Below are 288,358 nucleotides of genomic sequence, written 5' to 3'. Positions count from 1 at the left end.
GGCGCTATAAAAATAAAACATATTATTATCATTATTATTATGTAGCGGTTGTTGATTGGATGCTGAGATGTGGGTGTGGCACTCAAAAGTAGAAAGGCGGGGCTTAAGCAGACTAGATGATTGGAGAAGACATTTTGATAGGTCAAAACCCACAGATGAATTGTTCACAATTATATCCATTACATGTATTTAAAAGAAAAAGACGAATTTTCATTTCATGCCGAATTCCTTTCCCTACTGTACCTTCCCTAACTGATGGACAGATCTATGCACATTTAGTGTTTTTACTTTAATCAGCAGCGGTTCTCACGGTATCTATCAACTCCTGACGCAAAGCAGGGGCCGGTTTCTCACGCGAGCTCTGACGGTGGACCTGTGACTGCGCAGCTTCACATTATTAGTAGAGTTACGCGCTTAACCCGGCTAACGAGTGTCCGAAAAACACTTCCAGCTGTAACGGTCACAATTGCGCAGGCAATTATCTGATAGGCAAAACACGCACACAGACAGAACCATCAAGATTGGCCTTGGCAGCTAAGGTGCGAGCTGCAGCAACATGTCAACTAAGCAAGTTTGTTTCTTGGCTGCAGTTAAAATCTTCCAGCTGCCGTTTCATTGTTTCGTCTGAGAAGCTGGTGGTAAAACGAAACGCCGGCTGTTATCAAAGCCTCACAAAATGCTTTTGCGTCAGGAGTCCCCTCAGGATACGTAGGAGGTTCAAATGCGCGTTTGCCATGATAACGGAACTCAAGTGTTGAGATAAAGATATTAGTCACTAATTAATGAGGTAAAGTCACACGGTTTTTAAGATGCTTTCCCAGAGACTCACAAACACGGACAGGATTGTTATGTTTCATGCTATCAGATGCTACTGAATATTTAGAAGCTAAAAATGTATCAATTTATAGAGAGGAGATGGAAAATTGTTGAAAAATAAAACTACACTGTAAAAATTATTTTGCAAATCAAAACAGATTATTGTTGTATGTTTTACAAGGAAAATACTACTTTAGTCTTTCTACTTCAAAATTACACGTTCAATGTGTTACTTTCTTGTTTCTTTGTAATTTATTGTTTATTGAATGGACCATATTCATAAAACATAAGAATGAATTTATGCAAATAGTCTGTAAAACCACTACAAAATTAATTATTAAATTCAATGTGACTATTTCTATAATTAAGTTAAGGATAATTTGCACAGAAATTAATTTAAAATTAGGGCTACTAACTGATCAAAACTAAAGGAACTATAATTAATTTTTTTAATATATATATTTACATTATATAGTATTTCTAATAAAATATTAATAATATTTATAATATATTATTATTATTTATTCAAATGATCAACTAATCTTAAAAGTATATATATATATATATATATATATATTTTTTTTAAATATGTTTTCAAGTCAAATTTTTATTATACAGTAAATAATTTATAATAAATATTTCATACAATTATATATATTATTTATTTATAACTTATGAATAAATATAAAAATATTAATATAAAATATACAATATAAATAAAATATTAAAAAAATAATAATTGTTCAATTAATTGCACTAAATGACTCTAATTACTATGAATCCAGAAGTTTTGGGAAAATATCTGTCATCAATATTGTTCAACACTACTTTGTTTGTTGACTTGTGTGTATCTTTTTGAGCAAATGTTCTATAAACTGTCCAGAGCAACTTTGCTTCCCACTAATTCAAATATACTTAGAAAAAGGCAAACCGTCCCTCAAATACGTAAACCCTAGCACAAGAACGAGCGAGAGAGACGGTCTGACAAATAGACAGATGTACAGATGCCGTTTTTGTCGACGACTGGCTCAGCTCTGAAACTTCCCCCATCACTACACCATCTGCCATCCATATTTTCGAAACTAAAACACGCCACTGAGTGAGTTAACAAGACAGGCCTTGTCTGGGGCCGGCCGCTCATCTGGGCAGCAGTGGGGGAGCTCCTGGGGAGAGGTGCGCTGGGGCCCGGCCAGCCCAGGTTAAAATAACACGCCACCTCTCAGCAGCTAAAATACATGTGACAAACACACACCCACAGAGAACACTAGTGAGTGCGCACTACGGCTGGGAGATAGAAATAAAAATTAATGAATCTTTTTTCAACCTTTGGGTGATTCGGTTTATATTTGCCAAATATGTATGCATTTTCTTAGATTTTTAAAAAAAAATTTTTATTTTAAACAAATAATTTTAATTTTAAAATAAACAAAAAAATATTTGTATTTTTTATTATTTCGTAAATGTCACCAAAAAGATGTAAAATCTTTAATTATTCAACTGGATTAGTAAGTTAAAATAATTTATTTAATAATTTTAATTTATACTCATAAAATAATACATAGTAAACCATACATAATTAAATATAATATAATATCTTTCATTAGTGTTCTGGATTTATAATGTTTCATTAATGAAGAAACACAAAATATTTAATTATAACTATAAAATATTGAATAATATTTTATCAATTTAATTTATACACATTAGTAAAATAATACATAGTAAATAGCAATATATTTATATGTAAAATCTTTAATTAGTCAACTGGATTAGTAATGTTTACTTGGAAAAAAAAGAGAGTGGTTAACTATAAAATAAAATAAAATATTTAATCAATTTAATTAATACACATTAGTAAAAAATAGCAATAAATTCACTAAAGCAGAGTTTGATTCAAAGTATGATTCAGCTGATTCACAGAAATAAATCAAACTCTAATGCCATTTGTGCATTTTTGTACATCACAACATTGTTTAATTTTATAATCACCAACAACATCATTAGAAATATACTGTGAATACTCAATGTGCATCGCCCAGCCCCATTAAAGACCACAGCCCTCACTTCTTGGCATCTCATATACAGTAATAAGCGACTTAGTCAAAAACACTAAATTTCCAGAAGCCTTTGAACAGCTTGTATTCTCATGACACACTTTTACAGCAGCTCGAGGTTTCTGGCGTGTCCGGCCTGCAGTTCGTTTGGATTGACATATGTAGAACAGTTAATGTCATTTGTTTTTTTTTTTTTTTTCGCTTGCTCCGTTCGCGCCAGCTGTGCACCTGGTTCAGATCGAAGTGGGGAGAAACAGCGCAGCTCTTCCTTGCTTGTTTGGAAAGAGTCAAACTGCTAGCATTTTTAAAATGGATGAGGTTTTTGGCAGCCGCCCGCCCAGGCAAGACAGCTGAGGCTACACATTCCAGGCCTGGCACGGTCCGGCTGGACGCGAGGCCTCTTACAAGCAAAATACAGCGCGTCGACGTCAAAGATCCCTCTGTCTGCTGCAGCGGACGGCGCAGACGAGACCAATTAGAGCGAGAGGGAGCGAAGAAGCGTAGACGCGGGCCTGCAGGAAGGAAAACAACCCTCAGCATGTCGAGTGCTCTGGTGTAGATTAAAAATCTCTCAGCCCGGCTACTGCAGGTCAGGGCAGAACCGCGAGGGACGGCGCACGGTCCACTTCAGACAGGAAACCATTACCTTCAGGCCACATCGTCTGCTTAAAGTGAGCTCAAGCACTTGGCTTTTTTCACATCTCGCTGCTTTAAGAGGTTTATCATCAACCCCAGCCGACAGAAAAGTCCCACCTACTAACCTCGTATCTCCAGCGGGCTGCATGGGAAAAGGACCCCCTTAAAAAAGAAAAAAAGCCCATGGCACAGAAACGTACTCCTGGTCTCTATGGATCTCCATTTGCGTCATCCCTCAAATAGCTCCTTGCACACCCTTTCTTCTCCTCCAGAAATCTAATACGTTATCCTTTCCTCCATCACAAAAGAAACAGAAACATCTTAAATTCTCAGGCCACTAAAAATGCCACTGTTTTTCTACTTTTGGGGATGAACGACAACATGGGAGGACCCTGCATTTAATCATCTGGAGAAAAGACTTGATGAAAGCAGCAAAAGCTTAGTCTTTTAAGTTATTGTGAAACCTTTTTTACTTTCTTAATGCTCTTTGGTCATTTTTGACAAAAGTTTTGGTTTATCAGAATGGTACGAAAGGTTTTTGGCACTTGGACATGATTTAAAAAGGTTAAATGGTCCTGAAAAAAAAACAGTCACAGGCAAAAATGACTGTATTGGAAATGAATGGGAAGTTAATTTCATCTAGTAGTAACATCTGGTACTGCACCCGAACAAAATCTTACTGAAAGCTCATTTTTTGCGATATCAACCTCAAATTTGGAACACACCTTATTTAGTTTTTTTTTTGCAGTTTTAGAGTAAAGTTATCTATACATTTCACAAAAAATTCGAAAATAGTATTTTTGCGCATTTTTCATAATAATACATTTAAACTTCTATAAATTTAATAGCAATAATCTGCCAATTGTTATCTTTAAAAAGTGTCAAAACTTAAGTTTTAAGCATTGAAGAATTTATGACAGTTTAAGTTGGAAATGTCATGTTCATGTCTATGCTCAAAAAGCGGTTAAATGGATTACAACTATTGTATAAATATAATTTATTTCTAGAAAATACACCAAAATTACTAAATTTTAAATAAAAAACATTATCGAACTAAAATATAGTACATTCATTTCATTGTAATAAAAAGTTGGACGTTTTTGACCAGCACACGAGGAGCACCAGAGGGTTAATACATTTACTGCATGTAGCCTAAATAAAAAAATCATCAACCAATAAAACGGATAATTTTCATATTTCCTTGGTTCCTAGAAGCAGAGCTAAACTTCCATCCACCTTATTTTCCAGCCCAAAGTAAGCTGTTTTCTCTAAATGTGCAAAACTTCCGACTCATTAGCTCCTATTGGTATTAAAAACTTGCTAGATTTACAATGTTAATAACTGTGGAAACACATCATCACAGTCTGTGAAAAAGGTCCATCCCTTCACTGCATGTTTTTTCTCATTAAATATCCTGTTACACTCCAAAATACGTCACATTACTGTAAAATGGGTTGAATATTATTATTTCTGCACCCGACATGCCTGAAGACGATGTGTCGGGCCACTCAAACAAACACAGCAATGTTTTTTAAGCGCTAGAGAGCCAGTGTTTACACTCATGCACACGTCAACCTACCATATGAATGGCTTAAGCCTAATGCACACTTTAAGACAAAAGTTGCACTTTTATATTTTAAGTCTGCCACAAAACATTCTAGATAGTAGCCGACTTGCAAAAGCACCGGTGAGACATGCACTAATTAACTGTTATGGCAAATTTTAATCATAAGAAGACACAGAACACAAGAATTCTAAACAAGAACAAAAATTCTGTTTAAATGTGCATAAGTTGTTTTATTATGTACCTGACTTGTCTGTGCACAATTTCTAAGGTACATTTAAGACTTTAAGACCTTTTTAACACTAAGTAAAGAACATTTAAGTAGGGAGGAACACAATGCACCAATATGTTCTCTATAAATATAAATGCCACAATGTGTTGTATTAGCAACACTTGAAAGTTTGAAAATACAACTTCCAACAGATCTCCATTAATTTTAAATTCATTTTACAAAAAAAAAAAAAAAGCTTAACTACAATATGTAAATACCTTTAGCTTCTGCACAAAACTGATGTTCTTCCGCAGTATTTTTGTCTTGTTTTCCACTGCAAATGTCAAATAAATTCAAACCAAAATAGAAGTAAAACTGACACTGGACTAAAACAAAAAGTCTTGTTTTTAATACAATTAAGTGAATTTATGATTAAAAAAGGTCAAATATCTGCCAATGTGTAGCACAAATCTTACTAAATTGTGTTCAATTTCTCAAAATAACAAGACTCCATATCTTTATTTTGCATCTCAGGTAAATGCATCTTTATTTAATGATGTTAAGATATTTGCATTGGAAAACAAGAGAAAAATCCTCAGAAAGATATTCATTTTTTGCAGTGCACGCAACACTGAATGCCATGACTTCATGAATTTCAGACTTTCTGCTCCAATTCTAAGGCCTTAATTTTTGGAATTAAGACTCTGTAAGACCCACAGAAACCCTGATTAAACTGGGACAGGAGAAAGTATTTTAACACTGAAAAAATGACTGCCCCTTTAAGAGCAGATTTAAATACTCTCGGCTCTGCCCAGAAGCTCCGGCTCACGGCGAACAGCTTTTCCAGGCAGCCCTGGGCTAATCGCAATTCAGTGACCCGCTAAAGGCTACTAAAGGCTCCACGCGGTGAGGTGTTTGAGTTGAAACGGCTCCTCGTGCCATTAAACGGGGGTTTTCCACGAACACCGTCCCCTGGAGACCTGTGCTTAAACGCAGGCATATGCAGTGAGCTACGCTTCAGTTTACCACCCAGAAACACACTTTTAATAACCTTCAATCATCTAGAGCACTAGTTCACTTGAAAACTAACAGTTCTTGAGAACTAAAGGTCCAAACTGCATGTACTGTATCAGATTGAGGACCACGGACCACACCGTTCATAAATTCGACATTGGGACACGTTTATTAAAATCCCAACTCTACATAAGGTTATTCAAGTCTATAGAAAGACAAGTGGGCGAAGACGTTTCAGCCTGGTTCTCAGTCCATTTGAAGACCGTTACGTAACTCACTTCACACAGCGATGTTCATAACGGGAATGATTTTCTGTCCGTCACTGAAAGCGCCCAGGGCATGTGCTCTACTGAGTGGACGACATATAATGGTCACAGCCGCTCTGAGCTCACTTCCTGTTTATGAACCAACCACCCAAATTAAAAGATTTACTAATGCTCGGTTCGACGAAGACTTCACATAGTACTTTTTTGGTACATTTGCATCAGTAACTTTTCACAATTATATCTGGCTTTGCTGTAGCTCAAAGCGTGGAGTGTGACGATAACATACAATAGTCAATTGTTTGGACTTGGACATTTTTTTCAGCTATCTTGTGCACTTTGCTAATCATCGGTCTAAATATTACTAGTCTATGATAGTAGGCTTTATCCTAACAAGGCATTTGAAATTTTTTTTGAAAAAATGTTTGCAACACCAACATTCTCAGAGAAAAAAAAACAAAAAAACAAAAGCTGTCACAGGGATGGTAGCCTTTTTAAAAAGGTACACCTTTATACCTTATTTACCCATTTTTAGTACCTTAAAAGGTACATATTTGTACCTAAAGTGTCCATATTAGAACCTAAATGGTACAATATTAGTAACTTTTGAAAATGTACAGCATCATGGGTTTGGTTTCCAGGAAATTTACTATAAAAGCTAAAGCTAAATGAATAAACGCAACTGTTCTGTACATCATTTTGGAAGATGCTATTTCTATCCAAAGTGACTTTTACATTGCATTTTGTCACTTCATGCATTTCTTCGGGAATCAAACTCATGATGTGAACTACATCATGTACAATAGTGGCCCAACGTGATGTCCAGCCAAGGAAAATTGATATATTTGCCCTTTATTCAAGCACATTGATGTTAATTTCTAAACATACTGAGTAGTTGTGCTTGGAGAGTGTAAACCTTTTGCATGAGCTTCACATTTCAATGGTTTCATTTGTGATATTGCATGAAAATGGCTACTAATCAAATGATTATTCAAAGTTGTAAATTAGACAAAGACTATTGGAATATACTTTACAAGAAAATACAATTTCAGTCTTTGTACTTTAAAATTTCAAGTTTAATTCAATGCTACTTGCCACGTCTTTGTGAAAACTACAAGCAATTTCTGAGTGAAAATTGTTTCAAACTATTTTTTTGTGTACAAGAGAGAACCAATTAAATATGAATAATTGATTATAGTGTAGTCAATGTATACTTAGTTTGCCTTTTCTGCCAAATAATTTTTTAAAGTTTAGTGTTTTTCTCTTCCCAGTATAACACATTCCTCATATTTTTATGGTTTAATTAAACTTGTAGGGTCATTAAAAGCAAATATTGTGCAAATGTCCCCTCCAGACATCACTTTTGGCCTTTGGTAATAAGAAGACTCATGTTTTACTGTGCTATTGAAGTATTTGTTTACCATCAAAACACCACAAACTAGCATTTGTCTTCAGATGGATTGCAAGAGATGCACAAAACACAAGAAGCTTTTTAAATGTGATTTACTGACAGATGAGACGCTATGAAGAATGCATTACCCACCTTCAATTTTCTGTGAAAGTGAGACTTCTGATATATAAGCCATAGGTAAGCCTATAGCTTTAGGTAAATAACTAAGTGCGGTAAATGGTAAAATATTTGCACCACAACCCAGTGTGTTTATTATTTTAATACATTATTATAATCGCATGATAACAAATACCTGTTTGCAATATCAAGCAGCATAATAGGCTGTTTTTGTACAGTTAAAATAACTGAAAGCGAATGACACCAGAAGTCTCACATATTCAAGTTAACACACCGTTTGTGTGTTAAAAATAGGAGCATGCAATGTCAGGAGCGTGCAAACATTCGAATTAACGTCAAATTAACGTCACCAACATGTGATCGCATCCATATATTCATAACAGTTGCAAACTGAACCAGAGTTCATGACCCTGTCGCAGAAAACCGCTTTCACACCAACCAAACTCTGACGTCAAACAGACACCAAAGGCTCGTCTCGGTGCACGCGGTGCGCGCTGTTCTGTGTGGCCCATTAAGACACACAGGTTATTGTCAGAGCAGACAGCCGGGACGACGTGAACAGCGCAGGGGTCACACGCTGGCATGTTTACACAGCCAGACCACACAGATAAAACAACTGCACAGAAACCGCTATAGGAACTAATATCACTCCAGACATCACACATGTGCACCAGGTGTGTGTGTTGCAGAAGATGGAAAACACACTCAGGAGTCTGTGTTCTTTTCCATTTCACAAGTGTTGCACTGACAATGCATGGATTTGTCACAAATTTTGTTCCTTTTAAGGTTCCCGTAGGCAAAAGGTCCCTAATGCATTAATTATACGGTCACTAGGGGGCGCAAATTAAATACTCGAAGACCAAAGCAGCAAAAAGACCAACGTCTCTGTTATTCTCACTGGACATTTAGTGTTTTCACAAAGGAAGAAAAATTGAATCCATACAAAATTCATCCATTGTTACGATGCAAACCGTGTCACTTCATTTACATTCACTACAGGATTTAATGCAAAACTTTAAATGCAAGTTCATCTTATTTTCGCATAAATGAGCTTAAATCAAGCCTGAAAACAGGACTAAAAGATGAGCAAATGTCACTACAACATTTGCAATTTATTTGACAATCAATCAGCACCATGCTTAACCATATAGGCAATGATTTGGACATATTATTTTTCAATAACTAGATCATTTCAACTAAATATTTTGTGTACTTTGCTAATCAACAGTCTAAACATTAGTAGTGTATAGTTGGCTTTATCCTAACAATGCACTGTACACTAAAAAAATATTGTAATATGTATTAATTATGCAGAGAATAATCAAAATATATATAATAATAATAATTATTATATTTTTTTTTTTAATTCAAATTGCAAAAAAAGCTTTGATGCCCAAAAATATACAAAAATAAGGTGACTGATTCTTTTAAAAAGCTACAGTTTAAGAAATGTACAGCTTCACTGTAATTGCAGCCAAATACCACGACATTCCGTTGACAAGTCAAATAGTGCAACATACAGACTTCAGTACCTGTGTATGTAGCAAAAATACCTCTAATATGCACAAACACACGCATAAAAACATTAACTTCAGATTCGTGTAAACTACATGCATCTCCACTGTAGTGTATATACATGCTAGTTCTGTGAGATTTTCGTCGACGTGCCCAAATATAACACAACGCAGCTGTAAAATCAAAAGCACACCTAATAGAGTACAAGAGGTCAAAGTTCACGGCTTTAGCCATGAGCTTTTCCTGCTGATATTATGTCATACATCAAATCTAAGAATGCATGCTTGAGTGAAAGCGTTCCAAGTATCCAAGTAAGTGGCAGGACAAACAAAAACCTCTGGAAAAAAACCCCACAACGGACAGAAACACATTTTTATAGATAGATTTATGATCATTAACCCACAATAATAAGAGGTGACACTTTAGATTGCATTATAATTCTATACAGCAGCAATAAGTGCATTAGCGTTACTACTATAATTTATGCAAACAAACACTAACGTGACCTATTTTTTTATGAATACGATCCATAGCAACACTAAAAGAGTCGTTTTGTTAAACGAGCACTTAATTAAGAAGCAACACAGCCTAAAAAGAGTTTAAAGCGCGTGCTGTCTCGGCTTTATTGTTGTTCGTGTATAATAATAATAATAATAACAACAACAAGGTCACGTTTTAATCCGCGAACATGCTGTTACAGTAGACGATCACGTTCGGATTTCGTCGTTCGCGATCGACAGCAGCGCGATCAATAAAGTGCCCCTACCTGGTCTCTCTGCAAGCAGGGCAGCGACGTCCTCCTGTGAGGTTTGCTCCTGGGCTGGCCGTGCTGTGCCATGTCTGACGAGACTACCGAGCTCGACCTCCTGCGCCTCTTAAATACCGGAATATCTCCCCTCGATCCCTCCCGGTGTGATGCGCCCTGCTCCGGTGGCAGCAGCCTGTCCGCATACCTCGCCAGCAGGACCCCCAGCACCCCGAGCAGGTACGCCAGGTAGGGTCTCCAGCTGGCGCGTACCTTCTGCAGAGACAGCAGCGATACGGTCCTGATGATGCTGATGAAGAAGAGCACAGAGATGCCCTGACCCAGACGCACCACCATGAGCGCCCCGCTGGCCAGGCAGGCGAGCAGCACCAGCGCGGTGGCGGTGAACGAGTACAGCTGCTGCGCATCCAACAGCGACTGCGCCGCCGCTTCGCCCAGATGGCACACGGTGAGCAGGAACACGGCGGTGCGGATGAGCACCCCGCAACGGAGCAGATACACGCCCACCCAGAAGAAGGCACACACGAGCGTGAAGACGGGGGAGAGCAGCTGCCACGCGAGCTCCGCGAGCGTCACCAAGTGACACGCGCGCTCCGCGTCCCAGTCCGCAGCGAGCAGCGCGAGCAGCACGGACAGCGAGGCGACGCACGCGGCCGAGGAGAGGCTCCTACGGCTCCACACAAGAGCCAAACGCGAGTGCCAGCAGTCCTGCTCCGCGGGAGTGACACAAGTGCGCACATAGCCGTTGCGCACGGTTTCCAGTGCCATCGGTCACGGGAGAGCACGCGTACGCGTACGCGCTCGCGCACACACGCATTAATGCGCAGAGCCGCCGTTCCTTTTCACGTCAGCCAGAGACTCTCAGACTGCATGCGAGACTTCAATGCATCCTCCTTCGAGTCAAAAGTAAAGCCGCGGTGCACGGAGGAGGAAAGCGAGCCCGTTTTCTTGGCAATGCGTAAAATCCCCCATCGCCTTAAAGATCCAGTCGAGCGGAGCGAGGAATTCCTGATGTTTCTAGGCCACCACCATCATCATCATCAGTGATCTCTCTCCCTCTCTTTGTTTCTCTCTCGGATTATTCCCCATCTCGGATCATTTTCACGCGTGGAAACTCTCGCTGCACAAAGATTTCCGTGACTTTTGGATCGTATTGGCCAGTGTCCCGTCGCCCGCGAGGCGGTCCTTAAACAGAGAGCGCGCGCTGCTCCATATCGACAGCCAGACGGTGATCCCGATATTTCAGAGCATCAATCAGTTGATTTATTGATTTCAGCTGCCGGCGTCCATGTGCTTTCTTCCCTCTTTCGTTTTTAGAACTCACCTTCACCGAACGTCATCGTCAGGACCTCTCCGTATATGGGGTCCGTTTAACTGGCGGGAAATAGATTTCTCAAGTATGGAATTTGGGCAAAAAAAAGATAAAACACACAATTCCGATGGTTTCATTAAACCTATCTATTAAATAACTATAATTTTTATGTGTGGGCTGTGCAAAAGGTGAAATGGCACTATGTGAACATGATGCAACCCCTAAAATTGTTTGAATACAGCTTTTCTTCTTTTCCTACAGTAAAAGTTTATAGTAGCCAACATTAAACTAAAAATCACAATTCCCTGAGTTGTGAAACAAAATTAATATAAAAGTCACTTTTTGGGTTTTCACGCTTTCTTGTCATTTAGTTTTACTGACTGACTTTCCTTTAACATTAATATTTTAGCAGACTTAATTAAGGATTTGTATTAAAAAAGTTCATTTATTAGCCCCAGATAAGAAGAACATTATTGAATTGTGTGTGTGTGTGTTTATTTGATGTTATTTCACTTTTTTTTTTTTTTTTTTTTGCTGACTGATTTTTCTTTTACAGTGAATGCGCACGAATAATGCGATTATTTCCAATAATCGAGTAAGGAAGGATTTAATCGCATTATGATGTTTACATGTCAAGAGCAAACCTCTTCACTCCCATTTACATGCAATTTCCATTATTCTTATTATTCACTAAGAATTGTGATTAATTTTTTACTGCCGTTATTCACATACCCCACTGGACAGCACAAATGATGGACTCAGAAAGAGCAGGTGTGTTACTGGCCGCTGTTTTAATTTATTTACGTCTAATGCATAATGATTTTGTATGGCTGTATTCCACGCTTTTTCGGCGCCATAGAAATGTGATGGAATTCTATCGTGTTCTACTCGCCGTTTCTGGATGAGGGTAAGGAACAGAGACTGGTGGCAGCGAGTTGTGTTTTTCCCAGAAAAGCGATGCTTTCTTCCCCGCCATCGTTTCTAATCTGCGTATTATTACAGGTGTGTCACGTCATTCATGTATGTCACTAGCGCATGCGCACTTTGGTCAAAGCAGCAATACTGCGATTAAGGTGTTTACATGCCTGTATATTTCGATTAAAATCGGTGTACGCCACCTATGTTAATACGACTATGCTTGCTGCGATTATGATCTTAATCGCATTATTTAGATCGAAGTAGCCTATTGAGTTTACATGAGCTAAAGATTAATTGCAATATTGTAAAAATCTCATTATAATCGCTTTAAGAGGGTGCATGTAAACGCACTGATAATAACAATTCCCTGCGATATCAAACAAAATTCACATGAAAGTAACATTTTATAGTTGGCAATTTTTGGCAATTATTTTTACTGATTTAATTGAGGTTTAAACAAGTTTTTTATTTTATTTTATTTTTTTGCATTTGTGCATTTCCCCCCCACAAAACCTAATTTATCCGCCCCAGATATTGAAAGTGAAAGTGACCCATACTCAGAATTCGTGCTCTGCATTTAACCCATCCAAAGTGCACACACACAGCAGTGCACACACACACACACCGTGAACACACACCTGGAGCAGTGGGCAGCCATTTATGCTGCGGCGCCCGGGGAGCAACTTTAGGATTATGAGTCCGACTCTCTAACCATTAGGCCACGACTTCCCCAAATAATATTATTTGACTTCCTCAAATAATATTAAGTATTATTTGATATCTTAGAGTTTAATTAATTCAAATTTTCTTTCTTCAGTATTGGTTTGTGCAGACAGATTAAAAATTTTTTTTTTCTAGCTCATTAACACGATTTGCATATCAAATGGTTAACACATAAAATCACTTTCTGCGATATCAAACAGAATTCATATGAAAGTCACTGTAACTGGTTTTTCTGCTGGTTTAATTAAGACTTTGGACCCCCCCCCCACCACAAAACTTCAGTTATCAGCCTCAGATATCAAGAATTATTTCAGATTTTTAAGTGTTTATTTGATTCAAGCTTTTGACTTTACAGTAAAATTTTACAGTTTGTTAACATTCACAGTAAACATTTCCTTGTCAATGCCTGATTGAGATCAAACTAAATCATATGTTTTTTCTAGCTATTAGTTCTTGCTAAGCAATTTTCCTCTAATATATAATTTAACATTCACTGGTAAACACAACTCCCTATCATTGCAGCAAGAGCGAGATCAAACAAAAATCCTATGAATGATGGCATTCCCAATCTGGTTGCCATTCACACAAGCACTCGTTAATGTGGGCAGAATTCCCAGGAGGAAGAAAACCAGTTTCCAGCACAGGAACTAAGGACCATCTCTCTGTCGGCTGGGCAGAAACTGGCAGCCGAGGCATTTCAAGAGTCTGATGGATGTCCACATCCCACTGTGACGCTCCAAGTTTCCCGGCCTCCCGCCGGTGAGGAGCAGCTACAGGGAATGTGGGAGTGCTTGTTTGGAAAGCTGCAGAGGCAACAGTCTCTTCCGGTCTCGGTTCCTGGGTCAGTTGAGGGCCAACTAATATTAAGTCCCTGCGTCATGTCCTCCGAACAGCAAAATAAAGATAAGGATAAAAATTGCAGGGAAAGATCCTAAGCGGGAGCACAGCAGAGCTGCTTCTAAGGATAAGGAAACGCCCCTGTCAAAACAAATGCCTAAATCCTGTATTATGATGTTAGGTCATCATAGGTTAATGCAATAAGTGGGAAATATGTTGAAGGAAAAGCTCATTTGGCATTATGGAATATTATAAATGGTATAAAGAAGCTTAAATGGTCTTAAAATGAAGAAAGCCAAGACTAAAGCAGTATTATTTTGGTATCACTGAGTTTTTATTAATATTTTCAATCAGTTTTTATTTCTATACTTCCCATTTTCAGTTTAGTTAATATTTTAGTATTTTTATTGTGTTTTTGTCATTTTTAGAAGTTTTTGGCATGTGTGTGTATATAAATATTTATTATAAATTTGACCAATTTAATTCTTGCGTTTTGAAGTTTTTATTAAGTTCTTATTAACTTTTATTATTTCAGTTTTTGTTATTTTAGTTCATCAAGTTATACTACTAAATTAAAATGATAAATATTTTATTTAATTTCAGTTAACATGTTTTTTAATAGCAACAAAATGTCTCAAAAAACATTTTATTTTAAGTATAATGACCACGGATTAAAGTAAGGAAGGACACATTTGTGTTTCATCAGTATACCACAAAATATTCGTAGTTGAAAATAAGTGGCCAAAATCCACTTGATGCTGAAGCCATTTCCCCGTTTGCCACTAAAGGGCTCTACTTTTTCTAAGCGATAAGATGCAATGATCAAATATTTAACTTTTTGTCCTCTCTAAATGTCTAAATGTTTTCTGCTCACCTTCGTAATGAATTCAGATTGATCTCTGAAATGCATTAACCTGAGGCTATTTCGAACCTGTTTACTGTACAAACGTGTCACGACGCTCTCGAACATTCAGTTCCATTGGAAAGACGCGCTCAAGCCAAAGTTATACACGAGAAAAGAATAATTGTACGCAGACACGGAGGTGTTTACACTTCTAAATCTATTTGCAAGTCTCGAAACATTTTAAAACTGCCTGTCTGAAACATTTCGCTGGCCTGTGATAAATAATCAGACGCTCTGGGTTCAGAAAAGGCTGAAATATAAGCATGAAACTGTGTGGGGGAACCGAACATGTGAGTCCAAAATGCATTACAGGTGGAGCGATTGAGGATTAAGTCTGGGAGAAGATTCAATTTTCCCTCCTAGTACATCAGCTCTAGCATAAACCCCGGCTTGGCACAAGACGCCGAGTATAAAAGCATAATTTCACCTCCACCCCTGCTCGCTTCTCGCTGCTCTCTAGACACACTCCTGTGGTTAGGATCTGAATGGAGAATGTTCTGTATGCAGAGAGCCGTCCTCAGGGAACGCTGGGATGGAATTGTGGGATACTGTCACCGCACGGGCCGGGTTTTCAGCAATCTGCCTGAACATTTACATAAGTCATTTGAAACATGCATTGTGTTGGTCGAGCACGCTGCTATTTCTAAGAGTCGTGCTTGTTAAATGTTCATTTGAAAAAGGGAGTACAACAAACACTCAGACGTCATGGATATGCCAATCAACTAAAACAAGCAATTCGCAGTCCCAGCCTTTCATAATGTCACATGCACATAGTGCTTTATACAATACAGACTGTTTCAAAGCAGCTTCACAGTAATAAACGTTAATGTTGCAAAATGCATCATATGAAATCAATTTCAGCTTTAAAGCATCCCTACAGAAGACAATGGTGCCATTATGCAACTCAAATCAGTTCAGTGTTGATTCAACTCAGTTCAATTAGTATTGATGTTGCAAAATGACTGCAAAGCCAGAAAAATGCAAAAGTCAACTCTTTAACTCTGAAATGACTTTTATTTTCGCTCACATCCTTAAGCCCCTCCCCCCAATCACCTGTCACTTTTCACAGTTCAATCAAATCCAAATGGATAACTCAAGCCCCGCCCACAATTTTTTCTTGCTAAATATTCTGTTTTACTCAAAAATGCATCACATTGTGGAAGGTAATGGGAAATGAACTGCAAAGGGCAAAGGCTATCTAAAACTAAAACTATTAAAACATTGTTAATTGAAATAAAATAAAATAAAGTAATAAGAAAAACGTATTACAAACTTATTTAAATTAGTGGCCAAGGCACAATTTTTCATTTATTTTAAGTTAAAGCACTAAAATTACTAACTAGAAATAATATAAATATCAGCTAAAACTGAACCAAAAAAAAAATTAAAATTAAAAGCTAAAATAAGATAAACAAAAACGAATAAAAATGACAAAAGCACATAACAAGATTACTAAAAATGTAACTAAAATTAAAATGAAAACAAAGTGTAAAAATAAAAGCTAATTTAAAATATAAATGAAAATATAATAGTAAATAGATAATACTAAAATAACCCTGATTGTGAACAGTTTAAAACATTGGAGTGACTAGTCCATGGGCACAACTGTATTCTCTAAAAGAAATTTAAGTACTTTTTACTTTTGGATGTACAGAAATCTGGACAAAGTCTATATACAATTCTGCTAGTAGTTTAGTGCATAACCGTTCACAGACTGAGATTGCTTTGCAATTATTTGTACCCTAAAGAGATCCGAATGAACTGGGATTGGTTAAGTTTTATGTAATCGAAATGCAAAGTGGACCAAAGGTCTGTCAGCATGAGCCTGCGGTGAAATAAACCTCAGCAATATTTCCGGAACCTCATTAGCATCACATCTTTCAGCTAAACTGTATCTGTTTAGTTCAGCTGTTGCATAGAGACCAGAGCTTGACATGTTTTGGTACAAAGGATCCAATCTGACCCAAAAACGTGCTCTGAGACTTTCCGCTGGGCCAAAAATCTTTTTCTTGGAAGAACAGCCGGTTCTAGAATGGTAGCAAAGAACCGCTGAAGCGTAAAAGCAAAAAAGCCTCCTGTAAATACAAGTGCATGCTTTTTAATTCCCCCAATTACAGTCATTCATAATCACAACAATCTATAATAGCAGGTCAGTACACAGAGCATTTTCAATTGGGCCTTCATTACTGACCTCTGGGAGAAAAAACAATGAAGTAAAGCTGCATTCCATCACTCAGGGTCACGTTGACCTTTGACCCCAGCAACCAACAGCTGCTCGAAATATGGCAAAATCTGCCCGTGTGTTCTGACCCTATGGAAGGTACTTGCGACTTCTTTTTTCAGAATTCTGAGTTCCTATCTCCCAATTCTTACTTTTTTCTTGCAATTCTGAGAAGAAAAGTCAGAATTGTGTGAAATAAACTAAGAATTAACTCTGAGTTTATATCTCTTGATTCGGACTTTTTCTCAGAACTGAAAGACAAAAACGTATCATAATGTCAGAAATGCGGAATATGAATTCGCAATTGCGAGAAAAAGTCAGAACTGTGTTATATAAACTCACAATTCTAACTTTTTTCTCACAATTGCGAGTTTATATCCAATGATTCTTAATTTTTTCTCGCAATTCTGAGAAAAAGGTCTGAATTACGAGATTTAAACTCAGAATTCTGCCTTTTTTCTAGCAATTCAATTTATATCTCAATTCTGAATTCGTCTCAGAATTGCAAGATATAAATAACTTTTTAACAGTTCTAAACTTTTGCGAGAAAAAAGAATTGTGACAAAGTTGCAATTGTGAGAAAAATGTCAAAATTGTGAGTTTATATGAAGTCAGAAATGTGTGATATAAACTCACAATTCTGAGAATTGCAAGATATAAACTTTATCTCACAATTCTGACTTCTTTTCTCTGAGCAGAGATATAAACTTGCTATTGTGAGTTATAAAGTCCAAATCTGAGGAGAAAAAGTCAGCTCACAATTCTGACATTTTCTTGCAATTGCGAGTTTATATCGCACAATTCTGACTTTATAACTTGCAATTGTCAGAATCATGTTAACTTTGCAATTGCAAGTTAAAGTCAATTCTGATTTTATAACACGCAATTGTAAGTTTGTATCACACTATATTTCAAAAGTCAGAATTGTGAGAGGTAACCTCGCAATTGTGAGAAACAAATGTCAGAATTGTGAGATAAAAATTACCTTGTTTATGTTTAATTTAATGGCAGAAGCTTCCATACGACTCCACTCGAACATCATGAGTGTAACTGAGGACAAATATGAGCATGAAGCTCTTTATCTTTGTGCTCCAATTAATTATTTATGAGGCTCAGAGAGAATCAGGGCTATTGGCAAACTCTCAGGCACAATATATGTGTACACACTCGACTCGAGTGCTGGATGAATATGTGCTCATTTCGGGCGTTGAAGCAGGTGAGTGGTTGATTTCAGAGCATATGCTAATAGCCGCATGGATGGTGGTTGGGCTTTGATGTCGAGGACGGCACTCGCGACAGGAATGCGTAGCTGCGCTGTTTTTGGAAGCAGGCGAGCAAAACCGCTTCAATTAAAACTGCATTCTGGACCGTTCCTTAATCAGCCCGGCAAATCATAAACACACTCCCCCCTCCACACATACACACACACACACACGCTGAATCGCTTTAGCATCAGGAGCTTTAAATGCGTTTCAAACAGCACAGCCTGTGTCTCTCTATGGAATCTGGCAAAATTCATTCCTTAAACCTGTCCTTTTTTGTGTGTTTATCTGATGTTATCTCACTTTTTTGATTTTCTTCTTTGGTATTGTTTTTTTGCTGACTGATTTTTCTTTTACAGTGAATGCGCACAAATAATGTGATTATTTCCAATAATTAGAGTAAGGACTTAATCACATTATGATGTTTACATGATGTTTACAAACCTGTCCTGTGTGTGACCCCAAATCTAAGAAAAAGTAAAACACACATGTGGGTTAATTAACACGGTTACAGTCTGTCACATTCAAATAAGACAATCATTATTAGTGCTACTTAACACTTTAGAAACTGTTTAGTAACCATCAAAAACAGCATAGCAACCACTTACGCTAATAGTAATCTATCTATCTACCCACCCACCTATCCATCCATCGATCCATCCATCCATCCATCCATCCATCCATCTATCTATCTATCTATCTATCTATCTATCTATCTATCTATCTATCTATCTATCTATCTATCTATCTATCTATCTATCTATCTATCTACCCAAACCCCCACCCACCTATCCATCCATCCATCCATCCATCCATGCATCTATCTATCTATCTATCCATCCATCCATCCATCCGGCCTGTATAAATGTCACACTTGAAATTTAAGATTTTACAACTATATTATACTTTCAGACAACCTAGTAACCAATTAAAACACCCTAGCAACCACTCACAACACCATAGCACTGTTTCACATTCATATTTTCTTAAAAAAAAAAAAAAACATATTGACAGCTGTAAAAACTAACAATCTAGCCCAGTTTAACAAAGGAAGGATAAAAACACAGTCTAACTAAACAACCAAAGCCATGAACAGTTTGTTTGCTCTGCCGTCACATCATCCTCACCCTATAACTCGATTGACCCACCTTCTTAAAACACTTCCCTCTTTCCAGCCTCTGCCTCATGCTCGTTAACTTCCTTGACTTTCCCCAATAATGCCAAATGAAACTATTTGTCATGTGTCTGACATAGGGGGCTTGCTTGCGACGTAATTTGGTGCATGTTTGTCCAAATCCTGCCAGGAAAAACAGTGAAAGTCCACCTCAGTAGAGGGAACGGGGACCGGAGCACAAAAGTGTGCTTTCACACAGCCGAGCCCTGGGGGAAGTGAGGGGCCCGGGGCCCAAGAGATGACTGTGGACTTTCAGGTTTTTTTCCCCCACCTCGCAGACATGTTTTCATAAACACCAGGAATGCGTCAAAAAGGCACAGTCCAAGTACCTTCCTCTTTTTTTTATGAGCATCAATCCATCATCCACCAATCAGAGGCTTTGCACAGTGAGGCCCCGCCTCCTCCTCAGTGTGGCATGGGAACACAATCTGCAGCATTAGCTACTGTATCCACCACTGCAGCATGAGGGAATTGTGGGAAACATCTACATTGTCCAAAAGTGTAACAGAGGACGTGAAATCATTAGTCGGATTCCAAGCATTGTTAATCTTTCCATCAGTCTCTCTCTGTGATGAAGCTCAGCTGAATAACTGCACGGCCTCAAACTCAACCAATGACGCATCTAGGGAGATTTATATGTTCGGATTGTTCAGCCTCCCCGTTTGTCTGGAATGATGCTGTATGTCGCCAACTCCTAAAACTGAGTCAACATTTTGTCTAAAGCCAAGAGAGTGAACCTCATGAAAGACATAAGACACATTTAACCTGAAAATCTCAATAGAAAATATATAAGAAAATTTGACTTGTTTTAGGACAATTAAGATTCTTTTCTTTTTTTAAGCACGTTTTCCTCTCATTACCATAATGCAGTAGAACATTTATGGTGAATCTCATTAAATTGTCGTTACTATAATACTTTATGCACTATAATAGAATATACAATATTTTCTCATTACTATAAAACTATTTTTACTGTGTAAAAGCTATTTTATATGAATTTTTAGTTACATTTAAATTAAATATTTTAAAAAGTAAATCTTTAAAATATAATTTTTCTTTAAATGTAGGCTACATGATTCTCAATTCAATTATTACTACAATACAATACACAGTACATGATATAAAACAATATACACTATAAACAATATTTTTACTGTACAAAACATTTTTATTTAATCAGTTATATTGAAACAATATTTTAAAAAGTATTTTTAAAAATATTTTTTATTGACATTTGGTGATTGTCATTACATTCTTTTTCAATACAATATTACTTTGTTAAATACGACCATTATGTATAAAATATGGTATTTAACTTGAAATAATAATAAGCCTAATAATAGAAGTTTAATTAATTAATTATGAGTTAATAAGTAAGTAAGCTTCATAATACATTGATAAATAAGCTTCAGTTAAAATATAAATCATATTTTTCTCTAGAATTTGAGGTGAAATATGAAATGGGCATGTTCCCGGTGTGTCTAAAAGAGTTTTTGGCTTCACACTTGCACTTTCATCAACCCGACCATCACAACCACAGGCTCATGCAGGTGTATATGGTGAAATATGATGGAGAAAAGCAGCCTTAATTCTTTCAGGATGAGTTACAGGGACGACAGGCAGCATTCTCACATTAGAGGATGAAATGTTTCTGTCGTGATGATGTCATAACCCTGAGACGTCCAGAGACGCGAGACACGTTCAGTCATCGCTGCACGCTCATCTTCACGTGACAAAACCGAAGGAACATCAGAAATGACAACACTTTTGAAGATTTAGCCGTGACAGAAGAGAACAGACGTGAATAATAAATCATCTTTCTTCTTTCTTTTTACATATTTTATTTGTGCAAAAGCTGGATGGTATGCTAAAAAGTGTCTGCCGGGCTTTGATTAGCATCGACGAAGAGCTCCCAAAACCAGCGGCAGCGACCGTCTTTGATGATCATACAGAGTTATGAAAGCACATGTTGTATCATAGGTGCAGCACTTGGAAACACGAGACAAGCCTTGAGAGAAATTCATTTGAATAGTTGTGAGGTTGTGCGACGGCGTAATACTGAAATATGACTTTCATCAGCTGATGAGCGCTGGGTTTTCATAGGGACACGATGAGCTGACTCACTGTAATTAGGTTACGGAGTTTCTCGCTAAAACTGATTGTGCGTGTCCCACCGGCTGATGGATGGAAACGCTATGCCGAGAGCACATTTTAATACCCCGGATTTTCAAACCCACTTACTGTTCTCAGTCTTTCTTCAGAAGACAATACCCGTAACGCAATTACTGCAGGATAAAATTTGCCTGGCTCCTAAAATAACTCCCACAAAGAGACCCTGCTTCCAAGTAACTGTCTCGCCTGTCCTCGCTCGTGCAGGTATAATTTCTCAGTTAATGCATACTAACGAAGAAACCGACCTAAAAAAGCGCCCTAAACAAATTATGTGGACGTTTTAGAAATATCCACAGAGATGTAGGATTCTTCACGTGGACAATAATGAGTAAAGCATAACACAATATGCAGAAAACATCGAGGTGCTGCCTCGAGAAAGAGTGAGGTTAACCCTGTAAAGCCTGACATAAGAAAAATCAGTTATGGGACCTTTAGACAGAAGTTTGCAAGTGTTTTTGTTGATCATATTTGATATATTAGGCTCATACAGTGAGAATATGAAGGAAAAACACCACAGTTTCATTCAGAGGCCCAAACTGAGCAGAGAGATGCAACTTGGTGCAGATGCTGATATTTATATGGACAAAAAGTGAGATGAAATTCTGATTCCTTGTAATGTAAATTACAAAAAGTTTTTATCTTGCAGTTCTGAGTTTATAACTTGCAATTCTGAGTTTACGTCTTGCAATTCTGAGTTTATATCTAGAAATTCGGAGTATACATCTTGAAATTCTGAGTTTATATCTAGAAATTCCGAGTTTACATCTTGAAATTCTGAGTTTATATCTAGAAATTCCGAGTTTACATCTAGAAATTCTGAGTTTATATCTTGAAATTCCGAGTTTACATCTTGAAATTCTGAGTTTATATCTAGAAATTCCGAATTTACATCTAGAAATTCTGAGTTTATATCTTGAAATTCCGAGTTTACATCTTGAAATTCTGAGTTTATATCTAGAAATTCCGAGTTCATATATCTTGCCATTCCAAGTTTATCTTTTGAAATTCTGAGTTTATATCTTGCAATTCTGAGTTTATATCTAGAAATTCTGAGTTCATATCTAGAAATTCCGAGTTTACATCTTGAAATTCTGAGTTTATATATCTTGCCATTCCAAGTTTATCTTTTGCAATTCTGAGTTTATATCTTGAAATTCCGAGTTTACATCTTGAAATTCTGAGTTTATATCTAGAAATTCCGAGTTTACATCTTGAAATTCTGAGTTTATATCTAGAAATGCCGAGTTCATATATCTTGCCATTCCAAGTTTATCTTTTGAAATTCTGAGTTTATATCTTGCAATTCTGAGTTTATATCTAGAAATTCCGAGTTTACATCTAGAAATTCTGAGTTTATATCTAGAAATTCCGAGTTTACATCTAGAAATTCTGAGTTTATATCTTGAAATTCCGAGTTTACATCTTGAAATTCTGAGTTTATATCTTAGAATTGTAAGTTTATATCTTGCAGTTCTGAGTTTATATCTTGCAATTCTGAGTTTATATCTTGCAATTCCAAGTTTATCTCTTGAAATTCTGAGTTTACAGTATATCTTAGAATTGTAAGTTTATACTTTGAAATTCTGAGTTTATATCTAGAAATTCTGAGTTCATATATCTTGCAATTCCAAGTTTATCTTTTGAAATTCTGAGTTTATATCTTAGAATTGTAAGTTTATATCTTGCAGTTCTGAGTTTATATCTAGAAATTCAGTTCATATCTTGAAATTCTGATTTCATATCTTGCAATTCCAAGTTTATCTCATGAAATTCTGAGTTTATATCTTAGAATTGTAAGTTTATATCTTGCAGTTCTGAGTTTATAACTTGCAATTCTGAGTTTACATCTCGCAATTCTGAGTTTATATCTAAAAATTCAGAGTTTATATCTTGACATTTTGAGTTCATATCTTGCAATTTCAAGTTCATCTCTTGAAATTCCGAGTTTATAATTTGAAATTCTGCACTCGCATCTTGCAATTTTGAGGTTATATCATGCAGTTGTGAGTTTATATCTGGCAATCCTGACTTTTTTTTTTTTTTACAGAATTCTAAGTTTACATCTCTGTTTATTGTTTTTACACAACTGTTTTTTTTTTTTTTCATTTTCACCACAGAATAAAAAAAATTAATTGTGACTATTTATCTCACAATTCAGACTTTTTATTTCACAATACTGTCTATTTTCTCAGAATTATGAGATAATTTAAAATTGAAAGAAAAAAGTCCAATTTGTGAGATCAAATGTTGCAATGTTTTGTTCAATGGCATTATCTGCCAAGTAAAATCAGCTTATTTAGCACAAAGGTTGCAGGACAAGTTACACACCAAAACTTTTAAATCCCCACTCCTAAATAAGCAATACTAAAAGAAGTGCTGATGCATCTACTAAAGACTTAACCATGGTAAAAGTCTTTGCATCACTGTCCTGATCTCAGGAGATGAAGTCACTCAGACTCTGCTCTCCTCGGCTGTTTTAACACACTCCAGAGAGTGAGAGAGAGAGAGAGAGAGAGAGAGAGAGGTGGACCGGCTTCTAAAGTCCAGACTTCTCTTTTATCATATGCCTGGCTGCACAACTGTGCTCCTCCTAATTGTTTCCAGAAGACACAGGGCTTGTTTGTGTCTTGCTGGAGTGGAAAATGCCCCGTTTCCTGTTCTTTTCTCTTGCTTTAATAAGGAAGTGGATTTGGCCACCTGTTCTAAGCGAGAATCCACAGAGGAGCGCTGGAGAATAAACGGTGAAAATCTCAGCCGATTTTCCTTCTTTTACTCACACTCTCTCTGTCACTGTGACAGTATGTGTGTGTGTATTTATATTCATGCTGTCTTTAAAGGCTCAATGTGTTCTATATTAGAGCAAATCCAATGTTTTACACAGTTTTGGACGTCAATACCTTGAACTCGGCAGGTTCCATCACCTCAAATATTCTGACCACAACCTGGCACCCACGTTACAAAACATTACTTGGACGTTTGCATCACATCCTGTGGATAGTGGTTGAATTCCAGGAAATTCATACATCTAAAACTTGTTTGTATTCACATACTCCCATTCTATTGCTAGATTACACTTCCTCATGACCAAGAAAAATGCATAAATCAACAGATAAAAAACAATCCCTTCAGAGAACAGTACAGAAATACTTCTGAGAGTCATACATTTTTATTATGAATGCTAAATTATCTTAAATTATGTCCTCTTGGCTCCTGATAATCTTTCCGAGCAGTTAACTCTGACAAACCGTCCATGAATTTGCTGTGCTTGTGCCCAAACACAATAAAAACTCTGGTGATATGAGCATCTCTATTACTGTTGCTCAAACTTACGGTGTGTTTTGTACAAACCCCTGACACTTTGTATTAAACAATCACATAACTAGCAATATCTAGAAACCAAAACATCAGAGACTTGAAGCAGTGTTATTACAGTTAACGAAATATGAAACAAAACGAAATGATAAAAAGTTTCAATTTCAGAAAAGCTGGAAATAAAATTTAGGGTCCAAACTAACAAAATAAAATACAATAAATAATATTTTTATTATTTAATATCTTAAATGTTTACAACTTGTCTGTATTACACATGAAAATGCCACTAGTAATAAATAGAGATGTAACAGTTTGAAATGATATCATTAAGATCATTAACTGTGACAGCCTTAAAATAAAAAAAACAAAAAATTAAATAAAAACTAATAAAAAAAAAGAAAAAAGAAAAAGCTAACAAAATTCAAAACTATGCTAATTTCCTATGACTGCGTTTTATAAACAAAAAAACAAATATACAAATAAATATAAGATTACAAGAATAAAGTGGTAGCAATATGAGTAATATTTTGAGAATTTATTCCTGTATTTTAACTTCATAAAATATTACTTAATCTTGTATTACTACGACTTTATTCTCAAAATACTACAACTTTAATCTCATATTGCTATTACTTTATTCTTGTAAATTTGACTTTATTGTCAAAATATTATGACTTTAATCTCATAATCATTTATTTATTGGTTTGTTTGTCTGGCTCTAAAATGGTGTTGTAAATATTCCAACACAAACTAAAATAAAATAATATTGGCTACAAGATAACTATACTTTGTGATACCTGCATATTAAGACAATTAAAACCTTTACAACCCATCTGTATTACACATGAAAATCACTTTTTAATAACTATAAATTGAACACTAGTAAACATTTTTAAATGAAACCAGTAAGTGCATTAATTTTGAAAAGAGACATAAAATAAAATAAAAACGACTAAATAAAATAGAAATTTAAATGTAATTAAAACATCAAAACTATACTTAGACGAGGGCAATTTCAACTTTGGCCATTTGGCATACAAACAACTGTATCTCTGCACAATTTTATAGACTAGCGCCACTTATTTTCCACAGAAAGCATAAAAATCCAGCGAATCCTCTGTGAACCTTTCAGTAAAGCGATCTGAGTGTCAGTGCTGGACAAAGCTGGCGTAATAGCTCGCGCTGAAGCTCTGGAACCGCTAAATGACTTCCTAAGATCTCGCTCATTTCCTGTCGCAAATCTTTCTTGCAGCGCTTGGCCCACTTGGTCCTTTTTTCTTTTTCGTGGCGTCCCTTGAGCGACGCCCAACCTCTCGCTCACTCGAACCCAGACATCCCAATCTCTTCCCCCAATCTAATCTGCACCACCAGGAAATCCAAGCGAAATGTGTTATTCCTCTTTCTCCACCCAAACAGCACCTCAATCCTTCCTCCAGAAGTACCGGCGCTTGCGTCAGAGCCCTGATAAGTGCGTGGCTACTAACCCTTCAGGAATCCAATGATAAAGGGCTTTTTAAAATAAGTGCAGGAAAAAAAACCCAACAGCTTATTGCCAGGTGTGATGGATTGTGGGAAACAGAAACGGTCATGTTTACTACTCTCGGGATGCTTGCGCTGGTGGTACTGGAACTTTTACGCAGAACTGGGCCGTAGGAGAGCAAACACTGTGTATCTGGGCATGAACCTCATCCAGACTGTTTTGGTTGGGCTGAAGCTCAAACTCTGGATGTGTTTGCCTCGTTTCTACACGACCGACCCAACAGATGCTTGGACATGAGCTGCAAATACAGTCAGGAACGGACCAATGGGGCCAGTCTGCATACTAGCAAACAACCAGTCAAACTAGTCCTAGTGTTAACCTCACCTATTCACTGACCATTAAAACCGGAACAACCTTGTGAAAGTTTTAATCAGTGCACCATGTTAAATAAGTACAGTTAATATTTTAGCAATGGCCTCTGTGATCTTAAAGTGACAGTACACCCAAAAATTTAAATTGTCATAATTTACTCACGCTATAGTTGTTCCAAGCCTGTATGAGTTTCTATCTTCCGTTGAACAAAAAAAAAAAAAAAAAGATATTTTGAAGACTTTCATAGAATGGGGAAAAAAAATTACAATGAAAGTCACTGGCTATCGTAAACTTGAGGGTAAATAAATGCTTTTTTATTTGTGGGTGAACTATCCCTTTAACGACTTTACTTTCATTTAGTTCAAATGGTGACAGCATGAACTAAAACTACAAGTTTAGAACACAAAACTACAATTTACAACCCCGAACTGTGTCTGGTTATGTATTAAGACCAGCAATAAGTCTAGAGTAGAACAGGAAAATAATTGGAGAGCATGCACGCTGTAATCTGTGATGTTTTATGAACAGATATTAATGTTCAAATGTTTGCAAGTGTTCTGTGCTCCTTGGGGTCATTTTATATCTTTTACATCATGTACAGTGACTAAAATAAGCATTTTACCACAGTAAAGTGACTTTTACTTGTAATACTTGACTGCTGCGTTTCTATTCATTGTCTCACTTTAAGCCCGTTTTTCTCAAAATTCCATTCCTGAAAATCATAGCTATCGGCTTTTTTTTCAGTTACAATTTATTATTATTTTTTTAACAAATTCACCATTAATACCAATCCAGCATCCATTGCAAAATGTTTTCTCACCGACATGCCATCAACACTTGTAATTATGGTGTAATTACATTTTGGTGACATTCATCAACTCATAAATGTAATCTTTCAGGCATGATTTGAATGGCCATAAGATGCAATATGATAACTTAAAAACTTAAATAAGAATGACAAATGTTGCCTTGGCAACTAACTTAGTAACCAAATTACTAATATTAAATAACAAAAAGTACTAAAATGTGAAAAAATCTAAACTAAATAAAATGAATTAAGCATTTTTTTTCCTGCAAAATTTAATCAATTAAAATGCTTTCCATAATAAACATGACAAGAAGAAAAAAAATATAAAAAAATGACAAGCACATAAAATTAATAAGTCATGAAACCTAAAATATACAATTTCTTAAATAAATGAAACTTAAAATATAAAAATGAAAGCTATTCAAATTAAATATAATAACTTAAACTTGAAAAAAAATGTCAAATGAAAATGGCAACTAACTGGAATAAAATAAGTTTACATTAAAATAAAAAAAAAATACTACTATAAATTACAAAAAAAGTACTAAAATGTAAACACAAATTTATATAAAGCTAAATAGAAATATTTGTAAAAAAAGAGTAATATGACAAAAAATAACACATAAAATATAAAATTAATAAAAATGACAAGCCCATAAAATTACTAAGACTTGAAAAATAAAATATTAAAAAAGAAACTTAAAACAAAGTTCAAAGCTAATTGAAAATATAAATTAATACTACAATAGCATATAAATACTAATTTTCTTATGAGCAATATCTATGGAAGTAGAATAATGACAATAGTTTTTGAAACATAAAGCATGCTGAATTCCACAAATCGAAAAAAAGATGCATTGCAATTAACAGTGCTTGCATTTTAATGCATTGTATTTTCAGGGCTTGCATTTTTAGGTTCTGAAATTTAACATAGTTGTTTATTTAAGCTGTGAATATTTCAATTGGAAATATTTCACACACATTTTCATAATTAAAAATTAAATAATTCATATTCACCTTCCACAATTCACTTCCAAAATATTCAATCTGATTAAAATACGATGTATAATATTCGACAGGCAAAATTCGGTCATTTTATTTCACTTTCCAAATTCCCTACCACAAATTCTGTGGTTAAAATTCGGCAGAAAATTCAGCAGTGCACATCCGGGAACCGCAAGAATAGCAGTAGAGCATCGATGCATGATCTCCAGCTGATGTCAGCCACAGTGAGAAATATTTTTAATTTAAATATTCACAGCTTGAATAAACAACTATGTTAAATTTCAGGACCTAAAAATACAAGCCCTGAAAATACAATGCATTAAAATGCAAGCACTGTTAATTGCAATGCATGTTTTTTTTTTCTTCGATTTTTGGAATTCAGCATGCTTTATGTTTCAAAAACTATTGTCATTATTCTACTTCCATAAATATCACACGAGCAGCAGTGCAATATTGCTGTACATCGGCACGGCTGTGATTCGGATCTGTATTAACAAACTGCATATTTGAAGTCTAAGCAAGTACATTCTCAGCTAAAAAACCTTTAAAACTATATTCCGTGACACAAAAACGGTATTATTTTTTGAGCATCCACAATGACCCTCCCTGTGAGAAATGCCGCAAGCGGAGTGATACAATCGGTGAAACAGAGTTCTGTTATCACTAGAATATCACACTCTTATCAGCCAATCAGATTTGAGGACCAGCAAGAACTGCTATATAAACCAATATATATATATATATATATACATACATATATATATATATATATATATATATACCCGTAAGACTAGATTAACTAGACCAAACTATAGTTTCTCAATCACAAATCAGCTGATCTCATGAAAGGTCACAGGAGGTCAACAGGTTTTCTTGCTTACCTCACATGTAAGAGAGTTGGCCGCGGATGCGAGACTGTGGATTTGGCAGGACGCTCGTCTTTGAGCACAGTGGTATAGTTGAGCTAATGTCCTCCCGATCGCTGCCTCTGGTGCTTATCATCAACTGCGGGAGAAAATTCGCCTATTTGGTCCAATAAGCGTGTGCTCAGGGCAGATGATGTCATTGCTCGTGTAACCTGTGCTCCATTACAGGTAAATAACACAACAGAGATGCCAAATGGGTCTCGTTGGCTCATTACAGATGCGCCATTTAAAAAAAAAAAAAATCAGCCTCTGCATATGAAACACAATCCTCCCTCTGGGGCTAGAAAAGTGACTGCTATCGTTTAGCGATAAGTACATTCGGTTTTATAGATGCTATTGTGAATCTGAGACTCTGATTAGCGTCCATGCTAATCTCCTGTGTGTCTCGATGGATTAGCCGCATGGGGTCAGGACTGTTGATGTATTTCCGTTCCTTTTCTGATGAAATATCTGCTTGCTCGCTCAGATTAGTATTTGTTTTTTGTTGTATTTATTTGTACTTAAATCTAGCCGTGGGCTCAAATAGTTCACTGCAGTGCAAACAAATAAAACAGAACATAAATCTGGGAGTTAAACATGCAGACTCTTACTGACAACACACAATGAGGTCAGATGGGCTTTTCGCAAAATGAAATGACCATAAAGCTTCAAGGAAAAGCCATTTAGGACGGATAAACCCCACACCCAATTTATTAAAGGCATCAAACAAAGCGTGTTTTTTTTCTCTGAAAAAGTCAGAAAAAGGGTGAGGTATAACCTGCCTTCGCTGTAAAGGGTCACTGATAAACCATAATTTAAAAAAAAAAAATGTATTCATGTTGTCATCATACATTTCTGACAAATATTTATACTATGTATAACAAAACTTAATGACTAAAAGACTGAGAATAAAAATCAAGTGATGTATCCATCTAAACAATTTAATAATTAAAATAATAATAGAATAAAAGGATTACATTCTTATCATTATATTTTTAATATATTTATTTTAAATAATTTAAAGATGTTTATTTTATATATTTATTATATATATATATTTATTTTGTATTTTTTTTAAATTCATATTTAAGTCATCTCTTAAATAAAATGTAAATGACTAAATATAATTAATCAGTAAAATATAACTCTCTCTCTCTCTCTATATATATATATATATATTAAAAACAATAAAAAAAAATATTTTATTATAAATTTCAATATGTAATTATTCACTTTTTAGGTTTAATTTTTTAAATTTTATAAATACAATAAAATGTAAATTATTAAATGTAAATGTTAATTAGTAAAATATAACTCATATTATATATATATTGTATATACCGTATTGTCCCAAATATAAGACGACCCTGATTATAAGACGACCCCCCTTTTTCCAGATGTACCTTTTGGAAAAAGGCTTTTTGAAAACCAAATCTTGTTTTGTTTTGTTTTTTCTCTCTGTAAAACACATTTATTCTTAAATTATTTTCATATTGCATATTTTTCCTATTTTAATTTTTGTTTTGAAAGTATGGTAAATACTGGTACAATGACATTGAAAAATATACATTTTTTGATATACCATTGAAATAACAGGTAGCCCATCTGAATTATATAACATTTAGGCTATCCATCTCATAGTAGCCTACCAAAATGTTATTATCAGTAGACGTGAAATCTTATTGTAGTCTTCAAATCTGGGTACTGTCATGTTTTAAAATCACTTACAGAGGAAGTTTGGTCCCATCAGGTTAACATGACAGTCACGACCATGCTGCTGTAAGCTTTTCTTTTTCATTTGTTTTCACTAGCGATCTTTACAACACACATTACATTACATATTTCATGGCACACTCGTTTTATGCGTTTTTGGCGCCACCTATTGTTGTGGGTGTATTATTGACATGTCAAAGTCTAGACCCTGAATATAAGACGACCGCGTTTTTTCAGATGTAGTTCCAAGAAAAAAACATCGTCTTATATTCGGGTCAATACGGTATATATGTATTATATACTTTTAGATTTTAATATGTAATTATTTTTTTTAGATTACAATTTTTACATTTTATATAATTTTTACGTATACATATACAATTTATATATAATTTTATTATATATTTTTTTTACATATACTGTATTACAGTATACTGTATTTACTCTGGTTATTTATATTAAATATATGTATATATATAAACACATGCAGCTCTGATCTTGCTTTCATCTTGGATCTGTGTCATTTTGCTAACATATGAGTTTCCCTCATTATTACCCTGCAGAGTCCATATAACTCCACTGTTCTGCTGTTTGCAACTCGCCAAGCCGTATTAGCATAGCATCTTTCCCTGATGAACAAGACGGAAAAATGCAGCCATCACTCTCGACAACATTTATGATCAACAAAGGAACAGGTCTGGACTGGACCTGCTAGCTGTATGAGCAAAACAAGCACATTAACTAAAGAAGTTTTCATTATTTATGTGCTACCTGTGCTAACAACTGCAGGTGGGCCGCTAATGCAGCATTTACTTCCACATCTTTCAAGGTACGCTCCATGAGTGAGTCATTTTCAGCAGTTTATCGGAAACAAGCTGCTTTCCACGGATTCATTTACCCAACAGGCAATGAGTGTGTTTAATACGCCTGTGATTTAGGGTTGGATCCTTCTCTGCAAAGTTTTAAAAACACCATGTCGACCTCTGCTCAGAGTTTGTTCTTAGATATAATATATGTGAACTCTCCACCATCTAAGCAGTTTTCAGAAGCATTTATGAAGCATCAGTAGACGCTGTAGGGAAGTGTACTATCTTTACCTCCGAGTTGCTCAACTTTACAAGCCTTCACAAAGACCGTAAACACATCTGCAAAGCTCAAGCGTCACAAACTCACCTTAATCCAGCTATTTATTAACCGTTTTAATGGGAAATCAGCAACAAAATATGTTCATAAACTTTATAGCACCAAGAAACAACCTTCCAGGTAAAGCTTTGGTATTTTATTTTTCTTAACACACAAGATGACTTCTGTTTTTTCCCCCCTCACAATTGCTAACATACAGCAGCTTTTTCCATCTCACAATTCTGACTTTATTTTACCAGAATTTACATCTTGTAATTCTGATTTATTTATTTTTTTATTTTTTTTATTTGGGGTTTGCATTTTGCAATTCTGACTTAAAAAAAATAAAATAAATACAATTAGTTTCCACACTGTAACTAAAAAATGACTGAGATTTTAACGGTAAAAAACTGTGAAAAAGCTACGGTAAAAACCTGTAACGGTAAGTTCCTCTAATACATAAAGTGAAAAACTGTAATAAACATTTCAGACAATTCTACGGTGAAATACTGCTTTTGGAAGTGAAAAAGAATGTAAAATTTACAGGGAAAAACCGTAAACTGACGTTCCCAGAATTCCCTGCGTTGCATTTCAAATTTAGTTTGAATTTGATGTTTTTTCTTTGAAATAACTAGGTTTCTTCTTAGTTTTTTCTTATCAGTTATGTTTATTAGGGTTGTATGTTACATCTAATGTTGTTAAATTAATGTTTATTGCATATTTCAGTTTAATGAGTCTCACCATGATGATGTGTAATGTTTGTGCGAATGACACTGTGCACCTTCTATATATGTTATTATTTATGTTATCATCATGTGACTTTCTCATCACCTTCTGCATTTGGTGGTTATCAGTGTATTTCAAAGGTACAAAACAGATTTCAGTACTTCAATAGGTTGGTATATTAACATTATATCAGTTAATGAAATTACAGTATTTAACTGTAAATTTAAATAAAGTTAAAACCGTAAAACCTAAAATGTTGCTACCGTATATTTTACGGTAGAATTCCGGCAACCACAGCTGCCGTTTTTTTACCGTAAATTTTACGGAATTTTTTTTACAGTGCATCTCGCAATTCTGAAATTTTTCTTGAAATTCTACATTTTACATCTCACAATTCTGACTTTTTTCCCCCTCATAATTTGCTGTTTCCATCTCAAAATTCTGACATTTTTCTTGAAATTCAGAATTTCCATCTCACTATTCTGAATTTCTTTAAATTTGGGGTTTAGATTTCGCAATTCAAATTTTTTTTTTTCACCAGAATTCTAAGTTTCCATCTCACAATTCAGACTTTTTTTCTGGTCAGAATTCAGTTTACGCCTCACAATTAGGTTACACCTTCCATAGGTTAAGGTTCCAAAATACTAACTCTATTAAAACTTGCAACACTGCAAATCCAGGCTGGAGGTTTGATAACCCAAAAACTAGCAAACCAAGATCACAATCGCTCCTGCACCAGATGATTCTTTCGGCTATTAGAGAATCTAATGTGAGAAATCATTGAGGGTTTATGTGTAAAAAATACCTTCAGGCTACAGAAGGGGCTGGAATGCAATAGAGAAACACTAAAGGGGGAAGTTGTGGGTGAGCTTATCAATCAAACAATACAGTTCACATAAATGACAGCAATAAACGCACAGACCAGGCTATGAGTGCACTGCCGTTCCCATGAGCCAACCGTCTCATAAAAATCATCAGCACTGTCGGACCACTCTAAAATCAACAGCCCTAAACCCACGTCATCAATGGTCTTTAGCCCGTCGTAATTTACAGCTTAGAGACTACGTGCCTTCATGGGCCCACGATGACCACGAGACAATTAGCGGAGAGTATTTGCCTGCCATCACCGCAAGGAGATCTGTTCAACTTAAATGCTTCTGACAACCAAATGATAGGCTGATGATTTAGAGGCTAATTAATGAAATAATACATTGGAGGCTCTTGCCGCGCTTTAATGTGTTCAGTATGGCGCTGGCTGATAAATGGGCCCTCACCTGATTGATAGGGCCAATTAGCGCGAGTCCATTCTAGAATTGCTCTGGGAACAATAACCGCTGGTGCACTCCAAATCCAAACGGTGACCGAATACATAAAAGGAGACCATAACTGGATCAAATGCAATGGAGAAATGAACACAACACTATAGGAAAATGATATGATCTCACTGGGCACTTTGCTTTGATCAGTGTTTGCTGAACTGTTCATCGATAAAGTAGGATTTCACTGTTGGCTGAATGCAGAGAGCTCATTTTTCTAGATTATTCATGTTATTCTTTTTCTAAATATGTAAATAAACAATGTTTAATTCATTTCTTAGAAAAAGCTTAAAGCATTAACATACAAAGTTTTTGAATTTTTTTTATATAATATAATAGTCGTTATTGGAATTGTTAACTTAAAACGATTAAAAATCGGTAACAGTTCTTTAATTAATAAAGCTAAATATAATAAGACATAAATATTAGATTAAAAAAAACAACAACACAAAAATATCGCATTGGCAGCTAACTAAAAACAGATGAAGTGCCAAAATTAATACAAGTAGGTAAGTAGGTTGGTATGTAAACAAACAAACAAACAAATAAAGCTAAATTGAAAAGCCTAAAAAGTAAGGATTTGAAAAAAGCACATTGAACTTGAACTAAAAATAAACTGAAAAATGAAAATATAAAAATAAAAGAAATTAAAAAATAAAACAACAGTATATAAATCAGACTAAAATAACACTGAATATAATAATACAATACAATACAATATAATGTAATGTAATGTAATGTAATGTAATATAATATAATATAATATAATATAATATAATATAATATAATATAATATAATATAATATAATATAATACAATATAATATAATATAATATTTTTACATGAAGTTAATGTCAAAACATTTACAATGAAACCAGTTATAAAGTTTACCAACAGCATACTTTCTGGATAAAATAGCAAATGAAAAAACTGGACTCTAGTATGGTCCCTATACTAGGATTGGCCTATTGGGGTCACAAGCCATATTTGATAATATGCGTCTCGTGTTTGGATTTGAACACCGCTGACCCTCGCTGTCTGTCCGCAGAGACGCTCTCTCATCTGACAGCTTTAGCCGGAGACGTTCAGCAGTCCAGACAAAAGGCTGCGTATGCAGATCCCATCAGCCACAAGCCATCATATCACTGACCGATGTTTACAATAGGGTCATAAAATATCAAAAACAGGAACATCCTCGGAGCCTGTAACTTTCAGAAACCCTAAATCTTTATGCCAGCCGGATGCATACGGCGCAGACACGGCTGAAGCGCTCGTGTGAGGTCAGCGCTTCCCCAGGGCCAGACACACACAACACTAAACGCCTGCATTTGATGCTCATGCGAATTGAAAGCGAGCATGTTCCCCGCGACCTGACGACAGAGCGGATCTTACCGTTAGTGACAGGCCTGTCCCCGCGCCGCCCCCCATCCATGAATACTGCTCTCCAGCTGCAGCCCGTCATCCAAACCACTCCCTGTCCCAACACCGGATTCCAACGTTTGAGACTCCAAATACAATTTTTAGGATGCGTACCTTCAAGTAGCATGGAAATAGCAAATGTCCAGGTCATATTTCAACAAAGATAGTAGGATAGTAAGCGCATTTATTCACCCCAATCTGACTTTATTATAATTTTAGAGAAGAAATTGTCATATTGTAACATACATTACACTTTTTTTTCTTCTCTAATAATCAGTGTTGTTATTGTTAACCAACAAGCTATTAAAATAATTTTTACAAACTGAAAGAAGGCTGAAATGAAGTAAAATATAAATTTTATGAAAAGTTGAGAAATGTTAAAAAGGTAAGAAATGTAAGAAAAAGGGGAAGAAAAATATTGCCATATCAACTAACTGAAATAAGTTTACTCAAATGAAAACAGAAATAAAAATAAAGCTAAATAGAAATACAAAAAAGCCCATAAAATTCATAAAATTTACGCTAAAATTGAAAGCAGGAAAAAAGAAAATTCTAATAATAATAATTCCCATTTTTTTAGTAATGACTCTCATTATTGTAACTGCTTATATTTATATACAATTAATATAAATATATAAAGAACATTTTAATAAAAATTCTGTAACAAAAAACAAAAATAAATTAAATCTAAATAGAAATAAAAATAATAAAAATGACAACAGAAAAAAAGCATAAAATAAATGCAAATTCAAAATTATCAATAAATATTCAAGTATATCAAGTACCAACATCAGTAATAATTCAAATGTTTTAACTGATGACTCTCATAATTGTAATAGTTTATATTTATATACAACTAATATAAATATATGGTGAACGTGGTTAATTTGAATAAAAATTGTGTAACGAAAAATCAGAAATAAAAATAAATGTAATTGAAATAGAAATAAAAAAACTAAATTGACAACACATAACAAAATTCATTTAAAAACAAAAACCAAGACCATAAAAATAAATGCAAATTCATACAGTAAATAGTAAATAGTACAATAGTAATATAATATACATAAAAAAATACGGTAACACTTTACAATAAGGTGTCATTTGTTAACATTAGTTACTGTATTAACTAACATGAACAAACGATGAACAATGCATTTATTACACTATTTATTAATCTTTGTTAACGTTAGTTAATGAAAATACAGTTGTTCACTGTTTATTCATGTTAGTTCACAGTGCATTAATTAATGTTAACAAACACAACTTGTGATTTTAATAATGCATTAGTAAATGCTGAAATGAACATTAACTAAGATTAATAAATGCTGTAGAAGTATTGTTCATTCTTAGTTCATGTTAACTAATGTTGCCAACTAATGTTAACTAATGAACCTTATTGTAAAGTGTTACCAAAAATACTATAATGTACTAAAATATACTATTTATTAAGTGTAATACAAATATATGGGAAAAATTTTAAGGACAATTCTGTCTCAAAAATTATAGTTTTAAAAAAGGCTTCATTTTCTAAACTAAGACGACATCAAAAGGCTAAATGAAATGAAATATGACCTTTACACTTCTGACAGGTTTGATGAGATTCACCCTTTACAGTCCGTCTCTTGTGCTTTGTGTCACTCAGTGAGCAACACTGTCCTTAAATCTCTTCAAGAGAAGAAGGTGAGAGAGAGGGAAAGAGAGGGAAGTGTGTAAAAGAGAGCCAGAGAGAACTAAACGCTGCTAGGACAGATAAACATACAGTAGCGCTTCACACCATTAGTGGGCTGGCAGTGAATTAGCCGGCACTGATTGCGCTAAATGTAGTAAAGACAAACAGGGTTAGCATGTGTGCCGCTGCAGATGTGGTGATGAAGCGCAGGAACTGTAATCTTACTGTAATCTAAGGCCCAACAGGAAGTGAGGACTCCACCTGAGAACCAGCGATCAGAAAGAGAAGGAGGAGGAACTGAAGGACATGTATAATGATATATCCATAACTAAAACGTGGCCTTTTAAAAACTTTTATTGAGACTGAAGGCAGAGAGGAGCGTCATTTGTACTATGCAGTATATTTTCATGTCTCCATCATTTATGTATGGAAGCTCGTTTCTGCCACGGAATAAAAAAGTTAAAAAAGTAAATGTGACTTTTTATCTCACATTTTGGACTGCTGAGAATTCCCTCACAATTCTGGGCTTATATCTCGCATTTCTGTTTTTGTTTTGTTTTATTTGTTTGTTTCCACCATGGAATAAGAAATTAAGATAATTGCAAATTTTTCTCTGAATTCTGGCTCTTCTTTTCCCCAATAATGAGTTTATATTTCATATTTCTGACATTTCTTCTTCTTTTTCTCAGAATTGTAATTTTATATCTTGCAATTCTGAGTTTATATCCCATAATTCATAATTCAGATTCAAGAATTGCGAGGAAAACGGTAAAAAGTTGAAATTACCTTTATTTTATTTCAAATCCATCTTTAATATTGGGCACAATTAACACATTTTCATATGAATTAATACTTACATATCACAATATTATTATATTATATTATAACTATGTCCCCAAGTGCAATTTACTTATTTTTGATGAAAAACTGGCAATTTTCTTTATTTCTTGATTTTTATCCATTCTTTCTCCACATTACAAATATTTAAATATCTAAAATCTACAAATATTTAAAATAAATATATTTAAACTATTTTATTTTAATTATTTTCAAATTTTAATTAATTATTATTATTTCTTTTTAAATTATTATCAGTTGAATTTTATGAAACACCTCACATGATTTTACAGTGAAATGTGTAATTTCTCATGTTAATCAGGTCAATTTTGATCAAGAAAAATGCGCTGTGGCTTTAATTCAGCGTAAGCGGCGCAGCAAAAATAGACTCGACGCCGAAATGATCGCAGCACTGCTGCTCACGCGCTGCTCCTGCTCCCGGTGTGAATGCACTCATTTGTTAACATGCATGCTGAAAAAAATACGCGCTGCTCACGCGTGCGGTGTGAAATGGGCGTTATGTTTCATAGAACTAATCATTGTCTGGGTTGCGTAGGCTACGTATATGTGAGGCAGATCTATCAAAATAGGGGCGAGACCCTTTTGGTGTACAGGGGCATGTTTGTTTTGGTGATTTCAAATATCAACATTGGCTTCCAGAAATCACTTACCCTGCCTTTAATGACATCATCCTCCAGTGACATCATTTTGGTGGTAAAACAACAGCCCAAACATCTATGACTATTAGCAATGGTTCTGATTAATTTTGTGTTGTTTTGCGCTATATATATATCACACAACAACACAGAATTCATATTTTATATAAATATGTCATTTGTCTAAGCATGTGTGCTCACCATTAAGTGCAAGGCGGTGACTCCCATCTAAACGTGGTCTAAAGTGAGGGATGGTAGGATAAGTGTCAGTCTTTTTGTCCAAAGATGGTCAAGAGTTGTTCAGTTTCGTAATGATCATCAATCGTTAATGAAAATGCCTCCAGAGCTTCGGCACTAAAACTAAAAAATGCACGAGTTTAAACTCTCTTTCATTCTCAGGCTCATTAAAAGCACTCGAGCAGAGCGATGAGTTTCTTCATGTCGGACATGAAAGCGTCCTGACTCGAGGAGGTAACCCGTAGCACTCAGCTCTAGTGGGAGAGCCGCTCTTTTAGCATTGCGAGAGCAGCTGCTTTCTGCCGTCTGGCCCTGTGATCTGACACGTCGGGGAGTTGGTCTTCACAGCTCTGAGAGAAACGCCTCGGGCGTCTGAAAGGACCGAGCGCGTTTCACACATCTACGGCCTGGAATCAAAAATGAATAGCACAACATCAGAGGAGGGCAAGCAAACGGTCGGTGTGACTGCGGCGTCCACTGGAATTCACTGAGGGTCACGCTCATATTGCTCATGTTTTCCACCCAAAGCGGGCGATGATTAAGACAATGATGACGAGAGAATAGAAGCTTCATGGTTTACTCACTCCCACGTCATTCCAATCCAATATGATGTTATTTTCCCTGTGAAACACAAAAGGATTCAAGAATTTGCATGTATATGAAATGCACATGTTCATGTGTCGAGCTGCAAAAAGCACAATAAAAGCACTATAAAAGTAGTCCTGAAGTCATATGATGGCTTTGCATGAGGAATGGACTGTCATGATAGATTCATGATCTTATGCACAATATATCATTTAAAAGTTTGGGGTTGGTAAATATTTTAAGGTTTCAAAAGAAGTCTCTTTTGCTCACAAAGGCTGCATTTATTTGATCATAAATGCAGTAAAAGCTGTAATATTGTGAAATATTATTACTATTTAAAATAGCTGTTTTCTATATGAATATATTTTAAAATGTAATTTATTCCTGTTATTAAAGCTGAATTTTCAGTATTATTATTCTAGTCGTTATTCAGTGTCACAAATCATTCTGTGTTGATTTGCTTCTCATAGAAACATGATTATTATTATCAATGCTAAAAACAGTTGTGTTGCTTAAATGAATATATTTTTGTGGACATTTTCAGGATTCTCTGATGAACAGAAAGTTCAGAAACAAAATTTATTTAAATTTTTTGTTACATCATAATTTTTTTTTTTTTTTTTTTACTGTGCAATTAATTTAATATATCCTTGCTGAAAAAAAGTATAATTTTTTTTTCTTTTTAATATTAGTGACTTTTGAACATTAGTGTATTGATGATATATCAGTTATTGATTGATATTACAGATTTTATCACATTTGATCGATACTGCATATTTAATAGTGCATTACCATTATCATCTAATACTTAAAGTAAACTTGAAAAAAATAGTAATTCATATAATAATTTAATGACAATGTAAGCAGATCTCAAAATGAATATACATTTTGCAGAGTACACATTATATTGTGATGCCTTAATTCACTTTTGGCATTTAATTTAAAATATTTAATTTAATTTAATTTCTTTTTGGAGCATGATAGGCATATGAACTAATATTTTATTTTATTTTAGTCCTTTTTGTAGCATGACAGGCATATGAACTAACATCGTATGGAAAAGACCTGCATGATGTTTCTTCAAAAAGTCTCCTTTTATGTTCCACAGAAATATTAACAGCACTGAAACGGCACGAGTGAGAGTAAACAGGTCAAACTATTACAAGTTCTTTTGGTCCAAACATACAGACCATAATGAAGGTGCAGATGCAAAGTTTCAGTCTTTGATTGTTTGGGAGCACCAGTGATTGATTTTAAGAGCGTTACGCACATACTTCCATGCTCTTTGGCTTTGAAGTCCCTGAATCTAATCAGTTTTCCATTTTCATTAACAATATAATGTTCAAAGAGACCTGTGGCTCCCTCGGGCTGCAGGAGTCAGGTCAACCTTGACACAGAGTTTACGACAGGGACGAAGGTCTCTGAGACCCGCTTCATTTGTCCTCTTTAAGAGACGATTTTGTGAAACATTAGCGAGGTCACCCTCAGCTCCACGAAATGACATGATTCACAAGGAATTACATAAGCTTACGTGACGTCAAACACCTCCCGAGAATCTCGTAGTGTTTCAGAGCATCGTCCTTCACCTGAGTCCCTCTGAACAATCGGTCTTATCGAGAGGAACTCGCTTCAGAAACATGATGTTTGTCTTCTTGAGTAAATCATTTCATACACAGAACTACACTCATTATCATAATCTTCATGGTAATAGCTGCCTTATTGGCCGATCCTAAACACTAAACCCACTGTGCACTTTATTTATCACATGATTCACGCTCTATACGCTATTGAATCTTACATGAGATTGAATGTGTATATAATTTATGGTGTCAGCTAAATATAAGCAGCATGTGCATTTGCAAATGAGAGGTGCGGGACACGACATGAGCCGCTGGGAAGGTTGGTTGGAGTGCAACTAGTAACCCTGATCTTGATCACAGTTCCTAGTACTTTCACTTCCTCCATTAAACGAGCTGATTGATCATCTCGCCACTAAAAGATGCCTGATAAATCAAGCATGCTTGCATACTTTTGGACACACTTTATAGTAAGTCCCTAATTGTTATAGGAATAGTTCACCCAAAAATGAAAATTCGCTGAAATGTACTCACCCTCAGGCCATCAGAGATGTAGATGAGTTTGTTTCTTCATCAGATTTGGAGAAATGTAGCATTCCATCACTTGTTCACCAATGGATCCTCTGCAGTGAATGGGTGCCGTCAGAATGAGCGTCCAAACAGCTGATAAAAACATCACAATAACCCACAAGTAATCCACACCATTCCAGTCCAGCAATTAACATCTTGTGAAGTGAAAAGCTGTGTTTGTAAGAAACAAATCCATCATTAAGGCATTTTATCTCAAGTCCTCTATCCATAATATTGCTTTCAGTGAAAAAGTAGTCTGGTCTGAATCAGACCAATTAATGATGGATTTGTTTCTTACAAACAGGCAGCTTTTTGATTCACAAGATGTTAATTGATGGACTATTAATGTGGATTAGTGTGATGTTTTTATCAGCTTTTTATCAGAAACATCTTTGGATGAACTATTGCTTAAAATGCTTTAGAAACATTTATCAGGGATGTAGTTAATGTTAACAAATGCACGGCTCGCAAAATCGCTAGCCCGACGTCCCGGGGATATTGTGTTTTCCAGTCGGGCTACCAAAATGTATCACTGCCTGCCCGACGGGCTCCTTAAATACAGATCTCCCGCGGGTCCTTAAAAACTCTGAAAGTGAGTTGTATCAAACTTAAGGCCATAAAAAGTTTTAAATACCTTAAAGGGTATAAGAAATGTCTTAATTATAATTTCTAGAGGTCTTACAGTTGGGGACGGAAAGACAAGAGTCGCGCGATAATGCAGGATTAAACTTCAAAAGGCAAGGATGTCATTGAACAAATATGAGCGCTGCAAGTTTCAAGTCAAAACGCGGCGCGAATGTCTTTATGTGAATGTATCTGAAGGGAACCGACTGTCCTCAGAAACGTGTCGTTGGCATTTTAATTTCGTTTTACCTATAATTCCTGATAAAGCAGCGTTTATGAGTGCGGAGCTGCTTTGTGTACAGCGTGTCCAGGGAAACCGCAATATTTCAGCGCTCCTAAAGCGCCACCTCGTGGCAGAGAATGAATTTGCATTTACAATAAGCCTTTCTTGCTGTTTATGGTCAGATCAAGCAAATATCAACTTTTTACGCAGCAAACACATAGAGTTGTAAATGAGAAAGAAGTTATGCCTTCTAAAAATGTAAACAATTAAGACAGTAATATTTATTCGTTTAAATTAATATAATAATTTATTTGCTTGATTTATCCCTTTTCATAAAAATGGTCTATATAGCCTGAAACGCTGTTATATAAGATTTTTGTTTTTGTGAAAACCTGTATCTGAACTGTAAATCATGTAATTTTATGGCTCAATACTATATTTTACCATAGACATTTTCCAACCCCGCTCATTCTGTGTTCATTTTACTTGTACAGCTCTTAAAATGGGTCATAAATTGCCTTAAATTTATTTTTTAAAAATTCTGCAGATACCCTGTAAATAGTGAAATAAGATTCCTTCCTTCATATTTGTTGATATTTGTGTATTGAAAATATTTTTGATTGACATTTAAACTCCTATCTGATTTTCTATATTTAAAAAAAAATAAATTTTTTTTAATTTGGGCTAGTTAAATTAATTTTCGGGCTACCAAAATCTGAAGAGTACCTGCCCGAAGGGCTACCAGGGATTTAGAAATTTTGCGAGCCCTGAAATGGAACCTTATTGTAAAGTGTTACTGCCCCCACCCCACCCCCAATCTATTTGTAGTAGCTCAGACATTTCTTTTATCCTAGACGACGATACGCTCTTGTTGTAGTTCCTGCTCTGTGTTGGAATGTGCTGTTGTGTTTATTTAACTTTCAGATAAATATATGCATCTATCTATCACCGGTCAACTCTATGCGCGGAGCTTCACTGGCCAAGCATGAAAGCGAGCGCTATCCCAAACAGAGCACGGAAAGCATAAATTCATGAAGAAATATTTAATGAAGGAGAGAGCGGTTCACGTTTATCTGAGCAAAGAAACACAACATGACTCATTTAGTCACACAGAAAGTCGAAAAAGAGAGCAAGGACCTTTGTAACTTTGTATACTCATACTATTTTTGCAGTATGTTTGCCCAAATATGAAACATACAGTACAACACTCAACCCGGAATAATACAGGTGCTGGTCATATAATTAGAATATCATCAAAAAGTTTATTTATTTCACTAATTCCATTCAAAAAGTGAAACTTGTTTATTATATTCATTCATTACACACAGACTGATATATTTCAAATGTTAATTTATTTTAATTTTGATGATTAGAGCTTACAGCTCATGAAAGTCAAAAATCAGTATCTCAAAATATTGGAATATTACTTAAGACCAATACAAAGAAAGGATTTTTAGAAATCTTGGCCAACTGAAAAGTATGAAAATGAAAAGCATGAGCATGTACAGCACTCAATACTTAGTTGGGGCTCCTTTTGCCTGAATTACTGCAGCAATGCGGCGTGGCATGGAGTCGATCAGTCTGTGGCACTGCTCAGGTGTTTATGAGAGCCCAGGTTGCTCTGATAGTGGCCTTCAGCTCATCTGCATTGTTGGGTCTGGTGTCTCTCATCTTCCTCTTGACAATACCCCACAGATTCTCTCTGGGGTTCAGGTCAGGCGAGTTTGCTGGCCAATCAAGCACAGTAACACTATGGTCATTGAACCAGCTTTTGGTACCTTTGGCAGTGTGGGCAGGTGCCAAGTCCTGCTGGAAAATGAAATCAGCATCTCCATAAAGCTTGTCAACAGAAGGAAGCATGAAGTGCTCTAAAATTTCCTGGTAGATGGCTGCGTTGACTGTGGACATCAGAAAACACAGTGGACCAACACCAGCAGATGACATGGCAGCCCAAATCATCACTGACTGTGGAAACTTCACACTGGACTTCAAGCAACATAGATACTGTGCCTCTCCACTCTTCCTTCAGACTCTGGGGCCTTGATTTCCAAATGAAATGTAAAATTTACTTTCATCTGAAAAGAGGACTTTGGACCACTGAGCAACAGTCCAGTTCTTTTTCTCCACAGCCCAGTTAAGATGCTTCTGACGTTGTCTCTGCTTCAGAAGTGGCTTGGTAGCCCTTTTCCTGAAGATGTCTGAGCGTGGTGACTCTTGATGCACTGACTCCAGCTTCAGTTCTCTCCTTGTGAAGCTCTCCCAAGTGTTTGAATCAGCTTTGCTTGACTGTATTCTCAAGCTTGCGGTCATCCCTGTTGCTTGTGCACCTTTTCCTACCCAAATTCTTCCTTCCAGTCAACTTTGCATTTAATATGCTTTGATACAGCACTCTGTAAACAGCCACACCTTTCAGTAATGACCTTCTGTGACTTACCCTCTTTGTGGAGGGTGTCAATGTTCGTCTTCTGGATCATTGCCAAGTCAGCAGTCTTCTCCATTATTGTGGTTTCAAAGAACAAGAGATACCCAGAATTTATACTGTAGGGATGGTCATTTATTCAAACTCAAATGTAAATATTATAATATTTTGAGATACTGATTTTTGACTTTCATGAGTTGTAAGCTCTAATCATCAAAATTAAAAGAAATAAACATTTGAAATATATCAGTCTGTGTGTAATGAATGAATATAATATACAAGTTTCACTTTTTGAATGGAATTAGTGAAATAAATCAACTTTTTGATGATATTCTAATTATATGACCAGCACCTGTACATCCCACAATGCAAAGCACTCAACTTGACCTTAATTTCTAGTTTTACATTAACTGTACACTTATTATATGATTTTTCCCCTCATGGGATCATTACTTATCAAGACATTTTAACACAAATTTAAATTGAAAATACTAAAATAACTGATGAAAATCGGCAGCATAGCATATTACTGTTTGAAAGTGCATGTTTTAATAGATACACATGCTCAGTTTTTTCCCCGCAAAATTCTTCTTTTTTCTCTGAACAAGCTTTCATAATTATGCTCACCAAAGCTGCATTTATTTATTTTTTTATAAAAAAATACAGTAAAATTAGGAAATGTTATTGTGATTTAAAATACCGGTTTTCATTTTGAATATATTTTAAAATGCAATTAATTCCTGTGATATAAAGTTGAATTTTCAGCATCATTACTCCAGTCTTCAGTGTCACATGATCCTTCAGAAATCATTCTAATATGCTGATTTGCTGCTCAATAAATATTTATTAACATCTTATATCAATGTTGAAAACAGTTGCTACTTATATTTTTGTGGTTATATTCGATATTTTGATGAACAGAAGTTCAAAAGAAGAGGATTTAAAATTGAAAGCTAAAATAAAAGTACATTCTTTCCAACTTTTGTATATATATACACCTGTTTGCAGTATAGTGAAGTCAGTGTATTACAGTACTAATATGCTGGAAAGATCAAAGGACGACAAGCATTAAAGCAGAAGGAAAAGAGACTTTCTGTCCAGATAGACGAAGGCTCTTCCCTGACGTTCAGAGTTATGTCACCTTTACGCAAGATAAAGTGAGCTTGAGAGATGTGCTGAAAGTTTAATATCCCAGCAGGGCTTGATCAGAGAGCGCAGCCATCAGTCAAATCTATACGCAGACACACGGCGCTCCACGTGTTCGGATGACCCGATCGCCCCGCCGCCGGATTACGGGATATTTACAATAATTCACTCTCTTTGTCACCTGCCTGCCGGAGGTGAAATCATCCGTTATCACACTCGATCTCTGACGGGGGCACACTTTTATTTCAACCAATCATTTCTTCATCTCTGTCTGCCTCTTGCCTGCACTGCTGACTCCACTCTTTTGAACCAGCAATTTTCTTTTTTGCTTCTGGGAGCGGAGCCTGTATTTTTTACAGTGTAATTCTCTCTGTCATTATTTCAAATAGGCTGGAGGTAAAGACAGGAGAGAGAGAGAGAGAGAGAGTAGCAACTGGAAACAAAACCTACAGCCAAAAAACATACTGATCTTCTGCAGTATATAATACGCATAACTAAGTGAAGTTACATTTATGTATATTGTTCTTTTAAAAAAAAATACAAATTGTTTCAAAGCAGCTCCACATTAAAAACAGGAAAATAACTGTTAATGCATGTAGTAAAATGTTAGTGCATGCAGTAAAACTGCAGGCATGTAGTAAAATTAATCAATTATGACACAAATTCAATTACAGCCACAAAGAACATCTGTACAAGATAAAGTGTCGTTATTCAGCTCAATTTGGTTCAATGTTGATTCAATTCAGTTTAATAAGTGTCAATGCTGTGAAATTCATCAATTATGATGAGTTCCATTTCAACTGTAAAGCAGCTTAATGGCGTCATAAATAATCTCAATTCAGTTCAGTGTCGATTCAATTAATTTCAATTACTTTGTCGATGTTGCAAATTCATCAATTATGAAACAAATTCAATTTCAGCTATAAGAGTACCTCTGTATAAGATTATCGTTATTCAGTTCAGTTTAGTTCATAGTTGATTCAATTTTGTTCAGTAAAGTAGCTCTGTTCTGTGAAGTAGCTCAATTTACTTCAATGCTGATTCAATTCAATTCAGTTCAGTAATGTTGTAAAATTCATAAATTAAGTCAGTTTCAGCTCTACAGAAGTCAGTGTCATTATTCGACTGAATACAGTTCATAGATGATTAAATTTAGTTCAATAACTGTCAAAAATGAAGTAAAATTAATCAATTATGAAACAAATTAAATTTCAGCTGTAAAGTAGCTCTATAGAAGACAGTAGGGCTAGTCAGATTACCATTTTTGAGCTTTCGGAGGGAGGGGGCTGAACATATTCTTCTCTCTAATAAAGGCAGGAATCTCTGTGTGTGTGTCTGTCTGTCTGTTTGCATTTTTATTATGTCGAGAACCGTTCATCCAATCGACTTCACGCTTGGTGGGTGTGTTACTGTGGACCCAAGGGAGTGCAGTGTGGCATTTTGGTGCAATATGGACACGCGACACGTTCAGAATTAATAAACTTTTAATAAACTACAGACTTAACTTATATGCTCTGAGAACGGACACTGCACTAGTGATACAAAACACACAGGTATGTTATACTTTTAGCAATACTTTTAATAAGGTAGCCTAACATTTTTCTAACAAAAAAAATCACTCCCAAATCAGAAATTAGCAGCACAGTAATTACTGACACCGTAAAGGGTAGGCTATTTAAATAAAAGAAGAACGAAAAATAAATGAACAAAGTTCAACAAACTGTAATAAATAAAGAACACGGTAGCATACTTTCAATAACAGCATCACACATTTTAATTAACGAACAATTTAAATAAAATTACATTTTTATGACTGCCGTATTCGCAAATATTTTCCAAGCAAATTAAGTTTTTATCATGTGTAAAATTACTGATTAACATGGCAGATAAAAGCAGCTTGTTTTTTTACACCAACAATATACTATAGGCGTACTACTTACAGAACTCAGGTGATTTTTCAAACTTGATGTGCTGTTGTGGTAGGCCAGTTTCAAATCGCATATTTGGCACACTGCCTTTGTCTTGTCCTCACTCAATTTAAAGGTCTCTTCCAGATGAACTGAATTATGACGTTCATGACCTTTACTCATGGGCAATTTATATTCAAGCGCGAATGAGAACCGTTTCGTGGGGGATGCCAGGTGTTCAAAAAAAAAAAAAGAATATTCCAATCTCAAAATTGAAAATCGAATGCAACCCACCGAACGAATAATCGAATAATCGAATATTCTGGTCCAGCCCTAGAAGACAGTGTTGTTATTCAGCTCAATTCAGTTCAATGTAGATTCAAATCAGTTTAATATTAGTGTCGATGTTGCAAAATTCATCAATTACGAACCAAAGTCAATTTCAACTATAAAGCAATTTTAGCTGTAAAGTAGCTTTATAGAAGGTAGTGTCATTATTCAGCTCAATTTAGTAGTTTCAATTCAGTTCAATAATTGTTGTAAAATCCCGGAAAAAAATTATAAAATTCATCAATTTGAACCAAATTCAATTTCAGATATAAAGCAGCACCACAGAAGACAGTAGTGTTGTTATTCAGCTTAATTCAGTTCAAATTTTGTTCTCTACAGTTCAATAAGTGTCAATGTTGTAAAGCTCATAAGAAACAAATTAAACTTCAACTACAAAAGCAGCTCTAAAGGAGACAATAGTGCTGTTATTCAGCTCAACTCAGTTCCAATTTTGTTGTCTTCAGACAGTGTCAGTGCAGTTAAATCGATAATATTACTGCATATTATTACATATAGCATGCAAATATCCATTATGCAATGCACTTGGTTTGACCTTACTTTAGTGACAGTCTTTTCAGTTAGCTCATTATTTTTGAAATGCTAAATGGATGTCACTTGCTAAATTAAGCATGTTGAGGTCATGTGACAAGCATACTTCTGCTTGAAACGCTTATGCATAATGCATACTTTTTCATACAGCGCAATAAATAAACTATATATGTACATAGTGTGCAGTATGCATTAATCAGTACACTAGCTTTCAGAGTCACCGTTTAGAATAACCATATACACTATCAGTTTCAGAATTGGTAAGACTAAGACACTGGCTCGAAACTCTCAGTAAGGAAGTCAACCACATGATTCATAAGTGATTGAGTAGCAAAAACAATGTGATCTCTTTTGTATTTGGTAATAATTCAGTGCAAAAGAGAAAATTTGCCATTGTTGAATAGTTAGAAAACAGTATGTGTGCTTATAATTACACAGCTATCAAATTAGAGCAATGGAAAAAGATTCAATGGCACTGACATGTTGCTCTGGACTTTGGGAAGCAGTTTCTTTCTGCTTTCTGTGTCAAATGAGCCCACCAATTCAAAAACCAGGCATTGTGATATAATTTTCATGACAATTTCAGCACATTTTCAAAACAAATTGTTATTAGAGAAATGCAAAAAATAAATAAATAAAATAAATAGTGTAATTAATCTTAATGTTATTCTCATACACAAAATCATAGTACTGTTGCACGGCCTTGAATGAACAAATGAACCAAAAATAAACAAATTAATTGATTAATAAAGTAAAATAAAATAAATCTGTATTATCAAAACTATTATAACCAATATTATTAGTCATTATGGTGATGAAAATTTTGTGGAAATTGTGTTTGAAATTGCATCAAAATGCAAAATATCTTAATGGTGTTCTAGAATGGACATTTCATTAATGCAAAATACAATGATTTGAGGACTCATTCATGTCTGGAGCCCTGAGTTACATGCTAAACTTTTGTTTAAATCCCTAGAAAGTACCGCTAATTAAAATACACTGATACTCTCCAACAGATGCTCGAACGTGTGATTTTTACGAGGGGGAAGAACTAAAACCCCCAATGTTACCATTCAGATAAACAGGTTTAATGCGGACAAACTGTTCGGAGAATGTTCCGTCTCGCCCATGTGGTCGTCTTAAACCGGCAGGTGTTCTGCTTTCTTTTGGGTAACAAAAACCCTTAATAGTACGCCAACACAAAAGTGCCTTTGTGAACAGGCAGTCTTATTTTTTGTATTAATGGATGCGGTTCAGCTTGTAAGCGAGTTTGTGTGTGTGTGCGGTTTGGGTACTTTCACTATCCGCCAATCCTCCAATCCAAGTCCAACAGGGTAAAGAACACATATACATCAAATAAAACTCAAATATTTAAAGTGAGAAATGAGTAACCGGGGGAAAATGGAAGTGAGAGACTCTTCCTGAGACAAATCCGGTGTAGGACAGTACGACAGCGGCCAAAACAGACGGGTTACTGGGAAGTGCGTCGTCTAGTTCAACACTCATCTCTGGATTCATGCCACGAAGAAATTCTGAAAGTTCCCAAGATAGTGAAGAGATACAATCACCGTCTTTCCTAAACACACAGGTCTGGCAGAAACATCCACACTGCATGAAAACACAAGACGCCTGGCGCACAGAGTCGAATCTGTGAACACAATGAAGGCCAGGAGCCGAAGCCACACTATCCAGACAGCAGGAGGAATACAGCACGAGACAAATAAAGGCAATTAGACTGAAAGTCTCCCTCCTTGTTTTATTAGTCGCTGCAAATCATTCCTGGAGAATCCAGTGGAAACAAACTGATAGACATTCCACACAGGAGCTCGTTTACAAGCTGCTGCTAACTAAACCTTCCACTTGTTACGACCGCAGAAATTAAAAAACAGAAAGGCCTGGAACAACGGCCAACGTCTGTCCGGCCCTCTGGAGCCCAAATGCTCAGTTTAATGGAACAATATTACGATGTGGGATAGAGATATTGTTTTGTGAAAAATGAACCAGCATTAAAAAAAGAGCAGTATTACAGTTATGGGTTGCATTAGAGGCTAACTTGGAACAAAACAGGGCTTTAAAAACGTCCTGCTAGTACTTTGAGTGATACAGTGCAAGCTTTGAAAGATTTATTTATTTTAGTCCAAAATAAAAGTTTTTGTTTACATAATAAATGTATGTGTACTGTGTATATTTATAATGTATATATTAGTTCTGTCAAACGATTAATCACAATTAATCACATCCAAAATAAAAGTTTTTGTTTACATAATATGTGTGTATACTGTGTATATTTATTATTTATATATAAATGCAAACCCATGAATGTATATATTACAGAAAAATGTTATGTTTATATATTAAATATATTTATATATAATATAAAATATAAGAATATAAATATATAAATGTAAATATTTTCAAAATATATACAGTATGTGTGTGTATTTATATATACATAAATATACACAATACACATACAGGTGCTGGTCATATAATTAGAATATCATCAAAAGTTGATTTATTTCACTAATTCCATTCAAAAGTGAAACTTGTATATTATATTCATTCATTACACACAGACTGATATATTTCAAATGTTTATTTCTTTTAATTTTGATGATTAGAGCTTACAGCTCATGAAAGTCAAAAATCAGTATCTCAAAATATTAGAATATTTACATTTGAGTTTGAATAAATGACTATCCCTACAGTATAAATTCTGGGTATCTCTTGTTCTTTGAAACCACAATAATGGGGAAGACTGCTGACTTGGCAATGATCCAGAAGACGAACATTGACACCCTCCACTAAGAGGGTAAGTCACAGAAGGTCATTACTGAAAGGTGTGGCTGTTTACAGAGTGCTGTATCAAAGCATATTAAATGCAAAGTTGACTGGAAGGAAGAATTTGGGTAGGAAAAGGTGCACAAGCAACAGGGATGACCGCAAGCTTGAGAATACAGTCAAGCAAAGCCGATTCAAACACTTGGGAGAGCTTCGCAAGGAGAGAACTGAAGCTGGAGTCAGTGCATCAAGAGTCACCACGCTCAGACATCTTCAGGAAAAGGGCTACCAAGCCACTTCTGAACCAGAGACAACATCAGAAGCATCTTAACTGGGCTTTGGAGAAAAAGAACTGGACTGTTGCTCAGTGGTCCAAAGTCCTCTTTTCAGATGAAAGTAAATTTTACATTTCATTTGGAAATCAAGGCCCCAGAGTCTGAAGGAAGAGTGGAGAGGCACAGTATCTATGTTGCTTGAAGTCCAGTGTGAAGTTTCCACAGTCTGTGATGATTTGGGCTGCCATGTCATCTGCTGGTGTTGGTCCACTGTGTTTTCTGATGTCCACAGTCAACGCAGCCATCTACCAGGAAATTTTAGAGCACTTCATGCTTCCTTCTGTTGACAAGCTTTATGGAGATGCTGATTTCATTTTCCAGCAGGACTTGGCACCTGCCCACACTGCCAAAGGTACCAAAGGCTGGTTCAATGACCATAGTGTTACTGTGCTTGATTGGCCAGCAAACTCGCCTGACCTGAACCCCATAGAGAATCTGTGGGGTATTGTCAAGAGGAAGATGAGAGACACCAGACCCAACAATGCAGATGAGCTGAAGGCCACTATCAGAGCAACCTGGGCTCTCATAAACACCTGAGCAGTGCCACAGACTGATCGACTCCATGCCACGCCGCATTGCTGCAGTAATTCAGGCAAAAGGAGCCCCAACTAAGTATTGAGTGCTGTACATGCTCATACTTTTCATTTTCATACTTTTCAGTTGGCCAAGATTTCTAAAAATCCTTTCTTTGTATTGGTCTTAAGTAATATTCTAATATTTTGAGATACTGATTTTTGACTTTCATGAGCTGTAAGCTCTAATCATCAAAATGAAAAGAAATAAACATTTGAAATATATCAGTCTGTGTGTAATGAATGAATATAATATACAAGTTTCACTTTTTGAATGGAATTAGTGAAATAAATAAACTTTTTGATGATATTCTAATTATATGACCAGCACCTGTACATATATTATGTACACAAAAACTTATTTTGGATGCGATTCATCGCGATGAATCGTTTGACAGCACTAGTATATATAAATACACACATATACAGTATATATTTTAAAAATATTTACATGTATATATTTAAATTCATATAATTTATATTATATATAAATATATTTAATATATAAACATAACATTTTTCTGAAATATATACATGCATGTGTGTGTATTTATATACTGTATACATAATAAATATACATAGTATACACACATATATTGATTATTTGATCCCCTGCTGATTTTGTGCATTTGCCCACTGACAAAGAAATGATCAGTCTATAATTTTAATGGTAGGTTTATTTGAACAGCGAGAGACAGAATAACAATAAAAAATCCAGAAAAACGCATTTCAAAAAAGTTATAAATTGATTTGCATTTTAACGAGTGAAATAAGTTTTTGACCCCTTCGCGAAACATGACTTAGTATTTGGTGGCAAAACCCTTGTTGGCAATCACAGAGGTCAGATGTTTCTTGTAGTTGGCCACCAGGTTTGCACACATCTCAGGAGGGATTTTATCCCACTCCTCTTTACAGATCCTCTCTAAATCATTAAGGTTTCGAGGCTGACGTTTGGCAACTCGAACCTTCAGCTCCCCCCACAGATTTTCTATGGGCTTAAGGTCTGGAGACTGGCTCGGCCACTCCAGGACCTTAATGTGCTTCTTCTTGAGTCGCTCCTTTGTTGCCTTGGCCGTGTGTTTTGGGTCATTGTCATGCTGAAAGACCCATCCACGACCCATTTTCAATGCCCTGGCTGGCTTCAATGCCCTGACGGTACATGGCCCCGTCCATCGTCCCTTTGATGCAGTGCAGTTGTTCTGTCCACTTAGCAGAAAAACACCCCCAAAGCATAATGTCTCCACCTCCATGTTTGACGGTGGGGATGGTGTTCTTGGGGTCATAGATAGCATTCCTCCTCCTCCAAACACGGCGAGTTGAGTTGATGCCAAAAAGCTCGACATCTGACCACAACACTTTCACCGAGTTCTCCTCTCATTTATTGGCAAACTTCAGACGGGCTGTACGTGTGCTTTCTTGAGCAGGGGGACCTTGCGGGCGCTGCAGTGTTTCAGTCCTTCATGGCGTAGTGTGTTACCAATTGTTTTCTTGGTGACTATGGTCCCAGCTGCCTTGAGATCATTGGCAAGATCCTCCCGTGTAGTTCTGGGCTGATTCCTCACCGTTCTCATGATCATTGAGACTCCACGAGGTGAGATCTTACATGGAGCCCCAGTCAGAGGGAGACTGACAGTTATTTTGGGTTTCTTCCATTTGCGAATAATCGCACCAACTGTTGTCACCTCCTCAACAAGCTGCTTGGCGATGGTCTTGCAGCCCATTCCAGCCTTGTGTAGGTCTACAATCTTGTCCCTGACATCCTTGGACAGCTCTTTGGTCTCGGCCATGGTGGAGAGTTTGGAATCTGATTGATAGCTTCTGTGGACAGGTTGTCTTTTATACAGGTAACAAACTGAGATTAGGAGCAGTCCCTTTAAGAGATCTCAGCTCCTTACCTGTATAAAAGACACCTGGGAGCCAGAAATCTTGCTGATTGATAGGGGATCAAATACTTATTTCAATCATTAAAACGCAAATCAATTTATAACTTTTTTTTTTTAATGCATTTTTGTTGTTATTCTGTCTCTCACTGTTCAAATAAACCTACCATTAAAATTATAGACTGATCATTTCTTTGTCAGTGGGCAAATGTACAAAATCAGCAGGGGAGCAAATTATTTTTTCCCTCACTGTATGTCAACAAAAACTTTTATTTTGGATGCGATTAATTATTTGACAGCACTAATTTATTTATTTTTATAAATATTATTTATATTCATTGATAAACAAACAAAATGATTTTATTATAATTATAAAAATTATTTTACTCTTAAAAATATATTTTGTATTGTGATATTAGTTTTAGCATATTTTCCAGCAAACATGCATTACCATAATGCAAAATGTATATTTATATATTATGTATATATAAATGTATATATGTATATTTATTTATAATGTAATACAATATATAGAATATATAAAGACTAAATATAATTACAATATGTAAAATAAACAGGACTAATTCATTTATCTTTTAAAATATCTTTTAATGTTTATTATTTTTAATATATTTTCTAATATATTTATTTTTAATATATTTTTTTAATTATATTTTCTATAATTGTAAAATATTTTTAATACTTTCATATTTAATCATTTTTATTATTTTTTATAAATATAAATAATTAAATTTTTGCTCTTAAAACATGAAGCCTAATTATTTTTAAGTTTGTGATATTAGATTCAACACATTTTCCAGCAAACTTGCATTATCGTAATGCAAAAAGACATGGCACAGCAGTTTTTCTTTTTATTTCTAGCACAATATGTAATACAGTAAAAATGACTGCATTGCTGTCATATTTATAAATTAAAAATTAAAAACTAAGAGAACTCAATTTATAAATTAAGGAATAAAAATAGAATAAAAAAATTGATGCATAACAGTAATGAGAATATGTGAGGAAAAATGTGTCAGTGCAAAATATCCTAAAAAGAGTTTTATTTTTGTAATGGAAAATTATGTTTCTTATTTTATTTGTTCTGTATTTTGGGATTACAAGCTTTTGTGAGATTTGCCCATACTTTTAATTAACTTTTATTTAAAATAATAATAAAAATCACAAAAAACAAAACTAATTTTATCAAGTCACGGCATGTCTTCAAGTTTCGAAGTCTGCAAACTTCTCAACTTCTCTTTGACTTTGAGACTGACTGAGAGAGATTCAGACAGACAGCACAAAGGTAGAGAGACAGCGTCCACATAACACATGCAAAGCTCCCATTCCCACAGTCGAGCAGCATTTCATATGGAAACAAGAGGTGAACTGTTAACACTGTGAGAAATGATACAATATCGGGCAGTTGCGTGCAAAACCAACGAGAGACGTAAACAGATTACAGTACATATACCCCATTTATTAAGGTAAATGGCTTTTAAATGAAAACAGCATTTGTGGACGGGTTAGTGATGCCTGTTTTTAAGAAATCACAAGTGGGGGGTGGGGGGTGGGGGGGTGCGCAGTCGAGAAAATGTGTGTGCGCACAGAAACAGAGTGGGGCTTTATTAAACATCTGGGAGTCATCAGTTTGCTGCAGCACTGTACTGAACTCAGCTGTGAGTGCAAACGCTGCTCTTGTTTTCACTGCTGCCTGCTTCACATCTACACAACACCTTCCCATAGGACGCATAGAGTATGGCAAGCCATTTTAACATTTAATCCTTACTATTCAACATATTATTACCTATTTTAATGCTACTAGTACTTATTTTGTTAAATACTAGTATCTTTTAGCTTAGGTACTGGTTCTTTATTCATTAGCCACTAGTGCTTATTCCTGAGCTACTAGTAACTTTTTAAATATACTACATACTTATTCATTAGACACCAGTTCTTATTTATTAGATACTAGTTGACTAGTAACTATTATACTGTAACTAGTAACACATTTTAAATTTTTGACATTGACTTCTATGGAGATCTGTCATTCAGTTCAGTTGACATGCTGACTAGTATTTATTCCAAAAGTGACTACTATCTTTTTTTTTTTTTAAAGTACTAGTAACTATTCATTAGATGCTAGTACTTATTTATTAAGTACTAGTATTTTTAACTAGATACGAGTACCCATTTATTAGATATATTATGGAATAGTTATTTATTAGGTACTAGTGCATATTTATTACACACTAGTATCTTTTGTAATTGTTACGAACACTTTATTTTAAGATGTCCATAATACAGAGTAATTACCTAATTAAGTACTTAGTAGTAGCTGTTGTACTTACATGAAACAAAATGTACTTACCATGTAACTAAGTTATGGAACAGCCTGTAACTACAGTTTGTAATTATGTAGATGTAATAGGCAGCTACTTTTACACATATGTAACAGACCGAGTCTGTTACACAGCTACTTATGTAACCAAAAGATTGTTACATATGTGTTGCAGACTTAAATATTGTAATTATAAATGTAAGTACACAGACATAAGCTACTTAAAATAAAGTGTATAAAGATCGTACTTAAGTGTACTTCATGTGTATCTATACTGTACACTTTATCCAGCTGCACCTTAGTTTGATTTAACCCACCAGTACACAGCTAAAATACATGTAATACATTTCTAATTGCATTACAATTGCATAATATCACACAAACATAGGTAACACTATATTTTAAGGTGTCATAATACAGAGTAATTACCTAATTAAGTACTTAGTAGTAGCCGTAGTACTTACATGAAATACAATGTACTTACTTATGGAACAGCCTGTAGTTACAGTTTGTAATTATGTAGATGTAATAGGAAGCTACTGTTACACATATGTAACCGACCGAGTCTGTTACACAGCGACTTGTACACTTAAGTACAATCTTGATACACTTTAATTTTAGTAGCTTATGCCGGTCTAATATTCTGTAATTGTAATGTAATTAGAAATGTATTATATGTATTTTAGCTGTGTACTGGTGGGTTAAATCAAACTATGGTGCAGCTGGATAAAGTGTACAGTATAGATACACATGAAGTACACTTAAGTACAATCTTGATACACTTTATTTTAAGTAGCTTATGTTTGGTTTACACTTTATTTTAAGGTGTCCTTGTTACAGTGTAATTATACATTTAAGTTCAGAGTAATATTAATTAACTACATGTACTTACTATATGGTTAGGGTTAGGATTAGGGTTTGGCTTAGGGTTACCTGCATGCAATTATGCATAATTTATTGTTATTATTATAATAAGTACATGTAACTTGTAACAAGGACACCATAAAATAAGTTTAAAAAAAAGTGTTACCAAAATGTTTACTAATCATAATTGGATACATACTAGTCAGAACTGACTGACTAGTTGATATCTAAATGACATCAATTGCAAAACTTTTAAATGAGTTACTAGTAACAACCGAATATTTACTATCTATTTAAATAAGTACTAATGTCTAATAAATTAGTAGCATCTATTTACATAGTAGTAGTATCTAAAGAATAAGTATTAATATTGAATGAATAAGTACTAGTATCTAATAATAACTAGTATTTAATGAATAAGTACTAACATCTAATAAGTAGTATCTATTTAATATGTATTTAATAGCCTACATTCTAGTGTCTATTTAATAGGTAAGAGTATCTAATGAATGAGTACCAGCATGAAATAAATAAGAACTAGTATGTAATGAATAAGTACTAGTACCTAAAGAATAAGCACTAGTAGCCAACAAATAGTACTAGTACCTAATATAATAGATAACAGTGGCCAAAAAATCAAATATGAAAACAGACAGGCCTATTTGTACATGTTATAGATTAAATGTTAAGACAGCTTGCCATACACAGAGAGCTGTAAAGTGTGACCTCGGACACAGCATGTGCATGCAATAACCGAAAGGCACCCAAGCACAAAATCTTGATCTAAAAGTTCAATCCGACTGCAAGAAAACTTTGTTTATCTGCGGTCACCGTGTTTAATGCACTCATAAACACACAGCACTGCAGGAGCGACCGCGGCTGTGCAAATTCACACTTTTCATTGTCGTCATTTACTGACGTTAATAATGCAAAGAATTGGCTGGTTGACGTTAAGCGTGGCCATAAATGGGAGTGGAGTGAAGCGGTTCACTGTCCGTAATGAGATGCATGTTTGGCAGGCAGTTTCCTGTGTGGTGAGCGCGCTTTACGCACGGCACGGCGAGAGATGACGGGACGAATATATCCAAGACGTTTGATGGAAGCGATTGAACAGCCACTCGCCGGTATTAGAGCCGAACTCTTCGCCAACTCGGCCTGCGTGAACCCGCTGCCCTGCTCGCAAAATATGACGTTAGGATTTTATTGGAGCGAGGTTATTCAGTACAGAACAATATTTTTAGCCGTGTTTTATTAAAGTCATCAGCTAGCGGTATTATTGTACGGTGTATAACATTTTTTTGATATTGTTTGAAAGCACACACCCTGAAAGCATGTCGTAAAAGCGATAAATTGTCATGTTAATCTGAGTTTTTATCCTGACGGGGAGAAATGTCGTGCAACAAGACATTTTGCCAGTCACAATTTTGTCGCATTGTGCTGCTTAGCTACACCCAAAGAAAGAAATAATACAATTAATTTCAAACAAAGAAAATACATTACAATATTATAATAGGCTACCCAATATATAATCAATCTTTTTAAAACATAATTTAACATTTAAATTTTAAAATATTTTTTTATTGTTTTTTTTAATTATATTACATTTTATATAATTTTATCATTTATTCGTTAAACATTTATTATATAAATAATTTCTAGCAAAATCTCTTTACCATAATGCAAAATAATCAAATAAATAAAATATTGCATCGCAGTTGGCTATTTTATAATGTAATACATTATTGTAGTAGATCAAAAATGATTGTATTTACTGTCATAATTATTGTGAAATCTTACCGGTTCACAGTTATGCTTCACATATGTGACCCTGGACCACAAAACCAGTCTTAAGTGTCAATTTTTCGAAATTGAGATTTATAGATCATAAATAAGCTTTCCATTGATGTATGGTTTGTTATGATTGGACAATATTTGGCTGAGATACAACTATTTGAAAATCTGGAATCTGAGGGTGCAAAAAAAAAATCAAACTATTGAGAAAATCGTTGTCCAAATGAAGTTCTCAGCAATGCATATTACTGATAACAAATAAAGTTTTGATATATTTACGGTAAGAAATTTACAAAATATCTTCATGGAACATGATCTTTACTTAATATCCTAATGATTTTTGGCATAAAAGAAAAATCGATAATTTTGACCCATACAATGTATTTTTGACTATTGCTACAAATATACCCCAGCGACTTAAGACTGGTTTTGTGGTCCAGGGTCACATATATGCATACACACACATACACATCATATATAGAACAGAATATTTCTATAGAATATTTTTATTTGCTAAAAAAGTTTGCTAGAAAAAGGTTTGTAGTCAGTAAGTTTACATCTTTTCTGCTCACCAAGGCTGCATTTATTTGATCAAAAATACAGTAAAATTCTGAAATATTATTACAATTTAAAATAACCATTTTCTGCTTTGATATGTTGGAAAATGTCATTTATTCCTGTGATGCAATGCTGAATTTTTAGCATCATTGCTCCAGTCTTCAGTGTCACACGATCCTTCAGAAATCATTCTAATATGCTAATTTATTGCTCAAGAAACATTTTATTATTATCAATGTTAAAAACAGCTGTGCTGCTTGATATTCTTGGGGAAATCATGCTACATTTTTTTAATCAATTTATTGCATCATTGCTGAATAAAAGCACAAATTTCTTTAAAAATATATACATAGACACTAAACCTTTGAATTATATTCCATAAACACGGACATAAAGACATTCACATCCCTATAGTAAAACCAATCATTTTTTTAAACACTCAATATTTCTTGGGTTCCTCTTAGTGTTTTGTTAATGCATCATGAAGTCCAGCATGTTTGAAGCACAGAAAGAAAAAACAGAACAAGCGAAAGGAATTCTGTGTCATGACTGAAGCACTGAACTCGGCCGAGTTTTTGATGTGGCCTCCACAAACAGGCTGCCAAACTACAAGAGGATGATGCGTTTCATAATGCGCGGCCCGTCTCTGGGGAGCGTCTGCTCTCAGGGGACAAAAACGCTCACGTACATCTATTCATTATCAAAAGAGCTCGGCTATATTTGTATCCAATCCGTGTCACGCCGCCTCGCACACACTCGCAGCTGAGGGCTCTGGCCTGTTGTCCATCACATGGCCCTGAGACAAACACAGTCTGGGGTTATGACATCAGAGCAGGCCACTGTTAGATCACACGTCACCGATTCGCCACATGTGCTCCCATCACAAGAACATCATGGGAAAATGACCAACAGCTGCAGAGCGCTCGCTCTCCAAAGACTTCAAAAGCTTTAAACAATTACTCAATCTTTGTCTGGAACTAGATAAATGTGTTACAAATGTAACCCTTATAAATATGAATAAATAAAACAAATATATAAAAGGTACAAAAGGCACTGACAAATAAATAAACAGTTGAAAAGAAAAAAAGACATGCATTTTTAAGTTTAATTGTTCATTTAAATGTTATGTTTTATTTTAATTTAAAAAATGTAATTTTTCATAGTGCTGTCAAACGATTAGTTGCGATTAATCACATCCAAAATAAAAGTTTTTGTTTGCATAATGTGTGTTCTGTGTATATTTTATATATATATTACACACACATACACACACAATCACATACAGTACATATTTAGAAAATATTTACATGTTTATATTCATAATTTATATATATATATATATATATATATATATATATATATATATATATATATATATATATATATATATATATATATATATATATATATATATATATATATATATATGTACATAAAAAGTAAAATATATAAAGGGACATATATAAAAGGCACTGACAAATAAAAAAATCTATGAAAAATATTTAAAAATATTTTAATTAAAAATACATTAAGGTACAAAAAAAAGCACTGATCAAATAAATGAGAAAATATAATACAAATTATATATATAGAAAGAGACAGAGAGAGAGAGAGAAGGGCAAAATAAGCACAGAGAAAAAAGCACTTAAATGTATAGAAAGGTACATAATAAATAAATAAAAATGGTGTGTGCTATATAAAGAAAAAAAAGGAAACAGGCACAAGAGGTACTGACACTATGTTTAAATTTTTTTTAATGTTTTATTTTAATTTGAAATATGTTTTAGCACAGCTGTAATGTTGTATTAACCAGTCAGCATCAAGAAGCAGAACTATTTGCTTTATAATCCACTGCAAATAACAGTGAAGATGTCACGAGGTCACAGGAAGTCTTTGGGGAGTGAAAGGGCAACAGTGCAGATGGATTTGGCGTTCTCTCAAAGCTGATTGGAGGAATGGAATTAACACGTTCGTCATTTACCCGTGGGGTTTAATGGGAGCCGCACTGAAAGGCCTCGTGGATGATGGGATTTCTGGGTGGAAGTGAGACAAAAACAATGGGAAAGGGTGAACAAAGCATCTCTGGCTTGAGTTAGTACTATCACATGTGCATGAGTCATTTGTTCTGTTATGCTAATTCATCACATCGCGTGTGATATATCTCATTTGTTTGCACAAAACGAGTTATGCTACAGTTTGTGACTGTTTCAGATGTTTTCTCTCTCTCTATATAATTTAATTAAAATACCCATTTAGAACTAATTTTAAAAATGCCCCAAAAAAGTAAATAAATCATCCAGACACATTACTACAATGAGAATTTTCTATATGAACAGTAGTTTTTTTTGTTTTTTTTTTTAAATGTACTTCCATTTAGAAAGAAATATGATCATTTTTAAAACTTGTATTACTTAACTCATTGCATATGAGCAGCCTCAAAGCTAGTCTAATTTCAATCACAGAGTGAGAGCGAACAAGGCTGGACAGGAAACGACCCACTGGACCAATCGGGACAGGTTTAGGAGTCACATGACCCGACTGACATCAGCTCAGGGGTGTTGTGTGACCTGCATGCAAATGAGAGGCACGTTATTCAGTAATCTACACTGAGAGCTTTCAGAATGAACAGCTTTCAGTCGTGCAGCAGACACTCGAACCGCTGCAGCTGCATGTGTTTCTGATTAACAGGAAAACTCAACACCTTCTGGAGTCAAAGTTCCCTCTCCGAGCTGCTCCTCATGCGGTTTACAACAGGTTCTGCTCAATACAAGCAGGGAAGCCCAGGAGATATTCTATTTTTAAGTGACGTGCATTTGAATTTATTTATCTGACGAGTACATTAATATCATCAATCTGCGGTCGCTGCAAAATCCTGACCGGCATTCCGCCGGCATCCAAACACTTACTTCACACATTCTTCGGATTGCAGCCGTAATGTTTCTCAGACCAAAGAATGGTGGAATAACTGCCTTGATAACCGCGGCCAATCGTCTCCTGAGCCCCCACGGTTACAGCATTAATAAATCAAGAAAGAAGCCTTCAGAAGCCTCGTGCTGCGGACAAGCAGAAACGCAGCAGTGGGCTCGGGGAGTCTGGATAAATGAGCCTTTCTGACAAGACATTGCTCTTCAAGCACTGGGCTGGAATTACAGCCTCAATATTCTTGAAATTCATTAAAAGCATTTTTTTTGCCTTGTTCCCACAACTTCCAAAAACAAATGTGACCCGAGTGACCTCAGAGCTACAATGAGTTCTGATTTGAATAATAGTTTCATTCTGCTTTGATATGACAACTACATGATTGCTAAACTACAGTTCAAATCAAACTTTTACTTTTGGCTAAATTTAAGCCACACCTGCAAATTTGTAATTATCCAAACAATACTCATAACATTAGTCAACCATATTATCTGTAAAAATGCAGGTCAAATTAATTATCTAAGAAATAATGTGAATTTGTGTGTTTAAAGATAAAAAGAATAATTAAGTTGAATCAAATTATGTAACAATGTACTGCTATTGTGTGTATAATACATAATTATGTAATCAATAAAAAAGTAACTGTAGTCTGATTGCAAGTATTATAAAATGTAATTAACTACAGGTACTTAGTTTTTTTGAATCGGATTGTGTAATCCAGATTATATGCAATCAGTTACTGGGTATGTTTCGTTCATTTGTGTGTGGTCTTTTTTCGCTCAGTCTCCACGTGAACGCCTAGAACGATTATGTCATATTTATAGGCTAAAATTAAAAATGAACTCCCCATCCAACTCGTCGTTACTGAATTTTGAACTTATCGTGTCACACATAGTCACGACCGATCATAGTTTACATTAGCAGTCATTAGTGTGTCATTTCAGAAACTTTGCGCACATCCCTATTAATAGTCCTACTATGTATTATATGCAGCTAGTGTTGTTGTAATGCTTAAATATAACAATTTGAAATAACCCAATAAATTCATTAAATCATTCTTAATCGGGGTTAAGTTATTCAAGATGATTTTTAAGAAGGTTATTTTCAAGTTTTGTCTTAAGAACAATTTTAAGAAAAACAATAAGAATATTCTGAAGAATTTTTTGTAATAAAAAAATATTTGTAACTTTTTTTTCCTCAAGAAAATAAGACTATTTAAGAATATTTTGTGAATCCGGTCCATGGTCCAATATTTTGGTCCATTATCCAGAACATGACTAATGTCCTAAAAAAACAACAAAAAAAAAACAATTTATTTATCGTTCATAGAACATTTCTTCCTTAAATGTTTTAGTTGGATGCTTTTTAAATGTTACTAATTGTTTTAGAACATTCAACATTCTATAATGTTTGAAAAAAAGTAAGAAATGGGATGTTTCTTTAACATTCATGTAACAAAAAAAATAAAATAAATAAAAATTTAAAACATGGATGTTTTGAATGCTCAGAGTACATTTTCATAACCTAAAGGAAACGTTGGCAAAACAGTCTTGGAACATATTTTTGTTAGCTGGGTATGCACTAAAATGTATTACTTGGGTTTAGGGGTTGTCAAAACAAATTTTAGCATCAGAATTAGCAATATTAATAATGACTAAATAACAAAACGTTTTAATGCACACATAATGATACATACAAAAACAAGTTGCATGGCAGAACACAGAAAGACTCATTGTGTTACATCCACAAACCAATTAATAGGCTCTAGAAAGAGTTTGTTTCTATGCATGAGGTTTTGGTAATGCAATATTACTGAACTCTGGCACTCTTGGCAAACACCTGTAAGAGGCAGCCACCTTTTCCGATAACTCTAAAACACGTGGGATGCTAAGAACGAGAGGTTTACCCGCTGCCAACCTCGGTGAGATTGACTCTTTGTTTCCACACATGAATCCCTTGAAAAATGCACAATCCCATATTCTCAACTGACCAACACTCTGCGTCTGCCGACGCGGGGCTCGCAATACACTCGAAACGCCTCAAATTTCAACCCAAATCCTATAAAAACCTGTTTCTTGTTTGGACTAAATGGAGCTAAGCCACATTCTCCATGTGTTTCCAGAACCAGGTTTTGGAAGAGGTTAACGCTGTTGTTTGATGTTTTTGTTGGGTTACACCGCAGCCAAGAGTTCTGCCGCTCGCTCAAACTCTTTAACTTTACAGCAATTTAGCCGATACCTAGCAAATGAATGTGAAAACTTGACCCGAGCTGACTTCTAGCTCGCACTCAAATACAAGCCGTGTCATCTTAAATTAGACAAAAACATGAATCCTTTTATAGGAAAACAAAGCTGGGGTCGTATTTAACCAGAGATGTTCTCCAAACGTGAACCCGGCACCATTGCTTACAGTCTCAAATCCCAACACAGACAGCTCCTACTAAACAAGAAGGTCATCAAGGAGAAGAAACGCAGAGGGGTCGATATTTATAGCTTAACACCAAAGCCTGACAGACACGGTCAAACAGTGATAAAAGTGAGATGCTTTGTCAACACTCTTGGGTTTGCGCTACGCTAGCATTTGTCCTTACTAAAACAAAAATTTATGCCGGACTAAGTGTCTCATATCTGACAGTAGTCCAGGAGAATTTGGATTGTGTTAGCATAATTGTGAAGGGCCTGAAAACATTTCGTAGAGACATGGAAAACAAACTGACAGGAAGAGGAACGAGGCCAAGATTCTCTCATACTCGGTTATTTGACTTGTTGTCCGGCTGTACGTCCAGTGTTTCTACTCGGTGGAACGCTCCATTACACGTCTGTCTGTCCCGCTGGCACATTGCGAGAAGAGCAATGTAAACATAGTGTCTGAAAATGTTTCTTCTTCCCGTCCCAAGAGCAGCTGTGAAGCAATTTTAGATGTTTTGGATAGGGGCGAAATGAAGAAAAGCCAAAGGAACAAGAATCTTTGGATGTGAAAGACATGGTTGGACAGCTTGCAGGGGTTATCTGATGATTAATGGACTGTGTGCGCGAATGTCCACCACTGCCAAAGTCCTCTTTACACCGGCTTTGTTTACACTCATCACTTCCACACGCCAGCCAACTGCCTGCAGATCGGAGGACGTCACAGACACTAATAAAAGGCAAAAGGTAAGAATGAAACAAGAGATTATGTTAGAGAACAAATCATTCTTGCTCACTGATTCATATTTTGTTCACCGAGGTCTGAACGAGATGAACAAACTGCATGAACTGGAACATCTGATTCATAAAGGAGGATCTGAACGCGAGAGGGCATGACTTTGATGTGTCACTATCAGTCACAACAAGCAGAGAAAGAGGGCGGAAGAATTACGAATGTGTAAAATTGACTGATGACCACAGACAATTAAAGTGACATGAGGATGCTATCGAGACTCAATCAATTCGTTTAGACTATTATTGTATTTTTCTAAAGCATGATGAAGTCAAGCTGAGCAGTTGACAAGATGGAGGAACAAAAACTGACAGATCTGTGTCATCATTTGTAGGGTAAACTCCTACAGTATGATGTTTAAACACTCTAGATCTGCAGACATGCAAATTTCGATAATGTATAAAGAACCAATTGAATGAATGGTTCAGTGACTCACTCTTATCACACACACACACAAAACTTGGAAGTAACGCTACAATCCACGGAAAGGACCATTGACGGTCACACTTTATATTAGGTGGCCTTAACTACTATGTACTTACATCAAAAAATAAGTACAATGTACTTATTGTGTTCATATTGTATTGCAAAACACTTTTGCTGCTATTAAGGTGGGATACGGGTAAGGTTAGGGACAGGTTTGGTGATATGGGTAGGTTTAAGAGATGGGTCAACAGTGTAATTCTAAACGTAATTACAGATGTACTTACATATAGGCATTTTTCAAAACATAAGTACAATGTAAACATGTATGTACAATAAGTGCATTGTACCAAATTATTAATTTAAAAGTACGTACGTTAATTACGTACTTACGTAAGTTAAGTACGTAAGTTAGTTAAGGCCACCTAATATAAAGTGGGACCCCACTGACAAATCAGCGTTGGTAAACACATTCAAAAGATTCAAGTCACTGGGCTGAATCAAAATTGCCCTCAAATGCAATGAACTGAATAAGAGCAACCTACAAAAAGGGACACTGACAAATCAGTGAATTAATTTGAATGAATCTTTTTGGTGAACAGATTCAAAATTATTCAAGTCACTGGATTGAATCAAAAACTGTTCTCAAATGCAATGAACGGAATAAGCAACCTGCAGAAAAGGCCACTGACAAATCAGTGAATGTACCTGAATTCATTTTATTTGGTGAACAGATTCAAGGGATTCAAGTCACTGGATTGAATCAAAAACTGCTCTCAAACGTGATGAAAAAAAAAAAAAAGTAACCTGTAGAAAGTTCTCAAACGCAACAGGAATAAGAGTAACCTGTACAAAGGGCCAGTGACAAATCAGAGAATGAATTTGAATGAATCTTTTTGGTGAACAGATTCAAAAGATTCAAAAGGTTCAAGTAACTGGAATGAATTAAAAACTGCCCTCAAATGCAATGAACCAAATAAGAGCAACCTGAAGAGCCAGCCAAATCAGAGTTCGTCTTTATGGTGAACAGATTCAAATGATTCACGTCACTGGATTGAATCCCTCACCACTATCCCCAAAAGCAACAATCCGAATAAGAGTAACCAGATCCTAAATTTCAGTTCTGATGGTGGTTGACGCTCCAGTTCTGGGTAAGAACCAAAGCCCCAGGCTCTCGAAAGCGGCCACAGGAACGAGGAAATGGCTTCCACATGGGGTCCACCTCTCTCTCGCACCTCACTTCCTCTCTGACTCGAAAACAACGTGCTCAAAATCAAGACCAGACCACAAGTATGACGACTAATAGTATGCTACACTATGTGCTCACTATTAAGGACCTGTTGCTAAGTCTTCCTGGAGCTTGTTTACAATTTAATGCACATTAAAGTGATTTTGGTCAGAACAAAATGCCAAAATTGGGCAATTTCGAGTTCATGACCAATACCAATTAGCTTCCACCATGATTCTTCAATTAACACATTCAAATATGTGGTGACGTTAACGAGTGCTCATCTCAAGAACACAATCACTCCAAAATGACAAGAACACAGCATAAAATGCTTAAGATGTCTTGAAAACCCAACAAAACTGTGCAAGACAAACACCTACATGCTACACTTATTAACACATGTGCCGTTTTGTATAACCAGGCCCAGGTGGAAATGAACAGAAAACCGATTTACCAAGCAATTCATTGGCTTTTGTTGTGTAGCAGGTAGGGATGCACGGTATACCGGTATTGGAAAAATACCGGTATATATTATGTTTCAAACGGTACGATATCATAATTTTGCTCAATTCGGTATTTCATACGCTGCTGTTGCGAAGTGCACCTGTAGGTGACAGTGCTTCCCAAATTGCTGCGCAACCGGTAAATGTGACAACAGAACAACGCAATGAATCAAACAGATGAAACTATCAACGTACCCGATATTAATAAATAAAGAGAACAGAAGAAGTGAAATATGGCATTACTTTGCATTCAAAACAGATGACAAAGGTGAACGAACTGCTTACTGCACCTGTATACAAGCGTTACTATAAATCATTATAAGGAGGCAACACATCAAACTTTTTAAGCATTTGTCACTTGCTCATCCTGATCTTTTCAGAGAATTAAGAGATCAACAGGTGAGTGCATCATTCATAAATTCAGATTTAATTTGAACTTTTATTTACAACTGATCAACGCACATAAAGATGTGATACAGTAAGTGCAAATGTGTGTGTGTGTGACACGCTAGAACCAGTGAAGTTTTTGGTCACGTAATATATGCACTTGCATTTCATACAATCGAAAATTAATTGAATTTGAATTAAGCAAGAGTTTTGCTATATTCATTTTAGTATCAATAATATGAAGGGAATGTTTCTGCCATGCTGCCGACCGCTAATATGAAGCAGTCAAGAGAGTGTAACATCAAAATGTAACCCATGTTCCCTGAAGTTTTTGTGTTACAGTTTGATACAAAGGTTTTTATTATTATTATTTTAATAAAATTGTTTTCAATTCACTTATCTTTTGAGGCTGGATATTTGTCACCTATGGTATCGATACCGAGGGATTACATTCTGGTATCGTACCGAAGCCAAAATTATGGTATCGATCCATCCCTAGTAGCAGGTATGTTTTGCAGGCTAACAAAACTTGCTTACTCGGGTAAGACAAGCAGCAGAAATCTGGATGAGTCACTGCGGCACTGCAGCGTGAATTAATCTGTCAAACGCTACGTTCGGAGCGTGAGTGTTTATCAGGAGCACATTAGCACATGCAACATTTCCTGTGGATGAGTAGCTGCTAGCATGGAGCAAACCCCTACCCTCGACCCCAAACGCCAAGCTAGATATATGCAAAATGGCAATCTGTTACATGGCAGAGTGTGTTAGAGACCATGCCATTGAAAAATGTTTTGGGGCCTTTTCGTGACAAAAGGAGATATAATTAGTCTGTAAATAGCTCCGAGTAGAAAATACACCATCTTCATGTATTTTGGGATGAAAACACTTTCTGGAAAAGCGAGATTTAGTCAACTGTTCAAGCATGAGCAAAGGTCAGTTAAGGCATTGTTGGCTAACATGATGTTTCTGGTTTTTATGGGGTGCTATTTGTCACTCATACATATGTGAAAAAAAAATTCTTATACAGTATATTAAATAAATATATTTAACATTTAAAATAGTTTATATAATTATTAATCATTGACAATATTATAAATACTACTAATATTTTTATATGAAATAAAACCTAGCTTTTTAAATACTATATATACACACACACACATATATATATATATATATATATACACACCTATACATACACACCTACACATACAGTGGGTACGGAAAGTATTCAGACCCCCTTAAATTTTTCACTCTTTGTTATATTGCAGCCATTCGCTAAAATCATTTAAGTTCATTTTTTTTCCCTCTCATTAATGTACACACAGCACCCCATATTGACAGAAAAACACAGAATTGTTGACATATTTGCAGATTTATTAAAAAAGAAAAACTGAAATATCACATGGTCCTAAGTATTCAGACCCTTTGCTCAGTATTTAGTAGAAGCACCCTTTTGATCTAATACAGCCATGAGTTATTTTGGGAAAGATGCAACAAGTTTTTCACACCTGGATTTGGGGATCCTCTGCCATTCCTCCTTGCAGATCCTCTCCAGTTCTGTCAGGTTGGATGGTAAACGTTGGTGGACAGCCATTTTAGGTCTCTCCAGAGATGCTCAATTGGGTTTAAGTCAGGGCTCTGGCTGGGCCATTCAAGAACAGTCACGGAGTTGTTGTGAAGCCACTCCTTCGTTATTTTAGCTGTGTGCTTAGGGTCATTGTCTTGTTGGAAGGTAAACCTTCGCCCAGTCTGAGGTCCTGAGCACTCTGGAGAAGGTTTTCGTCCAGGATATCCCTGTACTTGGCCGCATTCATCTTTCCTCGATTGCAACCAGTCGTCCTGTCCCTGCAGCTGAAAAACACCCCACAGCATGATGCTGCCACCACCATGCTTCACTGTTGGGACTGTATTGGACAGGTGATGAGCAGTGCCTGGTTTTCTCCACACATACCGCTTAGAATTAAGGCCAAAGTTCTATCTTGGTCTCATCAGACCAGAGAATCTTATTCAGGTGTTTTTAGCAAACTCCATGCGGGCTTTCATGTGTCTTGCACTGAGGAGAGGCTTCCGTCGGGCCACTCTGCCATAAAGCCCCGACTGGTGGAGGGCTGCAGTGATGGTTGACTTTCTACAACTTTCTCCCATCTCCCGACTGCATCTCTGGAGCTCAGCCACAGTGATCTTTGGGTTCGTCTTTACCTCTCTCACCAAGGCTCTTCTCCCCCGATAGCTCAGTTTGGCCGGACGGCCAGCTCTAGGAAGGGTTCTGGTCGTCCCAAACAACTTCCATTTAAGGATTATGGAGGCCACTGTGCTCTTAGGAACTTTAAGTGCAGCAGAAATTATTTTGTAACCTTGGCCAGATCTGTGCCTTGCCACAATTCTGTCTCTGAGCTCTTCAGGCAGTTCCTTTGACCTCATGATTCTCATTTGCTCTGACATGCACTGTGAGCTGTAAGGTCTTATATAGACAGGTGTGTGGCTTTCCTAATCAAGTCCAATCAGTATAATCAAACACAGCTGGACTCAAATGAAGGTGTAGAACCATCTCAAGGATGATCAGAAGAAATGGACAGCACCTGAGTTAAATATATGAGTGTCACAGCAAACGGTCTGAATACTTAGGACCATGTGATATTTCAGTTTTTCTTTTTTAATAAATCTGCGTTTTTCTGTCAATATGGGGTGCTGTGTGTACATTAATGAGGAAAAAAAATGAACTTGCAAATGGCTGCAATATAACAGAGTGAAAAATGTAAGGGGGTCTGAATACTTTCCGTACCCACTGTATATATACACATACACACACATATACACACACATACACATATATATACACGTATATGTATATACACACACACACACACACATATATTAGTGCTGTCAATCGATTAAAAAAAAAATTAACCACTCGCACATTTTTTTCTGAATTATCGCGATCAATCCCACCTAACATTAAAGTTTTTAAATACTTTTATATTGCAATAATTTCACATTCAATCTTCAAACTAATGTACAAACAACACAAAGACAGTATATTTTTAATATTTGTTTAATGGCATCTTTTTTTGACTGAAGGCCATGGATCACCGATACCAATTAATACTGATTGTCCTATAAAAAATAAAAATAATTCCCTAATATTTAACCATTGATTATAGCTATTCAACGTTGCATTATAATTAAGAGCTATTAATTTTAAAATTTATTAGACTTTAAAAATAACTTCCAATTTAAGTGAACTTAAAACAATCTTCACATAAACCCATTATAATAAATGTCATATTTACATGTGCCCCTCAGCAGAAATATACAGAAATTTAATAAAGTTATCAAACACTAAATTCTAAACTAAATACAGATGAATCCTTAAAGCTATAAAAGTTATTGATTTCCTCTTTTTTCTTTTGTTCTTGATGAACAGACATCACAGCAGCTGGTCATTAGGTTGTTTTTGGCTGCTATTTCTTTAAGAGCTGCTGCAGCTGATCATGACGCAGATCTGACACGCATCATATTTTCTCAACTCTCATCACCTTTTCTAACCCATTTCAGTCTCTACTAATGAGCTGATGAGTTGAATCAAGTGTGTTAGATGAGGGAGACAGTCCTGGGCTTGTCCAGGACAGTTTTGAAAACCATTTCAGAGACATGTTCTTAAATATGAGTCATAACATATTACATGCATGCACAGTTAATGGCAGCTTTAATCACCTTTTTGGTAACTTCATGCCTTAACTGACCACGACATCGCATGCTCGTAGTTTCTTTTGCGATTCGATATGAAATGATATGAAATTGCCTGTGTTAACGCGCTAATTTTGACAGCACTAATATATATATATAGATATAGAGAGAGAGTATTTAAAATATTGACAATAAAAGGTTATTTTACATTAACTACATTTGTCATGAGATTGACTGGTATTTATGTAATTAAATAATTTTAAAAAATGTTACTGTCATCATTATTCATTTTTAGACAAATTCATTTTAGACGCATTTTTAGATAAATTTTTCTTTTGTCATGAGGTTGAGAAAAATTACATTATAAGCAGAGATGAGCACAAATGCATCAAAATGTATTTAAAATAAAAATACAAAATATTGTGTGGAAAAATTTATTTAAATACAAATACAAATACAGTATTTTGTATTTTAAAAATACACAAAATACATGTGAAATTGGCCATCCAGTAACGTAACACAATTAAGGCCTGTTTACACCAAGAACGATAATCATAAAGATAACTATATTAGTGTATTCTAAGTACGCAATGCAGTTGTCATCTGTCACTTTAAATGCTCAAGCTGTTTAAAGATGAAATGATTCCGATTGGCTGTCAATGTTTTTATCATTCATCATCTTTTGTGCTGTTATGGTTATAGTTGTGGTGTGTTATCTGCTACTCACACTATGGGATCTGATCTGTGCTCGAGCGCGATTGACCCCCAAAGTCCAGTTTATTTCACAAGTCTGTACCGTGTCCAGTGCGGTTTGTTTAACCATGCCCTGGCCCGCTTGAAGAGGTGGCTTGTGTGCGGTACGCATGTAGTGTGATCGCTAACCGCGCCAGAGCATGGAACAGCTAATTTACTATTTTTGTATGCGCTATTGTTATCATTATGACAGCAAGAATCTTTATTACTACTTGGATCTCACACTTTTCAATTAATTACATTTCTAGTACATTTAGATTTAGAATGGGTCTGGTTCTCATCTTATTGATGAACATGTATTGTAGTTTGTGAGTAAAGCTGCAAATTCTGCCATTGACCTCAGCTGCCTCTGTAATAATCCTCTGATATCTGTCTGTTAGCGAAAGGACAATCGCGCTTGGGCTCTAGTACAAGACAACTGTGCCTAGTGTGAGTATGCCTAGTGTTTTTTTTTAATTGATATCTTTATTATTAGCATTATAGTTATCTTTGTCTTGGGGTACACACACACAGAAAGCTGCTTATTACTCATTTATCCATGTTTATTTATCGCTCCGACGTGTCAATAACTCCTGCCCACTAAAAGCTCCACAGATATATTTGCATACCACGACAATAAATAAATGATATAGAAAAAGTTCAATTGACTTACACTTTATATCATCACCAACATATATTTTGTCATATCGCCATAGCAATCAGTAATGTTAAAGTTTAATGAACCCATTTGACCAAAAAACAAAACCAAAAATAAAACTAACAAGACTGACTAGTGCTAATGCTATGTTCTCCTTGCTAGTGCTCTTCTTCTTCTTTTTACCAGCTGGGACAGGTATGCTTTTTTTTCCCACAAAAGCAAGCTCACCTTGTTTTAATGTTAAAGTCATGCACATAGTAGTGCAATAACCGTTTCAAGCATTTTGTATGGTTTATACACAGCAGAACAGCATGTATTTGACTGAAAATCCAGAATCATCAACAAGCTAACTATAAAGATAACACTGTGAATGATGATATAGTTGTTAACAAATGAAATGCTACATTTCATTCAAAATTAAATATCTACGATTTTGGCTTTAATAAGATTTTCCCAGGAAACCTGGCGTCCTCCACGATTCCTATTCTTTCCAACAGCAAAGCGCTTGAATGCGACATGCTTGTAATCAGGACTTCTGAAATTGGAAGTAGGAAATTTTGATAGCACACGAAGGCAGTATTATTCCTTATTTCCTTTCAGGAATCCAGAAAATTTCATTACCCAATTTCAGATGGAGTCATACAGCTGCAGCTCACATGAATGAAAGTGGCATGTTTGAGGTTTGAACTGCTTGATACAGGAAATCAGCAGTCTAATAAAGAGGTTGACTGGCAAAAAGTATTTTATGTATTTTGAAAATACAAAAATACTAAGATTAAATGTATTTAAATACAAAATAGTATTTATAATAGTATACATGTATTTGAAATACTGCCCATCCCTGATTATTACATATATAATTACATATATAATATAAAATAATTATATTTAATGTTGACATTTCCAATAATAATACATTTTACAATAAATGATTTCCTTTTTTTTCATGAAGTTAACAGGATACATACACACACCAATATATAATATTCTACTATTATATTTAAGCACCTTGCAGTTGGATGATCTTGGACACTAGTGTTGTAATATTCAATTAATGTTAATGTGAAACCATAAAAGAAATGTCAGCCCTGACATAATTATTTCTCAACATATATTAACATGCATTCATTTAGTTTGAAATGTCACAATGCAATTAATACTTAAACAGGGTCTTATAGAAAATTCAAAATATTAAAATATTACAGTAATTTAATTTTAAAAAATGCAAATAGCACCGATTTTACAGAATGACCCATTTATAAGATCACTAGGGTGTTTTTAGTGATTCTCACAGTGCAGACAAAATTGTCCATCTTAAAGCACGCCAATCATAACAGTCGTCCACATTTCTGTTGCTCTGGCAAGCGCCGAACCCTTCCCCCACAAGCCATCGATGTGATTGCGGGTCTAATTATTAGCGAGGCTCAGTTTCACAGAGGTTTGGGGCTCGGTGCAGACGGTTCGCTCTCTAATGCATGAGAAAACTCTGCTCTCGCCGAGGGACCATGTGAGAAACATTTAGACGCATGACGTGAGAAGAGCCAATTCACAGCCAGCTCTGGTAATCTATCAATCTGTAGTCACCTCCAAGTGCGAAGTCTTACACAATGGGCTTTAATTCGCAACAGCGCTTCAGCGACAAAAAATTAGCTCGAGAAGGTGAAAGACGGAGAGAAAAGCAGAGATGTCAGACCACACAAGAGCGCAACGTTGGACCAGATATCCGATTGCATCTCCGTTGCCTACCGAAGCCTGAATCTTCTGAGGCTTTCCTCTGACCTGATTTCAGACGTGCAAAACACTCGCTCTCTGCTGGATGCGGTTTGTGTTGCAGACTGATGTTGAAGCAGCAATTAGAGCACCGCAAGGAAAATGGTTAGAGAGAAGTGTCAGTCAAAACCCTGGTGTCTGTCCAAAGAGAACAAACTGCATGAGCCGTATCTCTAATACAACAAGAAAATACAAGCAGACTAAAGCTACTTATTGAAAGCGTGCATTTCACTGCTCTCAGCTTCAGTATTGCCTGAATACATGAGAATCCTGCAGTTAAACAGCTAAAAAACTTTTGACCTTTGAAAGCTGACAGTTCAAAACAAGCATCATTTTTATAATTAATATATGATGGAGCCCAAGAGTCTAAAAAAAAGGTAAGATTTTGAACATTTAAAATGAAACATTTAAAAGAAACTTGTAAGAAATGTTTATAGGTCAGTAATCAAATGAGAGTAAATTTAAATTTTCCATTGAAGCAGTGTGCATAATATAATAATAAGAAAATATAAAAGACTCGTGTAAAAAAAAAATATTTTAGATTCTGCACTATTTACAAGGTCAGTAATCAAGTGCAAATAATATAATATAATATAATAATATAATATAATATAATATAATATAATATAATATAATATAATATAATATAATATAATATAATATAATATAATATAATATAATATAATATAATATAAATGAGAAAAAATAATATATTAAAAATATAATTTAGGTCTATTTTGGACCCCACTGTTTATTGCAGTGTATGAAAACAATTTATCTTAATAAAATGCTAATATAATTACATTAATGAAGTCTATTTCTCATGGGTGTATGATGTGCTGTGAGTCTCACTCCATTAAAAGCAGAGCAGGAATTCAGTTTTGTCTAATGAGCTTCATGCTGGAGGCTCTTGAACTGATGATGTCAGTGAGAAATGCAAAAATTGAAAACATTAATTGACAGAACTACTGCAACACAGCTGCTGCAGAGGATGGTGAAGTTCCTGCATCATCTGTCACAGATCTGCATGGGTTTAAGGTCTTAGTTTTAACTGTAATCATAAGGCATGATAAATGTTGCTTGATACTGCTTTGGAGCCAGAATTAAATCCTTAAAAAAAGAAGAAGTTTGCATTTAAAGGAATTACTATTACATTTCCATGTTAGCTACAGATATATCACTGCCATTAAAGTCGCTCTAAAACAAGAAAGCTAAGAGTTAATCTGCTATAACAATGCTTGTATGACTAATGAAATATTGCCTCAGCTCACAGCAAAATGACCTTCTTTTGTATTTCTTTGTTCTATAGCACTTTTCCAGACACACGGTTGGAAACTCCAACTTTCCGACTAGAATAGAATGCAGCACAAAGACTTAAAGAAACAACAATAGTTTGCATGTAAAAACACAAATCTATTATTATCCCAAATATTTTTCTTTTAAAAATACATAAAGATAAAAGGTAAATAATAACAATAATAATAGTAAATGAATGATAATATTGCATTAATGAATCAAATAAAAAATTATGTATATCGGACATTTTAATATGAAAAACATGACTTAAAGTACTAAGAAATATTTAAGACAACATAACAATATAATATAATATAATATAATATAATAAGAAAATGCAAAAATAAAATAAATAGTGCTGGTCTATTTTGGATTACACTGTATATATTTATACAGTGTATGAAAACATTAATTTAACATTTCAAACATTGATAATTTCATACATTGATAATTTATTCATAAAATATAATAAAATAATAGATAAATAATAAATTAATTAAAAATCATATTTTATATATATCTACACCCCCCCACAAAAACAACCTTTAAAAAAAAAAAAAAAAAAAAGTTAATACGTGACAAGTTTCCTCCTATGCATAAGCCATTTTTATTTCCACCAAATGCATGTTATTGGTTTAGTTTGCAATGGCTTTTCTTTCACTTGATTGGCCCTGACTGGAAGAACTTGGCGTACTAATTACAAAACAGCAATAAATCTCCCCAATCTTTGGTGGCTTGCCATGTGCTCTAAATAAACAGCAAATGTGAATCTACAACTCAATCTTTACAGCTCAACGGTCTGAGCACAGAGCTGCCTCTGGGGTTTGTGGGAAAAGTGTGATGTCATCACAGCCGCTGCGGTCCTCCTGAGAGTCAGCCTCTCTTGTTCTAATTAGGGGAAGACGGCTATAATTTACCCGGTCCAGAAATGAGGCGGCCATGGGGTGTTTCAGCAACCTACAACTGCCGTACAATGACGCAAATGCCCCGCTTTACTGTCACTCGACGATCACTCCTCCTGTATCAGTTATAACAGCTGTTATCAACATCCAGACTTTCCCAACGGAATATTCTTCTCCATAAGCCAAAGAAGCCAAGAACGAGAGAATCACTTCCTTATCTGAGGGCCGACGGACGAAGCTCGTGTTTGTTTGCAGGAGAAACGGAGCAAAACAGGCCCTGCTCAAGTTTCGTAAATCACTCAGCGTTTTACACGGCGTTCTTGGCTTCAGACGGGAAGCCAAACAACTCGCACACAAAGATTAGAAATGCATCCAAAACAACAATTGGCTGCGGCTTTGAATAATCAGATTCAATCCAGTTGATAAGATGCAGGGCTGTATCTCCATCTGACTTGCGGAGAGAGGTTCATAAATCGCAGCGGTGACACTTTCAGGGACAGAGGGAGGGAAAACACGAGCCGATCCCAGGCTGCTTTTACACTGTCACACAATAAAACAAACAGTCTTGGTGCCGTACGTCTGGCAAAGACACCAACTTAGTCTGACGCTAAAATTAGCATGCAATGGTCAACCGGTCTAACAGAGTCCTGCTGGACGCAGAAATGGGACTGTTACTTTAAAAATGTATTCCAGTAGAAATTACTGTTTATTAACAAGAAATGAGTTACCTAATCCAAATATCACAATATGAAAGTAGCATCCAATTACTTAAAACTACTTCTGAATGAACAAACGGCCTCAATTCAAGACATGAGACAAGTGATATCAACTAGGTACGATGAATCGACTGTTGTAATGTGCAGAAATTATTTTGGAGCCAATCACCGAAAGTTACATGTGTTGCTTTTTCTTTATGGGAGTCAATGGCAATCCTATGAACCGCAGGTAGCAGAACGATGAAATTTGGTACACTTCAAGTGGTATGTCTGAATAGTAATCTGACCAACTTTGGGGTCTCTAGAACCAACTCTATCGCACCATCGCCGGTTCCAAAATGTACTTTTCAAATGGTTTTCTTTTGAATTCTTTAGAAAAAAACAACAATTTGTTTCTCCCAACACTGAAAAAAGTGCATATGCCTTGTTGTTACATTGTTAACTGCTTAACGGGTGTGTTTTGTCACATGTACAACCCGAATTCTGGAAATGTTGGGACTTTTTTAAATTTGAATAAAATGAAAACTAAAAGAATTTCAAATCACATGAGCCAATATTTTATTCAAAATAGAACACCGATAATGTAACAAATGTTTAAACTGAGAAATTTTATGCCTGCTACACGTCTCAAAAAAGTTGGCACGGGGGCTGAAAAAGCATTAAGTTCTGAAAAGACTCAGTTGGGAGAACATCTAGCAACTAACGCACACGAGACCCGCTGTTTGAATCGCCAAATATACACAGAATGTCAAAAATGTCCGTCTTTACAAGTTTAACATAACACAGTCGGTTATGTCTTAAGCAAATGTAAACTTTTGGGAGAAAATTAGATGTGAATCAATATATTGGATCCATGCATTCAGTTAAAAGTTAAACAAAGCTTCCCTGCTGTCCCTGTCATTAATCAAACAATAAAAGAAAAATACATGCGTTTAATTCATAACGTAAAGTGATTTCTTTTTCAAACATTTGGTTAGTTTATTCAGCAGTATTTCTCATTACTGTAAAGCACATTTGTATCTTTCTGTTGTATTTACTGGTGCTGTTGCTTGCTCGAATAGTTCATGTCTATTACTGTTTAAAAATGATGCTTTTATTTTCCTTTAATCCAGATGGTAAAGGCTGTCAATGTCTTGTGTTTTAGGAAAGATGTTTTTAATGATTTTCACAACATACCAGCCAATACCAAAGCAACATAAATGTTTGAAATAAGGATCTTTAATATATTATAAAGTGCACGAGATGATTTAATGAAGATTATGCTGTTGTTATTTAAGGTATTGATCTCAGACATTTGTGTATACTACAACTAATCCCAATTCTTTTTCTCAAAATCTCTCAAAGCAGGAAAAACAGACACTTAGGAGAAGGTGATGAGCTCGGCAAATACAAGAAAAAGCAGCTGTGCTTGGCAGAAAAGGAAACTTTTGTTAGTTTGTTTGTTTTTACAGATGGACGCAGAGACTTTGAGAGTTAATTCAATCAAAAATGAAAAATCTGTGATGTACTCACCCTCATGTCATTCCATATCTTTGGTTCATCTTTGAAACACAAATTAAGATATTTTTAACGAAACCTGAGAGCTTTCTGTCCATCCATTAAAAGTTCAGGTAACCAAAACTTAGAATATTCTAGAAGGTCATAAAAGTGTTTTAAAGGAGTTCTATATGAATTTAGTGGTTTCTTTTTCTTGTGAAGAGATATGATCGCTTTATATGATAAACAGATTTGTTTTTTTTGTTTGTTTTTTTACAGATTAATTTGCTTTTATTCACATAAAAACAAACTTTTTATGACACCTTTATGACTTTTTTGGATCTTCTGTGTTTTGGTTAAATGGAGGGAAAGTCAGTCTTCAGGTTTCATTATGAAATATCTTAATTGGCATTTTAAAGATAACCAATATCTGATGGATTTGAATTACAAGAGGATGAGTAAATGATTTCCCTGAAAAATGAAGCTACAGATGTTGTTTTTCTAGTAAATTGATGTTTTAAAAAAGCACCAAATATCAGGAGAATTGTTGTAAAATGTATTGAAGAGTTTATAATGTTTATAATGTCTTTTTTCATTTCTTTTTTCAAGTTAATGCAAGTTCATCTGAACTGTGAGTGGCTTTTTTTCAATGGCACATGGACGTTAAATTTCTTGGAGGACTTTTATGCTTTAAACCATGCAGTTTAAAAGCAAATTTTCACTAATAACTGTTGTAAATTCTTCCTCAAATTGCTTTGCAATGCTAAAAGTGGAAATGATGTCACTGAGTGTTGAAGATTTCACTGTGATGTAATAAACATTTTAAAATATTTGGCTCAATAGTGTAAAAAGCTTCATTTTTAACACAGTAAAAATCACATTCTGAAGGTGAAGAAATTGCTAAACATAATTTAGATTTGTATTTATCTGGATATTTGATTTAAAAATATGTAAAAATAAGTTATTCCAAATAAACTGAGTGATCATTTGTGATAATCATGTAAGAAATATATTTGGTTGAAAGTAAATTTTTAGTTTCAGTTGACTATAGAAATTTGAGTTGATCAAACTTAATTTTTTCAGTTGAGAAAAACTAAACTGGTTACTTGTAACAAGATGAAGCAATTGTTTTTCTTTGATCCAACGAAACTTTTTTTTCAGTTTATGAAAAATCTGGGTTACAGTGAGACACTTGCAATAGAAGCGAAACTGTAAACAAGACAAGTGATATGAGATCAGATTCAGTGACAAGATTTGTGCATAATGCTGACTAATTTAAATTTATTAGGAGCCAAGCACCGAAGATGCTGTAGCCATTCATACAGCTATTGTATCTATTGGTTTTCTTTCTTTCTTCTTTAATGGGAATCAGTGGCAACTCTGTGAACCACAAGTGGAAAATGTAGGAAAATGACGAAATTTGGTAGATTTATAGTGGTGGTCCTGAATAGTAATCTGACCAAATCTGAGGTGTCTAGAACAAACCATATAGCACCACCATCAGTTCAAATATGAACTTTTCAAATGGTGAAAAAAAAAGAAACAGCTCCCCAGATAATGATCAATATGATACATCAATTACCAGTTGTTTCTGCCTAACAAAAATCTGTGGTACAGTGAGTGAATGGGGACGTTGAAATATTTATATTTCTGCAGTAAAGCCACAAGAAAAAACAACATGAGTGTGTTGACATGCTTTTAGTGTGAATTACTATTTCTTTTGTGCAGTTATATCCAATTTTACAACTTTGTTGCCATGACAACACAATATCATATGCACTAAAACCCTATAATGAGTGTACAAGTGATGATTTAAATTGCTTTACAGTGCCAGTTTTAACAGTAATTAATGCAACTGCTTTTATACAATTTAAACAGTTGTTCAACAACTACAATTAGTTTTAGCATATCGGGCACCTCTTCCGCTATGTAAGAAAAGCTGAAATCATTTAAAAAAAAAATGTTTTAAATAAAAAATAATCCACAATTCAATGCCTATTTATTTTTTTATTTTTGGTTGAACGTAGATCGCCTGTACGTGTGGTGCACTACGTCTCACTGCATCTTTTTAAGTGTTAAAACACTACTCGCATTACTTACTGTACAATACAAAATATAGAATGGTGCAGAAGCAAGCAAAAAGGCAATTTACTGTAACAAAATATAAATACACAAGGTCAGATGGCAAATTCATTTAGTCGTAGTGTAGCAATCAACGTAGTACTCTAAATGGTGGCTCGTTTTGTCTGTCAGGATCGCACTGTATTTCTTCTTTAATCATTATAAAAATGAAAACCTGCGCATAACCTCCTTTTCTACAAAATTTGGCAAGATGATTGCATATTTATGTAACTAACGGAACATGGATACCTTTTCCTGTCCTGATTATGTAACACAGGTCCAAGTATTCTGTTACTCCTCAAGTCTGGCTGTACGTGACGTTGTTGAAAATGGAGGCACTCTTGAACTCTGATGTATTAATCTGTCAGAGCAGGAAAGAAAAGTCAAAATAAAGTTACATCCTGATTCCGGATGATTCAGGAATCCAATAACCAACTGGTTTCATTTAATCAAACAAAATCAATGCCTTTAAACTGGCTCCAATGATGATGATATGATGGGGAAACCAACAATAACAAAAGGAAACGGAGACAGAAAGGTCAGATCACTGTAAAGCATGACTGATGCTGAGGGAACCTGGATTTGAGTAATGCTTTGAGACCAAGAGACAGCTGCTCTGATCCAAAACCCATTGAGTTGGCTACCGAGATAGCATTTTAAGGAATCATAGGTGCACTACTGAAAAGTATTAATTTAAAAAAAAAGAGACAATTTTTGTGCTTAACGTATTTATATGCTTAGTGTCATGTCATTACCTTTGTAACATGCTAATGGAAAAATCTCCAATGCACTCCACATAAAGCTCAGTGTTATTAACTAAAACTTAAACGCATGAAAAAATAATAAAAAATATTATTAGATTAAAACTTAGTTATTGAATTAAGTATAAATATAATAATTATATAAATGCAAAATATGAACTTAAACAAATTAACAAAATAAAATTACTTAAATTAAAATATGAATAAATGCAAAATATAAATAAATAAATAAAATTAACCCTAAAAAAATGAAAAACTTAAATTTAAAAATGTTGCCTAAAAGTACTAAAATGATTGAAACTGAAAAAATAAAGTTTAATATTGACTTAAAAGGAGCAGTGTAATTAACTAAAAATGTAAATAACAAATATTAGACAAAGAAGTTTTTGAAATTTTGCCTTGGCAACTATCTGAAAAATGTGGAAGTACTAAAATGACTAAAAATGAAATAAGCTAAATGTTGACTTAACAATAGGAACAGTGTTACTAACTAAAATAATAATTTATGCCCACTGAAATTAAGCTACAATAAAACTATTATACAAATAACCTAAAATAAGTTAAACAATGAAGAAAAATATAAATATTTAAAGAAACTAATAAAAAAAGCTCACAAAAGAATGAAATTAACTTAATTATAAAAAAGCAGTTAAACAAAATCATAAAACTACTATTATAATAGTTTATAAATGGCATATAAAGACCTCTATTTCTGTGGCACATGCAGTTGCTGCTTATCTCGTTTTCCAAATCAGCCCCTCTTTAGGTTTATTTCATTCTGGATGTTGCCTTAGAAGGAAGCTCCTATGTAGGACATAAACTAGAGAAGGCAGCTCACTAAGTTTTGAAACAGAGCCTGTTACTACGAGAAAAGTGCACTCTTGTCTCCATTAGTTATTAGATATGATATTTCTCTTTTCATCCCTCCCGAAGGCTTCAATAAGACCCACACAAGCACGTCAGCCGTGAGAAACACGCAGGAGATTCGTCAGGGGAGAAAGCGTGTGAGGGAATGGATGTAAATGGACCCTTAACTGCACGGCACAATCAGAGCTGGAGTGAAATATGCTCTCTCTTGTGCTACAAACAGATTTAGGTCACTTGCTTACCTTCTCTTCAAAGGCCCTGGAGAGAAAGCATTAGCGCTAATGGCATAACAGTGTGAAAACAAAGCAGTCGGATGCTTCAGGAGCTGAATGTAGCCATACCGTAATAAAAACATCTATATGTGCATATATATATACATATATGTGCAATCTGACGGAACAGCACAAACATAAATGCATATGATTTTCTTCACCAGTAAAGCCATGTACTGTAATGCAAGTATTCTTTGAATCTTACAAACACAATAACATTTAGAATTTCAAAGCAACTGTAAATGTTATAATGGTCCAATCCAAACAAACTAATGCTAAAAATAAGCCCAAAACTTCTGTTTGGAAGCACCTTTTATATTCAGCATCATATACTCAGTCATCAGCGGTTAAAGCATGCCTTCAGGAAATCGGAGTTCCTACAGACATTCTTTTTAGTGCAGATAACTAGATTGTGATGAGTGCACATTAAACTTAAAAACATTGGTGATCGCCTTACCTATTTACAGCCCACTTTGCAGAGGAATGAATGCAGGCTATGGATTGGAGCTGTTGTTAAAAATGTACATAGAGCAGAAATGAAAAAACCGAGAGGAAAATAAATAAATCAATAAAATCAATAAAATCATGCTGCATGGCGTGTGTTTGTTAACGGGGTAAATATGTTGATTCAGTATAGATTTACTGTGCTATATTCTGAAAAAATAAATAAAAAAGATACAAATTCAAAATATTAATACAAGCTGTAGTATTTCAAATTAAACTTCCCCCCAACCTTTTACCAAACTGTGACACCAAAATAGCAGCTTAAAACTTTTATCTTTAAAAAAAAAAAAAAAAAAGACATTCTGCAAGAGATGGCGGCCAACACAGCTTTGTATTAATGATTAAATATTGCATAAAGTAATTTATTGAAACTTGCAGTTTTTGGACTTTGATGAAAATGAATTGTCATTATTAACAGCCAGAAAAAAAAAAAAAAAAGGACCAAACAGCCTAATACAGCAAAACCCTAGAATCTTTATTTTTGAAATTCACTTGCACCACTAGTGGTGCAGACATTACACACATTTCCCCTTTAGCACTATTTCTTTTATTTATTTAAGATCTCACCTTTATTCTCTTGGTGCTTTAGCACATTTAGGGCAGGCTGTATTTTCTCCTGAAGAATAAATAAATAAACTAAAGCACAGGAGTCATGTGCAGCTCTGATTATATAGTTTCTTTAGGACAAACAGTCCCATTGTATGCACTCTGACAGACCGCAGCTGTTGTGTATTACTCGCAATTAAGACACGCTTGTTACTCAGTGGTACGTTGGTTAGACTATAAAAACTCATTTGGAAAGTCAAACACAGACCCAAATACAAACTACACGTTTGATTATATTGAAGGAGAAAGCTGACTACGACACCGTTACATGAACACCAAAAAATGCAGCATGAATCCAATGCGCTTGTGCACGAAACAAAACACTGTAGCTCTTATAATAAACTCCACACTAATAACAAGGTTTCTGCAGGTTTTAAGACTTTAAGATATTAAGACAATATGAAGAGAACGCAGTATGTTCTCTAAATGTAAATGGATCAAAGATGAAAAAGCGTTTAATACATGCAGCTTAAATTTTTTTCATACATTAGAATCTCGTCAGGCTTATTTATAAAAATAATCATTAGATGACATTATAATACTATTTCAGCCCCCTGAAACGAATTAATTGAAAATTTAAGTCTTTTGCCACGATCCTTCAAACCTCTAGGTTTTACCCATCTGTCAGTATTTAATCATTTAAAATATAAAATTTAGTATGACTTTTTCTTTTATATATTTTAATAAGTACAGGTCAGAATAAGTGTGTCGTTTCATTTATTAATAAAATATAAATATATCTGTTAGGCTGAATAAATATATAAATCTGTAAGGCGGAACATTATTTCACCCTTATTTTGTCATTTTTTCACAAAAAAGTTAAAGCATTCAAGTAGACACTTTAAAACAATTTTTGGCAGATGTTGTTTTAAACAAAAACTGTTAATTTTGTGCTTTTTCTCCAAAAATAAGACTTATAATGTCATTTTGCATCTCAGGTAAATTTATCGTGACTCAAGTATGTTTAGATATTCATATTGGAAAACAAAAATATCTAATACCTTAAATAATACATATTTTAAGGCCTTAATTTGTGGAAGGACAACTTTTAAGACCTGCAGAAACCCTGAATGAAGATGTGAGCTAATATAGCATGATTGAAAACCCAAACCGAGTGCAACAATAGGCGAGAATGAGAGAATAAAGTCAAAAACACAAGGTCAGGTGTCGACTAAACCAGCAAGTCATATTGGGAGGGCATGTGTGCGGCTGAGCTAAAGGTCCTGGCAGAAGGCCTCCGCGTCAACGCTTGCAAATCTGCCCCAATAAAACGACTCCCAGATGCCCCTGGCCTCCTCACTGCTAATAAACAACAGTCCTGTGTGAAAAACACAAGGTTTATATGGGCTAGAATCAGCGTTAGCTGCAAACCTGAAGACTCAAACAAACAAACCAAAAAAAAAAAAAAACATTTTTATATAATTTCAACTTTACTACAAAGACAGAAGCATGATCTGTAAGTATGGGGAAGAAGGGATTATTATTAAGTACATGATCTAAGAAGCACCATCATTATTGATCCTATAGTTCTTCTACGTGCATTAGCCTAAACGCTAGTGTTAGCTTTAGCACCATTACATTGAGATGTCTATACACTCCTTGGCTTGAGCAGAACGCACAAATGGCGCAGACGGAGGACAATAACATCCCATCATCATCAGTAGGTGGAGCAGCAGTTATAAGAGTCTGTGCGCGTGTTCAGGAAAAAAATAATAATAATCTCATTCTAAAAAAAACAAAGGAGGAAAAACACGCACAAATGTCTATGGAAGCATTCATATCATCCAAAACTATTAACCATCACATTCTGTACAATTATGTTTTCTGTCAGCAAGTGACTTATTACATCTATCTACAGTACAGTAAAATTTCCACAGTACAAAAATATATTACAATTCTCCTGGAATATTTACATGGGCACTTTCTCGATGAAAAAAATAATAAGATAATCAGCAGAGCTGAGGACGCAGGGAAAATCAAAACCGCGGTGTACAAAACATCCTCCCAGACAGTTAAAAGTCCAGCACCGACAGAGTTCACAATTTTGTGCCTTTTTTTCCCTCTTCAAGGGATAAAAACACACATTAAAAATTCACTGCATGCTTTGGCAGACTCGGAGCACTAAAAAAAAAAAGAAGAAAAAAAAAAAAGGAGAAAGTGGAGGAAAAAAAAAAAGCAGAGGGAAAAGAAGTCCCGTCTCAAAAGATCCGCGCGTCCACTTCAGTTTGGGTACGTCAGCAGGCGCTGACAGAAGCTGCCCTCCCCACCCAGTCTTCTAGAAAAACATCCTGAAAACAAACACAACCTGCTTTAGTACGACGCACACACACACACACACACACACACATAAACGCACAACCACGTCATTTCCAATTGCATTTCTGTATGGCAAAATGATGCATAAAGATGCTCATCAGAGCACGCCAGAGCCCTGAAGATGACGGGCATCTGTCCTGTTATTTAGCACCGCGTGGAGAGCTGAAGACATCCATGCTGTCATTAACATGCATGAATACATGCGCTTCCGCCCACAAAGCCTTCGCCTTGACCACATGCTCAGAATGCATCACATTCCACGCCAGTGCGAGAGTCTGGGTAAACAAACTCCTACTGCAGGCTAATAAACAAAGAAATGATGTATTACGATTGATTAATAGCAGCTCTAACGAGGGAAACAATCCTAGAAACGTCGTGTACGTCTGTGGGAGAAGGTCAAAGGTGAGTTTAGAGTATCTGTGACCCAGGCTGATTGTATTGTCAGCTTTGATTAATTAACGTCGTCTTAGATCGAAGGTTATTGATCTCCCACCCACTTGAGTTTGGGAGCGTATGTTTGGGTTCTGGATGCAGTGACGCCAGCGCCATCTGCTGGAGAAATTCATAAAGCATCTTCAGTTGCTCCCGTGGCCCAAATGCATGGAAGTCGTCGACAGCTCCTTCGCTCTTAACGTTACAGGTAAAGTTTGAGTGAGCTGCTAATGGAGATCACCTGTAGATGTTTGGGTCCAACAGAACCGCCGTGTCCTGAGGAAGCTGGGAGAGGTGGACCACTTTGGTCTTCAGCTGGGGACGGTCGCTCTCGCTGACCCAGGCATCTGGAAGTCTGTGCACATCAGAAAGACAAAGAAACATTTAATATGGGCCATTTTTTGACAGAATGCATTCAGCAATGAAGTAGCACACAGTATGCATTTTGTACATGGTATGCCAATGTTCTGCATGTCAAAATGTGAATATACTATACACAATGTCCCAGCTTTTGTAGTACACCTGTCCCAGTGTCCCAGATATCCCAGATTTTGTAGTACAATGCAATGGCCTTAACATACTAATAACTGTCAAAATAAGCAGTATACAGCATAGTGCACTATAAATGATGTTCTGTATGCCGAAATGCGAATATACTATGTAGTACACCAAGCACACTGCATTTTGGGATATAGCATAGTACACAGCCAGAGCGCACTGCACAGGATACTACATCCTATAATGCAAAGCACTTAACATACTACATGTCAAAATAAGCAGTATGTGACACAGTAAACTATGTATGACCTCCCATATTTTGTAGTATGCCGTGCACACTGCGTTGCGTGATCTAGTATCCTACACAACCAAAGGATACTGCATAGGATACTATATCCTACTGTATAATGCTATGCATTCAACATACTAAATGTGTCAAAATGAGTAGTATACAACATAATATGCAAAATGCAATGTCCTCTATTTTGTAGTACGCATATTCTACGCAACCATACTGCATAGGATACTACATCCTATAGTATAATGCAATACACTCAACATACTAAACATTAAAGTGTGCAGTATACAACATACTATAAACAATATCTTGTATTTTGTAGTATACTGGGCACATCATTTTCGGGATCTAATATCCTACAGTAACAGAGCACACTACATAGGATACTACATTCTATAGTAGGATCCAATGCACTCAACATACAACATTTAACAAAATGTGCAGTACTAGTGCACATACACATTGTGGGATCTAGCAATTCATTCAACATACTACATTTGTGAAAATGTGCCGTATTCAACCAGCGCTCACCACTCACTACATACTAGGGGTGGGACAAAATATTGATTTGTCCTTCTCCATGCGATACGAGAATCGATATCTGGTGCCCAGATTTTGTAGTATATTAAGCAATATATTGTGGGATATTGAATCCTAAACAACCAGAATATACTACACAGGATGTATAATGCAATGCACTCAACATACTACTTATGTCAAAACTTGCAGTATACAACCAGGACACATTGCATAGTATGTCCCAGAACGCAACATGCTACACTGTCAATTTCCGATGTAATTAAATCATGATGCATATTAACCATGATTATCATATTAACACCATCTTGACTTACTACTCTATCACACTGGCTAAAGTTTTGTTCAATCAAGTACACCAGCAACCTTTTGATCAAGTACAGTACTTACAGAAAAATATACTAGTGTGCATACAGTATTTAAGCAGTATGCACGTTCCCAATTCCAATCATGGCTTTAAAATACACACTACGTATAAATATTAGCATTTGCCGGATAACACACAGACACACAGCCCTTCATTCCACCCTCTCCTCCAACATGCATTCCACAATGAGATTATTAAAAATGTTTTCCTATTTCCCCTCCACAGAGGAGCCTTGTTTGGCTCGGGCTTGTTGTGGTGACCCAGAAATCCATTTTAAATGTCTCCTGAGACGGCAACTTCTTCAGCATTATCGTGAGCTGACAAACATTCCTCCGGCTCAGATTGATGCCCGACTTGGAATAGCAGCGTGCACATGCACACGGTCCCGTGCAAAGGTGTGCACGAGCGTACAGGTATGCAAGTGCATCAATTATCACAACACGGACCATTTTAGCTGAAGTAAATTCAATGATATTAGCAGCGGGGCTCATTAACCATATAAGTCGTTTAGGATTTAAAACCAGTTTAAATTGCACATCAAGATTAAAGTAAGCAGCTCATAATTCACTGCGTTTACACTAAAAATGGTCAAATTGGAGTGGAAACCTGAGGACGGTTACGGGTGTTCAAAGGCCTCTTGTCTAAGCCATGGAAATGTTGAGCGCGAGTGGATACCCTTTAAAAAGTATTTATCTTGGACAAACTTCAATGGAAAGCGAGTTTGTTTCCAGGTGGGTGGTGTTTCACGCAGGCTAGCGCGCTTCAATCCATTAAATCTGACATTAATGTGGACATTCACCACATAGAACTGGGAATTGATCTGAATCGGAGTGCTCAGGTGGATCTGATGCACCTCTGAACATAGAGACAGAAGAAATTGAGGTTAAACTGAAAAAAAGTTTCATGAAGAGGGGAAAATAGACTGAAGACAACAGAAGAGAAAGAAAAAGTGGATTTAGTGAGACAGGAAGAAGAGAAAAGTGATTGAGAGACAAAAATAACGTATGTGAAAATGGGAAGAAACGACATGTTGGCACATTATCTACTATTTCTAAGATAAGAAAGTTTCTGTAAGCATTAAAATTCCCCAATGACCAACACTTGGCTTGCCAAAATGTCTTGTATAAAGAGCACACTGGGTCAGATACTGTATCCCACAACGCAGTGTGCTAAAATTGACCTTCTATTTCAAGTGTGATGAATGAAACAGAGGAAGCATCAACCACACAATTCCCTCTGTGGCTCATTATTTGATCAGAACGGCAATGTTTTTATACAAAACGACTCAATGCATAACAATCAGTTAATAATGGGATGAGAACTTGACACCAATTAAATAAAGGTAGTGCATTTAATAAATGTAGTGTAATATTGACCAAATACGCACACTTCCTTACTACACAGGTAAGTAAAACATGTAAAATATAGTGGTATGTCCAAATTCATAGTACCCATAAAACAGCAGGCAAAAAGTACCCAAATGACCTACTTTTTCCCCCCTCACAGAAATTCAGAAATGTGCATATGATGGGCACTTTATTATCCCATGAGGCCAATTTATGAATGGCAGTGAAGCGATGCTAACTAAAGCTGGTACAGCACATTACAACAATACTCATACTATATAGAACTCAACGGTCAAAGTATGTACTTATTTTAAAGTACAAAAGATTGTGATTTCAGACGCAGTCATTGTGTTGCATACTGTTTCACATTATATATATATATTAAATTATAACTATAAATAATTATTAATAAAATAATTTTTTTTATTTAAATTAATTAAATGTAAACCTATATAAACAAAAAAAAAACACATTTATTAAATTAAATTAATAAAAGAAAAATGTACATACTGCATAGTACGCAGTATACTACCCCTACACAGCGCTCATCTGTATCTCTCTGCACAGTAGGACACAGACACGCTTCAGGGAGGAATGCTAAACTTCTCCTTTGGGATTAATAATGTCTACACAGCCTAGCTATAGATCAGTCTGTATGCATTTTTGAGGCAGTTAATGTGACTTAAGGAGCCTCAGAAGCATCAGTCTGTCACGTATATCAGGTCATGCGTATGTGTGTGTGTGTGTGTGTTTTGAAGCATCAGTGCGTAAGGCTGCCCTCATGTGGCCCGTGACTCATATAAACAGCTGACATTTAGCGCAGGGCTCTGAGGTGAGCAGTGCGCTTTCATATACTCACATGTCCTCCGGCATCCAATGAAGCAGAACCTTCACTTTCCCAGAATCCTCCTTCCGCCTGGCGATCACCTGCTCAATTACACACAATGGGAAGAAATGCATAAGATCTTGTTTATGGGTTTATTCCATGCTACATACTGGCTGTGCTCTTGCTGGTTAAATGGGACGGTTTTCATGGGGTTTTGGGAGCAGAAGGCGAGGCCGTGGCCCGTGACTGTGGCCGCAAAGACGAGGGCCTGTGCGCTGGTGGCGGCTCATTAACTGTTTAATTAAAGACACAGGGGAGAAGCGGCCCAGACTAACTGGACCGTGAGAGCCCAAGCAAGTCTGACTTCAGCTCAGAGTTCATTAGAAAGGATTATGGAAAGTGAATGCACTGATGAGATGGTTAGCATATAAAAAGAAACTAATTCAGAACAGAAAATAACGACATGGGCTGCGTTTGGAATGGAATAATAGTGCACTGCATACTAAGCATTTAGTGATGCCTACTATTTTTCCTCTATAAAACAAGAATACACACTACAGTGAAGACACGGATTGGGAAAAGAAATCAATATACAAGTATTAAGATACTCCTTACTGTTTCTACTACAAACAAAAAAGTATTTGAAACGGTATTCAGTATGTAATACAAAGTTTAGTAAACAACAGTATGCCATGATTTTGTCACATGACCTCATTATGTTAATATTTGGTGGCTTGATCAATAACGAATCATTAAATTTAGGTATTCTACACAGAAACAGTATCATGCTAGTAGCTAATATAGTAGCATGATTAAGTGTTGGTACCCACCGTACTGTGAAACACAACACTGTGGCCTTTGCCTTGGCTCTCAATATGAGTGGCTAGATTGAGGCAGATGGCACGATGACGGATTGCATCCATGGTCTGAGCGTCAAAAAAGTCGTGAGGTCGTGCTGGTGGGAAGAAACAGAATGGAGTTAGAGAGCGGGAGGTTTGAACCCAGAATTAAACAAGGATTGAAGTTACAATGACACTTACGCAACGTCCGCCGCCGTTTGTACTTGAGCTTCTTCCGTTTGTTGATGCCCGCTTTGGAAGGCGACTCTTCTTTCACCTTGGTTTGGCTTGAGAGTTTGGAGGAATTCTGGGAGCTGAAGTGGGTCGGTACATGGCGCGCTAGCCCCCCCTGGGAGGCGAAGGTGGCATTGCAACCACCCACCACACACTTCACAGAGACAGACATCGGTCAGAGCAATTACAGAAAATAAAAAACAACTCACATGAACTCTTAGCAACGCTGGGTTGTAATTATAGGACGAGTTTCGTGGACAGTGTTTTCATTGTCTTGCCATGATGACGAAGTTCCCTCATAAACACAAATGCAGCCATATGCAAGGTTACACTTGTATAACAGTATGAACTCATACAATGCATTATACAAAATATGCCAAGAACATGATTTCACCTCAAAATCAAACGAATGAGAAGAGAAATTTAATTTTTTCTTAAAATTCTAATTTATTATTAATGTCATAAAAATCTAAATGAACATTTCAGATATTTTGGTGAAATGTGGCCTGATGTGTGAGACTGACCCGGTAAGAATTGCACTAAAGAAAGAACCTGTTTAAATTTTTTTTTTTTTTAAATCTAATAATAATAATAATATTTTACTAAAATACAAAAACTTAAATCGACTAAATAAAATGTTCAATGAATTCAAATTTAATCAAATAGAAACTTAAAAACTAGTAGTAGTGATAGTAACATTTGTCGACAAATTCTTGATGTTAGCTTGAGAAAGCCTAGTCTGAATATTTAAAAGAGTTTAACAAGCTGCAAGTTTGAAAAATTTAAGCCTGAAATAGTTTTAAGATCTTGAGGTTTGAAGGTTAAGTACTTTTACATTTGCAATCATTTTAAAAGCTTGAGGTTAAGTATTTTTTTTTTAAAGATTTAAAAGTAATTTAAATTTAATAAAATACAATTAAATAAAATAGAAAACAAAACAAAATAAAAAAACTAATTAAATAAAACAAGGAAAAAATAAACTGATTACAATTAAATAAAATAGAAACTAAAAAATACAAAATTGAAATAAATTGTTTGCATGTGTTTGTGTGCGCAGGCAATGAGGCCGACCTTAAATGGTTTGTCTCCACTGTGTGACAGCATGTGTCTCTGCAGCCAGCTCTGACTGGTGGATGGTGTGTTATACACCTTACAGCCTTTCCAAAGACACACGAAAACCTGCGTGCAAACAGTGAGCAATACAAGAATTTCACTCTATACATGTCTCAAAAAGCATTTGGACATTTCAAACATGCCAAACATCTTTTTGTAAATTGCTTTGCTTTAAAAGTGTTTACTTCTAATGCTGTGCCACATTTAACATGGCTTAAATGCTCTTTGGGGCATAAAACGAGCCTGCACACACACACATACTGACCCCACCGCGCTGTCCATCCACGTGCACGCCACGGATGTGTTCAGCCAGGTCCGGGCTGGTGTTGAACAGCATGTGGCACTGATCCCAGCAGCAGGGGTAAGATGAGCCCTTAGTGGAGGAAGAAGAAGATGCCCCGCCATGCCCGTTCATCATAGCTGGGGTTGAACGACCACTGGATGCAATGCTCTCCATGTCCATGAGGGTGCTGCTGATACTGAAACACATAGAAACAATGACTTAGTACAAAGAAAACCAAATTTCATTCAGAAATCTTTTAAGTTTAGAGGTGCACCGATGTGCGTTTATGTTTCGTAATCTTGGAGTTTACGCAGATATTTCAATGTCAAAAGTGCTATTAGTAATTTCTTTAGGTGGAAACGTTTTAATGCCCTTTAACAATGTTTTCTGGATTAAATCCCACTGTAGTAATGAATATCCATTAAAATATCATCTACATGCACAAAACCCCAGATAAAAAGATGGACATAATGAGATTGAAAATGACAGGTTGTGGCACTGATAGGCAGTACAACACAAAAGAGCAAATGAGGAGTGACTGATTGAGTGGAACGACTAATACAAAAACTTTATCTTGATTTTTTGTGGTAAATCCTGCAATGCAGCTCCCACGTTAACAACCTGGGCTCCAGACTGCGACCATTTTTTCTGCTGGTGAGAGTAAATTGACCGAGTTCAACTCATGCTGCAATTTCTTTCACATATGAGAAACATCAAACGGGCTGCGCAGCACAGACCGTTAAACAGCTCGGACTGTGACCAAAGTTGACTTCGCGATACTGTTACTGCACAGTGCTGCAAGATCCAGTGAGAAGCGTTTGAATTAGTTGCAGAATGAATACAGGTTCCTGAGAGATTTACTGAGAAGCATTCAAATTCTGCACAGAATTCACTGTTATAAACAGATCAAACAGCGCTGACGTAGAAAACCAGAAGCAGTGACACGAACTGCAACTATGGTGTTGTGGCAGAATTAGTCGAATGTTATTACATTATTCATTTCAGGGTTTGTACAGCCTTTTGAGAGAGAAATTCAAGCAATTTTCAATGACTTACAAGCATTTCACACAACTGTTTCCAGCACTTTAAAGCTCCTAAATGATCCAATTTGAATGTTATTTTCAATGGGATGACCAAAATATACAGTGGTAAACAAACACTTGTGTAAAATTAAAAAATACATCAAATCACCATTAGGCTATAACCTGTAGATGGCAGCAGAGGAGCACTTATTGGCTTAGTCATTCATTTATACTTTTTCCTTTATATTTTGAAATGATAAAATAATTATAAAATTGCTATTATAAAATATTAAACCATCAAGAAATCTGATTTTGTCAGCTTCGCTCTTTTTGTTTGTTTATGAAGTAAAAAACATCACTGTGCTTTGAAAAACAAGCTTTTCTTCAATTTGCGACTAAATTTCACAATCACTGAAGTTGTTGGTCAGTTTCACAGACTATAGAAGAATAATGGTACATAAGAGTACAATATATATCTTTTCTACAAAAAAAAATTGATTTTGCACGTTACTGTTGTTGATAAAATACATTTTGTAAGCTTCCCAACTCAAGCTTAGTGCTTTACTGTCAAATGTGTATAAACATGAAATGAACATGTAATATTATTAGTAACTGTACTTATTTATGCAAAACAATAGTAATTTTATCACATATATATATCTGAAATTAAAAGAATACTGCACATTGTAATCTCTATGAGTTAAGTCTATTTATTATCAAAGCATTGGTCAGTAATACAGTTAAAATGGGGAAAATGTGAACGATTGCATTGCGGGCTGATTTAAGGTGTGCCCCTAAATTTTCTGCTTGTGCTTCTAAAGATTTTCAGTCAAGGGCTACAGTGCTAGTAAAATCAGTTAGTCTGGAGCCCTGTTTGTGTACGGTAAATGAGGCCAGTGCAGCAGGGCGACCGCCTAACCGTGGCACACAAATGCTGTAATAGTGATCTTTTGAGCGTGCAGCTGTGCAGTGTGGGAGAGGACAGCGGTAAACTGCCGCAGTAAAACACCATGAACTCCAGTGAATGTGACTGAATGGCTCCTGAGGGGAGAGGAGGGGCTCGCACACACTTCCATCTGTTGGTTCCTTTCAGACTTCACTGCCCACAACTGACGCTAAATCCCAGGATGTGCCAGAGAACAGGATGCTGGGTAATCACAGAGACAAACTCCAACTGCCAGTCTGACTACTGATGAATTGATAAAGTGTTTACAGCTGCAAAACCCACTGGTACGTCAGTGATTTTTTAAATTAATTTTTACATTATCTGAAGAATGCACATAAATGGTGTATATGCAAGAGTTCAATATTTTGCATCAGGGACTTCTTCAAATCAATTTCCACAAGTATGAACAATAATAATGCTTGACTTTTTCATCTCCACTAAAAATAAATACTAACGTGAAATGCATTAATATTTCAGACATTTATTGGGTCACTAAACAGTTGTATTTGAGTGTCTGACATCTGAAAGATATTAGCACCAGTTTTTTTTTGTTTTTTTTATTTGAAAGCAGAAGCAGCTGGTCACGGTACTCATCTAACAGACAACAAAGAGGGTTAAAACCTCGACACATGTGGGTCTTTTAATTCTTTAGGCTGACGTGCAGGAGCCGTCAGACATTACAAATGTACGTGAGAGATTTGATTTCAAAACTGGCTGAAGAGGACGAGCAAACATTTAACACCTGCTTTTACTCAAACGTCCCATCCAGCGGAGTTCCCCTGCACCGGATCTCTCAAAACTCATTTGCACTTTCACATATTCAAGTTCACTGACATCAAACCTGATCATTTTTATATTATAACAACATACAATTTAGGTCTGTTCCTCATGCAAAGCTCATTATATGACCCAGTCCACAAAGAACAGTGCGACTTCACCTAAAATCTCCTTTCGCACTCCAAGGGTCTGAAACAGTATGTTAAATGACACTTTTATGCAAAATCAATATTATAATTGAGAAATTAACAAAATGATTTATGATCAGGGCTGAAAATTAATAGTGACTTCAGGCATAAATGCCCCCCAAATTGAAGATAAGGAGACTAGAAATGCCGGCGTACAATTAAACTAAATTTATTACGACTGTTGTGATTAAGGTGAAATTGAATGAAGTGTCGACTGTGTCATTACATTTAGACCTGCTGACGTCGAATCAAAGATTTCTTTGTTTTTGCAGCATTATAACCAGTTGCACACATGTTGAGTGCATTAACGAAACTGCCAATCAAGATGTGTTTACATTAGTCACTGGTTGAGAATAAAGCCAATGAAAATTATGCCATTGTTGTGCTAAAAATGATGCAAGTGGGCAAATATTGCCACTTAACGGGATAGTTCACCCAAAAATAAAACATTCTGTCATTTAGTCACCTTCATGTGACTAAATGTTTGTTCCAAACTTGTATGAGTTTCTCCTGTTGAACAGTTAATAGTCGCTATTGACTTCCATAGTACTTTTTTTCCCATACTATGGAGATCAATGGCTACCATCAACTCCAACCCACACAGATTTGGAATAACTTGAGGGTGAGTAAATGATGGAATTATTTTTGGGTGAACTATCCCTTTAGTAGAAATATAATTTCAGTGCATGTTTCTGATGAATAACCTGGACTACTTGTGGATCTAAAGACAATGAACATTTCCAAATGAGACCTGAGCTATACTTTAAAAGCACGTCTTGTCTTATCCGCCAGTTGTCGTGTGGTCTGGGTCATACTCTCCCAGACGTCCCGCACAAAAGTTACATTCAACCCCTCCAGCTGCCCGAACAGCAGGGCTCAGGGCCTCCGCTCGGATTTTAAGAGCTTTATTCCCAGTGAAAGCTCCACAAAGCAGCATGTTTGGCACAGAGCAGGGATTCCCATCCGCACACACACATTCGCTCTTTCTCCTGCCTCCACCCCTGGGCTGACCTGATACATGTGTTTACCGTGGATTCGTTCCACCGTGCCTGCAGATAGTCTATGGTGATTTCCCATGTGCTGCGAGGCCGTCTACAGCGTGACGGACAACGAGGAATCCATTTTCTTGTGCCTTTATAGTAAGACAAATAATAAAAGAGCCTCCCTGTCATGATAAAGGCAGATGATATCCAGCGCCTCAACAGAAAGTGCCATAAAACACCTCCTTGTTTTATGGTACAGAAATACTCTGGAATAATTAGTTACTAAAGTGACAAAAGGGCAAGACTCAAATTAGACTTTGAAATAACATCAGTGTATTTATAGTACAACAATCCCAGATGTATTTTAACTATACTTCTGGGATTGTTGTACTATAAATGTAAAAATGTACTGAAGGACTGTAAGTTTGCTTTTTTCTGTTTGACTGAGACATGTCAGCAACACAATGACTTTTCTCAGCTGAATCAGTCCATTCCTCCAGGTTTTGCTTATGCTTGTCAACCCCGAGTCTCAGGTCGAGGTGGTGGTCTATCAATGCTTTACAATAAGAAATGGAAGATCTCTACTATGGCTGTACCTTCTTATGCTTCTTTTGAATCCATGGTGTTACAAGTTAATGGACCGCTACCCACCATCATAACAACTGTTTACAGTCCACCAAAATCGAATACTAACTTTTTAACTTAACTTTCTGCTTTTTTAACTTTATTATGTTTTGTTTATCCAAATGTTATTATGGTTGGTGATTTTAACATCCATGTTGATAAAGCTACTCTTACAAAAAAAATGTATCATCAAGCTTGGATAGCATTGGACTGAAATGGTTTATTGATTTTCCAACTTATTCAAAAGGTCACACACTTGATCTTATTTACATTTAGTCATTTAGCAGACGCTTTTATCCAAAGCAACTTACAAATGAGGAGATTAGAAGCAATCAAAACCAACAAAAGAGCAACAACATGCAAGTGCTATTACAAGTCTTGGTTAGCCTAACGCAGTACACATAAAAAGTTTTGTTTTTTATAAAAAGAAAACGAGTAGATAGAATATAGAAAAATTAAACCGTTTTTTTTTTTTTTTTACATTTATTTTTTATAAGAAACAAGTAGACAGTAGAAAAAAGAAAACTAGTGTTAGTTTTACAAGAAAAGCTAGCAGTTAAGAGAATAAATATGCAATAAATGTCAAATGTGTTTTTTTTTTTTTTTTAAATAAGACGACATATAAAATAAAATAATAGAGAGTGCTAGAGTTAGAGAGTCAAATAAAGATGGAAGAGATGAGTTTTTAGCCGTTTCTTGAAGATGGGTAAGGACTCAGCTGCTGGGATTGAGTTGGGCAGGTCATTCCATCAGATGGGAACAGTTAATGAAAAAGTCTGTGAAAGTGATTTTGTGCCTCTTTGGGATGGCACAATAATGTGTCTTTTACTTGCAGAACACAAGCTTCTAGAGGGCACATAAGTCTGAAGAGCCAGCGGTGGTTCTGTAGGCAAAAATTAATGCCTTGAATTTAATGTGAGCAGCTATTGGCAGCCAGTGCAAATTGATGAACAGAGGCGTGACGTGCGTTCTTTTCGGCTCATTAAAGATTAATCTTGCTGCGGCATTTGGATTAATTGTAGAGGTTTGATGGAATTGGCTGGAAGACCTGCCAAGAGAGCAGTGCAATAGTCCAGTCTGGACAGAACAAAAGCTTGAACAAGGAGTTGTGTTGAATGTTCCGAGAGAAAGGGCCTGATCTTCTTAATATTGTATAATGCAAATCTGCAGGACCGGGCAGTTTTAGCAATGTGGTCTGAGAAAGTCAGCTTATCAATCACAGCTCCAAGGTTTCTGGCTGTTTTTGAAGGAGTTATGTAAATTGTGATGAAGTGATGGGTTTGCTGAAACTACACGCAGTTCTGTCATAGCTAGGTTGAGTTGAAGGTGATGGTCCTTCATCCAGCAAGAAATATTTGTTGTACTGGAAGAACACCTTTTAATTGTAGTTCACGTGACCTGTCCATATCGGATCATAAACTTGTGTCTTTCAGTGCCAAATTAACCATATCAAAAATTTCTCAAAGTCGTACTATCACATTTCGCAATATTAAGAATATTGATTTGTCTGTGTTTTCTAATGAAGTTGATAACTTGTTGAACACTGATGGATTACTTAGCCTGGATGAGTTGACTTCTCACTGTAACGACCAGTCGCAGAATGTTTTAGATGTTGTTGCACCTGTTAGAACTCGGATTGTCTCATTTGCTCATAATGCTCCATGGTACACTCCTGAGTTACGTCTGTTAAAAGCAAAGGGGCGTCAATTTGAGCATTTATATATGAGATCTGGTTTAATTGTACACAAGGAAATGTATGATCACCACATCAGAGACAACAAAGATGCCCTTTCTACTGCTAAAACAAATTATGCCAATTTGATAAACTCTGGTGGCGGGAATACAAAAATATTGTTCTCTACAATGAATAATATTTTGAGACCACCAAATGTTTTTTCATTATATTCACATTCTAATACTACGTGATACTTTTATGACTTATTTTAGTGATAAAATTGAAACTATTCATAAGAAATTAACTCACAATAATGGGGCATGTGGTTCATTCTTCTCTCTTCATATTTCCAATCTAACTGCTTTTTCTAGTTCTTATTTGCCTACGGCTAATGAAATAGTTTAACGCGTTAAAAAAAACTCAATCTACTACCTGTCAGTTAGATCCCATTCCCACACATCTTGTTAAGTTTTGTTTAACTTCCTTGTTACCACTGATAACTCAAATTATACATTCTTCTCTTATCACTGGTACGATTCCTTCATCCTTCATGATTGGTTTAAATCCTATCTATCTGGTCGGAATCAGTTCATTCAAATAAAAATTATAGATATTTCAGATAACCAGTGGTGTGCCTCAAGGCTCAGTCCTGGGCCCTCTTGTGTTACTTATTTATTGCCTCTAGGACAGATTTTTTGTAAATTTAATATAAATTTTCACTATTAAGCAGATGACACCCAGCTCTATATGTCTTCGAAGCCAAATTCAGTACTACCATCTTCCTTTCTTTTGCTTTGTCTTTCTGAAATTAAATCATGGTTTACAAGCAATTTTCTCAAAGTTAATAGTGCAAAGACTGAAATCTTATTAGTAGGTACTAAATCAAAACTTCATAACTGTGGACGTTTTACACTTAGTATCGACGACTCTTATCTCTCCTTTTCAGGTTAAGAGTCTGGGTGTCATCCTTGACAGCACTCTGTCTTTTGAGGCACATGTAAATAATATTACACGGTCAGCATATTATTATCTGCAAAATATTAATCGTCTTCGAACATCTGTTTCTGTTAATGGTACTGCTGTCCTTGTGCATGCATTGGTCACGCCTCAAATTTACAACTGTAATTCTCTTCTCAGCGGTGTTTCACAGAAACGTAATCATAAACTTCAGATGGTTCAGAATTCAGCAGCTCGGATCATTACACAAACACCGTTGAATGAGCATATTATTCTAGCTTTAAGTCACCTTTATTGGCTTCCAATTAGATATCGAATTCAATTTAAGATTTTACTTACAAGGCTCTTCATAATCTAGCACCTTATCTAGCACATATCTGAGTGAACTTCATGTGTATTCACCTACCCGATCTCTCAGGTCTTCTGCTTCTGTGACTCTTGTTGTACCATCTGTACGTTTGACTACCATGGGAAGTAGAGCCTTTAGTTGTATTGCTCCGACGATTTGGAATACTTTACCTCATGACTCGTGTAATAGTTGTAGTCTTTCAATTTTTAAATCACGTCTCAAAACTTTTTTTTTTTTAAGATTAGCTTATCCTGAGTGATTTAGTTGTTATTGGGTATTGCTTTTTCGTATTATTGTTCATTGTGTTATTGTTTTTTCTTCTGTTTAATCTTGTATGTTATTATTGTAAGGTGTCCTTGAGTGTCTTGAAAGGCAGCCATAAATAAAATGAATTATTATTAATGCGTTGTTTAATTAAACCTTGTCAAGTGAGAAATGTAGCTTATATTTGCAACCATTTAGATAACTACACAAATAACATTAATAGAAATGAAAAAAAAAAAGATTGATAAACATTGCTTTTTTATGATTTATACAGTTTTTGTGTGTCTAATAAGTGATTTGTAAAACCAATTTGAACTGTTTTGTTTCTGCATTTTGACATCAGAGCTCATGCCACTTATCACGTCTGCAGATAAATGGCACCGTTTAGTGTTTCTAAAGAAAACAACAACTATTTACAGGTGAAGCAACTTATGTAATGTATAGTTCAGATAATTACTCAACTTCTTTCTGAGCAGAACAGATATTATTTGTTTCAAGTTCTGCTTTTTGAAAAAATAACTAAACCGTAAATAAATAACCATAGTACTATACAATGTCTTATGAATATAATTATTTTGTAAGTTTTTGATGGTTACATGATGTATTTGCAGAAGAGATAATATTTGTTGAATTTCCGCTTTCGATAAAAGAGAGAATAGTAAATAAATTACCTTAAGACTATACAATACACAGTCTCAGAACAGATATTTAATTTCTGCTTTTTGACAAAATAACTAAGTAAACAGAAAAGAGATGACCATAAGACTATACAATAAGCCTTGTGAATATTAGATGAATTACTGTTAGCAATATAGTTATTTCTGCCATTATTATTCATATTTTTTATGAAATCTGAGAGCTTTCTGACCCTCCATAGACAGCAACGCAACTGAAATGTTCCCAGACCCAGAAACGTAGTAAGGACATCGGTAAAATTGTCCATGTGACATCAGTGGCTCAACTTAACTCAAATTTAACAATTTATTCAACAATTCTTCTCCCCGAGTTAACGTCTTCTGCCATTTTGGAGAGTACCATGATGCATGCGTAATCAGCATAGTTTACGTTCAGCATGCATGCGTTTTCTCCTGAATGTAAACAATGCTGATTACTTTGGCTGCATCCGAAACCTAGGCTGCTGACTTACTGCCTTATGAGGTCACGACTTTGCAGGCAGCATTCATGCAACTGATTTCGGACAGGCTTCTGAAGCCCCGTTCACACTAGCAGTGACTTTTGTCACTGCATTTCACGAGGGGTTGGCGATGAGGTCGCTAGTGGGCGTTCCCACTACTGGTTGCCTTGACAGCGAATCCGGTTTCTTGTTGCGAAGTACAAACATTTTGGAGGCAAAAGACTAAATACAATCTAAATCTAAATTAAATCCGTGCATACAATCAAAAATGAATGAGAAACAGAGCCTACTTTCTTCCATTGTATATGTTTATCTATGGCTGAGAGGAGAACAATCACATGAGCTCAACCGTCTTCTTTCCTATTGGCTGTCGCTCCCGAAATTGAAGCTCTCCATTGAAATGAACGGGATCGTGTCGCTTTGTTGCTTGTAGTGTGAACGGGGCTTGAGGCAGCGTAACGGTTTAATGATCAACAACATTATAGAATGAGTTTTGGTGATAACTAAATGAATATTTAATTACTATAATACTGATTTCTCGCTAGAAATAACATCAAAAGTGCAAAACGTTAGTCAGAAATATACATCTACACAAACTGACCACCAAACGCAACTTTCAGACGCCATCTTTACTTTTTAACTCAACCACCACAGAATGGAACGCACAGGATTGTGGGATATCAAAGGCAGCGAAGTATAGATGTATGCTGCCTTCAAAATTGGATCAGAAGAAGGTACCTCCGGAGACAGGAAGAGAAGCAGAATTTGGATTCAGACGTGCCTTGATGCCCCCGAAGGCAGCATTTTAGAGCTTTCGCACGCAGCCATTGATTACGCTCTGAGGAAAGCACGCGCATACATCGTGGTACTCTCCAAAATGGTGAAAGACGGTAACTCAGGGAGAAGAACTGTTGTATAAATGATGTTATTTTTGCGCACAAGACGTATTCTCATAGCTTTGCACAATTGAAGTTGAGCCACTGATGTCACATGGACTGTTTCACATTTCAGTTGCATTTCTGTCTATGCAGGGTCAGAGAGCTCTCAGATTTCATCAAAAATATCTTAATTTGTGACCCTGGACCACAAAAGCAGTCAGAAGTAGCACAGATATATTTGTAGTAACAGCCAACAATACATTGTGTGGGTCAAAATGATCGATTTTTCTTTTATGCCAACAATCATTATTAGCATATTAAGTAAAGATCATGTTCCATGAAGATATTTTGCAAATTTCCTAGCGTAAATATCTCAATTTTATTTTTGATTAGTAATATGCATTGCTAAGAACTTCATTTGGACAACTTTAAAGGCGATTTTCTCAATATTTTATTTATTCAAATAGTTGCATCTCAGCTAAATATTGTCCTATGCTAATAAACCATACATCAATGGAAAGCTTATTTATTCAGCTTTCGGATGATGTATACAATTCAATTTCATAAACGGACCCTTATGACTGGTTTTGTGGTCCAGGGTCACATTTGTGTTCCGAAGGTCTGAAGGGTTTGGAACGACATGAGGGTGAGCAATAATGACTGAATTTTTGTTTTTGGGTGAAATAACCTTTTAAACGACCGCTTAAGCTGAATATATCGGTTACGCCGATGATCGGTTGCACACACACCTGTCCTCTGAATCCATGCGGCTGAGCGGCTCTCCATCTGAGGATGAGCTCATCATCTCCAGACTCGCTCGCCTCTTCATTCCGCCGCCGTTAACGCTGTTTTTCTCCGCCGGTGAAGACGCGCTCTCCTCCTCCCTTTGTTCTCTCTTCATCCGCTCCGCCGTTCCGTCCGCGCCGCCGGGGCTCTTCTGCGGCTCTTTCTCCGGCTCCACTTCGGTCTCGCCGTCCTCGTCGTTGCTGCCATCTCCCCGCGTGGCTTCCTCCGTTTTTTGCTCCGTAGACTCGCGTTCGTTGGGCTTCTCGTCGGTCTCCGCTGCGTCCATCTTAACGGCCGGTTCCGGATCGGCGGCGCGCAGGCCCGACTCGCTCCCGTCGCCGTTTTGTTCGCTCGGGTTCGGCGACTCTTGCTCGGAACCGTCAGAAGTCATCGCAGCCATCGGTTCCGCTCGTCTGCGCGCGGTCTGGCCGGGTTTAAGCGACGGGAAACGGATGAAACGCGGAGACTTTCGGCGACCGGATCGAGAAACTGAACTGCTGGAAGCTGATCGGGAGCGCGCGCGGGGAGGAGCGAGCATGACGTAGCGCTTATTATGAATGCTTCCACGTGCTCGCCACACTAATGTGACCCTGGACCACAAAACCAGTCATAAGGGTAAATTTTGTGAAATTGAGATTGAATAAATAAACTTTCCATTGACGTATGGGTTGTTAGGATATGACAGTATTTGGCTTAGATAAAACTATTTGAATATCTGGAATCTGAGGGTGCAAAAAAGTTATCCTAAATCGCCTTTAAAGTTATCCAAATGAAGTTCTTGTTCTTAGCAATGCATATTACTAATCAAAAATGAAATTTTTATATATTCACGCTAGGACATTTACAAAATATCTTCATGGAACATGATCTTTACTTAATAAAGATAATTTTGACCCAGTATTTTGGCTCTTGCTACAAATATACCCCTGCTACTTATGACTAGTTTTGTGGTCCAGGGTCACAAATATTATACAAGATAAAGATGAAAAATTCCCATTAAAAAACAAACAAACAAAAAAACGAAATGGCGAGATGACCTTGTAATCTTGCTTATTTTCATTTAGAAGGAGGCCTTCATTTCAAACTCATTTAATATTCATTTGTTTCCACTTCTTTAAGAAATAAAATACAATAATAATACTGTTATTAAACACAATAAAGATATATTTAGATGCAAATATGAAGTTCTTTAGTTATTTGAATGTTTCTTCTAAAATCTGACTGAAATAAAAGATTAAACATTTAACTAAAATTAGTATAGATTTATTAACTCATACATGAGATACTTTGAAACAGGTATTTTACTTTAAAAAAAAATATCTAAGTGGTGTAAAAACATCTATTAGAAGACTCTAGATGAAACATGTTGGCATTTAACATTATTATCATTATTATTATTATTTCCTAAAACACAATAAATTTATTCTACCTGTTAAATATGATGCATATATATATATATATATATATATATATATATATATATATATATATATATATATATATATATATATATATATATATATATATATATATATATATATATAACATATTTGTAATATATTTACATATTTGTAATTCAGGATTATTTGTTGAATACAATTAAAGAATAGTTTTTTAGATATAAAATTAATAATTTGTAATAAGCATATTTACTGTCACTTAAATCAATTCAATACAACCTTGTTAAATATATAATTTTTTTTCCACCAGACTAAATGGTGATCTATAACATTTTCCACAAAAATATGAAGCAGCACAACTGTTTTCAACATTGATAATAATCAGAAATGTTTCTTGAGCAGCAAATCAGCATATTAGAATGATTTCTGAAGAATCACGTGACATTGAAATTTCAACTTTGATCACAGAAATAAATGTAAATATTTTTTTTACAATACATTTCCATAGAAAACAGCTATTCTAAATTGTAACTTTATATATTTCACATATTACAGTTTATGTATTTTTCATCATCATAAAATTCTTCATCATAAAAAAACTCTTGTCAATCAATTGAAAGGCACAATAAAAAACAGTCCACATTCTGCACCTCCGAGTCTTAGAGCAGAGCATTGTTATTTGGACTGATATCATGGTAGGCATTTAACTTTAGTCATATTAAACTGTCCTCGATGTAAAAGAGATGTGTGAAGATATTATTTACAAATTACCATATACACCAGGAAAGACCAATTATAATGTAAACAAGTATGATGGTCATTCATTAATGCTAATGACAATAATTTAAAAAAAAAAAGCATTTTTATTTATCTATTGGGTTATATTGTATGTTAGTAAGTGGTGTTAAAAATAGCTTTAATGAGATGGTGTGGTGGGCCGCTCTGTGCCAAAAAGTCCAGGGCCAGTCCACCCCTGCATTTGTATAATATTGTTGCATTTTATTATAACATATATAACAAACGTGAGGTGTATTTTATGTATTATTTAGTAAAAAAATAAAACAAACACAGAAATAAAACCCATGTATTATGCAGAAACTGCAGCGGAGGTGCAGGTGGTTTTATGAAAGCGAGTGTTACTGTATTTAGCCTACAGATTTTCCTCTGATTCTGGTCTTATTGTTGGGTTAGAAACTTTTATCTGCAGCATTTCTCGCGTGTCTCAGGTGGGGGGTTTCCAGACTCATTATTTACTCCATTATCACAAGAATCTAGGAAATCTGAGTCAGATTAACCTTTCTGACATTTAAACGTCGCTTCCTGGAAAACACCACTAGATGGCGTCAGTTTCCTGTTTATGGGATTTACACACGAGAATCAAAACCCAGAGTATGCATTAACTGTGTTTGGAGCATTTTGAGGCCAAATAATAAATAAACATTTTATTACATTTGATATTTTTACTGAGAGGGTGCACATTTACGAAACACTGAAAATTATATTATCGTTAATGAGAAATTATTCGTGGTTTTACACAATATGAGCAGCGGAGGGCGCTACACTGTGTTGCAGTACTGCATCAAGCCAGCAGATGGTGACAAATCACCTAATTAACTGTTTAAAACTAAAACTCTTACGCTTCGTACATTAATATAACTGGAAGTACTAAATTCCAAAAGCTTGTTTTTGTCCTGTATTTAATTGTATAGTTTTGGGAGAGTGTTCTCTGTAAAGCCTCTGAGATCATATAGTCAACACACACACACACACACACACACGTCTGGTTTGCTATTCTTGTGGGCCTACTCATAGGCGGAATGCTTTTTATACTGTACGAACCATATTTTCTATCGCCCTACACTTAAACCTACCCTTTACAGGAAACTTTGTGCATTTTTAGATTTTCAAAAAAACTTAATTCTGTATGATTTACAAGCTTGTTCCCCATGGGGACCTCAATTTAAGTCCCCACATGACACGAGTCCCCATGAGTCTGTGTATTCAAGTTTAAGTCCCCACCGGGATATATTTATATATATATATATATATATATATAGGTGCGCGCGCGCGCACGCACACACACACACTGGCAGAAATTCTCATTAAGCACAAAAATCAAATGACTAGCAGCGGCGACTGGACAGCTGCGACTCCAGCTCCGTAATTAACCGGCTACAAGAGTTTATCAGAAATATATCTAAAAACTTTTAAGTGGTACAATATGTCCTTGTCCTAAACTTTTTGTATTAATAATAAAAGGAGAAAAAAATACTAAAAGTAAATTAATTTTTATATATAATAACAAATTGTTTTACAAAAAATTGATTTTTTTAATCATTTTAAATTAATAAGTATATAATTTTAATATATATTTTAACATGTACTTCACAATATTATCTTAATAAAATTAAAATCCAATATTCTTCTAATTCCAATATTTGTAAAGTTAATCAAAATATTTACACACACATCCTAAAGCACATACTTTATATAACAAAATTATACAAAACATTTTTATATATCATTTATATAGAATCGTATAGATATTTTAATGAATAATTTTCTAATTTTGCTATATAAAAATATTTTTATTCATTTTAAGTTAAACATTGCATATACATACATTTCACATTTAATAAAATATAGAGAAAATGTGTATAATTGAATGTATTTTATGTGATTTTTAAAAATAAAATTAAATACATAAAAATAAAATATATTTAAGAAAATTTACATAAAATGTATAATTGATTGTAAATATTTTTTTAATAAAAATTAAATATATAAAGTATAATTTGTTTTTTAAAATTTTGTATCATTCATGAGGTGCAAACTCCAATAATCAGAAAAAAGAAATCGAAAGCTTTTCATATATATAAGAACATCAACATTTATTTCACATGATATAAAACAGATGAAATATGAACATTTGCATATTGACTCTGATACATAACCTCTTCTGCGTCTCTGCTCATTGTATGGTGTACAGTATATACATCATGAACTTTACAGTTTATACATCAAAGTTGAACACCAAACCCTGCTTATTGCTTTATCAACTGTTTTAAAACGCTCGCTCCTCGTGTGCTATTCTCCTCAAACTAAAGCCGACCTCTGGAATACTCTTCTTAAAACTCTAATACTCTGTACTCGTCTCTCTAGTTAAATATATCTCAGCCATAGAAAAATAAAAGGTAAGCTGGAACATTCATGAGTGTGTCGGGAAACAGTGTGGTGGCTATTGCGGACTATCCAACATACAGATCATTTACAAATCCTGTCCATCGGCAGCAGTGCGGTGGCACCTTATTGAAAGTTTATAGTTGTACATCGTTTATACACAAATCGTCTGATATCAAAAAAGAAACGATGGGTGTTGGACAGTGCAAAAGATATGAGTACTAAAAATCGCATCGACCAACACTTAAGTAAAACCGGGAGCGATTGATTAAAATCCATATAAAACAAGCCAACGATGAACGTGACCCTCGGCAGTCTGAATAAAACCAGTGCGTTTATGGGCTTTTTACGCTCCACTTCCTGTTGACGGTGAGTCTGGGCGCTGTAATGTACATCAGCGAGGGTTTGATAGCACCTCAGACGCGTCTGCACACCCGATCAAACAATAAAACTCAAGAGAACAAGAGGAATATAAATAATAATCACTATAAAAGAATGGTTTGAACTGAGGCCTGGACGTCGCTGTGTGTCGGGCAGCTGATGGGCAGCACTTCCTGTCTGTCTGATGATGATGATGATGATGATGATGTGTTTGGCTCACGGCGGGACGTCCCCTCACATGCTGCTGATGTCGGAGGAGGGGCTGCTGGACAAACACAACAACATTTTACACACTTGTATTTAAGATATATTAAAATCTCCGTATCTATATCAATCTCTAAAAAAGGAAAAAATCCAAGTCATGTCACATTTGATCCCAAAAAACATTTGTTTCAAAACAGACCACTAAGATTTATACACACATACTTTTCTGCATATGAATTAATCTCTATTAATTTTCTACACACATGTGTGTGTGTGTGTATATATATATATATATATATATATATATATATATATATATATATATATATATATATATATATATATATATATATATACACACACACACAGTATATACACACACATATACATATATATACATATACACACACACACAGTATATACACACACACATATATATATATATATGTTTACACAGCGATGCAAGGCGACTGGATAGCTGGCCAATCAGAGCACGCCTCGCTTCTCAGAACGATGAGCTTTGTAAAAATCTGCGTGTTTCAGAAAGGCGGGGCATAGAGGAGCAACGATAATGTACAGTATGTGGAAAATAATGTGTTTTTTGAACCTTAAACCGCATAAACACACTACATTATACCAAATACACAAATAATGTTCTTTTTAGCAACATTATATGACCCCTTTAACAAAAAGGCTTTCAAACGCGATGATTTTCATGACTCAGTTTAGAGGAAATTGTGTCTAATTGCCAAAATAATGTCATAATTCAAAACAACTGCCCCAAAAGCATATTTCATTATTTGTATGTATGTTTTTTTTGTTTTTTCCATATTCCTATTTGTCTGTTTAATTGTTTCCACCTGTATTTATTTTTCTTTCTTTCGTAAGCATTCTCCTGGTACACATCTTTTTCTACCTTTGTTTGTCTGTTTGTATTGCTTTATTTGCTTATTAAAAAAGAAAAGAAAAAAAGAAGCATAATGTAAAATATAACTGATGTTTTTCTTTTGATTTTGGAGTGAAATGCGGCTCTGGCATTTCTTTGTGAACTTTATACTGCCGTGCAAAACAAATGCAATCTTCATGCAATCAAGAAGAATTTTTAACAGTTAAATAATGCAGTACTTTTTAAATTTACATCATAACACCCGAGTTAGGTTTTCATTAAGTAACACAAATTGCCTTTGTGTTTAATTGACTTCACTTACTGACAAAAACAAATTAAAATACTCTCTGTTCCACAGAACAGCAATTAAAAGTTATGCGTTCATGCAAGTAATACAAATCATAACAAACAATGTTTATATTGTCAATAGAAATATCAGGATCGCCACCAAATATATATTTGCTCAGTTTGGGCCTCTGAATAAAACTGATGCATATATGGAAAAAAAAAAGAGAGTATATGTAAATGTATATGTATATGTGTATATATATATATAAATAATGAACGTGTTGTCATGTGCAGTGGCGTCTGAATGACTCTTAACTGCACTGTTAATTAGTGAAGCTTTATGCTCACTGAGACTCTATGAAGTTAATGAACTCTAGTTGGGAGGCTAATTACTGCTTCATTTGAGAGGATCCTTCATTTTCCTCCGAGAACAGACAGATTATTACACACACACGTGCTTGTATTTATGATGCTCAGAAAGCGTCTCCTGTCGGATTGATTTTATGAGCAGAGTCATTACAAACACTTACTGAGAGCACAGAGTAAAAACACGATTCAAACAAACACAGTGACGTCTGTGGTGAAGCGAGTCAGACAGTGTGTGTGTGTGTGTGTGTGTCTTACTCGTCCATCTCTCCGCTCACACACACATGAAGTGCGATCCGTCCGTCAGCTGTGGGGGGGAGGGCGGAGGCGGGGGGGAGGAGGAGGAGCTTGGAGATTGGGGCGGAGTCGACAGACTGTTCACTGCAAAACCCACAGCGCATGCAGACAGACAGACAGACAGACACACACACACACACACACACACACACACACACACACACACACAGAAACAGACAGAGAGACAAGCTGGTTAATCACACGTTCAAGCAGGGCATTAAATGAAGACTTCTTGTGCAGAACCGGCTGTTTTTAAAAATACTGGAAGAGTCTATAAAATAACTTCAAAATGACTCTTTTGAACCGATTCTTTTTAGTGAATCAAAAATACATAGTAGTCGTAAATGTAAATGATACATAAATGAGTGTAAGTTGTAACTATACAGATATTTAAATATATACATACACATCGTATATTAATTTGAATACATACATATATAATAATATATAATTAATTTATATATAATTTATTTTATAAATGAACAAATAAATATAGAAATGAGTATATTATTCATTATAATCAAATTCACAAAAAGTGGTAAAACACTCAAATACACAACAGTTGTATCAGCTTGAGGTGAGTTATATAAAATTTTATTTTAATATTTAAATTAATATACAAAAATGTATAAGTTATAAATACATATATATATTTAAATACAAATACAGTATATTTTATATTGATTTAAATATATAAAATGATTTTAATTAATATATAACATATAAATCAATATTGAAGTAAAAAAAAAAAAAAAAAATTATATATATATATATATATATATATATATATATATATATATATATATATATATATATATATATATAGATATATATATAAATGCATAAATATATATTAAATAAAATAAAAAAACATTTAAATTAATAAAGAATTAATCTCTATATAATTTAAAATATAAATGAACATATCAATTAATAAATATACAAATGAATATATTCACTAAAAAGTTTCAAACACAAATACAAATAGTGTTAGTGGTTCCAGTTTGAGATACACAGAGCAGTAAGGAGAAGGTCTTTCAACACTTTCCTTTCAATCCAAATGTTCTGAGTGCAGTTTAATGGAGAAGAGAGCTCATCTTCACTGCTCACCTGACATCACTGTGCTGTGTTTGCTGTTGCTCAGCTCATATGACACGTCCTGCTCTTGACTGGAGGGCTTCTCATCCTCCTCATCCTCCTCCTCGTCTTCCTCAGTGCCCACGCGCACCATGACGGCCGTCTGTAAGCTAACACACACAGCGGAGAGCGGTCAGTCCTGAGTGTGTGTGTGTGTGTCTGTGTTCAGATCAGTGTGAAGCAGTTTGTACCTGTTCTGAGTGGCCAGAGTCCTGCGGTAGTCCAGCGGACTCGTGCGTTTGGGCTCTGATTGGTCCTTGTTCAGCACTGGTTTAGGACCCGCGCTCTTCAGAAGAGCCTCTTTAATGGAGGCCGATCGGGACATGGCCGCTTTCTCCTGAGCACAGACACAAACACATCAAATACACAAACGCCATTCACAGGGACCCTACAGAGTGCTCACTGTGAGGGATATTTACATAGCTGATGATGATATATATTTATTTTAAATATATAAATGAAATAATTCATGTGAGGGTGGTCACTATACTAGTTCACCATTCTTGATCCCAGTTTTAATACCAATGCAATATCAATATGCATTAATAAAAATTGGCATATATAACACATAATAATAATAATAATAATATAAAGCTTGACCTAACCCAACTAGAATACTACATATAATAAATTGAATATTTTTGCTTATATGACCATGATCAACTGTTTATTTTAGCGGTGTAATTTTAGTATCATTAAGACACTATTATATTTTTAATTAATAGCTTTAAGGTTGTAATATTTTCTGTTTTCATTTTACAGTTTTAGTAATTTTGTTGTGTGCCTTTGACATTTTTATTATACTTTTTAATTTTTATTTGATTTTTTACATGCCTATATAGTTTTTATCATTATTTATTTCAGTTTTAGTTATTTTGCTACACAAACATAAACTAAATAAAATTGACAAATGTATCCTTAGCAACTGGCTGGAATACAATAAAGTTTAAAAAAAATATATATGTTATTTTATTTTAGTCCATGTTTATTTTATTTTATGTTTATGTTTTAGTTAACTATAATAACCCTAGGCAAACTTTATCAGTAATGCTTGTATATTTGTGTGTCATGCACATTTATAGGGATTTTGAACAATGAATTCAAATGATTTTTCATGAGTTGTCCAGTCATTATTGATGGATAAGGATAAAAACAAAATGCAAACAGCACTCAAAGAACTATTTATGATTTTAAATAATCATTTATGATTAATGATTATTTAAATAAAATTCTCTCTCTCTCTCTATATATATACATATATTGTGAATATTTATATATTTAAATGATTATATGTAATTATTAAATTATTACATGTAAGTTTTTCCAGGAAAGCTGTTCTTGGAAATGTTTGTTTGTGTATATGAATATGTACCTTGTTCTCCAAGTTGGCATTTCCAGATTGCACATCTTCAGTATTCTTGCAGTTTTCTTCTGCATCAGTCGGTTTGGTCGTCAGCTGTGGTTGCTCCTCAGGCGACATGTCTCTACGGTCGTCCTGCTCATCTGGAGAGATCGCCGGGCTCTTCTTACGCATCTGAGAGAACAGAAGAGGAAGCGATAAACAAGAAACGCTGGAGACATTCACAGACGTCCATTCTGAAGCCTGGCAGGAACGCAGCGAGCCAGAAAACGGCAAAGTGCAGCGCTGTGGGGAATTATCAGCAGCACGCTGACTCACGGCTTTGAATTACAGCGCAGTCCGGACAGAGCAGGTTTATGAGAGGAAGAGCCCAGGACCAGAGGCATGATGGGAATGTGACACGGATGGTTCGTTTTTGATATATTCATGTCCTGTGGTAGTCTGAGCTGCTTCACTCATGTGAGACAAATGCAGGTCATGGCCGAGCATTTATAAACCTCAGATGATAGTCAACTAACAGACACAAGGTTTACAGTGTCATATTTCTGTCCTCGAAGTAAAATAGCAACATAAGGCAACAAAATCCCAGCCAATAACAGCATATCATGTTTAAAATGCAGAAATTGCAAGCTGGCCAGTGTATTTTTAAGCACATAAACACCTCTGGTACCTGTAGGGTGTAGTAGGGGTTGTCTTTGGTGAAGGAGAGGCTGCGGGACAGCGATCCGTCCTCTCGTCTTCGTTCACGCAGCGCCCCCTGCTGGTGCCTCCTGATTCGCTCCATCTGCTCCTCCACACTCATGCGTGTTCGTCCCACCTCGACAGCGCTGCTCATGTGCTCCACCGCACTGCGTGGACGGTCCTGCGGCTGGGACTAAACACACGCATTACACTGTATATGCATACACAAATACTTATATGTGACCTGGACCACAAAACCATAAAATAAATTTATACATCATCTGAAAGCTGAATAAATAAGCTTAAAATTGATATGGTTTGTTAAGATAGGACAATATTTGGTCGAGATACAACTATTTGAAAATCTGGAATCTGAGGGTGCAAAAAAATCTCAATATTGACAAAATCGCCTTTAAAGTTGCCCAAATGAAGTTCTTAGCAATGCATATTACTAATCAAAAATTAAGTTTTGATATGTTTACAGTAGGAAATTTACTAAATATCTTCATGGAACATGATCTTTACTTAATATCCTAATGATTTTGACATAAAAGAAAAATGGATAATTTTGCTACAAATATACCCCAGCGACTTAAGACTGGTTTTGTGGTGCAGGGTCACACACACACATACATATATACACACACACACACACACATACACACTTAATAAAAGTTAATATAAAATATTAAGCAAAAACTATGTATTTAACAAACAAAATGTGTATATTATATATACATATAAAATACTAAAATTCTATATTAAACAAAATAATTTTTAATTTTTAATTATCATACATATATTATTATATAAAATGTTGTATTTCTATTAATATTATATATACTGTGTATAAAATATAATACTACTAATATAATACCAATATTATTAATACAAGATTATTAATATAAAAATTTATAATTAATATTAAGAATATAGTACCGTACAATTTATATATATAATTAAATATATTTAATAATATGAAATGTATACACACATATATGACAATTACAAGAATGTATATTAGAAATAATATAAAATATATTATTTAAACTAATATTATACAAAATTATCAAGTATTAACTTAAAAATGTAATTATATATACATTAATATTTTATATTATATATTCATTTATTAAAATATACACATGACTATACAAAGGAATTAATTAATTTATTATATTATATTAAAAATACATAAAATTGAATCTAAAATGCAAAATAACCTTTTTATTTCTCAGATGATAGCTGGAAGCTAAAGTAATGTGACCAGCGGAGCATATTACTGTTTAAAATGTTTATTTATCTGTGCTAAGCCAAATCTAACCAGAATTTAACCAACCAGCACAACCATTTGTTTTGCAAAGCCAAACACAATTTACATTTTTCCTCAGAAAATCTACATTACATTCTATTAAACATATGATTTGTAAAGCAGTATGTAAACTGCATCCTTACTGTTCTGGGATCAGGTTTCTTGCTCTTCCTCAAGGTGACATAAGAGGCGATGGTGGAGGATTCAGGCATGGGTGATTTAGTCCTGGGACTGACCACTCCGACGGGGTAAACTACGCCTGACAGACAGAGACAGAGAGATCAGCGACCAGCAGGAAGTTTAGGACTCTAAGTGATATATAGAGTTAATATGCAGAGATAGAAACGATAAAGAGTTATGTTTGATGTGTTTCAGGCACCTTTGTTGATGCCGGGCGGCTCTTTCTCTGCCGTCTGCTCAGATTTGTCTTCGCCGTTGCTCTCGTCGACCTCGGCTACGGTGGTGAGCTCCGGCTCGCTCTTATACAGTCTGTAATCCGGCCCCTGAGAGCAGAGATTTCACCCGTTTACACATGATTTACCAGACCAGACGCACCCATTCTGCTGGCGTTACGTGAAGGTTATGATCACGGATTACATATTAAAATATGAATAAATAAAAAACTAATCCTCACAAAGGATGAGCTACAAACCTACGCAATGCTGCTGATCTACTGAATGTCTTACAGGAAGCGCTCAAGGATGAACGTTTTATAAAAACCAAGAGGGTTAAAAAGCAAAAAGCACTTGAAATAAAAACCAAGTCAACCCAAATGGCTTTTTGAAAAAAAAAAAATTATAATAATTTTTAACATGAATATTCTGCCCAAAATGACTAAATGACCAAAACTATTTCTTCATTACAGGGGAAAAATAGCACCAAACAAGCTTGTAGTGATATGAGGATGAGTAAATAATGATACAAGTTGCTTTTTTAGGATGAAATATTCCTTCAAAAGCTGGTATCTAAAGAGTAGGAGACTGATATAATGCAGGTACATAATTTATGCAATTTAGTATTTCAAATAGGCTAAATAAAATATAAATAATATTAATTTATTTCATTTAAAAATGTTTAATGGCTGCTCTTATTGGTATTATTATTATTATTATTATTAATACACTTCATTTATTTATTTTTAATAACATTGAATAACCTAAAGTATAGGTAGTGGTTTTATTGCATAATGCATTTATGTATGTATTCATTTATTTGACAAAGGTAAATAATGTATAGGTGGTCAGTATAAATTAATAACAAAAATTGTGGGGAAAAATCAGTCAGAAATTGTTAATGATTTAAAATTTTGTATTGGTGGTCAGCAAAAATTAAAATAAAAAAATAAAATAAATAAGGCTGAAATTATTAAGACATATAATAGGTGGACAATAGGTGGTCAGTAAAAATGAATACAGATTTTTTAAAATATGGAAGAAATTGTTTATGACGTTAAATGATGCATAGGTGGTCAGTAAAAATTAATAACATAAAAAAAAATCAGGCAGAAATAACTGAATATCCACAGATGAGGCTGAGATAATGGGGAATAAACACAAAGCGGTTGTGTTTTTTTCATCTCAGAATGGCAGATATATACTTCTATCACTAACAAAAACACAATCTAAACTCAAAAGCAAACTGATGCTGGGTTTCTGAAGCGATGGGTTAATGAAGATGGAATGGGATGGGCGAGGGGGTCACAGCTGCGTCTTACGCTGTGGGCACCGTTGCGCTGGGCGGCCTTGCGGTCCTCGGGCCGGTGAGGGGTGGTGCGGGGCGCGTGAGGAGGCCGGTCTCCCCCCTCATACGAGTACGGGAGAGGAGGACGCGGAGGCACCGAATCTGACTCCTACACACAACCGACAGTCACCGCCAACAACTAACCACAGCAGCACAATACAGGTCAACTCGCCCTGAGGATCGTTAGTGTGTGTGTGTGTGTGTGCGTGCGTGCGCTCGTTTAGACAATTACACAACCATTATCATCATGATGTCTGGAATAATCACTTACTTCACTTTTATGCAGGCTTGACAGGGGGTTTGCGCCAGGAAAACCTACAAATACAGAAGGAGGAGGGTGAAATCTTTATGAATTCATGGCTGCTAGTGTTGCTTTTGTTAACTAAAATGAAAACTATGGTTTCAGTTAACTGAAATAAAGCTGGAATGAAATAATAAATAAATATTAGATGAAAAACTTGCATGTAAACTAGAAATGTTGCCCTGACAACTAACTAAAATGTGTTTAAGTACTAAAATCACTAATTTTAGTACTTAAACACTAAATAAAAATAAATTCAAGGTAAACTGTGATATAAAAAAAAATTAACAGACTAATAAAAATGACAAAAATGTAAATAAACAATAAAATTAACAGTATATAACAGTATATAAATAAAATTAAAATAACTAATGATACTGGCAAATTAAAAAAACAAGTAAAAACTATAATATTGTCAAATAAAATGTATTATTTAAAATAAGAAGTATAAATATCAGATATTTTAAAGTATAAATCTAAATACAGAAATATTAAATGGAAATTGGAAAAAGGTTTAAAATTGTATAATTTTTGTCTTGTGTTATTGCAAATTACTGTAAATCATTTTTTAAATAAAAAATATGTGTAAAAAAATACATAGAAAAAGTAAAATAATAATTCAAGCATAAATCTTAATACATGAAAATGTACAGATTTTAAAATACACATTAAAGTATAAAACTAAAGGAATTATAAAATGGAAATTGGACAAAGTAAAAAACTGTGTTATTGCAAATTGCTATATATTATAATTTAATATATAATTATATATAATACATAATTATAATTTTTTTTAAATAAATATAATAATTATAAAAAAAGTATAAAAATTGCAAAATAAATCTTAAATATATGAACATTTACAGATTATAAAAAGGTTAAAAAATGTGTCATTTTCATGCGGAGGCCAATAAAAACATTGGCAGAACAAGTAGAAATCTGAAAAAAAGTGTCATTACTGTTGCTCATGTCTGTTAGTGACGTGTTGTTGATTATCAGTGAGTTGAGTGTGTTTGTGTGTTTTTCTTGTTCTCTCACTGGGTTCTGTGTTTCTCTTGGGTTTGTTCTTGTTCAGCGCCTCCATCACATCCTGAATCCTCCACAGCTCCTTCTGGATCTGGACGTGTTTTTGGCTGGGTGGCTCCGTCTGCACACACACACACACACACACACACACACACACACACACACACACACACACACACACACACACACACACACACACACACACACAAACAAACACCTCAGCTCAATGTCTATTGGAGTCATCTTCAATATACACTAGTATATTGCCAAAAGTGTTGGGACACCTCCTTCTAATGAACAGGTTTGACTATTTTAGTAATTTCCATGAGTACAAATCCAAATGTATATATACAGGTGCTGGTCATATAATTAGAATATCATCAAAAAGTTGACTTATTTCACTAATTCCATTCAAAAAGTGAAACTTGTATATTATATTCATTCATTACACACAGACTGATATATTTCAAATGTTTATTTCTTTTAATTTTGATGATTAGAGCTTACAGCTCATGAAAGTCAAAAATCAGTATCTCAAAATATTAGAATATTACTTAAGACCAATACAAAGAAAGAATTTTTAGAAATCTTGGCCAACTGAAAAGTATGAAAATGAAAAGTATGAGCATGTACAGCACTCAATACTTAGTTGGGGCTCCTTTTGCCTGAATTACTGCAGCAATGCGGCGTGGCATGGAGTCGATCAGTCTGTGGCACTGCTCAGGTGTTTATGAGAGCCCAGGTTGCTCTGATAGTGGCCTTCAGCTCATCTGCATTGTTGGGTCTGGTGTCTCTCATCTTCCTCTTGACAATACCCCACAGATTCTCTATGGGGTTCAGGTCAGGCGAGTTTGCTGGCCAATCAAGCACAGTAACACTATGGTCATTGAACCAGCTTTTGGTACCTTTGGCAGTGTGGGCAGGTGCCAAGTCCTGCTGGAAAATGAAATCAGCATCTCCATAAAGCTTGTCAGCAGAAGGAAGCATGAAGTGCTCTAAAATTTCCTGGTAGATGGCTGCGTTGACTGTGACTTTAGAAAACACAGTGGACCAACACCAGCAGATGACATGGCAGCCCAAATCATCACAGACTGTGGAAACTTCACACTGGACTTCAAGCAACATAGATACTGTGCCTCTCCACTCTTCCTTCAGACTCTGGGACCTTGATTTCCAAATGAAATGTAAAATTTACTTTCATCTGAAAAGAGGACTTTGGACCACTGAGCAACAGTCCAGTTCTTTTTCTCCACAGCCCAGTTAAGATGCTTCTGATGTTGTCTCTGGTTCAGAAGTGGCTTGGTAGCCCTTTTCCTGAAGACGTCTGAGCGTGGTGACTCTTGATGCACTGACTCCAGCTTCAGTTCTCTCCTTGTGAAGCTCTCCCAAGTGTTTGAATCAGCTTTGCTTGACTGTATTCTCAAGCTTGCGGTCATCCCTGTTGCTTGTGCACCTTTTCCTACCCAAATTCTTCCTTCCAGTCAACTTTGCATTTAATATGCTTTGATACAGCACTCTGTAAACAGCCACACCTTTCAGTAATGACCTTCTGTGACTTACCCTCTTAGTGGAGGGTGTCAATGTTCGTCTTCTGGATCATTGCCAAGTCAGCAGTCTTCTCCATTATTGTGGTTTCAAAGAACAAGAGATACCCAGAATTTATACTGTAGGGATGGTCATTTATTCAAACTCAAATGTAAATATTCTAATATTTTGAGATACTGATTTTTGACTTTCATGAGATGTATAAGAAATATATCAGTCTGTGTGTAATGAATGAATATAATATACAAGTTTCACTTTTTGAATGGAATTAGTGAAATAAATCAACTTTTTGATGATATTCTAATTATATGACCAGCACCTGTATATATATCCTGATGGAGTACCAGGGAAAGTGCTCTCGGTATGTGCAGAAAAGCTTTCGGGGATTCTCACTAAGATTTTTTTAACCTTTCCTTGGCCCAAGCCATCATCCCTACCTGCCTAAAATCGTCTGTTATCATCCCTGTCCCTAAAACAACCACAGACTGTAGCTTGAAGCCTATTTAGGCCTATTGCTTTGACATCAGTGTTGATGAAGTGCTTTGAGAGACTGGTCTTGCGTCACATCAAGGCCTGCCTCCCTCTGTCATTTGATCCCTATCAGTTTGCCTACAGGGCAAACCGCTGCACTGAGGACGCCATCGTCATTGCCCTCCACACTGCACTTGGTCACCTAGAGCATGCAGGAAACTATGTAAGGCTGCTTTTCATAGATTACAGCTCAGCCTTTAACACTATCATTCCTGATATCCTGATCAATAAATTACCTCTCTATACCTACGACTGTGTTCCAACCCACCCCACAAATAAAGTTTGCAGATGATATGACAGTGGACAGACTCATTTCAGGAGGGGATGAGATGGCATATAGAGAAGAGGTGCGGCATTTAACAGATTGGTGCACAGCAAATCATCTTCAGCTAAACACCACAAAAAACAAGGAGGTCATCATTGACTTTAGGAGAAATAGGGGGGGATCATAACCCCTTTACATAAATGGAGATTGTGTAGAGAGAGTTTCTTGGGGTACATATTTCAGAGACTCTTCTCTGGTCCACCAACATCACAGCACTGATAAAGAAGGCCCAGCAGTGCCTCCACTTTCTGTTGCAGCTGTGCTTCTATCAGTCCACTTATTCCATCACGCATGGTATGCTGGGAGTTCAGCTGGAGACAAGAAGTCATTACAGAGGGTCATCAACTCAGCTCAAAAGATCATCGGTTGCCCTCTGCCCTTCCTAGAGGAGATCACCAGCTCCCGGTGCCTCATGTCAGACTCCTCCCACGCAGCCCACCACCTATTTGATCTGTTGCCCTCAGGTAGGCGCTACAGATCAATTAAGACTCAAACCTCCTATCTAAGGGACAGTTTCTTCCCATGGGCCATAAGAACACTAAATAATCCATGCTGCTATTTTTATACCACCTTTTACTTTCAATAACTTATTATGTAATGTCCTATTGTGTTTTTTTTATGTTGTACTAAGCGTTTTTAAATTGCACTAAAGGGAGTTGCACTGTAATCTCGTTGTATTTTAATACAAAGACAATAAAGCTGTTGAACTGTTGACTCAATCAATTTCTTTTTGAAACTTGCCTTATACATAGGCTTATAGGCATTGTCATGTTAGAATAGAAAAGGGTCCTGTTCAAACTGTTGCTATAAAATTAGAAGCACACAATTCCCTAGAGAATATCATTATATGCTTAAACATTAAGATTTGTACTCATGGAAATTACTAAAGCAGTCAAACCTGTTCATTAGAAGGGGGTGTTCCAATACTTTTGGCAATATAGTGTACATTCGCATACTGCTAGTATTCAATCAAACGTGTCACCTGTGGGCTCCCGAGGGCCTCCAGCTGCTCCAGCAGGTTAGTTTTGGCCATTGTGACGTCCGCCTCCAGCCGATCGTACTCCCTCCAGCTCCGCTCCAGCTCCTGTTTAGCAGCACAGCATTATGGGTGAGCGACTGAGAGCGTGTAGCATTGCATCAATCAAAGCAAACGGAACGAGGGACGTACGGAGTTGACACGCGACACCTCTCTGCAGGTGCTGAGCAGGCCGCTCTGCAGGACGTCCCGTTGCTGGATGACGCTCTGCACCGCCGCAGGGTTTTCAGCGCTCATCTCGATCTCCTGACTGGCCGACAGCAAGGCCGTCTCCAGCGTGTGCTGCAACACACACATGCACGAGTGAGACGGGCGTCACAACACACTGCGAGACGCTGAGGAGGGAGATGTTTGCTACCTTTTCTCTGTGGAGCTGCTGCAGTTTTTCTTCTTGATTTCTCACTACTTTATCCTGCTCGCATAGTCGACTTAGCTTCGCCTGCAACGGTACAAATATACACCAATAATTATGACAGAATTATGGGTACGTTTCAGTCTCCAATGAATGCGAGTTTGTAAAAATGGCATGAAGAATAATTATGCAAGAATTTGGGGAAAAATCATTTGGAATAAAATGTTTAATTTTATTTAAAATTTAAATAAAATACCCATTTTTCAATAATTATGATGTAATAATGGGAAAGATTCAGTGAATCAGTGAATGTGAGGTCATAAAATGGCATGTAGAATAATTATATTTATACAAAAATCAAATCAAATCAAATCCAAATCAAATCCAAATCAAATCAAATCAAATCAAATCAAATCAAATCAAATCAAATCAAATCAAATCAAATCAAATCCCAGTCTTTCATTCCAGGGGGCTGTTTCATAAAAGACGCTAAGAAAATCGTGGATTAATGTCCAAAACCTGACTTAAAATAACCTAACAAATCAATCTGTAGTTTCATAAATGACAATTTAAATTCATGCAATCTCACTAATTCAATCCAGGTTCAATGAGTCAAGATAATTTGATGTGCACGCTTATTCTTAAGCAGCCCTTAATGTCGATCACGGATCTAATCGATCCATCATGGCAAACTGAATATATCTGTGCTGTTTAAAGCATTTGAGACATTGTGTTTTCCCCAGTGCATAACGGACATGTCACAGTTATATACTTCATCTGTAAATGTTAGAAAGTCATGCAAATATATAGATTTTGCTGTCAGGAGTGCACGAGGCTTACGCAAGTGAATGAGTGCTGCTAAACAGACGAACACAATAGAATAATAGCGCAATAATTTTGAGTACAGTGGGTACGGAAAGTATTCAGACCCCCGTAAATTTGTCAGTCTTTGTTATATTGCAGCCATTTGCTAAAATCATTTAAGTTCATTTTTTTCCTCAATGTACACACAGCACCCCATATTGACAGAAAAACACAGAATTGACATTTTTGCAGATTTATTAAAAAGGAAAAACTGAAATATCACATGGTCCTAAGTATTCAGACCGTTTGCTGTGACACTCATATATTTAACTCAGGTGCTGTCCATTTCTTCTGATCATCCTTGAGATGGTTCTACACCTTCATTTGAGTCCAGCTGTGTTTGATTATACTGATTGGACTTGATTAGGAAAGCCACACACCTGTCTATATAAGACCTTACAGCTCACAGTGCATGTCAGAGCAAATGAGAATCATGAGGTCAAAGGAACTGCCTGAAGAGCTCAGAGACAGAATTGTGGCAAGGCACAGATCTGGCCAAGGTTACAAAATAATTTCTGCTGCACTTAAAGTTCCTAAGAGCACAGTGGCCTCCATAATCCTTAAATGGAAGACGTTTGGGACGACCAGAACCCTTCCTAGAGCTGGCCGTCCGGCCAAACTGAGCTATCGGGGGAGAAGAGCCTTGGTGAGAGACGTAAAGAAGAACCCAAAGATCACTGTGGCTGAGCTCCAGAGATGCAGTCGGGAGATGGGAGAAAGTTGTAGAAAGTCAACCATCACTGCAGCCCTCCACCAGTCGGGGCTTTATGGCAGAGTGGCCCGACGGAAGCCTCTCCTCAGTGCAAGACACATGAAAGCCGCATGGAGTTTGCTAAAAACACCTGAATAAGATTCTCTGGTCTGATGAGACCAAGATAGAACTTTGGCCTTAATTCTAAGCGGTATGTGTGGAGAAAACCAGGCACTGCTCATCACCTGTCCAATACAGTCCCAACAGTGAAGCATGGTGGTGGCAGCATCATGCTGTGGGGTGTTTTTCAGCTGCAGGGACAGGACGACTGGTTGCAATCGAGGGAAAGATGAATGCGGCCAAGTACAGGGATATCCTGGACGAAAACCTTCTCCAGAGTGCTCAGGACCTCAGACTGGGCCGAAGGTTTACCTTCCAACAAGACAATGATCCTAAGCACACAGCTAAAATAACGAAGGAGTGGCTTCACAACAACTCCGTGACTGTTCTTGAATGGCCCAGCCAGAGTCCTGACTTAAACCCAATTGAGCATCTCTGGAGAGACCTAAAAATGGCTGTCCACCAACGTTTACCATCCATCCTGACAGAACTGGAGAGGATCCCCAAATCCAGGTGTGAAAAACTTGTTGCATCTTTCCCAAAAAGACTCATGGCTGTATTAGATCAAAAGGGTGCTTCTACTAAATACTGAGCAAAGGGTCTGAATACTTAGGACCATGTGATATTTCAGTTTTTCTTTTTTAATAAATCTGCAAAAATGTCAACAATTCTGTGTTTTTCTGTCAATATGGGGTGCTGTGTGTACATTAATGAGGAAAAAAAAAATGGACAAATGATTTTAGCAAATGGCTGCAATATAACAAAGAGTGAAAAATGTAAGGGGGTCTGAATACTTTCCGTACCCACTGTATATGTACATTTTGCTAAAATATTGGTTGTTGGACATTAAATGTGACATGTAGAATTTTAATCCTACTATTTTTATGATAGTAGTAACTGTAAATCAAATGTAAGCTGGCTAATACAGCCCTTCTAGCTCAAATTAGGCTAATGTGTATTCCTCTCATCAGTTAAAATGTAATCTGTTTTCTATTATTTAATTTCATTTTTAAACCAGTGATTTTAACTTTTAATTTAGTGTTTTTAATGCAATGCTTTAAAGAGCAATTTTAGATTTGAATGTTTTAATGTTCTACTAATAACCATAAAAGGTAGAGCTGTCATAAAACCCGAGAGAAAGGCTGCATGGCTAGAAACTGCTGATCAACTGAATGCACAATAGCAACTACGTTACATTTTTTTCATATATCTTAAAAAGAAAAGGTCATTCAATTTTGGGCACAATACAATAAATGCAGTCGATTGTAGCCTAGGCCAATATTTATATTTATTTGATTCATTTAAGTTGCATTTTCTGTATACTTTTATTTTTGGACTGATAATAAAGTCAAATAACAGTATGTGAGAGAGTCATTATGACCATGAAAAGCTTTAAATGACGTACAGAGCAGTATTTATTGTTAGTTTGCTCTCAGTAAAAGTTTTATGATTCCATATTTAGTCCATATTCCATATTCATCTTCATCTCTATTCATGCCTTCGAACATTGCTAATATAGCTTGATAAATTAATGATCATCCACTAACATGCTATAATACATCTCGACGACTATTCAACAGCATTTTTAACTTGGCTGGCAAAGATTAAAAAAATAAATAAATAAAAATGCGTCAAAAAAAAAAAAGAAGCTTTTTTAAAATGCTATTTTAAAGGATGTTAAAATGTTTTTTGTTTGTTTGTTTGTTTTTTTAAAACTACATTTTAAAATATGAATTACAGAATTTAATTATAATTTATAAAAATTTTGATTTTAAATTTGCCTGAAAAGTAGTTTAATCATTTGCAATTTTTAAACTGATTTGTGTTTACTAATTCATGCTTCAAGTTTCACTCCTAATGATAAATTGCTGTATAACTGTTTTTTGTATAACACATTTTTTTGAATGTTTAACAGAAGCACAAACTCAAATAATATTTGTCACAATGTAATCATACAATCATGCAAACGATCAGTTGACAGTAAGAGAGTCAGCTTACATCGATGTCCAGCTCCTCGGGTCTGTATAAGTAGGTGTTTTCTCTGTACTCTTCAGGACTAATCTGCTGAAATGAGAGGAAATAATGTAAGATATGATATGCATTATATAATAAATCCTAGAAAATGTTATACACCGCTCTAGACTGCTTTGAGACTCTGCGCATGAAGCGATGGAGCAAGCGACATGAGCCTGTGTACAGTTGATTTACTACTGCCGTTCATGCAACTTACTCATCAATATGCTGTCAAATGAAGGCAAAAAACTAATTGAGACTTTAAGTAACAAACTTTTTTGCAACAGTAACTTCAGTAAACACTTGTAGCTGGTGTAATATTAATGTGCAGCGCTGTGCAGCAGTGATCTTTATATACAGTCACACTGGAACTGACACCAACCACACAATCCACATTAAACATGCAAACTCCATACAAACAGTTCGGAGGAAGCAAATGGGAACGTTTGATGGAAGTTTTTATATTATATATATATATATAAATGGATCCAATGCAAGAAAATGATTTCCTTACTCAGTATTTTTGTCTTGTTTTCCAGTACAAGTACCTAAATATTCTTGAATCAAAAAACATTTACTTGAGAAGCAAAATTATAAGCATTTTTGAAACATGTTTCAAAAGTAGGTAAATTAATGCTTAAATAAAAAAACATAAATAAAATATCTGCCAGTGGGGCCAGAAAAATAAACTTGCTTTCTCACTGATTCAAGTTTATTTTTCTGACCCCATTTATGATATTTTTGAAACATTTATGCATAATGCATTATAAAAGGTATTCATAATGTTTGTTATAATGCATTATATATTGCCATAAATAATTGTAAACAGTTTATAATGCATTATAATATTTGCAGATTTCTTCTTACATCTAAAAATGGTTGTTACAAGGCATAATTAATGCATCAAAATACTTTTATAATGCATCATATACAAAGGCTTCAAGTAAATTTACTAGTGATTTCTAAGTGAAAATGTTTCACTGATAAATGAATATGAAAGATATATGAATATATCTTGAATATTTTATGTACAAACTGTTTTTTTTCTTCAAATAAATTAACATGATTTCTGTGTGAAAATGGTTTATTTTTTAGTGCATTTATGGAATATTCTTCACATTAAAGTAATAACATGAATATATACTATGTACGAAATATGAATACATCTTAACATTTTATGTAGAAAAAAAATTAATTTGTTCTTCTTATATATGATGTTGTGAGTAAAAGTAAAAAATAAGCTAAACTATGCCACTGTTATAAGAACAAAAAAATAGTAAAAAAAATAAAAAAGCTCATTTTTGTGTTAAACAATTTTTTAAGACTTAATATCTTTTAGGTAAATATATGTTGGATTAAAGACGTTTGAATATTTGTACTAGAAAACGGTACAAAAACACTGAGTAAGAAACTGATTTTTTGCAGCGCACAGACACACTCATTCACACTTTTCCACAGCTGGATGAGTTTATGTAGATATGAATCATCTCATCACAGCAATAAAACTGCTTCAGCACCATCTGGTGTGCTAAAATCACTAAACTGTTAACAACGCTCGTGTCGTACACATTCACATCTGCTACGGGACAACAGAGGCACACAAACACAGAGTTTGAGCGACAATTTAAAAGAATTCAACAATTTGAACGGATTGTGTGCTGGAAACTATCTGGAGGTTGTTTTGGGAGGTTTCAGAAGGTCAGTCTGCTGCAATAGATGTTCCCTACAGGTCCACGGTAACTACCGCCCCTCGGTCGGGTCTGTCAGCGCTCCAGTTAGTGTGACTAATGAAAACCCGAAAGCCCTCACACGTTCGGCCGCGGGCCAGCAGGGACACCGCCGAGCCGCTCGCACTCTACAGGATTTCTGAGATTTCACAGCACCGTGTGAGGAAGCTGCTGCAGGAGATCTGAGGAAAAATCTCAACTCAATCAACTTACAAGATGCGACCATCCAGCATATAACCAGCGAACTTCATCAGTACCATCAAACAGAAAGAATAACAGTCTGATGGAAGCAGCTTGCGCCATTTATCTGTTGCAAATTGCATCTAACTGCAGCGATTGCATGTCTTCTAATAATGCATACTTTGGAAGTTTTATGCTTAAGAATAATTACACTTTTGGAATGTTCAGTGCATTTATGGAATATTTTCACACTAAGCTACTAAAAAATATGAACATGCCTAAATATTTCATGTATAAAATCTTGATGTTTTTCTAGCTAATATCTGATGCTATTAGTGAAACTATAATAAAATGAAAAAGTGATGAATGATCCCATTGTCATAACTCATAAGCACAAAAATATAGTTTTAATAAAAATATTGCAAAATACAAAATTCAATGGCTAGTAAAAATAATTATGTCTAATAAAGTCTTTGTTATTCTCTAAATTATTATTATCTTATTTTATTATTCTCTAAACAACCCTTGAAACCAAGCAATTTCAAAAACAGAGAACAACAGTCTGGTTTAAGTAACTCACGCTATTTATCTGTTGCAAACTGTATGTCTTCTAATAAAAATATCATTGCAGTATATTTTACAAGAAAAACTATTTCAAAATTTCATGTTCAATTCAGTGTTACTTACAGTTTCTTTATAATTATTTGTGAAACTTAATTTCTGAGTGTTTCACCTATATTTTTCACATTAAGCTACTAAAATGATGTACACAATATGAATATTTTATGTACAAAATCTTGATGTTTTTCTAGCTCATATGATGCTACATATCTAGCTAGTAAATTGATTTTATTAGAGTGATAAAAATACACACAAAAACACAGTTTTAATAAAAATATTTCGCAATACAGTTTCAATGGCTAGTAAGAAACATTTATGTCTTTAAGGCTAATATTACGTGCAAAATAAAACTATATTTACATTAAGTTTAAATAAAAAATTAATTGGCCGGTTTGCATTGTTCTTACAAGTAATGAAAACTGTTAATAATTTTGCACTATTTTTAATAAAACTATATATTGGTGCTTATAACAATAGGATTATTATTATTATTAGTTTCACTCATATCAGCATAATCCCATTGTCATAAAGACAACAATTAAGGTTTATTAAATATCTTCCATTGCAAAACAAATGCTTTTATGGCCAATAAATCCTTAATTCACTCAGAATTGTTTGCAACATGACACTTTAAACTTTGACCCGTTCGCTGACTTTACGAAGCTCTGCAAATCTTTACCCAACGATTTGCATGACACCATGGGGTTTCTGGTTACTGAAGGCCCGTTCACACCAACAACAATTATTTATTATGCTGCTTTAAATACTTGAGTAGCAATTGGGTGGGATTTTTATTGGCTGTCAATGTTTTTGTCGTTTTTTCCAACAATAATATTGTGTCGTTATCGTTTTAGTCATGACTTCTATTGTTTAAACTTTATACTTAAGAGTTTTCATCTGATGTGAATGGGCCTTTAAACCTGTGCAATGCTTTTCTTTTGGAGGTCAAAAGGCTTGGTAAAACACACTGGTCTCCGGTCACACACTTGAGTCTGCGCTAACACATGAAAGCCGGCGTGATGGATGAAGCCATTGCTAATGAACAGCACATTAGCACCAGCAGCTGTGATTCGCACGGAACGATCAAGCCATGCCAATACTAGTTCCACTTTCAACAGGAAAATAACAACAACAAGGAGAACCAATGGGATGTGCTGGAGCGAAACCGACACAGGATGGGGCAGTGAGGGGGTGGAGCTTCGACAAAGAGGCGGGGCCCATGACACGAGAGGGGAGGAGCATAACCGTGTGTTCCAAGACCTTACTTGCTGGTACAGTTGTGGCCTTGGCGCAGAGTTCTCAATCATAGTGTGAATCATGAAGATTATTGGCTCATTCTCCTTCATCTAGTGCACGAGGAGGAGGAGTAACAGGAATTATCAAAGCACTGTGTTTTTACAGCTTCTGACCCTCACAAATATCACATGTCTGCTTTACTCGTGCGTTTTTCCTGTTCACTGTTCCAGAGTAAAGCCTGTGTGCACTTCAGTAATGCAATACAATGTTAAAAGACAATAAATGGTTCCTGTCAAAGAAAGTGAAGAACATTTGCTGGATAATGTTATTCGGAGTTGACCATTTTCAAAAAGCTTAACTTAAAACGGTCCACCAAGATAGGTTTAATCAGAGATGCAGACTTCACCGAGATGTGCTTCATAATAATTAAAATAAAATTTTACTGTATTAGTATTAATTATCATGTAAGATTTACAGGAAACTTCAAACTACAGCAGTCTGGGTTAACTAAAACTAAAACTACTAAAAATCATTTTCAGTAACTAAAATGAACCTGACATAAAAATATAAATATTAAATTCAACTTTTAAAAAAATTTAATATTGCATTTGAAGATAAAAAATTCAAATGACATCAATACTAAAATAAAAAAGCTACATAGAAATATTAATTAATATCAAAAATTAAAATTGAAAACATAATAAAAGCTAATTTGAAATTGTAAGAAATACTATAATATTAAAAGAAATACTAATAAAATAATATCAAGAGAGTCAAGAGTAGAACATCTCTAAATCTCTAAATAAATAGAAATTATATTTCTAATTTATAACAGAATTATTCAACTATATTAGTGAAAAATAAAATATAATTATTGAACTCAACCTCAAAAGAAAAAAAAGAAAGAAATATTGCCTTTGCAACTAAAATAAGTAAAAATAAATAAATAAAATGACAAACTAAAACTGAACAAAAATTAAAGCTACATAAAAATATACAAAAATTATTAAACTTTAAGAGTAAAATTATATCAATGTTTTATGGGATGAGTTGTTCATTCCGTCAGTTACTGAATACTTGCTTCCATCTATATATATCTATATATATATATATCTATATCTATATCTATATCTATATCTATATATATATATATATATATATATATATATATATATATATATATAGATATATAGTCTTATAGCTGTTATACATGAAATGCAATTCCTCAAGCAAGGGCTTTAAAAATAGACAGGTTACTGCTGTGATCTATTAGTTAAATGAAAAGACAATACATTCACAGCAGGCTACCTCTGAGAATTAAGCCTGACAAACTAAACAATACAAATGAATCCAGCTTCACGTTCTGTTGCTAAAAATGCTTTAAATGAACTGCTATTTTAAGAGACACCATCTGCATTCAACAGAACAAAGAACTGCAGCAGATGCACTGAGGGCCGAAGAACAGAGAAAACGCTCGAGTTTGATCTGTGCTGCAATAAAAGTACAGTAGCCAGAGAAATAAGACAATGAGAGAGAGAGAGAAACAGGAAGTGAGAAACAGGAAAGGCCCTCACCTGGCTGTCCAAGTACATGAGATTCCTCTGTAGGTGATGGGAAAGGATTTCACTCTAGAGACGGCAAGAGAAAGAAGATGAGAGGAGAGCAGTGAGAAAAACCAGAGACGTGGGCTTCAGAGCAGGGGAAGTGCAAAAGAAAAACTCAAGAAGCCATTCAAAGTCAACAACTGCAAACTCCACTTTCTCCTCCAGTTCATCATGCACTTTTACGAGCGAGACGAAGCAAGCCAAAGAGCAAATCAGAAATGAGGTTCTTGCACATAAAAGGGTCCACCAAAGAAAACATCTAGCTATCAGAAAGAGGATTGCAAACAGAAACACGACTTCTGCTGATCATGTTCCTCAAACTGCGTCAGATGCATGCAGCAGCCGCACAAAACATGATCCAAACCTACAGGACTGAAGGGATTTCACATGTTAGTGGAAAGGAAGAGACATTTCTCCAAACAGCGGCTCAAAAGTTTGGAATAATTAAGATTTCTTGAATAAAGGCTCACTAAGTTTGCATTTATTTGATCAAAAATACAGTAAAATATTAGTTATATCTATTTTGATACGTTTTAAAATGTAATTTATTCATGTGATGCAATGCTGAGTTTTCAGCATCTCTACTCCAGCCTTCAGTGTCACATGATCTTTCAGAAATCAGTCTAATATGCTCAGTTAATGCTTAGTATTTTTGTGGAAACTGTTAAGTGTATTTTTTTAACATTAATTTGAATTAGAAATCTCTTGTAATGTACAGTAATAATTTATACAGTATATATATATATATATATATATATATATATATATATATATATATATATATATTATATAAGGCTTTTACAACAAAAATGGGAAATTATAAATTATAAATCATTATTATTTTTACTTTTGAATGGTAGTGTATCACAGTTTCCTCAAAATGATGAAGCAGCACAACTGTTTTTAACATTAATAATAGTAAGAAATGTATCTTGAGCATTAAATCAGCATATTAGAATGATTTCTGAAGGATCATGTGACACTGAAGACTGAAGTAATGATGCTGGAAATTCAGCTTTGCATCACAGGAATAAATTACATTTTACCATATATTCACATAGAAAACAGCTATTCTTAAAGGTAAAATATTTTACATTATTACTTATTTAATGTGTTTTTAGTCATATAAATGCAGCCTTGGTGAGTATAAAAGACGTCATTCAAAAATCGTAATTATTCCGAACCTTCGACCGCTAGTGTGCACTAAATCTGGCATTGAAACGTATTTCTTTAGACAACATCCAATCCACAACAGCATGCGGAAGCAATGGGAAAACCACCAGACTTGGAAATGGACAGGCTGGGTTGTGGGGTGGCCGGGGTTTGGCGGGGGGACTAACAAGCCCTTCACTCTGGGATGCACAGGCTAGCGATCCGCGAGGCTGACCTTTGGGTTGGCGGCATCGAGGTTTAGCTGCATTAGCTGAGCGAGCGTGTGCTCGCGGAGGCTGTTGAGCTCGGCCTGCTGCCGCCGGAGCTTGATGAGCAGCAGGGTCAGTTCCTCTGGCTGCAGCGGGCGACAGGAGCAGCGTTAGCGTGGGCCGTCGTGAAGGGGGTTATGGGAAATCGGGCCATGTTTGATACAGAGGACATGTGCTGGATAGACTGACATAAACCTGTGATATCTCATCAACATGATTAACCAGCTCTACCAGCTAAGTTGTATAAACTAGTACAGTAATCATGAATGACCAGGTTCTCCAGCTAGAAACTAATTACAGGCTGGTTTGAATTACAATTTTCTATTAACAATGGAAAATCAAGCACAACACTTTAACAAGTTCATTTGAAAAATTCATAAAACCTAAATTAAAAATAAAAACATAAACTTTATTTTAAAATAATAATAAATACAATAATAGTATATAAATAAGTTTAAGTTAGGGTTTAAGTTTAAATTTGCTTCCAAGAATGGAAAATCGAAATAAAATGTAAATAAAATAATGCTAATTTAAAATATTAATAAATAGTATAAATAATATGAAGTAGAAAATCTGTAAATAAATAATTGGAAATTATATATACGTATATACAAATATTCATATACAATTAAGCAGCACAAAATTAATAAAACTAAAAATACACATTATTTTAAAATAATAAATACTATAATAGTATATAAATAAGTTTAAGTTTTAAGTTTACATTTGTATTCAAGAATGTAAAACCAAGCGCAACAAAATTACTAAAACAATCTAAATAAAGAAATAATAAAAGCTGATTTAAAATATTAATAAATACTATATAGCATATAATACTATACTAAATAAATAGTATATAAATAATAGGAAGTAAAAAATCTGTTAACTAGAATGTGTATATACAAACATACATAATTAAGCATAACAAAGTTAATAACACTTTAAAATGAACAATATAAAATATTTAAAAAATTAATGAATAATATAATAGCATATGAACACTAAAATGACATTGGTCCAGGGAGTAGAAAATCTGTAAATAAATAAATTTGTAGTACCGTATTGACCCGAATATAAGACGATGTTTTTTTCTTGGAAATACATCTGAAAAAATGCGGTCGTCTTATATTCAGGGTCTAGACTTTGACATGTCAACAATATACCCACAACAATAGGTGGCGCCAAAAACGCATAAAACAAGTGTGCCATGAAATATGTAATGTGTGTTGTAAAGATCGCTAGTGAAAACAAAACAAAAGAAAAGCTTACAGCAGCATGGTCGTGACTGTCATGTTAGCCTGATGGGACCAAACTTCCTCTGTAAGTGATTTTAAAACATAAGACAGTACCCAGATTTGAAGACTACTATAAGATTTCACTTCTACTGTTAATAAAATTTTGGTAGGCTACTATGAGATGGATAGCATAAATGTTATATAATTCAGATGGGCTACCTGTTATTTTATTTTTTCAATGTCATTGTTGGTACATTTTACCAGTAGGGCCTATTTACCATACTTTCAAAACAAAAATTAAAATAGGAAAAATATGCAATATGAAAATAATGTGTTTTACAGAGAGAGAGAAGAAAGAAAAAAAAAAAAAAAAAGGTTTTCAAAAAGCCTTTTTCCAAAAGTCGTCTCATAATCAGGGTCGTCTTATATTCAGGTCAATGCAGTATTAAATATTTTCAGGATAGACTGACACAGACCTGTAATATCTAATCAACATGACTTATCAGCTCTATCAGGTTCAGCTAAATTGCATAAACTACATAACCATGAATAAACCAGGTTCTCGAACTAGAAACTAGAAGTACAAGCTGGATTTTCCAGAAAGAACAGCTGGATTAAGTTTAAATGTGCTTTTCAGAAAGGAAAACCCCAGGTCTATGCCAATTTACCCTTAAAAACTTGTTCTGCTAGCCAATTAAGTGACATCTGAAGAAAACCCTGGGATCCAGATTATCTTATGTTTGTCATTTCATCTTGGTTTATATTAATCCAAATAAAGCAAGTTATATCATGAAAAACAAAGACGATTAAAAACTCTCCAAGAGGCTTTTACCTAAACCAAAATGTTTAAGGTGCTAAATTGAATTTCATGCACTGTAACGAAAGACATTTTTACAGCAGCTTTCCAGCGATGATGAGTAAAACACATATGGAGGAGCTCTATTAATATTTCATCAAGTGACCGCAGGCTTTTTCATTAAAATGCTCTCTGCCTGAAATAATATCGCAGACAATTACTGCCAGTTGTACTTTGGGTCTGTAAAATGAATAAATAAAAGCAGAAGCTTAGCAGGAAAGAGGCAGCTTAAAACTGTCAGAACCTGAAACTTCAAGTAAGAGAATAATAATTATAGTTTTAAGAAGAGCTTATGGTATTAGTGCTTCACCTGTCACAATAAACACACACAATCACAAACACTCATCTCTCTGGCATTTAATTCAAAACCTAAAGCTCGAAAAACCTACTCTACTGCAACATGAACATTTGAAAGTTTGTTTACCTTTAAAGTCAACATGAAATGACATTTGCAACCTATTTTACTGCTAAAACATGCTAGAAACATATTTTAACCCTAACGACCATTTTAACCTTTGGAATAACACACGCACGATTAGACCAGAAGTATGTGTTATGAAAGTAAATGTGGTCCATTTTGATTTCATGTTGACTTTAAATGAGCAGCTCAACCTCTGCATGTAAAATATTCTGCTCATTTGCAAGCCAAAGCCTCAACGAATCCTTGGTGGCTTGCAACTGAAAAATGCAAAGAGTTTGAGAGGAAAGCAAAGTTGTGGATGTGCGAGTTACAGACGGAGGTGGTGGGTGGAGAAGAAGGAAAGCATACCGTTTTGCCTTGCAGAGACTGTGCAGTGATGCTCTGTGCGGGAGGAACAGGCCTGCGCTCGGCAGGAAAGGAGTACTGACGGAGAGAGAGAGAGAGAGGGAAGCACAGTGATCTCATGAGCATCGGAACGGACTGCTCTGGTGAAAAGAGCATTAAACCCACAGCCTTACAAGAAACTTAAAGGCTCGGAAATAATGTGATCTGGTAATTACATGCTCAGACAAGAAAAATTACAATTGTGTGTTTATACAATCACCGAAAAACATCCCTGTGCAAGATTCTGATATAAAAGACTATAAACGGGCATAAAATGGACAGAAATAGAAATGCAGGGTTCCCACTTTTTCAGTTGTTTATGATTATCACATTATAAACTTAAAATAAAAGTTTATAATATATGTGTGTGTACTGTGGTTATTTATTATGTATACACACACACAGTATATATTTTGAATTTGAAAAATTTGAAATTTGAATTTATTGACATGTATATTTATATATATATATATATATATATATATATATATATATATATATATATATATATATATATATATATATATATATATATATATATATTAGTGCTGTCAATCGATTAAAAATGTAATTACGTTAATCACAGTCATGGACTGTGATTAATCATGATTAATCACAAATTTAAAATACTAGGATTTACCTGTAAATGTGTTGAAATAAAGAAATGCATGAAACTAGTTTAAGGAAACAGAACCTTTCACACTTCCGCCAGGTATGAGACATAATCCTTATTATTCTTTTGTTTTTATTCAGCCATTATCAGCCTTTAAACTGGCAATAAAACGTTTACCAAGCCACATTGCTTCAATCCCAGCATACATTTACTCAACTATTATCAAAAGTATTTCTAAATAAATACAACAAAACATTTCTTGCGACCTTATGTGAAGTATTATGACAAAATGCATTATGAAGAAGAATTGGACCTGTTCTGCAGCTGCATTAGAGCTAATTTTAAAAGTAGCCCAAAAAACCGCAAACCACGGCTCTGTAATTTTCCCGCGACTGTATTTTCAAAATAGCCCACTTGTGCTGTTACCCTGGCAACACTGGTGCTGTACCCTCATCACACAATGATAGATAACCTTCCGCGCTGCGATGACGGGAAGAAGTTGAGGTCAAAACATATCAAATGATTCATTTGCTTTAAAAAATATTAACGCGTTAAAATTTTTAGATTAATCGCATGCGTTAATGCGTTAACACCCCTAATATATATATTTAATATAGAAACTTTTTTAAATATATACATGCATGTGTGTATTATATATGTATATATTAAGTTGTTAGATTAATGATTAATATATATTAATTATAGATTTTATATACATTTATAAATTTACATACACACTGTATATTAGGGCTGGTAAGCGATAAAATTAATATTCTATTCTATCTATCTATTCTATTCTATCTATATTCTAATATTCTATCTAGTTAATTAAATGATGTGCCAATTAATTAATTGCAAATTAATCACACATCAAATTTGGCTGAGAAATTACTCCAAAAAGATAATTTAAAAGCTTCAGCAAGAAATATGTTGCTTGATTCAACATAAAATTTATTACATATACTCTTTTGGACCATTAGGGTGAGTAAATGATGACAAAATTTTCATTTTTGGGTGGGTGAACTATACTTTTAATAATCTTTATTATTATTACTATGGAAATATGAAATTATTTCTTTAATGAAATGATACTCTAAATAAGAAACTAAAACTGCCAGTAGGTGGTGGTGGTAAATGTGTTAATGATTAAGTCCGAGTCATTTATTCATTCATTTGATTCATTCAAATGGCTGATTCATTCAGAAGTGAAGTAAATGGTTCTCTTCGTGAATGGTCCATTGAATCATTAGGCTTGTTCGACTTGAAGCGGATTATCACCATCAGATCGATCAGTGTGTGACATCAAACTACAGCGAGAGCGATTAGAGAGCAGACGGCTCCTCGTGCTTTTGAATCGCTCTCGCGGTACTTTTGATGTCACACGCCGATCGATCTGTGCAGCAGCACTTCAAATGCAACGCGCCTAATGGTTCACCTGATTCGTTCAAAACGTGGATTAAGAAATGAGATGCTGCTGTGTTGCTCGGAGAAAAACAGTTCTACTTTGTCTTTATATTCACGTTGGAAAAATTTTGCAATTTTTAACTTCTTATTTATTGAACTGTTGTATAAGATCAGTATCACATTTGCACTCATGTGATGTAAACTATATGATGTAAATATGAGACAAAAACTCAAACGGGCATTTTTGCCCCATATCTAGAATTTTAGGGACATTCTAACTCGTTCTCTAGGCTCCATCACGCATATATGTGTGTGTGTGTAAATATATATATATATATATATATATATATATATATATATATATATATATATACACACACACACACATTTAAATAAAACTGTGTGCACCCGAAGCTTGTAGGCTTGGAAACGCTAGTTATTTAACATTTTCCCAGTTTGTCCCTGCTGTGACTCTGTACCTTGGAGATTTGCGGTCGGTGGCGGCGTTCAATAGTCACGTCCCCACGAAACACAGGCGAGGAAACTTCAGAGCGGGAATCCGGGTTGAGGGGTCGGTTAGGGGAGAATGTGTGGTAACCAGCCAGAGACCCATGGGAAGGAGACGTGGGGATGGACTCGGCTATCTGGCCCATGGTTTTGGGGCTGGGCAGCGTCCCGTATCCGATCCGGCCGAGCGCCTGCCTCTGCTGCCACTCGTACAGCTGCCACATGGTGTCATCCCGTATGGAGCGCCGCTTCTCTGCAGTCGTGGGCTGCAGCGCCCGGTCGTACATCGACCCCGCCACGCTGCAGATGCTGTCCGGCCGCAGCATGTTACGTGGGAGCGTCCGGTAGCCCTCGGGATAGCGCGGGACGATCTGCGCGCGGTGGCTCGGCATGTTCCTCGGCAACGTTTGGTAGGACGTAATACTGAAAGACAAAGACATTGGCGTCACCAACGGCATTTTTATTTCATAAAAAGATAAATTAACGTTTCATGCGTTTGAGTTCAAGAAAAATTAAGACACTACAGAATTTCTGAAAAAACAAAACGTTTCATAGGGCACTATTACTGTAAAAAGAAATTAAAAGTTTTTTTTTTTCCTTATGAATTCAATTAATCAGATGATCATTTAATAAAAATGGGGGTCTCACCAAGTCTGCATTTATTTGATCCAAAATTCAGTAGTTATTGTAAAATTTTATAACAATATAAAATTTTATTCTATTTGAATAATTTAAAAAAAATGTTATTTATTGCTGTCAATAAATAACATTCACTGTGAATTTTTTAATAACACTTTAAATAATAATTTATGTATTTATTAATTCATGTTACCTAAACATTAAAGGGTTTGTTTGATTTTCATTTGATTAAAAGATAAATATAGTAATCTTTTAAAAACGGTAATATTGTGAAAAATTATTGAAACTTAAAACAACTTTTTTTTAATATGGGAACAGTTTTTAAAATATTATTTATTGTTGTGAATAAATTACATTTGGTGTGTGAATGTGCTAGTAAATTTGATTTTAGCGAATCATTAATTTATATATTTATTAATTTCAGTTCCTTTACACATTAAATTATATAACTAAATCTACATTAATTTAAATATTATTTATACTCCTTGGCAACATTTAGTAGGACGTAATGCTTGAAGACAAAGAAATTGGCGTCACAGAACGGTCAACGATATACAAAACAGCTCCACTTGAAGAAGAGTTTTATAATGCAATCATGCTAATAAGGCCCAGCTTTGACTTTGTGATGATTTCCTGTTGTGCTGCAGGCAATAATTAAGCACTGACTCATTAATATACGATAAAAGCGTCATGCTTATACTCGTCACAGCACAAACCCTTCACCTTTCACTCCGGCTGTCATTAAACGCCTATAATTTTTCATCACTCGTCATCTGCCGATCGCTCAGAAATAATTACAGCATACATGCATCAGCAACAGGAAACGCAGGGAAAAAACGCAAGACTATACTGAGAGTTACTCTTTACCAGGAGCTGGTGAGATCGGCTTGGCACTTTTATAGGCACCATTAAAAGGTTTGGCATGTGCACCCTTGTACTGACAGAGCAGAAATCAATAAAGAGCTCTGACTGCCAAGACACACAACCACAATATTCGTGTCTCAATTTGCTGAACACGAGGAGCTCCAAACGATGTTGGCTGGATGCAGAAAACCAGCTCAATTATCTACCACGGTGTAGGGTATTGTCAACATTAACCTAATTTAATCTAATTTTACATTTTACAGCAGTTAGTTTCCCTCAGTTCATTTAATTGAACACACGACAATCTAGGAGTATTGATATATAATCACTTTCATTATAATCAAAGAAACAAACTACTTTTTTACAAACTTTACACAATTAAAATATTTAAAGTATTATGATAAATATTATATTTAAAAATATTAATGAAAACACGCATGAAACTAAATATTTATTAAACTAAATGCAACACTGAAAAACAATTACTTTTACAAACTTCAAACAACTCAGAAATATTTAGAATACTATTATCCTACAAATATTATAATACGTATATATGCATTTCAAAATATTAACTGAAACACGCATTAAGATTAAATAAACTAAATACAACATTAAAAACTAAAATTCTTAAACTTTGAACAATTGAAAAATATTTAGTTTATTATATTTAATATTAGAATAAAGATTGTAGTATATTTAAAAATATTAATTGAAACCTGCATTACACAATTATTATTATACTAAATACAACATTCAATACTAATAAATTCTCACTTATTTCTCAATAAACATTTAAAACCATTGTTAATATTGTGCGAAGATAAACTTGCCATAGTTTAATCAGTGTATAATAATTAAAATCTTTTAATCATCCTTTCACATTTGTTATCGTTGATGAAATCCAAAAACCCTGTCAAACAATCTTTTTAAAGTAATTTCGCTGACAAAATTAACAATGACGCTGCACATCTGCTCAAAGTGTTCTCATCTAAAATAAAATTACTTTGATTACAAATGTGACAGAATTTTTTTTCGCTGCTTTTAATTGCATCCTGAATTTTGAGCATTGTTTTGGTAGAACTAAACCGCCTCAAATTCAGTTCACTGCCTAAGAAAATAAATACAGATTGTGGCATGCAACCACGCAGTCTGCTGAGAGTTTGAAAAAAGTTTTTGACTGGTTCAGGACGTGCATATGCAAGAAATACTGTCAAAAACGAGCCTGACGGCAGGCTATGCGAGAGCTGCGATATGTGCATGAGTTGCACAAATATTGATGATAGTTTCTGAAGAGCATGTAGGCAGAGCAGAGACACGCTTCACCAATGCCTTTTGATAATCAGCATGAATCAGCATCTTAAATAACACGAACACACGGCACCGTTCTCTCTCCTCGCTCGCTCGCCTTCCTGTTCCTCTTCCTGCACTGACAGCAACTCTGATCCACTTTGAAACAAATTTTCGTGATGCTTGAGCACAAAGCTCCATGACTTATTCATCAGAGGAGAGGAGGACGACCAAGCAAAGCAAACACACGTCCTCCTACTCTGCCACTGCTTGGCTAAACGGAGGATGGCACCTGACAGCATGCGCTGCTCCCACATAACTGGTACGGGCCGGCGGAGGCATTGAGACTGGGCAGAGGTAAAAATATCTGTTGGGTCATGATAAAGAGCTCATGCAGGAACACTGCCTGCAGACGCTGGAGTTTGTTGTCGAGCGGATGTGTCAGGGGACTGAGAGTGGGAGAGAAAACGCTGCTGCTCTCTGGCACTGCTGTCAAAGGCCTGATGCTTCAGAAACTCAGACAGACAGAAAGATGCATGAATACAGCACCTAGTTTGTATTCTGACAGACAGACGGAGTGTACAAAAATACAACAATATATGAAGAGTTCAGATGCAAAAGCCTCTAAGTGCCGTCTGAAATTTTCTTCTAAAATGAGCATTTTTATCAGGCTCCTATATTTATGTTCAGTTGTTTTACTTTAATTGCATAGAATAGGACCTATGCATTGCCATTAGAGTAAAATGACTGAACCTGTACATAGAAACCTGATAAAAATGCTAATTTTAGATGAAAATTTCAGACAGCACTTAGAGGATTTTGCATCTGAACTCTTCATATGCACTCAAAAAGTAAAGTAGTTTGCATATAGGTGCATATTGTGTAATGTGTTTAGTTTGAGATGCATATATGACTACATTACAAACAACATACAAAACTACAAAATCATTTTACAATCAAAATACATTCACCGTCTTCCGCCATTTTGGAGAGTACCACGATGCATGTGCGCGCTTTCCCTAAAACGTAAATCAACCATGCGCATGCTTTCTCCTGAACATACAGTAAACAACGCTGATTACGTGGTACTCTCCAAAATGGCAGAAGACTGGGAACATTTCAGTTGTGTTGCTGTCTATGCAGGGTCAGAGAGCTCTCAGATTGCATCCAAAATATCTTAATTTGTGTTCCGAAGATGAACGAAGGACTTATGGGCTTGGAACGACATGAGGGTGAGTAATTAATGGGAGAATTTTCATTTTTGGGTGAACTATCCCTTTAAAGTTTAAAACCTGTAAAGTTTTTGGTTTGGTAAGTTTGTATCCTGTAGTTTGTAATGTTTAGTTTGAGAAGAATGTATAGGTATATAAATATAAACAATATACACTTAAAGTACAAGACAATAAGATTTTAATCTAAAGCTACATAATATACATGCTAAAAACTACATATAAAAGTCAAAAAATTACAAACTACAAAATAAAAACTTTAAAAACTACACAATACCTGCTTTTACAAACTAAACACAAACTATGTTGTAGTTTGTAATGTGTGTAGATGGTAAAGCATATATTACGCAGCTGATATTTTGTGTATAGTGTAGTTTGTTTTGTAAAATGTACACTTTTCAAACTACAAAATAAGTTTACAAGATAAACATACTCAATATACATGCTAAAAACTACAAATAAGTCAAAAAGCATAAACTACAAAATAAAAACTAAATACCTGCTTTTACAAACTAATGTGTAATGTGTTTCACTTGTAAAGTGAGAATTTTGTAGTTTGTAAAATGTATTAGAGGTCGAGGTTGTTTATTTTGACACGTGACACTGCGCACTGCACAGAGCGGGAAACTCCAGACACGCATTTAAATACAGCCGACAGAAAAAAGCCTTCCGCGGAACAGAGTGCCATTCACATAGTTTTCTATTAAATTACATTATATTCTCCCAAATCATTGTGAATGTACATAATGACTTCACCCTAGGCTATAAATTATGTATTGTGCATTTTTCAGCAAAACTTTTGTCTTTCTGTGGCTCTTATAAAGTCTGTATGCTTCATATAGAGAGCTGTAATACAGATCGCGCGTTCTCTTTCCTCTTGCTATGTTTTTTTAAACACCGAACTTCAAACTCATTTATGCCACATTGTTCATTCTTGAAGCAAACTTATGTCCGTTTGGTGATTTAAATAATATCTTTAATGATCAATATAGTAAATAATATTATTTTTATTCATTTACTGAACCATACTTTGTACTGTTGTTGCTTTTCTTTAAAAATAGTAAAAGCACTAGCTTTCTTTCAGTATCCATTTTGAAAACTATCGGTTGATTAATCGGTATCGGCCAGTGTGGTCCAACGTAACTATCGGTATCGGTAAAATCCACTATCGGTCGACCTCTAAAATGTATATTCTTTAGTTTGCAGTTTGTACTGTAATTCATAATCTAAGTAGTTTGTAAAAAAGGAATCGTATAATGTGCAATGTGTTTAGATTGTAAAGCATGTATTGTGAGCCTGACAATGTGTATAGTTTTTAAAGTGAACATTTTGTAAAATATAGTTTTGTGTAGTTTACGATGTGTGTAGCATTTAAAACATGTATAGTTTGTAATGTGGTTGGTTTGTAAAGCATGTAAAGTGTGTACTGTGTAAATTGTAATACAAGTAATTTGTAAAGCATGCATTATGCAGTTTGCACAGCATGTAGTGTAAAACGTATTATGTAGCTTGTAGTATCTTTGGTTTGCAATATGTTTGGTTTGTAAAGTGCATACTGTATAGTTTGTCAATCAGGGATTGTAAAGTTTATATTGTGCAGTTGATGTGCAAAGTGAGCATTTTGTAAAATGTATAGTGTGTAATTTTCTATGTGTAGCGTTTAAATTGTACAATTTGCAATGTGTTTGTTTTGTAAGGTTCGTAGTTCATAATGTAAAGTTTGTAATATTTATTGCTTAGTCTACAGTCACATGTAGTTTGTAATGCAAGTAGTTTTAATGTTTAAAATGTTACACATAGCTTGTAAAGTTTTTAAAGTGTGTACTGTGTACTCTGTAATGTAAGTAGTTTTAATGTGTAAAATGTTACATGTAGTTTCTAAAGTGAGTTCTGTATAATTAGTAATGAAAGTAGTTTGTAAATTAGATATTGTACTGTGCGTAGTGTAAAAATGCGTATTGCACAGCATGTAGTATGTTTGGTTTGTAAAGTTTGTAGTTTATAATGTAAAGTTTGTATTATTTGTTGTGTAGTCTACAAAGTCACATTCAAGCTAGTCTCTCATGGGATCATCACAACCACACTAAAAAGAAACCTAAATTAGATCATTAATAAAACTTTACACACACACACAAAAAAAAAAATGAATAAAGCAATAAAATAAGCAATATTAGCTTGAAATGAACCACTATTTCTCACCTCCTGGTGTCGTCATCCGGGGCCCGTGTGCGGTGCGTGCGGACCCACTGCTCCAGCTGCTGCATGGAGTTGGTTCTGCTCAGGGTTCGCTCTGGTTCTGCGGACTGTGGCGGCACCGTCGTCCTCTGGGGCATCGTGTTGCTCATGTCTCCGGGGCTTCTGTCTCCTCCTCGTTCCCCAGAACCGTTGACCTGGGCCGGCTTGTACTGACCGGATCCCGCTGCGCTCTGGAGCTGTCGGGAGGACGAGACGGCCGCAGCGATGGCTGCCGCCTGAGCCGGATGGAGTTTGATGCTGTTGATCTTGGTGAGCGGCCGCTCCACAGCGCCCTCTTTCTGGAAGCCGTATTTCTCGCCCTCCCTCGGCGGCGGGACGGGTTTCTCCGGGTCTTTGCATCTTGCATCTTTCTGCAGGATCTTCTCGCCGTCTTTCGCCAGAGCGTATTTTTCGCCTTCCCTCTGAAGCGTGAAATTATCTCCGTCTTTGTGTAGCGTGTACTTCTGTCCGTCCTTCTGCAGCAGGTACTTCTCTCCATCTTTGTGGACGGCGTATTTCTCTCCGTCTTTCTGCAGCATGTATCGGTCTCCGTCCTTCTGCAGAGCGAGTCTCTGAGCGTCTTTGTGCAGAGTGTAGTTGTCTGCGTCCCTCTGGAGGGTGTATCGCTCTCCATCTTTCTGCACGCTAACCCTGCCGTCCTTCTCCTGCTTGTCCACGGCTTTCTGCTTCTTCTCCTCCTGGTGGAGCGTCTCACGGTTTCTCTCGTTGTTTTGGATCTCGGGTCGGGTCAGGACTCTGTGATTCAGCATGTTGTTCATCTCTTGAGGGCAGCGTGAGTCAACCTTTACCTTCTCAAGCCTGCAGAAAGAGAAAGAACGAAAAGCTAGTGAGTGAGAAGAAAACCAGCATTTCAGAATAAAAACAAGCTATTCATCTGCTCTAAATGTATAATATTTCTAAAGAGCTTTACTACACAAACTAAACTACGTGATACAGAGCACCACTGGAACACTAAATAAAAGCAAGCTCTTTCTGACCAAACATTTGTGTCTCTTAATAAAAGTCACTTTGTTTCTAGGAAAAGTGAGCTGTGGTTCAATTTCAATCACAGCTGTGATCCTGTTGCCGAAAAAAAGCAAGTGTTTAAGTCTGAGAGAATTCTTCAGCATCTGTGATTGTGCTAAAAGCTGTAATGAAACAAACAGACACACACACAGTTTCAAAAACATCTTCTGCACTTATAAAGCTGTGAAAATCTCTGCTCGTCAGACTCTCTCGGGATAGAAGCGACTCTAGTCTAGACACTCAAAAAGGTATGACAAAAGCACCGTTATAAAGAGTGCCAAGAGTTAAGAGGAAACGCTGAAGTGATTTCTACTGAGGCAGCTTAAAGACAACTTAACAACAATATAAATAATTCTTAACCTGGAAAATTAAGTAAAATATATATTTTATAAAAAAAGCAACAATTTATTGATTTTAAATTATTTATATGATTAATTCCATATTTTCTTTTGCTTTTTAGAAACTGCTTCTTAAACTTGGGGGGAAAAAGTTACATTTAAAAAAATATTAACATTTTGACATTATTACTGATCATAAAGAACTTTATTTCTCTTAAAATTTTCAGTTATTTTTTATTAATAACTTATTTTATTTTGCTTAATAAAAACAACAACAATTCTTAACCCTGAAAAACAAATTGAGTAAAATATATTTTATATAAAAACGATTAACAATTCACATTATCGCTGATCACAAAGAACAACTTTAGTTTTTTTTCTTTGTTATTTTTGCTTTAAAAAATGTATTAATTTGCATTAAAAAATAATTAGTATTTTGACAGTATTACTGATCATAAAAAACAACTTCAGATTTTTCTCTTTATTTTATTATTGCTTTTAAATCATTTATATTATTAATTACATATTTTGTTTTGCTTTTTTGCACTCCTAACTCGGGAAAACAAACACTGAAATTAACCACTGTAAATGTCATTGAAGTGGTACAAAAGGATTTTAATGTTTTCCTTCTGATTGGTTCAGAGTGAACTGAAGCACGTTTTCTGACCTTCTGATTGGCTCAGAGTGGACCAATGCTGCATCCGTCATAACCTTCATCCAGGACTCCATTTCTTTGGCTGTGTCAGTGCTGAAATAGTACGTCCGCATGTTTGGATGCGTCGCCTAGTTGTGAAAAACCAACACAGTAACCTGAGGGAAAAAAGAGTGGACAGTGAATACCAATAAATACCCGCTTTGGGTGTCCTAGCTGGTGTCAGCAGCACAAAATGCAATAAGGCTTGAGTAGTCTTTCTGAAGTGAGCAGATCTTTGTCAGGAGGATTTGAGTTGACAGACCCCCATCGTTCAGAGCCCCTCAGGAGTTTGTCTGACTGCTCAACTCTGACAGCTTTTGTCTGGATATTACAACTCGTCTTTCACAAGAGTTTACATAAGCTTCAAAGAGCAAACACTCAACACTTTAGAATAGTTAGCAAGAACTCTGTTATAAACCCTAGTGAGATGTTTCAGTCTACATAGGCAGCATACAAAATACATTTCTATGAGACACACTCTTAATGGGTGCCGTCAGAATCCAAGCAGCTGATAAAAACATCACAATAATCCACAAGTAATCCACACCACTCCAATCCATCAGTTAACATCTTGTGAAACCAAAACCTGCATGTTTGTAAGAAACAAATATATCAAAATGTTTTATCTTTAGACCATAATTTCTGGCTAAAATATGAGTCCTTATTATGGATTATGGACTTGTATTTTGGCCAGAAGCAACGTTTTGAAGTTAAAAATGTCTTATAATGATGGATTTGTTTCTTGCAAACACACAGGTGTTTCATAAGCTGTTAACTGATGGACTGGAGTGGTGTGGATTATTGTGATGTTTTTATCAGCTGTTTGGACTCTCATTCTGACGGCACCCATTCACTGCAGAGAATCCATTGGTGAGCGAGAGATGTAATGCTACATTTCTCCAAATCTGATGAAGAAACAAACTCATCTACATCTTGGATGGCTTGAGGGTGAGTGCATTTTAAGCAAATGTAAATTTAAATTTTGGGTGAACTGTTCCTTTAAGGTCTAGATAATGAAAGGATGAAGATTGATGCGATTGATTTTCTGGTTAATGCGGTAAAGTATGTTAATGTGGCATTGTGCACTCAGGAATAAAATAAGCAGGACTCACCATATTAGCGAAGCTCCATCCAGTAAACATGTTGATGCTCGAGTTCATGAATTCTCACGGAGGACAAGCCACACCATTGTGAAATAGAGAATAAGATCGAGAAAAAACAATGAGTCGACATGAAAATACCTGCACTAATAGGTAAATGACTCCACCTAGACACAAACTCTCACAGAACAAGACACAAAAATGCAGCGTCAGCTGAAAAGTGCCATCCAGCAAAAACCTGTGTCAGGAAACTGGTCTAACTCAACTTAATAATTGTTTTACTGAAGCCAAACTCTCGCCCTTGAGCAGGATGTTATTTTCAAGACTTCATTAAATTCACAAGTGAACACACCGATCCGACCCCACAGAGAGAGACTAAATCTGTCTAAACTTTAATTCTCATGTTGATACTAAAAGGTTTTGCTGGCCTGAAGTCAGCGTAATATTTCTAATGCTTTTAATGGAAATAGTCAGGTTCCTAAAAGTGACAAGGTTTGTCTTTATAAGCTATTAAATAAGTAAAACATTTGGTATCAGGAACAAACAATGAACACCACATTTTTATTGCGTTTATTAATCTAGGTTTAGGTTCATTTATAAATACATGTTCAAAAGTTTGTGGTCAGTAAGTTTTTGTTTTTAAAAGAAATTAATGCTTTTATTTTAATTAATGCTTTTTTGTTTGATCAAATAAATGCAGCATTGATGTGCATCAGAGACTTCTTTTAAAATAAAAATACAAATCTTACCAACCTCAAACATTTAAAAAGTAGTATATAAAGTGTTCATTGTTAGTTCATGTTTGAATATTAAAAATGTGTAGAATTAACCTCAAATTTCATAATGACATTAAATTTAAATTACTTTTTTAAATGGTGGCCTATAAAATAGCAGGTGCTTGTTTCACATGATAGAAAAAGCATGTGACGACGGTTTAAAAACGTTCATTTATAACAATAAAGCTAAAAGTAAACATCTATCGACTGTTTCGACACTTTTATTCATCTGCCCTCTTCCAAACCACATTTACATGTAAAATATGGCCACGTTTGAGAGATTCTGAATGCGTCTCTGACCTTGAAGGCGTATTTTCTGCTTATGTGGTCGTCCACAGACAGCATGGAGATGTGGAAGCTGGGCAGGAGGATACTTCCCAAGATTCCCTCTTCCTTCTCATCTGAAGACACAAAGAGAGAGACGTTGAGAACATTAGCATATATTAGCCGGCTGCCAGGGAACCTGTTAAACTTGCAGCTGATGACTGGGTGTTTATTTCAGCAGGGGTTTGGGTAAACAGACAGTCCGGCGGGGCTGATGGGAAAACTGCAGGGTTGTGTGCATCCAAGCGTGTCAATGAGGTTGTGACTGTTCTTGAATGTGAACTCTATCATTTTGATTGCAGACTGCGACCAATCTGTCAAGAGTTGCTTGCCGACAGAGTCAATTCAGAGTGACAGCTGTGTTAACCGTTACTATTAGTGTAATAATGCCAAAAACAGACATTATTCCATTCATTATTTTCAACATTCACAAATTTTATTTGCAAAACCCGCCTTTTAATCATTCGTCAGATCACTTCTTAGAGGAATAACAGCACGTCTCAAGACAAATGAAATTCAGGCCAACAGCACAATTAATAAACAGTTCAATAAACAGAAGGTCAATACTGAGCAGCCTGAAACCAATTAATGTCTGTTTTTGCTCTGCCAACAAAAACAGTTCCAAATGAAGTCAAAACAAAACTAACCGTAGAACAGTAGTGGCTTTCCTGATAGCGTTTCAATGAATGAATCAGTGTGTTTACATCAATCTGCTGAAAACATGATTCGATGAATCACTTAAAGACCCGAATGAACTGAATCAGCTGAGTGAATAATTCAACGATTTACTGGTGATAAAAATATTCCCGAATGTTCCTGAATGAATCAGTGTTTTTGAAGTAAATGAAATCACTTGTTTAATTCCTGAATGAATAGAATCGCTTGAATGAAAGATTCAATCATTTGCAGATGATAAATATATTTTGCTCATGAATAAGTCAGTGTTTTGAGTGAATGAATGAATTTCTTAATCATGAAGACAGTCACTTGTTTCGTTCCTGAATTAATCAAATCGGTCGACTGAAAGAATCAATCAATTTCTACTAAAGAATGACTTGTTTCATTCCTAAATGAATCAAATTGGTTGAGTGAAAGATTCAATCATTTTCTCATAAGGACAGTCACTTGTTTCATTCCTGAATGAATCGAATCGGTTGAGTAAATGATTCAATCATTTACAGGTGACAAATATGTTTTGCTCTTGAATAAGTCAGTGTTTTGAAAGGAATAGATTGAGTCAATGAACTTCTCACTCACAAAGACTTGTGTCATACCTGAATGAACTGAAATGGTTGAATGAAAGATTCAATCATTTTCTCATGAAACACATTCACTTGTTTTGTCCCTGAATGAATCAAATTGGTTGCATTAAAGATTCAGTGATTGACTGAATAAAAGTATATTTTAGTCCTGAATGAATCAGTGTTTTTGAAGGAATCGACTTCTTAAAGACAAGTCATTTGTACTTGTCACAATCTACTGGCATAATTTAAACTGAAGAAAGAGTCACTCCGTATATCTATAACATGTCCATGCATGTTTATTAACAGTTAAGTAGATTGAATTCCTAACCCAAAATATGGGCAATATACATTCTTGTGATGCAAACTCAGCAGACTAACATGCTTGCTATTCCTCTGCCATAGAGACAAATGAAGACAATGATATTTCAGCACTATGATATGCAATTGTCTTTTAAAAGTTACATGGAGCAAGTTTTGCATTTTGGAAACATCCCACACACTGAGTTCTGGAGAACTGTGTGCGGCTCAGATCCGTGAGGCGGCGTTAAGAAGTGAAGAAACCTGCCGGTGGCTCACAGCAGACGCCGCGCTGAATCACTGACAGCAAACAAACACAGAGAGATGATCGGCTCTCTCGTCAAGATCAGACTCGGCGTGCTGGCTTTAGGGAAACCACATACTGATATTGCCAAAAAAAAAATAAAAAAATCAAAGCTCAGAGGAAGTTCAGCAGCAGATACAAAACTCAAACAATTCTGCACAAAATCTCAGCCAACAGTCATTAGGACTGGGGCGGTAAACAATTGTTCTGGATATTTTCCCTTAATGATTCCTTTAGTACTTTAGAGGAAGAAATATTTAGTAAAAAGAAAATTATATACTGCCAAGGTATATAATCATACTGCCAAATTATGAAAGATGTTCTATAATAAAAATGGCAAACAATTCTTGCAAAAAAAGTGTTTACACACTTTTTAATGACTTTTCAGTTTTTTTAAAGGCGAGATAAATACAGTAAATATAAAACAACAATACTAACCAAACAAACAAACAAAAACTACCATTCAATGGTTTGGGGATTGTCAGATTTTTCAGATGTTTTTGAAAGAAGTAATATTATGAATCATACAATATTATCAGTACAACTTAAAATAACTATTTTCTATGTGAATATATAGTAAAATGTAACCGATGCTGTGATCAAAGCTGATTTTCTCAAGAAACATTTCTGATTATTATCAGTGTTGAAAACAGTTGTGCTGCTTCATATTTTTCTGGAGACCATAATACATTATTTTTTATTTTTGTCAGGATTCTATTAATTAAAAAATCTTTTGTAACATTAAAATGTTACAGACCCCAAACTGTTGGAACAGTAGTGTATTTTATTCTTTCCAAAATTAGAATTTTTTTTGTTTTTGTGTTTTTAGTTCCCAAACCTAGCTGACATTCAAAATTTCTTATTCACCACCTCAACTCATTTTTATTTTTAGATAAAAGGCAAAACTTTATTTTAATTGGCCAAATTTCATAATGCGTACAACGTGCACTGGTGGCCAGTCATGCTAAACAAGATGAGTTAATTATTATTTCATGTTGATTTTAACACATATCCCCATTTTTAAATTAGTTACAAATATTTTACACTTCAGTCAGTGAAAATAAGAGTTCATAAAAATCTGTAGAAACTCCATGTGTGATTAGATATCGCATGCCTTACATATGATCTTACTGTGACCGAAACCAATGAGCTAGTGCACGATGAGCGTTGCAGTAGCAGCTGACACAGACAGGGGGCGTCAGTGATCTGCCCTCCTCTGCTCACAGTGGCATCGTTCGGTCAGGGCCGTTCAGAGCTTCACCTGTCCTTCATCGCTGACATCCACATGCAACATTTAATCTGAGCCGTCGATATGGACTCGCAGGGAGATGAAGGATATGAACAGACAGTCTGAGCATGTCTGCTGCGTGGCTAGAATACTGCTCTGTCTTCTTTGTCAGCCAATAAACAGCCTCGGTCCTCAAGGGTCCGGCTGTGAAAGGATCTGATTGCACTGCTGGACTGCTTAATTGCACAATTTATGGAGATCTAAGAGAGCGTCCTCAAGAGATTTCAGCATGCAGCACAATCCGTCCAACGAGACACCTTCGGGCTCAAACTGTCCATGCATCTCCCTCATTGTGTATACTGTGAGAGCTTATTATATAAAATACTTGATTCTGATTGGTCAATCACAATATTTAACAGTCAAATATTGCTGAATAGTGCTAACTATTGAGAAACTAAACTGAAACTATATAAAATAGATTTTGAAAAAAAAACATTTTGTTATACTGAGTAAAATTATATTGAAATAAAGCAAAACATAAATATATTTAAATAATAATAATATTATATGAAAAACAAATGAAAATGAGAAGTGTACTAAAATTCCTAAAACTGAAATAAAAATAGTTTTTGAAAAAAGTTAATTGAAATAAAAATGAAATAAATATTTAAATATAAATAAATAAAAATGTTCAATATTACATGAAAAAAAAAATCAAAAACTAGAAATGCAAAAAAAGGCTGACGTATTAAAATGACTAAAATTGAAATGAAATGTTGCCTATTCTATAATATCCACACACTCACACACAAATTGAAATTATGTTTAAGTACTAAAATGACTAAAACTGAAACAAAAACAAATTAAGCAACATAGAATTATTAAAAAAATTATAATAATAATTTTTTTAATAAAAAGACAAAGGCATAAAACACAATTACTAAAACTAAAAAAAAAAACCATTTAAAATGTGAATAAATAATAAAATAGTATATCAACAATACTAAAATAACACTGAAATAGTGACCACCGTCAATGGCAACGCTGTATAACTGAACAGAGAAACAAGTTACATTCGTTTCAACATTTATATCCATTTATTTGTTTACTTGTTCAGTAGCCATCCATGATAAGGGAGATGTTCAGTCAAATGATCATTAGTGCAAAATAAACCTCATCAGGGTAATTCTATTGAGATAATATAATATCAAGATAATGACTGGCTGACAGTAAATTATCCATTATGTAAGTTACAACTGACAATCGTAGAATTATAAAAAAAGACTTATGAACTAGTTCTTTTTAACAAATCAATAAAAAAGACTGACTTTTCAATTCCCGTGTTACCAGTTTGAATCAGTCTAATGATTCACTCACTGAATCACTCAGAGTGAACCACAAAAGGAATCAAAAGAAACAAATTGAATCATTACTGATTCAAAATCATTATGTGGAATCAGAATCATTGTGTTGTGAATCCTTCCCCTCTTACTGCACTCGCAAAGTTTATTGAGATCACTAAAAAAACTTTTGGAAAAGCACATTATAGTAGAAACCATCCATTTAGTAGTCATATAGTGCTACGATTTGAAAAATACAAAGCGTAAAACCCACAGATAGCAGGGCAAATGTGTCACTTGATCACACTGCAGCAAAAGTCAACAGAAAGTGCTCAGAGATTGATTAATTCTCACACATAAACAGGAAAAATCAGACACACTGGTATGTTAATAAAGTGTGTTTGTAAACAGAGAAGCTTGACTCACCTCTATAGTAGAAGAGGCACATGTCAGACAAAACAAACCATCTCTTCTTCCACATCTTCATTCCAGTACTGTCCTGCAAAATCCAGCAGCACAGCAGCCGTCAATCAAACCAGCCCACCAATCACAGTGCAGCACAGAAAGCCCGCCCCTTTCCAATGCATGCTTATTTTCCTCAAATATATCTCTGCTTTGTTTGCTGCTGTTCTCCAGAACGGAAACTCTCTTTATTTTTTAAGGCGACTCATTTATTTGAGGCATGAATCATATTCATATTCTTCCCTCGTGTTTTACTGTTTGTTGTGTTAATGTTTGCACCGTGTAAGCATGTAAATTTTAATTCAGACAACAAAGCCTGATGATTTTGCTTGTGCTGTGGGAGCAGCTTTGATGGAGGATGTTTGGGAAAGAGGAGAGACCACCTCTGAAGTCGTGTTTTTTGTGGAAACACGCTGCTTTCAAAGGAACGCTGGCGCAGCGATCGCACACACAAAGCTCAACTTATGCGGCCGTAACGCTTTATGTGTTTATTTTCATCTGCCTTTTATGAGAAGCGGTTGTGAAAAATATGATGCAAAAGCACAAATGTGCTTGTGGAGTCGTGCATGGCCTGCATAAAACCACAGGCAGATGAAGCGTTTGATGGAAAAGCTTTTAAGTGCAGGCAAATCTCAGAAAACGTGACCATCAGCAACTAAATAACCATCAAAACTGTTCAACTGATAACTTATATCTCAGTTGGTCATGTACTGTGATATAAACATGATATTTTAGTTTGTTTAATACATTAGAGTACTAAGGAAATGCATATCACTAGTATCATGCAAAACAAAATTATATTAATATATAATTAGAATAAATAAAATAAAAGATCAAATTTAATTGTCATTTATTTATTTTATTTTATTTTGCATTACGGTAATGAGAATCTATGGCTGAAGGGGTCCAAAAATATAATTTTCATAATGCTATATATACATTTTTTGTTTAAGTACATCAGAATATCATGGAAATGCATATCAGTACCGTAATGAAAACAAAATAATAAAACATACAATTATAATTATATTAATATATAATAAAAATATATACACACATACACACACATATATACATACACATACACACAAAAAATCAAGAAAATATGCCAGAATGTTGTCATGAAAATAATGTTATGCAAAAAAACACCTCAAGCGTCCAAAAATTCATATTTTTTTTCCTGTTGATGTACTTTAAAGTACCATGATGCAAAGCAAAAGTATAATAATGTATAAATAAAATTATATCTAATAAATAATAAATCAAAATTTTAAATAAATAAAATAATAAAATATCAGAAGGGGATGATTGATGAGACTTTTTTATTATTTTTTTTTTTTTTACTGTATTACAGTAATGAGAATCAATGTCCTAATGTGTTTAACTGTCATAAAAATTATGTTTTAATGCTAAAAAAAAAAAAAAGTAATTAAATAAAAAATAACTTGCCAAAAATACTTATAATTTTTACAATGCTACATATGTTTTTGTGTACATTTATACATGAGATTCTCTCACACATATGCAAAGGTGTATTAATGGTTTGTAGAAGTGCTGGAGCCACAAACCTGTTTGTAAAGCCAGCCGTTTCTCACCACCGGGGCATTGGGGTTCCTCTTGATGGAGTTGGACCTCTTGCCAAAGTTGTGGACTTTCTTTGAGGACCTGGACAGCTGCAAACAGGGGGAGAGGAGAGAATTCTCAGAAACGACATTTGTGAGGGCTCAAGCTTGCCTGTATACATTATTCAACAATGGAGCTGTAAATAATTACAACTTACTAGTGAAGTCGTTTAGCGCATGCATTATGAAACAACAGCACTTATGAACTCTCAGAAAGTTAAAAAACTGCTTAACAGAAGCCAAAACACACGGGAACAATCTGTCATTGGTCTCGCTCTAATGAGACACAATCATACAGATGAGCAAGTCGCTGATCTCTGGACTTTGTTCATGTCCACCGAGCCCTCCAATGATAAATGCTGACAATAAATCATTAGAATTAGGGCTGCACGATATTGGAAAAAACTCACATTGCGATATTTTGTATTTCTGCGATATATATTGCGATATGAAAAAAAAATAAAATAAAATAAAAAAAATCCAGATGACTTGAAAAGCTCTATTTGGAAAAAAATATTGTAGATGAGTAAATCAGCATAGAAAAATGAACAAATTACAAACATAGATAAATATAATAGAAAAAAGATATAAAATAAATAAATAGTGCTTTATATTTTTTCCAGTAAGTCTAACAGTATTCGGGTATACTGGTTGAATAATCAAATGTAAAATAACACTGTATAAATTATTGACTATTTAAATCTGTTAAAGCTACAAAAGTGATTTTTCTCTGTGTTTTGCTGTTTGATTAACATTCATGACACTGAAAGCCTTAGGAACATTAAACTGCTGTGAGCTTATACTATCCATTTTCTTTATCAATTTTTTACCTTCACCTAAGCCATAAGCAACTGTGTTTACAAGGATACTTGCAGAGACATGCATTTTGACAGTTCCGCGCGTATGTGTCATTTCAGGCACAAATAGACACGGAACTGAATGGAATTCAGTGTTCACATATATCTGAGTGACTCTCACCGTGTCTACAAAGGGCGCTGACAAAATACAATAGAACCCATTATAATCAGTGATGCCGTCTACACTGGATGCGGCGCGACATGGCAAATCCTTGCGAGTAAATCCCTCATTCTTTTTATGACGTACTGACACAAAGTTCAAAGGATTTGCAACGGTCGCTTTTTCGCGTCCAGTGAAGACAGTGCGTCGCGGGGTGGCGTGATGCGATAGCTGTCGCGAAATCGATCAGTATAAATATAACGGTCAGTATACCAAAAATCGCACATCCTGCGATGTGACTATCGCGGATGTGCATATCGCGATATCGATGCTGAAACGATATATCGTGCAGCCCTAATTAGAATGAAAAATTTCATCATCTTAGCATCTTCCGAGACAAACTGACATTGTTATCTGAGAAAATAATTAGCCTTATGAATGTATGTGTTCATGTATTTGTATTTATATAAGCACTAGGATTTAGTGCATTATTTTAATTAATTAGGGAAAAATAACACGTTAAATTTATTAAGGCATTTAACACACATTTAATGCCCCTGTATGAGTTTTTGTTTGATATTTATATAAATTCAATTCAACAACAGGTCAATAAATTAGAAGTTCATATTGTGTTCTATTTTAGACACAATATTGTTTGTTTTTGCTCAATTTTGCCAATGACAATATTACCTATAAAGGGCACAGCAGAACTAATTGAACAAATCAGGAGAAACAATGATTTAATGACTCATTCGTAAAGAGAACCATTTACTTAATTTCTAAATGAATCAGCAGTTTGAATTAATTGAATGAATGAATGACTCAATGACTCACTCATTATCCAAGACATTTACCGCCATCTACTGGCAGTTTTAGTTTCTTATTTAGAGTATCATTTTATAAAAAAATTAAATAATAATTAATTAATTTCAAAATTAATTGAAAAACTAATTAAAAAAAAAAAAAGAATGAAATACTTTTTAACTAATTACAAATTAATTAAGTCAAGTCACCTTTATTTATATAGCGCTTTTAACAATACAGATTGTGTCAAAGCACTTAACAGTATGAAATTGGAGGATAGAGTGTCAGTTATGTATAATGATAAGATTAAACACTCAATTTTCAGTTAAAGGCATTTCATTATTGAAATCAGAGATGTCATTGTTTAGCTCAGTTTAGTTTAAAATAGTATCTGTGCAACCAAATTGACGATAATCGCTAGAAATTAAGTGTCCCCAGCTGTGCAAGCCAGAGGCGACAGCGGCAAGGAACCAAAACTCCCTCTGTGACAGAATGGAGAAAAAAACCTTGAGAGAAACCAGACTCAGTCGAGGGTCAGTTCTCCTCTGGCCAGACGAAACCCGCAGTTCAATTCCAACCGCAGCCATGTCAGATTGTGTAAAGGGCTTATCTGATTCCGTGGCCTTGTCCCGATGGGGCATTTTAATTTATAATTTAATGTATTCGTTATATGTGTTTTATTCATTATTTGAAGTTTTTCATTTATATGATTGATTCATTTTCTATAATTGTAATGTATAGTTTAATGCATTTAAAAACCCGTTACATTTGTGACATTATTTATGCAATTGTAAATGCAGTGTAAATGCATTCCTGCCACCTAACTGCAATAAACGGTCTGCAAATATACCTAAATACTAATTCAGATGCAGCTTCTGGAAAATATTTTTTTTTTGTGTTGAATAAAATAAAATATTGTTTTCTAAAGCTACTTTTTGTCTATTTGATACTTTTCTCATTTAACACAAAAAATTACTTTAATTTTTTTTTTTTTTTTTTTGGGGGTGGGAGATTTCTCAGCCAAATTTGATTTGGGTAATTAATTAGATTAAAAAGTTTAAATCGCTTGATAGCCCTAATTTATATATGTACATACTGTGTGCATATGCATGTTCATTTATTTATTTGAGAAACGCTGGCATCCTGAGCCACAGCCATTCATGAATTGTTTATCTTGTTTGGGTGTTTTTGTGTTATACAGAGTTTAGGGATATGCAAAATGATATTTTCAGTGGGTTGTCTGAATGACAAGTCGACTAGTCTTTTGAAAGCCTTGAATAATGAGTCTGATTTAGAAACCTCTCAGAGACCATCCACAATTTATTGCATTTATTAAAAATGCATGATGGAAACACTAAGATCAAATGAAGGTGCAGAGAAAAACATCAATGATTGCTTGAGATGGATTTTTAACTAGCTGAACAACTAGTCACCCATCCTAACCCATTGCATTTTTATGATACTCTATATCAACTCAACATCACAGAGCAAAGGCAATGAAGCAAATGTGCACTAATGAGGACAATAATTGTGTAACATGCTATTGATGCATGATGGGACAGTCCAATCTGTCATGCTGGAACTAGGCCAAGGTCAGTGAGTGAGTGAGTTAGTGACTCACTCTGGTTGTGGGACTGCTGGGATGTGTGGTATAGTCTGAGCCGCCCGTGTAGTTCGACGCTTCACTCATGGTGCTGGTTGGACGTTCTTTCTTCTCGGCCGCTGGTGCTTTGGTCGCTGGTCTGGAATAGATGAGGGGAAGACAAGAGGAGGAACATCACAAATTAATCTAATTTGTACATCATTCAGACTTATGGGAAGATTCTGGGTTACTTACAGTATGTACTGCATGCTGTCGACTACTACAGACAATAATTTACTCAAAAGCTTTTACAGTAAAGAAACAAAACAGAAAAGCAGTAATAGCTAGATACAGTAAACTGTTTTCTGCATGCAAAGTCACCATGGTTCATATACAGAAAATAATGTCATTAAAATAATGTTACAATGTAAAAATAAATAAATAAATCAAGGGTCCTAAAAAAACGTTTTCATGATAAAATTGTGTTATGATTTTGTTAAATACATTTTATTTAATATTTATGTGCTATATAAATATAATTGTGTTTATGTGAATATACATACATACACACATACATACATACATACATATATATACATACATGCGATTAATCAAAAAAATGTAATGCGTTAATATTTTTTTAACGCAGATTAATTGTTTGATAAGGTTTGACTCCAACTTCTTCCCGTCATCGCAGCGCGGAAGGTTATCTATCATTGTGTGATGAGGGTACAGCACCAGTGTTGCCAGGGTAACGGCACAAGAGGACTATTTTGAAAATACAGTCGCGGGACAAATGACAGAGCGGGTTGTGGTTTTTTGGGCTACTTTTATAATGTACCGTGGCCGCCGAAAGTGTATATAGACAAATAAAATAGATCCTTTTACTAATGTGTATTATACTTGGAATGTATACCTGGCAACTTAAGAACAGAGAGGCGGTTGTAACATCACAAACAATGTGAGTTTCAGCAGAGCAGCAGAAATAAACATGACAACAGACACTATAGATTATATTAGATAATAAACACACGATTACGATAGACATGGCCTGTATGTGATTTTCTTGAGTTTGAATGTGTACATCTGAAATGCTAATTTGTGCAGCGATATAAAAGGCTATAAATAGCAATATTTTAACAACAGTAAACGACCAAATTCCACACGTGACTGTAAAAGGAAGTTATTACAAACACTCAATGGTGGTTTGAAGTGAGTTCTGAGTAAAAGTGTACTATTAATCTCATAAATTGTCTTATGTAGCATGATGCTAATATTAGCTCTAATGCAGCTGCAGAACAGGTCCAATTCTTCTTCATAATGCATTTTGTCATAATACTTCACGTAAGGGCGCAAGAAAATTATTTTTTGTATTTATTTAGAAATACTTTTGATAATAGTTGGGTAAATGTATGCTGGGATTGAAGCGATGTGGCTTGGTAAACGTTTTATTGCCAGTTTAAAGGCTGATAATGGCTGAATAAAAACAAAAGAATAATAAGGATTATGTCTCATACCTGGCGGAAGTGTGAAAGGTTCTGTTTCCTTAAACTAGTTTCATGCATTTCTTTTTCAACACATTTACAGGTAAATCCTAGTATTTTAAATTTGCGATTAATCATGATTAATCACAGTCCATGACTGTGATTAACGCGATTAAATTTTTTAATCGATTGACAGCACTAATATATATATATATATATAAAAATAAATAAGGGTCCTTAAATCTAATTTTCATGAATTCTGTTGAATTTTTGAACATGTATTTATTTCACATGTATATTGATGTGATGAATAAATAAAAATGTAAACATATTGTAGAACACACATATATCAAGATTACTGCATATGAATTGGCAGGATTTTTAATCAATGCATTGAGAAAACATGACAGATTTACCTGTTGCTCAGAATCAAAAATGCAAACTTCAAAGCTACATGATGAATATTATTTGCATTTATAATTTATTTAAAACCGGAGTCATGAAGACTGACATACAGTATTCATTTAATGACATATTCTGCTGCCAACTTCCCAGCATTCGTTGCAGGATTCAAAGTAATTTTGCATGATAGAAATCTAGTCTGGAGCACAAATAACATTTTTAAGAAGAACTGCTTCAACAAAAAAAGACTGCAGATCTATTTACCAATTCATTTTTACCAATTAAAGAAGACTGTTTGTGGTAAATTGACAGCAAGCCACACCTGACATCAGATTTAAAATAACCAGAAGACTCCGTGAAGGCAGAGAGATTGCTGTGCAGATAAATGAGGAAAGTTCTGGAGCTTCTGCGAGACACTCAGGAAGTTCAGAACTCTAAACGGCTGTTTTAATAAGCCAGAGCACTTCAGCATTGAGACAGAACGAGAAAGAGAGAAATAGAGGAGACAGGCCCCATGCATCAAAGCAATTACTCACTTCACGTCTCCGCTGATCTACTCCCACACAATTGACAACCTTAAATGGCCTGCCAGCTCTGGCTCTGACATACCGCAGACGCAGTTTATGACCCAGTCAAGCTGAAGGGCAAAAGCAAACCCAACGCCAGAAAAATCAAGGTTGTAAAGCAAACACCACCGTCTTATTTAACGAAAGTGAAGAGAAAACACAATAAATACGGCCATAAACCCTTGAAATCCCGTGGCACACAGACGCTCAATTGGGAGGCTCTGTCCCGTAGGGTTGGCCTATATTTCCACGCTACGGTACAGCGACGACGTCTAGGGAAAGTGCTGCTATCTGGAGCAAGGGAGAGGAGAGAACACCAGGGTAAAAAATAAGAGCTGTCTGGCTTCTGGGTCACGTCGCATGAGGAAAACACTTTCTGTTTTACAAAAGGCTGAATACTAGCAGCAGTTAAACAGTCTGTTATTTGCGCCCCACAAACTGCATCAGGAGGTTAAATGCATGTTTGTCCATTTAAAGGGACGGTTCATTCAAAACTGACTTCTGTGTCACATCGTTTCAAACCTGTGTGGCTTTATTTCTTCAGTTGCACGCAAAATGAGATGTTTTGAAGAATATCCTGGCTGCTTTTTTCAGTATAATGAAAGTGAAGGAGAACTGAAGATGTCAAGTTCCAACAAGGCAAAAAAGCATCATAAAATTGGCCCGTATGACTCAAGCACTGTATCCCAAGTCATCTTACTGTATGTCATACAATAGCTTTGTGTGAAAAACAGACCAAAACTGAAGAAGCAGTTCACTGAAAATCTTAACATCTGTCCCAGCTCTCGGAGGACAAATCTTTTTAATGAGTTGGATCTTTTCAATCATTCAGTTCACTACCAAAAAAAAAAAAAAAAGTTAATTGTTGATTCTTAATTGAGTGGCCAACATTGAAATATAATTGAATTTAAAGAGGTCATATGATGCGATTTCTTGTTTTCAATTTATTTAGATCTGCAAAGTTACAAAGCTCAAAGTCTCCCACAAAAGGATTTATTCCATCTAAAAGAGAAGGCTGATCCAGATCGGGCTAAAACGCCCCCGTTTTACGCGCCCCCATGTCTACGTCACAATGTGGAAATATGTGTGTAATGCTGCCCAAATGTTCACGCAAAGAAAGGCGGCGTGGTTTCAGTAACCGCAGTAGTGTTGATGCAGCCATGTCAGGGAGACGCTGTGTGTTTCTATGTGAAAACAAAAGCACTGTATTTGGCCTTCCGAAAGTAGATGTAATTAGGAATCATTGGTTAATATTTGTTTACAACAGAACAGCACAACCCAAATGTTCGAATTTGTGCAACGTATTTTATGGATGACCGTTTTATGAACCTAGGAGAGTACAAGGCTGGCTGTGAACAAAGGCTATTTCTAAAAAAACAAAAAAAGGTCAATTCTGACTTAGCTATGACAATCTGGCGCTTCTGAATCAGCGACTGTAAGTATGTTTTGTTATTAGTTTAAGTATTTGCTATTGACTGTTCAAATGCGGAGTTATGCGCAGTGTAGAGTAACATGTGTTGTGTGTGTGTGTGAGGAGACAAGGTTCACATCACAGCGGAGTGTACAGCCCGTCAGAAATCATAGCATGTCAGCTGTCTTAACCGCGGCTTGTGTACTGCATCATCACTGTGTCTGTCACGAGACTCTGTTCCCCTCTCTGGCTTGAACGGATGGTAAAACTAACAACATTATTAACTGTCTTTATATTTACTTTGAAAGCTGAAGCTCACGATTATGGAAAGGGGCTTTACATTTCCGATGTGCACTTGTGGTGTTCGGCCAATCACAATGCACTGGGTCAGCTGGCCAATCAGAAAGGCTTTGTAGAAAACAACGCGTTTGAGAGAGGCGGGGCATAGAGGAACTACAATAATGTACAGAATTTGAAAAATAATGTGTTTTTTGAACATTAAAGCATGTCAACATATTCTGTTACACCAAATACACAAAATAATGATCTTTAAAAAAGCATCATATGACTCCATTAAAGTGTATTTTGTTCAAGAAAAATACACTCATATTCAAGATATCATCTATGAAAACAAGTCTTGATTATCTCAATGTTGCTTCCCAAGCAAAGTTAACTTGTTTCAAGGATTTTTAAACTTTAAAAAAGTCAGAAGAGACCAATATTTTTTTTTTTGCCGCACATATCTTTGATAGAACGTGAGAAGACTTTAAATGACATGCACGGGTTGTCTGGACTACTTTTATGGTGCTTTCGGGTGCTTTTTGAAGCTTATTTTAATTGCACTGAAAAAAAAAAAGTCATACAGGTTTGGAACAAAAGGAAGGTGAGTAAATGAAGACATTCTGGCTGAACTATTTCTTTAACAAACATCATTTGCATGTGTGCTCGCTGTTTGACACAAGCATCTGATTTTGCATTGGAAACAAACACAAAGAGACACTTTGTGAGATGGTAAAAACAGTCAGCAGTCATGCACACACCAGCACCACAAAAAATACAAAACATTGTACTCCACCCCGGACTCATTTAAGGAAGGACAGGGTGGACAGGGTGGCCGGGTCAGGGTAGCACACAGATCCAAGTACGACCTTCCAGGCCTCTGATCTCAAATTAAATTGAGCATTCAACACGGCTATTAGCGTTCATTAATTAATCTCTTCTCAAATAATGAGCTTTAGCGTGCGCTCGGTAGCCACGCCGGCGGCCATCATTCAGCTGACATCTGACGGCGTCTTTAGAGGAAGAGTGGCAGCGAGTGTGAAATTAGCCCCATGTGGAGTGGCTAAAGCGCGCCGAATCCAGAGATAATTGATGGAGGGGACGTTCAGATGGGTTTGTGGGTTGGTTGGGCACCGGCTCGACTGGAGGTCATCGGCTAAAACGTGTGAGTCATGCTAGGCTTTAAAACTCTCTGTCTGCCACCATTTGTCTCTCACGCCCTTCAACTCATCATTTTCATTTGCAGCAGCATCATTTGAGGAGGATAAACTCAGAGGCCTAGACGAACGTTAAGAAAATATCACAAAATTGGTGTCAGATTGTCTGCATGTGTCTGTTTAGACCTGCAATGTTAGGTCTGAAACATTACCAAGCTCTTGTTTTCAAAGGTTTTAAAGCCATCAAGAAATGTCACCTGTTGTATTTCTATAAGTAAACTGAGACATTTAATGAGCAAAATGTGGGCGGGAGCTCATTTTGATTGGAAAAAAAAAGATGCACATTTATGGTCGCTCAAGGGGATTTGTGATGTCATACAGAAATGAAAGTAATTTCAGTCAAATCAGTGGAGCAAAGTTATACATTTTAAATAAAATATTCAGATTTTTTTTTTAAAACTTCAAAATAATATGAATAATTCAAAATAAGAACATCTAATTAAAAAAAGATCCATTTAGATTTCATGATAACTAATGACTGTAAAGCTAAACTGTACCTCTAAAACAGGACTTTGAAGCAGTGTTATTTTAATATCACTGACATACGATTTTAGTTTTTGTAAAATATTTTGAATTAGATTTAATTTTTATATTTTCTTCTACTTTATAATTTAGATAAAGCTTCAGCAAATTTGATATGTTTTTGTCATTTTTCTTAGTTATTTTTTAAATATATCTATAGTTTTTAAAGTTTACTGTTTTTCATTTCATAAGTTACTGTATTTAGTTTAGTATATATATTAGTGTTGTCAAATGATTAATCACGATTAATCGCATCCAAATTAAAAGTTTGTTTACATAATATGTGTGTGTATACTGTGTATATTATGTATATATAAATACAAACATGCATGTATATATTCATGAAAAATGTGTTGTTAATTATTTTGATATATATTACAAAATATACTGTATGCATGTAAATACATGTAAATATTTTCAAAATATTTACTGTATGTGTGTGTATTTAATATACATAAATATAAACAGTACACATACATAATGTAAACAAAACTTGACAATCGTTTGACAGCACTAATACACACACATGTATGTAAAATATTTTAATTAATTTAATATATATTTGCCTAATACTAATATATGTACATCTATCTATATACACACACACACGTGTGTGTGTGTGTGTGTGTGTGTGTGTGTGTGTGTGTGTGTGTGTGTGTGTGTGTGTGTGTGTGTGTATGTATATATATATATATATATATATATATATATATATATATATATATATATATATATATATATATATATATATATATATACACACACATATATACACACACATATATATATATATATATATATATATATATATATATATATATATATATATATATACACACACATATATACACACACACACGTGTGTGTGTGTATACGTGTGTGTGTATATATATAGATGTACATATATTAGTATTAGGCAAATATATATTAAATTAATTAAAATATTTTATATATATATATATATATATATATATATATATATATATATATATATATATATATATATATATATATATACACACACACACACATATACATACATATATACAGTATATATATACAGTATATGTATGTATATATATATATATATATATATATATATATATATATATATATATATATATATATATATATATATATATATATATAAATTATTTTCCTTTTTTCCCACGTTCTTTTAATTCATTTAAATTATTTTTATTTTATGGCTTTACTTTTAGTTAACGATGTTAACCCTGCTCTGAACGCCTCAATTTCTGTCCTACTTTGTATCCCAGATGTTCCCTAAAAAGAGACAGGTAAAGCAACATTCTAGGTTTTTTTGGGGGTTATCTTGGCCCTGAAAAACAATGCCAGAATGAGGATAGCAGGCCTCTAGGACACGTTTAGGAAGCAGCTGAACTTTCCCCGTCTTGCTTGCTTTCAGAACAACAGTTTTGTCCCAGTTAAGTGGTTTAACGCGCATTACATTCAGGGACATTTCCAATGCCGCGATTCGTTTTGACGGCAGTCATAAAAAGCTTCAAACTTAACGTTAAAGAGTCAAAGGCCTGTCACTTAAAGCCAGAAACGATCAAAATGGCATCGCTCTGGATCTGACGGGGGGCCACCGGAGGCGCGTGTACGTCGAGCCCCACGGCGCTGCGTGTTAAACTGCGACTCGAGACGAATGAGTGTTTCATCTCCGGCCAGCGTTTGACGGGACTGTTTACAGACTCGAAGTGCTCCGTCTCGTCGTGATGCGTGGGATTACGGGACCCCTGCCGAAGCGACAGAGGACAACATAATTCATTACTGACTGAGAGCGACTTCGACACAAGGAGATTCATGTTTCATATTCAATGTGGGTATGACAAATCGGACGGCACACATAAATCTTGCATATCTCCACATTAGTGATGCATAGCAGGATATCAGGCAATCCAGTTCAAACAGCGCCTTGGGTTAGTGTTTGAGCAGAATTAATGGGACAGAATGGCAAAACAACCAGAGATGAATGGAGGCTCCACGGCTCAAAAGAAGCGGATGAGAGAAGAGATCCCTGCAAAGCGTTACCTGTTTAAGACAGGATGGACAAGTTTCCCACAACTCAGGCTAGAAAACAGAAAAAAGGAAAGAAAATGAACTGAATAGTCATTTGGGGTTTTGAAAACTCAAATTATAGTTATGACACGCATTCAACAACGAAACCATCAAAAGAAGAAGATTAATGGCAAACCTATTGGAAAATCCAACTAAAATTAGCATCTGATGGTAGACGCTGGTTTTGTATGGTCTTAGATGGTCATTAATTGAAACCGTCAAATGAAGATGATTAAGATTAGCTGGTTTTAACTGGATTTTCCAGTAGGGTTGCCATCTTCTCATGGTAGATGCTGGTTTTATCTGGTTTCTAGGTGGTCATTAACTGAAACGTTCAAATAAAGAAGATTAATGGCAACCCTTCAGGAAAATCCAGCTAAAATTAGATTTCGCTGGTTTTATATGGTTGAAACCATGAAATGAAGATAAACGGCAAACCTACAGGAAAACCAGCTTCTGACGGTAGATGCTGGTTTTATTTAGTTGAAACCATGAAATGAAGAAGATTCTTGGCAACCCTACTGGAAAATCCAGCTAAAACCAGCTTTTTATGGTATACACTGGTTAAAAACATGAAATGAAGAAGATTAATGGCAACCCTACTGGAAAATCCAGCTAAAACCAGTTTCTGATTCTAGACACTGGTTTTATATGGTTTCTAGGTGGTCATCATGCTGGTGGGATCAAGGTTGACCTGGTTAGTTAAGCTAGATGACCAACTTGAGCTGATATGACTTGGATTTTCCAGCAGGGAAACATTAGAGAAGAAATAAGAGAAATAATACGAGAAAGGAGTGAAGGTGTTATTATAGAGCAAAGTTACTAGCCTCAAGATATTGGATATATGAAAACACTGATCGACATACGGCTCACATTATTTTCTGTTTAATTACACTGACGCTGGTAGTTTTTGCATCAAAGTTTCCCCTAAACCCCGCCACCGCCTCACGGGTCGGATTCATCTCAGCTGGACGTCTGGCAGGTTGTGACGTTGCTGAAGGCGACTCAATCTGTCGCACAACAACCTTCAGCTAAACTAGCTGTGATATACTGCAATCATAATGCTAATATATGTAGATAATTAAGGGTGTTTTTTACTTGATTTTTATTTTAAACAATTTTTTGAAAAATAAATAAATAAATTTTTTTTTTTTTTTTTGCTACAATGTCCAATTAAGTTGTGACATTTTATTTTATTTTGATTCAATTTAATTTTATGTTATTTTTATTGTGTAATTTCCAATCAAGATGTAATTATTGTTATTATTATTATTATTATTATTTCAAATTGTACAAATATTATTCAATTTCATGAGTGTATTTAGGACAACTAAAATTCTAGCTATGAACATTTTATAATCTGGATGTTTTGTTTTTTCTTCTAAAATTATTTTGTGCAAAAAAAAAAAAAAAAATGTGATGAACTCATTTCCAGACAATAAAGCTAATACAACTAATTTAAATTGCATTTCAAATTGTAATTTTACTAAATTTCAAATGCACTGTTTAGATTGAATTGTTTTACCCCTAAACCTAGACTTGCAATATAAATATCAAAATAAATTCTAAAAATGAAAAAAACAACAACATAGAAAAAACAAAGACATCGTGATAAAAAATAATTTAACTATTTCAAAATGTTTTGTGTGAAAAATATTTATAATCAAATACATTTTTTTTAAAACTAAGAATATTTTGTAATATCCAATTACAGTTGCAATTAATATGATTAAATATTACATGTATATTTGTTTGAACATTTTAAAACTTGGTCATTTTAGAAAGTGTGACTGAAAACCTAGATAGTGTGAAAAGTGTACTGTAGGAGAGTTTATTTTCTAAAAGTAGTTGAAGAAACACCCAAATACACAGTAACTGCACGGTTAATTGTTTCAGTAATGGAGGGCGTCTGACGCTTTAGTCAGAGTTTATACGGCACAGCGAGCACTATTACAGCACACACCGGCCTCATACATCAACAGAGTGCCACAGAATGAGGAAATATGAGGAGGGTGAAAAAATGACTGCGCAAATTAATGAGCTTGCACTGTGACGATGAGAAACGAGGGCACTTCAGACCGAACGCCGCAGACGTGTCGCCGTGTAGTGAAAGTGACTGCGTCTGGCTCTCGTAACAAGTGCTGTGTGAAATCATGCGAACAGAAGTTAAAACCAGATCAGGAGCAACAGAACTGGGCACTACCATTAGGTTAGCACTGCATCTCCCGCTAGTTTTATTTAGTTGAAACCATGAAAATGAAGATTCTTGGCAAGTATTGTTTAAATCAAAGCTTTACTAAAAATCACTGAACCAGTTAGTGATTTTTAAGAATAGTTTTTTTGTTTGAAGATATATATACATAAAAGAAAAACTTTTAAGGGAAAAAAAAATAATTTACATTAGATTAAATAAAGTACAGTTAGTGTGCAACGTTTAAATATTTAAAATATTTGAATTAAAATAGTTATATGAAAGTCCAATTAAAATTTTACATTTTACAATAACTATTTATTTTTACTACTTACTCCTCCTGTTTTACCACTAAACCCACACTTTCAATCTTAAAGTATGAAAAACCATTATAAAAATGTTATTAAATTCCTGAAATAAAATATGCTATAAAAATGCCATGAAAAATAAAGAAAAAATTTATAAAATTATAAAATGTTCAAACAAAAAATATATTACAATGTGGACATTTTTAAAAATATTTTAAAAATTATTTTGTGCAAATTAAAACTACTGTATTTAAATGTATTTTATTGTTTTATTATTATTTAATTAAAATGGTTAAAAAAAGGATTTTCTTTTGTGAAAGTCCGATTAAAATGTCAGTTATTTAAAAAAAATATATATTTTAAAATTGATTTTGTGCACATTAGAAGACAAGACATACTGCTATTTTCAGTGTCTCGACTGTCTTTCGTAAGTGGTTCATACGGGGCAGATGAATAAATCTCAACAACCGTCGATACTCTGGAAACCTTCATTGTCCGGCTGATTAAGACGAATCAATGGCCTTAAAACGCAATGCAGCCTGAAACATGAATCTATGGCTTGACGACGAGGAGCTGAATGTCCAAAAATTCAATTACACATCTAATTAATACACCTTAAATACCCCAAACAACTCAATCTCTTACTTTCTACTGATTTCTTTTGCCACATAACTGCAAAAACATCAACCGTTTTCTCTCTAAATCTCTGCAACAAAGCAATCAAGACAAGCACAGATCTCGTGCTCTGCGTTATCTTGAAGTAATGGAGATGGAGACCTGCGTGAACATCATGTCATCTTCTCGCAAGCGCACACACACACACCTCAGAGTGAGACTTTCTCACGTCAGAGTAAAAATAAGTGTAAATCTCATTAACATCGACTTCACAGAAAAGCAAGATGGAGGTGATAATTGAAACAGGTAGAAAAAAGGGTCTCGCCATCAGCAGCAGAAGAAATGAAACAGACACGGCCTTCTCTCATTATCTGCCACGCTACAGTTCAGTCCGCTCTCAAAACACTTCACATTCAGCTCATTACATCAATAATTCACCCCAAAATGAAAATTCTGTCATCGTCTGCTCACCCTCATGTTGTTTCAAACCTGTGACGTTCGTTCTTCAATAGAAAACTAAAGGAGATGTTTAAACAAACCATTTCAAACACTGAAAATCAATGAGAATGGATAAAAACAGCATTATAAAAGCAGTGTTTATGACTTGAGCACTTCAGAAGACCTGCAATCAGTGTTATAGTATCATTTATATACTATTAGAGTATTTATTCATATTTTTAAATAGCTTTTAGTTTGATATTTTCGGTTTTCTTTTTAATTTCACTTCAAGTTTTAGTTATTTGTGCTTTCGTTTTATACTGCATGTTCTTTTGCCATTTTTATTAGTTTCTGGGGTTTATTTTACAACAAAAAATATAAAAAGATAAATATATACATTAACATTTATAATGACAGCTTTTAGTTTTATATCATCAATTAAATTCTTTTTTATTTGATTTCAAGTTTTAGTCATTTGTGCTTTTGTTTTATACTATATGTGCTATTGTCATTTGTATTAGTTGGGGTTTATTTAACCAAAAATATAAAAATATGAATATATACATTAAAACATACGGCAGATTTTAGTTTTATATTGTCAATTTGCGTTTTCATTTTATTTTAAGTTTTAATCATTTGTGCTTTTGCTTTATATGTGCTTTTGCCACTCTTATTAGTTTTTGGTAATATTTTGTATTTAATTTAATTTAATTTTAGTCACTTGTTTTATATGCCATTGTGACAGTTTTTGGAGCTTATTTTACAAAAAATATGAATATATACATTAAAACTTCTGACCAAATTTCTCTCTCACACACACACACACATATATATATATATACACACAAAAACAAACATTTTTAGTAAAGTAAAATTTCAATTGAAGTTTTTGTTCAAATATTTTTCTAATTTCTAACTATTTCTAATTTCTACTAATTTCTCATTTCAAATGATTTTTAACAAGTTTTAGATTTAGTTAACAATACTACACACAATAATGTCAAGTCATACGGGCGACTTTTATAATGCTTTTTTGTCATTTTATCTCATCTTTGGAGGTTGAAAGTGTCTGTCGTTTGTAAAAGAAACAGGAAACATCTTGTTTTCCACAGAAGAAAAAGTCAAACGGTTTGAAACAACACGCGAGCGAACAAACCCTCCTGCCGCTCGTCTTCATCAGATGCAAACATCTGCAGCACAAACGTTTCTTTCCCAACCGAGTTCAGTCTCTCCCATCATCTGTTCAGAGCGAGAGGATCTGAGGTTTATCTGTGGCACTGTTTAGTCGCTATCTGTGAACAGGAACTGCAGAGATTGGATAAACGGCAGAGGAACGAAGGGAAGTTGTTGACTTTGCTAGAGGACAGAGGAGAAAAGAAAGGAGAAAGAGAGCGAGATAAAGACTAGAGATGTGTTTGACAGCGGTTTGAGGGCAATTATCAGGAGAGCAGCTCGTGTTGGACAGGAGAGGTGAGCTGTGAAGAGGAGCAGAGCTGGATAAAGTCATGCCTCCAGTCCGGATATACCGCCGCATAATCATCTTCCCAGCTCTTCATTAACGGCCGGCCTGTTAATTGCTAGTGGCTTTGTGTGAAAATGTGGGGGTGTGTTGACTATTTAGTGGCTCACTCTTTTTAAACACACACACAAATAGTAACACGTTATCCGTTAGCAGACGGGCTGGGAATAGTAATGCTTCTGGACGAATCTCACTAAAAAGGTCAAGAAAACATTTATATAACGATATGATGTTGGGGTTAATATGACCTGCAAAATAAGTATATATACACTATACGTAAACCTAAATTATGCATTTATATAATATACATACATAGTTTCATCCTAATAGCGAAGCAAATTCAAATAAAATCTGCTTCATTAAAAAAATCCAAGAAATTATACTGTACATCAGTGCAAATAGGTGCAAAAAAATAAACAAATAAACTAAATGAATAATTATATTGTATATAATTATATAAAAATGCACACAAATTTTAAAATGCATGTAATTAATTATAATTATATAAAATTACGTATTTGAATAATATGGTACGGATAATAAAACAATTTTCATACTGTGATATACGATTTCTCATAACACCCATCTAAGTAATATTTAAATTAGAAAACTCATAAAATAAAGTAAATGATCAATTATTCAAAATGTGATTAAAAAAGTAAATTATGAATACTACATTTTATTTTAAATATTAATTATTATTATTATACTGAAAAAAATATATAATTCTAAATCATATACATATATTTTCATAATAATAAAATGAATAATTAATTTGTTTTCACACTGCAAATGAAAAAATTGTAATTAATTTACATTAAAGCATTTCTAATGACAGGTCACATTTTACCTCAAAATTTATTTATAGTTATACCATATTTTTGTGGTTCACTCAACTCATGTACCCATCAGCAGACTAATGGAAAATAATAAATGTGCCGTGTGACCCAGAAAAACAATCTTTTGACTTATTCTGAAATATGAATACTTTAATTATCTCATTTTTACATTTCTTTATACCCCCTATTAACCAACATTTAATCCACCCCAAAAATGACTGTGCAGTACATTAGGCAGCATGAATGTGATTTCTGTGTGAAGTTCAGACAAAGCGCTCTGTTTCTGACTCAATGCTGCAGGAAACGAAGAGAGAGAAAGAAATGACTCACTGTTCGTTGACGACAAAGATGCAGTTGTCTTGTGAAGGAACGCCTGTGACGGGATGCTTGCAGGTCACCTTTCGCTCATTGTGACTGCAAGAGAGAAAAGAAACAGAAATTGTGGGAATTAGAGACATGTGAGACTGCTGTTCACACTTTGACACTCAATAATGAGCCGTTCGATGACTGAAATGATTGAACAAGCCACGGGATTCACGTGCTGCCCCGCTGCTAAACATCAGACCATCTGAACAAGACAACAACATAGAACACGGTCACCAACCGAGAGGAGGAAATGATGGCACGGCCTGCAAACCGTTTCGTGTTCACTATTTTCTTGCACAGTCTACACTGATAGACACATGCAGGATATTTTATAGCTGCCACAATATTAAACATGTAGAATTTAACTGAAGTCTTGGCATGTGTGTATTTGGCTACTATATTACAACAGCACTGAGCATTTCTGGTTTATGTCCTTAAGTTAAAAACAAGAAGTGAAATGAAATGCGAGTAAAAAGATTTAACAAAAAATAACCTTTTACTAAAAACACGAATAAACAAAATGATAGAAATTAAAATAATGTATTATATATAAAATATATAAATATTAATATATTTATTCTTATTCAATTATATATTTATTCTTATTCAATTATTATATATATATATATATATATATATATATATATATATATATATATATATATATATATATATATATAAAACATTTGTGAAATAAATTAATAAATAAATACAAATAAGTTTATTTATTTATTTATAAATAAATAAAGGTGATGCATTATTCCTTCTCTAATTAAAACCAGAATAACCAATACAATTATAAAAATTTTTTAAATTATATATATATATATATATATATATATATATATATATATATATATATATATAAAGTTAATTAATAATGATAATTACTTAACGCCCACCCCAATAATTATGTATTAATTTCTTTAAAACAACCAAACAATTAAATAAATAAAATACGAGAAAATAATTTATTAAAACAGGTTATTATTTATAAACACACACACTAATATATAAACTCATTTGACTATAATGGTCAACCAGGTTGACGTCAGCAGCACCACCATCTAAACCAGCTCTGAGCACTCGCCATCAGAGACTGGTTTGAGTCTGATTTCCCAACAGGACAGAGTCAAACATGATGTAACCCAGATGAAAACTCAACAGATGACATCTACCCAGAAGCTAACACACACACACACACACACACACACAGCTACACACCTTGAGCGAGGGGTGGTGCAGAATTTCAACATGTCTGTCTGTCTGTCTGTCTGTCTCCAGGGGCCGCCGGTGGCTCTCTGTCACCTCAGTCCTGTCTCTCTCTCTCTCTACTCCTGCTGTTTATCACTGATCCACACATACAGTCAGTGCTGCTGCTCTCAGCAGTCATACGCCCCGATCACAAGAGCATACGCCCACCCTCTCCGTCTCTTCTCTCCACCCTCTTCCTCTCTGCCATGAGGCACCGACGTCTCAATAAACACAATTACAGCGGCAGTCATACACAGACGCAGCTGTGAGAGGACAGAGGAGGCCGTTGACAGCAGATAAAGGCCTCTTGCTCACATGCAGAGTCACAGGGCTGCTGGGTAACGTGGATGGACTGAGGCATGCTGGTCAGAACGTGGTTCGAGGCAAACGAATCAAGGTTGAGGAGAACTTCACATAACACTCACACACATGCATTAAAGCATGAAAATCACTAAATGCTAATATAATTATAATTACATAAATATTATATAAATAAAATATATAAATAAATTATATATATATATTTTTTTTTTTAGTTGGGTTGTTTTGATTGAGTAATAATAACTTAAATACAGGTAACTTACAAAATTAAAGTTCGTTGAAAGTATGTTTTTTTATATATTAAAAACACTCTTTGTAATCTCCTCAGCTGGCAATGTAGACACCTGACAAACGCTGTTGTTGTGATCAAAGACTATATGGATGTGATTACACGCAATACACAGAGCTTTTTCCTCAACAGGGTTCAGATCGTGGAGAATAATGAATATACACACACAAAGATTATTTATATTTTACAATAACAATAGTATAGCATAGTAGTAGTATTAATAGTCTTTTTTTTTTTCTGTTGGTTTGCTTGAGTGCTTTATTTTTAGCTTTAGTGGCCTAGCATGACCTCATACAGTGTTTCCTAAAGCAGGATTGTGTGTCTTTATATTGTTATATGCTCTCTCTGCTGAAGATTGAAAATCTTCATCTAATCTTCTTTTTGAAAGCTTTTAACCCTGCATTTGTCCTAAAACTCATGTAAGTAACGGCCCAAAGTTCACATCGGCATATTGATTGTCCCTCATTCACCTTGGACGAGATCATTGGGTCTTCTGTGTCCTTTTGTGTTTCTCATCTCTAAGCCTGTTCATCTGAAACCTGCTGAGAGCGATGTGATTGGCTCCACTGATTGATGGCAAAACTTTGGATGCTGATACCATTTGGGACGGCTGCGCTCGCAGTTTCGGCGCTGTTTACCGGTTAATTTATTGTTGCCAAGGCAACACTCACCCTGGAAGGATGCTAATCACTTTACCAACCTGCTTTTCAATCCATCATCCGTCCGGTCGTTCGGTTTGCCTGTGTGGGCTTCTGCAGCATCTTATTTCAAAAACTAAAGTGACTACCTTAAAAACTGTTCAAAAGAACTGATTTGTGAACTAATTCAGTGAAGAGGTTTAAATCTGAAGCAACATTAAAATGTATTGGTCTTGACGCTCTCAAACCTATGGAAGCTTGTTTCCATCACCAATTAAAAAATAAATAATTGCAACTTATCTTACAATTGCAACTTTTTATCTTACAACTGACTTTTTTTTTTTTTTTTTTCGCAGAATGGCATGATATAAACTCACAATTGTGAGTTATAAAAAGTCAGAACTGTGCAATATAAAGTTGTAAGAAAATATATATTTTTTAGATTTTATAACTCAGTTGCAAGTTTATATCTCAATTCAAAAAAGTCAGAATTAGGAGATATAAACTCGAAATTGTGAGAAAGTAAGAAATGCAAGAAATAAAATTGTGATTAAGAGTAAAAAGTCAGAATTGCAAAATATAAACTCGCAATTAAGAGAAAGAAGTTTGAATTGCAAGATATAAACTTTTTAGTTTGTCTCGCAATTCTTTAATTTTTGCAATTGCCAGTTTATATCATGCATTTCTGAGAATAAGAGTCAGAATTGCGAGATATAAACTTGCAACTGCAAGGCAAAAAGTCTAAGAGGAGAATAAACTAAGAGGAGAAAGTCAAATGCAAATCATAAACTTGCAATTGCGAGATATAAACTTTAGTTTGTCTCACAATTCTGACTTTATTTCTCACAATTACGAGTTTATAGCATCCATTTCTTAGAAAAAAGTCTGAATTACAAGATGTAAATTCGTAATTGCAAGGAAAAAGTCAGAATTTCAGAAGTTAGAAGTTGCAATTACCTTTTTTTTTTTCATAAAATGTGTAAATCGACAAAACATACAGAACATATCATAAATATAAATATTAAGTAAATTAGAATAGTAAGTTAACTGTAGTTAACAATTCTCCACACTCTATCAGGAGAGTACTGTACATGTGACACGACACGGTACATAATGTCACGTATAGAGCATTGCGGGACAGATTCATGCATGCATGCATGACTGTCAGCAGATCGCATTAAAATAGCCCAGCGTCTCTCTCTGCCACTCAGAGGTGGGTTAGGGTGAGGAAGTCACACTTGACTTGTTTCTGTCACATCGGTGGATCACCGAAGGGCTGCGTCTGCGCTCTACCTCTGCCAGGCCTGCAGGGACCGCAGATGTGCCGGAGAACAGGTGGACACGTCCAGCTGTGGACGCAGCATCCAAACTGCTGCAAGATACCATAAACCTTAAACGCACACTAAGGCTAGAACGAGATGGATGATTGAGGAGCTGTCAAGGCAGCACACGTCTTCATGAATCTCCTCAACATGACGCGCTCTGAAAGGCTTTTTTAAGGCATGTTAAACACGACATGGATTTTCTTGACATCAGGAGACACATACTGCACAGATGGGTTTGTAAACTACATACAGCTACTTCAAAAAGTGAAACTTGTATATTATATTAATTAATTACACACAGACTGATATATTTCAAATGTTTATTTCTTTTCATTTTGATGATTATAACTGACAACTAAGGAAAATCCCAAATTCAGTGTCTCAGTGCTCACATTCTCCCTCTTGTTTGCTGTCGTCGTTAACAGTTCTGTCTAATACAGATAGAAGTCTGTCAAATAATCAGATAGAACTGATAAACAAAAGGAATTAAATGTATACAAAAAGTATTATAACGATTGCTTTTATAGTAACAGAAAGGCAAACATTATAATACTTTCTCGTTTGCCGACAGCATTCTGCAAATACGCATTTATATCATTTAAACAAATCTTTGAATGACTAATGGACATTTAATTTCACAAACCTTGCAAACTTAGTCGGATCCAGTTGTGAGATCTTGTGAAGTGTGCATTTGTATCCTGCATGATCACATGTGCTCTGCGTGACGGTCGATCCGTGAAAATTTAATGCGGACAGGAGGAGAGTTCAGCTTCACTAGAGATGCCCGATCGACAAACTTTAAACTTGTGATTTCAAACTATGCTGCGCTTTATGCATTTGCCCACTGTCATATTCATGTCATTTTCACTGTGTGCTGTATGTAAAATGACTGTTACCTTGGCTTTATTTGAACAATATGATTCGCCATGCACACAAACTTCCCAGAATACCGAGCGCCCTGTTAGTTAGTGTTTACTTCCTTTTTAATTATATTTTTATTAAATATTTATTTATTTGTGAAAAATACTTTGCCATCTAAAGTATAAGTATGTTTATTTTACACATTTATTTTTTAATCCATTTTCAAATGATTTCAAATTTCGTAAATATTAATTAACATTAAAGGTCCCATGACATGCTGCTTTTTGGATGCTTTTATATAGGCCTAAGTGGTCCCTAGTACTGTATCTGAAGTCTCTTTCCTGAAATTCAGCCTTGGTGCAGAATTTCAGCCACTACGAGCCAGTCCCACAATGAGCTTTCCTTAGGACGTGCCATTTCTGTGTCTGTATCTTTAAATGCTAATGAGGAGGAGAGAGGCGGGGCAAGGTGGAGGGTGGGTGTGTGGTCTTAACCAGCTTGCGCTACCATGCGCTAATGTTGACAGTGGATGTATCGCAATGGCTCGTAGACACACAGTCATTCAAGCTTTTCAGTTTGACCCAGAATCTGATCCGGATGGAGAAGCACCGGATGAAGAAGTTGCAACTCAGCGGCTACAGCAGGACGTCTCCGAATGGTTAGTTTAAAATATTGTGTCTGGATACGGTACTTTAGTTGGTTTGTTTATGTATGCTGTTACAGCTATTATCATGTAGCTAATGCTAGCCATAGGCTCGGATGAAGGAACTAAAAAAATACTTTGGTGTTCATTTGTACATCCAAACACTGAGCAGCTGTCATGCTTCGCTCGTTTGCAAGCCATGATGTCTCTGGAGGAAAAAAAAAATATTGCGCTCGCCTCGCGCGGTAGTAGCTCATTTTCTCATGGGCGGGCAAAGCAGAGAAAGGGGAGGTAACCTACACCTATCGCCATTTCTAGCCACTGGGGGACCATAGGCAGGCTAGGGGAACTCATATTAATGTTAAAAAACCTCAAAGTGAAATTTTCATGCCATGGGACCTATTAATAAAATTGTATCTGCTATTTATCGGCCATCCTGCTTTCCAAGATATAGGCATCGGCTGTCAAAAAAAAAAACAATATCGGTCGACCACTAATAAATATATAAAAAAATGCACCAAAGAACCAAATAGCAGTATTAATAATAAATTCTGATATATGACGTGCACGTATACACACACACACACAATTTATTTTAATTAAATTCATATATAAATTATGTACAAATGTGCAGGCATTTGCCAATTAATGTCAAATGATTATGTATAGAAATATGTACGTATAAAATATATAAATGTACACAAAAATGCATGCAAAATATATGTAAAATATGTATAAATATATATACAGATGGGTGGGCATATGCTATTTAATTGTTATGTCACACGATTATTTTTGAACGAGCCTTTTAGATTCAACAAATCATCTGGGAGGAGCAGAAACGACTGCTTTGAACAGCTTGAATACAAATGCAGTGAAGCCGGGCTTGTTTTGCACTTATGCTCTTCAAAGAGGCTGTACGGTTGCAGGGTATACTTCATTTGATTAATAGGGTAAAACTAGTAATATCAGTAATGGAGAACAGAGCGGTTGATGGCTCATTTTCTGCTGTGTCATTGTGAAAGCCTGCGGTGGCACTGGGAAAATTGCTGAAAATCACAAGTGCCTGTTTGAGCTTTCATGGAGATTTGCTTATGTGATGATTCGCCGAATGTGGAGCTCATGAAAGAGAGATTTCTACGAATCGCCTGAGAGTCTGAAAACAACACACTGACATTAAAGACGCTCTGCCGTAAATGATAAAACTGGAGTAATGAATGTTGTGAAAATGATCGAACGGGCCGGTATATTCACTCAAAACCCTGTTGCACACAGGTATACATATAATGCATCAAGAACTAGTACAGATTTGGTAGAAAGTTTGGTAGAAGTTTTTTGAGGGAAATTCAGGAAATTGAAAAAAATCAACAAGTGTTTTCCACGGTCCCTTCACTCTCACTGCACATTGACGGCAAACGAGCACATTACAAATCACACTAATTGGTTGTAAACACAATTTGTCAAAGCACAAGCCACGGGCTAACAGAGAGAGAGAGCAAACAGAGAAAGAGCGATCATGACAGGAAGTGGTAATGATTTTAAAAGGGAAGCAGCATGTACTGACAAAACAAAAACAAGTTAAAAACAAGTTTCTAAGTTTTTAAGACTGTATGTCCAAGACAAAAAAACAACAGAACAATACAAAAATCTGATTTGGATGTGTTCAAAATGACTCATTACTATACTTAACATTTTTGCAGTATGCATACCGTACCCACTGGATGTGGTACTCCTACAACCAACCGCAACCACAATTAAGCACAAATATTTTAACTCAATTTTCGCCAAAAGTCACAAGATTTTTACACAAAACTGAATTAAAAATGTATAACAGCCACATTTAATCCTATAAAGCCTATTGTATCATATTTGATAAAAGTCCTCTAAATTATCAACATGATCAATTATTAAAAAAAAAAAAACATGATATTGTTAGTAATATTTCAAGATGAAGACTTTTGTTTTCATATAGTATGATACAGAGTTATTTTAGAAACACTGATATACTATTGTAGTTTTTGTTAATCATTTTAATTAGATGTTATCTTTATATTTCCTGTTTTTATTTTAATATTTGTTAAAAAAAAGAGCAATTTTGTTTTTTTTCAATATGTTTATATAGTTTTAAGCTTCAGTTTATTTAGTTTTAGTAATTTTTGTACTTATAAACTAAAGGTAAAACTAAACTAAACAAATAATAATAATAATAATAATAATAATTATTATTATTATAAATCAATATATTATAATTGTATATATTAATATTTTATTTGATGTCAGTTAATGAATATTTTAAAGTAATGATTTTTTTTCTTTCTTTTAGTTTTAGTTAATTATAACCCTAATGACATAGCGAGGATATGGAGCTCATACTTGAAAAAGCCATCACGTTTTTTGGAGGCCCAAATGGAGCAAAAATATCTTTATACAGTGTACTAGGTTATAAAGAATACATTAAACTAAATGCAGTATAGTGTGTGCTATTATTCCATTTTGAACACAACCATTATCTCATTTATGGAGTAAAAAGGCATGGGATTGTGCCCATCCAGCCATTATGATCATTAAATGTCCATACGGTCCCAAAACACTGAACAAAATGTGGCAATAATTGACGTGACCCAGTGGCTAAATTTAGCTTCACATTCTCTGAAAGGTTCTTCTGGAAATAAACAATGTTCAGTGTTCCTGTGGGCATTCAAAAGCTCAGGGAGAACATGGACAATGAAGCATTTGCTCCCGGCGGGGCGTCTGCCATTCACATGTGCTCTCTGCGGCCCGCAGCCGACCTTTCTGAAAGGCCAGCATGCCCTCGCGCCCTCCTGTTACCCTCTCCGCTTCCACACCATCAACGCAGAGCTTTCCAGAGGAACGTTTCCTTCAACTGCACACGCTGAAGACTGAAAGACTGAGCTGGAACAGAGTTTCTGGTGATGTACTGTAACTTAGATGATCATGTATGTTGCTCAAAGTCAAAAATCAAGGGAAATGCTGATTATTAGCGGGCAACCGATATATCGGTGAAGCTGATATTATTCACATGTTATTAGCATCGGCCGATAGGTTTTTCTGTTTGGCTGATAAGTGAAATGTTCAAATTCATTTTCAAAGCCAAAGTCAAGGTTGGCTGTATGGGAAATGCTGATTATACAAAAAATTTGGTATAGATAACAAATGGAATTCAACGTGAAACAGGTCTTCACAACCAATTTGACTTCTGTAAAATGGTGCAACAGAGTGAAACAAGATATTCAACAAGAGAAGAAAATAAAGTGGGTATTTAATACTAGAATGGAGCCAGATTTGAATGCAACTATGGCAAAGAATGGCTAAAAAAAGCTATTTGACTGTTGGTATGTAAGACTGTATGCGATTTTTCTAATCAAATCAAATCATTTTCAATGTCAAAAGAGTGTTATTCAATCCAAATGGAAGTCAATATGAAATAGGTCTTCACAACCAATTTTACTTCTCTTTTCGCACAAAAATGACAATTTTGACATAATTTACTCACCTTCAAGTTTTTTCTTCTATATTTCAGAGACTACTGGTGACCTAACAGCAGACGATAGCTATTGACTTCCACAGTAATACCATGCAAGTCAATGGCTGCCGTCAACTGTTTGGTCACCAAATATCTTCTTTCATGTTCTTGCAGAAGAAAGAAACTCAAACAGGTTTGGAACAACGTGTGTGAGTAAATGATGAAAACATTTTCATTTTTGGGTGAACTATCACTTTAAACAAGACAAGTTTTCAAACACTATTTAAAAGGACATTTCTAGGAGTACATAAATGCATGAATGAAATGAGCCGCTGCTGCCAATCTTAAAGCTAATGATGCATTTCAGTTTAGATGAATCATATGAATCATCTCTGACTGAATGAATCTCTCGCTGCCATCATCCGATCTGGAAGCCCAACTCATAATTAGTAAATGACTAATTCTCAATAAATATGCCACACATGTCGTCCGAAATAGAGACCGTACTCATTCATTGTGAAGCGTTCATAATGGTATACTGTTTGAAAGAGATACCAGCCCGCTGCAAATGTCAAACTGTTGATAAAATCTTAATTTAAAAGTCTCTGAAGAACAACCAGCAGAGAATATACGTTCATGGCATTCACATCTAAGAAACATCACACGCTTGGGTGCAGTTTAGGAAAAATTTTTCTAAAAAGCGCCAAATCCTGGACAGGCTTATCTTATTAAGAAAAAGGGCCAATATAAGCCGCCCATAGAGAATCTAGTGAAGCCGTTTCAACTGTGCAAATGGAAAGAAAGAGCAAATCCCCTCATTTGTTACTTAATCAGAGAGTAATTCCTCCAAGAAGTTTGATTCCAGAATAAGTGATTGTACATTTCATAAGCGGGTTAACCAAGGCGAAATCTGGGAGTATACGAGGGGTCAGAGCACAGATTGGTATGTATGAGAAACTGCCACTTACTTGGACATGTACCGTGCAATTACCCATTTTTAACACCAGTCAGTGTTTACAATATGCAAATGATAATAATGGTTCAAATGACCCAACCTCAATTGTGCGGTTCACTTATAACATGTTTTGAGGCTGTAAGATGCTCCAGTTTCATTTACTTTCACATCAAAGCATGAACTAGCGCTAGAACTCTTTCAACTAAACTCTAGAAACTCTTTCAATGCAAGAATTGTCATGAAACATTCACTGTCTCCGAGTAGCATCACAATACATCTCATACACTGATGTTAGTAGTATAATAGTGAAGATTAGATTATAAATTATGCATGAAAATGAAGAAAATCTATTTTAAAAAAAGCACTGTAAACCAGCCTAAGATGGTTTGCTGGTCTAAGCTTGTCTGTTTCAAAGAGGTTTTGGGCACTTTGGACTGACAAGCTAAAAACCAGCTTATCTTGCATAAAACCAGCTAAGACTAGAAAAACAGCTTAGGCTGGTCTATGAAGGTTTTATGAAGGTTTTGTTTTTTATAAAGTCTCTTCTGCACACCAAGGCTGCATTTATTTATCTAAAAATACAATAAAAACAGTAATAATGTGAAATGTTATTACAATTTAAAATAGCTGTTTTTAAGCAAATATATATATAAATACATTTTTATAAGATTATACATATGTCTTTACAGGCACTTTTGATCAATTCTTGTGGAATAAAAGCGTTCATTTCTTTTTAAAGAATCTTACTGACCCTAAACTTTGAATAGTAGTATATTTCATCACAATTTCTTCCAGCATTGATATAACACATTCAAACCAGTCATTTACACATCATACTAAAGGAAGGCATTTGTGTTTTTTAATGCATAAGACTAAAAGATTCATTGCTTTGTTATTGCAAACATACTTTGATTCAATTTTGCCAGAGCAAATCATGTTAACACCGTGCACACTGCAGGATTTACATTATTAGCGTTTGATGCATACATCAGTAACACCGTTCAACTCCACCGCACCATTAAGCGCAACTGCTTTTAGTGTGGCATTATTTTAAAAACACTAATGTTAAGTACCGCATGCAATCTAATGTGCTTCATAATGTGTTGATTGCACCTGCTCCTGCAATCACCAGCACATTACATCACCGACACAGTCTGATAGAGCCGTCGAGCACTTCCTCCCCTGCCAGCACAAAAACACACAGATTCGCTCATGTCTGGCACAGGCGGCCCTGCATTGGTGTTGCTAATAGTAACTGCTGCAGATGGCTGTTGTTGTGTCAGTAATGGCAGGGCTGTATTCTGGCTCTTTTTCCTTAAAAAGCATGACAGGAAGTTCGGAAAATAGCAAAATAAGAGGCTAATTTGGAGGCAGATGGGCCGAAAGCGAGGCTCCCGTTGAGATGCTTCAGAAAACATCGAACCCGAGCGCCGATTCTGAAAACCCATCCAACAGTTCGTTTCTTCCAGCTCACGATCGCCCACATGCTGATTAGAGATGCGCAAATGGACGACGACATGCAGGACTGTCAGTAAATCTCAATTAAAAGCACAGGAGAGTGTCTCCTGGAGGAGGTGAAGTTTTGCATGAGCAGATGTGCTGAAGAATACGGCCTATTACTCTCTGGCGGTAATGGGCTTAAGAGGGGGGCGTTCAAGAGGCCGGCGTGCTTACAGTGCACAGACATAAAGTAACATATGTCATCTCAGACGGCAGCAGAAGGGAAAGAAAGATAAAATACACAGCTAATGCATAGCACGACGCTCGACCAACTTCATGAACAAAGACTTCTGGAGGTGTCATACTGGGACGTTATGACTAAAGAGACGTTCACGACAAAGACGTTAACTATTATTATAATAGTTATATAATATACGATTATAACTACTGTAAGTTTCTAATTTAAGGAGAATAGGAAAGTTCAAATCACAGCTATACTGATAACGAAAAGAACACAAAAGAACAAGTTTTTTTTGACAATACATCAATCATATATATAAACATAAATAAATAAACATATTTACACACACATACATATATACACATATATATACACACACATACATATATGTGTGTGTGTGTGTATGTATGTATGTATGTATGTATGTATATATATATATATATATATATATATATATATATATATATATATATATATATATATATATATATATATATATATATATATATATATATATATATATATATATATATATATATAAAATAATTCATAAAATATATTATAAACATGTATAGATTTTATTTATTTATAAAATATAGGATATATTTAATGTCAGCTACATTTCAAAACATTACACACACACAAAAAAAATACTTATTGCCTTGGCAACTAACTAAAGTTGAAGTACTAAAATGACTAAAACACTGAAATAAAAATAAATTAAAGCTAAATATAAATATAAAAACAAAAGCATAAATTAAATGGTAAAGTGAAATTATAAAAGCTAATTCAAAAGATTTAAAACACTAATAATACTAAAACAACACATCTCTGAACTGCATCGCATTAGAGAAATAAAATGACGGCAAATCAAAGAGTGGGGATGAAGCATGAGATGTGTTGAATGTGAGCGAGAGCAGAGGGCGTCTGTGAGGGACACACGGGGCTCACGCATGAATAAGGATGAGAATCGTCTCAGTGCTGCATGGCAAGAAAAACAAACTTTTGTGTCAGTCTGTTCGGAGGGCCGTGACCTGCATCTCAGAGCATCAATACAGCATCGACACGTTACCGTCACACAGAAACAAATCGCCTGGCTGGATTCGGAGCATGACAACAGCTGCCATCTGGAAGTGTAATGAAGCCCTGATTTACAGCAGGTCGCTCGGCAGAGAAAAAAAAAATACATGACTGAACCTCTTCTAGACACTTTCAGCAACTTAAACGCAGCCATTTTTAGTGCAAACAGCCAAAAGTAGAAAAAAGTGACTCATGCATATTTAAAAAGAAAAATGTTGCATTTGTGAATCAGCATTGATTTGCATTGCTCAAAGCAGACAGTAGCTGTTAGCTCAACAGGTTAATTGATGTTTACAATGGGTTAATAAGCAGAACTAAATGACAGCAGCTTTGGGAATAATTGGTTCAGCCCATTACACATCTCAAACAATCATCATACTGGATTCAGCTGGTAATGTTACTGCATTCAAGACTCATCTGCTAATCAAATCACACCACACATACACACACACACACACACACACACACACAGTAATTAATCTCACTGTGACCAGGCAATCCATCAGCCTTCACATTTAAAATCATTACTGCAACACACCGGCATGCAAACATGTGCTTTGGTTATTTTTGTAATAGTTTTTATATCTACATAGTTGGTATTTTCTGTTTTCATGTTATAGGTAAACATAGCAAATATTTTTCAGATTTTGTTGTTTTGTTTTTAATTAATAATAAAAAAAATTTGTATTTTTTTTTATTTTAATTTTACTTAACGTTTTGTAAAATTACTGTTTCTGTCATTTATTATTATTATTTTAAAACGTCTATAGTTTTTATAAATTTTTATTTCAGCTTTAGTTTTACAATAAGGTTCATTAACAACATTAGTAAATGAACTAAGAATGAACAATATTTCAACAGCATTTATTAATATTAGTCAATGTTAATTTCAGCATTTACTAATGTCTTATTAAAATCACAAGTTGTGTTTGTTAACATTAGTTAATGCACTGTGAACTAACATGAATAAACAATGAACAACTGTATTTTCATTAACAAAGATTAATAAATAGTGTAACAAATGCATTGTTCATCGTTTGTTCATGTTAGTTAATACAGTAACTAATGTTAACAAATGACACCTTATTTTAAAGTGTTACCGTTTTAGTTAAACAAAAGTCCAACTAAATGAAAATGATAAATGTTGCCTTGGTATCTAGTAGAAATTATATTAATTTTTTTTAAAATTCCATAAAATTAATTATATTTTAAATAAAATAATTTGTGATGACGATTTTTTTATGGTTTTAGTTTTAGTTGACTCCAATAACCCTGTTCAAGATACATAATAGCTCAAAGTTGACGTGTTTGTTGGATTACATGAGCCACATCATTTGAAATTCCATTTTCTGTGTCCTTGCACAGTTTATTTGCAGCAAATGGAAAGGTAAATGCAAAAAAAAAAAAAAAAAACAATCTAGGTGCTAAGCTAAAGCACGAAAATGTGCTTTGTGTTCCTCTGTAAAACAAACATATCATCACCTATGCAGTGCATGTAAAAGAAAAACCACAGACCTTTTCATTAACACTGAGCCTTCAGTCGTTTCTGCTGCAAAAACAAGATACACACACTAATCAGCTTTGCCTCTTCAGCCTCATTCATGGCTGCTGTTGAGGGGTGAATCCTAAAGCGTCTCGTCCACTTCTGAGGCTGAGCTGTAGAGACTGCAGACAGCAGGAGGCCGAGCCCATGATGTCTCAATCCATCTCCCATCTCTCCACACCATCTGCTTCCCATCAAAACACGCATTTAGATCCACTTTCAGAGCTCTACACATCATCTCTGGATCGCGCCGGATGACACTCATAACTATTTGTCGCAACAGATGAAAGTAAAAAGCTGTAGCAGTATTATTTAGAGCTATCAGTATCAGTATGTTTCAGAGGAAATGCATGACTGCTGCCCCATGGAGGAATCATGCTAATGCATCGCACTGCAAAAATTGGACAAATTTACTTTATGCATGATTTGCATGTGATGTTAACACTTAGCATTCTTAATATTTCCTTAAAATTGTATATAAAAATAAATATTGTGTACATAATTTAAATGGCAAAAATAATACTTAAATATACACATACTTTTTATACAAAAATATATTTCATTTTTTGAATTAGTTCAGTATATTTATAATTACTCATAATCATAAGTAATCATAAGCCATTTCATTTTATTTACACACACGCAACAATTTACTGTCTGTTATATTATTTCAAAGAAAGCTATTCATTATTTAGCACTTGATTTTACACAACTTAAATGTATTGCATTGTGAAAAGTTACAGATTTTATATTGGGGAAAAATATTATATGTATATATGTATATATATATATATATATATATATATATGTATATATATATATATATATATATATATATGTATATATGTATATATGTATATATATATGTATATATGTATATATATGTATATATGTATATATGTATATATGTATATATATATGTATATATATATATATATATATATATATATATATATATATATATATATATATATATATATATATATGTATATATATATATATATATATATATATATATATATATATACATATAATCCCAATATAAAATCTGTAACTTTTATATGTAATATGAAAATATTATATGTATATATATATATATGTATATATATATATATATATATATATATATATATATATATATATATATATATATATATATATATATATAAACACACGTGTGTGTGTGTGTGTGTGTGTGTGCAATATTTTATATAATAATATGACAAACTTTTTTTTTTAAATAACATGCACTGATACATTTTTACTCTAATACACAGAATCAGGAACATGTATTGAGAACATAAATAGGGTGGATTTCGATTTCATGTCAGCAGTGAAGGATATCATCTTCATTGTGGAAATCAATCTGCAGCTTTAGCTCCATTGGGACTGAGGGTTTGCAGACTGACAGAACTTTTAGAAACAGATGGTATTATAAGTGCTTGACCTGAATTGATCTGAACACGTGGCATCCACACAGATGGGCGTATCTGGTTACAGACTCAAGCCCAAAATGATGTGGGGTGGTTTGGGTTATGAATCTGACTGGACGTCTCTTTGAAGTTCAACCACATGCATGTAGCAACACTCTAGCATCATGGCAGTGAGTTTTGCAAAGACAGACACCACTCAACATCTTCATCAGCAAATGCATTAATGCATTTACCAGGAGTAAATTATACTTTTAACGGGAGGCTTGTGTGGCACTGAAGTACGTGTGTTCCTGTTGTAAAGCAGAAGGACAGACAGGACAGAAGTGAATCACAGCACACACTGAACGCTCTGAAGGGCCTGTGGGAATGACGTGTGTGATGGAGGTCATTTGTTCACAGCTCCTGTTTCTCCAAGCGCACAGCTGTGTTCAGCCGCTGTAACTAAAGCTCGCCTGCAGCCCGTATGTGTGTGAGACACACTCACATGCAACACTTAGCTGTCCTGTAAATGCAACACAGGGCTGCAAGACTGCAAATAAAATGGATGCAGATGCAATACACAATGACTAAAATGTAAAGTACTTTACATTCTTCATTAAAGATCAATGCTGCAAGTCCTACTGAAGTGCAGTCGTTGCTCATGAATATTAATTTCTCTACTTGATGTTACGTAACTTGTTGCCTGACTGGCATATGTTGTGTGCTAATCAACTGGTGAATCAAACAATCTGGCGAAATCATGACTCATGAATATTTCATAAGTTAATTGACTGGATGCTCCCGGAAGGCTACCAGACAACATCTGCACAACCTAAACAATATTTCATGCACCATACCTTCATTTCACATGCAGGATGCGTTCTTACATTCAACAGAATGAGACACGTAATTAAAAGCCAGATTATTTTTAACTTCATCTATTCATAACTTCAAATCTACAGCATTACAGCAAACAAATAATATTTTAATAGTGTTGTGAATGAGTTTGCGGTATGAATTGAATGCAATGAGCTAAAAAGACTATGTACCAAAAAATAATGGCTTTCACTTCTTTCTATTGAAACAAAAAAACATACACAACCAGTGTAGTCTGATTTACAACAAATTACTCTTATGATTTGAGCACTCATGTGTATGAGTACTTTGAGTACTGAGTATGAGGTCTGTTATGTAGCACAAAATAATGGCTGAAAAACCTGTCTTTCTATTGAAAAAACAAACATATAGAACAACCAGTATAGTCTGATTCATAACACATGACTTATGAACCAGTTATTTTAACAAATCATTCAAGATGACTCAATTTGCCAAGTGCAACAATGCATCAATCCTTCAAGAGTCACTCACAACTTATTTGTCCATAACTCCTATACAAAATCAGTCTTTATGTATTTCACAACACTTCAGCCATTTTAAATAATTTTTTACCCAAGCAAAGTCTCTGAGAACCTGACACATTCCACTTCTGGAAACTCCAGGAAGGTTGCAGTTCTGGAAAATGATGGTGCTGGAGACTAAATGGTTCCTGATGGTTTCTCACCTAATTCTTCACCTTAATTCTTAATTCTTTTGCAGTTAACATGTTTCTTTTCCTCTCCACCTGTTTTTTCTGACCCTGCTGACCCAATGAGCATTTCGCTGCCCAGTGGTCATGCCTTAACTTTGCTAATTCTATTATTGCATTAGTATTGCATCCTTCTCATGGGCATTTAATAATTTTTTTAACTTTTATTCTTGAGTTCAATCTCTTTTTTGGCTCATTTTATCTGTAAAGGAAAACCTGCCTAATAATTCTGCACACCTGAAATAAGAAGTTTCTGACTATCAGCCTTCATGGACAATTATATATCACTTATAAATTATTAAATACAAAATCAATAGTAGTTATTAAGATTGATGTGGTTTGGAATTGGTAAAATGTTCTTGGAAAAAAAATATGACCAGAATATCAACTTGCCTAATAATTCTGCACACAGTGTATAATGAATATGAATACTTTGAGTACTGACTACGAGTACTATTATGTAGCACAAAATAATGGCTAGAAAACTCATCTTTCTATTAAATATAAACGAAAAACAAACACAGTGATTTTGATTCACAAGGAACGACTCTTATGAACCAAATCTTTTAATGAATCATTCAAGATCAAGCAAGCCAAGTTTGAAAAAAATTAGATGCATTTTGCATAAATGAGTATATGAGTACTGAGTACGAGTACTGTAAGTACAACAGAGTACTCTTGAAACAACAAACATAAATTATTTTAATGAATCCTTTAAGATGACTCAACATGCTAAGTTGATCAAATTTAGATGCATTTTGTAGTATCAGGCAGTATGTGCATAAATTAGTATATGAGTACTTTGAGGGTGTAGTCTGATTCATAAGGAATGACTCTTATGAACCAATTCTTTTAATGAAACATTCAAGATGACACAACATGCCAAGTTCTAAAAAAAAAAAAAAAAAGTAGATGCATTTTGTAGTATCAGGGAGTATGTTCATAAATGAGTGTATGAGTACTATTTTGTAGCATAAAACAATTGCTAGAAAACACGCTTTCTTTTTGAAACCACGAACATTCAGTGTGACCAGTGAAGTCTGATTCACATCAAATGACTCTTATGAACCAGTTATTTTAATTAATCATTAAAGATGACTTAACATGCCAAGTGTAACAAATTAATGGCAAGGAAACTTATCTTTCTACTGAAAAATCAAATATAAATTGTGACCAGTGAAGTATGATTCATAAAATGACATTTATAAACCAATTATTTTAATGCATCATTCAAGATGACACAACATGCCAAGTGTAATAAATTTAGATGCAATATGCAGCACATGTGCATAAATAATACTTTGAGTACTTTGACTTTCCACATTCGCTCTGCATGAAAAAAAAAATGAGGTGATTCATTGCAATCTTGACAGACAGAATTAATATTTAATCAGGAAAATGGTGATATTTGCAGATATTTTCTTTATTTGCTGGGTTTATTGAGCCGTTTTGTCTCTCTTCCTTCATGACTCCTGTGCAGGCTGTTTGTTTTGGGATGCAAGCAGAATGATGAATGCAAGAGGAATGTTGGATGCATGTTGCCAAGGTAACAGTGTGATATTTACCATGTCGTCTAGGATGGAGACGAGAGGAGAGGACAGACGGGAGGAGGACAGGTGAAGAGTGGGCCGTAATGTCAGGGGAGTCAAGCAAACACTGTAAGCGGGGAGATGGGTATTTTTGCATCGCCGTGGCGTCACGCTGACCCTGGAGGTCAAGGAGATGGCGGAGCACAGGACTTAACACACCCACACACAACGGCTATGTCAGGCACATTAAATGTCAGTGGCGTGGACAGGTCTGGCCTTTCGAGGTGGACGGAGTTAGCAGCTGAGGTCGGTTGGAACGGGAAATAATGTTTCTTGTTGGTTTTGGCACACCATAGGCTGTTATAAAGGGATAGTTCGCCCAAAAATGAAAATATGGTCATTTACTCACCCTACACTTGTTCCAAACCTGTTTTGAGATTCTTTATTCTTTTGAACACAAAAGAAGATATTCTGAAGAATGTTGGTATCCAAATAGTTGACGGTAGCCATTGACTACCATAGTATTTTTTCCATACTATGGAAGTCAATGGCTACGTCAACTGTTTGGTTACCAGAATTCTTCAAAACATATTATTTTGTGTTCAACAGCTAATAAAAATTTATACATGTTTGGAATAAGTGTAGGGTGAGTACATGACAGCTTTTTTTGGGGGGGGGGTGAACTATCCCTTTAAGCTCAATTTTCTGGGAGGCTCTTGTATTTTATAAGAGGAATCACACTTTTTGAAGTTGTAAATAAAACGATTACTAGAGTATGTTTAACAAGAAAATACCATTTCAGACTTTCTACTTCAAAATTACACATTTAATTCAATTACTTGCCATTTCTGAGTAATTATTGGTGAAATTCACTAGCAATTTCTAAGTAAAAACTGTTTTAAAGCCATTTTTGTTTGCTGTAGATGTCAGATTGTGTGTAGAGGAAAAAACAAGCCATTACTATAACTAATTTAGGCTTCAGTCTCCAGATGAATTGGGGAAGCACAGCAGTTTGTTAACATCAATCGTTAATTTCACAGCAGTGAAGAAAGGCAAAGTATCCTAGTAAAGTTCACCATCTCCATTTCATTAAATAATTCATTGGCTCTCTTTTCCATGCATTCGGTCTCAAAACAATACTGGGCAATAACAACAACATTCACATTGTTTGATTGGGCCATTAATATTTCATCCTGCTCTTCAAACCAGCAACGATCCATTGGAAAGTTTTCAAAAGCAGATCTCTTGAAACAACAGTGCAGCTCTTTGGAAAAACGACTGGACAGATATGAGTTCAAAACTGGTTAACGGAGCTCCGCGGACCCTCAGGCCTCTGTTAGAACAACACAATAGTGTTGAGGGTGAAGGGTCAGTGCTGATGCTCAAATTCAGTTTGGCTTCCTACAAACTTTGCCAATACAAAAACTTGTTCCACTGAAATGCAATATTTCATACTTACAATCCTTTCAGTTTATGTTGGAAATTCTGAAGAAATGGATGGATATAAAATTACATGCCATGCTCTCATAAACCATGTTATTTTTCCCCCTTCTGCACAGAGTTTGGTGAAAGTCGCCGAGACATCGTCTTTGCTGGAGACAGTGGTTTGGCAGATGCTTTAGAGTTCATTTTGAAACCAGCAAACCTTCAAACATCATGTGTGCTGAACTATTATTAAATTTTCCTACTCTGCTTACAACTTCCACAACACAGTGTGCTAAAGCAATAAGCCACAAGCGGCTGTACAGGACAGTCATTCTACCACATGGGAATACGAGGACATTCTCAGGCATGGAGGCATTAATTATGGATTTTTAAATCAAACTGGCATATTAATCTATAATGTGCACCCACATGTACACATTGATCTGCATTTTATTACAACTTGAGGTTCATGCTCATCCAATATGAAATTAGATTTAGAACATAGAATAAATGCAAAAAATATATTTATGAATAAAAGTAGAGTATTAAATACATGTATAATTATAAAAATGTATTATGATTATTATTATTATTAATAATAATAATCATCATCACTGACTGGAAATCTTTAACTCCATTAGAAGGTTTAAATATTTAATATTATTCATATTAAAAATATATTATTATTATTATTAGTTATATTATTTATATCAGTTTTACTATTATTGTTTTTATTATCTCAAAGAATTTTAAAGGTCCCATGGCATGAAAATTTCACTTTATGAGGTTTTTTAACATTAATATGAGTTCCCCTAGCCTGCCTATGGTCCCCCAGTGGCTAGACATGGCGATAGGTGTAAACCGAGCCCTGGGTATCCTGCTTCGCCTTTGAGAAAATGAAAGCTCAGATGGCCCAATCTGGAATCTTCCCTTTATGTCGTCATACGGGGAAAGGTTACCTCCCCTTTCTCTGCTTTGCCCGCCCATGAGAAAATTAGCTACTACCGCGCGAGGCGAGCGCAATATTTTTTTTTTCCTCGAGAGACATCATGGCTTGCAAACGAGCGAAGCATGGCAGTTGCTCAGTGTTTGGATGTACAAATGAACACCAAAGTATTTTTTTAGTTCCTTCATCCGAGCCTATGGCTAGCATTAGCTACATGATAATAGCTGTAACAGCATACATAAACAAACCAACTAAAGTACCGTATCCAGACACAATATTTTAAACTAACCATTCGGAGACGTCCTGTTGTAGCCGCTGAGTTGCAACTTCTTCATCCGGTGCTTCTCCATCCGGATCAGATTCTGGGTCAAACTGAAAAGCTTGAATGACTGCCTGTCTATGAGCCATTGCGATACATCCACTGTCAACATTAGCGCATGGTAGCGCAAGCTGGTTAAGACCACACACCCACCCTCCACCTTGCCCCGCCTCTCTCCTCCTCATTAGCATTTAAAGCTACAGACACAGAAATGGCACGTCCTAAGGAAAGCTCATTGTGGGACTGGCTCGTAGTGGCTGAAATTCTGCACCAAGGCTGAATTTCGGGAAACAGACTTCAGATACAGTATTTGGGACCACTTAGGCCTATATAAAAGCATCCAAAAAGCAGCATGTCATGGGACCTTTAAATGTTCTTACGCCATAAACAACAACAAAAATAATAATAATAATGTAACTTTACATAAACTCAAAGATGCAATAAAACTAAAATGGTAAAAACAACAACTACAATAATAATACTTTTAAATAATTTTAATAATTGTATAATTTATGAATGCTAATTTAATAAATGTATTATTATTATTATTATTATTATTACAAAATACACTCCGTAAGAAAAATAAAAAAATAAAACAAATTAACCCTAATGTTCTTACTCTATAAGAAAACAATAAACAATAACAATAAAAATAAAGTAGAAGTAATAGTAGAAGTAATAGTAGCAGTAGTATACAGTATAATTGGGCAGAATATTGGCAATTTCTCAACAACCTGAAATCTGTTTTTTTTTGTGTTTTTTTTACTCTTTATAACCTGTTTAGTTGCAAAGGTGTTAAATGCTTGTACCTCTGCAACACTGTGTGCACGCAGCAATCCTGTTCTCTTCCTATGAAGCGCACTGGCTCATTTTCCTGCGTGCAGCGAATTGCAGTGAACCTCAGCCTCCTGCTGCTCTGCTGTGCAGCCTGTGGTGAGCAGCAGGTCTGTCTGTGGGTGGATGAGCAGCGTCTCCTTTCCTCCACTCGCTACTCTACGCCCACGCCAGCACTCATCTCTCTGGGACAAAGTGCCGTGATTCAGGCTCTGTAGTCGGGTCATGTTTGGTGTGTTTTACCGGAGCTGGATTCTCAGAATATCTGTCCGCTAATGTGCACATCCAATGTATGATTCAACACAAGCCTGTGCTACACAATGTCTCCGTTTTGACCGCAGGGAATGGTTTCTTTGAGCGAGCAGATTCCCAGATTACTAAAGTGGCTCCAGACAGGTTGACGGGAATATAACCTGGCGCCTTTCTAACCCTTCAATCATTCATGGGTTTTAAAGCTGCGCACGTAGCTTCTGTGTTCCCCCGCGACGCAGGGACTTAATCACAAACGCGCTCGCTAGCTTTACGGATGAGCCTCGCGCACAACATGTGGATTTTCTTACGCAGTTAAAGATTTCCAGTCAGTCCCTAATCCACAGATGACAAACTCTATCCCTCGACTCAAAAAACACTGCGGCTGTAAATGCAGCGGAGAGGAAAATCTACACACCACAATGTTGGCTTTGGTACTATACCAGATACTACATCGATTCATTTGGAAACTACTAAACAGCCGTTTTAAAAGTGTAGACGCTTTAAAAGTGAAGTCCGTTGTAAACTCACTAACAGAGTCTGATTCAAACCACTCACTCACAAGCGAGCTCAAGATTGACTGGTAAATCTTCTTGAATGATTCATTAAAAAGAATCAGTTCATGCGAGTCATTTGATATCGCATCTAGCATGGTGTTTGTTGCTGTGTGCAGGACGCATGTGCATCTATCATAAATGGTAACTAAAATTGTATTTTGTCACATTCACAACCATTATATTCACATACTGAAGCCCTGCAGCGCCGACAAATGATTCATGAGGCAAAAGTGCCAGAATGTTACTCAAATTTCAGCCAGGCCCGTCAAAGGTGTATTTTTAATTCGCCAAAGACTTGATTAATCAATCACTGCCATCCACGGAGACCTGCAACGAGGAGAAATGTAAAAGTAGTTCGCAAAACAGCCCATATCTCACAGAAACAGATTCAAAATTGCTCCAGGAGCAAAATAATGATCGGTTAGCGCAGGAAATGTAATGCATAACGTAACCATTTTGTCAACTTTGCCTTCAGACCACATTCACACTTCATAATTAAAACCTGACGGCCGCTGCTCGAGTTCAGGGTGTCTATCAGCGTCTGTTCAATCGCTCACTAATGGACTTCATTTGCATGTTGTGAGCAGACGAATATTTAAATAATGAGTTAGCGCTGCCCAAATATGTCATTTCCTCTCAGACGTCTGTAAGCAACAGACTGCAATCATATATATTAGTCTGGGAGCACAAAAGGTTTAACAAACGGTTTCAGCATGAATGGCCACATCCATTATGATCACTGTGCGTCCACATTTCCATACTGAAAAGCGCAATAACCATTTAGTTAGGGAATAGTCTTTTACAGCCAGAAAAGAATTTCACTAACTCTTGCTGTTAAAATACCTTGAGGGTTTCCACATAAACTTTACATTAGAGCATCGCCTGCTGTGCGCCGTTTCTTTTGGACAGATTTAACTTTGGTACCATCTTGAGACATACAGTATCTCACAGAAGTGAATACACACCTCACATTTTTGTAAATATTTAATTATATCTTTTCATGTGACAACACTGAAGAAATGACACTTTGCTACAATGTAAAGTAGTGAGTGTACAGCTTGTATAACAGTGTAAATTTGCTGTCCCCTCAAAATAACAGCCATTAATGTCTAAACCGCTGGCCACAAAAGTGAGTACACTCCTAAGTGAAAATGTCCAAATTGGGCCCAATTAGCCATTTTCTCTCCCCGGTGTCATGTGACTTGTTAGTGTTACAAGGTCTCAGGTGTAAATGGAGAGCAGGTGTGTTAAATTTGGTGTTATCGCTCTCATTCTCTCATACTAGTCACTGGAAGTTCAACATGGCACCTCATGGCAAAGAACTCTCTGAGGATCTGAAAAAAAGAATTGTTGCTCTACATAAAGATGGCGTAGGCTATAAGAAGATTGCCAAGACCCTGAAACTGAGCTGCAGCACGGTGGCCAAGACCATACAGCGGTTTAACAGGACAGGTTCCACTCAGAACAGGCCTCGCCATGGTCGACCAAAGAAGTTGAGTGCACGTGCTCAGCGTCATATCCAGAGGTTGTGTTTGGGAAATAGACGTATGAGGTCAGCCTGTCAGTGCTCAGACCATATGTCGCACACTGCATCAAATTGGTCTGCATGGCTGTTGTCCCAGAAGGAAGCCTCTTCTAAAGATGATGCACAAGTAAGCCCGCAAACAGTTTGCTGAAGACAAGCAGACTAAGGACATGGATTAGACGTTCTGATGAGACCAAGATAAACTTATTTGGTTCAGATGGTGTCAGATGGTGTGGCGACAACCAGGTGAGGAGTACAAAGACAAGTGTGTCTTGCCTGCACTGGGGAGCTACAGTTCATTGAGGGAACCATGAATGCCAACATGTACTGTGACATACTGAAGCAGGGAACATGATAACGACCCCAAACACACCTCCAAGATGACCAGTGCCTTGATCAGAGGTGGGTAGAGTACCCAAAAACTGTACTCAAGTAAAAGTAAAAGTACTTATAGAAATAGTTACTCAAGTAAAAGTAAAAGTAATAGTCTGAATAGTTACTTGAGTAAGAGTAAAAAAGTATCGGATAAAAAAAAAAACCTACAAGTAATTAGTTACTTTGGATCATATACTAAATATCTATAGTCTATTTTTTATTTAGATGTATAGATAAAATTTATGCAATGTGTACACACACACTGCCGTTCAAAAGATTTAGAATGTTTTTTTATTTATTTAATTTATTTCAGTGATGCAAATCAGAATTTTCATCAGCCTTTACGCCAGTCTTCAGTGTCACATAATCCTTCAGAAATCATTCCAGTATATTGATTTATTATCAATGTTGTTCTCTTTAGCTTTCTATTCATAAAATAATCCTGAACAAAATGTCACAGGTTCCAAAAAATATTAAGCAGCAAAACTGTTTCCTACACTTGTAATAAATCAATATATTAGAATGGTTTCTGAAGGATCATATGACTCTGAAAACTGGAGTAACAGCAGATGAAAATTCTGATTTGCATCACTGAATTAAATTATATATTAATTAGCCTATGTATTATATAGCCATGTATATCTGACACATGACCGCTTACTGAAATCTGAGCATAACGAAACAAATGCACATTGACGGATCTTCTTCCGTCTGTTCTGCAAAATGTAAACAAATGTATATTTCTGCAAGCATAAATATTGTGAAATATCAATATTAATTGTGTCTGGGCAAAGACATTCCTCCTGGAACAGGTCGTGCGCCGCTGCACAGAGCTAATGTGGGTTTGGTAGGTGTTCATTTCATACTTTGTGACCGCTTATTTAATGTATAAATTATACATTGTATTTAATGTACAAGTACAAGGTACAAGTACAACAAACTGGTAATCTCATAGTGGTATCGTGTAGCCTACTGTAATCGAATGTAGCCTATCTATACCTGTGGAACTGTAGACAGCACACGCGGTGTTCATCTAATAAAGATCTTCATAGCTAGCAAACAATAGCCTTTGCAGATTTGCTTTCAACTGACTGCAGATCCAAAGCCACATCTTCAAGGTTCTTGATGTTCTTAAACTTTCTATTACAACTCTGAGTGAGAACCGCTTCAGATGACTCAGCGTGTGCGGCAGGGAACTGAACGAATCATTCAAACGGATTTGCGAAGCAATTCACTGGTCTGCCAACTGGCCTTTGAACAGAACTGACTCAAAAGAATGAATCATTCGCGAATGGGCATCGCACATTGCCCAGAGAAAAGTAGACGGCGCGTTTGGAATACATCGAAGCATTTTTAACTTGTACTGCATTAAGATAAAGTAACGAGAGGAGCGTCGCCCACAGTAATGAAGTAAAAGTACCGTTTTTTAACTAAAAATGTACTTGAGTAAGAGTAAAAGTACCCATCTTTAAATATACTCTAAAAGTATTAGTTACCCAAAGAATTTACTCAAGTAAACGTAATTCGTTACTACCCACCTGTGGCCTTGCTAAAGAAGCTGAGGGTAAATGTGATGGACTGGCCAAGCATGTCTCCAGACCTAAACCCTATTGAGCATCTGTGGGGCATCCTCAAACGGAAGGTGGAGGAGCACAAGGTCTCTAACATCCACCAGCTCCGTGATGTCGTCATGGGGGAGTGGAAGAGGACTCCAGTGGCAACCTGTGAAGCTCTGGAGAACTCCATGACCAAGAGCGGTAAGGCAGTGCTGGAAAATAATGGTGGCCACACAAAATATTGACACTTTGGGCCCAATTTGGACATTTTCACTCAGGGGTGTACTCACTTTTGTGGCCAGCGGTTTAGACATTAATGGCTGTGTGTTAAGTTATTTTGAGGGGACAGCAAATTTACACTGTTATACAAGCTGTACACTCACTACTTTACATTGTAGCAAAGTGTCATTTCTTCAGTGTTGTTACATGAAAAGATATAATAAAATATTTACAAAAATGTGAAGGGTGTACTCACTACTGTGAGATACTGTATTATCCATAATCCACCCATCCTGAGCATGCATTCTAAGTCATATGTGAAGAAAAATCCTATATTTTTCTTTTACTAAACACTTAAACACACACAGCTAAGCACTACTAAACTAGTGTTAATGATCTGCCTAAACAGCAGCTGTTTTCAGACCGTGCTTAATTTTCATCCTCATATGAGAGTCTGGATGTTCCCAGCAAAAACAATACCTTAAAAGGCAAGAAAGCAACAAGAACCATCCAGTAACAGCATCATATTTCACAGTAGTTTTATGTAGATTTATGTACATTTCTATGTCACCCTACAACTAGAAAGATAAATACAGAAATGAAAAACGGCACAGCGATGCAAATCATAATGTTTCTAGCAATATCTTTAACTGCATTATAAAAGGACAACAAGATGAAAAACTGCAGTTAAACACTGAATAAATCACTGAATAATCAACCTTCAAGGTAAACAGAGAATTCAAAAACAGTCCAAAACTTACTGCATAATAAATACATTAAAAATATTTTTAAAGTGTGTGTGTGTGTGCAATATTATTATATAGTATAATATTATTTAATAATATATTATTTAATATTGTTGTTAATAATAATATATATATATTATCATTGTTGTTGTTGTAATCATTATTATTATTATTGTATTAAATAAATAATAATAAATGCCAAAACTGTATGTAGATAACATCTGGGCTGATTTTTTTTTTTTTTTTTTTTTTCAAAAATCGAAAAGTAAAATGAGTCAATTATATTTATTTATAAAATCATATCAATATGCAATATAGTGTCTACAGTCAAATTTTGGAAGTTGTTTCAAAGACAAATATCTGACAGCTGCAGGACAGTGACTAAACCTGTGACTAAAACATGACAGACCTAAAATAGGACATTATGATATACTGTATATTATGATCAGATAGATAGATAGACACACATATATATATGTACAGTATGTATATGTGTGAACCTCTATTGAGGCAGTTTTGTCTTCTCATTTTGAATATCTGGGGCACATTAGTGGATAAGTATGTGTCCGTTTGCTGACACAGAGGATCCAGGGCAGAAAAGGCATGTGTTAGATTGTATATTGACAGGTCTTCCTCTATTACCACAGTAGTAGCTCATAAGCACTGACTCCCAGCGATGAAAAGAGCTAGCTCGCAGGGTCTGGAGAGGCTAGGCATGCTGAAAGAATGAGGCCGCTCAGTGTGATGGAGAGTGAGAGCTCATCTGTGCAGCATAATTGTGTGCTGCTGACTGCCATGTGCTGCACTCCAAGTGTGACATTGTGCTGCGCGCCGCAAAAACATGGCCCATTGTGCGCCGCTACACAAGGCTGTCATACACACGCAATAGCCTTGTCGAGATCTGCCACTGTATCAAAAAGTATTATTATGTAAGTCATTCGCCTCCTGTTAGCAGGGTCATATACCGTTAACATGACACGTCCATTAGAACAAAACCCTAGAGCGAGACTCTGTACGCCATCCGTCCGTCTGAAACAGCCTCCGTTTTCTTGCTCAAGGGTCTGATGTGAGTAATCGTAAGCTGATTGGCCACAGCTCTGCTGGATCCAGTCACGGAGGGTTGAACGCGTGGATTTTCTGCTTTACAGATTGGATGGAAATGCGGATGGGATTAGGTGAATGAATGCTTGCAAGCTACATAAACCCTAATTGGACAAGCGGAGTATTTGGTATGATAACGATTCTTTCAATACACACACACACACAAGGTATACAGCTAAATTCATTTGCTCCTCAATGAATGTTTTTGAACGAGTCAGCTGTGTGAATAATTCAATGACTCACTCAGTCACTTGTTTTGTTCCTGAATGAATAAGCCGTTTGAACAAATCAGTTCAGTAAATGATTCAATCTCATAAACATAGTCACTTGTTATGATTATGAATGACTTGGTGTTTTGAGCAAACAACTGAGTCAATGATTCAGTGTTTTTGAATGAATTCAAATAACTCATTCTTAAAGACAATTCCAATTTCAATCACAAATAAATCAGTTCTTCTTAACAAATTGAATGAGTGAGGGATTCATATGACTCACTCATAAAAACAGTCACTTGTTTTGTTTGAATGAATCAATTCTTCAGAACAAATCAATAGGAATAATTCAATTGACTCACTCATGAATAGTCACTTGTTTCATTCCTGAATAAATCAGTGCTGTTGAACTAATTGAGTGCATGATTCAAAAGACTCAATCACAAAGACAATCATCTGTCCAATTCTGAATGAATCAGTGGTGTTGAACAAATCAACAGAGTGAATATTTAAACGACTCAACTCATGAAGTGTCACTTGTTTCATTCCTGAATAAATTAATGTTGAATAAATCAATTGAGTGAATGATTGAAAATACTCATTCACAAAGTTGATCACTTGTTCCACTCATGAATGAATGATTGAGTCATTCTGAATTGAACACAGAATCATTCAGTGTTGCTGAACTGAGTAAGTGACTCAAATGACTCACTCAAAAGGACAATCACTTGTTCAGTTCAGTAATGAATCACTGTAGTGGAACAAATCAATTTGAATGAATGATTCAATTCACTCATTTAAAGACCTACTGGTGCAATATAACCTGCAGAAAGAGTCAAATCACCACCACTAATGTGCAAAACGACAAGAGTTTTAAACGCTACAAGTGAATTTAGCCATCAAAACAATATAGAGCAGATATACATGTTTAAATTATTTTGTGAATCTCAGTTTATATTGCATTTAAATTTAAAAACCTGAGGCTGAAGTAGATAAATGACTAGCAATGATGCTAATCCAGGATCGTGTCCTACTTGTGTAAATCATGTTAGGATATTGGCATTACTACATATTAGACCTTTATTCCTCACTCTATGCTTCATTTGATTGCACTATGTAGATGTATGGTGGTGTTTTATGAGCAATTTACATTTAATACGGCGTCTGTCTTCGCACCCCAATTCACCCTCAGGGACCAATAAACTACGTCTATCCTTCTCCACAAGAAAATCCCTGCTAAAGTGCAGGCACTTATGCTACAGACACATCCGGAATAGAAAATCACGTCTGAAGGAATCCATCAGCACGCTGGCCGACAACTCACTGACCGCTCCGAAAGATCAGGATTAAGGCGTGTTTTTTCAACACTAATTAAACACGGGGAAATCAACAGCTTCTGTTTGTGCTTTCCTAGTAATTTGGGAAAAGAAGGGAAGGAAAATCCACAGAGGAGAGAGCTGAGACGACTGAGGCCGGAGAGATTAGAGAGACAGATTGGTGAAGGGTGCCTCGCCAGAGCCGCTGATAAAATCCCTCTACTAGTTGTGAGATGAAAGGAACCAAGATGGAACAACCTCGCAAAGTGGGAACAAGACTTAGATCAGGCCTGCAGAACGGATCCCGACATATCAGAGTACCTATGATGTGCAATGTGCACCGAGTGACACTGATACCCAACGGTGTAAAAGAAGGGTGCAAAACCAATGCATGTTGTTTGTCAAGCGTGCATCAATCACGGCTTAAAAGGAAATGTGAATTATTGATGCATCACACTGATCCCGTCGCATTACCGAATCTGTCAGCATGACACCAATTACTGTCTCAAGAGCCGAGATGCTGCGAAAAGAAACGCGTATCTCGATGTCGGCCTGGTTTGAGTGGTGATGTAGCATTTATGGATGAAGAAAGTGAGCGTGATGCAACTTTTTCTCCCTCGATGAATCTTGCACCACCAGGCAATAAAAGCGGTTCGCCGCAATAAGCGATTATATAAAGGCCATCTAGATTTGTATCAGTGTGCATTTCATGAGGCTTGGCATTGTAATATCCTCATGGCTGAAAAAATGATCCACAGCGCCATGATATTAATAACACGGTCGGCCAATATTAGCAATTACGTCTTGATGGATGAGTGTGTTATTGTAGGAGGCGACTGGGACCGGTGTGCCGGCAGAACCCGAAATCAAAAAGACCCAAAGTGTCGAACGTTTCCCTTTACTTATGTAAATCCTTCCAGACAAGCAACATCTCCCTCAATGGCTCAATTAACGGGCACGATTTTAAACAATGTTTCTGTAAAGACGCCGCTGTTCGATGCCTTTGTTGTTGGCGAGGGAAGCGCTGTTCTCCCTCAAGCTCTGGGGAAATATCTGAACTCCGCGTGAGTTTCGTCTCTGCGCTTTTATCGCTGATAAGAGGAAAAAAACAAAGCAAGAATTCAGCAGAGGATTGCGATGCGAGTGCTGTGCTCACCTTGCCTGGCTGTCGACCTCTCCTCCCTCGCTCTATGTCCCACCGAGGCTTTCAGACGGTCTGACAGGGGTGCGAATGGCTACATACCCCCACTAATGCGCTAAAACCCTCTGATAGAGTGGAGAATATGGACGCAGTAAGCTGAGAAATGAAATGAAAGACAGGGAAGCGAGCTTTGAAATGCCCATGTTACGCTAAGTCTGGCGTCCCTCCGGATCACGGCAGGGAGGCCGGTGGATGTTTCAGGATATTTAAAGACAGTTTAAAAGACATGCATGGAGTTCAAATTCATGAAAACACTTTCAGTCGCATTTGCATGATGAGACCAGGGCTGTTTTTGAACTCCAATTCAACTGCTGAATTTAAAATGATAGATAGATAGATAGATAGATAGATAGATAGATAGATAGATAGATAGATAGATAGATAGATAGATAGATAGATAGATAGATAGATAGATAGATAGATAGATAGATAGATAGATAGATAGATAGATAGATTTTGCGCAAGAGTGAATGCGCGATTGCTGCAGCTTGGACGAATCCTGGCCGACAGCAGAGAAAACACTGCTCAGATCTGACTTTGGGTTGAGAAAATTTTGGGCTCCTACGGCTCTGTCTCCACACTATATTTCTACCCATAATTTGTGGTAACATCATTATTCCCCCACACAAGCAGCTCCTCAATTTACAATCCAAGTGTGACTTACTTTATTACTTAACTTCTACAGCAACTCCTCAAGAGTCTGAGAAGAAAACTAACAATTTATGTTTTCATTTTTGACGTGGTATATCATAAAACAAACCTGTAGTTGATAAAAATAGTGCTAAACTATGCTGAGAAGTTTAACATGGTTAAACATTTTTAAATAATAACACTGCAATAACTTTGGAACTTTTGGAAATTAAAGATATAAATAAAAAATGTAAAAAGCAAATACACCTACTCTAAAAAACTAAAGAGGACTAAACTTAACTAAAAACATCAATGGAATTAAGAATACTTTCTAAATTCTAATTCAATTTCTTTCAGTTGAAATTTTCATTGCATTTCCAATTCAATTGTGACAGCAAGCAGGAAGTAGAATTAAAATCATCTGAAATTAAAAGAAATTCATTTAACTGTAAGAAGAGTATTCAGTAACAAGATAAAGATAAGTTTGTCAAGCCAAATTTTGAAGGTTTACACAATATTTTTTCAATAAAACTAAGAGTAATAAGAATAAGCAATTTAAAAATAAACAAACAAACAAACAAACAAACAGTCAGTTTGAATTAAGTAAACAATAAGTACCCTTAAAAATTAACGTTCTGTCAAAAAAGAATTCATAACTGCAATAAACTAATTTTAAAAGAGAAAGTGTGTCAGGACAAATTTTGGATGTTCACCGAATATTTTTTAAAATAAAAGTGAAAAGATAAAATAGTAATTCTAACAATACATAATTATAGATTAAAAAATAATAAAAAATAAATAGTCAATTTGAACAGAGGAAATAAACAGGAAGTAAAATAAAAAATGAAATTCAAAAGAAATTCATACAATTGCAATTTTTGAAAAGATAAAGCTAGTTTTGTCAAGCCAAATTTGGAATGTTCACTGATGTTTTTTTTTTTTGTTTTTTGTTTTTATAAAAGTGAAAAAAAGAACAAACAAATAAATAAATACATACATATTAACCAAAAAGAAAATAAAAAGAAAGAAAATTAGAGTGGAAAACTGTAATAACCTTGGTTCACTCCACCATTTTTTCAGCCCACAGTTTGGGGTTTGGGACAGGCATCATTATCCCTCTGGAACAATCTCCTCTTCTACTTGGTTTTGCATATCCTGAGTATCAGAATAATGGACAAATCCCCGGGTTCACAGCCGAGCTGACTCCTCTCTGCCAGGCCTTCAGCCCCCAACTCAACGCAGGCGTCACTATTCCTCACCACACAATCCGAGTGTGCAGGAATAACAGGCCTTATATATCTGGCCTGATTTCCATCGAACTTTTCTAACTCCAGAGCAAACAGCAGTTTAGCATGAGCCTCCAGAGAGACAGAATGAGCTCAGCGTCTCCGGCACACCTGCGCAGATCTGACAAGACGTCTCATTAGCCGCTCCACACAGCAGACGGACAGCGGCACGCGTTAATCACTTTACAAAGCAGTGGGCTGCAATTTAGTGTGCCGCTGACTACCACGCAGCTTGTTATTTCCTTCTCGATAGGTCATATTTTGCCATGTGCACCGGGTTGCTAGATGTTATAATTAGTCAGACTTAGGGAACTAGGCAAACAGAAGCTGGCGTTAGAAACCTAAAGATCCCCCCGGCTACGTAACGAGCGCTGAATATCTTCTGGATGGGATGGGTGAGATAGAGCGAGATTTCCTCTGGGAGAAGAGAGGAAGATGGAGCATTGGACTGGTTTCTGATGTTACATAACGCTAAACTGCAAACCTCACGTCTCTGCGACTTTAAGTGCGTGTTTACATGCTTGTGTGCGGATGCAGTCATGCACTCCAGCGCTTTTCACATGCATTGGTGTTTTAGTGCGCGTGTTTGTTACTCGCGCTGAAGTCTTACTGTGAGTCACTGGTGAACAGCATAATGGGTCTCTATACAGTCAAGAATCAAGGACCCTGAAGGGCTTTACAGACTCACTGAAGGCTGATGCATGCTGGGAAATGATCACAATGAAATGCACAACGTAATGTCAGTATGACTACATATGCAATAGAATACTAGATAATCGCGCTCTGCATAGAATAAACTATGTTTTAATGGTATGTGAAACGTAATAAACACTCAATCAATAAACATATTGGAAAGTAGTATGAAACATAGCTGTAAAATTGTTTTATAATATAATAAAAATTTAAATATCAGTTTACTCATTTATTCATTTAAATGAATAATAATTTACATAATTTTTAGTAATCCAATGAAAAAGTGAAATTTTATTTAACATTTTCTAATAATAATAATAATAGAATTGTAAAATAATTTTTTTTTTTTTGGCAGTCCACTGAAATGTTTTATGCAATTTTAAATGAAATTTAGAATTTAAATTATTAATTTAAAATAAGAAAATTCCATAACTTTTGGCAACCCAATAAAAAAAAGGAAAGAAAATAAATAAATAAACAGTAATTATTATTAATAATAATAATAATAATTAATTAATTTATTTACTGGTTTATTAATCTAAATTCACAATTTAAATTAATAATTATTATTTTCACAACTTTTGGCAGCCCAGTGAAAAAATTAATCCAAGGAAGAAAAAAAAAAAAGCTGAAAATAGCAGGTGTTATTGTTTCAAAGAACATGGACAGTGACATCTAGAGCATTGCATTGCGAGTAAAAAAAAAAGTACCCAGCACTGTTCTGGCAAACCTGACATTCTTTGCATAATTTGCATACCGTGAACAGTATGCATACAACCTACTGGTGAATTTAGTATGGTGCCATGCAAGTATGCTCTTAAGAACACCTCAGTATACTATTCTACGCTATTCAGCACCTCAGTATCCTCATTCCAGGGTTGATGGATCTTTCTCTCCAGACGATTTCTGCATGAGCCGTGTGGAATTTCAAGAGCGCTTCTTAAAAAGGGACGACAGAACTTTTGAATAAAAAAAAAAAATCTCCTTTGCGTGCGTCTATCCTGGTAATCCATAAGCCTGTGAAAGTTCTACATCAATCCATCAGGCATGAAAGGACGTCAGTGCTTTTGCCCTCCTCTGAGTCTCAGTTATGGATATAGAGAGACACAGAGGGACGTTTTATATCGACAGTGACCAAAAATCATTATCCTCTTTCCAAAAGCTCAACCAGGCAGAAACACTCAGAGCTTTTCTCCATCCAAGTCAAAATATAGCATGCAAAACATTAAACACCCCTCAAAAAACACATATGATTGTGAAATTGATTGTAACGAGATACAGGTGAAGACATTTATATATGCATACACACTTACCGCAGGTGAGCGCTCCATGATAAATCCAGCAGAGATCGTGCGACTAACACAACACACTCATGTGTGTGTGTGAGAGAGAGAGAGAGAGAGAGAGAGAGTGTGTGTGTGTGTGTGTGTGTATGTATGTCTAAACTGCCTTCACTGGCTCTCATCCATGACAAACCGCCAACAGTTCTGTTCCCTGACGTCTCTCCACAAGCAATGACAGCAGAGAGAGAGAGATGCTGCTTTCACACAGCTGCTGCAGCGGCTGATCTCTCTCTCTCTCTCCCTCTCTCCGGAGCTGGGCTCGAACTGAGCATGCTCAGAACACTAGGTACGATTACACCAGGAACTAGTGTTTCATAGACATGCACCATAACATCATACACGGAGGGTCTAAATATAACTTTTTATTTGCCAAGTGACAGGTAAACATTTTTCAACAATTAATGTTTCTTATTGATCATAAAAATGTCTTTTCAATAAATAAACAAATAAATAAATTTAGATTATTTTTCAGATTAAAAATAAATAAATAAAATAAATTTCAAATTATCTTATTTCATTGTTATTTACAAAAATGGTAACACTTTACAATAAGGTTCATTAGTTAACAACATTAGTAAACATGAACTAAGAATGAACAATACTTCTACAGCATTTATTAATCTTAGTTAACATTAATTTCAGCATTTACTAATGCATTATTAAAATCACAAGTTGTGTTTGTTAACGTTAGTTAATGCACTGTGAACTAACATGAATAAACAATGAACAACTGTATTTTCATAAACTAACATTAACAAAGATTAATAAATATTGTAATAAATGCATTATTCATTGTTTGTTCATGTTAGTTAATACATTAAATAATGTTAATAAATGACACCTTATTGTAAAGTGTTACCACAAAAATTAACTTTTTTATTTACCAGGTGCAAGGTAAATTACCACTTACTGGCCATGAAAATATATTCTGAAATATGTGAAAAATAAATACTACAGATCAATTATTTTTAAATGTATAATAAAAAAATATAATAAAATAAAATATTACTGAATTTGGTTATGATGATGGAATATAGGTGACGTACAACATTTTTGTTGTAAACTGGGAAAACTGAGAACAATTTCCAGCAATAAATCTATAAAAATAAAAAGGATTTATTGTTTTTCAAATATTTATTTAAATGATTCATTTTGTTTATATATATATATATATATATATATATATATATATATATATATATATATATATATATATATATATATATATATATATATATATATATATATATATATATATATATATATATATATATATATATATATATATATATATATATATATATATATATACACACACATACACACACAAAATTAACATGTTTTCATATTGGTGGACTAATGTAAAGAATTTTCAAGTTAAATTAGAAAAATTGAAGTAGTATTTTCTTGTAAAATGTACTCCAATAATCTTTATTTTACTTACAAAAACAAAAAGCCTTTTTTTTTTTATTTAAGTTACTAGACAGCCATTTTACTAACTCACCAAAGCCAAATTTGACTTATATTCTGTGTTTTGCGCCCTGTTTGCAGTGATTGCTGACTTAAGACGTCTCAGATCGACAACTGTCGATTTACAAGCCACTGTCGCACCCTGATATGAGCTGAGAACAGCACATGGGTTCGTTATTTAAATCAGCGTGTGTATTTGCATGTGTGTGTGTGTGTGTGTTTGCGCTGGCGGGTCTGACCTGCCCTGCTCCAGTTCTGCTGGTCCCACAGCACTGGCCCTGGGCTCAGTATGGAGCCTGTGAGCTAAAGCTGAACTCTCTGAAACTGGGTCACAGATTGATGACACAACCGGCACAGGCGACGAAACAGAACGAGAGTGAGAATCATGGGTAAATTCGAGAACAGCTCTCCAAACCCATGCGATGTGCCATTCAGACTCACTGTCAGTCAGCCGAGACGCTCGATTCTTCACATGCGAACATTCAGATGTTAACCGTGAACTTCTGAACGCTGGAGAGTTGTTTCTGCAGATGATGAGATGACAGCAGCACCTCCTATCTGGCTGCTCAATGAGCTGCAAACCCTCAGGCCTGTGGAATCCAATCCATTAAAGCGTGCGAGAGATGATATGTTTGTTGAAGGATGTTGATTATTTTGTTATCGTTGTTTACCCTGTTAGTCCATATGGCGTGAGACAGCAGATGCTTGTTTAGGAAGCAGGGTGTTTATGAGAAAGTTAAAAATTATTTTTGGCTGAAATGGAAAGCAAAAATTGTGGACAATAAAAATTATCATTTATATATATATATATATATATATATAGAGAGAGAGAGAGAGAGAGAGAGAGAAACAATGAAATTATATTATATTGAAATGTTAATTTTTTCTATTTTATACATATGTTTTTGTTGTTTACCTTGTTATACACACACAATATTTTTATAATTATTTATAGATGGATTTTTAAAATTTCAATTACATTTAGTTTCTTTAAATATAATAAATTCATAGATATAATAGTTGATTTAAGAAATAATATTATAATTCTTAAAGAGATGTTTTATTTCAATTACATAATACATAATATTTTAATTATTTAATTATTTTTAGAAATGTTTAATTATTTTTACAGATGTTATTATAAATAAATATATTAAATAAATTATTTATGTTAGAAATTCACTGAAAATCATTGATTTACTTCATTTATTATAAGTGTAATAACATATGAAATTATAATTATATTATGAATAGAAAATAGATGGCTTAGTTTATTATATATTTTACACACATTAAATACACATATAATATATATTGTTATAATTGTTACTTAATATATAAAATATTTATTATTATTATTATTATTATTATTATTTAATTTTTCTGAAAACACACCAAATTGCAGTGGGTTCAATTTGATATAGTAACATTGTGTTGCCATAGAAACAAACTCATTTCTGACTCCGAGAAATTAAAGTGATCACAGTGAAATTTCAGAGCCGTCATCTCATAATTACGGTAATCCACATGACACTGCAGTGGTACTTAAAAATAAATGCATAAATAACAAACTGCTATTTTACAAACACAATTATCAGCCACTGCCATGTCACAAAAGTTATCTCTACTGACACCACAAACATCAATCAACCATGTGAATCTGCAGCTGCCTAATCGTCAGGGATACCATTCACCTCATACACACACGTACACACACACACACAGCTGGCAGACTGAGATGGAGTGTAACAGGAGTCCAGACAGCCCACACACACTTACAGTAGTAAAACCTAATATTGTAATATTTCTACACCTCTGAACGTCTTTCACTCCTGTTTGAACTCAAGACAGATTCTCCGGTGGCGTTCAGTCAATCAGCCACACACACACACACACACACTCAAGCAGCATCTATCAGCTCCCTGCAGACGATATTACACAAGAAACGGCCCGCGGGGAAGGACGCTCGCCATCAGTTCAGCACTGATTCACCTCACTTTCACCCACGACAACTAGGGAACCTGCATGAGGTCACGACCTCTAGATAACTGATCTGAGACACGCTGACATCACCAACACAGGGTTATTAATTATGAGAAATTATGAATTATACTAGAAAAAAAGGATTTATCTTGCCCCCTTTGAATTAGTCAGTGCATTAGATAGATGTACTCCAGCATTCACAACGCAAAACTGACAAACTACAGAGTGAAAGACACTAGCAGATATTAGCCAATCATAACACAGGACATTTCCCGCTCTTTTTGAGTGATGAATTTACACAGTGACTTTTCTATTCATTTGTGATTGTAGGATAAGAATTGCTAACAAATATTCTGATTCGGCAATGAATCATTCAGATTCACTAAAAAAAGCGATGAATTCCCATTGTGTGTTTTCAATTCATTTGCGATTGTTAGATAAGGATTTTTGACAACCATTCAGACTGATTCGCTAATGTATCATTCATATTCACTGAATAAAGATTAACAACGACCATTTAGATTCAGACTGATTTGTTAATGATTTGCTGATTCATTTGTAATTACAGGATAAGGATTTTTGACAGCCATTCTGATTCAGACTGATTCAATGATAAATCATTCAGATTCACTGAAAAGAACCGATTTGGAGCAACAAATTCCCATTGTGAAGTTTCTATTCATTTGTGATTACTGGATAAAGATTTTTAACAACCATTTTGATTCATAATGATGAATCATGATGAATCAAAATGAATCATTCAGGTTCACTGAAAATAAACTAATTTTTGAGCATTGAATTCTCATTGTGAGTCTTCCACGTTTTTGTGATTGCTGGATAAGAATTTTTGACAACTCTGATTCAGATAGATTCACTAATGAATCATTTATATTCACTGGATAAAGACTTTAACAACCATTTAGATTCAGACTGATTCGCTACTGAATCATTCAGATTCGCTGAATAAAACCAACTTTGAGCAATGAATTCCCATTGTGATATTTCTATTCTTTTCTGATTGCTGGATAAGGATTTTTGACAATTCTGATTCAGATAGATTCACTAATGAATCACTCAGATTCACTGGACAAAGATTCTTAACCATTTAGATTCAGACAGATGCTCTAATGAATATTTCAGATTCACTGAAAAGAAAAAGTTTGAGCGATGAATTCCAATCGTGATGTTTCTTTTCATTTGTGATCTCTGAATAAGGATTTTTAACAACCATTTAGATTCAGACTGATGAACTAATGAATCATTCACTGAAGAAAGAAAAAAGTTTCTGAATACTGAATTCCCATTGTGACATTTCCATTCATTTGTAATTTTAACAACTACTCTGATTCCAACTAATTTGCTAATGAATCATTCAACTTCACTGAGAAGAACCAACTCAAAAGAACAGATTCACTAAAAAGAAATGGCTCAAAAGAACAATTCACTCACAAAATGGCTTGCAAGCTTGTTTTACAGTACACAAGCTTTTGAGAAGAGCAATATCTAGCTGGTGAAATATTTGAGAGAAACCAGAAAACTGCCTATAAAAAAAGTGAAAAATGTCTATTCACCAAAGAAATTTCCATGACTTTACCAGGCCTGGAAAACGCCACCATAATTCTAGGTTTTCTCTGACTGTGGTGAGTCTGTTTAAATATAGAGATCTTAAATATACAGCAGCAAAACTAGCATGATTAAATCCAAAGACCAACGAGAGAATGGAAAAATCATCACATAAAAACTAAATTAAGACTGAACTAATATCACAAGTGGACTTAAAAGCGACAGTTTGCCCAAAAATGGAAATCTTGTCACATTTCACTCTTTTCTTCCGAATCTCTCTTTTTTTTTCTTCCATGGAAAAAGATGATCATTTTAAATTTTTAAACAAGTAGGGTGTGCAAAACTTCGTCCTTTTTAATCATCTCTATACATGATGTAAACAGAAATCTCAGCCATTCAAACCCTGTAATACAGCAACAGTTGAAGTGGTTACTGCCCACACAAACACGTCAACAAATCCCTGTCCAGTCGTACTAGCTGTCAGACGGTCAGAGCTCATAAAACCGAGGGGTTAAGACAAACATACACACAACAACCGGATGTGCTCTCAAAAACAATCCTAATGATCCAAAGCCTCTGCTGTAGCGCATATTAACACATCTGTGTGCTGTATCTACAAATCCCAGTGCATAAACACCCAGCAGCCTGTTCATCACATCACACTGCTGCCATACAAACACACTCATTCATACTCAGATCATATGCATGCATTAAATAACAGATTGAGACTGAGAGAGTCTTACCTGCTCGGAAGACGATGCAGTCGAGGTGGACATGCAAAAGAGAGAAACACAGAGAGCAAACGTTTGGTTAGTGCACGAGTCCTGAGAGGAAGGACATCACATCAGCGCAACACTGCCCTCATCTGGACACGCAGCACACATGCAGATCTCACCGCAGTCATGTGACACCTTTACATCTACAAATACAGCTGACAATATGTGAAGAACATGAGGGGTGTTTTTCCATGCCAAAAAAATGCCCGCCATCATATTAGGGTGTTGCCAGGCTGTTGTTATGCAGTTATTAGGTCTCTATGATATTCTGGTTGTGGGTCCTTCAGTGCAAGTCTAAGTGATTTTTTGACTGTATAAATGCAAAGAAAGTCCAAAAGAAAATGGAATTTTGCACAACAATGGAAAATATATCCAGTCTTGATAAAGTCAGATAGACAGGCACAATTAGACAGACAGAACGACAGACATATTGTATTACATAATTAAATGCAGTATTCTGAAAAATTAAGTGAACCTATGATTCTGCACTTTTTCATATTTTGTTCACTGACTTGGAATCAAATTCAATTTGAAATGGGTTTAAACAAGGTAAAACAAACATTGCATTTTGAATTAATTGTAATGGTAGTAGAATTAAAGTGAATTCAAATTCAAAGAAACTCCAAAAGAAAAAAGTAATTTCGAACTACATAACATGTAAATTTAAAAATTTTATAACTTAAAATAAAAAAAGATTTATGTACATTAAACATTATATTAAACAAATGATTAAAAATGTAAATAATATTATACTTTTATAATATATATTAATATTTTTATTATTAATAATAATTATATATTTTAAATAATTGTATAATTTAAAAAAATGTTTTATTATATAATCAAAAATTCATCCAGACAAACTTTGAATGCTGTCCTGATAAAGACAGATATTACATACATAAATACAGTTTTAATTGTAATGCATTCTGGGGAATGAAGTGCCTACATGAAATCTGCACTTTATTATTTTGATTTTGAATTAAATTTAATTATGAATTAATTAAAATATGGTAAAACAGAATTGCATTTAGAGAATTGGCTAAACAAAGTAATAAAATTAGATTTATTCATAAGATATTTAATAAACACAAAGGAAGGGGGATTAATAGAATTTTGTAGGGTCTTGTTGGTCTCTTTTTGTTTTTCCCAATGGGATTAGGAGCCAAATAAAAAGATAAATGATGCCCTCTGCTGGTCAAATGCTGCTAACAGAGACGGATTTGATAGCAGTATATGTCAGACACTTTGCATACGTTCAAATCAACATTTACTTTCAAAAAGGCTGTAAAGCTGTATATATAGTATCTTTCCCTTGATTTTTATCGGTGTGGATGCAGTGCAGCATTTACAGTGTAACAGGCACATCTGTTCTTCCATGATTCATTTCTTGATAATAAATGAAAAACTATTTTTTTCTTCCTGATAGACATGAAGTTGACTTCAGAAATGTTGATGTGTGGTGATTTCCTGTGCCAAACAGGTGGAGTGGGACCTGCTTAGTCACGGCAGTGTAAAATCTGCTAAAAATGAGCCAACGTCCTCCTCCGCAGGTTTACTCAAAAATTACAGCACTTCTGCCAGTGATTTGTAAGACCCTCCTCCTGTGATTTATGAATCACACTCATCAGTTTCCACACGACACTCCTTCCATTCCATACAGCTTCACTGAATCGATTCAAATGAATCATTCTGAGAGTTTGAATCGTTTTATCTTTGTCAGCTGTACATAAAACGGTCGTTCCACAGACACACTCCTGTCAGAAATACAACACTCCTCCACAGATCCTGATGACACACACATTTCCCATCACACCCTGCAGACTGCGGAGAGAACAGCTGCTCAGGACACCGTTGAAATGTGCCAAACTAATCAAGCTAAATGAGCTGTGCGCTCGTAACACACAGCAATGCATGCAGGGAGAGAAACACCACAGAGACACATCCAGTGTTCAGTCTGGCACTGTTTGCTGGAGTCTTTCCATGAAAATGTCCTCGTCAATTTCATCATGTCATATTCATTAAGGTTTGCTCTCAATAAAATGGCATATAATTTTGTTGATATGTCTGTAGTTCAATGCACACAACACACACATATATACATATACATATATATACACATACATATAAAAATATAAAATTTAAAAGGTTTAAAATTAAAAAGTTATTTATTGGTAGCTTTAAAATTAATAAATAATTTATGTAAAACAATATTATATTATAATATATAGCAAAATATAATTATAACAGGAATAAATATAATTAATAATAATATATAAACTAATAATAATACAAACAATTTAATAAAATAATAAAAATATAATAGACAACGCAATTATAATACTGCATATATATATGTGTGTGTGTGTGTGCGTGTGTGTGCAATATTATAATTTATTGTATTATATAATTATATATAATGAAAATAATGAAATTAAATTGTTTAAACATTATTTGTTAAATGTGTAACATTACAACAACTGAATAAGAATAGTATGTAATAATAAAATAATATGTAGTAATAAATATAGTATAATGTAATAAAAAAGCAATAATAATTATAATATTTTTTACATTTTAGAATTTGAAATGAAAATGTTTTTCACTTTTAATATTTAAAACACACATTTAATAAAATAATTATATAATGAAAACAACACTATAATAACAATATTAGTCATTAATGATCATTTACTGACTTGATATATATATATATATATATATATATATATATATATATATATATATATATATAAATTTTATAAAAAAAAATAAATAAATAGTAAGGACACTGAAGTACAAGCTACTACTGTGAAGTGACACATCTCAGCATGCTTTAGAGTCTGATATAAATTTTTCATAGTTTTAAACCATTTTGGATATTGCTTTACATGCAGTATATTTTTAAAGCGTTCCTCTTTCGATGAGTGGATGAGGATGAGTGATGATTGGCTGCTGTGAGAACGCGTGTGACGCTTCCCGCCTCATCAAGAGTGTCACTCTAATCAGCATCAGCAAGGGCAAATCTATCTTTAGCATCCCACAATCCATACATCATGCTTTTCTGATGTGAGCCGGACATCTGAGCATACGATCACACAATGAATCACTTCATATGTTCAAAACGAAGCCGCACTCACACTGATCAAAGACTGTGAAAACAACACTTCCCCAGAATAACATTAATTGTGCGCAATAAGAGAAAGAAACATGCATTAAGAACCTAACACAGATTGCGACTCTCCTGTGAATTGGAAGTCATTTACTGACTCTTCTGTTCGTCTCAGAAGATTCACATGAATGCGTGTTTGCTGCAGGCTGTAATTCAGGGAGCCCTGGGCAGTTATAAGAAGATAAATGACTTTAACACAGCTGTATATTGCACATTATGCAACGCCTCTCCTCTCTGACATTTTACTGATTCCAGATTAGTTGAAATTAATAAACCAGTCATTAATGATTCAGACTTGCAGGACAGTGATGATTCGGAGAACTAGACTGCAACCAAAACCTCACAAGCTGCTTAACTAGACTGTATTTTAAGGCAGCGTATCTGCACTCCTGACAGGAAAGCCATTCCAGAAGAAACATTACGCCGATCTCAGGTGTATGATTCAAAAGCAGCACAATCCCAGAATGCATTGCTATGAAAGTTCACCCAAGATGGTATGTCTAATGTAAAAACGTGTGTATTTTAACGTGTTAGCTTAGCAACATGCTATTTTTAAAATCTACTGGAATCAATAATGAATTACTTGTACTGAATATAAGCATGTAGAGCGTCTCAGATCAGTTTCATTTTGGTTGCTAATTTAATAAGACAGATGCTTATTTCAGTATCACTTGCTATATATATATATATTTTTTTTTCCTTCATATTAGTTTTAGTAATTTCGTTGCATGTTTTTGCCATTTTCATGACATTTAGTTTGTCTGTTTATTTTTTATTGCTTTTGTATATATATATATATATATATATATATATATATATATATATATATAAATAATTACATTAATAAAATCTACAAAAAGCAATAAAAATAAACAGACAAACTAAATGTCATGAAAATGGCAAAAAACATGCAACGAAATTACTAAAACTAATATGAAAAAATTATATTATATATATATATATATATATATATATATATATATATATATATATATATACACACATACATACATACATACACACACACTGTGTATATATATATATATATATATATACACATATACACAGTGGGTACGGAAAGTATTCAAACCCCTTAAATTTTTCACTCTTTCTTATATTGCAGCCATTTGCTAAAATCATTTATTTTCTTTTTTTCCTCAATGTACACACAGCACCCCATATTGACAGAAAAACACAGAATTGTTGACATTTTGCAGATTTATTAAAAAGAAAAACTGAAATATCACATGGTCCTAAGTATTCAGACCCTTTGCTCAGTATTTAGTAGAAGCACCCTTTTGATCTAATACAGCCATGAGTCTTTTGGGAAAGATGCAACAAGTTTTTCACACCTGGATTTGGGGATCCTCTGCCATTCCTCCTTGCAGATCCTCTCCAGTTCTGTCAGGTTGGATGGTAAACGTTGGTGGACAGCCATTTTAGGACTCTCCAGAGATGCTCAATTGGGTTTAAGTCAGGGCTCTGGCTGGGCCATTCAAGAACAGTCACGGAGTTGTTGTGAAGCCACTCCTTCGTTATTTTAGCTGTGTGCTTAGGGTCATTGTCTTGTTGGAAGGTAAACCTTCGGCCCAGTCTGAGGTCCTGAGCACTCTGGAGAAGGTTTTCGTCCAGGATATCCCTGTACTTGGCCGCATTCATCTTTCCCTCGATTGCAACCAGTCGTCCTGTCCCTGCAGCTGAAAACACCCCACAGCATGATGCTGCCACCACCATGCTTCACTGTTGGGACTGTATTGACAGGTGATGAGCAGTGCCTGGTTTTCCACACATACCGCTTAGAATTAAGGCCAAAAAGTTCCATCTTGGTCTCATCAGACCAGAGAATCTTATTTCTCACCATCTTGGAGTCCTTCAGGTGTTTTTTAGGAGAGGCTCACTGAGGAGAGGCTTCCGTCGGGCCACTCTGCCATAAAGCCCCGACTGGTGGAGGGCTGCAGTGATGGTTGACTTTCTACAACTTTCTCCCATCTCCCGACTGCATCTCTGGAGCTCAGCCACAGTGATCTTTGGGTTCGTCTTTACCTCTCTCACCAAGGCTCTTCTCCCCCGATAGCTCAGTTTGGCCGGACGGCCAGCTCTAGGAAGGGTTCTGGTCGTCCCAAACGTCTTCCATTTAAGGATTATGGAACCTTAAGTGCAGCAGAAATTTTTTTGTAACCTTGGCCAGATCTGTGCCTTGCCACAATTCTGTCTCTGAGCTCTTCAGGCAGTTCCTTTGACCTCATGATTCTCATTTGCTCTGACATGCACTGTGAGCTGTAAGGTCTTATATAGACAGGTGTGTGGCTTTCCTAATCAAGTCCAATCAGTATAATCAAACACAGCTGGACTCAAATGAAGGTGTAGAACCATCTCAAGGATGATCAGAAGAAATGGACAGCACCTGAGTTAAATATATGAGTGTCACAGCAAAGGGTCTGAATACTTAGGACCATGTGATATTTCAGTTTTTCTTTTTTAATAAATCTGCAAAAATGTCAACAATTCTGTGTTTTTCTGTCAATATGGGGTGCTGTGTGTTCATTAATGAGGAAAAAAAAAAATGAACAAATGATTTTAGCAAATGGCTGCAATATAATAAAGAGTGAAAAATTTATTTTTTTTAATAATATTTTTTAATGATTTAATTTCAGTTAGTGATGATAACACTGGTAAATAGCAGACAGCAAGGCAGCTCACTAAGGTTTGGAACAGAGCTTTTGTCACACTGCATCTCACTCCCTTAAAAACACCCCAAAACTGCAGCAGTGACATATCTATCACTAGTTTCAACACCATGTGATTGAAAACAAACTAGTTGCATTGCAACACATCATGCACACAGTTTATCTCTCTGTCACGGTTGCATAACACAGTTAGCAGCAGATGAATGTACGTGTGAGTGAATAAGAAGCGGGACATGTTTCATTCCCGCGGCGGTGACACTACAGCGCTCAGATGCCGAGGGAGGTCAGCGCCGGGCGACGCGGTTAATATGAGCTCAGAGCAACCAAATGCAAATGCTGAATGATCTAGCTCATTTGCTCCATTGTGTGCGGATCTGCGGATTGCACGTCTTGTGAAACGTGGGCAGATTCCTGGAAAACCTAGAGCACAAAACAAATATTAATAACCATAACGCCTTTGTGTAATTGTTCTCATTCTCCTTTCAATCCATTCTTGGTTCTGAGATGCCGAATGAAATCGTGTCATTTCATAACTGATTCAATCTTTCATCCGACTGTTTTAACCGAGCGGTTACGGGAAATTGGAGCTAACTGTGGGTTTGCAGTAACAGCCGCTCGGTTATTACGGCGATAAAGTGGCTTAATCATAACACCGAGCGTCATTATTATCAGATTATGATTAGAGTATAATCATCTCTGATGACCATCCCCGTGGAAAGCTAAAATGATTATGTTGCATAAATATGTCTTATGTAAATCTGTTTATACAATTTATCAGATGATTTTATCTTGAACGTCTCTAATGTCACTTAAATGAGCATTCAGAGTGTTTTAATGCACAAAACAGACTTGCAAAACGGCCATGTAGTCAGAGACACGACCTGTTAGACCTAAACGTGTATCAAACCCATACTCCCCTTAATAATGTCAATGAAAAGCAGAAAAGTAGTCAAATAAATAAAAAGAATATAAAAAAGAAAAGAAAGAAAAATAAAATAAATAAATATATAAAGAGAAATGTAAAACAAAAATACAGAATAAAATATAAAAAAATTGAAAAAATAAAGTTAAAATTAAATAAAATACAAATAAAGAACTTAAAATAATTAAAATAAACAATAAAAAATAACGAATAAAGAACAAAGTAATAAATAAATAAAAAAAAGTAACAAAGTAATAAATAAATAAAGAAGAACTTAAAATAACAATTAAAAATTAAATAAAAATAATAGCAGCAGCTGAAGGGGAAGCAGCAGAAGAAAAAAAAAGGTCTGCAAACATGTTCTTGAAGGCTAAACATTGCTCTTCGCTGTGTTGTTTACAAAGGCAAAGCTTGTGTTGTGCTCTTACCTCATACACATGTGTTGACTAGTTAACAGTGTGTAAATGTGGGTGTGGATCGACCCAGTGCTCTGGGATTACAAACTTGGCTGGCGTGTTGAAAACAGCACGGCCTGCTCTTCAGCTCAAACACGTGGAGAGTAAAACAAGCATTTAGAGCATGAAATCTGAGAAACGGTTAAACGGATATAAAAACAACTTGCTACAAAGTTACTGTGAATCACTAATTAGTCATTTAACTGACAAACACACTAATGGTTCACTTATCACATACAAGTTCAGTGGAGTAACAAAAGTTTACGTGACTAAATCAAGGAAAGGCATGTCAAGATGGCCGATTAGTAACACTTAAATTAAATAGTAAGTTTACCTAATAAACCACACAGCAACAGTAGGACTTTCTGTTGTAATTTTACAGTTGTTAAAATAATATTACTACTACTAATAATAATAATAATAATGTTTGACAATAGTAATATTTCTTATTTTAACTAAGTAGTAGTAGTAGTAGCAATAATAATAATAGTAGTCATACTGATATATAAATCACAAACTTGTTGGAAATAAATCAATAAATAAACAAAAAATAAATAAATATATCTATATTTCTATCCACTGAATCGTTAAAATGTTATTTTGCATATCCGAATTTCAACCAACAAACTCTTATTTACCAGCCCAGATGTTTAACAGCCACGCTGCATGAACATTTTCACTATACTGTACATCAGCCTAAAACATTTGCTTTAGCTGTCTGCTATAAGTAAAGAGATGTGCGCTTCAGCCGGCCCTTCAGAGGAAAAGAATAATGTCTTCATCTCTCCCCAGGCTGTTATGTAAGACAGAGATCGCGAGTGTCGACTCCTTCACCAAACTACCTTGCATCAACCAATACAGGTGATAAACGACACGCAGATGCAGACCAGCTTTTAGCGTGGAGAAAAATTCCCATTCGCCATCCTCAAACACACAGAGCTCTCGTTTCCCAAAGCGTTCTCCCTCCATCATCAGCGTTTCCTGTCCCACAGCCGCACAAATTAGCATCGCATTATTAATCATATCGGAGAGACGTCGCTGTAGCAGACAGCGGGATGGATGGAAACGCACTTGTTGCGCGATCGAGCAGCGGTACGGAAACACCCTTCGTAAAGCGACCAATGCAATTCAGATCAAGACAACATGGTGCAGGAATGAAGACGGTAGTAGTGTCATCAAAAATAAGGTTGATACTTAATACAGAAATATCTAAAATGGTTCCAATACTTTTTTGCTGTGTCTATACACGGATACCTGAAACGTCATAAGCTACATTACTTTTGTGAGACAAGTTACATTACATTACATTTCAAGTTTTTGTAAAAATGCGCCCTCTGGCTTACCATATGAATAAAACATACACTGTTGGAGCCAGTATTTTTTCTATTATCATATTTTGGACTGAATGGACTAATTTAATAGTTTGAATATAATTAAGTTTATGTTTGATGATAATTGATAATTACCTGTGTATTATTTGTGTTTGAGTATCAATGTTATGAATTTGTGAATGAAGACTTTTATTATATCACCGAAATTACGGATTTGGACAGGTAAAGTGGTAGGTGGAGTCAGTAAGGGGAAGCGGATACAATTTTCAGACCGTGTGTTCGTGTGGGGTGCTAATGTTTAGCAATGAAGCTATTTCACAACTGTTGATTTTATGGACTAGGATCTGGTGAAAATAAAAGATGAAAAGCTTATACTACGGACTCGCGCGTCAATTGTTCACCCCTACTAAGATAGTGGCTTACCGTATAAAGATGTCGCTACATACACTACATGCAGCGCTCCATAATGCTCATGGCACCCTATTTTGGGAAAAAATGGGGAAAATAGTACTTCTAAAGAAATTTAAAGTAAACATATGCAGTGTACAGTAGAAATTTTCTCCAGTGTTTTACCAGCTCAAGAAGGTTTTATTAATGAAAAAATACAGCTCATAAAAATATACCTTGTCATGGTCTGCCCTTGTTACATTTGTCTTTCAACAACAAAAAAATAAAAATAAAATAAAATTTCTGTTTAAACATCAATGAAATTAGTCCTAGCACACATTAAAGGCAATAATGTGGCCATTTTTCTCCTGAGGTATCAAAAATGGTATCGAATATTGAAATGATACTTTGAAAAATATCGAAATTAGAAATTCCAGTATCGTGACAACACTACATGATACTAGGGATGTGTGCTACGACCAATTTCACCGATGTTTAAACAAATTTTCTAAGTCGACTAGTCTCAAAAGTAAGAAACCCTTAGGAGACAGTTAAAAACTGTGTGCATATGTGATCCATTTAAAACATTTAATCTACGAATTAAAGATTTAAATAGGTTATAGATACCTTATCCAAATTGTTCTTATTTTCCGTCAAACGGTTCAAATTTACAACACTGACGGCAACAAAAGCAGTAGACATGCTAAACAAAAATGCTAATTCACCATCTGAACGTAGGTGGCGCTTTTGTACAAGTAGAAATACAGCTGTTACCATGGTTACTCCTGTAAACAAAGCAGCACTGCACATATAAACACTATTTTATTATGGTGTGCACACCAAAAGCAAAGTGAATATTAGCATCTCGTTAATCGCTCTAGTCTAGATTACTCACGGGATATTTATTGCATCACTCCTGTAAATAAAAAATTGCACGATGCGTAGTGTCTTCACGCACATCTACAACAACAACAAGTCAAACTGGACGTGTCGATAGCTCTTCGCTGATTGGCTTGCGCGAGAATGCATCGTGCGAATTTCCCGTTTGCATTAAAATTGCACAGAAGACGCGATTGAGGTGAACATTCGCACCAATCGCGTCGCCCGCCGTGAATTCACATCTATTCGCACCTTTGCATTGACTTTGTATGTAATCACTCGTGCAAATAAGAGACAACATGAAAAAATGCCAACGAAAACTTCCTGAAGAAAGTCAGTTCCATTTAATTAATTATGTTTTCCCCAGTAAATACGCTAGCCTTGCACATCTCTAGCATGGAGACGCCCATCAGAAACCGAGCGACAACATGGTGCAGGAATGAACATGGTAGAAGGTCGTTTTGCGTGGTATCACAAACACAGAAAGTGAATGCACATGCTAGCGTTTGGACTGAAGTCGTGGACTGAGTGTCTGGTGTTCAGCCTGTTCCTCCATGAATAAGACATGGAGACAAATGTTCTCACATTCAGGCCTGCCAGAGCAGACTCGCTCTCTAATGACTCATCAGAATCAGATTCATGTGCGTCTGTCCTTGAACTCAAGCTAAACTGCTAGCGTTCGACAAAGATGTTTTTTTTTTTTTTTTTTTAAATGGTCACTTGTGATGCTAATATGTAGGTGAACAATGGCTGATACAGATTAATGGTAGTAAGTATTCAGATATGGTTTCTGTGTTGAGGAAAGCATTATTACTACTATTGTCCACCCAAAATGTAAACCACCCAGAACGCCCTAGCAACCAGTCAAAACAACATAGCAACAACACAGAAGGTCCTAAATACCATGTAGTGACCCTAGTGGTAGTAGCAGCTCTTAAAAAAATAAAAATAAAATAAAAAAACAAAGCAACAAGCCAAACCTCCTTAGCAACCTGTTAGAACATCCTAGCAACCACCCAGAATGCCCCAGAAACCATATACTGTAGCAACCAGCCAAGCCTCCTAAGCAACCACCAGAAAACCAGAAAACACCTCAGAAACCACCCAAGATGTCCTACAAACCCCAAAGCATCCAGCCAAACCTTAGAAACCAGTCAGTCAAAACACCCTAGAAACCACCTAGAATGCCCTAGAAACTGCCTGTGATCCTTAGCAACCAGTCAAAGCACCCTAGCAACAACCTAGAAAGCCCTAGAAACCATATACTGTAGCAACCTGTCTAAACTTCTTTAACAACCACCAGGATGCCCTAGCAACCAGCCTTGGCACACTAGAAACCACCCAAAATGCCCTAGAAACCATAATGCAATCAGCCAAACCTTTCTATATAACCACTAGAATGCCCTAGCAACCAGGCAAAACACCCAAGCAACCACCCAGAACGCTTTAGAAATCATATACTGCAGCAACCACTCAATCCGTTAACAACCATTAGAGCAACCAGCCAAAATGCCCTAGCAACCATCCAGAGTGCCCTCAAAACCATATAGCAACCAGTCAAAACTCATTAACAACTAGCAGAGTCCCCTAACAACCAGCCAGAATGCACTAGAAACCATACAGCAACCAGAAACAACTTGTTACCAACCACCAGAATGCCCAACAACCAGCCTAAACACCCTAGCAACCACCCAGAATGCCCTAGAAATCATATAGCAACTAGTCACAACTCATTATAAACAACAAAATACCCTAGCAACCAGCCAAAACACCCTAGCAACCACCCAGAACACCCTAGCAACTATGCAAAGCTTTCTAGCATCACAGCAGTGACTTTTGCATTAGGTAAACACTACTTACAGTTTCCTTATCCAGCTTCACTTAATTTGTTCATTTAAAATGGGAAATATGCATTATCTGCAATACGCAGTAGGTCTATGTCAAAGTTGTTGACCAAGTTGTTTCAGCAGTGAAACCTGAGGGCAAACAGAAGCGATGCAAACACAAGCTGCACAAATGAAGCAGCAGGGGGCGCCGGTCAAAAGAGCTTTTCACAACTATCTACTTGCGATGCAAATGCTGATTATTCAGTTTTATTTTTATTTCTCATCTGAAAAATTATGTAAATAAAGAAAAAGCAAGCAACAGCTGATGCAAGACATGCAAGAAGCAAAGTAAACCAGAAGCAGCCGTCTGGAGGAACAACACAAACACCAGGCATCGCTGCTGCTGCGACCAACGGCTGTACGGTATCTCTGAACCGTCACAGACTCAAAGAGTTGAGCAACAACCATCTCGCTCTGTTCTCACAGAGGTAAAGAATGCAGAGCGGTTGTCTAATTTAACACACGGGATAGATAGATATATATATATATATATATATATATATATATATATATATATATATATATATATATATATATATATATATATATATATATATATATATATATATATATAGACGAGCACGTCTCTCCTTTCAGCGAGATTCCTCAAGCTAGGAAAGCCTGCAGGACACGTACACACAATAACTCACGCAAAGACACATAAACATGTCTAGACGCATTTTAAAAGAGTTGCAAAGGTGGCGAGCAGGTTGAGCGAGTACGAAGGTTTCACAAACACGCTCTTGGGTAAGTAGAGGATGGACAAATCCACGTAAACAACAGAACGAAAGGGCAGGGATTGAAAGCCAGGGCTCCCTCGTGCTCGCCACCACCACAACAACAACAATGAATGTGTTTCTATGACACAGCAGTGCTGACAAATCCACTTTTGAAAAGCCAGAGCGGAGCGGGCCAGAATCACCCCACCGCCCTTCAGGAATGTGTCAGCGGTCTGCAAAGCCTTCCCCAGCTGGAAACATGACAACGGCTCTCAAACTACGAGCCAATCGCACAGAGGTGGCAAAGCACACTACACATGTGGGTGGAGTGAAAGCACTCGATGGAAGCAATAAATATACACACATGGAAGAGCACTGCAGGGGATACTGGGACCAAAACATTAGAAGAAATCACATTGAGTGAGTGGAGGAATAACATAACCAGAGAAATGTCTGATAGTCATATTGTAAAATACAATAATTTTTAATTGTTTACTTAATACATTTACATTAAATTAAATTCATCTTGCATTTTAAAGCTGTTTTTCTGCTTTATTTTTTCAGAAACTTTAGTAAGCTTTTTTTTTTTTTTTTAATTTGAAACAAAAATGCTTTGTAACATTTTATTTCTTTAAGGCCACTTTTGATGAATTTAATGCGTCCTTGCTGAATAAAAGTATTAATTTATTTGCAAAAAAATAGTGTATGTATATATGTTAATAACATTTATTTTAAAGCTTTGCAAAATTATATACATAATTCTGTAACTTGGTTTGATATTTTTATTTTGTGATACTTTATGTGTGACATCAAGTGTGACATCAAGAGTGACTGGCACATCCAAATACTTTTTAGGACTATAAATAATCCAATAAGAATAATAATGATGAAAGTTGCTTTTCAAATGAAGCAAGAAGAAACACAAACTCCCTGGTGGATGTTTCAAAGAATAAACAGATGCTGAAAGCAACTACCAATTTGTGCAGATTCACAGAGCGTTCGTGTCGGAAGGACTGAATTTACGCACATTAACGTCACCCAAAAAAGTTATAGCTGCCAGTCGGAAACATTTTAATTATGACGGATCCTAAGCGGTATTCATCGTGACTTCTAATTGTGAATGTTGAAGATATGATTTACTTTGGTTGTATTCTGTGTACAGAGATAAAGCTTGACAAAATAACTATTTGCTAAGCGCTAGGTCACGACTCTTTGCCTAATTGTGCAGATCTGAATTACAGCCATTCAGGACTAGGGGAAAAAAAAAAAAAAAAAAAAAAGGTAAAAACTGTCGCAGGCGTTCAAGGACAACCGCATGTGAAAGCAAAAGATGACATGAAATAAACATTTTCTTCCTCTACTGCACACACACACACACACACACACACACACACAGGTCTGCTAAAGCGGAAGAAGCGTTGAATATTAAACAGCTCACGAGGGAGGCCGTGATCACTCCTTCAGCAATATGAATGGAGGAACTATTAGTGTAATGAGGGTTAAGAGGACATATTTACACTTTAAAGCATCCCCCCCCCCATAGTCCATTTAGAAGGTTAGTCAAGGCTTCACGCCCCAAAAAACAATCATAATTGAGTTTTCATGACCCTTATAATTACAGACTGTCTTTGCTAGTGTACCCTTGGGACCTTTAAATATAAATGAGTGATACAGCTTTAAAAAAAATCCTCATGATATTTTACATATTTTGACATTTAAGTGTTTGTTGGGATTGTTCTCCCAATTAGATTAGCTATAATTTCAACAAAAAAGTCATTACAGCCAATCAGATTCAAAATATTTCATGCAAGAAGCAAAATTATCTATTAAATCTATAAATAAAAATATATAATAAAATTCTATTTAAAAATAATAAAGGCTTAATCAAAAAGTCATTATAGCCATTTAGATTAAAAATGTTTAATGCCAGAAACAAAATCTCTAAACTCTATATTCTAATCCATTTCAAATATATATTCTAATATAGATATACATTCTAAATAAATATAATCTATGTAAAAATAATTACAGCCAATAAGACTGAAAATATTTAAAGCCAGAAGCAAAATAATCTCTAAATAATCCAAATATTTATGATCAAGATGTTTAATTTTAGCCAAAAACTCATTAAATTCAAAATAATGCAAGAAGCAAAATCTATAATTAAACAATTTAAAAATACTCAAAGCATGTGTAATTTTATATTTATCAAATTAAAAATGTCACAAAGCAGTAAACATTTAACGTGAATAAACCACTGAATGAAACTTTTGAATCAATTTGCTGAATCAGTCTGATTCACAAAACTGAAATCAAACTCCAAAACACTTTTTGCTACTGCGAAATTCTAACATAAAACATAATAACTGTGTGCATAATGTGAATATTTAATATATCACCCAGTCCTACTTGTAAATGAACGGCTGAAGAGGCTGAGCACTAAATAAGTGTGAAAAAAAGTTTCTCTCTATGATATACTTCCTTTAATAAAACAAAAAGCCCCGGTGATTGTCAGCCTGGATGCTGTCTGCAAGCCGAGGGCAGTGTTAGAAAGGACACGTGTCTCTACGCCGGTCCTCACTCCTGCAACACATGGGCACAGAGCAGGGCAGCTGGGACGCTATAGCCGGGGCCCGCGGGCCCCCGAAGGGTCCGATCTATGGCCTGTGACTGCCACGTCTCTCATGTGCGGCATACCCTCCAGCCGCGTCAATCTGTTGCCGTAGGGAGCGTGAGGTCTGTGTGATCTGCTGCTGAGAACAGCCTTCTGCTAACGCCTCTGACCACGTACACTTTCTCTAGATTTCACCGCCCATATTCCTTTGGGGACTGTTCCTCTGCTGCCTTTGTGCATGCATATCTGTATTTTTTTCTTTTTCATCACATTTTATTGTATTTATTAGGGGTGTGCAGCGAAGCTAGTATTTGTATCTGTAACAAATCACAAAATTACTCGTGTCTGTATTCTGGATGAAACTGGAAGTAGGCGGAGCTTGAACCGGAACTTCGTACAGTTATACTTGATAAGACCGTTATGTCTATGGTTTTACGCATTGAATTAATAAAGCGTAAAAAAAAAAAAAAAAGTCTATGGTTTTACAGCCTCTCTTTTTTTCTCGTAGTTATCACTGAACAAATATGCCATGTTTAACTAAAATATATATTTTTTATGATTATAACGTTTATTTAAATATTTTCTTATGTCGGAGCCGACACCCTTGTATAGGCAGTGCTTCGAGATGTAGTGCGGTTATGCTTCAGGGAACGCGAGTTCAAGTCCCATTTTGGGGACCTTTCGTGATCCAAAAAATAAATATTTAAATATCTTCTAATTAAAACAGTAAGGGTTCCTACGCAGTTTAGAAATATGGAAATTGATTTAAGTAATTTCCAGGAAATGCATGGGAAAAGGCAAGTGCAACACTGCTATTTTATTTGCGCTTATTTCATTCATAGAGTTTACACTCATTTACTTCACACACTTCTTACTGCGTTGTAATTTTATATTTATGGTTTATGTAAAACAACATGATTTCCTTTGGCTCATCGGTTCCTGCGCAGTTTTAAAAAAGGATTTTTTTTTAAAGTAATTTGCAGGTCTGGAAAAGTATGAGAAAAAAAAAAAAAAAAAAAGAGAACAGTAGCTATAGCCTATGGAAAAATATTTGTGTTTCGACTATTTGCCCAATTCAGTGTTCTAAAATTTAAAATTAATTTCTAAAAATAAATTGATCATACAAGTAGAGAGCTTTCATGACAAAGGTTTAGTAATCATCTGAACACGACGCACTTTTTCATTACGTGGAACCAGCAAAAGAAAAAGCAGCAAACATGTAGGCCTAGTAGAAAATGTATCTATAGCTAAGCTGATTATTAGCCTTCTCTTGACAGAGAGCTGGTTTGGTTTTTGAGAGACGCAGAACGTGGCTGTTTGATTGGTGATCGCGCTGTGCTTAGTCCATTCATTCGTGTATCATATCGTAGCCTATAAGGTTTAAATCATTGCCTTTTAAATATATACAAATAATAGAACGTGTATGATGTATTATATTAGCTGATATTACTCCTGCCAAGCTCTGATTTCTGAGAGATGCACGGAGAGGCAACAGCAAGCGGTGTTTGATTTGCGCTCTTTTCATTCATAAAGTTTAAATTCATCCACTTCACACACTCATTACTGTGTGACTTTAGAGGTTTGTGTAAAATATCGTGCTGATCCCCTGCTCACCTGTTATCTAGCAAACACCAGACTGTGCTGCAGCCTCAGCCGAATATTTGGGCAGAATTATTCGTTATCCGTTACTCGTTTTTGAAGCCATTATCCGTGCCTTTCTGAATAAGGTATTTGGCTTCGGGCACACCCCTAGTATTTATGCATTTTCCGTGCATCTTTTTATATAATTACTTCATAAATACTATTTATATTACTATATAATCTCAAAAGGTCCACTCATATTTTTTGTGTATATATAAATATATTTTACACATACATATACATAATACTGCATACATTTTTTGCAATATTAAATTGTGATAGTGTATAAAATATATCTTGATTATAAACCAAAATATAAATTAAGTAAACACTACAAAAGATCTAAATAAAGAATATAGCTCATAAATAAAAATATTAATTACATAATTATTGTAATGCATGCAATTATTTTTATAAATAAAAATATAAATTACGTAATATTTATTATAAACAGAGAGACTTCCGTGAATATTTCTGAATAATAATAATAATAATAATAATAATAATACACAAAAACATTAAATATGAGGTTTGAATCAATTCACTGAAACAGACCGTTTCAATTTGAACTGATCCAATGAAATGACTCTAACTTATGAAGTCAAGGCAAGAAGGAATCTTGTTTAGAAAACCTAATATTCAAATAAAAAGTGCAATAAAATCCTTGCAATGTACACAATTAGCATTCTCTGATGCGGTGTAGGCATCCTAATAAGTTGGATTTTCCAGCGTGATGGGGCAGGGAAGCAGAACTGCCTCATTTTGCTGCTGTGCAAACTCTTTATTTTTGCCAAAGTCATTTGCATTAGCTGTGGAAAGCATTAATCTCTTTAGCCTTCAAAGGCCGGATCCAGGTCCCAGACCTCCTCCATGCCGTTCCACTGATGCTGCCCGTCGCTCCGCTCCCAATGTAACGTGAAAAAAAACTATTTTCTCTTTTCATGCCGTTTTCTCTCGGCCGGGGCCTCGGGGCACCAAAGGGACCGGCATGACGCCCACACACACGCAAACACATTCAAACGACAACACAAACCTGTATAAACCTCAATGAGACTCAGAGACACACCGCTGGGGAAAGACGCCACTGAATATGCATGCCATCAATGAACTCGTGCAAAACTCTTCAGATAATTGAGTGACAATCTGTTGTGACATAAAGCATCTTTCGCTAAACAGTCAAACCTGAAGCGACATGATGATGAGCGGTTTCATGAAGAGTTAGATAACAGCCGCTGAAGTACTCACACCTGCGCTAGCGCAACTTTTTTAGCATTAAAATATCATATGGGTTTATATCTGTTTTTTGGGACGCAGTGAAGATTTCAGTTTCGCATCTACAAAAATCACCAGTGTCAGGAGAACTAACTAAAAGCTGCGTTGCTACAAACTTTACTATGTCTTTCAGTAGCATGAACGTAACTCAGCTTTTCAAAACAGTGTCACCTCAGCATAGGTATTTATTTATAGGTATTTATATAGACAGAACATCACAAGTGCGCACACACACTGAACAAGTAACCTGAAGAAATAATGTTTTTCATGCAAAAAAAAAAAGGGAAATTATAAATTGTATATATTATCTTTTACATTGACTACTTTAAACAGTGTGTATATATGTATAATTGTGTGATTATCAAGAGTTTATATTGAGAGAATATATTGTATATAATATTTGTGTGTGTATATGTATATGTATATATATATTCGTTTTTATATATATTTGCAAATATTAAATGCAAAATATTCTCAAAATAAGCTCTTTTACTTTAAAAAATATGAATCATTTAAACGAGTGTTACTTTAGAATAACAGTATAGTTTTGTTAAGATTTTGATGGATTACATTTTGTTTTTATATTTTGTTTGTCTTTTTAATATTAGTTCAAGTTTTAGTAATTTTGCTGGTTTTGCCACTTTTTATTAATCTATTTTTTTTTTCATGGTAATTAAAAGACTACTTCACATTACACTAATCAATGTACACTAACTGTAAATAATGTCATATTGCAAAAACTGTTAACCAAATAGTTTTCTGGTTTATTCAAGATATTAATAATATTAAATTAATATTAACATTAATATGTTAATAATAATAATAATAATAATAATAATAATAATAATATACAGAGGGAAAATAGAGGGGAAAAAAAGCCTTTCCAACACTAAATATCACGACCACTGGATGACAAACCATCAGTAAGAACGACAAGATTTTATGCCAGCATAAACAGTGTCCTATTTTTGTAATCCAAACCTCACTGACTCTGTAAGGTTGATTGCATATATCACTTCTCTTTCTGATGGCTCTTCTTGTCTGTTTTGCTTGGCTACAACCGTAAGTGTCTCTTGTACCTAATTGGTTACAAATGAAGACCGATCCTTTATCGCTCACACCTGCCCATAGTCAGAACATCAGATGACTTTCGCAATGGATTGAGCGAGAACAGAGCACATTACTGCAAATCTCTGGTCACTCAAGCACAGAAAACATCGCTGAGCTTAGCAAAATGGAGCGTAACGGAGACGGATAGTCCTGGCCTCTGAAAGAGACACACCTCAGCGAAGGGCGGCACAGGCTAGACCTGATCCTTCAACCACTATTAGTCTCTTTCTGCCTCTGCTCCAGTTTAGTCTGACCTCGCTGCAGGCCGAACAATGACCTCGTGTGGCATTATTTCACTCTGGAGTTAAACGAGCTGTTTTTAAGAGGCTTCACAGTGTAAACTGAACTCAAGTCATACTCATGACGGTACAGAGACGTCCTTTTGCATTCAAAAATCTAACATCACATAATTGTCAAGATTTATTTTTTGGACCTATGTGTGACAAAGTAATAGTCAAAGCCATAAATATTCCTTGTAATCTCATTTAACATGAACTTATAAGCTTAATATCATCAATAATGATAATAACAAGCCAATGCATGAATTGCAAATTGATTAAATCTTCAGTGCAGTGCAAGTCGCTTTAGATAAATGCATCTGCCAAATGCTTAAATGGAAATGTAGCAATAAAAGTATTCATTTTAAAGTAGTTTTCAATAGAGTTTTCCACATAGTTGAGCTGGCATTTCATAGTTAACAGTTACCATTTGACATTCAAATCTTGTGAGATCGTTTGCATACAAATATACATCTACGTACATTCAAAATACTAGATGTTAGACAAATTATTTAAATGTTATAAAATAAATGTTAGAATCAACTCAATAAGAGAGTCCATAAATAAAATGAATGTAGTGCTAAACCACATTCAAAACTACTTTAAACATTGTATCAAATTGTATTATAATTAATGTAAAAATGTCATGAACAAGTAAGAGAATATCTCGCATTAAAACTTGAATCATATTTAGGCCAGTGTTATTTTTGTATCATTGATATACTATTATAGTTTGTGTTAATATTTTAAATTAGATTAATTTTTTTCCAGTTTTCATTTTCAAAGTAGTCATTTTATTGTGTATTTTCTTAATGTCTATAAAATAGTTTTAATAATAGTTTTTGTTTATTTAGTTTTAGCTTTTTTAAATACTTTCAACTACATTTATTTCTACATTTCTCATTTTGGTTTATATATTTCAGTAAATTTTATTTCAAATAAATATCCCAGATTTAGGCAAATGTCATCCTTTAAAATGACAGACCTCAATGATATAATGTTGTTTCCTTGCATATTTGGCTTTAATGAAAAAAAAAAGATTAATAAAACTATGGCATTATGAAATATATTGACATACTGAGAAAGTTGATAAATGATAATAAATCTGTGCTTCATAATGAAATTCTCACTTATGAAAAAAACGTAATATCTTTTTCATGAATGGAAAGTAAAGAACATTTTTGAACTAGTGAAATTAAAGCATAGCTTTTGTCACTAATCCAATAGATCCAAATATTGTTTGAAGCAGAGAAAAACATTCCTCTTAAAGTGAAGTGACAGTGTAATCCCTGATTCAATAGAGTAACAAACTGCATTCAGTTCAACAGCATTTCATAACCAGCCACTCCACTAGTCCTTTACATGCAACACAACCGCAGAGGCCCTGACAGGTGACCCGTGCCATAGAGCGAGGCTTCCTGCAAACTACAGATGCACAAACACAACACACTAAAGGTTAACGTGTTTGCATTCTGTGATTTGGAAACAGGCTCTTCCTGCCAGGTGAGATTCATGCACTGCCTCCTCAGGTTCAGCTCCAGAATTCAAAAAGACTAAATTAGAGCTTTTCTTACGAAGCAGCCGGCCAAGACACGCTGCCACTGCTAACACTCAAGACAAACGACAGAGCTGGGAAAATCACACGTAATCCACAGCACTGGGAATGTGTTCGGAAACCTGAGTCATGCAACTAATACAGTGACATTTCCACTACGGGAAAAACTGAAGCATCCTTCACAATCATACAGACCTGAGATGTTTCTGTTTGCATTTGTAGTAAAAGATCACAACATCTACCCATTAAAAACAAATGACTAGAAGTACTTTTATAGGGAAACTAATGATTACAATGTAAAAGGGATACAATATTATTAAAATTCTGGCCAAAACTATAAGCAATAATAATTTTCATATTACCAATAAGCGATGAATAGACAATAATATATTTTATTAATTATTTCTATTAACAAATGGATTAATTTTATTTTGTCTACATAAAAATAAACCACTACAAACTAAAATCATGTGTAATTAGACATCACAACATTAGAATGTACAGTATTAAAAAAAAAGAAGGATATCAATTTTGACAAGTTTTTTCGGTCAATTAAGCACTAAATGACAGCAAATGTAATCAAAATGTAAAAATACACTTAATTTCAACAATTATGCTTAATTAATATAATATCCAATCAATACTGCCTGACAAAAAACCTCTAATATTGGCCGAAAACCGATATGTTACTGATATATTATGCATCCCTACAACATAAATACAGTAATTACTTTTAGATATTACTAATAACAGTAGTAATTGTTTATAATTAACAGTTAAACATCCAATATCAGCCGATACAATACATAAAAAAAGTCTCTAATATCAGTTGATAACCGATATTTAATTATAAACAACTTCTGTTATGACTAATGACATCTGAAATCATTATTTCTATTTTAGGGATGCACAGTATATCAGTTGATTATCAGCCAAAATTAGAGATTTTTTATGTACTGTATCAACCGATATTGAATATTTAACTGTCAATTATTATTTACTTGAGGGGAAGTGACTATTTAAAATGTACTGTGCATCTCTAAAGCAGAAATAATCAGATGTTATGCTTCATAACAGAAGTATTTGTTTATAATTAACAATTAAATATTTCGATATTGGCCAATGCATAGAACATCTCTAATATCGGCCGTTAGCTGGCATGTTAATGACATAATGTGCAACTCTACAACAGAAATAATTATTTATTACTCATAACAGAAGTGTTTGTTTAGAATAAGCAAATAAACATTCCGATATCAGCCAATATAATACATACAAAATCTCCAATAGAGACATATGTTAATGACATAATGTGCATCTCTACAACAGAAATAATTATTTCAGCCTTTAATATTCATAACAGAAGTACTTGTTTAGAATTAACAATTAAATATTCCGATACCGGCCAATACAATATATACAAAATCTTTATTTGTCAGCCGATAACCAATGTTAATGATATATTCCGCAACAGAAATCCTAATTTCAGACTTCATTACTAATAACAGAAGTATTTGTTCACATTACAGTGACAAAAATAATTGCTAATTCTCACTTAGTGCATTTTGATTGGAATACATCTCATCCAATCAAGCAATTACTTGCAGTCTAGTTGCATACACTCCGAATGTGGCGCAAGTTGCTTTTAAAAAATGCATTAATGTAAAACACACATTCTGAGTCAGGATACTGAGATATGAATAATGGCACCTTTGAGTCACTGGGTAGGTACAGTAAGTCATTTGTCATTTAGCAGACACTTTTATCCAAAGAGCAACCCAGGGTTAAACGACTCCTGCATGGAGGTTTCAAATGATAAAATGAATGAAGACAAAAAGTACCAAGACACTTTATACTCATCAAACATTAGTGAAAACACATCGGCAGTTCCTCTACTTGAGGGGGAACGGACTTCTGAACCGGTCGGTTATTGAACGCAATGACATTCGGACTCTTTAAAATGGCACTTTTTGGGGCCACAGAAAAAGTGAAGGCAGAACCATGTGCTGTCAAACACAAGATGAAATCTCAAATTAAACTGGGCAGTAAGGGGTAAAAGGAGCTGAACAAGCATCTCTTCCACTGTGAATGTCTTTTTCCCATACAGAAGGGTGCAACCGCAGGGGTCAAAGCAATTACTATAAGTACAGGAAGAGGAGGGACGGCAAAACCAGGCACTCGTGCATGTCCTCGTAATTTAGCAGCTAACACTTTCTCTGCCCCGGTCCGCCCGGGCCGCTGCTATTCTATTAGCGTGGCAGGATAAGGAGGACGAGCTCATCAATCCCAGGACTTTAATTGAGCTGGTTTCTCAAGCTCCTCTCGGGCAGAATAATTAAAAGACAGGCAACAAATAACAGCGAGAGGTCCTGCGCGAGAGGGAAGGGTGAAGACGACAAAAAAGCCCAGATGAAGGTGATGGATATGAGGTCATAAATAAGGAGCGCTGCTGGGCCGCGCTGATTAGAAAGCCAGATTCCCAGACTGCGTCGATCGGGGAAAATGGAAAAGTGTCTGGGGCCGAGGAGCCACTGGAGAAGAGGAATTGCTGGATGCAGCTTGTAGGAATTTAAATGACGGAGCCGCACGCTTCTGTCAGTCTGCCCGAGACGCCAATCCGCCGAGACCCGCACGCAAAAATACCCACACACACACAAGCACATCAGAGCGTCTGAGAGCAGAGAGAGATTTATTTTGACGTGAATCAGATTCCTGCTCCGCACAAGCTTTATAATACTCCACTGCCAGAGTCGTGCCATCCGAAGAGAGGGGTATCACGGCGAGATGTGCAGAGCAAACTAATGAGCAGATAAAAGCTCCATGAATTAGGGAAGGCAGACGCTGAGCAAGGTGTACCTCACTGGGACTCTCTACTTATCTTCTATCCATCGTCTCCTGCCTGTCACCATTTCTAGGGATTTTCCAAATTGTCATCAGACGGGCAGCAGAAACACACTTTGGGTTTCAATCAGTGTATTTTATGAACATTTATGCATAAGCTGGATGGAAATACAGGCAAATAAGATTTAGCAATCTTAATGCATGTATGCACATTTCAAAAACAGAATTGCAGATATAGATACATTAGAACATGATTATGTGTGTGTGTGTGTGTGTAGCATCTCAATTACATATCGAAAACAGAATTAATTAGTAAACACTCTACTAAAATAAATACTAATTAAATTTTTTAAACATATTATTACTGTTTATGATATATAATGTATAGAAAATATTACAAAAAAGTTACAAATAAAAATTATAGGGATGCACCGATATGAAAATTTTGGCCGATATAACTGATAATTCTTTATAAATGCTTCGTTCCTGAATGAATCGGCCGTTCGAACAAATCAATTAAATGAATGATTCAGTGATAAAATCAGTGACTTGCCTAATAATGATAATAATAATAATAATAATAATAATAATAATAATAACAACAATTTATATAATATATTATAAAAGTTATTTATTAGTAACATATCAAAAATAGAAGTAACAACAAAAATAATTCAACAAAACATTTTAAAGAAAGTCGTTGTTGGCAATTTTGTTTGTTTGCCTAGAACTTCATTTCCTTTTCTATGTTGCCCTGAAAATTCTTCAACATGTTATGGACACGCTGCTTTATTATTATTATAATTTATTATTATTAACATTATTATTTATTTATTATTAACAATTTTTTGCAATATTACAATTGTGTTGGATGGAAACATAGCTATCGTAGTCAATCACACAATTAAAACAAGGCCTCATTTGCACTCCTTTGAAGTGGCCTTTGAAGTCCACAGCAGTTTCTTTCGGACTTTTTCCCTGTTCCTCTTGCATCAGTGCGTTCTCTCTGTGCGTCAGCCCTTTCTGTGCAGCTGAGGGTGGGGCTGGACGCTGTAATCACGAGTGTTTGTGCATGGCTTGCTTTTTCCTGTAATTTCCCTCTAGCACTCCAGGCCTGGTGCGGTCAGACAGACAGCGGAAGAACGTGACTGACTCAGAAAATAAAAGAGACCCCCACCACTCACAAACACACACGCTAGAGCTGCACAATTAATCAAATTAATCACGCTATGGCCTTGTGCAATTACTAAACCACAAAGTCTGCATGCTTCAAACTGATGGGAAGGCGCTTCACTCCATCTCTAGTCTATTATACACACTTCCCAGTGTGTGTGCGGCTCACGATATGGCGTTTTCACACTTTAGGGGTCTCAAAGCGCTTTTATATTGCGTAAACACGCCACATGAACCCCATCTCTCATTATCAATGCAAAACACTCCAGGTTGACATTCACATAATCCAAATATTTTGGCAGCTACTAAACAAAAATCGAACTAATGACTAGTTGGCGCAAAGTCAACTACACACAGATGTCTTCCTTCAGTTTGCTGCCAAAATAAAGGCTCAAGAGGTAATGAAGAAGTTACACAGAAATATAGTACTATATAAAACAGTTACGTGGAGAAATATGTAACTGTTGAATAATAAAATAAAATAAAAATGATGATGATGATGATGATGATGATGATGATTGATTATTATTATTAATAATAGTAATTATTATTAAATTATTACATCAATAATACAAATTTTAAATACAAATATAAAATATACTATTACGTACAGAAATATATTACCGTATAAAGAAACGTATTAGTATTAATATTAATGAATGCAAGAATACATACAGAAATATATTACTGTACTAAAATTAAACAAATTATTATTGTTATTATTATATAATTAATATTACATCAATATAATAAAAATGAAATATATTGTTGTTGTTATACATTAATATTACAACAAAATAATAAAAAATAAAACAATGATGATTATGATTATTATTTACCATTATTATTATTATTATTATTGTTATTATTATAATAAATACACACACACACACACACACAGACACACAGACTTTCAAAACCAGATATAATCTGATCACAACAGGAAAATCTCACAACAGAGATTTTAACTTATATCCAACTGGCAACAATGTGAACAGGATGTTTGCTATCATCTCAGGTCAAATCACAACATTTATCAAATTAATTCATCTTAATGTGATTTTTAGAAGTGTCTCTTCCTATAACCAGCTTGGGATTACTGGGAAAAGAATCACAGACCAGCAGCACACACACGCTTATCAAAGCCTTTACTCTCCCGTCTGAGTTCAGTCCGGCCCCTCCGTGTAAATCCCTCAGGAAACACACAACCAAAGGTGTGTTCAAATGCACTAACACGACCCACAAACACACACGGTTCCCACACTGCTGACGGCGGCAGCCCTCCTCCACAGATTTACACAATTTAGTACAAGAAGTGCAGGAGTGCTTCTCTTGGGAGCAGAGATAAGAGGAGACAACAAACCGGCCAGCCATGGGAACTCCCAAACTGCTACTACATGTGTATGAGAAAAACTAGAGTCATGTGTCTGCGTAGGTGATCAAGTGTACAGGGTTTTCTGCACCTATTGCATTCTCTTTACTGGGTAAAGACTTTGGAATAAATGAAAAAATTAAATTAAATTAAATAATAGGTTAAATTGGACATGGACATTATTATTATTATTTATTATTAATAAAGTAAGCTCACAGAAATCAATATATAAAATATTTAAAATACACTATTGGTTGAAAGTAAGAACTAAAATAAAATAAAATAAAATAAATGAAACAAAACAATGGGCAAAGACAATCTTTCATATGTGTACATAAATTTTAAAAAAATTAAATATTTATTTTTCTAATTATTATTTTCTTATATTTCTTATTTTAATCAAATAAAGTAAAATATAAAATATTTAAATTAAATTAAAAAACTAAGGCATTTTCAATTTCAAAATTTTAGCATAAAAGGAAATTCCTTATTAGACTTTTATCATGCTGACAGTTCAAATTTTTAAGGCTGTTAATCAAAAACCAACATTTAACATTTTTACATTTATCCCCACTATTTATTACAATTAAATTTTAAATTAAAGCTCAGTAACTTTTGGCGCTCTAGCGGTGTTGCTGAATAACATTGTAGCCGGAGCTACTTCTCTCTGTTTATGTCTTAGTGTTGGGTGATATGCTCAATTGTCATATCGTCAGCCTGTGAGATCTCCGATACACGATATTATCGTGCTAAATTATTTAATTATTTATTTACTTGGTTTCATTGCCGGAAAGTGAACCAACTCCAACGTAAGGCTAAAAGCAGCCTCATGTTTTTAATATGACTGAATTTGTATTTAACATGATAACAAATTAATAGAAACATCCTAAGTTACTAATCATAATGCTTACATTTCCTCAGTTATTCAAAAAGCAGCTACAGAAAACAATGTCCAAGAACATTACATTACCAAAGAACATCATCACAAGCTCGGCCTATGCACTTTACAAGTATAACTATATAACTGTATAACTAGTTTATGCACTTTAAAAACACTCCCGTTATAATCAGTGAATCTACACTGTATGATGAACAGTGACTCTGCTGTTCCAGCGATGGCTCATCTGAACGCCTCCGATTGGCCATTGCATTCATAAACTCAGCATAATCGTGTGATTGGTTATAATAATGCGTGACACTGTAAAAATGCGGAAAAAGAAATATAATGCAACAAATAAGCCCTAATATTAATTAGATCGTATTACTAGCCTGATAATAATAATAATAATCATCATCATCGTCTTGCTACCGTCAAAGGCATCATCCACAGGCGATATCTCTAACTATCGTTGATACACGATACAGTCGTCTATCGGCACAACCCTATTATGTCTATGACGAATCACACAGGTACCAGGCTACTCCGCAGCGGTACCTACCCGAACCAGTCTAAATAGTCCGAATATAAACACTTATTGTAGGTGTACCGTAGTGATTCAGGACAAGCCAAAAACACGGTTTGGAAAATGGATTCATGGTGTACGTGCTTATACATTTTTTAAATTTTGAACACAAAAAAAAAAAAAAGTTACGGACTGCAGCTTTAAATAAATACATAAAAAATGAAAATGGATTAAAAAATACAATGAAAATGAATAAAAGTGAAAATAACTAAGTCAAGTTCATGAATCGCTTTGTCAGTTGTTGGATGGCTACTCAACCATCCTAAAGTTCATCATAAGTGTATTAGCATGCATGTTTGTGTGAGCACACCTGGGAGTCTGTATAGGTAAACAGTGTTCTCCTCACCTGACCCCAAACTAACAGGACAGTGTGTGGCTTCCATTCCGAGACTAATGGCATGTTCAATAACTATAATCAAAACAGCTCCTCTAGCTGCTGCTGCCTTCAGAGCGAGGAGCAGCCCATTAACTCTTACATCCACACTCAGCTCCCATTACTGCTGACGGCTCACAGCTACAGGACAAGTACAATCGCCAGTGTCAGCAAAGCCACCAGCACAGCAGCGTACAGTCCATCAGCTGAGACCGCACAGTCTCTAATGCAGCCGTATGAACCGCGTTAAGAGTGTTTGAAGAGCCAGAGCTTCTCCAAACGGGTCAAAGTCTCACTTACTGAAACACATACAACCTTTTGACCTTTTAAACCAACCTTTTTATTTAAACTTGTTATAGAAAAAATGCTTAAGAATTACAATGATTAGAATTTTACTATTTGTAACTATTATAATTGTATAATTTAATTCTTATTTTTAATATAAAAAACTATTCATATATAAAAAATATGGGGTGGGATTGGTGAGAAAAAGGATAAATGACTGATTCTGTACAAACACATTCTGCTTTATGCTATAAATTGAATGAGAATCCATACAAATTGGTAATTAAAAGAATTTGAGTCTAAATCTCATAATTGTGCAATTCACATACAATTAATTTTTCTGTAATTAAAATATGAGCTGGATCGTTGATACAAAGGATAAATGACTGATTCTGTACAGACATATTTTGCTTTATACCATATTTATACCAAAAATATAAATTTTTAAATAATTTAGTTATAAATATTATAACTGTATAATTTGCATATTCAAATTCTATTATTTTTAATATTAAAAATGGACATGATTGCTGATAAAAATAAGTGACTGTACAAACATATTCTGATTTATACCATAAAATGTAATATATAAAAATAATACTACATTTTAAACTTTACTACATTTAATACCATTTTTTTTTTTAAAGTAGGTAAATACTACAAATAATTTCATATTATTATTATTATTATTACTACTACTATTATTATTATTTTACATTTTAAAAATATATATTTGCTACAGACATTTCACAATTTTCACAATTTCACTGATTTCCATTTCTAGGCCTAGAAATGTTAGGAAACTTCAGGGCCAAAAATCCCATGGAAATCAGCAAAATTGTGGCTTTTTAAAAATCCCTTTAATAAATAATAATAATAATAATAATAATAATAATAACAACTTTTTTGTGCCTTTGGGAACCCTGCAACTACATGCAACACAATTTTTTTTTTTTTTTTTTTTTCATACTTAAAATTAAACTTAGCAGGCAATGACAAAATCTGAATATTTGATGTTTAATATATCATCACATGGGATTTTGGACCAATTAGACTGCACGGTGAATTAAACATGCTGTTTACAGCTGCACTCTCTCATCAATGATGGATTATTATACATAAAATACAGTAAATGATCAAAGTTGGGAAAATTTAATGCAACTGGTGCACTGGACCACTATCCATCCAATATATGATTGGGACGCATTGTTGTGGTTGAGGATCAAAATGAAGGTCCAAACTGAGGCTTAGCCAGTTCAAGGCTTTTCCGTCCTTCCCTCTGCACTAGATCACAAACCTGGCAACAGCAAGTCAAATTGAGTCATGCTATTTTTAAATAGGGGGCGTTTACGGAAATCTCACCGCTCGCTCGGGATTAATACCACTGGTGGCCTTTTGAACCCGAGGAGTTTATACAGACGACTGCACACTCGGCACTATGCCATCTCTAACGGCTCACACACACTCTCCTTCCTTTATTTAGTAAACACTGACCGCACACACACCTGCTCCAGACGGACCTTCTTTAACAAACCTGCATCTCATGGAGATTTCCATTAGCTTGTTATTGCATGCAGGCTAGAGGCAAGTCTCACAGCATGCAACTTTAAGCAACTTTACAAATACGAGCGGAATTAGGTTGGACTATTGTGCTAATGAATACACAAATACGTGCGAGCTGAATGCCAATGTATAGGGCTAGACCAGAGCCCAGGGGCTTCAGAGTTTCAGCAGAAGTAGGTTAGAAACTCAGGAGCCTGAATTGAACCAATCGTATCATTATTTGTTTGTTTGCTGTGCTGGAAGCACGAGTGTGCATTGGCTTTAGATGAAAATAAGAGAGCTTTGTATGCATGTAGGTGTGTGAGTCCAAAGTCCAGCCCATTCTACTGTCTTCACCTCAATCTCATCCAGTGTTTACTATCAGGAGGTGAAAACACAACTTGCAGCCAAAACCAGCCATTTGCCAAGTGATCAATATTATTTCAGTATTTATGACCAACAACCCATATGAATTTCAGTATGTGTCCAACAACTAATATTCATAACCAATTGTTTTATTTTTTATGTGTCCGATAAACAATATGCACAACCGATTATTTCAATATTTGTGCGGCCGATATCCAATATGCATAACCGATTATTTTTGTATGTGTGTCCAACAACTAATACACATAACCGATTATTTCCGTATTTGTGTGTTGACAACCGATATGCAAAATGATTATTTCAGTATGTGTGTCTGACAACCGATGTGCATAAACAATTACTTCAGTATTTGTGTCAAACAACTGAATATTTTACATGTAAAATTTCACAGATCTCAAATTTGTATTTTATTTTAATTTTAAAACATTAATGTTAAATTCCAATTAAAATATTATTATAAATCCAATAAATTATTAATAAATTACATTTTAAAATCATTTAAATTGCATATAGATACTGTTTAATTTACAGTTTTATTATTTGTTTTTATTTTATATTTTTGTTTTATTTACAATTAATATTAGTACAAATTCAAACTTATGAAACTTTTCATTCCAAATTAATGTGTTAAAAAAATTATATTTGATAAGCATTTTATGTTTATTTTGACAGCCCTAAAAAAACTGCATGCTATTAGAGTTTAAAAAATAGTTTGTAAAATAGTTTTGTGTGTGTATAATTGTTTTCTGTGGACTCAAGAACAAATTGTGTAATTTTTATGTAAATTCAGTATAATTAAATAAAACAGTCTGTATGTTGAAGTATCATTGGCTATAAATTAGACTAAAACAACACAGAAATTGTGCATAAATCTGTTTATCTTTCTGTGAAAAGCTGTGGGTGCATATTTTGTACAGTCCTATCTATGAATTAGCTTTGTAAGTCTACTAGATACCTAGACCCCAGTCAACTGTGACAGATAAACCCAGATACTTCGCAAAGAGTTGAATAAGTTTTTATTCAAGATAGTGATAAGACACAATAACAACAGGACAAAGGGTGCCAGAGATAAAACGATGCTAAAGAAACTAAGGTGAAAGACGAGAGAGGTTATGAATGAGGCGGAGGCCATGGTAAACAAAGAGCTTGTGTTTCACATGAATGAGTCAGGACTGCGCGTACATCCAGAGGTGGAGTGAGGTCATTTCCTGTCCAGACTCCCCGCTGTGTGCCACTTTCCCAACACCGGGAATACAGCCAAGAGGAAAGACGGCTTAGTCGCTAGTCATGTATAAGTAAAGTCTGACAATGATAGTGTTGGTTTACAACTTCTGGAGTGTTATAAAATGACAGCGTTTAGGCGGCATTACGAGCCATCAGTGCTTTCAGTGAGGTGTAATACGACACAGGCTGAATATTACTGCTCTTATCTGTCCTCAAACGCAACAACAGCTCTGGCCTGGAGGCAAACGGCGTCTTCAGCACATGGACATGCTTTAATCAGGCTAAATTCAGCTCTTGTAAACAGCTTTTTAGTTACAGAACTGCAACTGCCAGCTCGCCAGCCCTGAGAGAGAGAGACAACCACAGACTTTGTCTTTGTGAATCAGAAAGCACTCAGAAACGAGCCTTGAGACCGTATGTGGGCTAAAACACATCCATATCTTCACATTTGACTAGTTTAAACCACTACGAAGAAGCTGGGGCCCTATGATTCGGAAAACACGGACAGAATCTGAACTTCAAAATCGAAAATCCGTCAAAATAAAAGTTTGGTTTAACTTTAAATTATGACAGAAATACATTGTACAGTAAAATGTACATATCAAAGTAATAATAATATTAACAACAATTTATTATTATTATTATTATTATTATTATTATCTGGATGTACTAATATTTCATTTAAAACTGAAAAAAAGAATCCAGAAAAAATAAAATGGAAAAACGAAAAAGAAAATTAAAGTCCTCATGAAATCAAAATTGACTATTTACTTTACTAATGTACATTGCTAGTCTTGATGTGAACAATTCATCCGTGCAAGTTAATCTGCTGAAAAAAAATTTTTTGTCTTGGTAATCTTTAGTCAAAATCTGAACATTTGCTTTCGCTTCTGGAATGGCATTCCTTCTCTGATGAGGTCAGTTTGATGGCTTGGGCAGAATATCCTTAAACACACCCCTCCAACCGTTAGATTGCTATGAGTGAGAGACAGAGAGGAGGAGCGCAAAAATAAAACCATGACCTCAATATTCCGTTTCAGCTGGAAATACGTTGTTTAAAAAAATTAAAATAAAAATTAAAAAAACTGAATTTGGGAAAAATAAATAAAGCTGATTTCGTAGGACCCTAAAAAGCCTTGTGATTGCGCTAAGCTAGGATGGAGTTCACAGGAAACCTACATGTTGCTTACTAAACAAGCTTCTACGGCAAAAAATAAATGTAATAATGGGAATGTGTCTCAAAATATGTTGAAAGCGTTGACTATTACATAAGTACATTGATTCAGCAGTAGGCAGTGAACAGACTTCTCTAGAGTGACTAGTTATTGCTAAACCGTTGTGTGCTAAAGTGTGCCAACACCCTGTCCCAGAAGTGACTCCTCCAAAAACAACTCACTCTCACTAATCGCCCAGTCAACCATCCTGACCATCCCTATCCTGAACATGCCACTGCCTGCCGGACTATCACAGGCTCATTAGCACACAAAGACAGACGAAATGAGGGTTGAAAAGGGTGAATGATGTTTAATAGATCTTACTGTGGTTGAGCGACGTTGTGGTTATTTCCCTCGACACTGGAATTGTGTTTTATAAAGGACTAGATGCAGATGCATTTAAATCTCTTATTTCTTCTAAATCTCTAAATCTTCCACATTTAATTCTAATGGTTGAACATTTGTTTCATCACGGCTTTTGATTGCAAAATAAAATAAAATAATAAATAAAATAATAAAATAATAATAAAATAAAATAAAATAAAATAAAATAAAATAAAATAAAATAATAAAATAAAATAAAATAAAATAAAATAAAATAAAATAAAATAAAATAAAATAAAATAAAATAAAGAGAAGAGAAGCCTTAAGAGGCTCTTTGAGGTTTTCCACTAAAATGAAAATGAAGAAATTACATACATATATATACACATATATACACACATTTTTTTTTGTTACACCATCCATCTACTAGGGCTGCCAGATTAAAATAAAATATAATAAAATAAAAATAAAATATAAACACTGCATGTTGTTTCACAAAAAACTAAACAAAAAACAAAGGAGACCGCTAAAGAGCTCCTTGTAGTTTTCCAATAAAAGAAAAATGAAAATAAAGAGATGCTGTAAGTCAATTTTACAAATTTTATTTTATTTTTAAATTTATAAAGTATTATAAATGTATTTGTTCTGTACAATGAATTAGCTTTGCAAATTCTTTAATTTATTATTATTATTATTATTATTATTATTATTATTATTATTATTATTATTATTATTATTATTATTATTATTATTTGTGCAGCCCTGCAAACAAGCACAGAAAACCTGGAACTTATGTAAGAAAAAAAAAAACATTAAAAAAATATCACTTATATTTTTGGGGGGGGATTTTTTTTCCCCAAATCATGTACCGCCTACATTTCAAGGAAGCAACAAAAGATCTAGCAAATCCAAAATAAATGCAAATTACCAGCAGTTCTTTTCACTTGGGTATGAAAATGTCTTTGGTGTCAGGTTTTAGTCTTCAGCATTTAATTTCATGTGCAACTGTGAACAGAAGCCAAACACATTAAAAACTGAGGTGCAAACTGTTTACAACTTGCTTGTTAGAACTGATTTTTTTTGCCAGTTGAGACGTTTTTGTATTTGAATGCATGGATAAACGGTGCACAATAAGACTCGGAAGGAGCATGAATGATATAAACATGGGCTACTTTAACCGCAAGCAATTTTTCAGTGCTTGAGACGCCACTGGCCCGTGAATGAGTGGATATTCAGCCCCAACGGTCCGACCACAGGTTGAGCTTGCAGTTTTAAAATCATCTGACATGCAGATCTGTCTAAAAGGCTTTTAATCTGGGGATCTGTGGTGTTCTTGCCTCTGGTTATTACAACATAAAGATGCACACGCTTTAAACTTCACCCACACGCATGAGTGCACGCTCATTAAACACAGCATCAAAACTTCTACAGAAAGCCTGGAGGGAAAATGCATGCGAACGTTACACACTCCAGCACCAGATGCAATAAAAGAGCGCATTGATGAGATCATTAGAACGAAACCCCTCGAAGCCCAACTCGCCCTATAATCTGTCCGAAAGATCAATGCTGGCCTTTATCAAGTTACAGCAGATTAGAGGAGGAATTTCTCAATCTAGCTGCGGCGAGCTGGAAATCAAAGACGCCTCGGATGCGAGAGGCTTTATTGGTTTGAAACTGGCCGCTGTATTCATTGAGTGCATCTGAAGGAGCTGCTTGTGCTTTACGGCTCCCTGCCGTGACACTCTAGCGACGTACACGACTGGAGTGATCGCAAACAATCTGGGCCAAAATACACAACCCCATGTGTTCGGGCCAGGACCGAGGAGACGAGCGGCAGACAGTGTGTGGGAGGAAGAGAGAAAATGGAAAAATGGTAAGAAAACTGGTGGGTCTGAGCTTGAACTTGAAAGAGTCGTTAGCAATCAGATATCAAAAGTATCGGTATTAAAAAAAAATAAAACGTTAAATAAAATATTAAAATAAATAAAATTTAAATAATAATCGAACAATAAATCACAAAAAAAGTTAAAATATTCAAAAATAATAAAAAGAACATTTTTTTAATTATCATTATTATTATTATTATTATTATTCACTAAACAAACGCCAGTGAAACTGCATGATTTTCAATTAAATTGATGCCACAGCAAATAATAATAATACATAAATAATAGAACAATTTAATATAAAAGTTTAATTAAATAATATAGTAATAAAAATTATTATTATTATTGTAAAATATCTACAAAGTTAAATTGAATATTGAAATAAATAATATTTAAATAATAAAAGAACAAACAAAAAAATCAAATAAAGTAATGAATAACAATAAGAAAAAAAATTATTACAAGAAAACAATATTAAAATGAAATTACTACTATAAAAATACTACGACTACTACTAATATTAATACTAATATAATTATAATTCATATTATTAACACCTGTGAATTTACACAATTCTCAACACCAATACCATTCTAATCAAATAATAATAGTAATATTAACCACAACAGTACCTACAAGAAAAAGAGAAAACCATTCACTGCGTTAACTCTTTTCTGGGTTACTTTATAAAGCAAGCAATGCTCAATAGTATGTTTGATTACGCTGAGATATTAAAGTTTATATTGGGAACTGTGCAGTTTTACTGTCGACTATTGAAACCTTGGTATCACTGCAGTCTGTATCATAAAAAAACCCTAATGTCAGACGCAAGCTGCTGGCAACGGCTCTGGAAGGTTTAAACTTGCAGCTCGCAGCTCTGTTCTGTTATTTGTATTTCTGACAATCATCTGTAAGTGTTACGCTTTCGCTGTAATAAGCTCCCCAGAGTCGTGGTGGTCAGGTGACGTTGCTTAGCGCTAAAATTATCTCTGCTCCATTTCTGCCTGAGATTTCACAATTATTTTTGTCACCACGAACGCTGATGTCTTTTCGACTCATTTCAGGAAAAATCAGCTAACAGGGACTGTTTCCATAGACTATTATAACTGCTGCTTTGGTGAGAGTAATTAACTTTTCCTTAGTTTGCATAGTTCTTCAAGCAGATCTCATTTCCAGCAGTCAAGCATGCATATCCAGAGTAGCGTACAAACACAAATAAGCAAAAAACACAGGTCTTTCTTCAACTACGTGCAATATCATGCCTAAGGGGTGGATTTTATTACTAAAATAAATAAATTAACACTCCTTCCTCCTCCTTAGGTAAGGTCACGTTAAAACTACTCTGGAAACTTTTTACAACACCTGTAATCATTAATATCATATCAAAAGTCTGTTATGTACAGAATGTATTGCTTTACCTTTGTCCCAAACCCAGACATTAATAATAATAATAATAATAATAATAATAGGAAAAATACATTGATCATTTCAGTATTTGTGTGAAAACTATTTGTTAATTGACACATTTTGACAATCATTTCCACCACAAAATATTTGGTTTGTTCAAAAGGGATCAATTTTTTTTTTTTTAAGTGAAAAAATTAAATAAAATGGAGCTGGATGTATTTAGAGTTGTATAAATACATTTTATTTTAGATCATGTCACATAAATATGTAAATTAATTAATTTTTTTGGTTTTCATAAATTGTTTTCATTCAACTTAAAAATATAGCCAAGATTATAGATTAAATTAAACATAAAATGTAGACAAAAATGTAAATAAATAAAATTGTTAATTTTTATAATCATCTACCCCCGTTTTCAAAATAAAGGTATAAATGCATGCTAAGTTGAAGAAAGGCCTAATATTTGAAGCAAACAGGCTATACCAAACAATACCACCAGGGTTATAGACTCGGACGTCAACACAATAGCACAGACTATCAGGTCAACAAGACTAGCTAGTTATGGTCACAGTGAGATTTTCTACATTCAAAACAGACCTTGTGATTGCCAGAAACAATATTATCTGCTCACAGTGGCTTTCTGATTCTCCGTCTCCTTCCTAATTTATTATTTAGGCCTATTGGGCTAACAATTATTTATTGTTTATCACAAGACAATCCGGGAAACCTCTAACAAATAAAAGAATAAGAAATGACATAAAATCTCATTATTTGTCAAAAGCATGTTCATAAATGAAGATATTAAACAACTGTAGCAACAAAACGGGCAGAAAATGCAACCAGGCATCAACTAACCCTGCAATGCAATCACTGGTTAGACTGACTTGATTTACTGCATCAGTGGATACAAACTAAGAGATGTGTTTATTTATCTCCATCACCATGATCAAATATATTGCAACTGACATGTTTGACACCGACATTTCCAGCTTAATGGGCGGCTAAGTGGCTAGCTGTCATTTAAACAATTAAAACGGTGTTAAATATAAATGCATTAAGGAGCCCCAAAAGCATTTCACAAGTAAAATGCTGTTAAATTTGACCCTGCAGAGAGCGTTTAACGACACGGGCTTGATTCTGCTAACAGACTGGGCCTTCCGCCACAAACAGGGCCGGATCCAGTGCTCAGCTGTGTGAAAAACCTCCCAGCGGGAGGATTTCTGGCTCCGAACCAAGCCCAGGTTGTCCATCGGCTCCTGTGCTCTGCTCATCCTCTTTTCTATCCGCTTTTATCACCTCGCACCAAATGGGTTTAGCACGTTAGGTAACCTCATTAGTGCAAGGCAGTCCTGGGCTGAGCCGCGCATTAGCAGAAGATCGTCTGGAGGAACCGCAAGATCTGCTGTCGAACAACAAGATGCATGTTTAGACATGCACACATACAAAAGACACAGCACCTGCAATGACTGGAATAGCAAACAACTCAATATTTTTGTATTCAAAAAGCTAGGATGCTGTTTTGAATCCTGCTACAGTCGCTCAATTCAGTCACTCAAACACAGCTACTTAATTCCTGAATGAATTAGTGGTGTTGAACAAACTGGTTTAATGAATGATTCAAAGAATCACTGAAAAATACAGAGCACTTATTCATTCAAAATTCAATCATGAACAAATGAGCTGAATAAATCATTCAATGATTCACTTATAAATGGTCACTTGATTCGCTCCTGAATGAATTGGAATGCTGTTGAACAAATCAGTGTAGCGAATGAATCAATGATTCACTCAAATACCTGAATGAATCGGAATTCAATGTATCACCTTATTAATTCTTGAACAAATCACTGTTGTTGAACAAATCAGTTGAGTGAATTAATCAATGACTCAAAACACATACATTTGATTCAATTTTAACAAATCAATTTTCATGAACAAATAAGCTGAACGAATCATTCAGTGACTCACTTACAAATGGACACTTGTTTCACTCCTGAATGAATGGTGGTGTTGAACGAATTGGTTGAATGAATGATTCAATGATCAGTACAAAAACAACCAATTTGTTCATTCAGGTTTCACTGATTCACTTAAACACAGTTACTTGATTTGATTTTGAATGAATCAGTTATTATGAGCAAAAGGGAAGAATGAATGTCAGTATTTTTGAACAAATCTATTGAATAAATGATTCAAAGACTCACCCATAGATAGTCACTTATCACACCACCACCTGCACATAACTTATGGCAATTCAATGTATCATAATAATAACAGACAAAGTAGGCTAATAGTTTATTCTGCTATAACAGAGATGTCTTCTCCTAAAGGCTTAACTATTAGTGATTCACTACACCTAACCAAAAAGAGGCCTCATGTTGTTGACCCTGCCACTCACAGATGAGTCAATACTCAACTACAGCAACGCAACGCACCTCACCGCAAACCAGCCACATTACAACTGTAGACACCTATTACTCCAGACTGGTTTTACAAATTCATACAGCCATTCCCAGCCAGTACCACCCTACTTTTAAGAGCAACATCCATGTTTTAATGTCTCTAAGAGGCATCTGACTATGTAGGATGATTATAAAAACTGACAGGTGAATTATTAATAGGGTTAAAAAAAAAAAAAAAAAGCGCCTAGTGTGAGGCAAGGCCTCAAAGAAAAAAAGGAAATGACTGAGATTTCATCCAGACTTCTTCCTGTGTGACTGCAAAGTGTTTGAATGCGCAACAGCAGACTAGCTGTTTCATATACTGACTAACAAGGTGCAAGGCAAATGGACATCAGAGCCAGAACACACCTTACTGATCAATGCAAACTAAATCAGTGTTACACATGTGCGGCTTATTCACAGCTCGAGGAAGTCAGGGTCGCCTCACAAAGTGCCATTTTCTGAGAGCCAAATGAAAGTATGGTGGCAATTACCACATCAAACATCTGAACACTGCCCAGCTTTTTGTTTGAGCTTTGAGAGCCCAGAGCTGCATGCTAGAAATGCAATATTGCTAATATTACTACAACTTTCAAACCGGGAGAAGGTTTACATGAACAACGCAAGATAGCTCCATGCAAACTGCCTGTAAACCACCATCACATATGCTAGGCCTGCAAATCTGCTGGTGCATTGATGCTATAGCCCTTTAAAGTAATCACATAAGCGCATAGTGTGGGGATAGAGAACCTGAGAGATTCAGATCAGATTAACACAGAAATGACATGTCCTATCCACCGGCGTCCCCTCTTCTTCTTGTTTGGCTAAAGAGAAAAATGCTAATCCAGACCGTGACCCCTTTGGCTTCGTGACACAGTGTGGTCACGGTGGAACTAGTCTTGCTTGGCAAAACTTCTTGGGTAAATGGTGTTTTGTAGTCCCAACGTTAATATGCAGTGCAGCGCTTGGCAAGACTAGGCGAGACGGCGCTGGGTGCAGATCTGATGTGCTTTAATGAGGCTGGCGCAGTGCACGTGGTGAAATATTTAAGCGGGAAACGTTACTGGGGTTCCATACACGTGCTTTGATGATGTTCTCCGCTGGAGGTGAGGTCATTGCATGGTGCCACGGGGAGAATGAGTCATCCCCTGGATGAACAGGGGGATTGTGGGTGTGTGTGGAAGTTCTGGGGTAATTCAAGAGTTAGGAAGATCTGACAGACCTCTGGAGAGCCTCCAGGTGAGTATGTGCGACAGTATTCAACATAATTTATCAGAGTAACTGCACACGGCGATGCACAGCACGTCTAAGACTTATGCATAAGCCAGAGCCAACTTAGCTTAAAAGTAGTTTAGGTTTCACAACTTGCTGCGTAAATAATCTAAAAATCACCCAAGGGCATGGCTCACTATGTTATACCACATATAACCACACGCTTGTCAATGCAGGCTGCATGCAAAAACAACAAGCAAGAGTAATAAGAATAGTTAGATTTCTGAACAAATGACTCTTTAGGTCGGTTCTTTTAATAATCAACTTATACTTTCAGTGATGTCGCTCCCAAAATGACATGTTTTGTATATTTCAGGTTTGTGAAACTTACTGTACTCTTACTAAAAGACTGGTTTAGTTTAGGGATACAAAAACACCTCTATTACTAAGTAATACATTTTTAAGCAAGTATTTTTAAAGTATAAGCAACTAGCAATGCCCAAGCAATACCCATGTAGAACATCTTAGCAAACACCAAGCAGCTCCAAAATGAGATCGGTCAAGTGTTAGCATGACCTTGAAGCTTCGCATGCTCATCAGAGATGTAGGCATCTTGCACACTCCCTCTAATTTGTTGTTCAACCACAACCTGACAGTAATTCATGTAGCCTGAAAATTCTAATTAAATCAAGTAGAAAAAAAATGTTGAGGGTAAATGGAAAAGGGGGCTAGGAAAGACAGACGGGGGTTCGTGAAAGAGCTGTAAATCACATCATTATAAACATCTCCTCCCCTATTTTCCATTCAGTCCATGATTAAGACAGTAATTCAGCAAATCTCATTACTCCAGTTTAAAGGAGCAGCAACTCGCCATGAACACTTCATTAGAGTCAAGAATTTGAGCTATCGGCAACAAACCAAGCTACCAAGTTTAGATTTTATTTTAAACAAGTGAGGCCACACAAGACCACATCGCCATCCATCAACCTAACAGAACGTCCTAAGGAGATCACCGCAAATGCAGTGCACATTCGTGCCGAGGTCACGGTAATCTACTAGACCTCAATGCAATTAAAACATCATGCCTCCACACCACCTTACCAGCACATCTGCTTCATATTAGCACCGGGGTCGCGTCCACACCGCTCCTGTGAATGCAAAAGCTCTCGTAGTGTCGGACAACCAGGGCTGTGGATCAGTAAATGGTGCTATCATGCCACCCTCCGCATACTGCAAAGACTGGATTAAGCATGGGATTATCTACTAGGAGAGATTAATGTTAGGGTGGCCACATTTGTCAAGCTCAGAGGCGGCGTTACGATGGGACGTCCCTTTTTCTGGGAAAACACTAAGATTGGAATCAAGAGATTTTACTGTTTACTTCAGTTATCTAAAGTGGAAGGATTGCATGTTTCTCAATATGCAAAAGAGGTCAGATTTTTTGGATGAGCTGGGACTTGTTTTTATTGTCGGATTAGAGAATGGCAACATTTGCATGCATTTTGGATTCAAAATAGCATGCAGTGACAGTGGTCACGCTCAGCCTTTTCAGCTGCAGAGGAGGACAATCCTACGAAATTCTGGGTTTTGGTGGCAGCAGATACACTGACGATTGAGAGCATCACAAGAGTGCTTTAGAAAATTCCCAAACAAAGCTAAAAAACCTTGTTGCCAACATTGGGATTATGAATCCATAAGTCAGCCAACATCCCCTGATCATCTAATCCTCGCAGTATATTCCGTTACCCATCTATCCTTTGCCTGTTCTTCAGCACTGGCAAAAATAAACACAATGACATTCTCTGGAGTAGGCCAAATGATTGGATGAAATCTAGTACTCTGAGCTGGAAGAATGCCTTCCGGAGAAATTTATGAGTCTCACATGGATAGCTGCATCACAGCTAATGCATCCTCTTGTATGTGCAGGAACCCACAAATATGCCTCAGTTGGCTTCTCTCGTTATTACAGTCCGATGGGAATGGAGTGCCAAACAGGAAGTGGTCGGAATTACTAGAAGAGGGGACTATTTGGAAATCTGGAAGCGGGAGGGAAGTGCTTGACTTTAAAGCCAGCCAAAACGGACTAGGTCTGCATCAGCTGTTTTGCTGCGGTAGGTGCATGACTCCGCTGTGAGGTCATGTGCGAGTTCTGGCAGAGAGATTTGTTGTCCTCTGGAAAAGATCCTGGAGCTGGTGTTGTTTTGCCATGGCCGTGGGCTTCATCCCATTCTTTGCTGTCGATTGAACGAGATGGTATGGGTTCACTCATTGAACAGGTTCACTCAAGGGTTAAAGGGATAATTCACCCAAAAATGAAAATTCTGTCATTAATCACTCTCCCTCAAGTCATTCCAAAGCCGTAATACCTTTGTTCATCTTCGGAACACAAATTAAGATATTTTTGATGAAATCCGGAGCTTTCTGACTCTGCATAGACAGCAACGAAAATACCATGTTCAAGACTCAGAAAGGTAGTAAGGACATCCTTAAAATAGTCCATGTGATGATATTTTTGTTTTCTGTGCACACAAAAAGTATTCTCGTAGCTTTTATAAAATTAAGGTTGAACCACTGATTTTAACAATGTCCTCACTACCTTTCTGGGCCTTGAACGTGTCAGTTGTGTGTCAGATAGCTCTCAAATTTCTTCAAAAATATCTTAATTTGTGTTCCGAAGATGAACGAAGGTCTTACGGGTTTGGAACGACATGAGGCTGAGTAATTAATGACAGAATTTTCATTTTTGGGTGAACTATCCCTTTAACAAGAACACTCATAAAGGGAACAGAGAAAGGTGTAGCGTTTGCAAGACTCTCCATGCAGAAGCGCTTATTAGGCAGATTAAAATTTCACAGCTGATTACATCATCAGCTTGACACAACAGTCAATTATTCTGACATTTATGCAGTCTGCTCTGACTCACATAACGGTAATAGATGGGAAGGAATGGCAAGGTGCTTCTCAGACAATTTGCTGCATTTCCACTCTCCAGCAACGTACAGCGTTTATATTCATTTCAGTAATGTAGGAGATTTTCGACTGAACTTCTTCAGAGTACAGAAACCTGTACAAAGCAGCTATAGAGAGGTTGTACTTAATTACAGTTGATCCTCGGGTCCCTGTGGAAACCAGGAGGGCGTCCAATCCGAGATGTGAAAGCTCAGGTCAGTGAACATGGCCTGGCTGGGCGTCTCGAGAAGAAGAAAGTCAATTTCAGCTGCAGATAAACCAGATGCTTTGGGAAATAGTGTGTGCATTTGGTGAATGCTAATGTCTTCGAACAAGGTTTTCATGGAGTCAGACTTGATTTGTGGGTTGAACTAGAATAAACAGTGGCAGAGTTTCCGTTTGGCTGTCGATTGGGCCTCCTGGATCAATGCTTCCTGATACCACAGCCACTGTTAATATCCTCTGATCGTATGTATTGGTTTCTACCAGAAGATTGGGTGGCGTCCAAAACTGTGTTTTAGTGTTCATTGTAAAAGGGAGCAAAAATTTAATTTTCATCCTTTTTAAAGTGCCAGCTGGCAGCCGTTTCAATGGCGGCATGAGAGAAAAAGAGCTGAAAATACATGCAGCATGAATATAGATTGTTTGGAAATACGACATCCGTTATCGTGAGAGCTCTCGCACTACACATCAGGAACAGGAAACACATTACTCTGATTCTTTTGGCATCCACCCCAACTTCCTTTGGATCAGAGGGCGGTCAACTTATCTTGGGAGTGGCGGTAAATTACGCCAGACCACAACCCAAGTGAGACAGATGTTTTGAAGAGGATCATTTTACATGTTACCCAATTCAAAAATCACATTTAAGGTCTCACACAAGAAACACTCCTTCAGCAGTGCTTAATGATAAGGATTTTTTCAGCCAGTTGTTTTTACTCGCCCTGGCAATGATTTTACAGGCCACACCTAAAAAGAAGGAATTTTACACACTTTATTTATTTGTTATATCTGCTTGATACTATTAGTATATTTTTCTTTCCAAAAAGAGCATATACAGATTATTCATTGCAATTTGTGTTTTAATTCAAAACATTACATGCTTTGCCAAATGATGCTGTCTATGACTTTTAGGCAATTTTTACCATTTTTGACAAAACCAAGATAACATTCTTGATGATAAATGAGCAGAATTTGTAATAATAATTTAGATTACATCACAGAAAACCAAACATTTAAAGTTTGCAAGAAGTAAAAATTAGTCTACAAAGCCAACAAAACTTTCTCATTGACCCAGACCTTCATATCCTTCCTTATTGTTGAGCCTTAATCAGAAAACACAAATGAAATAGAAAATTGCACAGTCAACCATTGAAAAATTAAAACTGTCATTATTTACTCAGCCTCATGTGGCTCCAAACCTGTCAAATTTTCTATCTTTTGTAAAAGGAAAAAGGAATTATTTTGCAGAATGTGCTGGCTTCTCTTTTCCACACAACAAAAAGTAAATACAAATTGATGTTGAGCTCCAAAAAACGACAATAAAAACAGAGCTCATATGCACCATATTACAAGTCTTGATATGATTCCTATGACAGGTTTGACATCAAAAGTCAGTTCTCGTGATCGATCTCCACTGATCTCAAACCAGCCATGACGTGCCATATTTAAACATTCAAACCCCTTTCATGTTGTACAAAAGCAGAAAAGCGGCATGATGGTGTAGTATAAATGACAGAAGTTTCATTTTTTGGGTGAACCATTTCGATAAACGCCACATTTGCAAGATCCTGCAACAAAAGCATTGCTGTGAGGACAGACCTCAAAGAAAAGCAACATCTTCTGCGCCAGTTTGACACCACACTAAATCACCACTAAGAGAGACAGAGCTTGACTTGATACTGTATCTCTCAAGTCTCACGGCCCTTTCATGCACCTTTCACCGTATTCTTATCTCTCTCGGGACGGAGTCTAAGCCGAATAGCGTGAAACATTCTGTATGTCCCGGCGATAGAGCCATGGGACTAGTGGACTGAGGGAAGCTGTGGCATCCGCTGAGGTCACTCAAGGTCAGTCGCCTCCATTGTCTGGTTCAATCTGTGCAGTGTTCGACAATTCACGAGAGACGCTCGCTGATCCGACCACCATGCGGATTAATGTGATACATTTGTTTGGTTTAGGCTCGGAAAGACAAATTAAAAGCATCAGGCGCAAATTAATATACTTTTGCAGAGTCAATTAGATTAATGATGTCGCTACTGGTTCAGGTTGACCTTTACACGCCTTCCTGTTAGAAACTGGTTATTGGCTTAAACAGACACAGGCGTGTGAATAACCTCTGAATGCTCACCGGTCGGGTTGTAAATCATGCTTGTTATTGAAAATAAAGCTGTTGTTGAAATACCGCGAAGCGACTAAATTATGTCATTGGATGTCCTTGTACGCTATCTTCTGCTGCTTTCAGAAGCCTGTTTACAAATGTATAATAAAACGCCAGAGGACATAAATATGTTAGTACAGGGAATACAGAGAAATGCACTGCACCAGACAAAAGCAATGAATTTTGTTTGGAAAGCACAGCACAATAAATGGGTCTACTGTGTGCTACAGCACGATTAACATGCAACAGATGTTATAATGCAAAAAATAAATAAATAAATTCTTACTAAAAATCTCCAATATATTGTAAAATTTAAATATTGAATTTTGTGTTAATGTAGGCAACTGGTATAATCTTTCATTTAAAAGTAGAAAATGATATGAATGCAGACAAAAATAAATTAAAAAGAGAAACGAAAGAAAAAACAAGTAAAGAAAATAAAATACTTTTAAAAAGAAAAATAATAAATTATAAAAACTGAAAATACAATAAATGAAAAAAAAATAGAAGAAAACAAAAGAAAAAAAACAAATATGAAAAATAGGGCAAAAATAAAGATTTTTTTTTTAAATAAATGAAAGATTAAAAAAAAAAATTTAAAAATAGGATGGATAGATGGAAGGAATATTGCAAGAATCACAACACCTACTAAACATGCTATAGTTTTAATTCAAGCCTTCACACTAAGAAAAACAAATCAAAAGCACCTTGAATTTGTTCAATATCATGGTAGCTGTTTCATTTTCTCCTCAGCCTTTCCTCACAGATCTGATAACAGCCATCAGACAGCACATCTCAACCGTCGGCATCAGCGAGTGTGCTCTTATCACGGCGCAAAGACAACAAAATGGGAATGTCATGACAGACCGGCTTGCTGAAGAGAGAAGATGTGAATAGACTAGTAAAAAGTACTGGGACTCCCAAAACCCAAACGCTGCAGCCCTCCATCATTTGCGATACTCTGCACAGATTACAGCCACTAACACACAAACAGACGAATGGAGGACGGTCAGAAACAGCCAATCATACTACAGGACGTTACTAAAAGACATTACGATACTGCAAGAGAGAAACATTCAGGGGTGTGTTTCTGCATTTACAGGGATCACATATTATTTGACTACGGCTATCAATCTGCTTATTATTATATCATAAACAACTTGTCAGTGGATCATTTGTAAAAAAATAAATAAATAAATAAAATAAAAATATTGGGCAAACTTAAAAGTAGGGCTGGGTATCGAGTTCGATACTTTTTAGGCACCGACCGAATTGCCTCGATACCATCGAGTATTGAGAAACGTCATGTCATTCGGTACCAAATTTCGATACCTAAGGGGTTAATCTCATCAACATCAGTGAGGCAATAAGCCTGCAGCACTAGGTTTGTTCGACTAGAAGCGACACGGCGCAGATCGATCAGTGTTTGACATCCGCGAGAGCAATTCGAAAGCCTACGGAGCAGTCTGCTCTCCATATCGCACGGTTTTGTTTACTACACACAGACTGAAGCACGCGTGACGCTTGCGGTGATTTCAGTGTCTGCCGTCTCACTAAATGAGGACATAAACACATGAATAACATCTCCAGAACTGCTCTGAGAGTCACTTCTTTAGCATTTTACCGTTTGAGTAAAACTAGCGTCATCAGAACTGTAAAGGTATTCACGGCAACCCGTCAAAATAAAAGTTCAGTTTAACTTGGAAGACTGGCAGAAATACATTACTATTGTTCAGCAGAATGTATACATACTGTTACTACTAGGCTACTATTAAAATTATTACAACTTTTTTTTTTAAGTAATAATCACACAACATTTCTTCCATGTTTTAATTTTAATAGCCAAAATAAAGAAATAATCTTTGATTTTCAATAATTTAAAGATAAATGAAATTAATGTTTTATGCCTTCATTTGAAAAACAGAACACAGAATTTCTGAGGAAAAAGGCTATTTTAAGAATAATTTTGAATAAACTAAGTTTTTATGCATTCAAATAATTAGACATACTACACCAGAATTTAACAACAATAAAACATATGGTGAAAGAAAATAAAACACCCACTTATGAAAGTGGATAAAGATTATTTGCACTGATTTATTGTGTTGGATATATTTTGTTCCTTTGTGCAGTGGCTCGGGAGATTAGGCTTTGAGTCTGTAAAAATGTCAACAAGCTGAAAAAATAAAAACCTAAGTTTTTTTGAGATAATGTAATCTTGTTAAAACTTATTTCATAAAATTGCCATTGAAAAAAGTATCGTTCAGGAACTGGTATCGAACTCAAGGTATCGGTATCGAAAAAATTTAAACGATACCCAGCCCTACTTTAGTTTAAGGCAACCAGCTTCAGCAGATTTTTGAGTTCTCTCAACTTCTTGTTTTAAGTTTATACAACAAAAAGTTGATAAATTTCCTAAACAAATAAGTTGAGAAAACTCAAAAATCTGCTGAAGCTGGTTGCCTTAAACTTTTAAGTTGTTTTTTTCTTTTTTTACAGTGTGGCTACTACACTGTAAACGAAGTCCTAGTGTTAATTTTGTCGTTTAAATTTAATATTTGTTAATGACACATTTCTTGATTCCATAAACAATAATGATGACATAATAATTAAATAATTTTAGTTAAAGCATACTGTTGACAACGAAATTAATGCCTCAAGATAATGTTGTTTTCCAACATTTTTGTCCAGAATAATCAATAATTCATAATAAATATGAAAAATAAATATGAATATTTGGTAACACTACTTAAACGCTTGAAATATAATGCATTACATCAATTTATTTTTAATGCATTAATTGTGTCTTGTAACGCACCTTATAATGCATTATATTATCTCATGAATACTTTTAACCACAGGTATAATACATTTACAATGATACTCATTTATGTATAATGCATTAAAACACATGACAAACAAACCTTCACATATTGTAATGCATTTTATCTTTGGTTACAATTACTTGTGAAAAAATACAATGCATTACAACCTAGATTATGAACACCTTTATAATGTATTATACATAAAGGCTTTAAGTAAAGTGTTACCAATATTTTCATAAATAAATTTGAATATTTGGTTTAATTTTGCTCCTTTTCATCAACTAAAACGATGAAAATTTTAACCAGATGAAGTTGACTAAAATGAGTAAACATGAAATGACAAAACATTGATTAATATCCGTCATCAGAATGTGTAATACAAACATTGAAAAATGAGCATTGAGAAGCCATAATTAAGCTATCACTTCTACCAGCCTTTCAAAAGAGATATCTAACCAAAAATAAATAAATAAAAAATGAACAGGCTAAATAACTAGCCTATAAACTTTTATTGCACAAAACTATCAAAGTCCTACAAAATAAGTAGCTCCCAACATCCAGCAGTTTATTAAGCCTTTCTTTCTGCAAACTCGTTTGGAAAGGAGTGGCACGCCGTGAAGAAACCGCACTATACTCCAGAAAAATACTGGCCTTTAATTTCCCCACAACACCTAATAAACCTGCAGATTCTGCATAATCACAGGGACATTGATCGCAGCAGGCAACCTGAAGCACGACAGTGACTGTTTTGAAATGCATTGTTGAAGGTGGTGTTTTGCACACAAGCAGTCGTAGCGGCGCTGCTTTAAATGCCTATTAGCATGCAACAGAAACACTCAAAGAAGCAGCATGTCTCAACTGTTCGAGAATTGAGTCTCCCTTTCAACGTGCCCCCACTGAAAATATCGAACTCAGCAGTCAACCTCAATAATTGACTAGTTGTTGGATGCATCTACCATCTCTAATTTTCTTCAGTTATATCCTACAAATCTATTGCACACCTCTATACAAACGTGCAACTAAAACAATAATACAAATAAAGATCTACATCAGAAGTGCAGGAAGATCTTACAAAAGAACCGCTGGCAAAATGAGAGAAAAATAAACTCAACCTTTGTATTTTGTGGCAAGGCACTAAACTAACATACAAAACCCCTCATTCATGCATCGGTACAAAAGCAGCAGCTGTTTGATGTGTATTTGCTTAATGCGATCACAGTCTGGGAGTGTAGAGTTCAATGGCATCAGGAATGATGTGAACAAGCAGGATTGAGGAGTGGCAGCGAGTGCCAAGAGCCTAGAAATGCTGTATTAAGGCAAGAGAAATAAAGGTGGTCAATGTGAAATGAATGTATTATATTTTATGTTTAAAATAATTTAAATTTAATACATTTTTATTTTATTAATGCTACTAAATTTTATTTATGGATAGTTACGATACATTTGTTACCCTTTTGAGTATAGACCTGAAAATGAAATCTCCAAGTTAAACTTTTTGTAAACACTTGGTAGATTATTGCTGAAGTAAAAAAACGTGAAAGTGAAACTAAAAAAAATATATAGTTATAGAAGTTAATTATTTGGAGAAATTCAAAAATACTATTATAATATTTATTTTATATGACAAATATTTTCCAAAACATCTCTTGCATCAAAACTGCGTGAAAAATCAAAGGCAAAAATTTAAACAAGCTGTGTTCCAAAGTTGAGGTTGATAATCGGTTAAGACATAAATTTTGCATTACATGTTTTCAGAAATGTTGTGTTTAATAAATGTAATCTAATTAAAAATACACTAATTTTCACACACTTCCAGAAAATAAATCTGAACATTAGATAAAGCCAGGTTAGAGTAAAAGTTTTTACAGAAGGGATTTTGGGTCTCTCTTTTTTTAAAATCACTCGATCGATCAGAAAATACTGTCAACAGACAGAAAAAAAATGCATTTTCACATTATATTGTTAAATACATGTTAAATATATAACAAGTGGATGACATATCAACAAACCCCTCAGTAAAAAAACCTTCAGAATATAGAGAGGAATAAAACTGTTATGCGTGGTGTATGTAAGTGCTGTTGAAGTGGAGATGAAAACTCGTTTTAAGAAAACATCCTACTGTAATTGAAATGTACAGAAGCAAATAGATAAAGTTCAATGATAAACACTTCAATGCGTATTTTAAATGCTTTCTTTACACTAGCCTAAAGATGTTATGGAAGCAAAATAGCCTGAAATCTCAAAATTGACCCATGTTTTTGCCTGTAGCATCTAGCCTTAAGGAAAAACCCGAAGCAGCCGTGAATGACAGTGTAAACAAATGACAGTGTCGTCAAAACGGCGGATAAGTGAATCTACTGTCGTATCCGTCAGGAGAAGGATGGGCGGCCGGTGCTATTGAATCACACCGCACGACGCGCCGAGCAGGAGAGCGAGATAAAACAGGTTGTGCTGCGGAAAGAGGCCGCATGCAGCGAGGAAACGCTGGGAAAACGTCTGCATCACCTGCTCGATCATGGTCAAGCACTAACAACAAAGAGAGCCAGGCACCGGTGGCACAATGCGCACACTGAGCGCGAGACCTGAGACGCGTTCTTGTTGTCTAATGAGTACCATGAGCGAACGATCGCCGCTGGCGTCTTGTTAAAATTTCAGAGAAACGTGTGGCCCAGTGGGCTAACCCAGAAAGCCATGCTCGGTCGCCCAAGTCGGAGGAGCACTGATCCATCCGTTTAAACGTCTATCCTGACCCCATCTGAGATATGAATCATGGCTCCGCGTCAGCAAAATCTGAGGCTGCGGAGAGTGTCCGGCCGCTGACTATGAATTAATGAGCACTCCATCATCTCCCAAGCTGCCATCTACCCATTCATTTAGCAGCCCACTCATACAAATCATCCGAAGCCGATATTAAGTGTCTAACAGCTGAGTAACCCATCCACTGGCATCTGGAACAGTGCTGTCACCGAGCTAAATACTACAACCCAAGGCCCTTCTTACAAACCTGGGAGGAACTGAATTGGACATTGGGGGTTTGTTAATGTAGATCTTTAATGTAACTTTTACCAAGAATGAGTTTTCTGGTTACCCGATGGGTGGTTCTGGTGCCCGATAAAAGCTTGTGTTCTTTGTTTACAAGAGGGATGCATAAAAAAATATGAAAAAAAAAAATGGACTTAAACACTTTTATTGCATAACAGACATTTTATCTTGGAGAAAAAGCATCATGCATGCGAAACTATTCAAGTTTTATCGTATAATCATGTTTACCACATGACAGCTTGTAGAGCATAGATATCTCATGTAGAGTCACACTAATTTGTGTATGTTAAGTGCAATATATCAAATCAAAATAAAGCTAATCTTTCAGTTTCAGCCATAATGTTTGATTTTGGTGCATAACAAGTACAAATTTTGTGGCCAAAACTACAGAAAACATATCATAATACAGAAATTGAGAAAAAGCATGTGAAATTGTTCTGTTTTTAACAACACAATTATTCCATTTTTTATATATATTAGCATATTTATTATATAACAGCTTGTTAGAAATTGTCAATATCATGTCAATATCTCATTTCAGAGTCTACTATTACGCCATTAGCAGAATTGATTGTTTTTTCCAAACAAACACTAATTATAAATGTAATAATTCCAGTTTCAGTGCTGCATTTTTTTGTTTTTTTTGTTTTTGATGCATCATTAGTTTCTGGGCCAGAAAGATTAGCTCCTCAGTGACTAATGTCTTAAACCAACTGGCTATGTGAGAAAATGTCCAGCTAAAAACTAGAGGAGACAGACCATAACACCTGGCTGAAAATACTGCATAAACGTCAACAGAGAGAAAAAGCATGTACGAAATTATAGATTTTTTGCATATTTACCAAACTACAGCTTGTTACAATTGATCTATATCTCATTACAGATGAGTCACAGTAAATAGATAAAGTGTAATCACTAAAATATATTATATAACATTAACAGAATTGGTTGTTTCCAAACAAAGGCTGACAGAAAACATATTTTTCGGTTTCAGCCAAATTCATTTTAGAGCATTACTATTTTCCAATGAATAAAAGACATTTCTGGACTGGAAAAATTGGCTCTGCAATGGCCAATTTTGTAAACTGGTTGCAAACCAAGAAGAAAAAAAGCAAAACATCACGAGACTGATAATACAAAATTAAACAGATCGCTCCAGTTAAAATCAACAAAGCCGTTGAGACTGGAAAAGCACAACTTGGCGCTATTCAGATGAACAAGCTGCAAAACAACTTCACCTGTTTTATTTATTTTAAGTGTAACTTTTAAATAAATTCCAAGCGTTGAATCAAAGCCAGTTTGGACGGCATTAAGAAAATTAAATCGAATGAGAAATTAAAACATGTTTACTACAATTAAAACTCAAAGACTACAATGATGAGCCATGTTTGTTTAAGGTCAGGTTACGCAGAAACATAGCGACATTATCTCTCAACCCACAAGTCTGTCAAAATGAGAGCCAATTCTGAGACGAGCACCAAAACCATTTCAGTCCAAAAGGAGTTGCTTTATCCAATTAGAGCAGTCGAAGAAAAGTTTATATGCAGTCAAAGCCAAACTCTGTTATTTTGCACTGGAATCACTTGAGTGCTGAACTGAGCTGTCAGCGCCTGGCTCGTGTGTCAAAACAATCAGAGGGCCAAGCGTCATTTACCCTTTCACACCATTTCTACTCACCCCATGGCTCTCAGAACGAGCGAACGAGAGCAAGAGTGAGAGAGGGAAGCGGGCCCCACATGATTCGACAGTCATAGGAAGCATTAGGAAGCTTTCCATCACTGTGGACCCACTCCACCCATCCATCGACCCACTTAACTGTCCTAAAACCACAGCATCTCACGTTACTGCTGCTATGGAAACGAGGAAACGCTCACACAGAGACGGCGAGTGACGCACACACAACTAAGCATGTGAGGACCATGAGAGGCATTTCATTCAACAGCATCCCTGCCGAGGTGGAAACACCTGCAACGGAATGAGCGATGTTTTGATTGGATACTGTCCATGCCTTCCTTTTGTTCATTTTTTAATCACATCCACCAAAACCTACAGTTTATAACAGTTACAGTCAGGTTGCTAAATCACTATTTAACTAGTAAATCTTTACAGAAGCCTTGTCTAATTCGGTTCAGGACGAATGTCCGATTTTTAACGGCGTTGGTTTCAGAAGTATTTTTCCTGTTCATTTTTTTCCATAGGGATAAAAAAATAATAAATAAATGATTAAACATTACAAATCTACAAAATTAAAATGACAAAACTTTGATTTTATGTAAATAAATTTTAATATTTGAATATGAATTTTACTATTTGGGGAAAATAATTTTTAAAAAAAAGACAAATTAATGGCTTTAATGAGAGAGAGAGAACTACAATCCCCAGATGCATTGTGAATAAAATTATAAAAAATAAAAACAATAGAGAAAAATAAAAGTAGCAAGCAATATTTTCACATTTATTTCAAAAGATGGATATAGATGTAACTACTCAAGAAGTTTGATTGGCTCGATTACGCCATTCGCAGTGTTTAATGGGAGTGGGCGGTTCTTTTGGCACAAGCTGTTGTTTTGATTATCTGATTGGTGGAGATTCTTTTGTAGAATCATGGGTAATGTAGTTTTTCACCAGAAATTCAACTGTTAAACAATTAAATATAAATTATTTTAAATAATGTGAGTTAAATGGCTTTAACAAATGTATATACTATTAATTAACCTTATAGTTTCAAGCAGGTCTGTGTTTAGTTTGTAAATTATTGTTAAAAATCAATTCCTCTATAGAGAAAACTGGGGATTTTCAACTGTGACAGCAAAGTGACAGCATGTGACAAGCTTGATGCATCGCCATGGAAATGGAATTTTGTACATTCTAAAAATGTTGTCATTTAAAAAATCAGTTTGAATATTCTAAACTTGTGTGTGAAAAGGTTAAAGGTCAAGTCATTCCAATTCCCAATAGGGACACTAAACAAAAGTCAATTTTGTCTGCCATTGTTCAAACAAACAGACGGTCAGTGGTTAAGCCAGTGTTGCTAAGACCCATCTAACATCTACACAACACAAACAGATGCGCACACACACAAACACAAAACAGCACATTCGGAAAGAGCATGCCACAGTTGAATAAGTGACCTTTGCAACTTTCCTCTCTCTCCACACATTGCTCCATTTATTTCCCACTCCAGTCAGAAACGCCCCAGAAAAAAACAGTCAGATTGCATCTCTAAAACAAGTACACTTAAATAACATCACATAAAAGGTTATTCCATCCAGTCAGATGCACTCTCGTTGAGAGTAACCTCTGCCAGTCTTTGGAGTGCGTGTTATTTCACCGCATTCCCCCTTTAATTTGCAACACAAGGCATGAACGAGACGCGGGGAGGGAGCTCATCCTCCGCCTCTTGTCACGCTGCCCAATCTGCGGCCTGTTAGGCAGTAGGCGGAAACTAATGACCAACATGAGCGTCAACATGAGCGTCTTCATGAGCTGTTTATTTTGCAGCATTCCCAAGATGCTGGAACAGCTGCCAAGCAAAAACAGAAAAAAAAAGAGAAGCCATCTTCACCTAGCCACACACAAAAGCGGCCTTTCAATCGCTGCGACGGCCAGCGCAACCTCTGCTTCACACACCGCTCCAGATGTAGACCACAGGTCATCTGCTTCACCATCTCAATTATTAGTCATCTTCCTTTTCAAAGAGCACTGGAGAAAGAAAAAGGGTTCGTTGGTAGCGCTCCGGAAGTAAATATCCCATTCATTGTGTCCATCGAGAAACTGATATTTAGTGATAATGCAAAAGAAAAAAATTTTCTGTAGAAGCCACAAGTCGATGTGATTTAAAAAAAAAAAATAAAATAAAATTTCAGGTGCAGAATTGCACAAGATATTAATCCAAAAAAAAGATTAACCAATCAGAGTTTTTGCATCAGGTGATCGGCCACAAAAAAAAAAAAAAAAAAAAGTGAATAATATAATTTCATTTCTTTAAACCCTGAATATAACTATTTATGTATTTTAAAATATCTGAATATTATTTTATATGATAAATATATATGTGAAGATAAAATTATATATATTTATATTACATATTAAAATTTTACATTTTGTTATATTATTATATTATATGCAAAATATTGTGATATTTAGGCTATACATGAAGAGTTCATTTGCAAAAAGTGATAAACGACACTTTAAAAAAAAAGAGCTGATTTCCATACATTATTCTCCACATATAGCGTGATCTGAACCCCAAACACGTTTTGTCAAAAAAGCCGATATTGTCCACTTTCAAGGCATCGCGAGTTCATGTTTTACTGCAGAAGCCAACAAGCGCCCTTGTTTGTGAATAGAAGCCGATAAGCCCATTTTAGCGAATCAGCGCGCTGTATTCGGGTCAGGTGACAAGGCTACTTTCACTTTGAAAAGACATGAATAGTCAAAGCTGACTAGAAGTGATCGAGGATGGATCATTTCGACGAACTTGATGAACCTGTGATATCTTCTTTAGGGCTTAAAGGAAAGTAAAAGCTGAAACGTTTTCACTGAGCCTTGCAAAAGCAGCGCGTTACAATGGTGAGGGAAAAGCTTTGTGTATTGCGTGTAATCACATCCATACAGTTTATGATCACAACAACAACAACGTTTGTCAGGCATCTACATTGTCATCTGAGGAGATTACAAAGACCAAACGAGTGTTTTTTTTAAACTCTAAAACATGAAATGTGGAGTTATTTGCTAAAAAACCACTGTTGGAGTTATCTGATTTTGCTATAAAACAAACTTTTAATATGTAAAAAAAAAAAAAAAAAAACATACTTTCAATGAACTTTAATTACCTGTATTTGTTATTATTACTTATAACAACCCCACTGCAGTTTGATTGATATTACTTGGAATGCGCAATAAAAAAAAAACGTGATTTCTGAAAAAAAATTAAAATGGAGTTATCAGTTTTTGCAAATGAGCTCTTCATACATATACCTAGGGGGAGAAAAGAAAATATTTATATATAAAAATTAAAAAAAAAAAATTCTCCTCCCAGGTATTCACAAATATATTCTATTTCATACTTAGAATTAAATAATGGATTTTAAGTGAGCCAATCGATTCTAATACCCCAGGCAATGCAGCCTAGGTTAGTTTTCCTAAAGAACTATTTATTAAAGATTTTTTGAAGAAAATGTGGCCGCTCGCTGCCGTTCTCTTTTGGGACTAGAAAGTGTTGCGAATGCTCTGCATGGTGGCCACAGCAAAGCCTGCACTGAGCGTCCTCTGGCTAGCCGTGCTATTCCTGGGTGACACAGAAAAAGCCTCCTCACACACTGCAGTGCTTTTTAAGGAATTCTGACAGGCTTGAGCCAATGGATCAAACACCACAAGCCACTTGCTGCTCCCGGGCGTCGCTCCTTCATGACTCCCAGAGCGACTTTGTGCCAGTATAATGAATGAGCCCATATCACTCTTAATCTCTGGCCGGCCGCCATCTGCCGCTGCAGTAACATGAGCTAGCTCCACAATGGTCACTACGATCTCATCCTTCCGAGTTTCTCGTTTTGCACGTCTTGGATCAATATGAAGATCCAAAGGAACATTAGAAGTGAAAATGGTCTCTTTTCAAACAGCTCTGGGCCTCCAGGTATCATCAGCACAGTGGTAAAGGAGTCCAGGGAGTCTGTATGCAAACAATAATCCACAGAGACATAGTCATTACATCTGTCCAGCGCTGAGATTGCAGTTAGATCATCGTTCGCTGGCGTGTCCCAAGCAGACAGCATGCCCTCACACATCCAGAAAGGGTTGAGCTGTCAATCCTAACGTGATGAGATGCATCTCCTGAGTTTTAGCTCGAATCCCTGTGTCAAAATAGCCTCAAAAAGCCTCAGAGTTCAGCTCTGGAATGGGTTTGGAACAAATACTACAAAAGCACATACCATGCATACAAATTTTACACAAAAAGAACATAGGAGCCAATTAAACTGACTAATTTAAAGCAGAATTAGCCTAATTTTTCTCAGTATAATGGTCAAAATATCATCACTGCTAATTAGGGAGTTCAAAATATCAGCATCTGTAACAGCCCCATGTCTATTGACTGCAGACTGACTATAGTCACAAAAGATGACAAAACGAATGTGGAACAAGGCTTTGTGGTAAATTTCCAAAATGCAACTCAAAGCTTTCAGATGGAGGTTCAAAAGCTGCCCATTGATGACAATACATTCTTTGCACAATAAATCAAACAAATGATGACAAAATGAAATGATTTGCATGATCCTGCTACTGATAATCCAAGATAATCTAATAATATTGTTTTGGTCATGATAAGGGACAACTGACAAAGAAAATCAAGCAATGTTTGTAATGATAAACATTTAAATCAAACCTGGCAACCAATACAGAATGACTGATGCTAAGGATGTATATTAATGCATGTTTGGATATTAAAATGATATGGCCGCAAATACAAGCACACAAAAAAAAACTGCTGAAATTAACATTTCACAAACTATTTAATCAAAAACCACAAGTAGAAGTTATTAATCTGATAATATACAAATTATTGATGTAAATAATCCCAAACTGGGTAAATATCCCCATAATCAATCAAAATGACCACTTATTTACTGAAAAACCACAGAAAGATTTTGGAACTGGCACAAGTTGAGGTATTAATCTGATAAAATGTGAATTATTGATGCAAATAACCTCAAAATGGCCAAAGATGATCCCTAAACATCAACTGAAATGAACACTTATTTCACACATTATTTAATTAAAATCCACTAAAAATGTTGTAAATGGCACAAGCGGAAGGTAGTAATATGATAATATGCAAACCATCGATGCAAAATTATCTCAAAATATCCAAGTAAGATCCTAATAAACAATATAGCTAATTTTTAAACAAACTCACTGATTAAAATAGCCTTAAAAGGCGCATTCATCAATTTAAAAAGCCTGTTCAAGTCTAAAAATATCGATCGGCTCCTCTCCGCACCCAAATAAGCAAACCAAGTCCAGCTAAACGAATGAAAACCACATGAAGGGTGCAACAGATTTGTCTGAAACTACACTAGAGCTGTACAAACAAGGGTTAACATGATTCACTCGGTGGAAACCAACAAGTTGAGCCTGTTCAGCCAACAGAGCTTTGAATCACACGGTTCCTGTCAAGCCCTCCGTCACCCTCACGGTAATTACTTTTTTTCGTAAACGGGGGTGGGAAAGAGCTCTAATGACTCGTGTGTGCCTTCAGTGTGCGAGCGGAAGCATTTCTGGAAACGATATGGCATGAGTGTGAGTGTGTGTGTGTGTGTGTGTGTGTGTGTGTGTGAGGGGCGGCGATCTGAAATCACTGCCGCCACTGCTGCTGTCAAACAAGCAGGCGAGAGCGAAATATCCTCCTTCCGCCAGGAGCCGAACCTCCAACTCACTTGATAAAGCAGCGGGCTCCTTCGAACGTATATCCTTCTTCCCATCCGGTGGGTAAATCTGAAAAAGGACACAGGAGGACAATGAGCTTTGCATGCAAAAAGCATCTTCTAGAGTGACTGGCTGCACATCTCTCATCGTGCCAGTGATCTGCAGTGCTGTTCAATGCCCACAAGCACTGCTCGCATCCCTATACTGCAGATCAACATGTCTCATACAGTTGTTTTGTCTCTTAACGGTGACAAAAAAACTGCTAAGGCTTTCATAACGCAACTGTGGAAGTTTTAAAATAGAGTGTTTTGAGGAATGCAAAGCTTCTCCTGCAAGCTGTCAAACGACCCTGACGAGTGCAGCAACAATGACAGCTGTCAATCAAAAGCCTAAAAGACCATGCAACCTTTCAGAAACGTGAGCGCAGGTGTGCTGCATGCATGCAACGCAACGCAACGCAACGCGAACGCAATGACATTGAGCGCGTCGCGTTCTGCCACAGCTGCGGCTCCGCAGCTGCATTGATTGCGTTTCTGCTCATGCGGATTTTTTTTCCCCCGTTAAAAGCCTCTTACCTGGAGTTTTTCTGTGCCCTGTAATGACGGCTTCTCCCGTGACTGGATGCAGCCAGGTTGTGCTCTTCGCTTCTTCACTGTTGGGTGAGAGAGAAAAAAGGGGGGAAGAGAAGGTGAAAAAACAACCGACGAGAGGCATTCGACTCGAACCGAGCCCAAACTTTCCATCCCGCTGATATTTACTTGATAAAGAAGACGCGTCCGTCGCGGGTCACGCCGTAACTCCATGAGGAAGGCAGGCAAGACAGCCACTCTGGATTGAGGTCCGCCGCCATGTCTGAGCACTGAGAGCAGCGCTCGAGCTGCGCGCCTCCGACCCACTCGCGCGTACTCGGGATTCCTTAGCAACGGTGTCCAGGGCGCAGGCGGGAGAAGCGCCTCTGGGGGCGGGGCGTACACGCGGACCAATGACGTGACGCGCAGACGCGATTTATTTATTTCGTATTTAAATGACTTTCCTATTTACGTTAGCCAGCTTTATTTGTGTTTTGTGCTCACAGAATATAATAAAGATTGAGTTTATTGTCAATGATAAACAATTCAAAAGTTTTGGGTTCTTATTGTAGTACCTTACGAAGATTTTTATTTTTATTTTTATAAAAGCTCTCAAAGCTTATTCTGTCATTTCTTGTGAATATTAAATGCAACTATCAAAATAAAGTTAGGTTAACAATAAATAAATAAACAAACAAATAAATAAATAGCCTACAATACATTGATTTATAGAAAATATCCATACCAAATAAAAACGTTTATGTACTACCTTAATAATAATAATAATGTATGTATGTTTTTAATATGCTGCATTGAATTGATCTCGAAAACGAAAATCTAAACTTGGGTGTCAAGTATGCTTTTTTCTTTCTTTCTTTTTTTTTTTTTCAATCAATGTGAAATTTAGCTGGCAAAGTTTAACAACAAATTCAAAACCCTTATCTTTGGCGTCTTTGTAATTTATTGTCTTTCAGTGTGAAAATAATAAATCGTAACAGTGAACAGTAAATACATAATTCACAGTTTCTCCCCCAAAATACATCACAATCAATAAAACAGTCTTTGATCATCAGAAATCATTAAAGTCAAAATATTTATCAACCACAGTTAAAATGACTCGAGATACAAATGTTGACAAAAAAATATATATGCTATTAAACAGACAAGTATTACAGTATTAACAATACAAATTGTATTTATTTATTTATTTATTTAGGGGGGATCCAATATCAAATTTAACTATTTGTAATCATTTATTTTTTGCTTTGCCATCAACAAGGTGAGAATTTGTACTTTTGATGTTGTTGTTATTACAATCATGACAATCACTATATAAATGGATAATAATTAAAATAATAATAATAATAATGAAATAATTGGATGGATTTCATGGGGAAAAAACAACTTAAAGTCAAAAGAACATGTAAATGAAAATTTACAAATTTACTTTCAGACATTACATTTTTACTGGGAAATATGTATGTTTAACATTTAATTTGGACTTCTGGCTTTATTCTCTATTCTAAATACACATTTATACAGCACACTAAATGTGCTGTATAGTAGTATTTTGTAAATACTACTAAATGTGCTGTATAGTAGTAGTATTTGCAAAAACACATGGCATTACGATATATGTTTTTCTATTCACTGCACATTTTAAATGTCTCATGTTCACACTTTCACAGGTTTGAATAATGTGCTGAACTCATGCAATGCTAACCGTGTTACACAAAACTATAGATGTTCTTACCATTCAGAGCGCTTCCTTCAGGTCAGTCTTCAGATAGTATGAGTGTGAGAGGATGATGATGATGATGGTGGTAAGCGTTTAGTTCTCGTCTCACCCGAGTGTCTGACCCTGATCTGAACTCATAATAGAGTCTTTATTCTTAAATATGTGTCCAGACGCTGAACGACCTTCTAGCAGTGCCCTCGTCTCTAAACCAGCTATAAATCCACCCAATTAGTAATCCAGGCTGACCAAAGGGGCTTAAAACAGATTAGCACTGGTGTCTACAAGACTGGAGTCTGGTGCAGAGTTTTCTTAGATTATTTTACAAATACCATATTCAACATTTGATCATTTTTGGTAACCACAATTTCACAGGTTGCATATAAAATTGCAGGAAAAAGAAAAAAAAAAGAAGTGTGCAAAAGTTGCTTAGATGTTCTGAGTGGTTTCTAGTATCTAGTCTGTCATTTTTATTTATTTATTTATTTATTTATTTATTCTCTTATCATGAAAATCCTAAAATACAATCGATTAGAAAAATACACTATATTGCCAAAAGTATTGGAACACCCCCTTCTAATGAACAGGTTTGACTACTTTAGTAATTTCCATGAGTACAAATCTTAATGTTTAAGCATTCAATGATATTGTAGGGAATTGTGTGCTTCTAATGTTAAAGCAACAGTTTGGACAGGACTCTTTTCTATTCTAACATGACAATGCCTCTGTGAATAAGGCAAGGTTCAAAAAGAAATGATTGATTTAGTCAGTGTGGAAGAACTTGACTGCTCTGCAGAAAGCCAAGTCCTGATCCAAGCTGAACACCTCTGGTGTGACTTTAAATGCAGATCTTGAGCCAAAAACTCTTTACCAAACACCAATGACTTGTACATACTATATGGACAAACATATCAGGACACCCCCTTCTTTAGAACAGAAAAAGGCACTTCCAAAACTGTGGCAACAAAGATGGAAACATAATTCATGTATTTAAAAATTGTATTTCCATCTCTGTTGCAACAGTTTTGGAAGTGTCTAAAATGACTGTACCCATATGTACAAGTCATTGGTGTTTGGTAAAGAGCTTTTGGCTCAAGATCTGCATTTAAAGTCACACCAGAGGTGTTCAGCTTGGATTAGGACTTGGCTTTCTGCAGAGCAGTCAAGTTCTTCCACATTGACTAAATCAATCATTTCTTTTTGAACCTTGCCTTATACACAGAGGCATTGTCATGTTAGAATAGAAAAGGGTCCTGTCCAAACTGTTGCTTTAACATTAGAAGCACACAATTCCCTAGAGAATATCATTATATGCTTAAACATTAAGATTTGTACTCATGGAAATTACTAAAGCAGTCAAACCTGTTCATTAGAAGGGGGTGAGACCCAATACTTTTGGAAATATAGTGTATTAGCACACCTCACATTTACAAGCCTTATGGGGTTTGTTCAGATCACTATGACCAGTAGTGTGTTATTTTAGCATCATGGAGATAATATAATGATTATATATATATATATATATATATATATATATATATATATATATATATATATATATATATATTATTATTATATATTTTTTTTTAGTTTTTATATTATATTTTATATTATGTTTATATTTATCTAGATTATATTTTATATTATTTTTTTATATTTTTGTTTTACTTTTAATTTTAGTTAATGTTTTAGCAAGTTTGTTTTTGTAAATTTTAGTAATGTCCATATAGCTTTTATTAATTTTTTTAAATTTAGTTTTAATTTTAGTTATTGTAGTACATCAAGTTAGACAAAATTAAAATTATAAAAATGTTGCCTTGGCAACTAGTTTTAGTAACTAATTTTTATAGTTTATTTTATTTCAGGCAAAATTTATTTTAATGCAAGTAACTAAAAGGTTTTTGTAAATGTGTGAATAAAAAAATGCTTGTAAATAAAATGTTTGAAAAAGATTATTAGAGTACATTTTACAAGAAAATACTGAGTCTTTCTACCTCAAAATTTCAGGTTTAATTCATATGTTATTCACGTTGCCATATCTAATTTTCTCATTTTAATCTTCTAATTCTAATTTTATTTTGTAAAACTGTTTCAAAATAAATCTAACATCTTTTTTTTTTATCCTATAACACAATAACAAAAAAGTGGTTAATTCTATGTTAAAAATTCAGTTTATGACACAAATTAAGGCTCTTTGTGTTGTTGATAAAATGTTCCTATTTGGCATTTGTCGTATTTTTGTTAAGTTTGATTAATATTATGTGTGACGCCAAATATATCAGAGTTATATAGCGTTGAACAAGTTATGCATCAAATTTTAATATTGAAGGACAGAGTTTATTCAAATCTCTCTGTATAGTCAATACTTATAGTGATGCTTCCTTAGGAAAACATCACTCATGAGTGACTACGTGTGCAGGTGCATTAGTAAAAGTCAATATCAGAAGTAAATTTGGGTTTTCCAGCCATCTGAAGAGCTAAAGCGATGCCATTACGAGACGTAGCTCATCTCAGACAGGCTTCAGTCGTAAGAAAGCCTCGACAATATTTATTATGAGAAGCCGTCGCCCATTTAATAACTGTGGGAAAGAAGAGCAGCAGAACATGTGGAAGTTTGATGACAATCTTGAACAGTTTTGACGGGCCGGTGGGTTTGCAGAACCTCGCTCAGGAATACACTTCAAGCTGGGTGACAGCGGCGCATCGCCTGCTGAGCCGTAACTAATTATGTGTGCGGCACACTCAAGGCCAAACCGAGCTGAGAGAGACGCCGCAGCCGCTTCGTTTTCAGTCCACATACGCTTATCACCATGCCCTTTCACATAAAAGTTGATTCTAATGTCATGCAAAAATTCTTATCTCAAATAACTAGATGTTTGCAGAGGCAAGCATCACTATTGTGATTGCTCTTATGGTTAGTGATCTGAACAAATACTCTCTCAGCCTTTCTGCTTCAAAATTTCACATTTAATTCAAAGCATTACATGCTGTTATACATGCTTTATTCATTTATGAAATTTACTAGAAATGTATGGGTGTTTAACATTTTTTCAAGGTAAATCCTACACCATTTTTTCAGTGTAAATATTAGATAACAGCAATTTAAAAACTAGTTTAATGAAATTCCTTAATGAAATGTTAATTGGTACTTAATGCACAAATTACTGATTAGATTTTCAGCAAAACTTGCAATAAGACACAATTCAATAATGTTACTCTTTAGTTTTGTTGTATTTTTGTCAAGTTTGAATATTATTATATGTGATACCAAATAAATGAGTTATACCAAAGTATTCTAATATTGAAGAAGTTATGCACCAAATTTTATCCCCCCCACCTCATTGTCCATTTTCATTTTAGTTAAGATTAAAGTTTGTTTAAATTTTTTTTGTCCATTCTTTTTTTAAATGTCTACATTTTTTTTTTCATTTTTATTTCAGTTTTAGTTATTCATTACATAAAATTAAACTAAATTAAAATGAGAAACGACTACTTGGTGAAATAATTTTTCAGATTCATGTCCATTTTTCCCCCAGATTCACATCCATACATTTTTTTTTTCAGATCCACATCTATAAAATATATATATATTTTTTAGATTCAGGTTTATACTTTTTTTTTTTTCAGATTCACGTCCATAAAATGTTTTTCAGATTCACATCTATGAATTATTTTCAGATTCACGTTTATAAATTTTCTTTTCAGATTCATGTCCATAAAATGTTTTTCAGATTCATGTCCAAAAATTTATATATATATTTTTTTCACATTCATATCTATAAAATGTTTTTCAGATTCATGTTTTTTAGACTCATGTCCAGAATTTTTTTTTTTCAGATTCACATCCAGAGTTTTTTTTAGATTCACATCCAGAAAATATTTTTCAGATTCACGCCTATAAAATGTTTTTTAGATTCATGTCCAGAAAGTGTTCTTTTAGATTCACGTCAATAAAATATTTTCAGACACATACATTGGCTTGTAATCGAAGAGTTTGACCTGGTCGTCTCGATGCATTCTCTCACAATAATGAGCCATTGTGTTGACTAAAGCTGACGAGTGTTTCTGTTGCAGACAAGTACAACTGCAGCGGCTCCATCTTTCCCTCTAAAAACTCATTTGTTCTGCGTTGCTTTCTGGACCCCTGATGGTATTTCCGCTGCGCTTGAGTCACATCATATTTATCACAAAAACCAGCTCCTAACAGCTACCATACTGATGGCCGTTTGTGTTTTACACCACGGAGCCACTTGTTGCGTGATATGCTCTCCGAGCCTGTCAGGAAGTCAAGCTCTTCAGATACACAGAGATACGTGAAATCACTACCACCTGTCAGACGGCCTCTTATGTCTGTTTACGTCTCTTCTGGATAGAAATGTTGTTTTTGTGTCTTTCTGAGCTTTGAAGGATGTTTAAACAACAGAAAACTGTTTTTCTCTCCTAAAAATATTAATATCTGCCTCATAGATATTTATTGTAGTTATTAATGGTGTTTTACTGTTACACTGAAAAAAAAGTGGTTTTCAACCAGAAATTGCTAGTAAATTTAACAATAATTTACAAAGAAATGTCAAGTAACATTAAATTAAACATGAAATTTTGAAGTAGAAAGTCTGAATTAGCATTTTTTTGTAAAATGTATTCCAATAATCTTTTTATTTATAACCTCAAATAGTTTTTTTACAATAGCTTATACTTAGCATTTTTAGCAAATATTATTTTATAGTTAAATATACTCCAATAATCTTTGAAAAATATTTTTTACAGTGTACTACAGCTTATAATCAGGATTTTTTTTTTTTTTTGCTGTTTTTAGTGGTGTTTTACTATTAGACTGAAAAAATAGAGTTAAAATGTTCTGTCTGAAATTGCTAGTAAATTTCACAATTAATTACAAAGAAAAACACTGAATTAAATGTGCATTTTTGAAGTAGAAAGACATAAATTCTATAACATTTTCTTGTAAAATCTTTTATTTATCTGTTTTACAACTTTAAAAATTATTTTTATTTATTAATTTTATTTATTAATTTTGTTTACAGTATTTTTTTTTTTTTATTGCTCATACTTAGGATTTTTAACAAACCCCAAGTATAACCCCAAAATTTTTGTGTAATATATATATAAATTTATATGAAAATGTATTTATTTTATTTTTCATGTCCTTCCTATTTATTTACTTACTTATTTATTTATGGGTGGGTTTTTTAGTCTTACTTCTCCAAAGTTTATTTATTTTATTTTATTTTATTTTATTTTATTTTATTTTATTTTATTTTATTTTATTTTATTTTATTTTATTTTATTTTATTTTATTTTATTTTATTTTATTTTATTTTATTTTATTTTATTTTATTTTATTTTATTTTATTTTATTTTTACAGTCTACAGACACAAATATTCCTTTAAAATGTAAGGATTTAAGATTTTACTCTGTTAGTCTGACTATATAGCTGACAAAAACTCAGACTTACTCATAAAAACCTGAATAACATAGAAACATGAGCATCTTTAAAGGTTATTCCAGGTTTCTGTTTCATCATAAGATCGAGGGAAGCTGCCGTCTCTCCTCAAGGACAGAGAAAACAACGCTATTGTAGTTAAATGCCACACTTACTCTAATCGATCGTGTCTGGCACAGAGCCGCGGTCACGATGAGCAAACAAACCGCTCTGCTAAATTACCTTTGCTCTTTTTGTGTTTCTTTAATGACCGTAGCTTACTAACAACAAACCAATGAATTCAGATGTTTTAAAATAAATTATAGGTTACATTTAAATGATAAGCTTTTATTTATTATTTCAAAGCTGCTTCTCGTATGTTCTCATAGACTAAATTAAAACAGCAATAAATAAATAAAATATGTATATACAGATCTGATATATAATTTACATAGTAGAGGAAAATTATTTAAATGATTAAAAAATCTAAACTAGTGTTTTCAAACTTTTGGACACCCTCTGTATAGTTATTTAAAGCTGAAAGTCCTCAAACTCAAAAGCAGTCAAAAGTTGTCTCATGTCACTGCAGTCAAACCACTGAATTATTCTGTCTTATTGCTCTCGCAAAGATTTTTCGCGACCCTTCATAAAATATTCAGAGCTGTTAGCCTCTGACAAGTTACACACAATTTGCATCAAGCATCTACCAAGACGTCTGCAAATTTCAGGGTGGGTTTGTCCGCCGACACAAACAAACAAACAAACAAACACGGCAGGCTCATTAATATTTACTTTCTCCAGTCTGATTAAATGTTATTCTGTTTTATTTTATTAATCAATTTTTGTTTATATATGCTAACCTTATTAGCTTGTTTCCCAGGAGTCCATCTGTCCATCTCTCCTGGCACATGTTCATATTCTAGGGCTGTTTTGGCAGAAGAGAGCAACTACTGATATTGATGTTGCATCAGCACAGACTTTAACGAGCCAAACTAAATTGGCAAATAAATAAATAAATGTCAAAATGCATATCTTCTGAAAAATTCTGCAATGCTCCAGCCTTTGGGTCCATTCAAAGAAGCTTGTTTGCTCAAATCTGTATATAAGCAACTTTAAATATGCATAAAATTAACAGTAATTAAAAATAATAATAAAATGAAATAAAATGAAATGAAATAAAAAGAAAGCTAGAGGTATAACATTTCCTGTAAGTAAATAAATAAAAAAATTAAATGGAAATAAAAATAAAAAAAGTTGTATTTTTTATTGATAGGCATATAGATAGATAGATAGATAGATAGATAGATAGATAGATAGATAGATAGATAGATAGATAGATAGATAGATAGATAGATAGATAGGTAGATAGATACAAAAGCACACCTACTGCTTGAGGAACAGAGTGAACTTTTCAGGATATAGTTTGAAGACAAAGGTGGCCAGAAAATCAGCTCCGTTTGACCTTCTTTGGCAAGTTTGTAATAGAATAGACCATAATGTTCCTATAAGTTCCTTTCTTTCTGTGCTTAACTCCTGCAAGTTTGTAAAGGCCTTCTGTGCTGGTCATCATCAGTGGAGGTGAGCAGAGGCAGAGTGTGTAATATTTCTCCACTGTGTGCAGTGATGGAAGTAAAGGTCAGCACTTTACATCTCCAGACGTCTGCATTTCTCAGCTCTACTCTGCCGTTGCTTGGATTGCAGGGCCGTCCAGAGAACTGAACTCAGTTTGCTCTTTTCCTGCTGGTTGGTGGAGAAGCTGAGGGTCACGGGGTCATGAGGTCACGGGACGGGATGGGACGGGGTTTAGGGTGCTGGGATAACGCTGCAGGCAGACCTGTTTGTTTAAACTCCATTCAACTCATTTCTCAGCTCCGTGGAAAAGCCGACTGAGCTGTTCTGCTGTCTAAGGAATGAAGTGAAACCGATTACATATATAATATTCATTATTATATTCAAATACAGTTAATCTAGATTTTTTAAAGTTGTGAATATGTTTTATTTTCTATACTTTTATTATATACAATACATATTTGTATTAAATTCAATGCATTTAATATATATTTTTTGTTGTGAATGATATCATTACAATGAATAATTTTGTTATTACACAATATTTTTGTTATATCATATATTTAATCTATATTCTTAAATTGTGAATAAATTTAAATCAATTATTTTCTACATTTTTATTATAGATTATAAATTTTATTACATTTGATACATCTAATGTACATTGTAAGATGTGAATATGTTTTAATTATTTTTATAATTGTATTACATATTATCTCATTTGAATATATTCAGTACATTTACCTCTATATTAAATGTAATTACTTTGTATAATTGTATTATATATTATATTTTTATAATATTCAATACATTTAATCTATATTTTTAAGTTGTAAATACAATTTTAATGAATGAAATTGTACAAGTTTATTATATATTGTATTTTTATTATATATCTATACATTCATTGTGAATGAAATGTAATAATTTTGTATATTTTTATTATATATTAAATAATATTTTTATTATATGCAATACAATTGAATCTTTATTTTTAAGTTTCTAGAATTGTTTTAATATTTTTATTATATATTTGTTATTCAATACATTTATTGTATTACATATTTCATTTTTATATATTCAGTACATTGAATCTATATTTTGAAGTTACAATCATAATGAATTTTATTATGTGTGAATTTATATTTTTGATTATATTCAATATACTTTTCAAGCTGAATGAATGAAATGTAATCAATTATATTTAAAATCAGTATTTCTCTCACCTTTGTTCACCATCTCTCGTTGATTTTGTTTCACTGAGCTTGTCGCAGTGCATTATGGGATTGCCTTCACTGTAATTGCTGAGGTCCAAACGCTTCCCCCGGTCACTCTCTGACATCACGAAGTGATCTAAGAGAGAAGGACAGGGGTTAAGAAATGTCAAAGTACACTGCACACTGCACACACACACACACACACACACACTAACGATAAACGTGAGCAGTCAGAAGTGCTGAGGACGAGCAGAGCTGACAGGACAACATCACACAGTTACGTAAGCAGAACGCTGAACCCGGAGGAGTCATTAGCATGCACGGCCGGACCGCAGGCGTCAACACGCAGTTAATGAACACATGAAATCAGACAGCTGTTACAGGCTTCTGTGTCAGATCCTGTTCAGAAAAACCTCTGCTTTACTCGCGCTCTCCGGAGGAGCAAAGCCTTAATTACGTTATGTTTACGTTGATAACCACCAAATCAGACGGCACAGATATATGAACCAACAGAGAGATAATCGTGCAGTGGAGCAAATGCTTTAAAATGATGTAGCTAAATAAATAAATATATAAAAGAGTTGTTTATTATTACTAATATTAACTGTCTTGTTATTATTCGTTTATGCAAGTTCAATTTCACACATGGTGTTTCCAGTTATCTCATGAGAAATAAAATGAATATTTTTTTGTAATACAATTTTGTGTTAAATATCTTAATATTTTTTCGTATTATAGTCAGGGTTATAAACTATTAAACATTTTTTGTTACTTGATAATGTATAAATCTCTCTCTCTCTATATATACAGTGTATGTATATATATATATATATATATATATATATATATTCTAATTTTTAGGTTTATGTTGATGTACTAAAATTACTAAAACTTAAATAAAATTTAATAAAACTATATAGACATTGAAAAAAGAACGAAAATGGCAAAACACACTGACTATAGTCATTTTTTTGGAATATAATTTTGTTAAATATCTTTGTATATTATTCAGGGTTATAAACTATAAAACTATCTTTGTTACTTGATATGTATATATTTTAGCTATGCCAATGCCAGAATTTCTCATTTTTTAAGTTAATGCTGAAAATTACTAAAACTAAAACTGAAATAAAAATAATAAAACTATATAAACATACTGGCAAAACATACTAAATTACTATATTTACTAATTTAATAATAATTAATTTAAGAATACAATTAATAATACTTTAATATAATACTATAATACTACATAAACTACTATATTTTATTATTTTAATTACATATTGAATATATACATTTATAATATGATATTTTTAATAATATAATATAATATTATTCAGTACATTCAATCTGTATTTTTAAAGTTGAAATTCAATGAACTATTCTGTATCATTTTTCTATAGATTTCATTTTAAGCACTTCTGTTTTATGTACATGGAATGTTTTGTTTGCTCATTTAGGGTACAGTGACTTTTTAATTAAGTTTGTAAATAGTGAGCGTCAGCTGCTGTTTATGACAGGAGATCTGCTTCAGCACAGGTTATTGACTTCTTACTGAGGGTCTGCGGCTCACCGTGGCTTTGTTTGGTGTTTGTTTGTGGTGGTGAGTGTCAGGTAATTCTTTTGTTCTGACATTCACAAAGGAGAAGAAAAGAAATCTTTGTTTCTGTTTTTTTGTCTCCTCCACCTCCCTTCACTACGAGTCATTATACACCGCTTCCTCTCTGGTGAAATAAGAGAGGGACGACAATCTCCGGCTCCACCTTATACTTCCTCGTGTGTTCTCTGAATATTTCCATAGTATGCATAGTGCGGACAGTACGCCAGGCTTCTATATGCATTCCTGCATAACCTACACCAACCATACATACTGGAACATTGTATCCCACAATGCAATGCACTCGGCTTGACCCTTTGACCTCTTTTGACCTCTTGTTCCATTTACACTGTGGTGAATGAACCAGAATTGATCTAAAACATGATTTCACACAAAACTGTTTTAAAAAAGCATTTTAATTAATACTATTAAGACTTGTTTTCATTTCAGTTTTAAATGTAAATTATATATTTATAAATTATTAAAAATTATTTTATAATGTTAATATAATTAATTTGCATGTTTTATAACAATTTTATTTCATATAATTATTTTGAATGATTTTTTATAATTTTATGCATGTTTAATATTACACATGGTGTCCAGTTATCACCTTTTGTGTTATAATCAGGGTTAACTAAAACCATTAAAATAAATAAAATGTTACTTGAAATAAAATGTTCGTTAACTGAAAAAAAAAAAAACCTAATTATTAAAAATAAAGATAAACCTTATTTATTTTTTAATCTAGTTGGCAAGATAACATATATCATTTTATTTAGTTTAACTTGATTAAAATAACTAAAACGAAAACGTATATTTATATTCAATTGTAAATTAAATTGAATTAACTTAAAAATGGTCTTTATTTAAGTATTACATATTAATTATAATTTATACATTATATAATTTAATTATTATCAATTATTTGTATAATAATCAATATTAATAATGTTAATATTTTATAATTTATATAGTTTTGCAACAATATTATTTAATATAATTATTTTTACTTAGTTTAATTATGTAACGATATATATACAGAGAGAGGGAGTTTTAAAACTATACAAGTTCTAAAATATTAACAATTAAATTACAAAATGTATACATTATAATTTAAATTTAATACTTAATAGTATATTTTAATCTTTAGTTTAATTTAATTTTAAATTTAAAATAGAAAATATACAATTAAAAACATTCAAAATATTAAAAAGAACTATAACAATATCTCAAATAATGCTAACAATAATTTTGATCAAATGAAGAGTCAAGATGAGCACTTGAAGCATTTCACACAGCTTACTCTGTATACTGCACATGTTATACATAAAAAATATATGTATACTATGTATACTACATAAATAGTAAGAACAGTACTGCTGTTGGAAACAGAGCCGGTGTTGTGTGCTCATGAGAGACTCAGTATTGACAGGCAGCAGTCAGATCTGTTTTTAAGCACCTCTGTCATCTCTCACAGCCCATAATGCTATTTTTAATGAAGGAACTGTGGGAACGTGCTCTTTTCAGATCTTATTTGTGTGCTTACAGAAACTCGGGCCGTCCACTGAGACTGGGATTTAAGCTAATGAATCCAAGACACACAGCAGCCTCCCTCAAGCAATCTGTCCACACAGACTCCCAGCATCATCTTCATCAGACTCACAAACTGTTGCTTGATCAACACTGAAGCCGCGCTTTGAATACAATTAAAACAAGTATCGTTTGTTTTGGTCAGAAGAAGGAATTACATGCTGTAACATGAGATACTGCAGAGCCATATAACAATGTACTTGCTCTTCTGAACGGTTGCTATGGTGATCTAAGAGGCTGCAATGTGGTTGCTAGGTAGTCTATATGGTGTTCCTAGAGGTTGCTATGCTGCTACAATGCAGTTACTAAGTGATTACCAACAGCGTGTTCAAGGAGGTTACTAGGGTGTTCAGGAAGTTGCTGTGTGGATGCTAGGGTGTCCAGAAAGTTGCTATGTGGTTGCTAGGGTGTTCAGAAAGTTGCTATGTGGTTGCTAGGGGGCTACTAGGATGTTCAGGATGTTTCTATGCAGTGTCTAAGTGGCTGCCAAGGTATTGTTGCGATGCAGCTGATACTAGGATGTTCAGGAGGTTGCTATGTGGCAGCTAGGGTGTTTGGGAAGTTGCTACTTGGTTGCTAGGGGGTTACCAGGGTGTTCATGAAGTTGCTATGAAGTGGCTAAGTGGTTGTCAGGGTATCATTGGAGATTGCTAGGTGGTTGCTAGGGGGTTACTAGAGTGTTCAGGAAGTTGCTATGCAGTGGCTAAGAGGTTGCCAAATTATTTTGGGAAGTTGCTATGTAGATTTTATGGTGTTCGGAGAGGTTGCTATGCAGCTGATACAAGGGGTTACTAGGGAGTTCTGGGAGGTTGCTGTGTGATTGCTAGGGTGTTCTGGATGTTTCTACACAATGGTTAAGTGGTTGCCAGGTGTTCGGGAGGTTGCTAGGGCTAGATACTGCAGTCTGAATGTACTTTGGGCACATATTTATACTCCGCTCTTCTAAAGCAAAAGGACTTTCCCACCATGAGCTTCA

General features: G+C 35.2%; 3 protein-coding genes across 27 annotated transcripts in view; all 3 read right to left on the bottom strand.

Moving 5' to 3' along the window:
- pde3a (phosphodiesterase 3A, cGMP-inhibited) overlaps positions 1 to 12,156 on the bottom strand; it is a 97,507-nt gene extending 85,351 nt beyond the window's left edge. For all 3 annotated transcript variants that reach the window (XM_058772064.1, XM_058772066.1, XM_058772065.1), the window contains exon 1: positions 10,368 to 12,156. In XM_058772064.1, coding sequence (XP_058628047.1) covers positions 10,368 to 11,135 — 768 coding nt within the window. In that variant the 5' untranslated portion in view covers positions 11,136 to 12,156. The remainder of the gene's footprint in view (positions 1 to 10,367) is intronic.
- A 49,981-nt stretch (positions 12,157 to 62,137) lies between these two features.
- Positions 62,138 to 105,767, bottom strand: aebp2 (AE binding protein 2). Of its 4 annotated transcripts, XR_009270797.1 has the most exons (10): positions 105,188 to 105,767; positions 94,623 to 94,836; positions 94,316 to 94,423; positions 93,212 to 93,398; positions 93,002 to 93,126; positions 92,205 to 92,272; positions 88,541 to 88,654; positions 82,791 to 82,902; positions 62,939 to 63,089; positions 62,138 to 62,555 (listed from the first exon to the last, which is right to left on the bottom strand). XR_009270797.1 is itself a non-coding variant. In XM_058773589.1 (9 exons), the coding sequence occupies exons 1-8, from the start codon at positions 105,760 to 105,762 to the stop codon at positions 82,833 to 82,835; spliced, it is 1,461 nt and encodes a 486-aa protein (XP_058629572.1). In that variant the 5' UTR covers positions 105,763 to 105,767; the 3' UTR covers positions 62,142 to 62,555; positions 82,791 to 82,832. The 4 variants fall into 4 exon arrangements, 3 of the variants coding, with proteins under 3 accessions (XP_058629572.1, XP_058629573.1, XP_058629575.1); XM_058773589.1 differs by lacking the exon at positions 62,939 to 63,089 and having other exon boundaries at positions 62,142 to 62,555; XM_058773590.1 differs by lacking the exons at positions 62,939 to 63,089; positions 82,791 to 82,902 and having other exon boundaries at positions 62,144 to 62,555.
- A 3,736-nt stretch (positions 105,768 to 109,503) lies between these two features.
- On the bottom strand, positions 109,504 to 274,632 carry plekha5 (pleckstrin homology domain containing, family A member 5). Of its 20 annotated transcripts, none has more exons than XM_058773568.1 (30): positions 274,417 to 274,585; positions 274,234 to 274,310; positions 273,670 to 273,727; positions 174,028 to 174,111; positions 159,864 to 159,984; positions 156,428 to 156,532; positions 154,824 to 154,896; positions 149,961 to 150,061; positions 147,758 to 147,873; positions 145,691 to 146,545; positions 139,442 to 139,892; positions 136,910 to 136,984; positions 134,016 to 134,135; positions 132,599 to 132,652; positions 131,054 to 131,134; positions 127,246 to 127,311; positions 123,579 to 123,659; positions 123,353 to 123,502; positions 123,167 to 123,268; positions 119,796 to 119,904; positions 118,728 to 118,771; positions 118,431 to 118,565; positions 117,096 to 117,219; positions 116,860 to 116,975; positions 115,394 to 115,597; positions 114,736 to 114,897; positions 113,555 to 113,700; positions 113,337 to 113,473; positions 112,188 to 112,310; positions 109,504 to 110,450 (listed from the first exon to the last, which is right to left on the bottom strand). In XM_058773568.1, exons 1-29 carry the CDS (start codon positions 274,506 to 274,508, stop codon positions 112,204 to 112,206), a joined length of 4,146 nt encoding a protein of 1,381 aa, XP_058629551.1. In that variant the 5' UTR covers positions 274,509 to 274,585; the 3' UTR covers positions 109,504 to 110,450; positions 112,188 to 112,203. The 20 variants fall into 20 exon arrangements, with proteins under 20 accessions (XP_058629551.1, XP_058629552.1, XP_058629553.1 ...); XM_058773569.1 differs by having other exon boundaries at positions 109,504 to 110,447; XM_058773570.1 differs by lacking the exon at positions 131,054 to 131,134 and having other exon boundaries at positions 274,417 to 274,584.
- Between the last annotated feature and the right edge of the window lie 13,726 nt (positions 274,633 to 288,358).

Source organism: Onychostoma macrolepis, chromosome 04 (assembly GCF_012432095.1).
Source record: "Onychostoma macrolepis isolate SWU-2019 chromosome 04, ASM1243209v1, whole genome shotgun sequence".
Lineage (NCBI taxonomy): Eukaryota > Metazoa > Chordata > Actinopteri > Cypriniformes > Cyprinidae > Onychostoma > Onychostoma macrolepis.
The sequence above is the reverse complement of the archived record's forward strand: the minus strand, read 5'-3'. Positions and strand labels throughout refer to the sequence as shown.

What these genes read in the sequence shown, in the direction of transcription:
- aebp2 (XM_058773589.1), bottom strand. Translation starts at nt 105,762, where the DNA reads ATGCTCGCTCCTCCCCGCGCGCGCTCCCGATCAGCTTCCAGCAGTTCA. An exon ending in CGCATGGATTCAGAGGACAG is followed by an intron (nt 94,837 to 105,187) that starts GTGTGTGTGCAA and finishes TATGTGTTTCAG; the next exon opens with TATCAGCAGCACCCTCATGG. An exon ending in GTGGAGACAAACCATTTAAG is followed by an intron (nt 93,399 to 94,315) that starts GTCGGCCTCATT and finishes GTCTCTGTGAAG; the next exon opens with TGTGTGGTGGGTGGTTGCAA.
- plekha5 (XM_058773568.1), bottom strand. Translation starts at nt 274,508, where the DNA reads ATGGCGGCGGACCTCAATCCAGAGTGGCTGTCTTGCCTGCCTTCCTCA. An exon ending in GGACGCGTCTTCTTTATCAA is followed by an intron (nt 274,311 to 274,416) that starts GTAAATATCAGC and finishes CTCACCCAACAG; the next exon opens with TGAAGAAGCGAAGAGCACAA. An exon ending in ACCGACCGCAAATCTCCAAG is followed by an intron (nt 136,985 to 139,441) that starts GTACAGAGTCAC and finishes TCTCTCCGTCAG; the next exon opens with TACTCCTTTCCTGCCGAGCG.